This window comes from Lampetra fluviatilis, chromosome 14 (genome assembly GCF_964198595.1).
Source record: "Lampetra fluviatilis chromosome 14, kcLamFluv1.1, whole genome shotgun sequence".
Lineage (NCBI taxonomy): Eukaryota > Metazoa > Chordata > Hyperoartia > Petromyzontiformes > Petromyzontidae > Lampetra > Lampetra fluviatilis.
The window spans coordinates 11,532,331-11,776,123 of NC_136288.1; the positions used below are offsets into that span (position 1 = coordinate 11,532,331).

Genomic DNA, 243,793 nt, shown 5'->3' on the forward strand with positions numbered 1-243,793 from the left:
ATAAAAAGCCAATTCAAATGTATGCTGTTCCGCTAAAGTCACCACCAACTATGTCGGGGGGGGGGGGGGAAATGTCATTGTACTATCTTTAACATCTAATGGGCTGTTTTACGGCGCTGTCTGTACGATCGATATAGAATTATGCGACGGATGGGAAGCTGTATTAACTGGTGTGTAAAAAAAAAAGTCATGCTGACTCCACAGTCCACAGCGTATCCAATGGAGTTGGGGGGGGGTGGGAGCCTTTAGCGCTGGAGTGTGCAAGCTACAGCTCACGGGCCAGGTGCAGCAGCAGCAGCCTTTGACTCCGTTTCATACGGCCTGTGGCAAACACGAGGCCCTTCCACGTTTGAAACGATCCGCGGCTGTGATTGTCCATCGTGGCAAGCATCACGGCCGCACTCATCGGTAATCACGAGAGATGAATATTTTTAAATCCTTTATATTAAGTTCACTTGCTCGCTTGCTTGCGCGCTTACGACCGTGCAAATCTTTCGGTCGTTTCTTAACCCACTTCCCGTGATCCAATCGAGCTGACATTTTGCACACAGACTCGTTGTGCGTGACAATTTATTTTCGTGAAAAAAAATTCCTAAATTTGACACTTTTTAGGATTTTTTTTTTTAGATTTAATTACCAATTGCTTAATGGTGGCAGGCAATCATCTGACCCATAGGTGGCAGCCATCTCAAGCCAGAGGACGAGAGGACTCTAGCCGCCACGCATATAAAGGATTTATAGTGAAAAACTTTGTTTTTACGGGTTAATTTTTTTACCTGCAGATGTGCGTTTCATTTTGAGCGCAGGCAGTTAGCATTCACGAAAGGCCCCCCTCCCCCCTTGCGATGACGGGAGTGCCCGAGGCGCGTGTGCGCGTCCAGTGTGGCCCACTGCAGATATTTCAAAGTCCTTGTCCGTCACTCGGTAAGGAAAATGTCCCCCCCCACCACCACCCCTGCTTTAGCCGGCACGTGTCTGAGCTGGCTTGCTCTTAACCCCGATGTCCGTGTATACCCGCTCGCGTTTGGCATTGCCTCCAATCGGTTACCTGTGGGAGATGTTCGCGTAGAACGTCAATTCTTGTTTTTTTTTATTTTATCAACACACTTTCACCAGTGCCGGATGATCCTAGTAGCAAAAGTAGCTACATATGTAGTAGCTACGTATGTAGTAGCTACATATGTAGCTACATCTGTCACTACATCTATCGCTACACATGTAGCTACGGGCCCCGCACTTTCAAGGGCCCCGCGCTAAATGCTTTCAAGCTATCAATTCCGGTTCAGTGATTCTGCACTTGCTCTATTACTATAGTACTATACTGCCTTCAACTTTTAAGAACGACTGGGTATTTAAGGTTAGCGATTCGTCGTATTATATGGCTGTATATAAAATGAAAAAATAGAATTACTTTACTATGCAAGATAAAAAAAATTGGGTTTTAATATTTACGTTTTATTTATTTAGGACCCCTTAATAACATATGCTACAGGCTCCACACTCGCTTCATCCGACACTGACTTTCACCCTTAAGCTGCTCTGTCGTGCCACCTCCAAACTACATTGCTCCAAACTGCTCCCCAGCACCACCACCATCCCTTTGGTTTCCTTGACAACCATAAAATCTCCGCATACAAAATCAACCTTGCCCATTTTCCCGGATGCAAGTGGTGCATTCCACAATGTTGTTCCGAGTTATTATTACCAAGCAACTTTAAGTTGTCCGGCGCTTGCTGGTTATTCATGTCCAGCCAGGTACGTTGCGATGCAGTGAATAAACCTTCGGCCGTTCCACTAAATCATTCGCTATTCTGTGCCATGCTGAAAAACCCGGGCAGCAAATATCTGAACCGAAACGCTTCATCGTGCTGTGGATCTGTCTTAAGACATACTTTTTATTTTATCTCCTTGCTCTTTGTAATAAAAAATCTACGAAATGTTTTTCCCTCTCCCCCATTGTCTTTAACGAAGCGTCTTTTTTTTTCCCCCCGGTTTAACATCCGGACTCATTACATCGTCTTTTTAATTAAGCCAGCGACCAAAGTATTCAACCTTCCCCACTCTACACTTGACCCTGCTCTCGATACGGAGTATTTTAACACATCGTGTCCCCTTCAATGACGCGCCGGTTATTACCGATGAAGAACTGATTGCCAGAGCGCAAAGCTCTGTCGTGTGCTAATAAAATATGTATGACTTTTGTAGGGTGGTTCAAGCTGGGACTGATCACACCCCCCCCCCCCCATCATTCTTGTATTTATATCTGGGGTGAAGAGCTGTAGACGACAATCCAGAAATGTTGGCAATTAATTCCGAAATTTTAACTCAAAATATACTAAAAATAAATTTGTGTTATATTCTTACATTTCCTGGATAAACCACCTCATGAATATCCAACACATGTATATTATATTACTATAAACATATTATTGTAGTATTATGTTTAAGAAATATATTTCTATACTTAGATTAAACTAAAATCTTGGCAGTTAACATTAAAAATTATGTCCATTATTTTCTAACGATGTCCATCACATTGTATCCTAAAAGTAATTTATAAATTCAGTGGCAATCACGCAATTTTATTAGTCATATATCTTTATTACCTTCATTAAATGCCCACATAAATATAAAATCGACGATATTACAATAGAACCATTACAGCCCTTTGTCAATCCACTGCTGAATGAAGTGCTCCTCACATTGCGTCGGTCGTGGACGATTCACTGGCCATATCCTACCGCTTTTGGTCAGGGTGGGTTGCTGGAAGGGTGGGCCCACGGCTGGCCAGACATCGTTTTATGCTGACGTTCGCGGGCAGGAATAAAACTCTGGAAAATATGAAAATAAGCTTATGTAAAATGAGTGCTGTGTTTATTGTGCAAATAGAATGATGCCTTTTCTATCACCTTCATACAATATTTTAATTGCACCGTACGTTGCTGGGGTGGGTTTTTGTTTACAATTAATCTAACTTTTATTTCCAGTAGACTCTGCAATGACACGCAATCAATCAATTATTCTGTCAAAAATTTCATTAAATCAAGACATGCGAAGGAAGACGAGTAATATCACAGCACACATCGTCTGAACCAAAGTGGCTTTCCCAGCAGCAGATCCGGCGGCCTGCCTTCACCATGGGATCCTGTTCTCATGAGCCAAACAAATACCCGATATTGACGATTGCGGCCACATATTACCATTGCGCAAATTGGTTAATGTTCTTCTACTAAAGTGCCACTGGAGGAATTCTGCTGCTGGATCTGTGAAGCGCAGCATTGTACATTCTACCGTGATGCCATTGTAAAATAAGGCCACAAACAGCCTACAGGACGTGCATGCTGAAAAGGTAACGGATAAAGGTGCAGCCCTGCAATTTCTCACTCGCACCACTGCTGGTGGGTGCGCGTCCACTGCGAGCAGCTCTGGAGAACCCCTCTAGACGGTATTTGGCCTACTCTTCCACACTGGCCGCGCATCTTTAAAGAGGAAGGAGTTTCCACAATTAGCCACAACACACACTACACTCGGCACTGCCCGTCTACTAACTGTGGATGTTACTTGCTCACCCGCCCCTACTGGACATCTGTAGAAAAGAGCTTCATAGCTCATCGGATTCCTCCGGCAGTCTAAATAAAGCTTCCGATTCTGCGGTGCACCCATTTTGACTGCCGGCTAGACAGAGGCAGAGAGATTTAGAAATGTACCCCATGATATCAACTGTGGCTGTAGCAGGTCAAGTCGAATTAGCAAACTCTGGATGGCAAGTCCAGTGTGCAAACCATTCCATCCCTGGGCGTGAAATACTGCGGTGGATGCTGCAAAATAAATGGTACGTCAAAGCTGGCTTCAATAAAAAAAATGTATCAGTTGTCTTCTTGGTTCTTTCGGTAAAGTCACGTAGAAGGGAAATAATAAAATAAAACATTATAAAATTATAAAATAATATGAAAATAATATAATAAAATATTTTATTTTTATTATTTTATTAGTTCCCTTCTACGTGACTTTACCGAAAGAACCAAGAAGATGAATCCCTGCAGTCACGAAAGCTTTAAATCGAAATGTATCACTTGCTTAAGTTTTCCAGGAGCTAATGAATATGAAGGTGTGGATAGCTGGATACAAATTAGAGTAAAATTAATCCACCAGTAATATTAGCAGTACGCTTTTCATCATATTGTGGATATTGGACATATTTTCGCACCGTACGTAGCCAGCCATGCTAATCAGAGGTACGGGGCAGATGTGGGTATTAAATAACTTTTGATGCTGCTAAGTGATTCCCACGGCAGTGTGCTGTGGTTTTAGATGCATACTTTAACCAACAGCACGCTGCTGTGATTGTGAAATTACTTTATTGAGTAATAAAACGTACAAATACTTAATGTTGAGCATCACAGTCTACAACCAAGCACACAGCGTTCAATTAGTGGTAATACTAAAGTTGCACTTCAAAGATAATGAAATGTTCAGGTTACAGTACATGCGAAGCTTTAATGTAATAATGTATCAATTTATCTGCTGCCGGATGAATACCTCCTTGTGGGGATTGTATCAGCCCGCACTGGTTCAAATATCGTTCGCGACTGATGTCAGCCCTGGCCAGGAATTGAACTCGGGTCGCCAGGTGAATCTTGCTGTGCGCTCACCACTGCACCGACGGCTACAGTTCACGGAAAGCACGCTGCCCCCCCCACCCCCCCCAAAGTTTTACACATTTAAAAAATGTACCCGAAAAAACAAAGTTTTTCACTATAAATCCTTTATTTGCGTGTTCAATGGGCCACAACCCAGCCCACATTGGTCTTTGAAACGGGCGGCTAGATTCCTCTCGTCCTCTGGCTTGAGATGGCTGCCACCTATGGGTCAGATGATTGTCTGCCAGCATTAAGTAATTGGTAAATAAAAATTTATTTATTTTTCCCTAAACAGTGTAAAATTTTGGAGAAAAAATTTTCACGAAAATAAATTGTCACGCACAACGAGTCTGTGTGCAAAATGTCAGCTCGATTGGATCACGGGAAGTGGGTTAAAAAACGACCGAAAGATGTGCACGGTCGTAAGCAAGCAAGCAAGCAAGCACGCAAGCACGCAAGCAAGCAAGCGAGCAAGTGAACTTAATATAAAGGATTTAAAAAACAAAAATTTGGCCTGCCAATAAAATGTTAACACAATGTATGAATCCCTGATGACTTTTTTTAAAGCCTGACATTGCCACACGAGAGATGGCAATACCGAGGTTAGTGATTAACTGCCTCACTGCAATGTGCCTTCGGTGGCATTCTAACGATTTGGCGTTTTGAACCAGGCACAGCTCGGCACCAGACAACCATCCACAGGGTTGGATTGTGTTCAATTATTTAGGATTGTATGAAATCACATTTGAAATAGCAAGCAAGTTGGGCAGTCACTTGTGTGTGGTTGAGATTTGCAGAAAATTACATTTTAAATGCAAAGGTTTTGTGCGCTAGTTCAAACCAATCCCAAAATCCAAACTGTTTTTTTTATATATTTCTCAGAGCGTTGTCCCTGGAGATGATTAAAATAAACATCTGAAGTGATGTACACCACATACAGATGCTCATTAAGGCCTTTTTTTTGTTGTGTGTCCACAAAAGAGGGTAGGTAGGGAACTAAGAATGCCGATTTGAAGCTTTCGTGACTGCAGGGATTCATCTTCTTGGTTCTTTCGGTAAAGTCACGTAGATGGGAAATGATAAAATAATAAAAATGAAACATAATAAAATTATTCTCACGACATTTCGGCCACAACGCAAGCAGCCTGAGGACGGCTGCTTATTGTTGTCTTTAGTTTGGTTGTCCTTGCCCCCCCACACCTCTGATGAAGACGGTTGACTATGTACGGTACGAATGAAGTTCAAAATACATACAACAACAACAACAACCGCCATTCGCCAATAAGTGGCGGTGACATCACCACGACGCTTGTGCCAGGCCATGTGCACCTTGAGGCCACGTGAAGTGTCGAACGCCCGCTGGCAGGAGGTCACGGGGCAGACCCAGCAGGTGCCACGGGTCGACTGACTAAGATGACCGAGATGACTGGCTGATGCACCACCTGTGCCCCCTACTGTACCAACTTGCTGTGCTTTAGCACACACATACATACATACATTTCGTCACCAATCTTACCCGTTGCCCATCAACCCCTTCGAGCGATGTGTCTTGCCCTAGCCTGCTTAATTTTATTGGTGGTCAATGTGGTGTCTATTCAGCTTCACATTTGTCCTCCGAATCACGTGTGTCTCTTTCTATCGCCCGGTATAATTCCCAGCATCAAAGTCAGTCGCACAATTATGCATTAGAATGCAGCGCACAGCCACCCTTGGCTCAGTCAATCTCGACCAGTTTTATAACTCTTGAGCAAAGTTGTCCTTTAGTAGGTGCAGAGTTTTGCATTAATGTGTTAGTATTGATGGCAATTTATGAGGACGGAGTGTACCAATGTACTATTATTTCACAGAAAAGGCCTTTATAGCCAGGGATAGCTGAAGGTACACGAACTTTACATGTTCATGAGCCCTAGTGTGACATGTCCGTTGTTATATTTTATCGATTTGTGCCCAACAAAATTGAATATGTTATATATTTTCATTCTGCCAAAGTGTTTACGTAAGACAAAACAAATGATCACAAAATGTTAGTTGTAACACATTTAAGATTTTTGTTAACAATTATTTGATTCGCCATTGATATTTTTTGTGGGTTTCTAGTTTTGCATTACCTCTCATGTGGAAACAAAGTCAACAGCCATGGTTGATCCGCTGCTAGATGAAGGCTTCCCCAAGGTGCCGGCAGCTAACAGAAAAAGTAATTCTTCAGTAATGAGAGTGCACATCCTCAACTTTGACGTTACACCGGAGTTTTTGAAAACTCGGGGAATGCAAAAGCTGTCCATTATTAATGCGAGTTTTACCAAGGAAAGCCTCACTGAGTTTCAAGACTTTTTGAGCAAGGTCGTGCCAAGTTTTTGCAGCAGGTAGCGGTGCCTTGCTGTGTATATTCCAATATAGTTAATGTATTGTATTATTAATTGAGAAATTGGAACCATAATTCCAGGACACAATGACATACTCTTGTGAGTGACATCACGGGGTCTTTGACGTCCATCGTGAAGCAAATGATACTGTTGGCTATGCACAGCGCGAAAGAAGTTCAACAGACAGACATACGTACGTACACCGCAGTTATGATTAGGGGGATCGCTGGATTTATACCGTGAATATTCTGTAGGAAGTGGCGAACGCAAATAGCTTCCTTTTTTTTCTTCTGGCTATGACTGTCTTTTTCCCTCCATAAAATAAAAAAATGCCCATTGTTTTGTTCAGCCTGCTGAGATGTGGTTGCATATAGATGCCATATAAATCCAAATTGTGTTGTTTTGTAATTTGATACATTTTAGTTACCATATTACCTATACATGCTCACTATATACATTTAAACTTTACCAATATTTTACCTTTAAGGGCTTTGCATTTGTACTTCCACATGACTGAGCACGTACCGGGGTATTATGTATCCATATATATGCAGCAGTGCACCTTATTTATTATTTAGTTTGGTGTTCCGTGCATGGATTTTTTTTGTGCGTGCTTACAAAGTAAATATTGACCTGGACATGATACAAATCCGTCTTCCTGCGACAACGTTGATCCCTGCTGTCCGTATCCCACTACGGAGCCACAATATTCACAAAGGCGATGCAGACAAGCAATATACTTTTCCGTGACCGTTAATTTAAATCGCTCCTCGCATCCAAGTGCAAGCTTATTCGCCACCCGAACAAAAATATGCGCCGGTAAATGCGGAGGAAAGAGAGTGGTGGTGCAGTCGTTAGCGCACTGCACTCTGAAGCCCGTCGTTCTAAAGTGTGATTCGTTACCATGGCCCCCACGTAGATCCGTTGGTGAATAGGCTTGTCGCTTCCGAGGTACAAAAAAAAATCAGGACTTTCCCATCGAAGGAATATCATGTAATGGCAAGTACATATCACGACAAGAAGAATATAATTTGCCGTATTAATATGCACGTGACAAAAGCCAGGACTTTTAATGTCCCAGGAAGTCTTCCAGATTTCAAAGGACCGCTACCTCAGCTGCCTCGAAGAGAGAACTCTGGTAAAACTGGTACAAGTGGCAACCCTCGTGGTGGGCCCCGTGGTGGGGTGTAACTTACCAACAGAATCATGATCTTGATTTAGACTGGAGGAATCCGATGAGCTATGAAGCTCTTTATCACAGATGTCAAGTATGGGGCGGGTGAATTGCAGTCAAACAATAATCCACATTTAAACCTAAATTTTAACTTAATAGTCAAACAACCTTCACTGCTGACACGACGTTAGCAAGCATTTATCCCGACATTATTATCATCATCATCATAGGGTGGCTTGTTTACATTCGTTTTCTGACGATTTTGTGCATAAGCTGTAACAAAAAAAAAACACGCAGCTTTCCAATGTCCTTACACAATACGAAACGCATTGAACTCCGCGGACACCAGCATCCAGCTTGACGATGACAGGCACACGTGTGTCCCGTCTGACAATGAGGTGCAATGTGTGGCCCAGTGCACCGGGATGGATCACTGAACCCGGCATGAAGCTAATTCAAATCCCTATTTCATTAGCTTGCCTCTGGGCAAACCTTGCACTCTCATTATGCGTAACGGTTCATCAAAGGACAAACTCCAACCCTTCTTCTTATGTAATATGTACCACCTTGCTAATTCTGTGCATGCGGCTCTCATTTATCACCTTCACTTCACTAATGCCTTCTCCATTTGTCTACAGTCAACGTTCAAAATGCATGGGGTGGGGGTGGGGGAGAGGTGGAGGAAAAAAACAGCATTGGCATGCGTTTTATGCAGAGATGCTGTACATTTGTCTGAAAACACCGCTGTTATTTGCTCTTTTTTTGGTGCTCTCAAAGCTATAGAAACGTTTGTATTATTATTATCATTTGAAGATTGTAGCCGTATGTGCGTTGAAGAAGGCCAGGCAGTCAAAGCACAACCGCGTGGCTTTTTGTTTTCTGCGTTCGTGGTCAACCTTGTTGTCAATCCACTGCTGGATGATAACCACCCCATGCTTTTATGCGAATCTTGGGGGAGGGGCTGTTTAACCATACTTCACCATGCTGCTCAGTACGGACCTGGTGAATGCGGGCAGCGTGAACATCGGAGGGAGGGAGGGAGGGACACAGCACAGCGATGGTTTGTGCTGTGCAGCTCGCTATTGCCCATACGGTAGCATGGCAACAGCCTACAACACATGTTATGCATGAAAATCACACCGAGCCAAGCGCTTACCAGGTTCAACCCCTTGCTTAGCTTCCGAAATTTGACTAAATTAGCCACGTTCCAGGAGAATAAGCCGTTGGTATTGTTTTCTGCACGGAGGGGCTCGAATAAATGAGATTATTCTTACTCTTTGGTTCTTTCGGTAAAGTCACGTAAGAATAAAATCAAATAAATAACGACGTTTCGGGCGCAACACCTGATGACGGACGCTTCTGTTGCGCCCGAAACGTCGTGATTTATTTTATTTTCTACCCACGTGACTTTACCGAAAGAACCAAAGCGTATAGATTCTTGCAGTCACGCAAGCTTCAAATCGAGATATTTTTTTTATTTCGCATTGAATGGCAGCGTCGATTGTATTTGAACTTAGTTTGCATCCGAGAAACCATTCGCTCCGCTGCAACAGCCTCGCCAAAGCTCACACGTGGTCCTTGGGTGAGCCGGCTGCGTTGTCGGAGCGCGTTATTCCCCGCCACATTTCTCCTGGAAGCCGCTGCCGTCCCGTTGCGTCCATCGCCGAGCCAGACCACACAGTGCGCACACAGCGACGCGAAGACTCATCGTTAACCGTTTGATTGATTTTCCTCAAGCCCATCACGGTCTTAGTTTCTCTCTCTCTCTCTTTTTTTTGCCCCCGATCCTATGTCCTAATGTGTTTGAATCGATATGTTTGCTTGGGAGGTCGACGTTGGTTCGAGCGGGGGGATGGACAGTTTGCACCGACCTCCTCGTTTTCACCTCTCCCACTCGTAACTGCAATGACACACAGAGACACACAAACTCCCCATCTCTGCACTTTGGATAGCCGTGACCCTCCCCCACCACCACCACCCCACCCCAAAGCTATCCAACAGATGTCTTGCATGCACGCGCCGCTACTACTTGGAACTTGCGAGGAACGGACGAGAGAAACGCCTCGAGCAGAGCCAGCCCTCGTTTTTCCTCGCCGAGTAATCCTCGACAATCGCGACTCGCGTTTTCTTTCGTCAGGGTCCCCGTCGGCAACGGATCATCGGTCTGCACCCGTGCAAATCTCTACCCCTCCTCCTCCTCCTCCCACCCGGGGCGCAGCGCTATCTTACCGCCGTCACATGTGAAAAGTTAACTCGCGGGCCTTGTTGTTGTTTTTTTGTTGTTGTTGTTGTTGTTGTTGCTGTTGCTCGGAACGATTTTATTTACTCGTACCGCTCGCTCCGAGACGGCTTCATCTTCCGATGATCGCTCTCCCTCTCGCCACCGCCGCCGAAATGGAAAAATGGCTTTTTTTGGAAACACGCTGTCGTTCCGTTGACACTTTCCTTCTGCGTAAATCTGCCGCCTTGGCACATTGGGGGGGTCTTCTTTATCCACCGGGGAGGGTGGGGGGTGCGTGCACTCCGCTAAAGGCTGTCGTCTTCTCATCCATCCGTCCAAGCGCCGTCGCTCACTTTGATTGTGTAACTCGAGCTTGCATTGCGAGGTGTTGTCGTGGCTTAGCACGCCTGCGTTGTTTTCTGAAAGCGTGGACGGTCGCCAAAAAATGCGTAAAAAACCTTTTGATCGTGCGCGCAGAAACCGAAAGTCCACCGGCAGTGCCTCGGTGACGCGTGCACGTTGTGCGAAACTGCAATGCGGTGAACAAATGGAACCTGCCTAAGGAAACTCCTAATGAAACCGAGGGATATGATTGTGTTGCACGGAACAACATTTTGAATATAACGTGTGCTGTTTTGGGTTGGGATGAAAGAGGCGAAATGGTTTATTAAACGTAAAAAAATTGCTGTTGTCCATTATAATATACAACTCGTGTGATTGCCTGCTGGGTATAGGACAGCTGAAGAAGAACCTTTCCATTCCAAACGGCGAATTTACTCTTGATTATTGAAACATAATCCTCGGGGCTATATTCTCACATTTCTTACGTATTTACCAAACAAACTGTTGCATTTCATGTAAAAAAATGACTTGACGATGACCGTTTACTGGCATGACCTTGCAACACGACTGTGTCAAACGCGAAAATGTAAAGTGTCTCTTTAAGGTAGATTACCTTTTGCTATGTCTGAAGAATATGATGTTCATCACGTAAATCCTAAACTTACCACGCATCTTTACCAATACCCATATTTACGTAGCTACTTACAAATATATTTATTTCCATTCAGAAAAAAAACAGATGACATTGTTCTGGCAGAATGCCTGCGCAATTAGCGTCTACAACCGCGAGTGCGCTCGCCTGTGTGTTGGTGTTTAACGTGTCCCCAACGCGTTTGTGTGCGCGTTTCCATGCTTCCCGTTCGCTCGTGTCCTTGATACAGTCAACTCTACCAACGAACTGCAGGCCTCCTTGTTAATGAACTGGTTTCGCACCTTTCTTTTTTGCGTTACCAGCCAGTAGTGGGTGCTTGCCAATGCCATGCATATTGCAGTGGGGTGCGCTTGGGCAGGATTGGTAATTTTTTAAATTGTAATCTGCATTCTCACAAACGTCCATTGTCAGCAATGCACGGTGAGAAACAATCGATTCTCGTGAGCAAATTTAAAATCTGTGTGTCATGAGCATAGGGGTGGGTGGGGGACTGTGGTGTAGCGGTTCGCGTGCGGCAATACAAACCAGGGGACCCGAGTTCTATTCCCGCTCATGGCCAATACCAGTGACGATTATCTGAACCGGTCTTGGGCCTCCCCCAGGTTGACTCAGCCTCAAATGAGTACCTGGTACGGTGTGTAAACATCACCACTAGGGAGACAAAGGCGGCCGGGCGTGGTGATGACCACCCACCCCCTCGTGTGCCGTGCCAGCCTTCATTGATGCTTGCTAAAGACACTTGCCCCCAACAGTCTGTTGGGGCTATACGGGGGATCTTTGTCTTTGTCTTGATCTTCTGCCCACGTCCTTTACCAAGCAACCCACATTGACCAGCATGGATAAGTATTATCACACAACCGCCACGTTGGCGAGATGTTAACTACCTCGCTTGGTATGCAGGAGGTCGTGGTTTCGACCCCGACCCTGACGCCTGCTGTATATTTAGAGTTTGCATGTTATCCCCACGGTCGCATGTAATTTTCTCCGGGTCCTCCGGTTTTTGAGAATCAATTGGGAATCAACGTGCGTTCAGAGTATTTGGCTGCTGTAAATTTGCACGTGATAAGCCACTTCCTTGAGCTATCATTTGTGGCCAGGTCGCTTCTGAGCAAGACGTATAAGGTACATTATATTTTAAAAAAGACTTCACTTTAGTTTAAAAACGTGGTGATTGGGAAGCCTTCATCCAGCAGTGGATTGACACGGGGGCTGTAAATTGTTCTTCCTCCTGTTATTGGTTCTTTCGGTAAAGTCACGTAGATGGGAAATAATAAAATAATAAAAATAAAACAATAAAATAATTCTCACGACGTTTCGGCCACAACGCAAGCAGCCGTCCTCAGGTGAAGAACAGGTCTGTCGGGAAGACAGCGTCTGTTCTTCACCTGAGGACGGCTGCTTGCGTTGTGGCCGAAACGTCGTGAGAATTATTTTATTATGTTTTATTTTTATTATTTTATTATGTTTTATTTTTATTATTGTATTACTTCCCTTCTACGTGACTTTACCGACAGAACCAAGAAGATGAATCCCTGCAGTCACGAAAGCTTCAAATTGTTCTTCCTCCTGTTTTACAACAAGAACATCACACTTCACCTCTGCGGCCTCATCTCAAGGTTGCCCTGCCCTCGCACGTGACGAGCCCGTGACCTCTGACCCTCTTGCCTCCACGCTGCCTCCCCTGCAATGTGTGACAGAGCTCCGGGTGCTTAACGGCGGTGATTCAGTGAACTGAGAGGCGTTGCAATGGGGGGGGAAATGTGGGCAGGGGGAATACGCTTGAAGCATTAGCTAATTAGGGCCACTGGCGTTCCCCGTGCTTGGGTATGAATTGTGAAGTAAACAGGAAACAGCAGGAGGGGGGGTGGAAAGCACGGGGCCAATTTGTCTAGATACGCTCGGAGCCGATAAGACTCCCACGAAGTGTTTGTTTTCATTTCGAGTGGACTTAAGGTAAAAATTGCTGCAATTCTACATGACATCCTCGACAGTAAATGCGTGCAATTTGGTCGCAATTCCACACTCGAAAAGTGGTAATTCGAGGGTCGTTAAATTACAGACACGCTCCGAGAGCTTCCACAGACAAACGCTCTTCGACGATTTTGCTTAATTCTTTGACGCGCGCGCATTTGGGACTGCCACCTTGTCCCGGTTTATTTTCCCCAGAGTTGTCCTCTCGTTGAGGAAGCTGGCCTGCGAAAAACGTACGTCTCCCTCCCGGGACATTAAAAGTCTCAGTTTAAGTCAGCTGCGTAATAATACACCGCTCAAGACGATGCACTCGCACACGCGGCTCTCCGCTCTTGGGAAGGCAGCAAGGGAGAGAGCTCGTCGTGAATATCTCACACCAGGGGAGGTGTCAACCGTGCACTCGGTATGTGCACAGCAGTTCACGCCCAACTGCTTGCTGGATCGCATTCGTAATTGCACACGTCGTAAGAAAAGCAAAACAACAGTTGCAGGAAGTCTTCGCATCAGTAGTCGACAGAGGGAAATACTTTATCAGGTTAAAAACAACAACAACAACAACAAAGCACATTTTGGCGATCCGGATAATAGAAAAGCCAGGACACCATCGAAGAAAGATGAAGTATCACACAATTGTTTTTGTTCCCGAGGGAGACATGCCGCTTCTGTGTCATCCGTGTGTGCGGTGGAAAATTATGCTACTAAATTACAGCCACGTGCCCTCGCTTGTTGTCATTCAATTTGTGTAATATATCGATTCTATTAGGTCGCCACTAAACCAAATATTGAATCTCCAACAAAAAAAGTGCTTCAGTTTTGCACAGCGTTCATGTCCTTGCAAATTTTGTTTTGCTTCCAATCTCATGTTGAATTGTAAAATATAACACGCGCAATCCGATTTGGATAACAAATGACAAACGGTAGATTATCTTGAGCACACACCAGCCTCAGTTCTCTGGACGTGACTCTGAACTGACTACTAATCTGCTGCATGGTTTCTAACTATTTTTGCAGTCCCTTTGGGGTGGCCAGTCGAGCGAAGAGAGAAGCAAACGTCGAGCAGCCGACGTCCGTTGGACACTAAACAGAGTGGGGAATTTAACAAAGGAAATATAAAACCCCCCGTATAAATGTACTGTGGAGCTCCGTCGGCGGCTATGGTATCTGCCCTGTGGACAGCTTTAAAGATCAAGGCTTACAATTAGAACCCTGAATAGATTTTTTTTGGGGCGGATTTGAAATGTGTGTGTGTACACGTTTTCGTGCACACACATCACTGACATTGAATAACAACGGAAATAAATCTGCACATCGTAAACCAGTGATCATACACGTGCCGAAAGTAGCGCACAGGGTGAACCGTTTAGGGGCCGTCCATAAATGACGTCACGAGATTTTTGACGATTTTGACCCGCCCCCCCACGTCACACGGCGTCACAAAAAGTCAGACCCCCCCCCTCAAATATGACGTCACAAAGCTCTGCCCCCCCCCTCCCAAAACCATATTTCCATTTTGAAAATAAAAAATGCTTCAAATCGCTTTAAACTGTTGTCATTGCAGTGCGTATTTAATGTTGCGCTGCACTCTGATGTCGTAGGAGAAAACATTTATTAAAAAGTCTATTTAATTAAGTAGAACGTGTTGTCTATATTTATTTAAAGTTGCGCATTTTGATGTGACGTCACATTTCTCACCCCCCCCCCCCCCCCCCATCGTCACACATCGTCACAAATGTCTGACCCCCCCCTCTCCCCCCAGGTGCGTGACGTCATTTATGGACGGCCCCTGAACCGTTCCTGGGCATTTCCTAGGTCAACTCAGCCTCAAATGAGTACCCGGTGCGATGTGTGAACATCATCACGAGGGAGATATCAGCGGCTGGGCATGGTGCTGGCCACCCCACCCCCCTTGTCTGCCGTGCCGACCTTCAGAGGTGCTCGCTTACAGCCCTTGCCCCCAACAGTCTGTGAAGGCTATACGGGGGATCTGTGGGTACACCACCTCTACCAGCATACTCTTAGTTCTTTCGGTAAAGTCACGTAGGTAAAAAATGAAATTAAAATTAATAAAAATAAAACAATTAAATCACGACGTTTCGGAGGCAACACAAGTTTCCGTCATCACTTGCTGCATCAAGTGATGCTGTGACGGTCCCACCTGATGACGGAGACTTGTGTTGCCTCCGAAACGTCGTGATTTTATTGTTTTATTTTTATTAATTTAATTAATTTTTTACCTACGTGACTTTACCGAAAGAACTAAGAGTATGAATCCTTGCAGTCACGAAAGCTTCAAATCTAGAATCTCTACCAGCATGTCTGATCAACATGGAAGAGACTAATACCCTCTGCCGTTCACTCTCATGAAGGCCCTTTCGCCAGCAGTGTCATTGAGCAAGCATTACATTTGCTGCACATTTTAAAAACAATCCATCATATCACAAACATATATATGCACGTCCATATGGAAAAGTAGACCGTGTCATTTTATATGTATCCGTAAAACAACCTGTGTACTTTAACGGGGAGATATTTTTTCTTCTCTCTGTTTTTTTTTTAAGGAAATTGTAGCAAACTCTGTCACTGGGGTAAACCATTACCATCCTGTGAAGCAGACAATCTTGCGGTGCAACACTCAGACTAATAGTGTGTGGAAAATAAATGGATGGATGCAAACCCCAAAAAAAACCGGTACGTTTCAAGCATCACACTTTTGCTACGCTCATTTGAGGGCAATTTCACACCTGGCTGCTAGTGGCATAAACATGCCCATGGAACAATGCCCCTAATCATTGCTGCTTGCAGGCATTTTCAGTGTGAAAAATGCAAAATATCTTCAGAAATATGGGAGGAAAATAATTTAATAACATGTATGCTGAAATACGATACTTTTTGGATTGATTATGATGATATATGAATGTTATACCTCTAAGGGGTTACAAAGCATATGCTAAAACATTTGGGTAAGTACTCAAACAATACTCGTGGGGATATATTCAAATAACCAGGAGATCTATGGTCAGACGCATGTAGACTGTCAAGCTTTCATGCATTTGTGGAATTCTGCAAAAGCAATTCTGGTTCATTCACAGCCTCATGTCAGGCGAATGCATCGGAGACTTGCTCCGATCTCCACTGACATCTGTGCAGAATTGTATTGTGAAGCTAAACAGGGCTTGGCGCTATTTAACAACAAATAAAAACGATGATGAAAGTGATATTGAAGATGACAGCAATTATGATTAAGTGGTTGTAATGATAAAGCTTCATGAGGATGATGTTAGTAACGATTGATAATAATGATGATGATGACAATGATTACACTTGTTCTACTGATTATAATGAATGATAATGATTGGTGTTGGCAATGACAGTGGTTTTAATGATGATAAATTAAGATAATATTGGTTATGATAAATTAAGTTGATGGTGATGAATATGATGTGCTATCAGGATGTTAATGATAAAGGAATATGATGATTGTGATTATGGTGATGCTGCTACAACTACTCATCTATTGACCCAATTCACAAACCCACACCAATCCCTATCTTGTTACAAATTAGCAACCCTTACTTCCAAAGCGCAAAACTTAATTAGATATACAGTTAAGGCTGACTTAAGTCACATAAATATCAATGTGTCGTTAGTCCACCACCACCTAGCACAGCCAATTAGTCAGGTATGTCAATTAAACTAAATGTGAGAATTAGCTACTATCTTCTTGGTTCTTTCGGTAAAGTCACGTAGAAGGAAAATAACAAAGAATAAAAATAAAACATAATAAAATGAGTTGTAAGCCTTCTGGTGTCATCTGGCCCTACACCAATGGGGACTAGGCTCTAAAGAAAGCCGTCTCGGGTGTGGGCCAATCAACTTCAAGGACAGTGCATATTATTATCCTTATCAGAGTTGCTTCTTTTTGTTTGCTTTATTGACTACTTGTGTTGTGGTCATTGCAAACATGATGCCTTGAATAAAGGTGTCAGTTTTGTACCAGTTAAAAGGGTAAAAACCTACCATCATAATAAAATAATTCTCACGACGTTTCGGCCACAACGCAAGCAGCCGTCTTCAGGTGGAGAACAGGTCTTCAGGTGGAGAACAGGTCTGTCAAGTAGACGGCTGCTTGTGTTGTGGCCGAAACGTCGTGAGAATTATTTTATTATGTTTTATTTTTATCATTTTATTATTTTCCTTCTACGTGACTTTACCGAAAGAACCAAGAAGATGAATCCCTGCAGTCACGAAAGCTTTAAATCGAAAAAAATGTGCTACTACTTCAACATACCGGTGTGTTTGAGACTAAAGCGACAACATTTACTATTTGCGTACAACGTTTTGCTGGTGATTGCAACAACCAGCTTCATCAGGCGATTTGTCAGAATTGTGAAGAAGTCTTCCGCTTTCGGCTTTAAGGTGATGTCATCACAGTGAGCCTACCAGGTGCGAAGACCAGAGGATGATTCAAGTCGTCATATCATTGACAATGGAGTGTGTTGATCCGATAATTATGCTGAGTTGCCTGAGAGCAGATGCAGAAGAGGTGCCACAAAATGAACTTCAGTCATGTAGAGTCGTAACACTGGCCACCACTCGCCACAAAGACAAAGATCCCCCGTATAGCCTTGACAGACTGTAGGGGCAACACCACACCCGACGGCCTTCGTCTCCCTAGTGGCGATGTTTACACACAGCACCAGGTACTCATTCAGGCTGAGTCGACCTAGGGGAAGCCCAGGACCGGTTGAGATAATCGTCACTGGTGTTGGCCGTGAGCACGAATCGAACCTGGGTCGCCAGGTTCGTAGCGGAGCATGCTAACTGCTAGACTACCGCTCCCCACTCGCCACATACATACACAACAATCAATGGCCGTTTGATTGACAGGGGGAGGTCTCCATATGCATCCATCATATTACTAACTAAGCAAAGACAGTGGGAAATTATGCACACAGAGCATGGCTAGATAACAGCTTCACGTAAATCGTTAGTCTAAGAGCTAACAAAGGCCGATTACCTTTTTAATTATACAGCAATAATACGAATGTAGTATACTAATCAAATACAACCATTTTGTCCAATCCCATACTTCATCCCTCTGACTAGTGTAGATTGGACCCCCAGAACCACGTGCAAGGGGGGCAGGGTGGGGGGAAAACCTGACGCTGTTATAATATCACTCGCTACTGATGTTAGCTGTGGCCAGAAACTATAACTCATGCCTACGACTCTACCCTCCGACGACCACCTGCTTTCAAAAATATAGAATCCCATTTTAAATATACAGTTATAACATCCACTTTTGAAGGGTTGTTGCTTTTTTTGTTAAGAAGCACATTCGTACGACCTGAACTCGTGAATGAACACGATTTGTAGATGTCACAGCACCTCCGATTAGCGTGGTTGGCTACGTAAAAAGCGGAAGAAGTTCAACACACGTTCATAAAGTGTGAAAACACAATTAAACAAGTGACCTGTGAAATGCCACAAGTCCTATCTGCCATATTCGCACTGATTCACACGTAGATGATTGGTGATACGGCTTTTATTTTTGTCGGTTGTAGAAAGCTGAAGAGCAGCCTGTTTTTTTTAGGTTTCAATTTTGGTGTCCTGCATTGAGTGATCACAGTGCAATTCATTGGTATGTGAGTGAGGAATCAAATCCTAGTTGGGGTTTGGCGGATGTTGATTCAGCCCTCTGGCATTGATAAAGATCTGCACAACTTTGTGGGAAATTAAATAGTGGTTGTCTATGGATAGACTTGCCCCATCCATATTACTGTTAGATTTTAACCATGGGCTTGAGGTTTTGTAAACACTAGATGAGCACCCACAATGCTCGTTTCAGCTTTCAACATGAATACATAATCATACTGCGTATGTGGTTTTTGTTGTGTGTTTTGTGCTGTGTAGCTTTACTGTGTGTTTTTGGATACAATGTGGTACAACCCAAACGCACGTGGGAGAACAGATGAATTAGAAATATTTCTCACGGTAAATGCACCGCTGGATCGAGGCCTCCTGGTGCGTCGGCCACGGTGAGATATGAACTCCCTCGCCTCGCATACAGGAGGTCGTGGGTTCGATCCTGACCCTGACGCCTGTTTATTTGGAGGTCGCATGATCCTTCCACATTTAGAATCAACGTGCGTTTAGAGTATTTGGTTGCTTGATTTAAAGCTTTCGCGACTGCAGGGATTCATATTCTTGGTTGTTTCGGTAAAGTCACGTAGAAGGGAAATAATAAGAGAATATCATTTTATTATTTCCCTTCTACGTGGAAATTAACAGCAGCCAAATATTATTGGTTCTTTCGGTAAAGTCACGTAGAAGGGAAATAATAAAATAATAATATTATTATTCTACGTGACTTTACCGAAAGAACCAAGAATATTTGGCTGCTGTTAATTTCCACGTGAATAAACACTTCTTAGCGCTATCAATTGTGGCCAGGTCGCTTCTGAAAAATTAGCTGAATAGATCCGTGGGCCTTACCTGGTAAAATAAATATATATGGTGAGTTTTAGTTAGTTTAGTTTGTCCTGATATTAAATCATCGAGGGAGATCGTGAGCTGCTCGAATCAGTTTACGAAGAAGTTCTCAGGACATGGAGCAAAGCATGTCTAGCAACACGCCGAATAACACGTGGTGTGACCCCAAATTACAACGGGAGAGACACGCGCATGAGTCTCGACCAGCCGAAGTTTTGCCACAAACACGGACTCCGGAAATGCTCGGAAACACTTTGGAAAAGTTTCATTTTGTGGCGTGGCGTCTTCCTTCACTGCTTGGGCAGCTCTAAAAAAAATCTACAGCCTTCCTCCCCGTCTTAATTTAAAATCAGTCAATATTGACAAACCCTCGCGTTTGAGCCACCGGTTGTTTTTTTTTTCACGATACGCAGGTCAATTTTTACAGCGTTTAATAAAGCGCTTGACAAGTGCTGACCGTGGTTGTGCCTCGCCAAGGTGCTCAGGCATGGGATTGTGCGCGAGGCTTTTTTGGATTGCGGTTCGCGACAGGGAGATTCCTGCGGCTGTACCTCGGCCCTGCGGAAATTGCAGGCCTAATGAAATTCCACGAATGAACAGGCACAATAACTCCACCGTTCTTGTTGCGTTCCCGCACCGCATTAAGGGGTTGTTCATGGCGTGCCCACCGTATTCTTCAAAACAAACAAGACCTCGCCGTAATTGTGCTTTAAGCTTAATGGAAACACCTTGTTAAAATAGATATGCAACATAAACTAGAGTGTCTACCACCTAAGTAAGCACCTTTACATTGGGTTCTACGTGGCCATAAAGTGTTACAACGGTGATTTTATTCGGAAAAAGAATGTTTAAAGCATCTACATTTAATTGAACACCATGAGTTTGTCTTTGCAGTTTAAAGGTAATCTAACTTATGTTTAGCAGTCTACGCCTGGCTACTTTGTGGTACATACTTTCAATGTTTTCCGTATTTTTGTGGCATTGTATTACCTGCCTGAATTATTGTAAAAAAAAAGGAATAGCATCGCCCTGCTGCCGTTACACATAGCTGGCTAGTTTAAACGCTTCCCCTATTTATTTTGTCTGCTAAAACGAGCATTTATCTTAGAGTTTGAGTAACACGGAATGAGATGCCATGAAGCCTCGACTATAGTATCTCATTTAGCTGTGTGTCACATGATAATTTGTACCATACAGACTCCGGGCAGAATATTTTATCCAAAGCAGTGTCTGCTCTGGGAATTACTGATTTGTGGCCAAGCAGACAAGATCCACACATAAATCTTACAACGGGCTCTACATCAGCCTCGTGTACACGACGTTCCACTCGTAACTTTATGCCCTACTCTTGTTTGCTGAAGCGAGCAGTGTCGATAAGAATCGTTTTCCCTAAACGTTTGTTTGATTTCATCATGGTGATCATCATCATCATCTGCTATGATCTATCCACTGCTACATGAAGGCCTCGCCAATTTGTCACCTTACCCAAGGGCCTCCCAAATGCAACAATCCATGAAGTTGCTGCCCGCGAGATTATTTCACCGCTCCAACTGGTCATACTTTAAGGTGTGTAGCTTCCCTTTGGCTGTCGTTCCTTCACCAGTCTCGATCAAACCAGCATCGTTCCTTCTCGCGATGCATGTACGTAAGTTGAACTTGTTTCGCACCGTACGTAGCAAACCGTGCTAATCGGAGGTGCAGGGGAAGGACAGCAAACTAAACACACGCAAATAAATGATGCGTCCTGTACACGGCCAACGTAATGTTCATTAACGGTCAAAGAGATTTCTCTAAAATTGCGTTGTTTCCGATCAATGTCTTCTTTTCTTTGCTTCTCGGTATAATTCAAGCATCGTAGCTCTCTCTGCCTCCACGCTTGTGAGCACCCTTTTGAGACAACACATTCCTGCGGAGGGAGCTGGTAGGAACGTTGGGTTGCTCGGTCAATGGCCAGGGTCAACGGCGGCGTGGTGTATTCCGTAAATATGCCCGACTGTGAGGGTGGGCACAAGCCGGCGTGAGTAGGTTAAACGTTGAGTTTTATAAGGGCAACACGGGGTGACCTGCCCCTCCCCACCCAGCCCCACCCCTCCCACCCCCCACCCAGCCCCACCCTCTCCACCCAGCCCCTCCCCACCCTCCTCACCGAGCCCCTCCCCACCCTCCCCACCCAGCCCTTCCCTCCCCACCCAGCCCCTCCCTGCACGACGGACACAATAATCCCCTGTGGACTGGTGTAACCCGGGGGTTCCTATCAATATTATCCAATTGTATTTGTCGATGTCCACGTATTGTGCACTAATCGAAATGTTCCTCTGTAGACACATTGGCATGTTGATTTTAATGATCAACTTCAGTTATCCAAAAATCTTGCTCTTGTAAATCCCAGTCCACTTTCCGTAATTGTTGTGGTTATACATACTCCGAAGTGTTTTCTAGCCGTGTTTCCTCCAACAAATACATTCATTTGTTTAGCAAACTTTATGGAAATAGTTTTTATTATTTCTAAATAAATGTTGCATTACTTACTTATGGCTCGTATAACGCCATTAATAATTATCCTCTGATTTACGTGACAATTTCAATCTTATTCCACTCACCCACAAAACCATGCCTACAATAAGAATGTCTTCAATCTTTGGACGTTTCAAATCACCAACCAGCATGCAGTATATAATAATTGTACATGTTAAATACAATCATATTATATCCTGCGGTCATGCAAATATTCAGCACACTCAACAAGTGAGTAGGTTGCATATGTGGACATGGATTAGTGAAGGGCCATGTGCGTCACATGCTGCTATACATTAGTATATTTCCAAATGCAGATTTTTTTTTGTTAAATGCATGAGAAGACCAAAACGAGCCTGGCTATGGTGGACTATGCACCGGTTATAGAATAACTGCGGCTTTAGGTGCACGCGATTTATCTCATCATCCTAATGACCTCAGTGCAGAACACATTGCCACATCACTTGAGGCAAATGTGTATAAAATGTGATGTTTGTATGTAAAGGTACAGCCCTGCAATTTCTTGCTCATGCCACTGATGAAGGAAGGTCCTTTCACGAGCAGGAGCTCCAGCGTGCTAATCATCACACCACGGCAAAACACATACGGTATATATATATATTCACATCTACTCTTATATAAGCGCACAACTTTATCTGTGATGAACGCTGCACTTTCCGTCGTTTTCATGCAGGGGGCGCTGCAAACCTACGCGCCCCCTGCATGAACGACGGAGGCACAGGGTCAGACGATCGATCACGTTGGAATCGATCTGCAGACGGCGGTCTTCTCGCACGGCCAGCAGCTCTATGTCGTCTTATCTGGATCCCGCAATCCCAAACAGGTGAAAGTCCGCATCGAACCGAACCCCCAGCAAGGCCATATACTTAACGACGAGAGAAAATTCACACGAAATGTCGTTTTCAATTAAGTCGTCCAGATGTAAAATTATATAAGCTTTTAATGAAGAAATACAATGATCTAATTCAAAACATAATACAATTCAAAGATGTTTCATTTTAAAACTTCAAAACGGAGCATCGGGTGCTTGCGTGAATGCGTCGTTCGTGTGCAATTTTTTTTGGGACTTTCCTGGCAGAAGGCGGTAAATGGTTGTGATGGGTGCCACAGGCACCCCCGAACAACCCCCAGTTATATACATGCACAAACAGAATAACATCCACCCTCACACGATGTGCCACTCATCTCAAGCTTCAACTTCACACGTGAGATCTGCAACTTGCATTCCAAGCATACACGATCGCCATGATCCCAGATCTATTTAATTTAATCCTTGTCTGTTGCATCAATCCTCGAATAAGGTGCAAGGGAAGTTAGAGATGACACCATGATACATTGCAAACATTTTGCGTAAGCCTTTATGAATAAAATATTATGACTGTCTCACCAGAAGCTTTAAAATTCCACGCATAAGCCACGCATGCTGGTGAAAGTAGGAGATTGGCATTTTGTTGTTCCAGCAGGGTTAAGGAGTGAGTGGCTTAATAATAAACAATGAACTAAATAAATATATTCCACTATGCGTTATTTGTTTGATGCTCAATTGGGATAATGGGACCTTTGTGTTTAATCTTTGTTTTATTATTTTAACACATGGTCGTAATATAATGGTGCATATATTTATAGTGGTACTTTTAATTGCATCCTGCGACCAATTAGCTCCGTGTATTGTTGTATCGTGAAACGTCATGCACCCAATACACATTCCGGCTATATATATATAATCTCTGGATTTGAATATGAGCAGGAATGTACGAGACATATTTGCTCTTGAAATATAGTTAAATTTCTGAATATAAAGTATTCGTTGTGCAGAGACCAATGGATTACTGTGGAATTGCATTTTGTGCCCTGGGGTCACGGGTTTTGCCGTTCATTTTTTTGTTCTCATCCCATTCGGTTTTTTTTCTGTTCCCTTATTAACAATGGTACCAATGGGACTGACCTGTTCATAGTCTATGTTGTTCGACGTAATTTTGCATCATGGAGATATAATCACTTTGCCTTCCCACAGGGCACGTTAACAAACACTCTTTACAATGCCACTGATCACCGATTCCATATTTATTTTAGGATGCAATTTCCAAATGCTATTCAGGTGTCATTGTCAGCTTTGTTGTGGAGAGGTCAAAAACTATTTGAGGCCGTAATTAGAGGGCTTAAATGAGTTCGTGTGGAAAATCCAGACATATAATCTTCACCCGGTGGAGGTAAAAGCATTAGCTATTTTTATGTTACCTTCATACTGATCATATGTCAGGGCTCACACAAACCAATTTGCAGCATTGCAGTGTCGAAATACAACGCCACACCTACAATTGGAAAATTTAGTAATTTTGGATCGTGGCACGGCACGTGCTAGCCTCATTTGCTAAACGCCCAGGATATTTCTGTATCACACGAAAAAAAAACGTCTTGGCAGCCTTCACTTGCCCTTAATATGCCAGAGAAATTATGAGGCCACCTTGGGATTTGGACCACCAAATCCACAAAAATTGGCTCAGCAACAAGCATGCTGACCACTTGCCTATCCAGCCACCCATATGTGTTGCTGAATAGCTTTTTTTTGTCATACTGTTGCACAGGCTTTAACAAAGCTCGTGGAATGGGAGAGACATTTGCAGAATACTGCAGACCATTCCATATTTGTGCGGCGCTATGTGTGGACTTACGGTAGATCCAAACCTTCTGCTTTCACCAAATGTACACCGTTTACAATTTGAAAAATGCATTCGGTGGCAATGCTCCGCAACCATAGGTGTAGCCAGAAATATTAAACGTGGCAAGGCATGATGGGAACATATCATAGACGCGTATCATAATCCACCTTATATACTGTAATGTTTTTAGATATACTGTATTTATAATGTGTTTACCAACCATGATAATGTACAAACCAGCACCAGCCCTTCCCATAGTGTGGAGTGAACCTTTTCCAAACCTCCAATGAGCACGGTTGGCTAAGTACGGTGTGAAAGAAGTTCAACATACATACGTTAATATCATCTCGTACGGTGTTTTCTTCATTTAACAAAGCTATTCCCAGCTCTAATCTCAAAAGAGTCGAGGTAAGGGTTGGAATGGGTAGAACCTTCCGAGTACACCATCTGATAGCTGAACATGGTAAACATTTCTGTGGTTAAAAACAAATGTTTTACATAAGTCAAAGGTTATAGGGCTTACATAATTCACAATCAATAACATTTGTCACTTCGTTCATCCTACAAATAAATGAACCCTGACTCAAGTCCGTGTGACAAAAAAATACTCAAGCAGGTGCTGCTACTGACAAGACCGCATCACAGATGGACGACTTGAGTTCATTGTGGCGTCAATTTATTTGTAATTCACGATGATCAATTTTTACAATTACATCCCACCAAAAAAACGGCATTGGGTGCAAAATAAACGAATTCACATCGATGTGCTCGTTGAGTTATTGAATTATTGATTATCTAATACATTTCAAAAGACTCACCTTTTGAAGAAAGGTTAGAGACTTCTGCAGTAAAGAAAGTAATAATTTGTCAAAAAAATCCAACAGATGACTTATTAATAACGGGTATTAACATTGGAGACTAGCATTTAGCTTGAAATGTTCAAAGGACAACATGAATATTTTTCTTCTGCATAAGTTTAAAACATTTAAATAATGTAACTTGTGTGCAAAGAGGTAATGGGGAAAATAGCAGAGGTGGGACAAAGTCATTGTTATGCAAGTCCAAGTCGAGTCGCAAGTCATCAAATTCATGACTCGAGTCTGACTCGAGTCCAAGTCACATGACTCGAGTCCACATCTCATAGGTGGGACAAAGTCATTGTTATGCAAGTCCAAGTCGAGTCGCAAGTCATCAAATTCATGACTCGAGTCTGACTCGAGTCCAAGTCACATGACTCGAGTCCACACCTCTGGAAAATAGAACATGCATTTCCCCTACACATTATGATTTGTTTTTCCTTTGTAAATTAGTCTCTCGTCGCTATTCATTACTTATTCTTGAGGTTATTTGTGCAGCTACGTGGAGTGAATATGCACTACCTAAGATGCACGTCACGATCGATGGCAGTCTATTGTTTATCAATATTAAATCATACAATTTACTCGCGTGCATTGCAATTAAATATGTACAAGGTACTTTGTGTTGTACAGTTGCCCTCAAAGAAACCCTGAACTGCTTAAACACCATATGTGTGTGTTCATATCATTTTTCATTATTATACACGTACGTGTGTGTGTGTGTACATAGGCTAATGGAGAGCGGTAGTGCAGTGGTGAGTGCACTGCGCTACATACCAGGCGACCCAAATTCGATTCTCGCTCATGACCAACACCAGTGACAATTATCTGAATCGGTCCCGGGCCTCCCCTAGGTCAACTCAGCCTCAAATTTGCACCTGGTGTGTTGTGTGAACATCGCCACTAGGGAGACAAAGGCGGCCGGGCGTGGTGCTGGCTACCCACCCCCCTCGCGTGCCGTTCTGGCCTTCATAGGTGCTCGCTAACAGCACTTGTTCTTACAGTCTGTTAAGGCTACACGGGTGAGCTTTGTCTTTGTACATGGGCTAAATAAATGTGTTCTCTTAGAAGTGGGATGATTATCATATTGCTTTAAAAAATATATTTTCCATGAACTATGAGCCGAGTTTGTATTATACCATTCTTTCAGGGGCAAGGACGTCTGAAACGGTGATCTTAAAGACTTCAGAATCAATATAAATGAGTTGGAAGCTCCGGCAGGAGAAAGGGAAAACTGGCTCAACAGACCCTGTGTAATCACACGAGACTATAACGCGAGATGGTTTCACCATCACTGGGACAAGCATGCGCGCATTACACACCCAGCGTTTGCCACAAATGAACCCCAATACCTTGCTGATCTCATCAAGATACATAAACCATCACGTGATCTCCGGTCACATCCTCAAAGCAGTGGCTTTTGGCTAACCATCGAACAAAGACGGTCACTGCATCTCGCGCTTTCAGATGCGCTTCTGCGGCCGTCTGGAACGCTCTTCCTTTTGATATTAGGAAGCCACTGGAGCTATGCACTTTGAAAACGAATCTCTTTAGAACTGCTTTTTGTGTTTAGTCTGCTGTCCTTCCCCGACACCTCAGATAAGGATGGTTGGCTACATACGGTTGCGAAAGAAGTTCAACACGCATCCATCATACATACAAGGCGGTGCATCAGCCTCGTCAATCAGAAAGTCAGCCATGACAGGACTACATTTAATTACAGATCCTACAACTCTGGTGGCAACAGGCTACGTCGTCATTACAGGATCTACATTTGCAGTCATTACGGGAAATTTTAACAAGTAGGCTTTTCGCGACCAATATCATCCACAATACAGGTTTTTTTGGGGGGTTAGATCGCGTAAATATATAACTTTGTCGTTAAGCCCGCAACCACATAGCCAATTAGCAAAGTTTTTCACGTAAACAGAACATGCCAATTCGCTACTAATACGTTAACGTGACAACCATTACTAATTGGCTGTGTCGGGTGGTGGCGGGTTTAACGACACGTTTATATATTTACGCGATATAACCCCAAAAAAACCTGCATTATGGATTACGGGAAATGTTGATATAATTCAAAATCCTCTCAAAGTAAAATGGAAGCAGACAACCCATCGTCTGAAGCCACAGAGTCCCAGGACCATAGCCAATTTCACGGTAAAAAAAAAATATCGTGGCTTGTAGTTACGAGAAGTGGGCCAAAGGGACTCATGGGACGTTCTCCTCGCTATTGTTTATGTAGAGCTCTGCTCTGCTTTGGGCCCACTGCAAGACAGTGGAGCAGCTGGTGAGTTAAGTGGCAGTGATGCGTAGCGGACGTGGGAACGCGATTGTGTAGATGGCAAAAGTTATTCCCATTAATGAACGTAATAAGCAAACACCAGGCCTGGCAATGTGAATGGTGAAACAAAATAAAGTATTTAAATATGGCAATATTTTGATTTAACGAATTAAAGTAAACTATGTGTGAATTATATCATGCCAGTATCAAAATGTAAGAATTGGTTTTACCCTCTCTGGCAATAAAAACAGGTGTTAAGATATTCTTGGTTCTTTCGGTAAAGTCACGTAGAAGGGAAATAATAAAATAATACAAATATTAAACAATATATTTGTATTTCCCTTCTACGTGACTTTACCGAAAGAACCAATAATATGAATCCCTGCAGTCACGAAAGCTTTGAATCAAAATTTTGGTATTAAGATGTTAAAACAACAAACAAAAACCTTTTGCAAGGAATCCTGTCTGCATTAACCACATATACTTCTGGCGAACATACAAACAAAAGCATGCTATGATAGCGTATTCATTGTCTTTGAAACTGATTGGTCCACACCAGAGACAGCTTTATTTAGAGCCTCGTCTCAAACAGCCTTAGATCAGAGGACGCCAAAAGGCGAACAACCATGTTCAGTTTGCACTCTAATATCGTAACACAAATTTACAGCCAATTGTCAAAGCACTGTTAGATGAATGCCTCCCTATGTGGGTTAATTTGGTCACGTAGTTTATTAAGTGCAGAACCATAGATTCAATACTTTGAAAAAGAGCTTCTTAACTGGATGGGCTTCATCCTAAATAAACCGACTGACTGAATACAAATGCATGCTTGTATACTTATATCTATCAAATGAAAAACACATTTGTACTTATACATTGAAAATCAAGCCAGACCTATCCGCTACGAAAAGAAAGTGACATTTTTTGTTCAATACGATGTAAATTTATCACCGCGTTTTTTTTTGTAGCTGCACACTCGACAATGGTCTAATGCCGTCTTGACCAAGTGCCGATTCGGTTCATGAATGATCTGTGGATGTGTGCGCATGAGTTTTGCAAGAAGGGCATTTCGTCTGTGAATCAGCAAAGATTACTCACGCACTCCAAATAGCACATCGTTTGTGCAATGTCGTGGTGTCATCATGTCAAGTCGTTTGTGGACTGTCAGTTTTACTGTTACACTGTGAGTTGATATCGGGAGGAATAGTTTTTTTGTGCCATTCTTTTAAAGGAGACACTATTTAAGGACCGACCTTAAAAGTATTGAAATTGATCATTAAAGACATGTGCTAACAGGTAAATATATATACAAGGTGACCCAACAATCAGGACACAGGGTTATTATATTTATTTTAACAAATCACATGGGGTTATTGAATAGATTTTAACACATTTTATAACTGACTTCCGTTTACATTCTAGAATGCATGAATGCTATTTATTTAAGAAATTTAGGTTTTTTTTTTGTAAGATTACAGGCGAACATTCATCAATGATGTTTTTTGTCTCAATTCCTTCAAAGAGTTCTCGGTCGAGTTTTTTAAACGACATATTTGAGATCACCCCCACAGGATGAAAAATTAAAATATATATTCATAATCATAATAGATAAAATATCAACTTGAAAAATAAACAATTCATCTTCTTGGTTCTTTTGGTAAAGTCATGTAGAAGGGAAATAATAAAAAATACAAATAAAACATAATAAAATAATTCTCACGACGTTTCGGCCACAACGCAAGCAGCCGTCCTCAGGTGAAGAACAGTGCTGTCGGAAAGACCTGTTCTTCACCTGAGGACGGCTGCTTGCGTTGTGGCCGAAACGTCGTGAGAATTATTTTATCATGTTTTATTTTTATTATTTTATTATTTCCCTTCTACGTGACTTTACCGAAAGAACCAAGAAGATGAATCCCTGCAGTCACGAAAGCTTTAAATCGAAAAGAATAAACAATTGATGTGTTTTAATGCAAGTGTTGAAACAATGAAATAACCCTATGTGTCCCGACTTTGGGTAACCCTGTATACTATCCAAATACATTTTTTGTCCATCCTACTGTTTAAAATCAACATTTCAACTGCAATTTGACAACGGAGAATGTTTTACGTGGTGGATTAAAAAAAATGCCAAACGTTTTAAAATGAAAACAAACAAAAAACTCGATTAACTTGTTTTATCACAAAGTATCGCTACAAAACATACACGAATGTAACATCGAGGTCAGGTAACACGCAATCATATTCGACACTACGAATGCGTAATCAGTTATAAAACATTTTGCGGCGTAGAAATCGTACCTGTAATTTAATTCTGAATAAGCTTCACAATGCAAATGATCTGTCACACGACTGCTTAATTTAGTCTGAAGCTGAAACATTTATATTGACTTGAAGCTTGAGGACGACCGCTTGTGTGGCGATCGAAACGTCGTGATCTATTTCTAATTTTTCTACGTGACTTCACTGAAAGAACCAAAGAGTATTTATTTGACATATTCTTAGGTTTTTTCGGTAAAGTCACATTGGTAAAAAATTTAAATTTAAATTAATAAAAAAAAATAAAAAAAAATAAAAAAAATCACGACGTTTCTGAGGCAACACAAGCTTCCGTCCAAAACGTCGTGATTTTTATTTTATTTTAATTTTACTTTTATTAATTTTAATTTTTTACCTACGTGACTTTACCGAAAAAACCTAAGAATATGAATCCTTGCAGTCACGAAAGCTTCAAATCTAGAATTATTTATTTGACATCAGATTTTGTTTTCTTCAAGAACTCCCAAGAAATGCACTCACATTGGCCTCTTGGAAGATTGATTATTCTGCTGTGGCCTGCGTTGTGCAATGAAGGGCAACATACCATGTTTGGCAGCTTGATCGGGAGGAAGTAATTTTGTCCGCTGTAGCATATGCACAATGCATGTAAACTGTATGACTGCATCGCCTTATTTGCAGGCGATGTCTCTCCGTGTGATTGCAGGCATGCCTACAAGGACTGGTTTTGCTGTTGTTGTTGCGCAGCTTTTTTGTAAAGAAAGGTGGCGGTGGCTTTGGCACGGTGTGCCCTTGCTAAATCACTAACCTTGGACTTGTGCCTGCTTGTATTGGTACAGAACCAACCTAAACCACACACAACTGCCATGCAGCATAACAGCGTTATCGTACTCACGGTTCCGTACATTGCAGTGGCAACGCATAAAATGTTGTTGTTGTTGTTGTTTTCAAAAAGGTACAGCAAGAATCAAACGGCACTTTTTTCGCAGAAAAAAAGACAAAATGCTGAAATTAAAATAGCTACGTACGCGTGGGTTATAAATGTCTCAGCTTGTGGGCGAGCATTGGCGCAGACAAAACGCACGCAATCAAATTCACACGTCCGACTCGCTGAGCACTGAAATAGAGGCGTAAATATATAAAAGGTTGGATAAGTGAAGATTTGATGATTAAAATGGGAATTACACCTCCATACGCAAATGTGTTACTGGACAATAATAACATTAAAACTGATTTGAATGTGGTGAAATGCTTGCGTGTACTTTACAAGAAAGCAAATGTACACGGGATTAAGAATGCACTACCGTATATGAAAATAGAATATTGCAAATATCTGTCGAAAATGGGAGTTATATCATGCACATCACTGGGTGTAGGTGGTTAAATTATCAGGGTGGTTATTCAACGGTCAAATATGCCACGTACTGTACCATAAATGTGAGCTATCCTACAGCATCACTCGTCTTCCTGGGCGTACTGGCCAATGTGAAAGAGTAGGCCAAATACGCACTCAGAGGAACTCTCTAGAGCTCCCTCAAGTGGATGCCCCTTCCACCAACATTGGCGTTTGCTGGCTAATGCAGGGCTGCCCCTTTACTTTTGTTTGCAGCATTACTGTGTTTAAATTGTTTCCTGAATACCACGCAAGCTTCAGCAGCATCGAGTCTTCGGGAGCTCCTCCTGCACTGGCATCATCATCGTCATCATCATCATCATCGTCATTATCATCGTCATCATCGTCATCGTCATCATCGTCGTCATCCTGCCAGCTAATCTCTCTCACTTACGACTGCCCTGCACTTTCATCTGCACGGTGACCTTTGACCCTTTAGGCATCAGAATTCCGCATTGCCACCTGTCCCTCTATTTATTGTGGAACTGTAGGTTAGCTTTTATTTATTTATGTTATTCGAACAAAAAAATGCAACATCAACAGTGCGTACTGAGATGTTTGCAATGGTTCAAACACATGCATATAATATAGAAAAGATAATGATCGAATTTGAGCACTTGAAAATTTTGTCAAAAAATAAATTAAATCATCAAACAGATCTTTTTTTAATGTGCCGCCGTGGGTGGGGCAGTGGCAAAGTGATGAGCACACTGCGCTGTGAAGCAGGCAACCTGAGTTTGATTTCAGGCCATGACTAACATCAGTGGTTAGTGATATCCATACCAGTTTTGGGCACCTCCTTCAGCAATTCGCATTGACCATTGTGGTGAAGTATATTCGAGCACTCTCCATGACTTATAGGGTATGGGGAAACCTTCATCCAAAAGTAAAGCCCAGAAATTGCAGTTATTATCATGTAGTCTGTACATGAGTATGTATAAGTGTAATGGTTGGATAGCACTAATCAATGAAACAAGTGGAATATTAATATTCAACAGCTATCAAAATAAATTTGACACGTAGGCACTTTGTAACCAGTATTCATAAACACATTCCTGCGGAGGGAGCTGGTAGAAACGTTGGGTTGCTCGGTCAATGGCCAGGGTCAACGGCGGCGTGGTGTATTCCGCAAAAATGGCCGTCTGTGAGTGCGGGCACAAGCCGGCGTTAGTAGGTTAAACGTTGAGTTTTATAAGGGCACCACGGGGTGACCAGCCCCTCCCCACCCAGCCCCACCGCTCCCACCCCCCACCCAGCCCCACCCTCCCCACCCAGCCCCTCCCCACTCTCCCCTCTCCACCCAGCCCCACCCCTCCCATTTTTGGATGCACGACGGACGGACAGAATAATCCCCTGTGGGCTGGTGTAACCAGGAGGTTCCTACCAGTATAAAGATGTTTGGGTTATATCGCGTAAATATACATGTGTCGTTCACTCGCCACCACCCCACACAGCCAATTAGATTTGTCACATAAACAAAACGTGGCAATTAGTCACTGTTCTTTGGTTCTTTCGGTTAAGTCACGTCTAAAAATAAAATAATAAATTAAAATAATAGCGACGTTTCGATTGCAACACAAGCAATCATCATCAGGCATAAAAGAAATAGCAATAAAAATCTAACTAGAAAACTATAGACAGACATACAAGCAGACAGACATCACAAGGACACACAGAGAGAGGACACATATCGGCACAGAGAGAGGGGTCGTTTCTGTGACGGTCCCTTAAATATAGAGAGGGGGGGCGGGTACGGAGAGAGGGAGGGGGCAGAGAAAATTAGCATATCAATGAGTGGACGGCAACGTGTTGCTGCTGCGCAAGTAAGATGACGACGTGGCACGGCACACAAGCTTGAAAATTAGGAGAAAGGCACACTAAAATTAAATAACCTCGCAAAATATCGAAATGTGATGTAATGCAACACAGAGAGTCGGTCAACACACGTGACTTAACCGACTTAACCGAAAGAACCAAAGAATAATTCCTGCAGTCACGAAAGCTCCAAAATTAAGATTGAACCACTTCTACGGGGAAGTTTTAAGCTTATCTTTTTTCTCTCTCTGGCTATTTGTTCTCTCTGCCTGTGTCCTCTCTTTTGGAATTTTCACACTTAAATTCTAACTTAGCAATCTTTGAAATACGTAATCAACCAGGCTATGCGTTAATTGTGTGTTGACCGACTCTCTGTGTTGCATTACATCACATTTCGATATTTTGCGAGGTTATTTAATTTTAGTGTGCCTTTCTCCTAATTTTCAAGCTTGCGTGCCGTGCCACGTCGTCATCTTACTTGCGCAGCAGCAACACGTTGCCGTCCACTCATTGATATGCTAATTTTCTCTGCCCCCTCCCTCTCTCCGTCCCCGCCCCCCCCTCTCTATATTTAAGGGACCGTCACAGAAACGACCCCTCTCTCTGTGCCGATATGTGTCCTCTCTCTGTGTGTCCTTGTGATGTCTGTCTGCTTGTATGTCTGTCTATTGTTTTCTAGTTAGATTTGTATTGCTATTTCTTTTATGCCTGATGATGATTGCTTGTGTTGCAATCGAAACGTCGCTATTATTTTAATTTATTATTTTATTTTTAGACGTGACTTAACCGAAAGAACCAAAGAATAATTCCTGCAGTCACGAAAGCTCCAAAATTAAGATTGAATTAGTCACTGCTTCAGCACAGCAGTGTGTTGGAAAGTACATCCACAACATTAATACTTTGAGTACGACGTTTCGCTGGTAATTACATCCACATGCATACTTAGGCGATCTAACCCAAAACAAAAACCTTTATTATGCGCTAACAGAATATCCATTCTCAAATAGACCAGGCAATAACTTTGATGCATCACTCCCATCCCTCCCTTACCCACCCCTGCTAATGTCGAATTTGTTTTTATCAAGGACACTCCAAATATACTTCATTGCTAATTGGTATAAGCAGCTGTTTCAAAGTGTTGTGCTCTCTCGATAATTTCCCCGAGTTAATAAAGACATTATTAAAATGTATTACGCTGTTTAGAGATGCAGAGTGAGGTCCGAGCTATGGTGGATGTCAATCCGTTACAACTGTTGTATTTGCAATCAATCACAGTTAGCAGTAAACTAATTATTTCGTGATACTGCGTTGGCAGTATTTATTGCACGTATACAAATCACAACAAAAACTCAGCACATTCATCATTAACACTGCCTTAAAATTAAAATATATATAGAAATATTTGTATGCTAGGCAACGATTGGGTCACGGCATCTCATGTGTTTTAAAGACGGCCCATTACCAAAAACGTTGCCTATGAACAAAAATCAGTTTAAAACCGTGTCATTGATTAATTCCTTTTTGTTGTCGTAGTAGCTATTTAGTTACACGGAAGGAGATACGTTTATCGCTGATTCTGACTTCTCTCGGAATGTATAGGACTGTTTAAAACTTTGGTTGCATTCGCATGTTACAAACGTGACATTGACAGCACATTCTCCCAGAAGCAGTGGCTTGTTCTATTTTAGGTGCGTTGCATAACTAGACGAAAATATTTTTTTTGGCTTGAAAACACCACTGATGTGTTATGTCAATGCCACCTACGGAGACATGCAGACTGGAACACTCTGCTTTAATCGATGCAGATATTTCAATGGAATTTTTCTTTTTGTATATATTTGGAGTGTTATAAAATCCAAGCTTTTTGCACAGCAGTTAAAACAATGGTGCAAGTTTCCTAGCAATGTAAAGGGTACATCGGCTGGTCGAGCGGTGATGGGGAAAGGCGTTTGCACTTCCACCAAGGTGTCTGACCAACGTAGAAAGTAGGACAAAGAACTTTTAGAGGAGAGCTCTACAGCTGCCCCTAATAGAGGCCCTCTGCTCGTAGTCGCATGAGCAAGCAATTTCAGGGATTGCACCTTTACCTTGGTATCCTAATTTTTAGGAAAATTATGTTAAAGATACAATTAAAAAAGGAGATACAAATATGAAATGTCTCCACCGGTAGAATCGTTATACAAATGCAATTTGAACCTTTACAATGGGTCATTTCATTGTCTATTAAACAACAATAACAACATCTGAATAATAATATTTATTTGCACTGGAGGAATCCGATGAGCTCTTAAGCTCTGTTTCACAAATGTCCAAAAAGCCATTACAAACATGGAACGCATAATTAACAAAAAAACAATTGATAATTGTTCAATAGTATCCTATCATACCAACACTGAGTGAAGCAGACTTTTTTGTGTCTCATAAAAAAATAAATCCTCTAATTACAAGCAGAAATATCCAGAAGGTCACAGGAATTTTGTTTCTAGACGTAATATCACCTTCAGGGCACAAATACATCTGGAGCACGGTATTTAGCAAGCATCTCTAAGTAGCTGATTATATTAAACATTTGCTGCTGCTGCTGATGCGGCATAAGCTTTTAAAGAAATCGTGCAACTCATTATCAGGCCACGTGTCTGCTTGTCCTACAACAATTTCCGGATTATCCTCGTAGCAAAAGTAGCTACGTAGGTAGCTACGGCCCCGCACTTGCAAGGGTCCCGCGCTAAATGCTTTCAAGCTATCAATACCGATTCAGTGATTCTGCATTTGCACTATTAATAGAGTACTATACTGCCTTCAACTTTTATGAACGCCTGGTTGTTTAAGGTTAGCGATTTGTCGTATTATCTGGCTGTATATAATTTTAAAAAATACAATTAATTTACTATGCAAGTAAAAAAATGTGTGTTTTAATATTTACGTGTTTTTTTTTATTTAGGGCCCTTTTATAACATATGCTATAGGCCCTGCACTAGCTTAAACCGGCACTGCCTACAACATGTGTCTCTGCTTTCCTGACGTTCAAAAAAAGAAGCACCTTCACGGGATAAACGTTCAGCCCAAATAATGATGGAGGTGGAGCACTCAAATCTGTAAATGATGAGAAGGAGCCACCGTAACAGAGTAATAGCGCTGGCAGGAAAACTGTAAGTTTCTAACAAGACGCAAAAATGCGTAAAAAAAGCACGTGACCTTTCGTGCATATGAAAAAATTACTGTAACACACGTCACCGCATCTGTCTCTCTTTGAGCTGTGCATGTTTTTTGTTAATTATCAGCCGGATGTGCCACGTTCTGCAGCTGTGTCCACCTACTACCGGACACTCCAAACACCTCTGCTTTTGGCGCCGTTCCCTTCCCTCTCATGATTCATCCCATCTACGCTGCGTTTGTTAATTTTAATGTTCACCCAAAGAGCTAGCTTATGCAATTAGAGAACAAACGATTGCACTAAAAGCAGACTGAAAACAAAAGTGTGAGTATTTTAATACATAAAGTCGTATATGATCATAAGAAAACTAATATTGGACTTGAAAAAATGCATTTAAAAACCGAATCATTAAGCACACGGTAAATAAATAACTATATACATCTGCACGTGTGAGTTGTAGTGGTAAGCTGCGAACCCAACGACCCCAGTTCGATTCCCGCTCACCCCAAATATCAGTGATGAATTTCTGCACGGGTCCTGGGCCTCCCCTAGGTCGATTCAACGTCACCACTGGGGAGACAAAGGTGGTCGGGCGTGGTGCTGTCTACCCAACCCCCCTCCTGTACCGTGCTAGCCTTCATAGGTGTTGGCTAACGGCACTAGCCCCTGTGAAGGCTATACGGGGGATCTTTGTGCTCGCAACATCGTTGTATCGCAGCACCCACAGAGATGGCAGTGGCTATGGGAGGCATTTATCCAGCAGTGGATTTATCATAGCTGGTGATGATTTATCATGGCTGATGATGACGATGATATAAAGAGGTTTGTTGAAATCGGCTTGCTGCGTAGTGGTCGTCCTGAGAGTTGGACGCTTCCTCCAAGGCAGTCTCGTGTCATTTGCCGGGCACCAAGGTGCCTCTGTGTGCACAGGCGAAGTTAACGAAGGTTGAAATATGGCCATCAAGTGGACTGGCAAATGACACATGCCTTGGCAACTCTACCGTACGTCATCCTAATCACTCCTCGGGGTGTGGTGGGGATGGTGGGGAGGGGGGGGAGGGCCTCTGGTACCACTGATGTCATGGAACAAATTGAAAAAATGTCACGCGTACTGGCAAAGAGGAATTTACAATGGAATAAACACACTAAATAACGGTCGGTTAACTTCACATGCACTTTCAATTTCGGCGTTGTGAATTTTTGGAATTGCATCATTTGTTTTGTGTTCGCACGCTTAATGCCAGATTTGTTTTTTTTTTGGGGAGGGGTTTAATTGCGAGTGGTTTAATGATGATACATCAGGCATTCATTTTGTGATGTTAAATATCTCAGATTCTCTGTTGTCGGACGGTTGTTGGGGTGGGGCAGGGGGATAAGTTAATGTACGCGTGATTCAAACTACGAGAGAAACGTGACATTTACCTACGAAGCCTTATTTAAAATGAAATATCTTACAAGCAATATTTGTGGGTATTTATATTCTTAGGTTTTTTCGGTAAAGTCACGAAGGTAAAACATCCAAATTAATAAAAAATAAAATAAAATAAGAAATCACGACGTTTCGGAGTCGTGATTTTTTATTTTATTTTATTTTTATTAATTTTGATGTTTTACCTACGTGACTTTACCGAAAAAACCTAAGAATATGAATCCTTGCAGTCACGAATGCTTCAAATCTAGAATATTTGTGGGGGTTATTTAATATACATAATCGTGCCTTCTTTTTATAATCGCGTATCGAGGACTCTACACTTTGCTGGTATGGGCAGCGTCGGCCATAACGTTTAATGCGACCACAGACGCGTACAAATTTGGGAAAATAAGCAGGGCCTCTTATTTCATGCGCCGTCACTTGCTATGCAATGACCCCCCCCCCCTCCCTCCCAGAAAATGAAATAAAATAGTGTTTTTGCTTGTTAAACATTGCCGTAACGTCACGCTCAGTTGCATAGGCTTCATATGCGTTCCCAATTCATTGGTGTACGTGCACAGGCACATTTCAAAAAGTCCTCAAGTCAACAAAGGATAAATTTCGATTTAAAGCTTTCGTGACTGCAGGGATTCATCTTCTTGGTTCTTTCGGTAAAGTCACGTAGAAGGGAAGTAATAAAATAATAAAAATAAAACATAATCAAATAAACATAATATTTGATTGTTTTATTTTTATTATTTTATTACTTCCCTTCTACTTGACTTTTCCGAAAGAAGGGAAGTAATAAAATAATGAAAATAAAAATAATAAAATAAACATAATATTTTATTATGTTTTATTTTTATTACTTTATTAAATAAACATAATATTTTTTTATGTTTAATTTTTATTATTTTATTACTTCCCTTCTACGTGACTTTACCGAAAGAACCAAGAAGATCAACAAAGGATGCTGCACAGGTGGCAGCACCTGCAGGTCCTACCGGCAGGGCCTCTGTATCCAGCATGGCCCAACCTTTGGCCACGCGTAGGATCATTGCATTGATGCCGTGTGTCCAACAGGGCTCTATGAATACAGATTTTCACTTCATTGGCAATGAGCCCAAAAGTTATTACGTGGCATAACCGTGAAACACTGGTTAAATATAACGTATTATATTAATTATTGACGAATACAATTAATGTGTTTTATGTATTGAGCCATGTGGTGTGTGCATGTTGCTACCACCAGCCCCCTATTTTGTTGTCAAAGATATTTGTTGCACCAATAAGAATATCCTTTGAGCAGTAATGGAATATTTATTTCTTCTTCCTTTGATCTCTTATGGCTTTTGGTTCCAATTACTTCCGATTAATTGGTTGAAACCTTGTCCCCCCCCCCCCACTGCATATAGATTTGCCGACATCTGAAAAACTGTTGAAAGGGTGGATTAGTTTTTTTGTTATCATAGAATGGACTCGCGAAGCTACTGGCACCGCCGTCAAATCACCAGCACACTGCGGCAGCCCCCAGCATGTGCATCCATCACTCGGCGAGTCCGGGAGGTGTATACTCATTGACTGGTAATGTTTTGCTCCTTCAAACACAGCACGACTCGCCGGTCCATGTGGGGCAATTTTTTTTGTTTTTTGGCTGAAAAAGAGTCACGCCTTGCCAAGCTGGAATGCAGCGGCGGCCGCGGCTGTCCTTTCCATTCGGGTTAATTTGGCAGGAGACTCTTAACACAAACAAATTAGAGCACGCTTGAGCACCTTCACAATTACTACGTAAACACAAGATGTGGGGAGGGGGGGGTGGAGTGGTGGGGGGTGAGGAGGGGGGGATCATTACCAGGCGAAGCCCTTTTAATTTCATACCAATTAAGGCGCATTGTTCATTAGCAAACCCGCAACATTTTCTCGGAACGCGTGTGCACGATAGCCTTTATTTTGGGAAGGACAAAAATAAATTGTATCGTACACTTAATGCCATTAACTGCAAGAGTTAAGGGCAAATAACCATTGTTCGCTTTGGAATGAGATGGCTGTGTTAAATGAAAAATGCACGTACAGTACCTCAAAATTATCACACAAAGCTTAATGTATAATTTCCCAAATGTCTGGAAATTCCAATTTAAGGGCTGTTAAAACAAAAAAGCACTGGGGCCATTTGTCATTGGCAGGCAAACTGTGTAGGTGCTATTGAAGCATTGTGTAGAATATATGAAATGTTTTTCATTAAATACATGTCCTGCGAAACCGTACTTGTAATTTGTAACGTATGCCTTCCCAATGCCGTATAAATAATCAGAAAAAATACAGTTGAAACAGCATAACGTCGTAAAAACTACAAGTGCAGCGCTGCAGTTTCTTGCTCAGGCCACTGCTGTCAGAAGGGCAGCACTAGGCTGTCCCCCGAGGAAGTATTTGGCCTACTCATCTATGCTGGCTAAATGTGTTGGAACAGGATGGGAGTACCCATACTTTAGCTCACCACACGCCACCTCCTGATCAACTAACTGTGGTGTATCCATTTATACTGCTGGGTGGACAGATGCTGTGGTTGTCCCACCATATGAAGGACGCTTGTGTTGCGCCCGAAACGTCGTGATTTAATTTATTTTGTTTTATACCTACGTGACTTTACCGAAAGAACCAAAGAGTATGGATCCCTGCAGTCACGAAAACTTCAAATCTAGATTGTATTTATACACTTGCCCATTTTTTTTCTGCCACCCCGGGAGATCGAACTGATGGCCTCTGGATTTGCAAGTCCAGTGTGGTAACCACCACACCATAGCAGCATCCATATGAGGTTGTAATTTATCCGAAATATTCTCTTATGACGTGACAGAGTTACGAACTCCAATGAGCTCCAATTCCTGTGGGGCGTTGGCTCAGCCCATCATTTTTCCCCAGGGTTTATGAAGCAAGTACGGTGCCACTGTGTGGCAATCAAACGGCGGAAGTCCTCTAGCCAGGCTGAGCTTGTGAAAGATGTCTTTTTTTTATTCATCATCGTATTTAATGCTTAGAAAATTGTTGGCCTATATTTAACCAAAATATTGAACACTCATCCTAATTCACAATATGAGACCTCTTTTACCAGTGGCAAAATATAGTAGTAGGTTTTTACCCTTTTAAACTGGTACAAAACTGACACCTTTATACAAGGCATCATGTTTGCAATAACCACTTGTTTTGTGGTTATTGCAAACATGATGCCTTGTGGTTATTGCAAACATGATGCCTTGTATAAAGGTGTCAGTTTTGTACCAGTTTAAAAGGGTAAAAACCTACTACTATATTTTGCCACTGGTAAAATAGGTCTCATAGTGTAAATGCTTACCCCGAGCTCTCAATACTCTGATATTGCACTGTGTTTGAGTTGTACGCCTTCTGGTGTCATCTGGTCCAACACCAATGGGGACTAGGCTCTAAAGAAAGCCGTCTCGGGTGTGGACCAATCAACTTCATGGACAGTGCATATTATTATCATTATCAGAGTTGCTTCTTTTTGTTTGCATTTTTGACTACTTGTGTTGTGGTTATTGCAAACATGATGCCTTGAATAAAGGTGTCAGTTTTGTACCAGTTTTAAAGGGTAAAAACCTACTACTACTCATCCTAATTGTCTAACCTTTTCATATGATTACCATTAAATGACAGCATAGGCATCTAATTCCAAAAATTGCCTAATGCCATTGTAGATGTGGTCATTGGGGACAGCATTGCCGGAGCCTCCTGTAGAATTACGAGGACAAATCTGCGACACGATCTAACACGTTGCCCCACAGTGACGATGATGGGGAACGTGACGCAAAGGAATTCTCCCGCTTCGATTTTCATGCTTGTGCCGTACGGCTCTCTGAGTGATGGCCAACGTCTCGATCCACGTGCACTCATCCAGCAGTGGATAGACAAACGGGCTGGACATGTACAAGTGTAATGAGAGCCATGTATGACTCACGTGGCGATCGGCTTGCCGGTCCCGCTTTGTAGCCAATGAGGGGAGAGCCTGGGAGCATGATCTCGGCGTGATCACGGCATGTTAGCTAAGGTGATTGGCTTGGCCGATCTTGGCCTCAGCTAATGGGAAGCCGGATCAGAGGCGTGGTCCCGGGAGTTGACGGGGAGTGATCTGGAATGTTCGACGCGGACTACTGGAGATTGGCTTAGGGGTACCACGTGACCGAGGGGTTAAGAGAGGGGAGAGACGGAGGAGTCGGGAGCAGACCTGGGAACGAAGATAGCAGGAGCCACGCGCGTACGGGGCTCTGGGTGCCACGTGTGCGCGGTGCGACTTCGCTGGCTGTCTGCCCGCTTCCCGTTGCCTGCCAGCAACGGGGAGTGTGTGTGTAAACTGTGGAAGGGGAAAATAAAGGACTGATTCCAGGAGCCGTCTCGAGAAGGTTTATTACACAAGTAACAGTGGACAGCTGTTGTGTACTATGTGTGGAGTTTGCATGTTCTCCCCGCGGTCGCGTGGATTTTTATCTGGGTCCTCCGGTTTTTTCCCTTCCACATTTAGGGACGTGCGTTTAGACTATTGTCTGCTGTGATAAGGCACTTTGTTGAGCTATCATTTGTGGCCAGGTCGCTTCTAAAATATTGCTTTGTAGCTCAGTGGGGCTTTACCTGGTAAAATAAATTGCTAAACAATATATACACTATGAGACCTCCTTTACCAGTGGCAAAATATAGTAATAGGTTTTTATCCTTTCAACTGGTACAAAAACTGACACCTTTATACAAGGGATCATGTTTGCAATAACCACAACACAAGCAGTCAGAATGCAAACATAAAGAAACAACTCTGATAATGATATTGATATGCACTGTCCGTGAAGTTGATTGGTCCACACCCGAGACAGCTTTTCTTAGAGTCTAGTCTCCATTGGTGTTGGACCAGATGACGCCAAAAGGCGTACAACTCAAAAACAGCGCACTATCAGAGTATTGAGGTCTCATAGTGTAAATGCTTACCCCGAGCTCTCAATACTCTGATAGTGCGCTGTTTTTGAGTTGTACGCCTTTTGGCGTCATCTGGTCCAACACCAATGGAGACTAGGCTCTAAGAAAAGCTGTCTCGGGTGTGGACCAATCAACTTCAAGGACAGTGCATATCATTATCATTATCAGAGTTGTTTTTTGTTTGTTTGCATTTTGACTGCTTGTGTCGTGGTTATTGCAAACATGATCCTTTGTATAAAGGTGTCAGTTTTTGTACCAGTTGAAAGGGTAAAAACCTATTACTATATATATACACACCCTCTTTGTCAGTTGTTGGGCGCCTTTCTCAGAAAGCAGCAGTGGTCATGGTGTCCAAACAAACGTCTTCAGGGGGTGGTTTTTAGATCTAGGCCAATAATCTTTACTCTCAGTCATGCCATTGTCAATGTCAATCAGCCACCACTGTGCTATTGATAGCCAGGTGGGTTTGTGCTGCTGTGCCATCTTGGCTAGACATGCTATGGGGGATATTTTTGATTCTTCCGTTTGTTGCCCTGTCTCTTCACCCCATTGGTTCGTGTGCCACGGGCTGCTTCGTGCCCTCAGTGACACGACCGTTTGCGAGCTTTTCTCCCAGGCCATGACACAAACCATCAACACACACACACACACAGGCAGGAAACAGAGAGAGAGAAAAGAAAAATCAATGCCACAGTAATAGTTCACCGCGATCATTAGCTTACCATTAGCCGTTTGATGTGTTTTTGGGTTTTACCATGTGTTGTTCGGCGTGTACCGGGAGCTTCTTCTAGAAGCGAACTCGTGTGTATGTTGAACTTCTTTCACACCATACGTAGCCAACCGTGCTAATCGGAGGCGTGATTAGTGCACTCCACGATGAACCCTGATTCTTCAGGTAGCTGCCAGCACGTGGAATCTAACATCGGACGGCATGTTGAGCAACCCACATCACAGCCCCAAAGCGCATCGGAGAGCTTTTAGGCACACCCGTGAAAATCCTACAAAGTAGTGACATTAGCTTGTGCCTAAAATGTGAAAATTAGACGTAAAAAACACACAAATCACTTCGTCTCTTACGTGTAACCGCTACTGCATGTCAATAGAAAATAATGATAATGCTGATTATTTATTCAGGAAAGCCTCACAGTTTAAATTTCGATTCAGACACTGTCTTCCCGACAAACCTGTTCTTCACCTGAGGACGGCTGCTTGCGTTGTGGCCGAAACGTCATGAAAATAATTTTATTTTGTTTTATTTTTCTTATTTTATTATTTCCCTTCTACGTGACTTTACCGAAAGAACCAAGAAGATGCCTCACAGTTTCTCAAGACTTCTCTTTTAGGAGGGTCCTGCATTGGCATATCTTGTGAATTCCGAGAATGTTTGTTGGGCATGCGGGAGGAAGCAGCAGTACTTTGGGAAAATCCACACACAGGGGATAAGGCTCAAAGCTACACATAGATAGATTCAATCCACAGACTCAATCCAGTCCGTGCATCGCATCTACCAGCAAAGTGCACCCATTGCTACAACTGCCATCTCCCATGATTGTATGCTGTAATTGAATATGCCAATCTCAAAGATGTTTTGTCTTCCATACCTTTTAAAACAGTTACGTCGTTTCTATGTATGTTATTAAATTAGTATATGCAATGTATTCTTCAGCTCAATAAAATGTTTGGACATTGAACGCCTGCGTATGTATGCCCATGTAACACATTTGCAGTAACCACCACCTGCAGACTAATGCCTTACGGAAATACATGTTTAATAATAATACATATTAACAATTCAGAGATATTTTGTCAATCCACTTCTCGATGAATGCCTTTCTACACTGTTTCAGTAATGGGTGTTGTTTGAAAACAGTACTAGTATTATTAATAGTGTAAATACGACTTCGACGCACTTGTCTTGAGATGGTTTATTTTATTAAGGAGCCACGTGCTCACACTCGGACATGCCGAGACCCCCACTGCAACAGCCCCGAGTCTCCCGTGCATCTCTCTTTTATACGATGCGAGGCCACGCCCCCATTCCCGAACCTTCTCGCTGGTTCTAGACCGCTCGCTCCACCAGCTGACTCCACCGTCCTCTTACGTCACCTGGCCACGCTCCTATTCTCGATCATTCCCGTAGCCACCAGTCCATTCGCACTGCAGGCTGACTCCCCTGTCATTACCTCCCGTGGTCACTAGTCCATTCGCACTGCAGGCTGATTCCCCTGTCATTACCTCCCGTGGTCACTAGTCCATTCGCACTGCAGGCTGACTCCCCTGTCATTACCTCCCGTGGTCACTAGTCCATTCGCACTGCAGGCTGATTCCCCTGTCATTACCTCCTGTGGCCACTAGTCCATTCGTACTGTAGGCTGACTCCCCTGTCATTACCTCCCGTGGTCACTAGTCCATTCACACTGCAGGCTGACTCCCCTGTCATTACCTCCTGTGGCCACTAGTCCATTCGTACTGCAGGCTGACTCCCCTGTCATTACCTCCCGTGGCCACTAGTCCATTCGCACTGCAGGCTGATTCCCCTGTCATTACCTCCCGTGGCCACTAGTCCATTCACACTGCAGGCTGACTCTCCTGTCATTACCTCCCGTGGTCACTAGTCCATTCACACTGCAGGCTGACTCCCCTGTCATTACCTCCCGTGGCCACTAGTCCATTCGCACTGCAGGCTGATTCCCCTGTCATTACCTCCTGTGGCCACTAGTCCATTCGTACTGCAGGCTGACTCCCCTGTCATTACCTCCTGTGGCCACTAGTCCATTCACACTGCAGGCTGACTCCCCTGTCATTACCTCCCGTGGACACTAGTCCATTCGCACTGCAGGCTGACTCCCCTGTCATTACCTCCCGTGGTCACTAGTCCACTCACATCGTAGGTTGACCCTACTGTCATTACATTAGTATTATTAATAGTGTTAGTATTTCATGATGGTCAGTGCGGGTTGATGAAGGAAGGAAAGGCCCAGAACTGGTTCAGATATTACTTAGCACCAATGGTTTAGGGTCGAGGGTCACCCGCGACCCTCGCCAGGACAAGCAGATTGAGAAACGAACAAAACGAACCTGTGTTAAACACGGCATGGAATCAAACTCAGGATTTTCGAATCATAGCACAGCGCGCGAACCATTACCCCGACCTTTGCACCGCAAATGTGTCAGTCAATGTTTTATTTAATTCACGTACGTGTACGCACATGCCTAGGAGCAAAATAGCAGTAGTAGTATGTGGAAACAAAATCGAAAAATATGAAATTGTCGTCTTGCAGGAAAACAAATCTGATTTGGCTATAGAGAAGATAGATGTGGGGGTTTTGTTTACTTACTCAAAATAAACCACACACACAAATGTTTCATATAGAAGTGGTGATAATTGTGTTCAATTTAAGGTACAGTGTCATCGTCGTTCATGCGTATTGCATCTCACAATCGCAGAGGAGCTACAGACAAGCTAGAAGGCAGCAGCCAGGTGGTGAACCGGTGGCAGCAAGCTCTGCAGTCCTCTGTATATTAAGATGTTTTTAGCCAATTAATACGTGTTCATACATGTAGCTATGGGGGTAATAAAACACATGGCCATGTGTGAATGTAGGGTTTAATTTTTTTTATTACAGCAAGTGCTGATTTAAGTTGTGAATAAAATTTGACTAAATTATGTCTCTGAAACCTTGCAACAAATAAAATGCACGGGTGTGAAAGAAACGCTCCGTTTCGCTGATTCACTCACGCACACATATCTCAGCAACGTAGGTGTGCATTCGTGAAAGTTGTAATCATCAATTCTTAAGCTGAAATTGAGTCTCCTTGTCATAACATATATATGTGTGCGTATATAATACAATTCCAGCGGCTTTCTGCACTACCACTGCGTTATTGAAAAAGAATTGTGATTATTACGTTCAACGAAATCTCACATAGAGAAAAAATAAATATCTTTAATAATAAATTAAATATAAACACACGTGCAAGCTTAGGGGGATTATTTTAGATAACGCTGTAAAATTGAAACTGTTATATTTTCAAGTCTGGTTATCGGTACCCCCCCACCCTCACACATTTTATGCACGGGATTTGGAACCGAATTGAAGTTTTATCTTAAATATCATCATTTACCTTGAAATGACTTCGACGTTTGAAAGGAGGAGGAGGGGGGGGAAATCCTATTGGAGGCGTGGAACAGGATGGCCGTTTCTGAGCTATCGGGGAGATAAGGCAAGCAGCTGCTGGAAGCTCCATTTAGCATGGAGGCACCTCCCACAGCGCTGGGGGCATGCGTGACGTTCATCATGTCACTCAGGGTGAGGTGGAGAGGCTTCAAGGGATCAAGCGCGGGACAGCTTTAACCGTCACGAGACCCCCTCGCACCGACACACAAACCGGCTTTTGTGCTTCGCTTCTGCGGCGAGAAAGGTCCGAGATTCTCGGATATATTTTTTTATCTACAGAGTGATGTGCACCACTGGCTGGAGAGACGCCAGGCTAAATAGATTCTTTATAATTAGTTTGTCTAATACCCCCCCCCGCTCCCACTAATGGTTATCCCGATTGTGCTATCGACGTTGCAGAGTGAGAGGAAGAATCCGTCAGGGACCCTGGGCAGAGTAGCGCGACATCCCGTGAAAGAGAGCGGTCAGCTGAACTGGATGACACAGAGCTTCTTCTGAGATTCATCAAGTGACAGCACTTTCCTACCCACCCCGCTACAGAGTGTAATGTTCATCACGTGACAATTTGCTTTTAAAAGTAAAATAATGATGAGACGTGTTGCCTTTTTAGGATACCATTAACTCCATATATTTGAGAATCCAATTTGCCTGGACATGAAGTTAGGATGTCAGCAGTGCCTCTGGATATCTGAAGCACGAATTGAATCAAAGCACAAATATACAGCTACTGTAAAATTAAATATATAAATACATCTAACCTCTACACGACCTGAACCCCGTTACACAAACGTGCTTTACAATGTAACAGGGGCCTGAGTTAGATTCCCAGCCAGTGATGGCATCCAAAGCGAATGATTTACAAAAGACCACACATTACTATTATTCAACCAGGTGCTGGTGAAACTCCATTCCGTCTAGATGCCATACCCTGGCTCTCCAGGAGAAGTCAGGACAGCGAGTGGACTAATGGCCATCTGTTTCCGTCAGTACGGGGATAGAGCGTTGCCCCCTCGCGCGCAAGGCGTGGGCTTTTTTCCGGATGTTCGGGTTTCGTCCCGCGTTTTTGAACACTCATCATTCATTGCGTGAAAATATCTTGAAGTTAAAACACAATTCAGTACCCTCCTGAAAAAAGAGTGTGGCATTTTTTAGATATATAAGTAAATTTTGTATAATTATTCATTACGTAACAAATCTGTTGGACATGGGCAATATTTCCAGTAAAAAAAAAACATATATGCATAACTATCTTGGTTTATGAAGCAATAACTTTAAAAAAAAGCTATGCCTATTGTAAGAAAAGTAATTTATAAAAATAGAACAATGTAGTTTTCAAATAAGAAGCCAATTCGCAAAAGAATTTGCTACACGATGCATCATTCAATTTTAAAATACTTTTCTTGTTTGTATTGTACTCTAAGTTATATGAGCTAGATAGATAGATATAGACGTACTGTAAGTAATAATGTACAGGCCCTTTGTCAATCCGCTGCTGGATGACGGCCCCTTCATGACATGTCGAGCATGAGGATTTGTTTGAACAAACTTCACCACGCCAGTCACCGCAGGTTTGTCAGGGAGTTGGGATACCAATTGCACTGCTGCTAGTCGTGGCCAAGAATTAAATTCAAGTTGCAGGGTTTATAAAGCAGTGCGCTAACCACTACGCCACCACTCCCCCCCCCCCCCCCGTATAGTTTCCAGTAAATATGAGATCAGTTTTTTGTCATCTTTATTTTTTAACTGGACACTTATTTATTCGTGTTTTCTCTTCTTTAGATAACGCTCCGGCGGATCAAAAGGTGGAGGGCAATTTATGGTGGGAAATGATGTTGACGTTCTGTTTGATGATGACGGGAAAATAATGCGTTGAGTGAAGCTGTGTTCCTTCGGCGTTGCCCTTGCGAAGGATAATCTAATTCATTTGGTTAGTTGGCTTTATGCGTCGAATCAACATTATTTATCTGAACATAAAAGAGGGCAGCAATGTGGGGCAATGGTAGGCTCTTGTGCCTCGCAGCAAAGAGGGCCTGGTTTTGTGAGCGATGCGTGTTCTTCCCCCTGTTCTGCATTGGTTTCCTAAGCTGGTATTATTGGCCAAACCAGTCACTGCACACATACGTGCTGTACACTGTGAATCGCCCCCTACTGCGAAAACTTGGCAGGACCCTCCTGCACAAAGAGTCTTGAGACTCATTTGAAGCTTTCCTAGGTAAACGTCCGTAAATGATTAGTAAAATAAAAGTCTGTCAATTTAGATTTTTAAAAGACAGTTCACACGCAGTAAACCCGTATGATATTAACAACGTATGATAATAATTGTTTTTTTACCATTTTATCTGGCAACAAAACTGACACCTTAGAGCCTAGTCTCACATGGTGTTGGACCAGATGACGCCAAAAGCCGCCTTTTGACGTCATCTGGTCCAACACCATGTGAGACTAGGCTCTAAGAAAAGCTGTCTCGGGTGTGGACCAATCAATTTCAAGGACAGTGCATACATTGTCAGAGTTGTGTTTTTTGTTTGCATTCCGACCACAGGTATTGTGGTCAATGCAAACATGACTCCTTGTAAAAAAATGTGTCAGTTTTGTTGCCAGATAAAAGGGTTAAAAAACAATTATCATATTTTGCTACTGGCAAAGGAGGTTCCAATGGTGGGATTAACAGCGTATTTCAAGGTTGAAGAAAAACATTATCCCTACACCGACCCAATTATAAATGCGTATTTTCTGTAATGTCTTTATTTTTTTATTTAAGCTAGGTAAAATCTAAAACCTAGTTCCAACGCCATCCAAATGTGCCCGGCTCGTGTTTGGAAATTAATGGCTGGGTAGAAAGAGAGAAAAAAAACTCGTTAATGTAGAATGCCATTGCTTACATTCTTTCTGTGCTGGCAATGTTCTGCTTGAGTGTCGTAAAGAATTTTCAATTATTTGTTGTCGGAGTTAAAGGCGTCGCGTACAAATTGCAGTGCTTACACAGTGCCTATCGCCGGCGTGCAACGTTTTGTTCAAAGAGCTTGTGCATTCGGCATTATACTCTCGACTCTCTCCGCCGCTCGCGCTACCTTTGAACTACAGCAAAATATATATTTTTTATCACTCGTATATTGAAAATAATCCGAATGTGTGGCGTTGGATTCATCGCTCGCTATTGGAAAGCAATTTTTTTTTATTTTTTTTTATAACCTGGAAGTGTCATTGCGCTCATAAAATATTCTTGTAAAGGCCTTAAAATAAATCCTATTGACCTACTGTAGATATAAAATATTTTCAATGAAATATAGTGATAAATATTTAAATTTCTTGCAGGGTCCTGCCAGTCATTTTTGGAGCAATATTGGTTCATCTCCCCTGGTAACTGATACAGCACAATGCATTGCTATGTGATAGTGGACTGTGGTGATGGTGAAGTGGATTTTCATGCAATTTGGAAGTGTGAAATTCATTTTAATAAACATTGTTTGAAATTACATCTGCTTTTTATATTACCCATGATTCTCTACCACGGCACATAATGAAGATACAAATTTTGCCAGTTTGCGCTGAATGGGCCCCATGACTAAAATGGAGTGATTTTGCCTATAATACCTGGTGGTTTAAAAGACCTAGCCTTGCTGATGGGACCCTGAAGGTTGAAATGGATCTAGAGTTACATTAATTAAACAAGTGTTTGCTCATTAGCATTGTTCCGGAAGGCCCATAGATTGATGGACAAAGAACTAAATTTTATATTTGTGTAGAGCAACGTAATTTTGATTTAACACAAAGGCTTCCGTGACCAATATTATCCATAATGGAGGTTTTTTGGGTTAGATCGCGTAAATATAAATGGCAAATATGGATGTCGCCTAATGAGTCTGGTTGTAATTACAGATGAAACGTCGGACTCGAATTGTAGATGTTGTTGATTCGCTCTTCAACACACAAGCGGTGTGCTGAACTAGTAACGCATTTACACCATTGGAAGATCATTTGCCAGTAAAAAATATGATAATTGGTTTTTTTTACCCTTCTATCTGGCAACAAAACTGACACCTTTTTTTACAAGGAGTCATGTTTGCATAGACCACAATACCTGCAGCCATAATGCAAACAAAAAACACAACTCTGATAATGTATGCACTGCCCTTGAAGTTTATGGGTCCACACCCGAGACAGCTTTCCTTAGAGCCTAGTCTCACATGGTGTTGGACCAGATGACGCCAAAAGGCGCATTGGCATGTTTTGTTTACGTGACATCCCCGAATAATTGGCTGTGTCGAGTGGTGGCGGGTTTAATGACACATTTATATTTACGCAATCTAGCCCCCCCCCAAAAAAACCTTTATCACGGACACCGTACGTTTGTCTGTGTTTTCATCTAACCGTTATCCTCCGAAACAGAGAAAGCTGGATTGTAATACTGGGCAGCAATTTCACGCCGTGAATGTGAAATTCCATGAGTGTACATGCCCCCCGATGAATGGCAAGAGGACTCTCCTTGTAAAAATCAAGTTATTTGTTTCAGATCAGTGATGCGCACCCGGGCGATGTTGCTGCTCATAACACAGAAGAGAATAATTGAATATTCTTTGGTTTGACTCACAAAAGATCGACGGAGTTATTTCCTACTTGTGTGAGCATGTAGGCAGTGCTCATCTCCCGTTTATAACCCTGAGCCAAAAGGTGGAAATTTCACATTTCTATGGTAAGAGTAAACCTATTCTCAAGGTCAAACATTGTTTATTTGCCACGCAGAGTTGTACTCAATTGATCAATCCTCTGAGAAGATGGGCTGAGTCAAACCCCCAACCAGGGGTTTGAACTCTCAATCAGGGATTTAAACTCTCAGCCAGGGGTTTGAACTCTCAACCAGAGGTTTGAACTCTCCACCAGGGGTTTGCACTCTCAGCCAGGGGTTTGAACTCTCAACCAGAGGTTTGAACTCTCAACTAGGGGTTTGAACTCTCAACCAGAGGTTTGAACTCTCAACCAGGGGTTTGAACTCTCAGCCAGAGGTTTGAACTTTCAACCAGGGGTTTGAACTCTCCACCAGAGGTTTGAACTCTCCACCAGGGGTTTGAACTCTCAACCAGGGGTTTGAACTCTCCACCAGAGGTTTGAACTCTCCACCAGAGGTTTGAACTCTCAACCAGGGGTTTGAACTCTCAACCAGAGGTTTGAACTCTCAGCCAGGGGTTTGAACTCTCAACCAGGGGTTTGAACTCTCAACCAGGGGTTTGAACTCTCAACCAGGCGTTTGAACTCTCAACCAGGGGTTTGAACTCTCAACCAGGGGTTTGAACTCTCAGCCAGGGGTTTGAACTCTCAACCAGGGGTTTGAACTCTCAACCAGGGGTTTGAACTCTCCACCAGAGGTTTGAACTCTCAGCCAGGGGTTTGAACTCTCAGCCAGAGGTTTGAACTCTCCACCAGGGGTTTGAACTCTCAACCAGGGGTTTGAACTCTCAACCAGGGGTTTGAACTCTCCACCATGGGTTTGAACTCTCAGCCAGGGGTTTGAACTCTCAACCAGGGGTTTGAACTATCAACCAGGGGTTTGAACTCTCAACCAGGGGTTTGAACTCTCCACCATGGGTTTGAACTCTCAGCCAGGGGTTTGAACTCTCAACCAGGGGTATGAACTCTCCACCAGGGGTTTGAACTCTCAACCAAGGGTTTGAACTCTCAACCAGAGGTTTGGACTCTTAACCAGGGGTTTGAACTCTCCACCAGGGGTTTGAACTCTCAACCAAGGGTTTGAACTCTCAGCCAGAGGTTTGGACTCTTAACCAGGGGTTTTAACTCTCCACCAGGGGTTTGAACTCTCAACCAGGGGTTTGAACTCTCCACCAAGGGTTTGAACTCTCCACCAGGGGTTTGAACTCTCAACCAGGGGTTTGAACTCTCCACCAAGGGTTTGAACTCTCCACCAGAGGTTTGGACTCTTAACCAGGGGTTTGAACTCTCCACAAGGGGTTTGAACTCTCAACCAGGGGTTTGAACTCTCCACCAAGGGTTTGAACTCTCCACCAGGGGTTTGAACTCTCCACCAGGGGTTTGAACTCTCCACCAGGGGTTTGAACTCTCCACCAGGGGTTTGAACTCTCAACCAAGGGTTTGAACTCTCAGCCAGAGGTTTGGACTCTTAACCAGGGGTTTGAACTCTCCACCAGGGGTTTGAACTCTCAGCCAGGGGTTTGAACTCTCAACCAGGGGTTTGAACTCTCAACCAAGGGTTTGAACTCTCCACCAAGGGTTTGAACTCTCAACCAAGGGTTTGAACTCTCAGCCAGAGGTTTGGACTCTTAACCAGGGGTTTGAACTCTCCACCAGGGGTTTGAACTCTCAGCCAGGGGTTTGAACTCTCAACCAGGGGTTTGAACTCTCAACCAGGGGTTTGAACTATCAACCAGGGGTTTGAACTCTCAACCAGGGGTTTGAACTCTCCACCATGGGTTTGAACTCTCAGCCAGGGGTTTGAACTCTCAACCAGGGGTATGAACTCTCCACCAGGGGTTTGAACTCTCAACCAAGGGTTTGAACTCTCAACCAGAGGTTTGGACTCTTAACCAGGGGTTTGAACTCTCCACCAGGGGTTTGAACTCTCAACCAAGGGTTTGAACTCTCAGCCAGAGGTTTGGACTCTTAACCAGGGGTTTTAACTCTCCACCAGGGGTTTGAACTCTCAACCAGGGGTTTGAACTCTCCACCAAGGGTTTGAACTCTCCACCAGGGGTTTGAACTCTCAACCAGGGGTTTGAACTCTCCACCAAGGGTTTGAACTCTCCACCAGAGGTTTGGACTCTTAACCAGGGGTTTGAACTCTCCACAAGGGGTTTGAACTCTCAACCAGGGGTTTGAACTCTCCACCAAGGGTTTGAACTCTCCACCAGGGGTTTGAACTCTCCACCAGGGGTTTGAACTCTCCACCAGGGGTTTGAACTCTCCACCAGGGGTTTGAACTCTCAACCAAGGGTTTGAACTCTCAGCCAGAGGTTTGGACTCTTAACCAGGGGTTTGAACTCTCCACCAGGGGTTTGAACTCTCAGCCAGGGGTTTGAACTCTCAACCAGGGGTTTGAACTCTCAACCAAGGGTTTGAACTCTCCACCAAGGGTTTGAACTCTCAACCAAGGGTTTGAACTCTCAGCCAGAGGTTTGGACTCTTAACCAGGGGTTTGAACTCTCCACCAGGGGTTTGAACTCTCAGCCAGGGGTTTGAACTCTCAACCAGGGGTTTGAACTCTCAACCAGGGGTTTGAACTCTCCACCAGGGGTTTGAACTCTCAGCCAGGGGTTTGAACTCTCAGCCAGGGGTTTGAACTCTCAACCAAGGGTTTGAACTCTCAGCCAGGGGTTTGAACTCTCAACCAGGGGTTTGAACTCTCCACCAGGGGTTTGAACTCTCAGCCAGGGGTTTGAACTCTCAACCAGGGGTTTGAACTCTCAACCAAGGGTTTGAACTCTCAGCCAGAGGTTTGAACTCTCAACCAGGGGTTTGAACTCTCCACCATGGGTTTGAACTCTCAGCCAGGGGTTTGAACTCTCAACCAGGGGTTTGAACTCTCCACCAGGGGTTTGAACTCTCAACCAGAGGTTTGAACTCTCAACCAGGGGTTTGAACTCTCCACCAGGGGTTTAAACTCTCAGCCAGGGGTTTGAACTCTCCACCAGGGGTTTGAACTCTCCACCAGGGGTTTGAACTCTCCACCAGGGGTTTGAACTCTCAGCCAGGGGTTTGAACTCTCAGCCAGGGGGTTTGAACTCTCCACCAGGGGTTTGAACTCTCCACCAGGAGTTTGAACTCTCCACCAGGGGTTTGAACTCTCAGCCAGGATTTTGAACTCTCAGCCAAAGGTTTGAACTCTCAACCAGAGGTTTGAACTCTCAACCAGAGGTTTGAACTCTCCACCAGGGGTTTGAACTCTCCACCAGGGGTTTGAACTCTCCACCAGGGGTTTGAACTCTCAGCCAGGGGTTTGAACTCTCAGCCAGGGGTTTGAACTCTCAGCCAGAGGTTTGAACTCTCAACCAGAGGTTTGAACTCTCAACCAGGGGTTTGAACTCTCAGCCAGAGGTTTGAACTCTCCACCAGGGGTTTGAACTCTCAGCCAGGGGTTTGAACTCTCAGCCAGAGGTTTGAACTCTCAACCAGAGGTTTGAACTCTCAACCAGGGGTTTGAACTCTCAGCCAGAGGTTTGAACTCTCAACCAGGGGTTTGAACTCTCCACCAGGGGTTTGAACTCTCCACCAGGGGTTTGAACTCTCAGCCAGGGGTTTGAACTCTCAGCCAGGGGTTTGAACTCTCAACCAGAGGTTTGAACTCTCAACCAGGGGTTTGAACTCTCAGCCAGAGGTTTGAACTCTCAGCCAGGGGTTTGAACTCTCAGCCAGAGGTTTGAACTCTCAGCCAGAGGTTTGAACTCTCAGCCAGGAGTTTGAACTCTCAGCCAGAGGTTTGAACTCTCAGCCAGAGGTTTGAACTCTCAGCCAGGAGTTTGAACTCTCAGCCAGAGGTTTGAACTCTCAGCCAGAGGTTTGAACTCTCAACCAGGGGTTTGAACTCTCAACCAGGGGTTTGAACTCTCAGCCAGGAGTTTGAACTTTCCACCAGGTGTTTGAACTCTCAACCTTGCAGATTGTGAGTCACTCACTTTTCTGCTGAGCCACCTGGGTGGGTGGCTTAGTTAGAGCGAACAACAATTACTGTTTGTCATAAATGGTTAATGGTGTTTGGGGCATTTTATTTCTCAATCACTGGGAATGAGACGTCTATTAAACTGGCAAAGTGTGAAATTAAATTAACTTTTCATTGTGCCAATTTGTGGATTTTAATGAAGGTCGCGATGAGATAGCATAATCTAAACAGCACTGCCTTTGGTAATTTCAGCAATTCTTGAAACATATTTAGACAAATTGAGTGTAAACTTTTGGAATATTTATCTAACAATATTCCGTGCATACGAATGCTATACCCTGCTGTAAAATTTTATATATGTACATGCATACACTAAATAGATATATATTATTTGGGTCTTTCGGTTTGTTGAAGTGCGTGGGACATGTGCGTGCCCTGCGTGTGTGAGAGTGGACTTGGTCTTTCCCCTCTTTCGAGCAGCTTGATTGAAACACCAAAAAAAAGCAATCTGCAAACTTTAAGATGTGTTGAAACTACTGTGAGTTTTAATAAATGACAGTCCCTTATTCCCAAACCTTATTTTCAGAACAAATGCCGTGGTTCTCCAAATGATCCCCGTGTGCTGCTTGCTCATGGTCTTTAGTTTCAGGTCATTGGCTGCTGATTATGTTGATAATCTAAAAAATCGTCTGGTAATGCATTCTCTCTCCTTTTGCCTTCATTTCCCACACGGGCAAGACCATCGCTGCCACTGTTTTGGCTTTGATTTCGCAAGTACTGAACGTTACTCTTCTCCTGAGGTGTCTTGCTGGTACTTCTGCTCTCCGCATAGCAGGCATTTGCAAATCGCACAACGCAGCTTTGCACGGGAGACGCTGGTATAACAATCATCGGCGTGTTTCACTTTCGCTCGCAGTTGAAATAGCAACAATACAAAGGTGTGTTTTGACGTTAATACAGGTACACGTTGAAGGTAAAAAAATATATTAAAAATCCAAATTAAGTGTGTACGAAAGAGAAATACATCTCATTCCGTCGCCCCACGGCAATGTGGAAACACATTTTTTTCATGTTAAGCCCTTTAAACGGCTGTGTGCAGCCGTTATGAAGGAAATAACAAGCGAAGGCGAAGCTTGCGTGCGCATCGTTCAGTCACACGGGCTCGCGCGCACGCGGGGAGCGAGCTCCACTGTGTGGGGTTAGCTTCGGGCTCGCTCAACTCTTGAAGGGATTCACTCGGCCTACCTTGCTTCTTCTCCCATTCCAAGCAGAATGGCTTTCCGAGTGGGTGCGGGAGCGATTAGTGATCGCGGTTAGCGCGTTGCTAGGGCTGCGAACCCACCGGTCACCCGAGTTCAACACCCGCTCACGGCCGTCAAGTGCACGCACGTGTATGTGTGTGTGTGTGGTGCATGTGGTGTGTATGTGTGGGTGTATGGTGTGTGTGGTGTGTGGGGGGGTGGTAGCAAACAAAATACATGGAGCGGTAATGTAGCGGTGAGCGCGTTGCGCTACGAACCTGGCGACCCGAGATCGATCACGCTCACGGCCAACATCACTGACGATTATCTCAACCGGTGCTGGGCCTCCCCTAGGTCGACTCAGCCTCAAATGAGTACCTAGTGCGGTGGGTAAACATCGCCACTGGGGAGACAAAGGCGGTCGGGCGTCGTGCTGGCCACCCACCCCCTCGTGTGCCGTGCCGGCCTTCATAGGAGCTCGCCAACAGCGCTTGCCCCAACAGTCTGTTAAGGCTATACGGGGGATCTTTGTTTTTCTCATGCATGTGTGCATATTTGTGCTGTATATGTCGTGTGTGGGTTGGTAGTATAGCGGCTAGTGCAAGGCGCACGAAACCCAGCGATGTAATTATGCTTCTCAACCATGGCCAACATCAGTGGCGAATATTGAAATTGGTCCTGGGCCTCCACTAGGTCAACTAAGCCTTCAATAAGCATGTGATATGGTGCCTGAACAACAGCAATGGGAATACAATCATGGCTGGCGTGGTTCTGGCTACGCCACTCCTTCATGATCCGTGATAGGCGCTCCCTAACAGCACTTGGCCCAACAGTCTGCTAAAGGCTATAGGGTGGACCTTTGTTTGTGTGTGTGCGTGCACTGCGAACCTGACAATCAACCCGAGGTGTATTATTGTCCAAGGCTAAATATAGGTGGCAAATGGCATCAGGTTTCCGGGTTCATAGCACGACATGCTTAACTGTTGTGCCACCAATCCCCGTTTTACCTGTTTTGCCAATACTTTCTCTCCATATGTATGCATGACGGATATATAGGATTTAACCTAAAGGGAGGTATTGGGAAGGAGTTTATCTGCTCCTGCAACAGGATACGTTCACAACATATTTAATGAAGCGTAAAAAAGGAAACCTGTCATTGCTCTCTGAGGCCCACAAAATGGCACACAATTCCTGCATGCTCACACTGTTATTGTATTATTATGTGTTTTTTAAGCTTGACGTGGGGATTTGGTGCTCAATGTGCCGGGAAAGACTTTGCCGTTACATCAAATGGCCCCAGAGAAAGCGGACGACAATGACTCGCTACTAGCGAGAGAAACTGATTCCTGGTTGGTGTCGCACAGACCCAAGTCACTGGAGAACTGCAGACGCAAAACAAAAACTCCACCGGTTGTTCTTATAATTGCTTCCTTAATTGCGTGCTTGTCACAAAAAACAGAAAAAAACTGCTTTGCTTATTGCTAAGTTTCAACTGTTCTTAACCTCTTGTAACTTTATTGAAGGACAGGGCGGTGATGTGGTGACACAACGGTTGGTTGCGCTGGGTTATGAACGCAGAGGTCTGAGTTTTATTCCAGGCCACGGCTAACATCGGTAACACGTGACTTCTGAAATGTCACTTGCCTCCCCTACCCCCTTCCCAGACCTTCACCAATCTGCATTTAACCAGTGTGGTGAAATGTGGTCGAACAACCCCTACGACTGCCACAGCGTGGCTAGGCCATCGTTTCATCTATGGGTTGACAAAGTTCTACAACTTAGTTTACACTTCATGGATTTATTTACTGAGCTAAGCAAACCATTCCGCCGTCTCGCGAACCATTGCGGTTGACTTAACACGTGGTAGGCTTTTGCGATCAATATCATCCATAATACAGGTTTTTTTGGGTTAGTTCGCGTAAATATATGTGTCGTTAAACCTGCCACCACCCGACACAGCCAATTAGTAAGGTTTGTCATGTAAACAAAACATGCGTTAGAGAGCCAAGCCACAACATGTATGATCTGAGTACGACATTTCGCCAGTAATTACAACTAGCCAAGCTAGTTGTAACCTTACCAGTTGACTTTGTCGGGTGGTGGCGGGTTTAACGACACATTTATATATTTACGCGATCTAACCCAAAAAACCTCTACTATGCATTGCAGTGAAACTCCCCTTTCTTGCGGAGATTTGTAGAGGGGCGATGTTGGCAGATAATATTATCTACGTTTAGCTGTGGAAATTCCCAGTGTTGTGCACAGGCTCTTCCGTGGATTAAACCTGGATAAGAGGATGGATTTGCCACGACTCAACTGGGGACTCCTCTTATCTGTGGTAAGATGCACATACTTGGAAGAATCCGTGCGCCTATAATGGGGATCTCTGGGGGAATCGATTAAGGCTGCGTATAATAGGGGGAGTGAGTAATGACACCTCGGATATAAATTTAAAAACCCCACTTAATTACTGAGTGAACCCAATGTTATAGCATGCATAACAAATATTTCGTTTCAATCTGTGAATTTTAGGTATTTATTCGGACATAATTTGACACGAAGAACGGGGGCATCACTTTCCCCAGATCTTCCATATCCAACGCTGCTGGCCACTACATCTGTCGACGCTCATGGTAAGGTGGTCATATTCCCTGTTTCCATGGACGAGAAGGTTTTGAACCATGCCACCAGATGTGTGATGTTCCTGAAAAAAAAAAGATTCCTCTCCTACATTCCAGCTAGCCAAGCTGCTCAATCCATCAAGTAGGCTTAAACACTGACATACTATGAATGCTAGATTCGAATATTTTCGTGCTTGCATTTGGCATGTGTTTGTATAATAGAAAACTTGATGCGTGATGTCCAATGCTTGCGACTGCCTGCTATACAGTAAATGAAGTGGTCAAATCTTGGTATACATGCATACAAACATCCTTTTCAAATCTGACATTACAGTTCATTATACAAAGACTTGAACTGTAGGTCAGTGTCGTCTTCCACTTGAGTGACTCAGCTCAATTGTAGTGTAAACCCGGGGATAATGTTCGCCGTGATGGCATGCACACTACATCCCGCGCTTGCACAGCATATAAGTGCATGTAATTGTGCATGTATTTTTTTTTCCAGGGTATTGTAAGCAATGCACCGCCAGGAATGGCTGACAGGCCATGATTTAAAGGCTGACAGGGCCATGCACGAGGCACTCCAACAAATCCTCGTTTCATTAAGTTGCTTCGCTGGGCAGCCTTAGCAGACCCATTACATGCAATGGTTCATCAGAGGGCAAGACCTGCTTTTATTCTATAATTCACACCGCTGTGCATGTGCATTCATCTTTCAAGGCTTCCACAAGTGCGCACGCGTGTATGTGTGTGTGGTGTGTGTGTGGGTGGAGAGCAAACACAACACATGGTGCGGTGGTGCGGCGGTTAGCGCGCTGCGCTACGAACCTGGCGACCCGAGTTCGATTCCCGCTCACGGCCAACATCAATGACGATTATCCAAACCGGTCCTGGGCCCTCCCCCAGGTCGACTCAGCCTCAAATGAGTACCTGGCGCGGTGTGTAAAAATCGCCAATCGGGAGACAAAGGCGGCTGGGTGTGGTGCTGACCACCCAACCCCTTCGTGTGCCGTTCTGGCATTCATAGGTGCTCCCTAACAGCACTTGCCCCAACAATCTCTTGAAGCTACATGGGGGATCTTTGTCTTTATGTTTGTGTGTGTGTGTGTGTGTGTGGTGGGGTGGGAGCAAACAAAATACATGGTGCATTGAATGCATGGCAATTTTCCTGTAAAATCAACCGTTACGATGGACAGTAAGACCGCATACAAACATTGGGCCGGCGCAATTGGAGATCCCTTAAACACGAATACGTAATGTGTGGCACGCTGACAGAAAATTAAACAGCATTTTAATCATCCCAATAATCATGATTGTCCGTATCGTTCCCATAATCTATTTTATACTTCTCTTGAACAAATAAAAATGTACATTTGGTAAAAGTGTACATTTTTGATTGTCAATCTGTTCCACGGCAAAAAAGAAATGTATCTCACTTCTGACCGCCCGATTTAAAATACATCAACGTTGCACATTCGCCCTGTGAGCTGCAAGTGATGGGCCTCCACGTTTAAGCGGGGAGAAACAAACAGCAAGGCGGGTCTATATTTTTTATAGGTCATTCCCACCTTGCATATTTCATGGGTGTTAATTGTCACCCGTACAGCAGCCCTGTAACTTTGTCTCGCTGGGCCCGCCTCGGTTTTGTTTCCACCTCGCCTGAGGCATTTCCACCACCGAACCCTAAAAAAATCTAATGTTATGGTGGGTTTTTTTTGCTTTTATTATTTTCAAATTTTTTTTTATTCTTTTTTGTTTTCTCTCTACGTGACTTTACCGAAAGAAGCAAGAATACCTAAGAATCATGTTTAAAGACCTTAGCTCTTGGCATCGGTGTTCACGTCACAGATCTGAGCCAGAAACTCTGTGATCATTGGCCCATGACCTCGGGGTGCAAGAGAGGGAGAGAGAGAGAGAGGAGAATAAGAAGAACAAAAAACCACACACACACACAAATAAATAAATAAACTTGCTTTCACCTAAAATCTTCTCACGTGCCGCTAGATTGATGTTTCGGCCGGGAAACCAATAATTGCGCAAAAAAACTGTCGCGGATTTTTTTTTTGTTCATGCTCAGTACGCCGCGGTGTTGAGATGCTAACTACCTCGCCTGGTATGCAGGATGTCGTGGGTTCGATCCCGACCCTGACGCCTGCTGTATATTTAGAGTTTGCTTGTTTTCCCCGTGGTCGCGTGGATTCTTCTCCGAGTCCTCCGGTTTTTTCCTCCACATTTAAAAACGTCCGTTTAGAGTCTGTGGCTGCTATAATTTCCACACGATAAGCCTCTTCGTTGAGCCATTGTGTGGTCAGGTCGCTTCTGAAAAACAGCTATATAGTTTCGATTTAAAGCTTTCGTGACTGCAGGGATTCATCTTCTTGGTTCTTTCGGTAAAGTCACGTAGAAGGGAAGTAATAAAATAATAAAAATAAAAACATGTTTTATTATGTTTTATTTTTATTATTTTATTACTTCCCTTCTACGTGACTTTACCGAAAGAACCAAGAAGACAGCTATATAGATCAGTGGGCCTTACCTGGTATGATAAAAAAACATTATTTAGTTTATTTTTTTAAATGGTTTAGTTTAGTTTAGCCATGCTGGGTCAGAAGAGTTCTAATAATGGCAAAGGAAAAAAACACAAAATTGCTGGCTAATCCACAGGGAGCTGAAATCCAGAGAGCCACAGTAATAGGAGTAAACCGATCGGGTAGGGGGATAGGTCGTTAAGTGTGACTACACGGGGCTTTACATGGCCCTTAGCCTGTTTGCTGTGCATAGTTCAAGATGACATGTGTCTGGTACTGTGTGACTGGGGCAGTGGTTCTCAATACCTTGCCCTGTCGCTCATTGGATGAAACAATTTGGTATTGATATTCTTAGGTTTGTTCGGTAAAGTCACGTAAACTAAGTTGCCTCTGTGGTAGCAGTTACAATGGGGAAACCAAACGACATGTCTCGGACCGCATCCGTGAACATAAAGCTGACCTGAAACACGGTAGGACAAACACCTCAGCCGTGGCAGACCACTGTTACAACTCAGTGGGCTCACATGACATTGACTTCTCCAAGACAGAGGTTCTCTGCAAGCCATCTGGCTATCATGAGAGATTCGTTCATGAGGCGATCCACATATACAAACACAGAGACAATTTTAACCGAGAAGATGGATTCTGGCTTAGCAATCACTGGAAGGACGTAATAAACCATTTCGATACACATTAGGGTGGGTAGAATAATACATAGTGTTATATTAAAATGTATAAAGTATGTAATTTAATGTTGGGTTTGTCTATGGCAGTATATAGTACGGTATAGACGCGTGTGATGTAAGAGAATAAAGTTTAGATGGAAGCATATTATATAATTTTTTACAACGTAGAATTTTTTATGTATTACTTACTGTTAGTAACTCAGCTTATTGTAGAGTATAGTAAGTATACTGATGATGCTATGTAGTTTATACTTTAGTTTGTTATGCAGTTTATACTTTAGTTTTTTTACGTGGTTGTTTAGTAACTGCAGCTACATACTATTAACATTCATTTCCTTTGTTAATGCTACCCCCCTCCCCCCCCTTTGATGCTGCTAATCCTGCATAATGCACGGGCATAGTATTGATTTGGAACCCCCCCCCCCGCCCACCTCCTACGCATTTTCCATATGCTGAATTCCTCTTGATATGCAAATTATTTTGTCTAGGCGCTCTTCTTCCCACCTCCCCCCCTCTAACCCAGCTTAAATATACGCTCCAAGCTTGGTGGTGTTTCATTCTTCGCCTGAGGACGGCTACTTGCGTTGTGGCCGAAACGTCGTGAGAATTGTTTTATTATGTTTTATTTTTATAATTTTATTACTTCTCTTCTACGTGACTTTACCGAAAGAACCAAGAAGATGAATCCCTGCAGTCACGAAAGCTTTAAATCGAAATTTAAAGTCACGTAGGTAAAAAATCAAAAAATAAAATTAATAAAAGTGAAATGAAAATAAAATAAAATCACGACGTTTCGGAAGCAACACAAGCTTCCGTCTTCAGGTGGAACCGTCACAGCACGATTGCTGTATCAATTTTAATTAAAAATTTTGACCTAATTGACTTTACCGAAAAAACCTAATATGAATCCTTGCAGTCACGAAAGCTTCAAATCTAGAATTTGGTATTGGTGGACAATATAACAAAGCAACGTTCAAGAAACAATAAACACCTACGTCATGTGTTTTTTGTTTACTGAAAAAAAAAGCCCATTGAATGCCATTCTATGCCAATGTTTGAAAAAGGAACCGGGGGTTATCGACAGTTCGGAATGCTCGGCACTTTCTCAAACAACCTCGTGACAACACCATGCATGTGTTGGAGGTGTTTTATATTTTGTTTCGGTGACGTCTATGCCTCTGTTACTGAAAGCACTTTGTCCTTCGTCATTCCAGATGCATTGTGAGATGCGCACAATGCGTGAATGGCAAACTCGCGCGGAGGCTTAACGGTCAAAAAAAAAATCAAATGCGACCAAGTCACCACTGAAAGATGCGGGGGTCCAAAAAAAAATGTCCCGAGTCTCGTCAGGGTTGAATGCTGTCAGCAACCTACGCTCCGTGTAGGAAGCACACGCATTGAAGACAAAGACAAAGATCCACATCTAGCCTTCAATAGGCTGGGGAAAGCGCCTTAGCGAGTACCTATTAAGGCCGGCAGGGTACACGAGAGAGTGGGTGGCCGACACCCCAATGCCGTCGTTAACACGCAGCGACATCAACTCATTTGCTAAGGCACAGTCAACCTGTGAAAGGGCCAGGACTGGATCAGATACGTTCGTCACCGATGTTGGCTCGAACTCGTAGCGCAGTGTGTTAACCGCTGCGCCACCGCTCCCCACGCAAACGCGCACACTCACACACGCGCGTCTTTGCTGACATGAAATGGTGGTAACAAAGGGTTGCTGGGTAACCATCTTTCAGGCAAGCTTATGGATCCCTTTTATACAAATGTAATAATGCATCGCTCTCTCTCTCTCTCACAATTTTAGATGCTAAACCGATGCAAATGTGCCTGGCCCCTTAAAATGTGACAATACCCCCCCTAGATTTGAAGCTTTCGTGACTGCAAGGATTCATATTCTTAGGTTTTTTCGGTAAAGTCACGTTCGTAAAAAAATTAAAATTAATAAAAGTAAAATAAAAAATAAAATAAAAATCACGACGTTTCGGAAGCAACACAAGCTTCCGTCTTCAGGTGGAACAGTCACAGCATGATAGCTGTATTAATTTTAATTTTTTACCTACGTGACTTCTACCGAAAAAACCTAAGAATATGAATGTCCCCCCTTGCCTACTGGCGAACAAGCGCAAGCTTTAAAGAGCAACAACAACATTGTGCCGTACGATTGTCCCCCTCCAAAACGGATGAGGTTCGCTTGCAAGACTTGTGTGGGAGTAGATGTGGCGATGGAAGGGCGGTGAGAAGGGCTAATAGGTGAAGTCTTGCGCACGTGCCCAGAACCGGCCCTAGACCTTTGGGGGCCCTAAGCAAAATTTGGTTGGAGGCCCCTTTGATGTATGACTTTTTTCACCCACTAGCTAGCAGTGACTCTAGGGGGCCCTCTGCTGGCCACGGGGCCCTTTGCAATTGCAAGGGTCGCTTAGTGGCTGGGCCGGCTCTGCACGTGCCATTCAATGCAGTGCGGTGTGTTGAACAAAGTGTGCACGCTTATCGGTTGTTCCAGCTGACAAAGACAAAGACCCCCCGTATAGCCTTACACAGACTGTTGGGGCAAGTGCTGTTAGCGAGTAGCACCTATGAAGGCCGGGCATGGCACACGAGGGGGGTGGGGTGGCCAGCACCACGCCCGGCCGCCTTTGTCTCCCACCAGTGGCGATGTTAACACACCGCACCAGGTACTGAATCGACCTCGGGGAGGCCCAGGACCGGTTCAGATAATCGGCACTGCAGTTGGCCGTGAGCGGGAATCGAACTATGCTCGGCAGGTCCGTAGTGCAGCTTAGCGCTAACCGCTACACTACACACACGCGCGCGGTCATTTTGACTCATATTTGAAAGCAAAAAAAAACACTGACCCACGAATTTGTATATATATATGCCACTACTTAGTATTCTTGGTGCTTTCGGTAAAGTCACGTAGAAGGGAAAGAACCAAGAATATGAATCCCTGCAGTCACGAAAGCTTGAAATCAAAATTTATACCACTACTTGTCAAGCTCCCTATAGTCAGCGGGGTTTTTGTTTTTCCTTCATTAGTCATAGACAAAAGGTGGCGATGGAGAGGTGGAGCAGCGGTTAGCACACTTGCGTTACGAGCCCGGTGAACCAAGTTCAATTCCTGGTCGCGGTTAACATCAGCGGCGAGTGGCGTTTGTAGTGGGCAAAACAAAAAATCACTGTTTGTTTGGTTTTCACAACAGCTTTCTTTGCCCGTTACAGTGGTTGTCCCACCTGATGACGGAAGCTTGTGTTGCTTCCAAAACGTCGTGATTTAATTTGATTATTTATATATTTGTTTTCACCTACGTGACTTTACCGAAAGAACCAAAGAGTATAATTGATAAACTATTATTTTATATTTTAATATTAATTTTTATTGACTTTATGTATATTATAACCACATTTGAATTGTTTGCGTTACGATAATGTTTTGTGTATTTCATAGCTTATGTGTTTATTTAAGTTAATTCATTAAAAAGAGAGGCTAATATCATTATCCGCGAATGTGTTATCTTCACGAGCTTATCTGGAGCTTATCCTTCGCGAATAACGAGCGAATACTGTAGATGTGCCTAATTACGGTATGGGAAAAATTCATCATAATACATTTATAAATCTTGCTTATGAACAGCTTGTTCAAATGCCAAAAGGTACTGCACCAGTAAAATATATATCCCCATGATGCAGTTCTACATTAACATCTGATACATATAATTTTCCAACTCAACAACTCAGAATACAAAGTAGATTTCGAAGAGGTGGAAGAATAGAACATAACTCAAAACAAACCCGGAGCGATACACCCTCAACACATTTTATTTTAACTTTTAATTTTACTCACTGTTATGTTAACTTCAGAGGTTTGTTTTTTGTGACTCACCGTCTCCCAATAGAAAACTGTTTATATATTAATTCAAAACTTGATTTGAAGCTTTCGTGACTGCAGGAATCCAAACTCTTTGGTTCTTTCGGTAAAGTCACGTAGGTAGAAAAAATGTAAATACAAAAAATTCCACTTACGTGACTTTATCGAAAGAATCAAAGAGTATAATTCAAAACTGCAAATTTTCTGACTCCAGTCAATACATTGTAGGTTCATGAGGGCCACGCACAGATTTGTGTAGCTTAACACAAGCTACACATCTTCTTGGTTCTTTCGGTAAAGTCACGTAGAAGGGAAGTAATAAAATAATAAAAATAAAACATAATAAAATAATTCTCACGACGTTTCGGCCACAACGCAAGCTAAATTCCTCTTGATATGCAAATGATTTTGTCAAGGCGCCCTTTCCCCCCCTTCCTACCCAGCTTATATATATGCTCCAAGCACGTGCGCTGTTTCATTCAGACGCTGTCGCCTCGACAGACCTGGTTTTCACCTGAGGACAGCTGCTTGCGTTGTGGCAGAAACGTCGTGAGAATTATTTTATTATGTTTTATTTTTTATTATTTTATTACTTCCCTTCTACGTGACTTTACCGAAAAAACCAAGAAGATGAATCCCTGCAGTCACGAAAGCTTTAAATCGAAACCAGCTACCCAATTCAATAAAACTCTCCGCTTCCTTTCTGCTCCAAACAAGGGCCATTACCCACAATGTCAATCTCGTGTATATTTAACACGTAGGCCTTTTGAAAACAATATCACGATTCATTAAAGATGATTTTGGTCACATCGTGTCAGCTAGAGTAGGGAGTACAACATACATTGTACTTGCGTTGATCCAACCCAAACATCAATCACGAATCCCGACTGTATATTTCTAAGTGAACAATCACGCTGCATTGATGATAAACGTAAGGCACACTTGTGAGTTGGTGCCTTGCTTGCACAAAACAACGACTGTCTACATGTGTGGATTTATTCTCATAATCGAACACTCTCGTCATCCCGCACGGCCCTGCGATTCTACAACCCGTCTCAACTCCTGCACTCGAACCCATCCACATCGCCACGGTGGTTGTTTCCACAGACACCGCCTGCGAAATGCAGGAAATCTGGGAGAAATTTACTTGTTTGCTGTATCTTCTTGGTTCTTTCGGTAAAGTCACGTAGAAGGGAAATAATAAAATAATAAAAAATTAACCCGTAAAAACAAAGTTTTTCACTATAAATCCTTTATATGCGTAGCGGCTAGAGTCCTCTCGTCCTCTGGCTTGAGATGGCTGCCACCTATGGGTCAGAAGATTGCCTGCCACCATTAAGCAATTGGTAATTAAATATAATTTATTTTTTCCTAAAAAGTGTAAAATTTTGGAAAAAAAATTTCACGAAAATAAATTGTCACGCACAACGAGTCTGTGTGCAAAATGTCAGCTCGATTGGATGACGGGAAGTGGGTTGAAAACGACCGAAAGATTTGCACGGTCGTAAGCGCGCAAGCAAGCAAGCAAGTGAAACATAATAACATGTAAATTTTGTATTATTATTTTATTATTTCCCTTCTACGTGACTTTACCGAAAGAACCAAGTAGATGAATCCCTGCAGTCACGAAAGCTTTAAATCGAAATTTGTTTGCTGTAGTAATAAAAAATAATTATTTATATTCACTGGCCCTTTTTGTCAACCCACGACTGGACGAAGGGCCTCCCACGGTCATGGGAGGTTGATTGACCATACTTCACCACGCCCGCCTTTGGAGTTGAGGGTGGGCAGTCGGGGGGGGGGTGGTTCAGGTATCATTCTCAACTGACATTAGCGATGGCCGGGAATCAAACTCAGGTGTGTGACTGGCTTCGCGGTGCAAATATCACTAACCATCGCGCCGCTGTTCTACCCCTTGACTGGCCTACTCCTGTATCGGGCCAAATAAACAATCCGCCCCATCCATTACCCATCCATTTGACCTTTCGTGACGTAAAAACCTGCTCCCGTGCGGCAGGTCAACGGGTGCGATTCCAATTTACCTGTAGCCAAAGAGCTCATGTAAACACGGCCCAAGTGTACAGCATTTCTTTCCGGGGTCATTTATGATTGACCCCCCATCGCTCCCGCCGCCATCGCCTGACCCTCCTTCTCGATCCATGTTTATTGCGTGGCTTCGGGATAAGCTCTATTGGCAACCTACTCAAAACACTACATGAAAGTGCTTTGAAGCCTCCGAAGAGGGGGGTGTATGACGCGAGCGATTAGCGGCGAGCAATTTGACTCTTGGAGCAGCACTTGTTATTTTTCAGCTTCACTTTTTTTTTGTTCAAAGTGCTCGCATGGAACTTTCATCAAGGCACATTTCCAAGCGTGACATCGAATCCCCGCCACGTTCCGGTTAATGTCCAATGTTCTCTCCCCGATGTGTGACGAGGGGGGGGGGTTTAAGTAATGTGACGTCACATCAACATGCGCAACTTTAAATAAATATAGAATTGTTATAACAACACTTATTGTTATAACAACACTCCTACAACATCAGAGTGCAGGGCCACATTAAATGCGCACTACAATGACAATAGTTTAAAGCGATTTGAAGCATGTTTTATTTTCAAAATGGAAATATGGTTTTGGGGGGGGGGCAGAGCTTTGTGACGTCATATTTGAGGGGGTGTCTGACTTTTTGTGACGCCGTGTAACGAGAGGGGGGGGGGTCAAAATCTTCCAAAATCGCGTGACGTCAGTTATGGACGGCCCCTTGGCAATGGTGCACAAGCACAAATAATAATGAGAAAAAAACTCGAAACATTTGCCCGATGACACTTCCCTGAGAATATATATTTACAAAGTGACGTGTCTAGCAATGACCAGAAGAAGGGGCATTCCCTGAAGCGTCACCTATTGTATAATTGTCACTATCCTGCAGATCCGTTCGCAAAAGCGATTTAAGAGGAGGCCGAACACTCACGTTTTTCGAGCCTTGTACAATGCTGGGTACATGTTAAGCATGCAATGATGTGGTTATACTGGTAGGAACCTCCTGGTTACACCAACCAACAGGGGATTATTGTGTCCGTCCGTCCGTCCGTCGTGCAGAGAAGGGCTGGGTGGGGAGGGAGGGGCTAGGTGGGGAGGGGAGGGTGAGGAGGGGCTGGGTGGGGAGGGTGGGGAGGGAGGGGCTGGGTGGGAAGGGGAGGGTGGGGAGGGGCTGGGTGGGGAGGGTGGGGAGGGGCTAGGTGAGAGGGTGGGGAGGGGCTGGGTGGGGAGGGTAGGGCTGGGTGGGGGGTGAGAGGGGTGGGGCTGGGTGGGGAGGGGCTGGTCACCCCGTGGTGCCCTTATAAAACTCAACGTTTAACCTACTCATGCCGGCTTGTGCCCGCCCTCACAGTCGGGCATATTTGCGGAATACACCACGCCGCCGTTGACCCTGGCCATTGACCGAGCAACCAACGTTCCTACCAGCTCCCTCCGCAGGAATGTGTTAGATTAGTTGTTTTTTTATTCGTATATCATACACTTCAGAACCAACAATGTCATTAAATCTGTTCGTGAGTGTTGCAACCTACGTGCAGTACACTACTCACTTGTTCCTCTTAATTCCGTTGGCACTTCAGGACTGAAGTGAGGCATGATATCAAGTAATAAACTATGATGATGATGATATTGGAACAGTCTTACGAGTCAGGTGCAGTGCCCGTAACTGTTGCGCACCGAAACCATCCATGCAAAGTTCGCTGGAGAAAAAAAAATCAACCACAGGATATGTCGTGAAGAGCTCAGACGCGAATGCAACTGCACGGGTGATCTTGGAGCTGAACGCTCAAAGGACAGATGGCCGTACGATTCTGGCATACAGCGCCGACTTACATTGCATAGTTGAAGTAAAGAATTGTTACTCAGAATATTGTCAACCCGGTGACCTGAGGAGTTTTGATTTCTGGTCATCGTTAACTCAGTGGCGAGCGATACCCGAACCGGTCCCGAGTCCCTCTATTCACTAACCCGCGCTGACCGGCACGGTGAAGTATGGTCAACCAATACCCATGACTGACCTGGCATGGCGTGGCCTTCATCCCACATCGGTATACTGACAACGTTCTGTGAGCTATTACAATGCAGCAAATTGTCGGGTAATAGAATGCAACTTTGGTAATAATTACTCGAATCCTATTCCGCGTTGTGTTCTCTCGTCAATTTCCCGCTCGTGCTTGACGAAAGATGTGCTACATAAATGAAGATAACATTATTACAAAACCACTATACGAAGAGATCATTTAGACAATCTGGGTGTAATTAAAACCGATACGCATTAACGAAGCCTGTGCCTGCGATCGCTTGTGTTGCTTTCGCGTGACTGGTATTGAATATAGAGTCAGCAATCGCCTGGAAAACCTATACACTCCATTCAGCAGCTAAATCTATGGCCCTGATTCATGTCGTGTTTGTTTTTCACGTTTTTCTGGGAACCCGGCGTTAGCCAGTCTGGGTCATTTCATGCCAAATCGATCGAATATAATGGGAAGAATCAACATGACCCTCATCGCACGTCCGATTAGCACGGTTGGCTTACGTACAGTGCGCAAGAAGTTCAACACACATGCAGACGATCACATGGTGACTTGGTCTCGTGATAGGACGTTCGTCGCCGTTTCCAGTTCGAATCCGCGCCGTCTGCTTCGAATTGGAACTTAAAAATCCCGTAAATTAATTCGTGAGAGTCGGCCATTGGGGCATCACGGTTCAAATTTTCCAACATTTTTGACGAAAAATGTACCCCCAAATTACTCAATTGGAATGTATCGTGTGCGGCAATTCAATCATCGCCCCCTACTGCGAAAACTTGGCTGGCTGCCTTTCCTCGGAAAGCAAGCGGAAACACATTCCTGTGGAGGGAGCTGGTAGGAACGTTGGGTTGCTCGGTCAATGGCCAGGGTCACCGGCGGCGTGGTGTATTCCGTAAATTTGCCTGACTGTGAGGGCAGGCACAAGCCGGCGTGAGTAGGTTAAACGTTGAGTTTTATAAGGGCACCACGGGGTGACCAGCCCCTCCCCTCCCACCCCCCACCCAACCCCACCCTCCCCACCCAGCCCCTCCTCACCCTCCCCTCCCTCCCCACCCAGCCCCTCCCTGCACGACGGACGGACACAATAATCCCCTGTGGGCTGGTGTAACCAGGAGGTTCCTACCAGTATAAAACATAAATGAGTCTCAATGCTACTTCGAATGTGTATTTTTGTACAGGAGGTAACTTCCAAAAATGTAGGCCAATCCAAACCTCCTTTTCCCTAGATATAGTTCAACGAAGTTGGCGATCTTCCAGGTAATTCCAACTTCCTCCGTGGGTGATCCTGCTCTGGTTTAAAATCTCTTTGAAGTTGTAATGCATTCTTTTATTTTAAACAAATACATTTATTCCTCGCTCAAATTACGTAACCTCGAATTTTCTTTCAAATATCACACGTGTTCTGTCAGAAAGGAATGTTTGGGGCTGATTACACATATATGTTTCACTCCTGACTGCAGCACTTCTAACGGGGGAAGTGTAGTGGGTTCAATTGAGGCGCACACTCAACTTTGAGGCAACACTATTTATCAACACGTAACAACCAACGTGAACACTATACACAACGTGGTGACCACCGTTCCTAATCTCACTAACACTCGGGGAATACTGCACAGCGTGACCAGGGCAGGTGGCGGGCTGCCTGGTCACGGCTGCCCTGGTCACGGACGATGATCGGAGATTCGAGGACGTTGATGGCGTCTTCATCCCGGGGTTGAAGAGCCACGCTCTCTGTTCACACCCCGCTTATAACTCCCGTGACGTGGCCGGCACCGCCCCAGGCCACGCCCCCCTTCTCGATCCTTCGAGAAGGTCCGGGCCCCCAACCACGTGACCCCCAAGCTGCCCCCCTGGGGCCCCTAGCCCCCCTTCATCCGGTCACGTGTCCTGTTGGGTTCACGCAGAGTGTCACGGCCTGACACCACCTCAGGTGACACCCGCCTACAGCACCCAGACCGAGCCAACACAGTAGTGACGTCATATGTCCCTACGCTCGTACAGTCCCGACACAGTCGTGACGTCGTATGTCACTACAGAAGTATGCACTCAACTGAACAGCCTGATGAAATCTGTGCAATCGGCCTGAATAAAGCCCGTTTAACAAACGGTCGTGACTCCCAAAGTGCTGCTGTGCACACTTCAAACCCACAGGGATCGTATCCAACCACGTGTGCTATGATATTTAACGTTTTAAAGACAATACTCGGTGAAATAATTGCAAGAAGGTCAGAGTTAATGTCAAGAATAAAGCCGAATATAGCCAACGAATCGGGTCATGTATTCGGGTTGCTAACTCTGACTGAAGCTATTTCTGGAAGATTTTTTTAATTTACTTTCTTAAAATATCCTCCGATTAAAACCTCCCAGATTGCTTTCAAAAGTCACTGGCTGGTAGACGAAAATTGCGGTAGAGACTCCCGGCAAACACAGGAGGACTGGCCGCCCTATTGTCTGTGCCTAAAACTAAATAGATAATAATGCCATAGGCCCTGTCCTACGTGGAGATATTCTTACAATGCGACATTGTGGGGCTCCAGTGTTGAGTCGACCCCCCCCCTCTCCCAGAGAGAGAGAGAGTCATGGGCGACTTAAAAAGTGAAATGTGTAATTTTCCATGATCGTTGCTTCCGACTGTTACAGCCATCGGGCCTTAGCACCAATCCACATTTAGGCTTTTGGAAAAGAACCCTAATTTTGCCAGTTTTTTTGCCCCACGTCTCTCGTCTTCGCTTCCTTTCAACCGGGACTCTCTCCCCCCCCAGACCACCCTCAATTAGCATTGCATTATTGATCACATTCAATCAGGCTCATTGAAAGTGCCCTCAGTCGGGTTTTTTTTCTTTGTTCCCTAAAGGGGGCCCTGGGAATAAATGTTGTTTTGCTTACCCCAGAAGGGAGCTAATAATGAAATGCGTGCTGTTCATTAGGCTAATGTGTACACGCGCACACATTGGCATTCCTCCTTTTGCGGAGTCTGCCATTTTCCACGGTTGCTCCATCCACTTGTTTCCTTTGAATGTGATCAACGGCTCATTTTGTTTCTCTGCTAATGCTTTCGGAAACCAATTCACGTTTACGTCCTTAGCTGGAGTGTCCCAATCGCGCGCATTTAATTGCGCTGTTTGCTTTAACTCTACGAGTGCAGAGGGTGGGAGATGAAGAAGAAGGGCGAAAACGCGGCAACAGCAGACGGACAATGACACCTTGAGGCATGAAGTGGGATTTCCTGTTAATGGTCATGGAATCGAGAGTGCCTCGTAAAATGCTGAAGGATGGCGCTTTTTATTCTCGCGAGAGCAATTCAGGGATTGCTCTAAGGGACTGGGTTACGGTGCATCAAAACAGAACTTCAACATTCTGGGATTTTTTTTTATTATAGTTATAAAATCAACAAAACCGTTTTATTTTAGTTTAGTCTTACAGGGATGAACGTAATTAATCCATTCGCGTTGAAGCTGATATTAAATTTTCAACAGCAAGTCATCATCAGCCAATGTCAATCCACTGCTGGATGAAAACCGTCTGCAAGTCACAACGACCTCTCACGATCCTGCAATGGAATGAAACCCAGCACCTGCACACGAGCTGATTTAATCGCTTCATCTCCCTTTGCGAACATACCCTTAAGACATGTTCCATTCCTGTCGTAAATCGTTTACGGTTACATGTCCTGCTTCAGATACATGATTTACGCTTTTCCTAGATTTTTTTTGTTCAATAGGTGCAAATAACAATCGAGTCTGAGCAAACAAAAACTCATAATAGAGGGGTTTTTTTGGTGAGATCATGTAAATATAAATTTGTCGTTAAACCCACCACCACCTGACACAGCCAATTAGTAAGGTTTGTCATTTAAAAAAAAGAACATGCCAATTCTTTACTACTACAGCACACCGGTGTGTTGGAGAGTAAACCCACAACATTTACAATTCGAGTACGACGTTTCGCCAGTAATTCCAGCGAGCATCATCAGGCGACGGCAAAAAAAAGTTATTTTCATGAAAACGTCACTCCTTGGTCTTCCCATGAAAAGAAATACGACCTTGTAACCTGTTGGCACGTGATGGATGGGTATTTGTCAGAGATCAAGGATTTCTTGGATGAGTCCAACATTTCACGCAACCCCGAGAAGCTAAAATCCAGGACGCTTCTATAACTCACACATGAGAGCAAAAGAGATGATATCTTTCACACTTTCCACAATGACAAAGGGTGGGAGGAGGGGGCGTCGGAGGAAATCCACAAAGAATAATCAGATGTATTATTTTCTTCACAAACCAAACCCATTGTGTAAGAAAACCCCAAACACCTTTTATAAAAAATTATCTTAAAAATTACATTATTAATCCAGATACATGTAAATGATACGTACAGCTTGCTAGCTTGTTCATCCACTGCCGAATGAGGGCCTCGCTAAGCCGTGTTTATCATGGGAATTATTCACCCATACTCCACCATGCTGGTCACTGTGCATTGGCGAAGGTGGAGAGCATAGATGTGAGAGCATCGAAGTACAATACAACCGGTGGATGTTGCTGCACTACCCTTCAAAGATCCCATGGAATTACATCCGCGGTACTAAATGTCATTGCACACCACCACAATTGATATTCACATTTACATGTAAGACACGTTGAAAGATTAACGGACATGATGTGATGCTCAGAGTTTCGCGAAAGGACATCGTTTGTACACTGTGCATCGAAATGGGCAACCCAAACCAAAGTTAATGCACCCAAAACATTGTCTGCCCTGCATTCATTTAGAAAACGTCTCTTGTTAAACAATTAACTCAAGGAACGGAACGCATCCGAGACCTCGTCCACCGGAGGAGACGGAACGATGAAATCGGCTCCTGTGCAGCAGCTGGGTGGACTGATACACACCGCAGAACCGTGAGGGATGACAATGGCTTAAGGATGCCTTCATCCAGCTGTGGATTGCTCATAACTGCTGGATGATGATGATGATGATGATTATTGTTTTGAATAAATTACTATGAATGTGCCCGATCTCGTCGGACATCGGGGCTAAGCGGGGTTGAGCCTGGCTATTACTTTGATGGTAACCGTCCGTTCTTGCCACACATTGTACGCAATGGAGTTGCGAGGTGGCCAAGAGGTGGGCGCACAGCAATGAGTTCTCTTATTAGATGATTTGGATTGCATCTCTCCGTGTGCCGCTTTGAGACTTATCCCCGCTTTATCCGAGTACCCTGGTTTCTTCCCACATGCCAAATGCATTACATATCCAAATATCTGAAGTGACATTATCATTGCTACTACACCTACGACTATTAATCTGCAACGCATGGTACGGCAATGTGCTGCCCCAGCAATGCAACGGAAAATGTTAGAAGGGTCATTTTAAAGCATTGTATCTGGCACAACGCATCCGTCACAAAATGCACAACGGCGTAGCATCTGCTTCCTTGGCAAGAATTTACGTCATAAGCCAATGATCAAGAAAAGGCAGAGAGTGAGTATAAGTGGTATCCATGGCCCATCTGGCTAATGGAACATAAGCGCCCCGCTGTTTCACAGTCGAACGTGCAATGGCACGGCCCTCGAAAACCCAACCGTTTTCTTTCTCCGCGTGGCAAATACGACTCGGCGAGAGTGGAGATAAATTCCCGCATTGCACATACACGTGATTGCGCCTCAACCCAGGCGCGTGGGTGACGGGGACTCACGCATAACGCGATCGATCGCTCTGCTGCGGAAGAATCTATCCGTGGCGATGTGGGATTACGCATATCGCGGATCCTATTATCCGCGTGGTTGTCCACGATTCTTACTCCACTTGTCGACGGGGAAAATATTGCGGATAACGTGAAGCGGGTCTGCCAAGCATGATGGGAAAATCTGCAGATAAGTACGGCTAAGCTTATGGCCAAGAGTAACATGAGTTCTTCCTGACCCTATAGGCAATAGAAGGTGTGGGTTATAGGTTTGCGGATAATAGGAGTTCTGTAATATGTCGATACCTTCATCCAGCTTGTGAAGATTCTTACCTTGTGAATAATTGCTCTTGTGAAAGTACGGTGCTATTTGAGTCTCTTGGGAATTATATGGGTGTTAAAAACTGAGATTATACGTCACAAACAATATCAGATCTGTCATTCACTCAGCATGCTATATCAAATACAATTCCACAAGTTATCAACTTGGCCGAAGTTACCATTATTTCCCGAGTCTTGGCAGAGTTTAATTTAATTTCTGAAATGTGTCATTCTGATTGTGAATTTGGCTACGTCTCTACGCAATGTGTTTTTTTATCATGACAATTCTGGCTCAGTTTTCCAGGTCAAAAGGTGAAACTCGTTTAAACAACTGCACTCTCAATGCTCGGTTTGCTTCCTCAATTAAAATAAATGCATCAGAAAGCTTGGCAAGTCCTACCAGCATCTTGTTTAGGCTGTGGGAATGTAGTAACCTTATAGGGCCCGGGGTAGATTTATTTCACTTGGCATAGTTGCAAGTTAATAATCTGGCATCTCTTCCGAGGCCCCCATCAATTGCAACTGAGCATACAGTTAGAAACCCCAAGGCTTGAATAAACTCTGGAATCCTTCACATGTGTCTTCAAATGCTCGCTTACAGATATATAACATTTAATGAAACAGGGAGGTGTGTTTATTTTTCCAGATAAGAAAGATATCCTCGAGAGTAGAGGATGAATTTAAATTAAATAATAGTAATAATATTGTATCTGGTTCTCATACTTTGTAAAAAAAAATGTTACGAGAAAGGCCATAAAGTGCGTTTTCTTTTCAAGAGCCATCACATTTTCTCCACTGAGCATTGCTGCAGATGAACGTTAAAATTGTGTCTCTTAAATAATGGAGTGCTTTTCTCCGCGTCGGTTCCATTTGCGAGATTACCATTAATTCACGAAGCAGTTAAGTACTGCAGGAGCTGTGGTATTAATGGTCCACTACAAAAAATACAACTCAGTTAATTCATCATGATAACACAAGCGTACATTTTTAGTGTCACGTTTTTTTGTAAGCAATTCCGCTCACCGCTTAATAGTGGCTTTACAAATACTGCATTTTCATCAAAGACAAAGGCCCCCCATGTAGGCTACGCAGACTGTTGGGACAAGGGTGGTTAGAGAGCTCCTATGAACGGCGGCACGGCTGACGTTTCCTTTCACGCTCCCCACTGGATACTCAATTAAGGTTGAGTCGACCTAGGGGAGGTGTAGGACTGAGGTATCCGAGTTCACAGTGCAGTGCGCTAACTACGACACTTGCACACCATCCCAACACCTCCGACACACAAACACTGTTTAGGGCCCACAGTTGGAGTCTGTCTCTGCTTGTGTGGTTTTATTGATACAGTACCGTGCTTGGCTTTCCATTGGCAAAACCTGGCCATGACTTGTGTGGGGGAAAAAAGGCCCCAAGCTGTAACTGTTATTTACGCAGAAATATTCCTCCAATTCTGTCATGTTTTGGTGTCAGGATCATGGCCCTTTTAATGGTTATGGTGGTGCATAACCAGAGCTGCAAACGCAAACACAGATGTAAGTGGGTTTCCAGTGACCTTTACCGCTTATAAAAGATGGGTTGCAGTCACATCAAGCCATGCAGTCTGCCTTTGGGGACATTTTCACAGAATAGCGAGGTGTCTAAAGTGTAATGAAAACATTTATTTTTTAAATCCTTTATATTAAGTTCGCTTGCTTGCTTGCTTGCGCGCTTACGATCGTGCAAATCTTTCGGTCGTTTTTTAACCCACTTCCCGTGATCCAATCGAGCTGACATTTTGCACACAGACTCGTTGTGCGTGACAATTTATTTTCGTGAAAAAAATTTTGCTAAATTTTCCACTTTTTAGGGAAAAAAAAATCATATTTAATTTAAAATACCAATGTGATAAAAATGAAACTCTTACTCAAGAAAAACATAAATGAATAATAAAATAAAACCGATGCCACGCATATAAAGGATTTATAGTGAAAAACTTTGTTTTTACGGGTTAATTTTTTATCGTTACACCGCAGCACAGCTTCTTTGCTACTTAAAGCACGTAATGTTGTTGCGCCATTGAATGTTTGTGCTAATTACAATAATAATAATAAAGCTTAAAATGTCACCAGTGTCAATTCCGTGGCGGATTGCAGCTTTGCGACAGGTCAATTTGCATGCAAATACCATTTAGCACGAGGAAGGATTTGTTTGTTTTTTTAAAGGTTGGTGTGCCTTTCTTTCATGGCAACCGAGTAAATACCAGAGACCCGTGTAATTAAACAAACCAAAATGACACTAAATTTGAAACGTTGTCTAATTGGATCCAAGCCAGGTGCAGCCATTCCTGGAACGACCCAGCACGGTTCTCTAATCAACCTCTTTTCCACTGTATAACCCCAGCCACACATAGGGCATGGCCGTGCTAGCCTGGCATGGCTCAGGAAGTGGCAGGTTTATTTTTTGTTTCCCACTGCGATAGCCGAGCCACGAATGAGTCCCAAGACTCGTGTAGATGACGCTGTGACGATGTGCACTCGCCGTGTACTGACTGACGTCATGCAATACATATTCCATTTTACCCTGCCCTCTGACCTTGCTTGTGCTTTATCCAGATTCATAAGGTCAGTGTTGATCCTGAGAGGTCAGGATATTTTTAGAGGGAGGGTTGGGAGGGGGGAACATTCGGAAGTGCTTAGCCTGGTTGTCATAGCAAACTAAAACTCAACTAAAAAAAACTCTTCTTGGTTCTTTCGGTAAAGTCACGTAGAATGGAAATAATAAAATAATAAAAATAAAACATAATAAAATAATTCTCACGACGTTTCGGCCACAACGCAAGCAGCCGTCCTCAGGTGAAGAATAGGTCTGTCGAGAAGACAAAGTCTGTCTTCTCGACAGACCTATTCTTCACTATTATTATTTCCATTCTACGTGACTTTACCGAAAGAATTAAGAAGATGAATCCCTGCAGTCACGAAAGCTTTAAAAAATATACATATTTTTTTATTTTACCAGGTAAGGCCCACTGAGCTATGTAGCTCTTTTTCAGAAGCGACCTGGCTTTCACAAATGATAGCTCAACGAAGTGGCTTGTAATGCGGAAATGTATTGCAGTCAAATACTTCTCAACGCACGTTTCTAAGAGTGGAGGGAAAAACCGAAGGACCCGGAGAAAAATCCACGCGACCACGGGGAGAACGTGCAAACTGTAAATATACAGCAGGCGTCAGGGTCGGGATCTAACCCACGATCTCCTGGATCCAAGGTGAGGTAGTTAACATCTCGCTGCGTAGCCCAGAAAATGCGGGCTACATGCCTCAGTTACATATCGCTTGCCCCTGCGTCAGGTCAGGCTGCCATATAAAATCGGACTGAGCCCACTTGGCTGATTTTTGGAACTAAATCCAGCCTCGTGGCAAGTGTTCGTGGAAGCACAGCGTGTGCGCTTTAAGCAGCCTTCCTCCACAGCGTCCAGGGGATGATAGGTGCTTTCTCCGGGATAATTAGTGGCCGAGCGTAGTTCAAAGGAGCGGATAAGTGTTCGGGGTGGAGGGAGAGGAGCTAAGGAGGCATGCCCACTTCATTGCCAATGTCGGCTTATGTTAATAATCACCTGGAAAAGGTTTGTGTTACACCACACACATACACACCACCTGATGATGTATTGCTTTCACTGCTTCCCATTATGTAAATGTAGTTAGCTTTTTATGTACAGCCAGTCCTTCTTGATTGTGCTCTCTTTGAAACGGCCAATTTAAAATGGCTTAGTTTTTTTTCATTGTTTCGTTAAGACGCAAATACCACGATAAATAGAATTTAAATACTATTTTTTTTTCTCCCAATAAAAATGCTTTTGTTTAGAAGTGAGCAAGGTGGGGTGATTCATGTTACTCATTAATCTCTGCAGAGGCTTACGTTTCACTGTGTTTCCGCATCGCACAAAGCATTAGGCCAGCGATGTATTACTTCACCGCGACCTTTTTTTTCTCTTCCATCATGGCCCGAAATGCAACCTCTTTAATTTCCCTGAAAAACGTTTCCCACGGGCACACAGCGGAGAAATGAAGACAATTTAATTAATCCTGCAAGTTTCCAATTAATTATGGCTCTCTCACAATTCTCTCTCACTCCAACAACCCTCCACCCCCAAAACTGTATAGTTTTAAATGTCTACAAATCTACCGCATTCGCGTATAAAGTCGAACATGCGCATTGCATGTATCTCCTGACGGATGTAAAATTGACCACCTCATATCTGAACCATTTTATTCGGCGTTCACAAAACGTGAATCACGCCGTTCGGCATCCCAAAAAACCCTTTTGAAGCAATCACGCGTTCCTAGTGTCGCACTTTAGGCACCACTGTGTTCTTGGGCCAGGAGCCTCATATTCTTGATGTCTATCAAACGGCAGAGTCGTTACAACCCCATGGCGCACGTGGCTTTATTCACGTAATGGCGGCAATCAGACGCGGCCATACACGTTTTGAGCACGAGATTTGATAACAACAACAAAAATGCAAAATGTCACCGTGACCTAACGTAGGAGCTTTGTCATCTTTAAATTGTCTCTGAGGTGAACAAAGGCATCGGTTCACTGTGACATCCCAGGCAATATGTAACGCCTTTGTTGTTGCTGGCGAGAATTGACATTATTTTGGTTCTCATGAAATGTATTGTAGATGCACTGTTTAAGAACTGAATGCACGTATGCTTTTATGCACAACACAAAGATACGACGAGGTGCTATGCTTCGCAGACGGATACAGTGTTGTCATCCAGGGTTGCTATGTGGTTTACCCCGTTACGTTAATTACAGGTATTTGGTTTCTTTCTAACTGGCAAATTCAGACCAAGATTCCGGCACACGTGGTCCGCTCTTTTTAGAAGACCGTCACGTGATCTTTAATTGTTCACTGTGAAGCGGACGGTGCGTATTGACAATTAGAACCATAATAACGCTTGTTCTTCGCAGCAAGAAGGGCCTAGGTTCGATTCCCAGACACGGGCGGCGTTGTGTTCCGCGTGGATTTTCTCCAAGTTCTCCGGTTTCCTCCCATAGCTAAAACAAAAAACCTTACTGGTATTGGTCAAACATGACAGTGCTGAAAAAATACCGGAACGTTTCTCAATTGGGAGTATACGCATAACTGCATCGCATCCTACCGAGAAAACTTGGCAGGACCGTTCTGATAAAGATCTTTGAGACTCAACTAGTCCTCCCTGGGTATACAAGTGGAATAATTTTAAAACTAAAAATAACAGGGTTAACCTCTGGGGCACTTGATTCCCATTCGGCCAGATCACGGCCTGTAGCGACAAAGACTTAAATTATTTATGGGTGTGGGTCCCATTATTTGGACTCGTTAAAACACACGTGGAAGGAGAGTTAAAACACACAACAAAACAGCCGTTGTGTCACACATCGCAATATATTCTCAAAATGTACTAAATACTGTGACATTTAGACAGAAAATAACTGTCGCAGGGACTGAAGTGAATTCGATTTTGGACAAATATCGGTTGATAATGTTTTTGCTCATCTTACAATTGTAACTTCGCCCACAATGTATCGATTGTACGGTTAATTCAAGCGCAAGAGTGTCTGGGTTGCAATAAGTGCTTATATGTTATTGCACCATTCCAAGGTCAAACACAGGCACACTTATATGTGCTTGCTTAACACACGCAAGTCGCTAATATGGAAGCCACCTGACTGTTTTGGAATGCCCAATTAACTTTATGTTTTTCTTGATTTTTTTTCAGATATCATGTTTATGAAAAGTGTAATTTAACATAAAAGAAAACGATGGAATCAGAAGATGGAATCATAAATTCAATATTTTAATCACCTCAAGGGATTTTGTTTGTTTCAAACAAACATTTTTGTATCTATTATATTATATTTATAAATGCCACGCTCTATTTACATACATTTTAATCTATACACACAACTTGATTGAAATACGAAGGCGAGGTGTAATCGTGGCGATTCACCCTTCCCCCACTGCCGAAGCAATCACCTGACTCAGCCACGTCAAAGTAAAATCACAACAATTGTTCCTCTCCATCAACATCATCCCTACGGAGGAGGAGAAGAAGAAGATTTCATTCATATCCACCTATAAGTTGGCTCACGCACCTCGATATTCAACTTTAGTTTTTTCCCCCCACACAATCTAGCCATACGCCAGATGATTAAGACATTCATTCACACCACTAGTCGCTCCCTGATGCGTTTTCTGGGTTAGAACCGCATACTATTGTTTGTTCCGCTCTTACATTTCAAGCTCCGAGCACGTGGAGCGAGACGTTCAAAGCATCTCGCTGAAATCACCACGCAGGAAACCCCCCACAGCGCCATGAACCACAGTCACCAAGTCGTCCTGCGCAGTAACAATTATCGCCGCAACAAATCCCCACTCCGAGATTACGAATGCAATCTGCGCGCATTTTGAGCCTGCGTTAGAAACTGCTGCCCCATCATCGGGAGCTTGCCTCGTTGTTTCCCACACGGCTTGTTGAAGTCTCTCCTCGGTGCGAGCAGGGCCGCCTCTCAAAAGTGGAGTTATTCTTTGGTTCTTTTCGGTTAAGTCACGTCTAAAAATTAAATAATAAATCAAAATAAAACAACACATTACGACGTTTCGATTGCAACACAAGCAATCATCATCAGGCATAAAAGAAATAGCAACAAAAATCTAACTAGAAAACTATAGACCGACATACAAGCAGACAGACATCACAACGGCACACAGAGAGAGGAGTATACAGGCACACGAAAATTAAATAACCTAGTAAAATATTGAAATGTGATGTAATACAACACAGAGAGTCGGTTAACACACAATTAACGCATGGCCTGGTTGACTACGTGTTTCAAAATTTGCTAAGTTAGAATTTTAAGTGTGAGCAACAAATATCTAACTAGAAAACTATAGACAGACATACAAGCAGACAGACATCACAACGGCACACAGAGAGAGGACACAAATCTCTCTGTGTGCCGTTGTGATGTCTGTCTGCTTGTATGTCTGTCTATAGTTTTCTAGTTAGATTTTTGTTGCTATTTCTTTTATGCCTGATGATGATTGCTTGTGTTGCAATCGAAACGTCGTAATGTGTTGTTTTATTTTGATTTATTATTTTATTTTTAGACGTGACTTAACCGAAAAGAACCAAAGAATAATTCCTGCAGTCACGAAAGCTCCCAAATTAAAAGTGGAGTTGTTGTGCTGCATTGAAACGTAAGGTCTAATTTCCTTCAACTCGGCGTCATGAATAATGTAACTGCCCGGTGTGCAAAGAGGGTTGCTAGTGGGAAGTGAGCAGTCGTAGGAGGGAGGGGAGGGGGGGGCTACATATTTTTAGGTTCCATCGTGGATAAAAATAGATCATTACCTTACTTTGCAGATAATATTATAAAATCCATAGTGGGTTTTTTTTTTGCTTTAAAAAAAGGCTAAATGTGAGTAACACATGTCACTGATGTGTGAGTTGTTACCGGGAAGTGGGTCCTCATAGCAATCAGCTCGCCGCGACCCTGAATTCCCAGTGCGATTCCTCGTGAGGCTGCTCTGGCTGTTAATCCAAGCTTAGCAAATACATGTAGGCTGCTTCAGAGAGTTAATTAAATCAAACAAAGAAATCGTGTCTGTGGTGGATACATTTGTTGAAAATCAAACATTGGTGTCGTCTGATTTACAGTTTGCTCCCAGCTTCGTTTTGTTGCTTCACCGCATTGCATATATTTTATCCTGGGACAGATTTCTAGTCCTTCCGGGAAACGAAACATAAAAGACTGCCACTGTAGGGATAATATATATGTAGTCTTGTATTGCACTATATTACGTTTATTTTATCTCTGTGTATACGTGTGTCTTATTACTTCATAAACTACAGAACCCATTCGCGTGAACACGGCTTCGGAGACGTATTTGTAAAGTTTGTGCTATCAAACACGAGCTTCAGCGGCAAAAAAAAGCGCCGTTTTGCTCACCGTGACCGCGTACGCAGATCAACGAGGCAGGCGGATGACGAATGCGCTGCAATTTCCCACTCCCTGGCCTTCGCCTTATCCAAAAGTGCAACTGCTGCACGCGCTCTGCTATTCGCACGGCATCTGTTGCTTTGCGACTCGCAGATGGCACTGTGGCGGTGCTCGCCAAGCTGTTTGCTCCATTCGGTGGGGTTTTTTTTGGCGATCTCTCCATTGTCAGGTCACGTCCTTAAAAAAAAAACGAACCTGTATTTTGAAAAGGGGAATTTGAAATGTAAGATTTGTTTCAGGTGTATGGCTCCTCTTTGCACCACCTTTGGTTCTCAACCTATAAATAATGTCTGACATAATTCAAGAAATCAGTGGGAATATCACAAAGATGATGCAAAATTATGTTCAAGCAGGTGCAGAGCAAAGACCCCATGAAGATGAACAGAACAAAATAAAAACTCTGGAATTTAAAACAAAAACATTGAGCACTTCATGAAAAGTTGTATCGACTGGCCAAGAATTCAAATGTGTTACAGACGATATAATAACGTGATCAAATTCGGGTGGCGCCCACAAGTCCCTTCTGAATATACAACCAATGATTCACCAATTAATTTGTACGTGCGCAATATACATGCATAGATCTGTGCATGATTAATTTTCAATTTCTACCCCTCTGGTCCCTTTATGTTCTGTAAAAAGAATCATTCCATTGGCCAGAACGTCGCCTATTATATCCTGATGACGACCGTTTGTGTTGCGATCGAAACGTCGTAGTTTTTCTTCTTTTCTTTGAACCTATCTACGTGACTTTACCGAAAGACCCAAAGAATGTTATATGCTCTTTCTTTGCAAGGCATTGTCAATGACGAGTGTTGTTGTTTTTTCATTGTTAATTCATTAAAATATATGCAAATGGTCCGATGAAATCCGCTGCTACGCAGGAGATGTATCGTTGCATTGCGGGACCATAGGGGATTGCCACGGATTTGGAAAGCCTTAATCCAGCAGTGAATAGATTGTAGCTGCTGATATTAAAATTCTATACGCAATTCTATACGCATTTGACTTGCAGGCTAATGGGGAGAACGAGACAGCGCAGAGAAGACAGATAACTTCTAGATTTGAAGCTTTCGTGACTGCAAGGATTCATACTCTTATTTCTTTCGGTAAAGTCACGTAGGTAAAAAATGAAATTCAAATTAATAAAAATAAAACAGTAAAAATCACGACGTTTCGGAGGCAACACAAGCTTTATTTTTATTAATTTGAATATCATTTTTTACCTACGTGACTTTACCGAAAGAACTAAGAGAATAAGACAGAGAACGCTTGAGAAACGTCTTGAATCGAATCATAACCCCACATTGCGAGAATCAACTTAATCGTCATTGAGCGGTGTTTAATTGTTACGTTCCAATTATTTAAAGAGTCACCCAATGAAAGTAAAGTTCACGTGTGCTGTGCTGCCCGCGTGTTTATCCACAGCCATTGCTGCCCCTCCAGAGAGTGTTTGGCCTACTCTTCCACACAGACCCGACTTCTTACAAGAGATGGGAGCACCAAAACAAAACCCCCACCACACACAACCTGCCGATCGGCTGACGGTGGCGCAATCCATTTAAATATTAATCCGCTGGGTGGACAGAGTCGGAGGGACGGGAAGATTTAAGAAACGAGCACGATTGTAGTAATAGGTTTTTACCCTTTCAACTGGAACAAAAACTGACACCTTTATACAAGGCATCATGTTTGCAATAACCACAACACAAGCAGTCAAAATGCAAACAAAAAGAAACAACTCTGATGATATTACTATATTTTGCCACTGGTAAAGGAGGTCTCATAGTGGAAATGCTTACCCCGAGCTCTCACTACTCTGATAGTGGCTGTATTTGAGTTGTACGCCTTTTGGCATCATCTGGTCCAACACCAATGGAGACTAGGCTCTAAGAAAAGCTGTCTCGGGTGTGGACCAATCAACTTCAAGGACAGTGCATATCATTATCATCATCAGAGTTGTTTCTTTTTGTTTGCATTTTGACTGCTTGTGTTGTGGTTATTGCAAACATTATGCCTTGTATAAAGGTGTCAGTTTTTGTACTAGTTGAAAGGGTAAAAACCTATTACTATATTTTGCCACTGGTAAAGGAGGTCTCATAGTGAGCACGATTGTTCCAATTGCCGGGCCCGAATATCGAGTAAACACCTGGACTGCAAGTCGAGTGTGCTAACAACCATTACAACGCAAAAAATGAATTAAATTAATAAAGACACCACAGCATCTCCGTGGACATAATGAAGCGGGATATATATATCTGCAAGGCGGGATTCACACAATAAGTTGCTCTCCCACAGGCCTCTTGTGCACACAAACTTGTCCCTTTTAGTACTCTTCGTGAGAGTCTAAACTTTTTCAGCATGTGTTGTACTTTGCCGAGGACTTTGCTTGCCTGCTTCTGCTTGCTTTTAAGAGTGCTCCAAGCTGCGGATGATGTTTTAGTGTCTCTGCCTCGACCATTAGCATACACAAAAATAAATTGATGGCGACGTATTAGTGTTTAGCGTCAGCTGTGTATACATTGTTCTTGATGTGTCCGCGATGGTCGAGTTGAAAGTCATCAAATATTTACGTCTTTGAATGTGTGTATGCTTGAAATGGAGGGAGGAGGGGGCATTGCCCTTATGCTTTAAGTTTATCATAGATGTGTTTTGAAGTACCACTCTCTCCATGCCAGCGAAGCTAAAACAAAATTATGCGATCTACCATGAGAAAACTGAACATCTTTCATAATTATTTCCGCCGCGTCAGCTTTCCCCCATACGATGTTAAACTGAACAGGAAGCAGCATTGATGCTTAAAAAAAAAAGGGGGGGGAGAGAGAGAGAGGAAAATGCATCGTCGCTTTAACCTTTCCTTTTTGCCCGATGCGCTTCAAGACAGAGAGCAGCTGAAATGAAATGAAACAAATGGTGCCGCTGGCAGAGGTTCCCGCGGTTCACTTTGAGTATCGAGAGCAGCCGAGGAGAGGCAGAGTCGCCATAACGAGATCGAGCGACGCAGCACAACGTGCCCCGCACACTCCCCGATGCATTGGCGGCCTAAATCAACCCACCCACCCAGAGCCGGCCCAGCCACTAAGCGACCCTTGCAATTGCAAAAAGCCCCGTGGCCAGCAGAGGGCCCCCTAGAGTCACTACTAGCTAGTGGGTGAAAAAAATCATACATCAAAGGGGCCTCCAACTAAATTTTGCTTAGGGCCCCCAAAGGTCTAGGGCCGGTTCTGCACCCACCCACCCACACTCTCCCCGCTCCCCCCCCCCAAACGCGTAGCGCACGTGCGCGGTCGTGGCATTCACGCGTGGCGTGGAGTGCGTCTCTCTCGCGCGCGCTCTCTCGCTCGCCCAAGGGTCGCATCGCCCCTTAGCCTCTGAGCGCATGGCAGAGCCAACGCGTTCGGAACGAGGCACGGCACGCATCGGCACGCATCGCGGCTACAGCGATCACTTCTGATCAGAACGGAGCCACCGTGGCTTGCTGCGCTCGTTTACCCAGGAGAAGCTCGCTGAGTCTCAAGACTCGTTGTGTTGTTTTCAGGAGGGTCCTGCCTAGTTTTCGCGTTCCTTTGCGTCTTTGCGATTGAGACATTTTTCAGGCGTGTTTGATCGATGGCGACAAAAGGCACCCGAGTTGAGAATCGAACCCAGGCGCTTCTTGCTGTGGGGCACAAGTGCAACCACTTTGGCACCCTATATCTCTCTTCTTGGTTTTTCGGTAAAGTCACGTACAAGGGAAGTAATAAAATAATAAAAATAAAACATAATAAAATAATTCTCACGACGTTTCGGCCACAACGCAACCTGAAGACAGCTGCTTGCGTTGTGGCCGAAACGTCGTGAGAATTATTTTATTATGTTTTATTTTTATTATTTTATTACTTCCCTTCTACGTAACTTTACCGAAAGAACCAAGAAGATGAATCCCTGCAGTCACGAAAGCTTTAAATCGAAACCCTGTATCTCGTCACGTTTTGTTGTTGTTGTTGTTGTTTTAAAGTCTCATTTAGGCTCGAACCGCAACTCTGCTGTCACTGTCGTCATCGGCCATGGTCACTCCACTGCTGGATGAAGGTCTCCCCAAATCCGCCGCCGTTTCTAATTAATTCATCCAACGCTCCGTCTCCCTGCCGAGTGTCCCCTTGTTTACCACTCCGTCATTTTTTGGGGGGGTTCTTGACCGTCTTGAGTCGACCCTCCTGCCGGCCGTGACGTGGATAGGGGGGCCGTTGACCTGCGTGCGTTCGTTTAGATTGTTTACATTGTACAGATCATTTTGGCCGCTATACATGTCTGCATATTGAGCTCGGTCGTTAAAGTTTTCATGTGTGGCCAGGTCGCTTCTGAAACACATTCCTGTGGAGGGAGCTGGTAGATACGTCAATGGCCAGGGTCTACGGCAGCGTGGTGTATTCCGCAAATATGCCCGACTGTGAGGGCGGGCACAAGCCGGCGTGAGTAGGTTAAACTTGAGTTTTATAAGGGCACCACGGGGTGACCAGCCCCTCCCCACCCAGCCAAACCCCTCCCTCACCCCACCCAGCCCCACCCCTCCCACCCCCCACCCAGCCCCACCCTCCCCACCCAGCCCCTCTCCACCCTCCCCGCCAGCCCCTCCCGACCCTCCGCTCCCCACCCAGCCCCTCCCTGCCCACCCAGCCCCTCCCTGCACAACGGACACAATAATCCCCTGTGGGCTGGTGTAACCAGGAGGTTCCTACCAATAAAATAAGCTAATAGCTCAGTGAGTGGGCTTTGCCTGGTAAAATGTATATAGTTTGGTTTTATTAACATTTTTTTGTGATTTGTTTTAATTCCCCATACTATGCACCCCTATTGTGTTTGTATTGCTTGTCGTTGTAGCGGTGTGACCCGCCCCTGCTGTTTGTTGTCAATCCCCCGCAACTCCGATTAGCACGGTTGATTACGTACGGTGCGAAAAAAGTTCAACATACATACAAAAAGAGCTTCATAGATCATCGGATTCCTCCGGTGTAAATACATATTCCGATTCTGATTCTCTCTAATCCGTGTTAACCTCTTTCTCTCTATCCGTGTAATTCCAACGGTTCCACGTAGGTGCAATACAATCTGAACAAGCGTGCATCTGCGGGTGTGTTCACATTGCACGAGTTTCTACTTAAATCGCTTGCAATGTACACAAAACGCAGATGGACAATTTAATGACGCCTCACATTTATGCCTTATTCTTCCCTTTGATGTGCATCCCATGTTCGCTTCAAGTGCAACGGGAAGAAGAAGACGATGAAGCTTAGAAGTAGTTTACAAATAAAAATAAATCAAAAGGTAGTGCTGAAGTACAGCACTTGTTTTTATTCTCAACGCAACGCATCTGCGTCACACAGACGCATCCTGACGAGCATGATGCTGAAGCTACAGGCGACTTACGTGTTCACGTCTGGTCGTGTGTGGTTACATTTTTTTAATCCTTTATATTAAGTTCGCTTGCTTGCTTACGACCGTGCAAATATTTTGGTCGTTTTTTAACCCACTTCCCGTGATCCAATCGAGCTGACATTTTCCACACAGACTCGTTGTGCGTGACAATTTATTTTCGTGAAAAAAAATTCCAAGATTTTACACTTTTTAGGACAAAAATAGTATATTTAATTACCAATTGCTTAATGGTGCAATGCAATCATCTGACCCATAGGTGGCAGCCATCTCAAGCCAGAGGACGAGAGGACTCTAGCCGCCACGCATATAAAGGATTTATAGTGAAAAACTTTGTTTTTACGGGTTATACTTGTTCCACAAATCCCCCACCTCCTCCGTCTCCCTGCATCACGACATTCGCGTGACATTACTGCTATTGACATTCCGACTGATGTCACGCGTAAGGGCATTACGGTGGAGGAGGGGGTGGTGGGGGGGGCAAACGTGGCAAGGTTCGGGTCAAACGCGTTCCCGAAACATCGAGGGCACGTGCGGCACTGTTATGTCACTTTCAATAAGTCTATCCATTTACGCGCTGATACATCCTTGAACAACCTTCTTCCATACTCTTTGGCTCTTTCGGTAAAGTCACGTAGGTATAAAATAAAATAAAAATGAATCACGACGTTTCGGGCGCAACACAAGCGTCCGTCATCAGGTGGGAAAGCATCGTCCTCAAGTCACGAAAGCTTTAAAGATTGAACCTTGTTCCATGATTAGGCTAGCATGCATCCTGCATGGGTCTTGTTTTTGTTTGAGAGTGACAGAATCGAATAATTGGATTCCTGCAGAGAGAGAACAGAAACGATTTTGACGATATTCTAAAGGTGATTTAATATTGCAACATTGTAGGACTTCCTTTTCGTAACATATTTTTTAATTCCAACTTGGTATAGGGGCTTTCGTGGTCTCTCAACTGAACATGTTGAAGCATGCATCCCTACTCGCAATTGGTTTATGGCACAAAAAGACAAAGATCCCCCGTATAACCTTAACAAACTGCAGGGACACGTGCTGTTAGCGAGCACCTCTCAAGGCCGGCACGGCACACGAGGGGGTTGGTTGGCAACATCACGCCCGGCCGCCTTTGTCTCCCTAGCGGCGATGTTTACACATCGCACCAGGTACTCATTTGAGGCTGAGTCGACCTAGGGAAGGCCCAGGACCGGTGAGCGAGAATCATAGCGCAGCGTAGCGCTAACCGCTACACCACCGCTCCCCTCGCCCTGTGCATATAGACACACACACACGTGGGCCGCTAGGTGAGGTTGTGTTCTGAAGGTGCTGTGGCCGTGAAAGCCCCGCTTTAAGATCGTGCCGTCTTCGTGGAGTGACCCGATGAGGCGGTCACTTTGCGGCTCTCAGAGCCGTCGGCAGCCTCTCTGTCTCTCTCGCTGGGAGCAAAACGCCCCCTTCAGTCAGCCCTGTGCGAGGGTGCAACAACAGAGAGCCCATTGGCCAGTGCCAATTCAATTAACGCTATGCGCTCCCGCAGGAGCCTCTTGCGCTGTTATAACCTCCCCCCCCCCCATTAAATGCAAACAAACATCTGCCCCATAAACTTTAAGTTTACCGGCAGTTTAGCTCAATCTGTTCTTCGGAAATGACATTCGGCTGCCGAGGCTAATATTGCACTTGAGTGGTTGCCATTACGCCTAATATCTTAATTTGGCCTCGTCTCAGCTGTTTGAAAAATCCCTTTGTCATTTGGTCCATCTGGATGAGATTTATAATTTACCGCATTGGCAGCCCCCACCCCACCACCCACATGAAATTCAAGGGATAAAAAGTCCTTGAAATGTATCAGTGTAAAATGGTCAGCGTCCTTGGCTTCTGGAAGAATAACATAAACATTGCAACGTTTTACGAAACTTTAACCACCAAAGATGCACTTTGGTTAATTTTATTTGGCGTCGGGTGGTGGCGGGTTTAACGACACATTTTTATATTTACGCGTTCTAACCCAAAAAAAACCTCTATTATGGATGATATTGGTCACGACAGTCTACGTGTTAAACTTATGGTCAATCCGTGTTGGATGAAGGCCCTGCCCCAAGCTGTCATCATCTCTCACGATCCTGCAAGCAATGTAAATACAATTACCTGGGCACCCGCGCACACGAACATCTTCCGTCACTCCGTCTCCTGTGCCGACGTTCTCTCGGACGCGCGCGATCCCTCGGCTGTCACTCCCAACAAGTTGTTCTTGACCGCTGGACATCGTCCCCTTCTCGCGACGTGTCCTCGAATTAATTGTTTGCCGGGGCGGTTGAGATTGCAATGGCGAATCTTGGCGTCACCTCCTCCTCCCCCTTCCGTCTGGAAGCGCCTCTAAAAATGCGCGCATCGTTCTAAACTCAGCGCTGTGACCTGTTTACGTGCTTAGCCCACGCTCGGCTGGCACAGAAAGACAAGGATTGATGAGAGGGACAGAAAATGGGTGCATTGGTAGTGTTCTGGAACCGGTGCTTTTTGTACATGATCCAGAAGATAAAAATGTATGGGAATCTACAGAAAATAAAATAAAAACTGTGATCAGTTGCCTATGGGGCTAACGGTATCTGCATGTGAGTCTGTGATGGCCTATTCAAGTGTCAAACATCACATGTCTAAAATAGAGTACACATGTAATGAGTACTGTACATGCTGTGCAGATGTATATTGTGATGCATTAGAAAGTGTTTAACAGGGTTGTTTTTTAAGGAATCCTTTCATATATCCCAATGATTGGTAGTTGTTATACATCACAATAGAAATGTACTTTTCTTTTAACAATGCCACAGTTTGGGTTCAATTTATTTTTTTCACATCATTTAATTTCGATATCATTTCCAAACGCATCTCAATTTTCGCTGCGATGCGATATGTATTATGATATCCAGTACAGCCGGTCGACTGGCAGATCACCCGTGTGGTGGGGTGAGTCGTGAACACTCCCCATTTCCATCATGTCCTGCCAGCATAGAAAAACAGATCATATACGCACCATGGGTGCGTAAGAAGTTCAACATGCGTATACGACAGTCTTCGATGTTGGCTGGACGTCTTGGGAATGGGAGTGGAGGCCATTCTGCCAGCAGTGGCTTGAGCACGAAATAGCGAGGCCTGTACTTTTATAACAACCCTTTTTTGTATATTGCCTGCGCGTGCACCTCCGATTAGCACGGTTGGCTACGTATGGTGTGAAAAAAGTTCCGCATACCTACATACAGAAATTGTTTTAAAGACAACTATTTAAAAAAAAAAGTTAAATTGTAGCCACGTTACATATATATAACTAATATAAATGTTGCAATATCCGCAGTGCATAGGGCACGCAGGCATTCGGAGAAAACAAACAAAAAATCTGTCATGGATGAACAACACACATGCACCCCGAGACCTCTCTTACCTTCCAAGCGGAGTCACCCCTGAAACTCGATTTTTTTTTCTTTTGCTGACAACCACACTTACCACGTGTCAAGACACAGCAATGGCCACCTCCTCCACATTTCATTACAAAATACCACACGAGCTGCACCATTGGAAGCTTGACGCGTCGCAGCACTGCCTTTGCGGTGCTTCGGTTGCCACGTCAGCATTGCTCATGAGCATTTCGTTTCGCCGTGGCAGTGACAGGCTGAGGGTGTGAAACAAGACCGAGCCGCTATACATTGCACCCGGGCTGACCCTGCCTGTTGAAAAGGCTAAACTGGATATTGAGTTTCGTGTCGCAAGCACTTTCTTGCCAGTGATGGGCCGTACTCTTAGGTTTTTTTCGGTAAAGTCACGTAGGTGAAAGTAAATAATAATAAATTAATAATATTAATTATAGAAATAATAATAGAAATAAAATAAAAATATAGAAACGTATTTTATTTCTTTATTATTTCTATTATTTTTATTATTTACGTATTTTTATTTATAAATATATAAAAACTTTTATTTTATTTCAATTATCATTTCTAGTATTTATTATTTATGTATTTTTTTTTATCAGGAATGATGATGGCGTAGAAGGCAAGGAATAGAATGAGACCGGGAGGACATGCACAGGTCGAAGGAGGGGGGAGATTGAGTAATTAAATTGGTCCGTGTGCAGGCCATATGTAGAGTGTTACATCGCTTGATCATGAGTTGGCAGCGGTTTGGGGAAGCCTTCATTCAGCAGTTGATTGATCGTGGCTGCTGCTGATGGGCTTTGTTGCTGCTTAAGGAAATAATCATGGGAAGAACAAAGTTACATTTCTTTATTTACGTGTGCCTGTGTATGCACGGTCCCTACCAGTGTTGAGTCCGCTTTTTTATTTTTATTTTCGTCTTTGTCTAGTCCGACAACCATATGGGCATTTTTTCTTTGTCAAGTCCTCATCTCTGGATTTCATGTAGCCATTCCCTCAATCTAGTCGTCTAAAGCAGTGAAAAATGAAGTCAATTTTTGTTATTCTAGATTTGAAGCTTTCGTGACTGCAAGGATTCATACTGTTAGGTTTTTTCGGTGAAGTCACGTAGGAAAAAAATAAATAATACAAATAATAGAAGAAATAATACAAATAAAATAATAAATCACGACGTTTCTTTTTAAGTTTAAAGGTTGGTGTGAGGGGCGGTGAAATATTGACTTATTTGGTGGCTGGTTGTAATTCTCAAGTTAGATATTTTTGTACACTCACGGCAGGCAATCAATGACTCAAATAAACACATCGTCGACGAATATTCTCATCACCAATTTTGTGACCGAAATGAACACGCCCCCCCCCCCCCCCGCTTGTCATTATCTCACCACGAGTGTGGGATTCACAAAGACCCAACCACGCGGAAAAATCTCTGGCTTCGATCTTCACCCCATGAAGCTTCTGACCCACAACTCTCAACCGCATCATCATCCGCACACAAACCAGGGCAGCAGATTCAGATTCTTGATGATGATGATGATGCTGATGACGACGACACACACACAAATGGAACATTCAAAACTTCCCGGTCAGTGTGCGGCGACAGAGATCGTTTTCCTTCCCACGCAACCTCCGTTTAGCGCCGTTGGCTACGTAGGGTGCGAAAGAAGTTCAACGTACACTACGTCAGTTTAACACGTGAGAGGCTTTCGCGACCAATATTATTCATAATCAACGTTTTTGGGTTTAGATCGCGTTATTTATAAATGTGTCGTAACCCTCCACCACCCGACACGGCCAATCAGTAAAAAAGTGTCACGTTGACAAAAGACAAATAGTTCACTGTTTTAGCCCACCGGTGTGTTGAAGCGTGAAACCACAACATTTACAATTTGAGTACGACGTTTCGCTCGTAATTGCATCCAGCATCATCGAGCAATTCGCCAGAATGGTGAGGCTCTGCTGTGTCTCCCGTTCTTATATAGAGCAGCAGCAGGGTGACGTCATCATTACGCTACGTACATACAGAAACGTGGGGCAAATAATGTGGGCACTGCGCGATTCACAGATACGAAGGGGGAGACACCATCACAGCGATGCACTCCCGTACTCCTGACGTAATTATGTGGCTCAACGACCTCAAGGTCAATGTCACGCTGTTGCTCTTCAACAGCTTTCTTCACTACAAGGCCCGCGGGCCCTTGTTGGCCTTTACTGCGGCTCCCCCGCCCCCCACAATACGAGACACGTGACAACAGCCCAGACATCATCATTGTCAATGTGCTGCTGCTGCTGCTGCTGGCAAACCCCCAATGATTTCAAATGTGTGACGGTCCTCACACTGACGATGTCTCATCGGCGAGAAGCATACCTGTCAACCCCTTAGCAGTGCCCTACCTTATTACAGAACAATTTAGAGCGTATTGGTCACCGCGTGCCCCTTATAAAATCGCAACGTTCATCCTACAAAGTCCCAGCACAAGGGATAAACACAAACGAATAGACCGAAAAGATGTGCCCGTATTGAAACGGCTGTACTGCGTGTGGACCTGAAAACTCTATTTGCCTGTACGAGAATACGGGGTAAACCGTCTGGGTTGACAGGTATGGGAAAGTGCCTCCCTCCTACCCCTCTGCTCTACATCAACATCAGCCGTCGGGAGACGACGAATTGTGGGATGGGTTCTTTTTGTTGTACAGGGTGCTTAAAAAAAACTTTAACACTCATATGGGACTATCGTTTTTCAAGGAAAAATAACGGATAATAATACACTGTAACATGATAACAAATGTATGTTTAAAGCTTCAAAACGTCAAAGAGTCTCCACTTGTTCGCCATCGTTGTCAACACGTGGCCTGGAATCTTCTCCAGGTGGTCTCCAGAGCCCGGAGGCACATCTCTTGTGGCATTGTTGCAACATTCTCAGAAGAGTTCATACCTTCTGGTTACACCAGCCCACAGGAGATTATTGTGTCCGTCCGTCCGTCGTGCAGGGAGGGGCTGGGTGGGGAGGGAGGGGAGAGGCTGGGTGAGGCGGGTGGGGCTGGGTGGGGTGTGGGAGGGGTGGGGCTGGGTGGGGAGGTGCTGGTCACCCCGTGGTGCCCTTGTAAAACTCAACGTTTAACCTACTCACGCCGGCTTGTGCCCGCCCTCAAAGTCGGGAATATTTGCGGAATACACCACGCCGCCGTTGACCCTGGCCATTGACCGAGCAACCCAACGTTCCTACCATCTCCCTCCGCAGGAACGTGTTATTTTTCTGAAGCACCCTGTCGTATTTGGTTAAAGCCACACACAACCGCAACCGATCCTTGCGTGGGTCATGGGCTCCGCCTGTTGGCAGGCAGCGAGAACTCCATCGCTGCTCGATATACCCCCCACGGGACCTGTGGCACGCACACACACACAAAAAAAACAATAGTTGGCATTCAAAGTGTCCCTTTGAGAATGAGAGGCAACGTTTAAAAACCCATCGCTTTCAAGGCCACGGTTTTCTCAACGGCCTTTTGCATCGGGATTCTGTAATGAGCACGACTGTCCCATCGCAATATATCCGGCAATGTTGACGCTCGTTTCTCTGTGCTGAAAGTGCAGTACCGCGGACGTGTATTACGCTTTGCATTCACAAGGCGGTGACAACGATGACCCCTTGTTAACGCGTTCCGGCTAAGCGTTGTGAAGGCGGTTTGTGCGTCCATTGAGACTCTCTCGCGAAGACGACGCAATGCGAACGCGCCTGTGGGGCCGTCCATAAATGACGTCACGCGATTTTGGTCGATTTTTCACCACCCCCCCCCCCTTCGTCATACGGCGTCACAAAAAGTCAGACCCCCCTCCCTCAAATATGACGTCACAAAGCTCTGCCCCCACCCCCAAATAAAACATGCTTCAAATCGCTGTAAACTATTGTTGTAGGAGAAAACATTTATTAAAAAGTCTATTTAATTAAGTAGAACGTGTTGTCTATATTTATTTAAAGTTGCGCATTTTGATGTGACGTCACATTTCTCACCCCCCCCCCCCCGTCGTCACACATCGTCACAAATGTCTGACCCCCCCCTAGGTGCGTGACGTCATTTATGGACGGCCCCTGTTGTATAAAGTTGCGTTGCTACTCAATAGCTTCTTTTCCAGAAAACCGGCAGAATGTATCAAATGTTTGCCGAAACCTTTGAAATGCAAGCGACGAGCAAAATAAATTTCGATTTAAAGCTTTCGTGACTGCAGGGATTCATCTTCTTGGTTCTTTCGGTAAAGTCACGCAGAATGGAAATAATAAAATAATAAAAATAAAACATAATAAAATAATTCTCACGACGTTTCGGCCACAACGCAAGCAGCCGTCCTCAGGTGGAGAACAGGTCTGTCGATAAGACAGAGACTGTCTTTAGCTTCTCGCAAGACCTGTTCTTCACCTGAGGACGGCTGCTTGCGTTGTGGCCGAAACGTCGTGAGAATTATTGTATTATGTTTTATTTTTATTATTTTATTATTTCCATTCTACGTAACTTTACCGAAAGAACCAAGAAGAAGAGCAAAATAAAGTTTTTTTCCCAAATACGCGAAGGCATATTTGCACTGACAGCGCATCAAATCATTCAGAGGGCGCAACTTGTTCGGGGAAGAGAATTACAGAATTCGCGCGGTGGGTGCAAATTGCTTGAAACTCCAGCCACGTGCGAGTTAGCGTCGTACAAGAAAGGTAGAGCCCACCTCTTGTGGAATTAGCGTCAATTAAAAGTGTAACAACAAAACGAGTTGTGTTCGTAATTAGGGCAGTGGGGGGGGGGGGAGAGACAATGGCGGAAATAAAACAAACAAATGAAATATAGCCACGGTAAGAAAGTTCAGTCTGCCTTCTATTAGCAAGGTTAGGCGGAAAAGATGGATCACCTCAATTAAACTCGAATGTCAATGTGTTCTATCTTGTCAATTTGAGATTCTTGGTGTTTTTTTTTTCACCTGTATCCCATTAGCCTTTTTATTAGTTTGTGTGGCACTCACTTCTAAATCTGATTCACATGCGAAATCTCATTAATGGGAGCCCGTGTATGAACCATTCATCACCGATAACCTATTCCGTTTCAGTTCTGCCATAATAACAGTTTTTAATAACCTTGTAAATCATAGATGAAAGCAAGAGGAAGTACCATGACATAATTGGCTGGAGGGACCCTGTAGGTTAATGAAATGAGACTCGGCGTGCGTGTGTAGGTGTGCACTCAGTATTGTTTTTAACCCATATATTTTTTTTTTACAGCATTTCCGTGTGCACGTGTAAGTGCAAGCACCATTAATTCTCATTAATGCAATGTTCGGTAATTATAGCTTATTACATTTTTCAACTTAATGATGTCATTACAGGCTGCAAAACCATTACATCAAATGTATTGTTTGGTAAATATAATTAACCTCCGGCACAACTGCAGTGTTTTAAATCAGAACCAAAAACAATATATTGTGAAAATGCGGCATTTCGGCTTCTTAAAATCTAATTGTGGAGGAACAATGTTAATGCAATTAATTTGCTTATTTATTTTTTAAGTAGCGCTTGCATTTGTTTATCTATATACGAGGAAAGGTGTTAATTGTTTAATTATTGGAGACATCACTTTTTACACACGGAAAGCAGGAATTGGGAATTCGTTTGCAACTTACAGATTTCTTTTTGTTAAACTCAAGGCTTGCATTCGTGTCACTGTGTTGCTTGTGCACAACTGCCAACGCATTGTCACGGAATTATTTGTTGCCTTTTGTGCAATGAATGAACTCGTGGTGTTTTGTTCCCACTTCAGTCGGAAAACACAACTGATTACTTCACAGCCAGTAACCAGACGCCATGCAAACTCGTGTTGATAACAGCGTGAGCTTGCTGTGAAAACGGTTCGATTTTTTTAAATCAAACTTATCTCGTCCCACTGCCTACGACCAAATCCACCGGAATGAGCTCAATCTCATCCAATCTTCGACGCCTGGACAGTCTGGTCCAACACCAATTGTCTCACATTGTGTTGGACCAGATGACGCCAAAAGGCGCCTTTTGGCGTCATCTGGTCCAACACAATGTGAGACAAGGCTCTAAGAAAAGCTGTCTCGGGTGTGGACCAATCAATTTCAAGGACAGTTCGTACATTATCAGAGTTGTGTTTTTTGTTTGCATTCCGACCGCAGGTATTGTGGTCTATGCAAACATGACTCCTTGTAAAAAAAAAAGGTGTCAGTTTTGTTGCCAGATAAAAGGGTAAAAAAACAATTATCATATTTTGCTACTGGCAAAGGAGGTTCCAATGGTGTAAATGCCTGGACAGTGCTTGGAGTGTGCGGCCACCACAACGTAGCCTCGCAGCCGTCCGACACCCGAGTTCAACACCCGCTCACGGCCACCAACACCGGTGACGATGATATCCGAACCGGTCCTGGGCCTCCCCCTAGGTCGACTCAGCCTCAAATCAATACCTGGTGCGATGTGTACAAATCGCCGCTCGGGGGACAGAGGCGGCCGGGCACGGTGCTGCCCCCCCCCCCCCCCTCGTTTGCCGTCCCTGCCTTCAGAGACTCTTGATAACAGCGATTTATTTTTTCCGGTTCTCCACAATGTTATCCCCGATCGCGTTCTCGCCATCGTGCCATGAGGTTGAGTACCCACGCAGATCTTGCAGAGCCCAGCGCTCATTTTAGAAAGACGCATTCTGTTACAATAGAACAGAATGCGTTTCCACTCGCATGGTGCTTGCTTTGCTTTGGCAAGGGTTCTCCGCTCAGCGTGTCGTCTTCACTCACCAACTTCAGTAATGAGCTGTCTTGTTCTCAGCGCTCAGCAGGGCTTGATGGGTCCAGCAGCCAACCTCGAACGATTCCCATTGAGGAGATGCGTGCTGATGTCATTTTATGCCACCGCAGTGGTAATATACATATTTCTAATCGGTTAACTGCAGTCGTTTATGGATAAATACACATTTGGAAGAAAAAAAAACTCTACTTTTAACGTACGTCAATAACCACACATTACAGCCGAAAAATGTATATCTGATAAGGCTTGAGACAATGAATGGCTACTCTACTGGGCCTGGTGGCTTAGCGTAGAGCGAGCCCATCGTACCTGAGGGGTCGATAAAACGGATACCAATTTGTGAGCAAGTCAACAGTGGTTCTCCTATACAGATACTCACCCCCGCCATAGGAATGTTACATTGCCACCACTGGCTCAGGGCTGTCAACGGGATATGAGCAACGCCTGAATGTTCATTGGAGCAGGAAATCACTCTGACTCTATTTTTTTAAAGACAAACTCTGGATATCATGGCGAACGGCACATGGTACAACCCAAAAAGCGCATCACAGATCACTGACAACATAGTCCCTCATATCTTTCCTTGGTTGAGTGGCTTATGGAGCTATCACTCTTCTTTCCTTTGGTCACCGGGGATTTGTAGCCTGAGGTTTGTTTTTGCTGAGACCTTCACTCCTTTGTAAAAGTTGCAGCACACGCTTAACCCAGGTCACCTTCGCAAGGAAGACGTTTAGTCAGATTGGTGGCGCGGTGGTTTTGCACTACAATGATGCTTTTCGATTTAAAGCTTTCGTGACTGCAGGGATTCATCTTCTTGGTTCTTTCGGTAAAGTAACGTAGAAGGGAAGTAATAAAATAATAAAAATAATAAAAATATAAATAAAACATAATAAAACAATTCTCACGACGTTTCCGCCACAACGCAAGCAGCCGTCCTCAGGTGAAAACCAGGTCTGTCGAGACCTGTCGCCTCGACAGACCTGGTTTTCACCTGAGGACGGCTGCTTGCGTTGTGGCCGAAACGTCGTGAGAATTGTTTAATTATGTTTTATTTTTATTATTTAATTACTTCCCTTCTACGTGACTTTACCGAAAGAACCAAGAAGATACAATGATGCTATTCTATTCTTGCGTATGATGGTAACGTGTTCAGGAGCTGAATTCCACGTGTCGAGGTCTGCTTGCCACGAGAGGGATTTGGGAGTGAGAGTTCGTGTCGCTTCGCTACTCCACATTTTGAAGGAGCGCAGCCTCGTGACTGCGATATGACCCCGGTGACCTGAGGCCACCTGCTAGCCACGGGTAAGATCGGTGGCACGCGATATCTGAACCAGTCCCGGGTACCTCTTCACCGTCCTGCACTGACAAGTGTGGTGAAGTATGGGGCCGTCCATAAATGACGTCACGCGATTTTGGACAATTTTTTACCCCCCCCCTCGTCACACGGCGTCACAAAAAGTCAGACCCCCCCTCAAATATGACGTCATAAACCTCTACCCCCCCCCCAAAAAACCATATTTCCATTTAAAAAATAAAACATGCTTCAAATCGCTTTAAGCTATTGTCATTGTAGTGAGTATTTAATTTGGCGCTGCACTCTGATGTTGTAGGAGTGTTGTTATAACAATTAGTGTTGTTATAAAAATTCTATATTTATTTAAAGTTGCGCATTTTGATGTGACGTCACATTTCTCACCCCCCCCCCCCTCGTCACACATCGTCACAAATGACTGACCCCCCCCCCCTAGGTGCGTGACGTCATTTATGGACAGCCCCTATGGTAAAAGTCCCCGACTGACGAAGCATGGGAATGCCATAATTCAGTAAGACAAAGACAAAGAACTACGATTAAGTGTAACACGTAGAAGGCTTTGGCGACCAATATCATCCAGCTTTTTTGGGTTAGATCGCGTAAATATATAAATGTGTCGTTAAAACCCTCCACCACCCGACACAGCCAACTAGTGAGGGTTGTCACGTAAACAGAACGTGGCCAATTCGTCACTAGTACAGCACACTGGTGTGTAGTGTAGTGCATAGTGTAGTGTATAGTAGTGTATCGTGTAGTGTATAGTAGTGTATAGTGTAGTGTATAGTGTAGTGTATAGTGTAGTGTATAGTAGTGTATAGTGTAGTGTATAGTGTAGTGTATAGTGTAGTGTATAGTGTAGTGCATAGTGTAGTGTATAGTAGTGTATAGTGTAGTGTATAGTAGTGTATAGTGTAGTGTATAGTGTAGAGTACTAGTACAGCACTAGTGTGTAGCGTATAGTGTAGTGTATAGTGTAGTGTATAGTGTAGTGCATAGTAGTGTATAGTGTAGTATACTAGTACAGCACACCGGTGTTTTGGAGAGCCAAGCCACAACATTTACAATCAGAGTACGACGTTTCGCCAGTAATTACAACCAGCTTCATCAGGCAACAGCCAAATCTGCTTGCTGTACTAGTGACGAATTGGCATGTTCTGTTTTCGTGACAACCTTTGCTAGTTGGCTGTTTCGCGTTCTAACCCCAAAAAGCTACAATCAATTTACTCGTAATACTGAATCATGTACAGTATCCTCTGTGCGCATATGTTTATTATGAAATTACAATTTTGGAATTCCAAAGAAATGTATTGTTTTCGCAAGAGATACAGATTTACATTTCAACGTAAATAACCCGATTATCATAACCATTTTATGAAATCATTTCAATACGGTTGAAGAAACTGATTCAGATAAACTGCTGCTTCTTATTAGACTCCAGGCAGAATTTTCCGATGTTAAAATGCACCAAAGGGTACTGCGAAATCATTAGACGTTTTCAGGTATGGGGTTTATCAATGTCCATATTAGTCGATTGAAAATTGATATTTTGCACAAACGTTTATTTTATTTCAGTTTGAACCACCAGATGGCAGTACCATACAAACATTGGAAATCATTTGCTGAAGGCTGTTCACAAAGCATTCTTTATATATTGCGTTGTTGTCGTTATTATCAGAATTATTTTCTGATTCTTTTTTTTCCGAATCGCTTCATTATTCTCCTTTTTGCTCAACAGGTTCAATTTCACTCCGAGAAACACCATCGCTCACATCACTCACCGCACACCTACCCCGACAATGCTTCGTGAACAATATCGTCCCCTTAAATTTCGATTTAAAGCTTTCGTGACTGCAGGGATTCATCTTCTTGGTTCTTTCGGTAAAGTCACGTAGAATGGAAATAATAAAATAATAAAAATAAAACATTATAAAATAATTCTCACGACGTTTCGGCCACAACGCAAGCAGCCGTCCTCAGGTGGAGAACAGGTCTGTCGAGAAGACAGAGTCTGAATGGCCTGTTCTCCACCTGAACTGTTCTCCACCTGAGGACGGCTGCTTGCGTTGTAGCCGAAACGTCGTGAGAATTATTTTATTATGTTTTATTTTTAATATCGTTTAGTCCTACATATTTGAAATAGACGTACCATGTAATCTCGTGTCAGTTAAGACATCATCGTCATCATCGTCATCATCATCATCTTCATCATCATCATCGTCATCATCATCATCTTCATCATCATCATCTTCATCATCATCATCGTCATCATCATCATCTTCATCATCATCATCTTCATCATCATCATCGTCATCGTCATCATCGTCATCATCATCATCTTCATCATCATCATCTTCATCATCATCATCGTCATCATCATCATCTTCATCATCATCATCGTCATCATCATCATCGTCATCATCATCATCTTCATCATCATCATCTTCATCATCATCATCGTCATCATCATCATCTTCATCATCATCATCGTCATCATCATCATCTTCATCATCATCATCTTCATCATCATCGTCATCATCATCATCTTCATCATCATCATCGTCATCATCATCATCATCTTCATCATCATCATCATCGTCATCATCATCATCTTCATCATCATCATCTTCATCATCATCATCGTCATCATCATCATCTTCATCATCATCATCTTCATCATCATCATCATCGTCATCATCATCATCTTCATCATCATCATCTTCATCATCATCATCATCTTCATCATCATCATCGTCATCATCATCATCTTCATCATCATCATCATCTTCATCATCATCATCTTCATCATCATCATCGTCATCATCATCATCTTCATCATCATCATCGTCATCATCATCATCGTCATCATCATCATCTTCATCATCATCATCGTCATCATCATCATCGTCATCATCATCATCTTCATCATCATCATCGTCATCATCATCATCTTCATCATCATCATCTTCATCATCATCATCTTCATCATCATCATCGTCATCATCATCATCTTCATCATCATCATCTTCATCATCATCATCGTCATCATCATCATCTTCATCATCATCATCTTCATCATCATCATCTTCATCATCATCATCGTCATCATCATCATCTTCATCATCATCATCGTCATCATCATCATCTTCATCATCATCATCGTCATCATCATCATCTTCATCATCATCATCGTCATCATCATCATCTTCATCATCATCATCTTCATCATCATCATCGTCATCATCATCATCTTCATCATCATCATCGTCATCATCATCATCGTCATCATCATCATCGTCATCATCATCATCTTCATCATCATCATCTTCATCATCATCATCGTCATCATCATCATCTTCATCATCATCATCTTCATCATCATCATCTTCATCATCATCATCGTCATCATCATCATCTTCATCATCATCATCTTCATCATCATCATCTTCGTCATCATCATCATCTTCATCATCATCATCGTCATCATCATCATCTTCATCATCATCATCTTCATCATCATCATCGTCATCATCATCATCTTCATCATCATCATCTTCATCATCATCATCGTCATCATCATCATCTTCATCATCATCATCTTCATCATCATCATCATCGTCATCATCATCATCTTCATCATCATCATCTTCATCATCATCATCTTCATCATCATCATCGTCATCATCATCATCTTCATCATCATCATCATCTTCATCATCATCATCTTCATCATCATCATCGTCATCATCATCATCTTCATCATCATCATCGTCATCATCATCATCGTCATCATCATCATCTTCATCATCATCATCGTCATCATCATCATCGTCATCATCATCATCTTCATCATCATCATCGTCATCATCATCATCTTCATCATCATCATCTTCATCATCATCATCGTCATCATCATCATCTTCATCATCATCATCTTCATCATCATCATCGTCATCATCATCATCTTCATCATCATCATCTTCATCATCATCATCGTCATCATCATCATCTTCATCATCATCATCTTCATCATCATCATCTTCATCATCATCATCGTCATCATCATCATCTTCATCATCATCATCGTCATCATCATCATCTTCATCATCATCATCTTCATCATCATCATCTTCATCATCATCATCATCGTCATCATCATCATCTTCATCATCATCATCTTCATCATCATCATCTTCATCATCATCATCTTCATCATCATCATCTTCATCATCATCATCGTCATCGTCATCATCTTCATCATCATCATCTTCATCATCATCATCGTCATCATCATCATCTTCATCATCATCATCGTCATCGTCATCATCTTCATCATCATCATCTTCATCATCATCATCGTCATCATCATCATCATCATCTTCATCATCATCATCGTCATCATCATCATCTTCATCATCATCATCGTCATCATCATCATCTTCATCATCATCATCTTCATCATCATCATCTTCATCATCATCATCGTCATCATCATCATCTTCATCATCATCATCTTCATCATCATCATCTTCATCATCATCATCTTCATCATCATCATCGTCATCATCATCATCTTCATCATCATCATCGTCATCATCTTCATCATCATCATCTTCATCATCATCATCGTCATCATCATCATCTTCATCATCATCATCGTCATCGTCATCATCTTCATCATCATCATCTTCATCATCATCATCGTCATCATCTTCATCATCATCATCGTCATCATCATCATCTTCATCATCATCATCGTCATCGTCATCATCTTCATCATCATCATCTTCATCATCATCATCGTCATCATCATCATCTTCATCATCATCATCGTCATCGTCATCATCTTCATCATCATCATCTTCATCATCATCATCGTCATCATCATCATCATCATCATCTTCATCATCATCATCGTCATCATCATCATCGTCATCATCATCATCGTCGTCGTCCACAGGAGAAGACGAGTTACCAACATTTTCACTTGTGGCTGGGTCAGATCTCATCTGATAATGACAGTGCATACATTATCAGAGTTGTGTTTTTTGTTTGCACTATGACTGCAGGTATTGTGGTCTATGCAAACATGCCTCCTTGTAAAAAAAGGTGTCAGTTTTGTTGCCAGATAGAAGGGTAAAAAAACAATTATCATATTTTTTACTGGCAAATGAGGTTCCAGTGGTACAGATCTCATCTATAAACCCCTCGCTCCCTTTTGGTCGTGATACATCGCCAGGAATGTATGTACTTAACGCAATTTGTACTTATACGGTATACTTAATTCATGTGTAGTTATTCACGTATTTTTTTAAAGTGACTTGCTTACCTTTTGTCTATAATGCACTCCGATCGTTCTTTTTGTGCTGTTCGTCGTTGTAACTTTCTGACCGCGCCACCACTGGGCATCTCCACCCAGCCCCACCCCTCCAATTTTTGGATGCACGACGGACGGACGGACACAATAATCCCCTGTGGGCTGGTGTAACCAGGAGGTTCCTACCAGTATAAAGTACAACCATAACCACAATCATATAAACAGCCATCTACGCATTGACGAAAAACGGACGAGCGTCCATTCACTGGAACTAATATGCAGCTACACGATGTTTTTTTTTTGCAAAGCACGCATACTCCTCTTATCCGTGTCTCGAGTAAACGGAGTGCAACATCTGTCAGGAGTTCTACGCCTGCTTTCAACAAACACGAATATTCCAGTGGCAGCATGCCAGACGACGGCATCACATTGCACAGCTCACAGTAAGTGGACATTCAGCCTCAATCCTCTTTGTTACGAGGAGCGGATGCATGTCTAGTTGTGATGTCTCGTCGTCTTCATCAACCACGCATGCACTACGTATGTTCAACTTCTGTCGCACCGTACGGAGCCAAACCGTGCTCATCATGATCCACCCGCTGCAAGATGGAGGCCTCTACAAGGAGTTGTCATCACCGACCGTGGTTCTGGGATGTAACAATCCACGAAGCACCTACACGTAAGGGGCCGTCCATAAATGACGTCACGCACCTAGGGGGGGTGGGGTCAGACATTTGTGACTATGTGTGACGAGGGGGGGAGGGGTTTGAGAAATGTGACGTCGCATCAAAATGCGCAACTTTAAATAAATATAGACAACGCGTTCTACTTAATTAAATAGACGTTTTAATAAATGCAGCGCCACATTAAATACGCACCACAATGACAATAGTTTAAAGCGATTTGAAGCATGTTTTATTTTGGGGGGCGGGGGGGGGACAGAGCTTTGTGACGTCATATTTGAGGGGGTGGTCTGACTTTTTGTGACGCTGTGTGACGAGGGGGGGGTCAAAAATCGTCCAAAATCGCATGACGTCATTTATGGACGGCCCCTAAGTTGCTTCCATTACCTCGGACTCGCACTGTTTGTTACGTACGGTGCGAAATAAGTTCAACATACATACATACATAGACTAAATACTGGTGGGTTTTTTTTGCAATTTGGTTATTGTAATATTTCTGTCGAAACTATTTTTGTTGGAAATTAAAAAAAATGTAGCTCCAATTTACCAATCCACTGCCGGCTGAAGGCCTCCACACAGTGTCCGTCATGAGGCTTGTTTAATCAATAACCTTGCCACCTTAAATCACCCAAACCCACACCGGTCAGTGTGGTGGTTCCAGAAGAAAAATAAACATTGTTGAGATGTCACTCTCTAATGACGTTAGCTTTGGCCAGGAAATTCAACTCAGGCCACCAAGTTCGTAGCAAAGTCCACATTCTCAATTTATTTTCGTGTGTATAATTACAATTGCGATGGGGAAAAAAACACGTGTCATTGCCGTACAGCTCTCGCACGTGTTTCCGGGTTGTCCCGCGCGTTGTTTGACGTGATGTCCGACGTTTCGCCCCACGTTGTGGGGACCTTTTTCAGGAAACCGAATTTAGCGTCTCCCTTCATCCCTCCATCACAGGACATTAAAAGCAGGTTGAAGTTAAACGCGCTATTGAACGAATGGGAGTATCGATTAGTATTTATGGTGGCAATTAATTATCCAATACGATTAGCATTGTGGCGCAGTAATCTCGGCTTTTCACAATGATGCTCGTTACCACTCCGCTGAAACGGTCAATAGGCATCTACCTCGCGGTGAAACCTCCTGCGGAACGCACGCAATCGTCACAAAGTCGTCGCCCCCAAAAATGTCAAGAAAAAAAATGCTTCGGGCAGCAAATATTTTAAACGAAATGAAAGGATGAGTATTCAGATGCATGCGTGCATTCATTAACGTCACTACGGTGGTTGCCTGCGCACCACAGGCTGATAAGTAAGCACCGCTCCTCGCTCCGGCTGGCACCGCAAGATAATGGAACGACGCTTTAAAGACTCATTGGAAACTGCTGCCTGAGCCAAAAATGCAATCGCACAGACCCTTTGTATGCTCCGGCAGAAGCCATACATCAGTGTGCAGAGTGTTTGTAATTATAGAAAGGAATATTTAGCGTTTGTGAATGTTTAGTGATTCACTCCCTCCCCCCACCCCCATCCGCTGACTCCCCCTGCATCGTGTTTTGTTAAAGATGCCACGTTCGTTGTCTGCTCTCATGATTTATGAGAATGTAAGGACCCTATCGGTGCTACTTGCTTATCAGTCTCGAAACACTTTCAGATTTATCGCGCAGGCTCGCTTTGCTTCTGCCGATGTGAAGGCTGGCGAGACGGAGAGGACGGTAAATTATCTCAAGCATCTATTGTGAAAGTTTTAAAGGAGGGTCTTGCCTCGAATGAAAATCTCTTAAAAATTCGTTATTTAACTATACACATTCAATTTTGATTTAAAGCTTTCGTGACTGCAGGGATTCATATTTTTGGTCCTTTCGGTAAAGTCACGTAGATGGGAAATAATAAAATAATACAAATATTAAAAAAATACAAATATACATTTTATATTTGTTATTTTATTATTTCTCTTCTACGTGACTTCACCGAAAGAACCAATAATATACACATTAATTTACGCAACCCAATCGAGAGATTTATTGGCACGTTTCAAATTGCCATGACTGCATAGAAAATGTTCATGTTTGAGCTCTTTTGATCAGTTGCCTTGCTGCATGAACTGACAGACTTCTTTTCTGGAAGTTTAAATTGCACAGTAACCCTCGGCAGAAAAATATACTCATGCTGAATATCGCTGCTGCTGCTGCTGCCTCCTGGCCATTATTGGCATTTGCAGTAAAATATACAACTGGCTGAGCATACATCCACTGCCTGCGATCTTCCTAATATGCTGAACAGGCGTTCCGTTTGTTATGGATCACGAGCTGTGTCAACTCAATATGATGAAAGTGCGTGTGGTGTGGTGTGTAAACATCACCACTGGGGAGACAGAGGTGGCCAGGCGTGGTGTTGTTGTCCGTGCCGGCCTTCATAGGTGCTTGCTCATAGCACTTGCCCCAAAAGTCTGTTCATGCTAAACGGGGAATCTGTGTTTTGTCTCGTGCCCCTGTGTAGCGGTTGGCGCGCTGCGCTACAAACCCGGCGACCCGAGTTCGATTCCCGTTCACAGACAACACCACTGACGAACATCTGAACTCGTCCTGGGCCTCGCCTAGGTCGACTCATCCTCAAATGGGTACCTAGTGTGGTGTGTAAACATCGCCACTAGGGAGACAAATGTGGCCGGGCGTAGTACTGGCCTTTCACCCCCTCGTGTGCCGTGCTGGCCTTGATAGGTGCTCGCTAACAACACTTGCCCCAAAAGTTTGTTCAAGCCAATAGCAATATATTGGGGGGGACATTTTGAGCATATTTTAATATGGGGGGGGGGGGTGTGTCTCCCCCCCAATATTCAAATATGCTCATGTGTTCTAACCTCTGTACTACCATAGATGCTTCCACTACCTTACACGTTATGAGTACGCATGTTGAACTTCTTTCGCACCGTACGTAGCCAACCGTGCTTTTTTATATACTGCAAACTATAGATATTTGACGCGTGCTATTTGAAACGTGAGCGTCATCGTCAAAATTGTGAAATTGCGAGTGACTACGTAACACCCTCGATGCAATGCATTGCCTCCAACAAATAGCGGTCATAGTCCGTTTCCGTTTACGTGGTACGGAAAAGGGAGGGGAGAAATTTACGTCGTGAATGCTCTCGATGGCCTGCAAGGGCCAAGTTGAGAATTGGTTGGACCGTCAAACTTTTCACTCGGCTAAGTCGCGAACGCTCGCGGCCAAATGGAAGTGAAACATGTTTGGGATCTGGAGGCGTTTTAAAAAAAACGAACCCCCCCATCGGCCGGGTGCTGGCTGAGATGATGCACGTGTCTCGTGGCAGATGCAGGCGACAGTGAGAGCTCCAGTGAGGCCATGGGGGGGGGGGGGAGGCGAGATGCATTAGCCGAAAGTAGCAGCTTGAGCTAATGACGCGTTAAAGTGAAATTTACCATTTTACCTTCGCCCATGCGTAGGGCTGCAACCTGATTTGATTAATGTCCACCTTTTGTGCCATTGCCGGTTTGGCCGATATTTCAGCTTGGACAATATTGCTATTTTATTCTTTCACATTTACAATTTGTAATTTCGATTTAAAGCGTTCGTGACTGCAGGGATTCATATTCTTGGTTATTTCGGTAAAGTCACGTAGAAGGGAAGTAATAAAATAATAAAAATAAAACATAATACATTTTATTATTATTATGTTTTATTTTATTAATAAATTGTTTTATTTTTATTAATAAAATAATAAAAATGAAACATAATAAATTTTATTATTATGTTTTATTTTTATCATTTTATTACTTCCCTTCTACGTGACTTTACCGAAAGAACCATGAAGATAAATTTGTAATTTGTTCGATTGTGGAATTACTACACCGATTAGGTCGTCGGACATCACTTTGTGATTTGATAAGGGCAACACTTGTGTGGTTGCAGTGTTAGACATCACACTCCGCGCTTTTACATCTGTAGATATATTCAAGATGTGTGAATCTTGACTTAAAGCTTTCGTGACTGCAGGAATACATATTATATGGGTATTTCGGTAAAGCCACGTAGATAGAAAAATAAGAAAAAAAAATATCACGACGTTTCGATCGCAACACAGGCAACCTGAAGACGATTGCTTGTGTTGCGATCGAAACGTCGTGATATTTTTATAATTTTTCTATCTACGTGGCTTTACCGAAAGACCCATAGAATAAGATGTGTGAAGTCACACGTAGGATCACACATACCACGCACACTTTTGTATGACTATTGAGTCAACACTTTCTCAAAAGCACACGAATCAAAAAAGGAACCCACGTTTCATCCCACGTTCCTTGCGACCTTTACCATAGTGGCGTTGTCTTTGTGCTGTTCGCCTTTTGGCGTCCTCTGGTCTAACACTGCGTGAGACGAGGCTCTAAAGAAAGCTGTCTCTGGTGTGGACCAATTAGTTTCAAAGACAATGCATATACTACCAGAGCATCTTTTTGTTTGCATATTCATCACAAGTACGTGTGGTTAATGCAGACAGGATTCCTTGCAAAAGTTTTCAGTTTGGTGTTTCAACATCTTAACGCATCATTGGAACCTCATTTGCCAGTAAAAAAATATGATAATTGTTATATTCTCAGGTTTTTTCGGTAAAGTCACGTAGGTAAAAACATTAAAATTAATGAAAGTAAAATAAAACAAAACAAAAATAAAATTCACGACGTTTCGGAGGCAACACAAGTCTCCGTCATCAGGTGGGACCGTCACAGCCGAATTAGCTGCATCAAGTGAAGCAATGATTCAAGATGTAATCCCTTATAAGCAAGTTGAAGGGAGGTGGAGAGGGGGGGAGAGCTTATCAGGCTGTGGTAGCCAATGAATGGAAACGTATCGGGAGGGAGGAGGAGCGGTGATCAAAGACTGCACGCAGTGCTCAACACAATGAATGGAGACGCGCCGGGACGGAGGGCGAGCGGTGATCAAAGACATCACGTAGTGCTCAACACAATGAATGGAAACGTGGCGAGCGGTGATCAAAGAACAATGAAGAGATTACTGTTAAACACTGTGGATGTTAACACTCGGTGAAGTAAATTAAAATAGTGCCTGTCAGATAAGATGGTCCAAAAAGTGTAATTAAGTCTTTTTTGCGTGGTTAATAACATCTTTCCAGTGATTACTGAGTTTGTACCCATCATCACGGTTGAAATTATGTCTGTGTTTGTATATTTGTATGGCTTCGTGTACAAACCTTTGATGGTAGCCCGGAGGTTTGCAGAGAACCTTGGTCTCGGAAAAGACAATTTCATGAGAGCCCGCCGAGTTGTAGCAATGATCGGCAACGGCCGAAGAATCAGTTCTGCCGTGTTTCAGATCTGACTTGTGCTCGCGGACACGATCAGCAACATGACGTTTTGTTTCTCCAATGTAGCAATCACCACAAATGCAACTCAATTTGTAGACTCCAGGATACTGTAAGTCAGGAACGACATCCTTCACAGATGGAATCAGATCACGGATTTTATGCACTGTACTGAATCGGACTTGGATCTTATGTTTGTTTAGAATTTTGGAGATCTTTTTGGTCACGCCTGCTATGTATGGTAACGTGATAGTTTTGGTCGGAGTTTCATGTGGTTGTTTCTGTGTGGTGGGAGAGACAGCTTGGCGGATAGTGCGGTCAGAGTATCCGTTCATCCTGAGGGCCCGATGTACATGTCTTAATTCATCAGTCAGGTGGTGTTGGTCAGAAATGCCATGAGCTCTGTGGTATAGCGTTTTGATGAGAGAATTCTTTTGAGATGGGTGGTGGTGGGAATCCGGTTTCAAGTAGGAATTTGTGTGGGTGGCTTTCCTGTAGACAGAATGTCCCAAGGATCCGTCAAGCCTCCTCTTAAACAGAATATCCAAGAATGGTAGTTTACCGTCTTTCTCCACTTCCATGGTGAATCTGATAGATGGGTGTCTAGAATTGATGTGGTCCAAGAAGTGGTTCAATTCTGGGAGGCCATGTGGCCAGATGACGAAAGTGTCATCCACATATCTCTTCCACAGGGAAGGACGCAGGGTGGATGTCTGGATGGCGTCTGATTCAAACTTTTCCATGAACATGTTGGCTATAACTGGTGACAAGGGGGAGCCCATAGGGGTACCCTCATTCTGTTTGTAGAAGGTGCCATTCCAGGTAAAATAGGTGTTGGTGAGGCAATGCCTAACCAGCACAGGTACATCAGAATTCAATCCATGTTGGACTAAGTCCTCAATTATTGTTAGGGTGTCCGGTACTGGGACTTTGGTAAACAAAGATACTACATCAAAGCTGACGAGGATGTCATCAGGAGATAGTACCATGTCCTTAACCATAGAGACTAATTGGGTTGAGTTGAGTACTGCCGAAGAGGTCTTGCCTGTGAAGGGGAGCAGAGTATCTGATAGAAAACGGGCTAATTGTTGTTTTACCCTTCTATCTGGCAACAAAACTGACACCTTTTTTTACAAGGAGTCATGTTTGCATAGACCACAATACCTGTAGCCATAATGCAAACAAAAAATATAACTCTGATAATATATGCACTGTCCTTGAAGTTAATTGGTCCACACCCGAGACAGCTTTCCTTAGAGCGTCATCTGGTCCAACCCATGTGAGACTAGGCTCCAAATATACAGGCGTCAGGATTGGGATCGAATCCACGATCTCTTGTATACCAGGAAAGGCAGTTAACAACTCGCCACCGAGTCACATCGAAATTAAATTACCAATGAACAGTAGTCTCATGTCATCACCATTATCAAATTTGTAGCATCACATTCCTGTGGGTTTTTTTTTATAGCCAAAGAAAGCAAAAATAAATTAAGTTGCAATGGGCAGACCACGACATGAGAACGACTGGTGAGAAGATGAGACAGACAAAAAACACATTCCTGCGGAGGGAGCTGGTAGGGGAACGTTGGGTTGCTCGGTCAATGGCCAGGGTCAACGGCGGCGTGGTGTATTCCTCAAATATGCCCGACTGTGAGGGCGGGCACAAGCCGGCGTGAGTAGGTTAAACGTTGAGTTTTATAAGGGCACCACGGGGTGACCAGCCCCTCCCCATCCAGCCCCACCCTCCCCACCCAGCCCCTCCCCACCCTCCCCACCCAGTCCCTCCCCACCCTCCCCTCCCCACCCAGCCCCACCATCTCCACCCAGCCCCTCCCCACCTTCCCCTCCCCACCCAGCCCCTCCCTCCCCACCCAGCCCCTCCCTGCACGACAGACACAATAATCCCCTGTGGGCTGGTGTAACCAGGAGGTTCCTACCAGTATAACTACGGAGTGGAGACTGAGAGCAAAGGGAAGAGAAGCAGAGGAAGACGGCGGAAGAGATGGCAGCAGTGAGATGAAATGAAAGAATTCAGAGGCCGCTATTGAACAAGAGCAAGTAATATTATTGGTTCTTTCGGTAAAGTCACGTAGAAGGGAAATAATGACGTTAGGAAAAACCGCCACTTTTTTCAAATTTTCTTTCTGTGGATTTCACACCTGATGACGATTGCTTGTGTTGCAGTCGAAACGTCCTGATAATTTTATTGTTTTATATTATTATTATTATTTTATTATTTACCTTCTACGTGACTTTACCGAAAGGACCAAGAATAAGAATCCCTGCAGTCACGAAAGCTTTAAATCAAGAACAAGTAAGGTAAGGAATAAAATGTGGGTGGCCTTTTCCCATTTTTAGGAAAATGTAAGTTACAGGCTGACAACAACAACAAACACACCAACTTGAAGGTCCTTTTGAGTCAAGCTGCGTGATTGGGCAAGGGTTGTGAGCTCATCTGGAGTCGCGCACACACAAAAGCGGGCAGCTCTGAGAATTGGCAACTTGGGATGCTGCCTTGACAGCTGGGAATTTGTCATTCAGAGCGCCTCGGGGCGTGTGAGAACATAAACGCAGCGATGGTGCCCATTTAGTGTTGTACGTGTCTTTTACAGATTCATGAAACAAAAATGATGTTCGAATTAAATTGTCAGCACAAAAAACGGATGCCCTCTCCGCAAGAAATCGATGTTCTATTTGCCAGTTCAGCTGATAAATGGCATGCATGTAAAGTGTAGTTGGGGTCTAAAAGTCGGCGCCTGCTAAGTGTGTACCACTGAGGGTTAATGCCGTTCAGTGGTAGCCTGAACACATTCACACGAGCGACATTTCCTTGGCCCCAACACACAGTGGTCAATATAAGTTTGCTGCAGGAACTGCGCATGAAATGCTTCGACAATTCGTTGTCTGCATTCTATTCGAATAGAAGCGAATCAGAAAGCATTGTATTCTGAAATAATAAAAATAAAACATAATAAAATAATTCTCACGACGTTTCGGCCACAACGCAAGCAGCCGTCCTCACCTGAGGACGGCTGCTTACGTTGTGGCCGAGACGTCGTGATAATTATTTTCTTATGTTTTATTTGTATTATTTTATTATTTCCCTTCTACGTGACTTTACCGAAAGAACCAAGAAGATGAATCCCTGCAGTCACGAAAGCTTTAAATCGAAACATTGTATTATATTATAATATATGTGCTTCTGCGGCCGTCTGGAATGCTCTTCCTTCCGTTATTAGGAAGCCACTTAGAGCTATGCGCGTTTAAATCTACCTTGAAAACGAATTTCTTTGAAACAGTTTTTTGTGTTTAGTTTGTTGTCCTTCCCCCACACCTCGGAATAGCGTGGTTGGCTACGTACGGTGAGGAAGAAGTTCAACATACATACTGCCTCGCCTGGTATACAGTAACTGAAATATCCCGCGATAACTATTTGATATGAGTAGGCCATTGCATGCTGGCAGCATTGGTCAACATTTGGCAAAATTCGAAAGTTACCTGCGATAGTTACTCGATTGAAATTACGCGTAGCAGCAATCACGGTCATCTTACTTTCAGACAAATGTCCACTTGCAGGCCAGTGCCGAGTCACGTTTGTGTTGCACGATGACCGCTGCCACTTGGGGTCCCCTTCGAATACTCTTAGTTCTTTCGGCAAAGTCACGTAGGTAAAAAATGAAATAAAAATTAATAAAAATAAAACAATAAAATCACGACGTTTCGGAGGCAACACAAGTCTCCCCTTCGAATGTGTTGAGATGAGACGTGAGGCTTTGAGCTGCCGAGGCTTTTCAGCGCCATATAAATACAAGGATAAATCTTGTTATTGAACTCCATGCGGCTCCCATACGTTGTTTGCATCGTGTGTGCGCTCCAGGGATACTGCACGATTGACTTTAATTTTAATCGCACCTCCGGCTAGCATGGTTGCACCGGCGGAGCAAGTGCGGGGGAGTGGGGTGGCACGTGCCCCCCCCCCCCAATGATCCGATCGAAATTAGGGATTTCTATCCGATCATTGGGGTTTAAGAGTAATAAATCGGCAACTTGCGACCCCAACTGCCACTGTGTAGCATATTAATCTGTGCCAGGGACTCTATGAGATGATAGGACAATAGTCTGAATTCATAATTGGCAATAAGTAACGGCAAAGCAGTTATAAGTAACTCACAGAATTGTGCGCAGTTGCGTATACAGTACACGACTTCCCTGAAGGCAAACACCTTCAGCGAGCACAATTCCGATCACACACGGTTCGAATTCGACCCTCGATCGATGGCTGCGCCATCGCCGCACACGCGTCGAATAAAAGCAAGGGACAAATTCTTACTCACGAACATCTCCTCTATCTTGTTCTTGGTTCTTTCGGTAAAGTCACGTAGAAGGGAAATAATAAAATAATAAAAATATAAAACAATAAACATTCTCACGACGTTTCGACTGCAACACAAGCAATCATCATCAGGTGTGAAATCCACAGCAAGAATGTCTTCAGACTCTGCCTTCTCGACAGACCTGTTCTCCACCTGAAGACGGCTGCTTGCGTTGTGGCCGAAACGTTGTGAGAATTATTTTATTATGTTTTATTTGTATTATGTTATTATTTTCCTTCTACGTGACTTTACCGAAAAAACCAAGAAGATGAATCCCTGCAGTCACGAAAACTTTCAATCGAAATTTAATGTTTAAATTGTTTGATATGTATATTATTGTATTATTCCCTTCTACGTGACTTTACCGAAAGAACCAAGAATATGAATCCCTGCAGTCACGAAAGCTTTAAATAAAAATTTCTCTATCATTTTTCATTGCTGAAAGGGGTTGCCTCCCCCCCTACCCGAAAATCCTGTCTAGGCCATTGCATGGTTGCTTACGAACGATGCGAACGAATCTGGCATATTCGGAAACGCCCACACATCTCCGAGTGCCCCATCAAGGCGTTTTATTGCCCAAGTTGAAAGAAGCCCTCTCCACAACATTTTGACCCTACTTCACCCTTGCTGGTCAGTGTGTGTCGGTGAAGAGGGTGTGCTCAGGAGCGGTCCAGATCAGGGTTCGACTTTGTTTTGTTTAGTCGGGCGAGAACTCAAAGAGAGCACGGTGAGTCTCGTTTGGAAGAGCGGCCTGGATATCACTCGCGGCTGTGATTAGTCATTGCCACGATATCGAACCCATGCTCGCCGATTTCATAGCACAGCGCACCAACCACTGCGCCAAATCTCCAACCCCCAACTTAATTGCTTTACACGGTATTCATGGCATATTTGTATCCCGTAAGCTACAATGTCTTTCTATTGCATGGAGTGGATAATTGGAACATTAATTACACGTTGATGGTGTTTAAATGGCACGCATCCTTATCTGAATGAGGCCAAAGACATCGCCATTGTTTATGTTTACACTGTGATCTGTTGCGGACGTAACAGTTAATATCAAAATCGTTCTGAAACAAACACGTGGAGCGCTATACACGTGTCACCGTTGATGATCACTCCCTCGGTCTGTCAAGTAGCGTCCCTCATCCGAGCTGTCACGACTTTATTTGCGGCATTCACGTGCTCTGTCGAGGGTGAATCTGGACTCAAGGGAGGGATTTTCCAAGCTGAATTGCTATTGACCCCCTCCTCCTCCTCCGCTTCGTAAAGGTTGCTGATAGTCATAAAGTCACGTAGGTAAAAAATGAAATTAAAATTTATAAAAGTAATTCTAGATTTGAAGCTTTCGTGACTGCAAGGATTCATATTCTTAGGTTTTTTCGGTAAAGTCACGTAGGTAAAACATTAAAATTAATAAAAGTAAAATAAAATAAAAATAACGACGTTTCGGAGGCAACACAAGCTTCCGTCTTCAGGTGGAATATTAATAAAAGTAATAATAGAAATAAAATAATAACAAATCACGACGTTTCGGAGGCAACACAAGTCTCCGTCATCAGGTGGGACCGTCACAGCCAGATTTGCTGCATCAAGTGAGGCAGGGATTTCAAGATGCAAGTTCTTAAATACAAGTTAAGGGGGAGGAGGGGGAGGGAGCTTATCAAAATGTGGTAGCCAATGAATGTCCTCGCCAATGATAGTCCTCGACTTACTAACCGGTTGGTTTAACGATCTGGTCAGGATCGGCATATTGTGTTCGTAAGTCGAGGAATGCAATTCCATAATAAAAAGCTGCAAGCCTCGCTACTTTTGCCCATGCCACTGCTGGCTGGAAGGGCGACCGCCGCAGAGGGAGCCGCCTACAGATGGCACTCTTTGGCCTACTCTTCCACGCTTTGCCCCACCGGCGTTGGGCGATGGGCAGAGGTCTACGGATGTGGTACGGTCTATTCACTGGTCTGTTACAGCGTTCACGGTGCTGTTTGTCCGCTGGTACCTTCACGTTTTTGCCCTGGGCCCAGCGACTGTGTTTTAAATACTAAATAATAATGAAATGCCGCTTTGCGTTCGTAGCACGGCGCGTCAATCGCTGCACCGCCGCTCCCGCCCCGCAATTAATGTCACCGAGATAAGATGTTGCATACACAAAACCTGCAATCACCTGCAACAGCAGCAGCAGTACGATTTACATGATCACTGATACAGCCGTTAAACACCTGCCGTAGAGATGGACCAGGGCACTATAAAAGTAACAAAGTGCACATAAGCCTGACGATATGAACAAATATACCCTCGTGTTTTACGATCCGGCATTCTCTTGCACGAGTCACCTCGGCCAGGCAGAAGACCAATGTCATAGTGTTACATAAGCAGAGACCAGTGTGCCTTGAAGCGAACAGCCATGAAGAGTCCAGATTGCATTTATACAACAGCATTGGAATATGCTCAAATCACTACTTGCCACAGTCTATATAAAAATCCTTGCTGGAAACATTAAATCAAAGGGCTTTGCAAAGTATGATTATTTAACTTTTCAAATAATATTGTTTATCTTCTTTGTTCTTTCGGTAAAGTCACGTAGAATGGAAATAATAAAATAATAAAAATAAACCAATTACATAATTATCACGACGTTTCGGCCACGACGCAAGCAGCCGTCCTCAGGTGAAGAACAGGTCATTCAGACTCTGTCTTCTCGACAGACCTGTTCTTCACCTGAGGACGGCTGCTTGCGTTGTGGCCGAAACGTCGTGAGAATTATTTTATTATGTTTTATTTTTATTATTTTATTATTTTCCTTCTACGTGACTTTACCGAAAGAACCAAGAAGATGAATCCCTGCAGTCACGAAAGCTTTAAATCGAAATATTGTTTATTTTATGTGTTGTAGAGTCCGTCGACAGCTGAATGAAAGCTTCCCCACACTGTTGGTCATGTGGGTGATGTAACCCCCCCCCCCCCTCTTTGACTTATATAGCCCCCGGCATCTCTCCCACTTTAGTATACAATGTCTTGCTGTGGTGTTCACACCTGATGACGATTGCTTGTGTTGCAATCGAAACGTCGTGATTTAATTTTATTTATTTTCATTTTTTATTTTTATTTTATTTGTATTTATTATTTTCTTTACCTACGTCACTTTACCGAAAGAACCAAGAGTATGGATCCTTGCAGTCACGAAAACTTCAAATCTAGAATGATGAAACCACACTTCACCATGTTGATGATTATCGGATGAATTTCGATTTAAAGCTTTCGTGACTGCAGGGATTCATCTTCTTGGTTCTTTCGGTAAAGTCACGTAGAAGGGAAATAATAAAATAATAAAAATAAAACATAATAAAATAATTCCAATTTCTTCACCTGAGGACGGCTGCTTGCTTTGTGGCCGAAACGTCGTGAGAATTATTTTATTATGTTTTATTTTTATTATTTTATTATTTCCCTTCTACGTGACTTTACCGAAAGAACCAAGAAGATTATCGGATGGTGAAAGGGGCGGGGGTCAGGATTGGGTCAGATATCACTTACCGCTGATGTCATCCGTGGCCAGGAATTGAACTCAGATTGGTCATGTTCAAATAAACATACTTATCTGTACAGGCGGATTGTTACATTGCAGGATTGAGCGATGGCAATTTCTTGGAGAGGCTTTCATCCACCAATGGATCGATTCTGGATGATGATGACGATGATGATGATTTGTGTGCAGATACACAGTAGCAGAGTATCTTACACACACCCCACACAGAATAGCAATAGCGTTCGTATCATAGGGAATACAACTGCGTGCGCATTTCCACTCTTTGCATGGCACGTTCTTGACACGGATCTGATCCATGCATCTGCCGCCTTTCCTCTTTGACGACGGCGGCTGCGGCCCTCCCGCAGCTGACGTTGTCGGGGCACCCACCTGGAGTGGCTTGCCGGACGGTGAAACAAACGCTGAAAGGCATATTCATCGCGCGTGCGTGTCTGCCAAGCGCACTTAGTGAGACGGAAACACGCTTTAGGTGCGCCTCGGGACGGTCAATTGCCCAAGCGCGAGATTGATGATCGTTTCCATGGGATGAGGGAGAGGCCAACAAGCTGGCTTTATACTCTTATGTTTTTTTCGGTAAAGTCACGTAAATAATAAAAATAAATAATAGAACAAATATAAAGCTGGCTTTAGAGGAAACACCGCGCCGCTCTTCGTGCAGTGCAAAGGGTTGACCAGGAGGGACGCTGCCACGTGGTGTAATAGTAGGACACAATGAACTGGCAGTCCAGTGTTCGATCGCCCGGGCACAGAAGTTGAAACGACGGTGCAAAGCTCCTTCCATTCCCATCCTCCGCCTCTGTCCACCACCCAGCAGTAGTCATGGGTACTGATCGCCAGGTCGCGTGTGGCGAGTTCAGTGTGGGTACTCAAACCTCGTCCAATACATTACATCTCCGTGGCAACTCCCTTGTTTCTCTGTTAACAAGGTGAAGATATTCTTGGTTCTTTCGGTAAAGTCACGTATAGAAGGGAAATAATAAAATAATAGAAATATAAAAAAAAATTCTCACGACGTTTCGACTGCAACACAAGCAATCGTCATCAGGTGTGAAATCCACAGCAAGAAAAAAAGGTGAAGATGTTATGGTGGGCTGCTGCAAACCAGTGACCGTTTTTTGACCGATTTTTTTCCCATTCAGTTACTGGTTATGGAAAATTTAAACTATTTTAACAAACCCATGTAACCACAAACGAATTTCAGAAAAACCATGCATATGCACGCATTATGCAATAACACATTTCACCCTGCTGCCATCCCTCTGTAGTATGTAGCAGTGTGGAAGATGACGGGTATCTAAACTAGGTAAGGCCCACTGAGCTGTTTAGCTCTCTTTCAGAAGCGACCTGACCATCACAAATGATAGATAGCTCAACGCAGTGGCGTGTCACGTGGAAATGTATAGCAGCTAAATACTCTAGGTGCATGTTTGTAAATGCGAAGGGAAAAAACAGAGGACCCGTAGAAAAATCCACGCAACCACGGGGAGAACATGCAAACTCGAAATATACAGCAGGCGTCAGGGTCGGGATCGAACCCACGACTTCCTGCATACCAGGCGAGGTAGTTAACATCTCACCACCACGGCAAAATGCGCTTGCATATTTGTTCGTACCATAGTCCTTAATTTGCTCTATTTGTACCCCTCCCCCACCCGACTCCTGGACGAATGGAAGCATACCGACCTTGAATCATATTTGGAAAGTCTTACAAATACTCTGTTCTACTGCATTGTTTGTATTGATTGTGCCCCTTGTGGCTTTGTGACCAGGGGGCACCCGCTCTGTTTGCCCACCCTTAAGGCCAGGCTTGCTTGTCTCTTGCGTCCTCTCGGATTCCTAGATCATATCTTGAAAAAAATATATATCACAAAACACGTGTAATCCCACGCGTGCAAAAGCGTTGACCATCTCAGAAGTTTCCGCGTGTCACCGCAGTTGAGATCGAGTAATTCCACAAATTGAGGCTTTCATTTTGTTTTTTTATTTGCACCAATGTGCAGCTTGTATCGGCACCGAGACCGTATTTAATTCACGTAACACATTTGTGATTGACACTTACTATTTTACAAAAGACATCTAAAATAAACGCGTTTTTTTTCCATACAAATCACTCTTTTCAAAATACATTTGCCACACAAACGAATGCAGAAACACAACGGCAGTCAAGTGTATAGAAATAGACAGTCTTACGTTCAAAATTCGCTTTGCACGATGTACAACCGCTTTTCAGAGATAACCATTGCACTATCGTCATGATTAACCTGATCCAATGGAATGTTCAAACAGATTTGCTTGTGTTTTTTTGCAAATCAGGTTACATAACACCTTCTAGCACTGCTTATACAAGTGACAAGAAAGCTTTGGCAATTTTAAAATGTTAACATTACACTCCTTGAGTGGATTACACACGTGATGACATTCGAAGACGAAAGAGTGATATAACACAATTCCAAGACGTCACATATCCGACCGTTACATATCCTCGCTGACCATTTAACTGCCCACGCCCAGTGCTGTATTTGAGCGTGGTGCAAGTTGTCATTGCTTTCGGCAATCACATATCTGACTATTCCACGTATCTGCCCATACGGACACGACACTGACGTTCCCTTGAGTGCCTTAAACATCACCGACAGGCTCACGGGAAAGCTTCAGAAGACGTAAAAGAGATTTTAGAATTAATTCAAACCCATTTGGACAGGCGTGAAGAACGGCCCACAGCGTTATAGCATTTATTTCACTTAGTATTCCCACCATTAGGCGAAGGGAGGAGTGTCTGGTTAGTCAATGCACGCGCGCGTCAAGACTGTGAGCAGGCAAGGCATTGGCGAAGGCCGTTGCGATTGACGTGAATGAAAGCGAGCGCGCACCACCAGAGAGAAGGTTCACTATCTGAGAGCGGACCTACTACCAAACAGAATGCATCGCGGGCATTACGAATGTGGATGCTGAAAACACACTTCGCGTGAACAAAACTCCACCAAGTATCACAGTTGGAAGTCTCCGTCAAAAAGCCACAGCAAGTCACGGTCACGGGACATTGAGACACATTACTCGCAATGCAACGATGCAGAACTGCCACACGAATCTCATTACCGGGATGTACAAACTCGGCAGGGATAAGGCAAAAAAAAACGTAACTTTGTTGTTTACCCACGGCAAACTATCGTGAAATGTCTATCCAAAGGGATGCAATTATGTTCACACTGTGCTCAAGCTAGTGTTCTGAAATACACAACCATTTGCCAACGCTGTCAATACAACGCAAGTCAGCCTGCCATCTATTACCGAGCATCAACTGCCTCTATGAAATCCAATTCGAAATTCCCGCAGTGTCGCGTATGAATTCTTAACCGTGGAGAGGACTCATAAATACAATTCCATTTGCCGGGAGCAGCTTGCGACGGCAGGCGTGATGATGCCAGGGCTGGAGAGAAACACATCTCTCACTGGGACGGTAAAACAGCTTGCCTAGAATATTGAAATGCTACCACCACGATCGTTGGCATCCGAACTTATGGGACGCTTAAATAGAATATTCAGAAATACATAGTGGAGAGTTTTGTTGTTCCATTGGAACCTCGTGCGCCTTTTGGCGTCATCTGGTCCAACCCATGTGAGACTAGGCTCTAAGGAAAGCTGTCTCGGGTGTGGACCAATCAACTTCAGGGACAGTGCACATTATCAGAGTTATGTTTTTTGTTTGCATTATGACCGCAGGTATTGTGGTCTATGTAAACATGACTCCTTGTAAAAAAGGTGTCAGTTTTGTTGCCAGATAGAAGGGTAAAAAAACAATTATCGGTTTTGTTTATGTTGTTGTCTCGAGGTATCCTGAGAAGTGTGTTCTTATACAGGGCACGTTCTATGGTCGTCGAGTGGATAATAAATTCTACACTGTTTGAACTGAAAAAAAAACTGTGCCTTCAACCAGTTGCAGTAGTTTTAACATTCTGAGTGATGGTACTCAGAGACGCAGTCTATCAAAAGCGTTAGCATAAAATTCATTTCAAGCTTTCGTGACTGCAGGAATCCATACTCTTTGGTTCTGTCGGTAAAATCACGTAGTTAGTGGCTGGTTAGAGGCTGACTCCTTTGCCTGATGACGTCTGCTTGTGTTGCGATCGAAACGTCGTGATTTGTTTGATTTTATTTTATTTCTAACTACGTGACTTACCGAAAGAACCAAAGAGTATAAAATTCATTTTTTTTATTTGTTTAACCACGGATCCTGCTGCGGCTGGTTGTCACGATTGTGCTGTACACAGCCCTCCGATGTGCGTCTGTCGGATCTGCTCGCGAAGCTCCTAAAGAAGCCCCCAGCACTTTCAGCGAAACGTCGGTCATCATGCAGAACAACAAGCGGCACGACCCATTAGACTCAACGGAGAGCTATTTTATGAGCGATGTTTAGCGTTGTGTTCCGAGCCCGTCAGCTTCCCCAGCATGTGCATGGGTCACGGAGGGCCATATGGACTGCCTGTTCCATTTAATCAATCTGCAGTGTCTCGTTCCAAGCCCCTGTGTGCATTTGGCTTATTTGTCAAGAACCATGTGCTCAAACTGCTGTCATAATGCTTTACTTGTTGTGTGCCAGACCTTGATATTTACAGATTGGTTGAGCAATTACGCACTGGAGCGAGCCATTCAAAAAAAATATATAATGCGAAACGTGAAATGTGTTTTTTTTTTTGGAATGATCATCATCAGTAGTAAACACACGTTTTAATGTACAGATGTTTTTGACGTTCTAAATCAGATATAACATCCAGTGTACAATATATTACACACTTCTATGAATTATAATTAAGGCCGTGCATATCCAAAAGATGAGGTCCACATACAGAACATTTTCAAAGAGATTGTTACCACCGTTCTAACGCAAATACGACGATGCCAAACAAAACACCGCCCATTATATCACTCTGTGATGCACGAAGTTTTGGCATGACATTGACATATCACACGAGTTGTGGTGATGATCATCTTTGCGTGAGTTATTTTGGTGCAACGATGACAGCCCACCAGGAACACACCGAATCAGAGGGTGAGGATGATCCCTAGCCCTGAGAACAACCTTGATGGCTATTGAATTGCTCCTTGTGCGAAGAGTTGGCTAAAGTTGAAAACTTTGTCAATTCAACTTTTAATGCCGTGCGCATTCACTATCTGTCCATTCGGAGCATCGGGTGAGTTGGACAGCAGATTCGTCACCACGTGGGTTTTCGCGGTCGTGCTGTGTGGCTCTCTCGTGCGTCATCGGGCTGTGCCGCGTGCTGATCCCGGCCCGCGGAGTGAAACGTCGGGCATCATGCAGAACAGCATGCGGTACGGGCCTGACAATCCATCGGCGAGCTAAAGGGCAGGATGTGTTACCTATCTGCCAGCTGTTGACACTGTGATGTTATGCATCTCATGGACCATTCAATGGATGTGCCAGCATTTTATCGTTGCACAAACGGTGGCGGTGTGAATTCCAGAAAAAAATAAAACTCGCAGAAATCCAACCTTCCCAGCCAAGCGCATGCCCCACTAAAACCTTGCCGACAGGTGAACTGTTCGGCGAAATGCCACTCTGGAGTAGCGAGGCATTTAACGATGGATCGATTCTTCACAATAACGATATGTGCAGACATACATACAAACATGCGCGTGACAACCGGTCATTCACGATTCGTTGCGTGATTTTGCTCGTGCTACATTTAGAATACCGAAGCAAACAGAATTGCACAAATGAGACGGAACAATCAAGAAGCAAATGCAAGCGAGATGGAAAAATGTGAGAAACGAAACAATCACAACCTCGAATAACGACAATTGTCCGATTCGCTGGTGGTGGTGGTGGTGGGGGGTCTATCGTCACATGCCTCTCAGTAATTAAACTTTCTCTATTAATCCCTGCTCACTAATTGGCTGCCTGGTCATTTTTTTTTTACTAGACCCGTCCCAGCATTATCGTCTGCATGGCAACGAAAGTTGACTCGCGATTATCAGTGGGCAGATTATCCGGTTTGCAAAAGGACAGTGCTCATTTGAAAACTTTTAAACACGCGCTGTTTTTATTGTCTGCTCCTAGCCCGTCGAGGGGTCGGTTACTGAGTGTCCATGTGCCCACAGACAGGTTGGTAAGTCAACTGATTGCTTTTACAAAACAAAAATTAACAGATGGAATTGTATGTGTAGGTAAACAACACATTATTGATTTAAAGCTTTCGTGACTGCAGGGATTCATCTTCTTGGTTCTTTCGGTAAAGTCACGTAGAAGGGAAATAATAAAATAATAAAAATAAAACATTATAAAATATGTTTTATTTTTATTATTATAATAAAATGTGTTTATTTTTATTATTTTAAAAAATGTTTTATTTTTATTATTTTATTATTTCCCTTCTACGTGACTTTACCGAAAGAACCAAGAAGATGAACACATTATTGTATAGCCTAATGACATTTTTTTTTCAATTGCCCGTGTTTTTACTTTATCCGGGGCCATCCCTCCCCACCCATAACTTCTCATCATAATTGAGAGTTTCACTGAATGCTCTCATCGATGGGCTCAGTTGCCCACACGCTCCTTGAGTGACCTCTTCAGCTCGCCGTTGGTGTTGTTACCCGCTGGGCTCTTGGCAGTCACGGCAGCTGTGCATGTCCTCGGTGAACTTCTCCACCTGGATGGCGAGGATGCTGAAGGAGAAACGCGTCTGGAGGAGAACCGTGGCTTCTTTGACCACTTCTTCTCCCTTCCCGATGTCGTCTGCACACACACACACGCAAACATAATAGCGACGGACCAATGAGTTAGTCTCGTGGCAAGTTCAGTTCAACATGGGAGTATAGTTCACCACTGGAGTCCAGTTTACCATGGCCAATGAGAGTCCAGTTTACCATGGAAGTCCAATTTACTATGTGAGTCCAGTTGACCATGGGAGTCTATATTCTTATGTTTTTTCGGTAAAGTCACGTAGGTAAAAAGAAATTAAAATTAATAAAAAGTTATTTTATTTTTATTTTACTTTTTATTAATAAAAAAAAAATACCTAAGTGACTTTACCGAAAAAACCTAAGAATATGAATCCTTGCAGTCACGAAAGCTTCAAATCTACAACATGGGAGTCTAGTTAGCCATGGGAGTCCAGTTTACTATGGGAGTCCAGTTTATCGTGGAAGTTCAGTTGACCATGGAAATCCAGTTTACCATGAGAGTCCAATTGACCATGGAAGTCCAGTTTACCATGGAAGTCCAATTTACCATGGAAATCCAGTTTACCATGGGAGTCCAATTTAGCACGGAAGTCCAATTTACCATAGAAATACAGTGTACCATTGAAGTCCAATTTACCATGAGAGTCCAGTTTACCATGGGATACCAGTTCACCATGGGCAGGGGTCAGCGACCTGCGGCTCTGGAGCTGCATGCGGCTCTTTGAGGACTGTTTCGTGACATTATTTTTCCACGACCACCGTCTCGTATTTACGTGCATTGCGGCTCTTAAATATTTGGGTGTTTTTTTACCGAATTCGAAACAGAATTCTCTATTTGTTAGTTTGGTTGCCGACCCCTGGACGAGATGGATGGACAGCCAATATATTATTTTTGCAATCTATTGCACTATTATGTTGCTCCAAGTGGGATGTTGGGCAGCATTAAACCACCCCAACCCCTGTCCACCACTACCCAAACCAAGCCCAGCCCTGTGACTGTGGAGGGAGCAGTTGGGGGGGGGGGGGGGGGCACGTACCCTAAAGGAGGCGGGGCCTATATAAGAAGGGGGCGTGGTCTAATGCGCAGATCCTCTGTAGGGAAGAGATGAAGAGGGGGGCCTCATTAGGCAGGCGTGGGGCCTGTGGAGCGAGCGGCGGGCTCTAAGTAGGAATGGGCGGGCCCTAATGAGGTTGCATTTCTCTGTTTGGGTGAAGGCAGCAAGCGTAGAATCAAATATGTGCAGCGGGTGGCACACCTTTAGTGCCGCAGATGCGGGCCAACGGCCGATTAGTACAGATTAAAGGAAGTAAACTGTGACCGACTACAATGGATGGCCGGTGATGGGACGGAGCACTCGAAATGTGCCAGGCAAGGGGAGGATCACAACCTGATGGTGTCAAAGGTCAACCACTGGACGGGATTGGAAGCTGTCTCGGTTGACAAATGCAGCGATGGGCGAGAGAGAAGTGGAGAACCCACCACGAAGACATGTATCGGTGAAGGTAAAGGGTCACGCCCCAGCGGCCCGAAAAGTCCAAGGGATTTGGAATAAGCTTAAAGGCTGCTCAAAAGTAAAATCAGCATCGTGGGAAAAACACAAATTTAAATGTCATTGAGAAAAAATTACATTTGTAGTATTTCGAGGGAAAAACACGGATGGGCGTGATTGTTCCTTCTCTGTATATAAAAAATAATAATTGGCATCGCAGGTTATTGCATCCCAAGAGGATTTGTGTGAACCTGACTTGAGCCTGAGATCAAAATCACCAGGAATACACCAGATCTCATCAGCCCTTACACTCCAAGCAGGATCGAGCTTGCATTGATTGTGCTTCGATGAAGGATCACTGTGCACAAGACCGGTGCTGTTTTGTAGGTTTCTGCAGGGCACTTTTATCAAAAAAAAGTATTGTTCTATGCTCCAATGGCGATGCTCCCCGCCTTCAACAACCACACTGACCAGTGTGGTGAAGTATGCCCAAACACCCACATACCCTGCATGGCGTGCGGAAGCCCTCATCCAGCAGTGCATTGACACAAGGACTGTGAATGTACATGTACAAACACGTTGCCTTTGTATATGCATGTTGAACTTCTTTCGCACCGTACGTAGCCAACCGTGCTAATCGAAGGTGTGGGGGAATGGACAACTGAGTTTTCAGTCTAGGTGATTTACAATTGCATAGCTCCAGTGGCTTCCTAATATCGGCAGGAAGAGCGTTCCAGACGGCCGCAGAAGCGCATCTGAAAGCGCCGGGCGATGCGGTCACCGCCGCCTTTGTTCGATGTCTGAACCAAAAACCGCTGTTGCTTTGAAAACGATCGGAGTTAACCATTTTACAATTGACGAGTATCGCCAGCGACGTGTGGACTGAGAAGCCAATGGCTCCGACACAGTGTCTAATGTTACGGGCCATAGACTATTCAGATTCAATAAAAAAGAGTCATGCCTAAATCTTGAGTCGGTTAAAGCTGAAAGAAAAAAAAAGAAACAGGGTTGTGGACAGACGCAGGGGGATTTGAGAAACTTGCACCATTGTCTGAACTACCACACTGGGTCCAGGAGGACTAATCGAACCCTTGCACCATATAAACAAAAACGTGAATTTCTCCAGACATTTCTATATCTCTGGTAACCAGATTTCTACAAAAAAATTCCAAGTGGATACCACAAATGCCCCAAAAAAAATCCGAGTAGAAAATTCAGTGGCAATAGTTCAGCACAAAGTCCATGGGTTACATTCATGACGAGGCTGGGCAATTGATTGTACTCGGAGCTGGTTGCATTTCCAGTACCCACGCCTTTAAAGTATGGCACGCTGCAACAACAACAAAATCAATATCCTGCTCACGTACACAGCAGCACAAACCCTCGCGTGCCAGCATGGGACATGGGTGGAAAAAACTCGATTTTTCCAGCGGCAGGCATCGGGTTTTTTCTTTAATACAATTAAACCCGATTTCGGGGAATTAAAACCTGGTTTAATGAATACGAAACTCTGATCCAAGGCTTAGGCTGCTTCCTCGTCGGTGCTGCTATCATCGTACTCGGGGGGCCGTCGGGCACGGGGTAGTTGTAGAATGCGGCGGGCAGGTTGGTCTTGATGAACACGAGTTTCTCCTCCACAATCGTGGGCGCCAGTGAGTTCCTTAGCTTGGAATGGACGAAGCCCATCGTTGAGAAGTGCGCTTCTGCAATTATAACCAATCAAACCGGATTTCTCCCAATCTCAGATGATCGGGTTTAATATAAAAAGACAATTAAACCCGATTGTAAAAAAACCCGACTGTGCCACCCTTGGCATGGGCACGGGTTGTTTCTTTGTTTATTTATCCGCAGACGGCGCAGTGGCTTCCCAGTTTTCTAAAACCCCTGGGGGGGGGGGGGGTGGGGGGGGAACTCACCGACACAGACGTGGACGCAGATGGCGCAGTGGTTGATGGTCAGGGACCAGAGGTGCACATCGTGCACAGAGCACACGTGGGGCAATGCAAGCAGAGCCTCCTGCACGTCGGTGAAACTCACAGCCCTCGGCGCACCTGCAAGGCATTGCACCAATCCACACAAATCACCGTTGTGTGTGTGTGTGTGGTTTTTTGCTGTTGCTGTGATTCAGCAGCTGAATCTTAAGTGTCTGCCGTTGTCTGCGAGAAAGAATGCCTTCCGTGTGGGCCCACATACGTTTGCTAACCAGGAGCATTTCCCACTCGCGCACAGCAGTAACGAAGTCGAAATTCATCTCCTTGGTTCTTTCGGTAAAGTCACGTAGAAGGGAAGTAATAAAATAATAAAAATAAAACATAATAAAATAATTCTCACGACGTTTCGGCCACAACGCAAGCAGCCGTCCTCAGGTGAAGAACATGTCTGTCGATAAGACAGAGTCTGAATGACACGTCCTAGGCTTGGAGCGTCTATTTAAGCTGGGAGGGAGGAGGAAGAGCGCCTTGACAAAAGAATTTGCATATGAAGAGGAATTTAGCATATTTATGGAAAATGCAGGAATGCGACTAGTGCTACTTGTGAAATGCGTAGGAGGTGGGCGGGGGGTTTACAAAGTCATATTATGCCCGTGCATTATGCAGGATTAGCAGCATGGACATTTTCACACGGAATTTTACTGCAGGTTATATTTTATACAAGGAAAATGTAACATAAATCTTGATATTTTCACCCCCAGTGCCGCTTATAAGCAGTCTCTGCATACCTATAAAAGCCACGAACCCTAATTAAATGATGTGACCATTTAGAGCCTAGTGTGTCCCTCGGTCCTAAGGATCTTCCCAGTGTACTGATTATGTGGCTCTTTATCGGGATCACGATTATGAATGAGCCGCTTACCCATGCGAGGCAACAGTCATGAAATGATTTCAGGATTCAGCTCCCCGGGGTTGCAATGAGTTGTGGCATTGTTCGAGGCTCACAATTTTGTATTTTAATACAAATCGATCCTTTTTTGTGTCGTTTCTACCATATCGCTCGTATTGTTTTGTCGTTTTATTTTCAGTCTCATGGGTACAGTTTTTTTTCGATTCCGTTAGGCTAATGCTAGCATAACATCTTGCACATAAGTCATACTGTAGCTCCATGTCAAGCCTTTGCTAGGTGAAGGTCTCTCCCGTTGTCATGCCATTAGGGGGGGTTGTTTGAACATACTTCACCACCCTGGTCAGTGCGGGTGAGGAAAGTGTGCGGGACGATGGGGGGGGGGGGCAAGGCAGACAGAACCGGTTCAGATGTAACTTGCCGCTGAACTTAGCCGTGGCCAAGATTCGAACTCAGGAGAGCGGATTTATCGCACAGTGCGCTCAACATTGCGTCGCAAGCTCAACATTCACGTAGAATTTACAGAAGCTGTAAATACCAAATTGTCAAATGAACAATTCGATATATATGCATTACGAGCACAATAATTCATTTAAATCAATTAATTGATGCATCGTAAAGCATACGCGGTGACGAATAATGGATGTGTGTTGTTCGTTCCCAGTCATGTGGTGTTCATTAACGAGAAAGTAGGTGAATAGATGTTTCTAAATAGCTCATAGTTTTGCACCATTTGGGGCAAAGCAGAGATTTATTGCGTCCATGCTGCAAGTACAATGAACTGAATGAAGCCAGTCATGTGTGTAATGAAGCTGCCGGTCAGACAGCCAGAGGGAGATTAACAAACGGTCCGCCCACATTGGCCAGATGAACCACGGTATGAGGTGACCAAGAAAAAAAGTGGTAATCTAAATCAGTCGGAATACAGGTTTTTTTTGGGGTTCGCAAAAATAATCAATTGGGCATGGAACAATGATTATCACACATAACACGTAGGCTTTCGCGACCAAAATCACCCATAAGAGTTTTTTTTTTTGGGTTAGATAAACGTGTCGTTAAACGCGCAACCACGCGACACAGCCAACTAGTAAGGGTTGTCACGTTAACAGAACGTGGCCAATTCGTCACTAGTACAGCACTAGTGTGTAGTGTATAGTGTAGAGTAATGTAGTGTATAGTGTAGTGTACTAGTACAGCACGCCGCTGTGTTGGAGAGCCAAGCCACAACAATTCACAATCTGAGTACGACGTTTCGCCAGTAGTTACAACCAGCTTCATCAGGCGGACCGCCAGAGTTGTGGCGAAGTCAAGCTGTTGGTCACGAAAACCGTGTTACTACGTGTTAAACCACTCGTACTACGTGTTCAACTAAATTACTCGTACAACAACAATACAGCCCCACTATCTGTTGGTCGGGTATAGCGATAAAGTTAAATTACAATTGGGCGAGGCAAATATAGTTGCCAAAGAAAGAGTTAAACCTGGAAATATAGTGTTGCGTACAGCAGAACCTCAATCAAATTGCCCAATTCAAATGTCACATGTGGGACTCTGTTAACTTGGGGATAATTGACTGTAGTGGTGTCAATAGGGATTAAAATAAACGTTACTTAAGGGAAATGTGCAAAGTGGCAACATTTTAAATATGGTTTTACCTTTTTTTAAATAACTGTGACATTTAATATGCATTAAATATGCGCATTACAATTGCTAAGTAACATATTTCAATGCATAATATGATTATCTTATAAGTAAAATAGCGACTATATTTATCAAACCTAAAATAGAAACATTATTTTTACGTAAGTTTCAATGTGTCCAGGAAGGAGACAAATATCGCGGGGGTTACGTTCTTGAAAATATCCACAATCGGTAAATCGGCAGACTCTTTAGTTCGTGGCTTTATCATGGGGACCATGCAAATCGTAATTCTATTGCCAGTCTTCATTTTACAACATCATTGATAGTAATGCAGGGTGGGGGGGAGGAGGGGTACTGCACGTCCAACATCGATGCATTCAGTTTCAATTCATTCATGACCTGAAACAGTGGGGATTGGAAGTGTCCCTTATACCCTTTAGTGATTCAGACCCCGTAATAGGGTATTACATGGCCCAATGAGCAAATGTGAATTACGTTCCCACAGCAGCAGCTGGATAGCCTATATAGCACAGTAAAGCTTGACAGGCCATGAAGCACTTCATTAAATTGCAGCAGTTCAGATTAATATTTATTGTTCTATTTTATGCTCGAATGAAACTGGAATGCAGAATGGGAATTAATAATAAAAAATGCGCGCAAGGTGATGTTCTCCGTAACGCATTGCGCACAAACTTTAAAACAGATGTTTGTTATTGGGTGCCTACATTCTCATACAAGAGTACCTGCACAATCACTTAAAATAATTCCACTGTATGTTGATTAACTGTGAATAACCCAACCAATAATAGGTACGGAATATTATCAGATTAACATGATCCGTTGCAATTTATATGACTACATTACCCCCCTCTGCTCTTCACACCTTATAGGCTTGCAGTGATGACATCACATTTACTCCGAGATTTATTACCTAAACAGGAAGACTTATTCATATTTCTGGATAAATCGCCTGATGATGCTGGCTGTTATAATCACCAGCGAAAGGTCGTACTCATATTGTGAATGTTGTTTAATTTTCTCTCCAACACACAGGTGGGCTGATGTAGTAACTAATTGGCACATTTTGTTGATGAGACAAACCTTACTAATTGGCTGCATCGGGTGGTGGCGGGTTTAACGACACATTTATAAGTACGCGACCTATCCCAGAAAGAACCTTTATTTCTAGATTTGAAGCTTTCGTGACTGCAAGGATTCATATTCTTAGGTTTTTTCGGTAAAGTCGGAAGCTTGTGTTGCCTCTGAAACGTCGTGATTTTTATTTTATTTTTATTTTACTTTTATTAATTTAAATTTTTTACCTACGTGACTTTACCGAAAAAACCTAAGAATAAGAACCTTTATTATTTAGGAAAACCTAAACAATTCATCAGAAAGCCTAAATAATAAACCAAGATTTTCCATGTGCTCATTCTAATCCCCTTTACACACTCTACCTCTTTCCTCTCATCTCACTCTACCCCACTCACCCCACTCACCACTCCAGAAACAAAGACTTTCTGCACTTTCCCAGGCAACCTTCATACAGAGGGAGGTCGCTCGTTCTCCTCTGCTGCCTCCACTGTCTGGAACTCCCTTCCTCCAGTCGTCTGCGCTGTCAACCCCCTGCCTCTGATCAATTCAAACTCAAGACTGCCTATGACTGACTGCCGCCGTGTCTACAAAACAAATGATCCTACTGTTTCTGTACAGCGCTTTACGAAACGGTCACATGTCAATGATATATAAATCCACATTACTTTGTGATTGAATTTAATCTCAAAACTTCTTCACGGTGGAATTTGTCCAATTCCCCTCCCACCCCCATTTCATGGCTTTACACCTTTGACTGATGCTAAGTGTCTGAAGAAAAATAAATCTTCTGTCTTTGCTGGAAGTTCACATCTTAAATATAGTGGGGTTGGCGGTGCGTTTCAAAGTGATTTGTATTTACACCCTAAGAATATGATGAGTTGCGAAGCTCTTTCTCACAGAATACCTGCTGTGCAGACAACTATTTAAAACTATGTTTATTCTACTCTTTGGTTGAATAAGCATAGTTCTTTCGATTGCAACACAAGCAACCGTCATCAGGTCGAACTAAATTTGAGAGAGAGACACAACACAGACACGGAGACACACAGACAGACACACAAGCAGAGAGAGACACACAACATAGACACAAGGAGACCCAATGCCTCTGTGTCGAGGCCTTAAATAGGTCCACTGAGCCTTATAGCTCTTTTTCAGATGCGACCTGGCCACAAATGATAGCTCAACGAGGTAGCTTATCATGTGGAATGTTTATGTAAACATATATAAACGCATGTTTCTGAATGTCGAGGGGAAAACTGGAGAACCCGGAGAAAAATCCACGTGACCACAGGGAGAGAAAAACACGCAAACTACAAATACACAGGCATCGGGGTCGGGGATTGAACCCACGACCTCCTGTATACCATGCAAGGTAGTTAACATCTCGCAGTGTGCATGGAGCAGAGGTCGCAAACGGGTTTTGATTCCTTACCCGTACCCGTACCCGGCCGCACCAGGGTCGCAAACGGGTACCCGTACCCGTACCCGGCCGTACCCGTACCCTACCCGATACCCGGCCGGGTATCGGGTAGGGTACGGGTATCAGGTACTTGATTGCGACCTCTGGGATGAAGCCATGTTGCAGGCGCGGGTGGGTTGATTCTAGGAACTTGAATTGTGAGTAGAGACAAGACGTTGGGAAATGAATGACAAACAGTTACTCACCAGTGACTCACGGCCTACCTGTACCCGGCCGCACCAGGGTCGCAAATTGGTACCCGTACCCGGCCGGGTACGGGTAGCCGGGTATCGGGTAGGGTACGGGTATCGGGTACCCGGTTGCGACCTCTGGCGTGGAGCCTGCGCCATGAGCTCCCACGACCGCCTGTGTACCGGGCGAGGTCGTTAACATCTGGCAGTGTGCGTGGAGATTGCCCACCTTCCATGAGCACGAGGAGGACGTCTCGCAAGATGGTGACCGTCGTGAAGAGGACAAAGAATGAGAATACGAAGGTGCATATGGGATCCGCAATCTTGTATTCAGGCTGGAGAGCAAAGAACAGATGGCATAGATGGGTTAACGTACCATACAATTATTCCGTGTAATTTTACGGGCATTTTAAATACATTAACAATGTAAATGTATTTTTTTATATATATTCGGTAAAAACTAGCGATTTAAATGTAAATTTCAATTATGGTTTAATTTCTCTATCTAATGTCTAGGAAGCATACCCCAGTAAACATACAACGTTGGCCCAACGTTCGCGAATGTATTACGGAAAAATACATACGGAGAGGACGTATAAACACGTTTCATAGGTAAGTAAGTATTTTTAATAATTTTATTTTATTTTGTTATCATTTAACTACACATCAGCATTCGCGAGGTGAGGTCCAATCACCTCCAAGACACGCATGGCGTAGGGAGGCCCTCATCCAACAGTGGACGGACTAAGGGCTGTGTGTACGTTGAACTTCTTTCACACCTTACATAGCCAATCGTGCTAATCAGAGGTTGCAGGGGGGGTGGGGGAAGGACAACAAACTAAACGCAACAAGCAGTTCGAACAAAAATAGAGTTTCCCATCTCGTTTCAAGTTTCAAGCTTTCAAGTTTCATTGATTAGGTATAGCCCTGTGAGCCATTCGGCTCTTGAATCGGGTGCAACCGCAACAAACAAAAAAACAAAAACATGAACAAGAAAACATCTTAAAGTGACTATGTGCAAACATAAAATCCAAGAAAAGACAGCAAAATATTGCAGAAAAAGCACCGTACACCAACACTGTGTGCAAAAATCCCAGTGGGATGCAAGTCAAACAACAATAACCACAAGACAACTTAGATCAAGGCCATCAGTCTAACTCTGTACTACAACAAACAAACATGGCCAAACCGAAAAACTTTCCAAAAATCACCAAAATAAAGCCATAAAAGCAATGAAACAGTGCACCTCCAGCCGCTGTCGTTGTGCCCACGTCAGCATTGTACTCGCGGAAAACAAACCGCGTCCCCGCGTGGACGCACCTCGGCGTAGATGACGCACGCGGCGATGAGCACGCCGATGCTCTGCAGGAGGTCCCCGATGACGTGGATGAAGGCGGCACGGACGCTGGGGTTCGCCTGCGGGCCCGGCATGGGGCCTTCCGCCATCGTCGGCGGCTTGGGCTCCGTGGCGTCGGCCGTCACGCCCCCGTGACTGTGCAGGTGGTTCGCCTGGTAGAGCGTGAAGCTCATTCTGTGCAACAACACCGACACCACCACCATTCGGCAGAAGAAATGTAAAGAATTGAAATCAGTCATCGGCCAATGCGTTGTTCCTATGCAGTGGAGACTTGACTGAGCCAACGGTACTCTTTGGTTCTTTCGGTAAAGTCACGTGGGTATAAAATAAAATAAGTCACGACGTTTCGGGTGCAACCGTCTGCCTCAGCAGCAGACCATGCTTTCCCACCTGATGACGGACGCTTGTGTTGTGCCCGAAACGTCGTGATTTATTTTATTTTATACCTACGTGACTTTACCGAAAGAACCAAAGAGTATGGATGGATTCCTGCAGTCACGAAAGCTCCAAATCAAGATTGAGCCAACGATGATTGAGACTCGGCTCTAAAGAAAGCTGTCTCTGGTGCGGACCAATCAATTTCAAAGACGATGCATATATTGCAAGAGCATGTTTTTTTTGTTTGCATGTTCACCACAAGTATGTGTGTGGTTAATGCAGACAGGATTCCTTGTGAAAGATTTCAGTTTGGCGTTTTAACATCTTAACACCTGTTTCATTTCCAGAAATTGTAAAACCTATTCTTATACCAAAGATAATTTTTGGGGTCGAACATTAACAGGCACTTACCGTGTGCTTTAGGTGTTTGTGAAACTTTTGTTGGGGAAATTTGGGTCCGTACAGATTCATACGGATTGCTGCTGCGGTGAAAAATGGTTCACGCACTGAATTTAAAATCGACAGGTCACTGTATGGATCTACATGTTGTATCACTGCACTTCACCTCGCCTGTGAGTGCAGGTTGGTCAAGGGTGGTTCTAGGGCTGATTCAGATTCTCATGAGCAACCGAAGTTGACCCTTGCCAGAAACTGAACTCAGGAGAATCGGGGTCATTGCACCGTGCGATGATCACTGAACTGCCACTCCACTGCAAATAAGATCGTGCATGTTTTGGTTATTTAAACACGTTATTTGTTGACAGTGCTACACAATTACAGATGACAAAAAGCTCCACGTATTCGTCAATAACACTGCTCTTAAGAGGAGAACACATCATCGGCGACGCTTCAGGAAATGGCCCTTCTTCATAGCACTTAAAAAATATGGCCCTCCTATGAAGAAGGTCCAATGCCCAAAACATTGCCGACTACACAATGTCCTACGTTATTATACAGATCCACAATGCAACATTTCCTCAACGTTTGTTGAACTATTGGTGATATTAGCTAAACACAGTTTTAACCAGTACGGTATTTGCAGTGTCTGCGTAGATCCCATTTCGACATCGCATTTGTAAATCTCTCATTCCTTGCCGTGGTGCAAGGAATGAAAAGGGAGGCCCCTGGTGCAAGGAATGAAAAGGGGGGTTCCTGTCCACATATTGGACCTCTGTAAAAAAAAGAGCTTCCTCCAGTATAAATAAAGATTCTGATTCGTATTCAATTCCCACCCCACCGTCACTTCTTAGCCCAGAAGATGGGCACCCTCTGATCCATGGATCTCAGTGCAGTTGCACCGCCTGCACAATCTATAGTCATGCCACTGGCTTGCAAAAAGAAGAGTATCTCCCATTGCTGCCGTATCCAGCTATTACATTGGTAGGCAGTCCCACAACAGCAGCAGCAGGGGCCATGGATAAGAAAATCCACAGCGGTTTATTTATCAAAGTCAAGAAGGCCCGTTTGTCAACCACAACTGGCAATCATGGGCGCCAATGGGGTCTGATCAAATCTCGCATTTTCACTTACATGACGTTTACAGCGATGGCACAGCCAGACGTGACGAGCATGGCTGTCCCCTCGATCTCGAAGTCTTTGTAGATGAGCCTCAGGGAGGCCAGGTACACCAGGACTCCCGTCACCACCCAGATCGTCAGCACCGACAGCAGGGCTCCAAGGATCTCTGGAATTCCAAAGCACAGTGGCGCACTCGGGGAATTGAACTCTGGAAGTACAAAAGGGTTAACTTTTTTTTTAGGAAAACGAATGAGACACAAAATGAAACTGCTATGCTCATCTTTTATTTTGTGTTTTTGAGACAGATTGTCAATTAGAATTCTAGATTTGAAGCTTTCGTGACTGCAAGGATTCATACTCTTAGTTTTTTCGGTAAAGTCACGTAGGTAAAAAATGAAATTAAAATTAATAAAAATGCTGATACAGCAAATCTGGCTGTGACGGTCCCACCTGATGACGGAGACTTGTGTTGCCTCCGAAACGTCGTGATTTTTATTATTTTATTTTTATTAATTTTAATTTCAATTTTTACCTACGTGACTTTACCGAAAAAACTAAGAGTATATCAATTAGAACCCCAACGCAGAGCAGTACATAATTTAAGTTCACCTGCCATGTGTAGAAACGTTTCTCTGCAGCAGGATGTGTAGCAAAGTGCAGGGCCTCCAGTCTGGCTAGATCAGGCCACTTGAAGAGATCTCAAAAGTGGCTCTGTGACACCCACTTGCAAAGGGCGATTCTCTAATGCGCAAAATGATGCTGTAGGTCCAGAGATGATGTTTTGTTCATTTCATGATATGATATCAGTATCGAAGCTTGGACTATATTGTGGAAAAATATTTGTGTTTTTATATAGATTTATTAATCATAATAAAGGTGTTTTTGGGTTAGATCGCGTATAAATGTGTCGTTAACCCACCACCGCCTGACACAGCCAATTGGTAAGGTTTGTCATGTAAATTACATCCAGCATCATCGGGTGTGTTTGCTAAAATTGGACGTAATAACCAGCAAAACGTCGTATTCAGATGGTAAATGTTGTTGATTTACTCTCCAACACACCGGTGGGCTGATGTAGTAACTAATTGCCACGTTTTGTTTAGGTGACAAACCTTACTGGTTGGCTTGTCGGGTGGCGGTGGGATAACAACACATTTATACAGACGCGATGTCACCCAAAAAAAAACTTTATTATGAATAATAATTATATTGGTCGCAAAAGCCTACGTGTCAAACGATACGCGCATTAATACGCTGTATTTGATAAACACAGGGAAAAAAAAATCCTTCAGTACCAGCCCTGTACCATCCGAAGTTCATTGTCTTGGTGGGGGGGCGTGACGACACCCACAGGGAGAAGAGGCTGATGGAGAAGCTGGCAAAGTCGGCAAAGAGGTGGGCCGCGTCCGTCATGATGGCCAGGCTGTGCGCCAGGAAGCCCCCTGAAGCACAGCACACGCCCGTCCTTGAGCCCAACGTTGGCTCATCAGTGCCACGCAGGGTGGGAAATGCCAACAATTATTTTCTTGATAATTGTTTTTTTTTACCCTTCTATCTGGCAACAAAACTGACACCTTTTTTTTTACAAGGAGTCATGTTTGCATTGACCACAATACCTGCAGTCATAATGCAAACAAAAAACACAACTCTGATAATGTATGCACTGTCCTTGAAGTTGATTGGTCCACACCCGAGACAGCTTTCCTTAGAGCCTAGTCTCACATGGTGTTGGAGCAGATGACGCCAAAAGGCGCACTAAAAAAAAAGATGTCGGTTTTGTTGCCAGATAGAAGGGTAAAAAAACAATTATCATATTTTTCTACTGGCAAAGGAGGTTCCAATGGTGTAAATTATTTTCTTGATTTTTTTTGCCATTACGGATTACAAATATTTATGATAACCAAGCGAGCGCTGCCATAGTGGCTCTCTATGCGAACAAATATTGTTAAATACAGGGTGCGCGCCGTAGTATGTTGGAAAGAGAATGCTGTATCTCTTTGGAGGTGGGGAAATTAAACTGACTTGAAATATGCACAGAATATGAAAATATTAGCAAGTGTGTCGATGAAACAGACCTATGTGGGGAGTAAAAAGTCAACACGTTGTGACTTAATCTCGAATTGAAGCTTTCGTGACTGCAGAAATTACTATACTGATTGTTTTTTTCGGTAAAGTCACGTATGTAGAAATAAAATATAATTTAAATAAATCACGAATAAAATACAACGTTGTGACTTGTGCTTGTGCGCCACTGCCACCAACGCAGGATCACCAAATAATTTGAACCAACTAATTTGTTAAAACTGTTAAGTAATTGAAATCATCAATTAACTTCTTATGTAGCCGACAGATTGTGTGTTTCATAAGCATGTTAGATGGTGTCCTTATTTCAGGGATTTGTTGAGCGAACTGCAAATGACATACTTTTATTGAATCTTTATTCATACATTACTGGCAATAGAGTAACGTATACAAACATTACATCAAAATGTAAAATACAATTATAACTTTATGGGAACCCAATAATGCAATCACGTCATAGTATTACATTTTACATTGTATCGTCAAAAAAATATATCGTGGCTAGCCTTCCAGTACACAACCAGTTTTGAATTAATTCAGAAAAATTAGCTGTGGGCATTTCGATAGTTACACATCATGGCACGTTTTCACAATTTGCAACAAGATGTTCGGTTACATTTCATAAGGGGGATTATTTAGCACTTTTCCTATCACCCATTTCCTGTGGATGTTACCGCAGGGCGCATTACTATGCTGTGCAAACCTACGCTTTCAAAGGCATCCACTATTTTGCACTATTGGGTGCGTCGTTTCTCAAACTCCAGTCCTGACAGCTCACCATATTGCAGATAGTTTTGATTACCAAATCTTTTACATTTACATGCAAATCCAGCCACTACATGTTTCACACACCTGATCGGTTTTTTTATGTTGGAAATCTGCACCGCAAGGAGTCTCGAGGACTGGCATTTGAGAAACACAGCGTTTGTCCATTCTTCTTGTGTTTCCATTTCAATTCATATAACTACCGTAATATGATGTACAGTAAGAGTTGCAGTTTAATGTCCACACTGTGCTTGAAGTGAAATGCATTTCAGCAGCTAAATCCCTCAATGTGCAAATCAAAACGATACGATGTATCCCACGCAAGGTCGTGTTATGGATCGCATTAAATTTAACACCCGAGTCAGACCAAAGCAGCATTTATGGAGCAGAATAAGTGTGCGTGTAAATTCTGAAGGACAGCATGGCTTGTGATCTAAAGCGGGTCTTCTCCAGCTCCAGTCTTTGCACCTCCCCTCGCCTCATTTATAAATCAATGCATACTCGCAATGTGTCATAGCCTCATGTATATTCAATACGGAACTTTTCAGAATGTGATCGAGTGGCCTGAACGCTGAAAAGTGTGCAGCAACGCACGAGGGGACGCACGCGTATAATTCCAGTGAGACAGAAATAGGAGCACGTGGATCAGAATAATGTAGAATGATAAGAAGAGTGGGCTAGGCTTCCTCTCCCCTAGAAATCCCACATTCCCGATTGTTGCCACTGCGTGAGTAGGTCGGGGGGGGGGGGGCAGTGGGGCCCAATCACCAGTGCCGGATTAAGCTAGTGCGGGGCCTGTAGCCTATGTTATAAAGGGGCCCTAAATAAAAAAAACACGTAAATATAAAAACACATATTTTTTATTTGCATAGTAAAGTAATTGTATTTTTTCATTTGCTATCCAGCGAGATAATACGACAAATCGCTAACCTTAAACACCCGGTCGTTCATAAAAGTTGAAGGCAGAATAGTACTATAGTAATAGAGCAAGTGCAGAATCACTGAACCGGAATTGATAGCTTGAAAGCATTTAGCGCGGGGCCTTTGAAAGTGCGGGGCCCGTAGCTACATATGTAGCTACTTTTGCTACGAGGATAATTAATCCGGCACTGCCAATCACTCCTCTCTCTCCCCTGCCGCGTGGGCTCCTGGCGTCGGGTTTCTCGTCTTCCCGTCCGTCGCTCGCGCTTTGTACCCGGGCTCTTGTTTAAAATATATTTAGTGGACGAGAGAAGAACACGTCACGAGTAGGGATGATGGCCAGAGGGCAAGAGTAATTATGCGGAGTGGCAACCAAAGGTAGGAAACACACCCAAGAAGACATTCACCACGGAGATGAAGCAATTGGTGCTTTGCTAGACCATGCAAGATGGTGATGGCCCGGGGAGGAAAACAGGGGTAGACTTTGTGGCGGTGTGAGCTCTTTTTCACAGATGTCTACTGGATGTCTGTGAAAAAGAGCTTCATAGCTCATCGGATTCCTCCAGTCGAACTAAATATTCTGATGCTACATATATTCTGAGTGGCAGGAGCATTCTTCACAAACAACATTTCTGGGTTCACCGAATAAGGATGAATTACGGCACATTCCAGACGATGTGGCAGACTTCGCAGGCTGCGTTAACAAAAATGCCAAAACGTGCGATGAATATTTCCGCACGAATCGTTTCAGCAGCGGGACGTGACGAGTGAGAGAGGCCGCGGCTCCGCTCTAACGCTCTCACCGAAAATCTCTCCGGCCATGAACAGGAGGCAGATCACGGCGGCGATGCAGAGTTTCCTACGAGCGTGCCTGCGCTCTCCCTCCGAGCGATCCGTGTTGCGTGCGTGGCAGTAGTGGCGGCCCCCAAACTCGTCCCCATCACCGCCACCTGTGCGCAGCGTCTCCAGGTGCAGTCCCTCCAAGCCCGGGTCCGATGCACCTCGCCCCGATGGTTTGCTCCTGAATGCGCCGTTGAGCCCGCTTATTGGTGCTGGGCTGCAAGCGACACCCGATGCACAGTCGTCTTCACTCGAAAATAAATTAATAAGCATTTATTATCAAAACTAATGAGCTATGTGGCTCTTTTTCAGAAGCGACCTCGCTATCGCAAATGATAGCTCAACCAAGCCGCTTATCGTGGGGAAATGTATTTGCGGCAAAATTCTCAAAACGCATGCTTCTAATGTGGAGGGAAAAACCGGAGGACCTGGAGAAAAATCCACACGACCACGGGGAGAACATGCAAATTCCAAATATACAGCAGGCGTCAGGGTCGGGATCGAACCCACGATCTTCTGCATACCAGGCAAGCGCAGTAGTTAACATCTCGCCACCGAGGCATTATGGATAATATTTGTCATGAAAACCTATGTGCCAAACCGGCTGCGGATCGTCGCCCTGCAAATGATGAATTCGTCTTAATGACCTCCCGCTTGATTGTGACCTCAACAAAGGTGACATCAACGACTGCAATTCGTGTTGACCACTAAGTGCCACTGGTTCAGTGCGCGGATCACGCTGGGCTTTTCAAACAACTTCTCTCGCTTCTCTGCGCTTGCGGGTTCGCCAACGGACGGACACGCGTGCACAGTGAATTATTGTCATTTCACATCGAGAGTCAACCCAGCTCAATCGGCCACCAGTTAAACGTTACCCGTGCCATGCAAATGTGATGCTTGCGCAATGCAGCGATCGTCGTCAACACCGTCATTTTTCTCTTACGCCCTTTAAACCACAGCTGAATTTCAATGCGTGTTACGCTCCGCTTGCTGCTAATGACCAAATTAACAAGTGTAATTTATCCTTTCTTTGCATATTTTGAAAATATTGTTGGAATGTTTTAATTATTGACTTGCTTCCCTGTCATGTTCCACATTTTCCGACCCCAGATTTTGGCTGGGCAACGTGTGAAAAAGAGCTTCATAGCTCATCAGGTTGTTCCGGCTAAAATTAAACATCTGTCTATCTAACGAGGTGACATCAATTATTGAATTGTTTGCAGCTCATGAAGTGCCATGGCCAGTGAGACAACTTTCCTGGTCTATACTCCATGTCCACAATTCCGAGTTCAGCAATCAATGCGTGTGCAAGTAAATCATTGCCATTTCACATTCAGCTTCAGACAAGTGAAAACCAGCAGACAGCTAAATACGCCCTATGCTTTGTAAATATGAATTGCTTACACTGCGTCATCAATCAACACGTGTCTAGTACATTATTGCCATTACTGAAATCTGAAACTTCGTATCGGCTTTGTGTGATTTTATTTCAACAAAATATGTTTTAAAAACACAATCAAGGATGTGGCATCAATCACATTTGTGCTGCTCAGGAAGCACCACATTTTATCTTCAAATCAAAACATCCAAAAATGTGCTGGATTTATCATTTATTTTCAAATATAAATTATATATTGTATTTATATGTGACCAGTTACTGGAATGACCTTAATTATCATAAGATTATGTTTCATACGGTATTTTTAATCCATACGTGTGCATATAATGTAAAGCATGAGACGAGAAGGCTTAAATAGCTATATTTCCTTCAGACTTGATCAATGTAAATGTTAAACACATTGCCATGTCCGTAGGCAAACAACAATAACTACAAAGGTAACATTATCACTTTTACATTTGTATGGACAATGCATTTAAAGAGAGAGGATGGAGCTGATTAGAGTTGTTTAATCTTATTGTGCTGCATTAAACATCGTGGGTTTTGGCCATTCCAGCAATCCACACACCACACCGTTAGCAATGGAATCTTATATTTCACCCTCACGATGCCATGATTCCACAAAAGGTGATGCTATCTCCGTGCACAATTTAACTTTAGATTTGCAGAGTTGTGCGTTGAAGTGGCACATGTACAGACCCGCTCATAAATTATATCGACAGTGGCAACTTAAAGCGAGTGGTTGCATTTAATGGTGCTGCAAATAGGTAACTTGCAATTTGCAGATATCATCTGCGTGCAGCCTATATATATACTCTATACGGATCTATATCTATGGGGGAGCAGTGATGCAGTGGTTAGCGCACTGTGCTACGAATCTGGAAACTCTAACTAGATATCGGGCCACTGCTAACGTCAGTCCTTCACGTCACCCGCAGTGACCAGCGTGGTGAAGTATAGTCAAACACCTCGCATGATCGACAAGACGCAGGAAAAATCCTTTATCCAGCAGTGGCTTCACAAGAGCTGTAGATTTATAGGATCCTATACCCGTGACATCATCTCACCCTCTCCCACCGGGCAAGCAACACGCCCTCCAAATTGCCGCTCATCTATTCCAGATGTATTGAACGAGCGGTGTAGCAGCCAATACGGTGGTGATGGTGTTGTCATTGTTGTTGTAAAACAAATCGCTGCGCAAACATAAATAATGAGCATGAACCCATATCGAATTCATGGTTCGCAAAAAAAAACATTCACTTATAGACAGAGACTGCATTGCCGGGTGCTGCTGTGGTGCAGTGGTCAGCGCCCTACGCTACGAACCCAGCTAGACCTCAGTTGGATCACCGCCCACGACTAAACTCATATTTGAACCGGTCCTGGCCTCCGCCCCCATTTCACCACCACGCACCGACCAGCGTGGCGAGTTAGGCTCAAATAATGTCCATGACCGAAAAATCGTAGGAAGACCTTCATCCAGCAGTGGCTTGACAAAGGGTTGTAAATGATGTGTTTCATTTACATATTATTTATATGTTACTGTGTTCACCCGGGGTCTAGCAAGTTAATGTTAAATATGCAAAGCTATAAACACTTAAAAGCCCGAGAGCTGTCCAAGGTACCCTGCATATTTAGACGAAAGAGTTGAATAAGAGACTGCAGGAGAAGGATCGGTGTACAGCGAGTATAACAGATTTTATACAGGCATTCGTTAATCCACTGCTGGATGAAACCTTCCCCATGGGGGTTGGTTGAACATACTTCAACCCATCATGTTTGCAATGACCACAACACAAGTAGTCAATAAAGCAAACAAAAAGAAGCAACTCTGATAAGGATAATAATATGCATTGTCCTTATTGACTACTTGTGTTGTGGTCATTGCAAACATGATGCCTTGAATAAAGGTGTCAGTTTTGTACCAGTTAAAAGGGTAAAAACCTACCATTATATTTTGCCACTGGTAAAAGCGATCTCATAGTGTATACTTCAACCACTCTGGCCAGTACGAGTTGGTGAAGGAGGAGGATAGGGGGAGGGAGGGGTCACCCAAAACCGCTTCCGATGCTACTCGCCACTGATGTTTAGCTGTGGCCAGGAATGGAACTCTCGCTCGTGGGGTCTATTGCACAGCGCAATTAGCGCAGTGCAATAGCCCTCGCCAATGGCACGCGCCAACCAGGCAAGTATTTGTTCTACAAGACCGTCTATGGTTCTTTCGGTTAAAGTCCCGTAGGTAGAAACAATAATCGATCACGACGTTTCGGACGCTTGTGTTGCGACCGAAACGTCGTGATCTATTATTTTTTCTACCTACGTGACTTGACCGAAAGAACCAAAGAGTATGGATTCCTGCAGTCACGAAAGCTTCAAATCAAGATTAGGACTGTCTAGGATTTCGATTTAATGATTTCGTGATTGCAGGGATTCATCTTCTTGGTTCTTTCGGTAAAGTCACGTAGAAGGGAAATAATAAAATAATAATAATAATATAACATAATAAAATACAATTCTCACGACGTTTCGGCCACAACGAAAGCAGCCGTCCTCAGGTGAAGAACAGGTCTGTCGGAAAGACAGGTCTGTCGGAAAGACAGGTCTGTCGGAAAGACAGGGTCTGTCTGTCTTTCCGACAGACCTGTTCTTCACCTGAGGACGGCTGCTTGCGTTGTGGCCGAAAATTCCTGAGAATTGTATTTTAATATGTTATATTTTTATTATTTTATTATTTCCCTTCTACGTGACTTTACAGAAAGAACCAAGAAGATGTCTAGGATTTGCTTGCTTAGACAAATGCTGCTGGATAATATTGGTCCGGAAAGCCCTTTGGCAGATTTTTTTTTCTATTCCGGATATCGGAAAACAAGATTATTATTTTACGACTTTAAAAATAACGGACCCGTGTGCTGTGTAGAAATAGAGTCAGCATTAAAAAAAACATTAATTCGTTGGCAATGAAACAATGTCTACTTGTTTCTACCATAGCTAACGCAATGTTTAAGAAACTTACTCACTAGTGGGTGCTGTCTATAGCATATAGTGTATTATTTATAACATTGCATATATCGATATTGTATATATTCTAAATTGAAAACGAATGTCTTTCGAACTGCGTTTTGCATTTAGTTTGTTGTCCTTCCCCAGCACCTCCAAATACCACAGTTGGTTACGTACGGTGCATAAGAAATTCAACATACGTACATACATACGTGCAAAACGCCAATACAAAAAAACGAATCGGCCAGACATCCTTATACGAGACCATGCTGCAGAGGAATTTCGACTCCAAGTTCCCAGTCAAGTCCAGGCTCAAGACCTTTCTCTTATCTTCTGTCTATGACTGACTGCCTCTTCTCTAGAATATATACTTACTTACTATATATTACTCTATATATTACTCTATATTACGTCACACTGTTTCTATACGGCGTCTTGAAACGCGGTTGTATTTAAACGCTGTATAACATCCAAGCTATTGATTATATTGTAAATAACGTTGAGAACGGTGAGCCTTGGCTGGATAAATACAATGTAATGTAATGTACAGCCCTTCATCAATCCACTGCAAGATAAAGAGGCCTCGCCCACGCCTTTGGTTCATAGTTATCGTTACTATTATTACTACTACTGTACTATTTTTTTAAATGTGTTTTTTGCGCTGTCTCGATTGAACCCAACATGTTCAAAGAAATGTGTTGAGACGAATGTAAAACATAGATCATAGCAGGCGAAAAATAAAATAAAATAAATGCAAACAACTAAATAAAATCACGACGTTTCGGATAATGCCATTAGTTGTTTTCATTTATTTTATCAATAAAAACTGCAAATGAAAAATATTAAATAAATGTGGATATCTACATAAAATGATATTATAAACACACTATCCTAACAATACAGCACCATATTTTAACACTAATGCAGTCACTGACTCGCAACAACTTGCAATCATAAGTGACAGAGTTAATTTCGGGTAAAATCAATGAAAATGGGGTATGCCGATAGCATAAAAATTATGTGATAGAGCAAATCTGAGATCAGATTTGGAATCAGCACCCTGAAATTAGTCTAAAACAGCTGCAAATGTCCAGGCCAGAAAAAAATGTTTTTTTTTGTTGACCAGTGTTATTACTACATCGCAAGATCGGCGGCTTGAAGAGGCCCTTCATCCAGCAGTGGACATATCATGGCTGGCAATGACGACGAGGGCGTCTAATGCAATCGAATCTCAGGGCGTTCCATGCAGCGCGCGGGGGAAACAGTCGTCGTTGCGCGAACTGTTTAGCATTTAAGAGGAAGACAGCCGAAGGCAGAGGAGAAGTGGAAGATCTCGCGCCCAGAAGGGACAGAAGCAGCACGGATTGCTGGGCAGACGGTTCCGGATCACAGGAAGAGCAGAGGAGAAGGTGGCTGTGTTCTCGAAGCGCGCGTTTATTAAATAATGCGATTAGAACATGCCCAGGGGCGACTGTGGTCACCCAGAATAGAACATGGAACATCTAACGCCTCAAATGCCCGATTGCATCTGTTGCTATTCCCCTCTTTTTTCTTCCTGATGACGAACGCTTGTGTTGCGATCGAAGCGTCGTGGTTTTTTGTTATTTTTTAAATCCTTTATATTAAGTTCGCTTGCTTGCTTGCTTGCGTGCGTGCTTGCTTGCTTGCGTGCTTGCTTGCTTGCTTACGACCGTGCAAATCTTTCGGTCGTTTTTTAACCCACTTCCCGTGATCCAATCGAGCTGACATTTTCTACACAGACTCGTTGTGCTAGACAATTAATGTTCGTGAAAAAAAATTCCCAAAATTTTACACTTTTTAGGCAAAACATTTTTATTTTACATATATTCAAATAGAACTCATTCATGGCTTTGGCTGAACGTCACAGTATAAGAGCCCAGAGCGTAACCCCTCCACAGGCCGTGGCGGAGTAGCGCAGTTGGTAGCGCCCTCGCTTCCCATGCCAAAGGTCGCGGGATCGATCGCCGCGTCCTCCACAGGCGAATATATTTTTAAATCCTTTATATTAAGTTCGCTGCCACGCATATAAATGATTTATAGTGAAAAACTTTGTTTTTACGGGTTATACTTATTTTATTAAATCCTTTATATTAAGTTCACTTGCTTGCTTGCTTGCGCGCTTACGACCGTGCAAATCTTTCGGTCGTTTTTTAACCCACTTCCCGTGATCCAATCGAGCTGACATTTTCCACACAGACTCGTTGTGTGTGACAATTAATTTTCGGGAAATTTTTTTTCCAAAATTTTACACTTTTTAGGAAAAAATAAATTATATGTAATCACCAATTGCTTAATGGTGGCAGGCAATCATCTCAAGCCAGAGGACGAGAGGACTCTAGCCGCCACGCATATAAAGGATTTATAGTGAAAAACGTTGTTTTTACGGGTTAATTTTTTTGTTATTTTCTTTTAACCTATCTACGTGACTTTACCGAAAGACCCAAAGAATATGAATTCCTGCAGCCACGAAAGCTTTAAGTCAAGATATAGCTGTTGCTCTTCATCAACATCAGTCATACGAAGAAGACGATTACATACTGTAGTAGACAATGCCAGCGTAGTATAGACTGTAGACTTTAACGCCCTTGCATCATCGATAAGCGAAGCACTCTGCGTTGTTATTTATGACACAAAATTACATGTACGGCCTCCTTTTGTCAATTAAATGTTAGCCGAGTGCCTTCCACGGGGGGGGGGGGGGGGGGGCTATTTGACCATACTTCACCACGCTGGTTAGTGCGATGGTTGGTGAACGCGAACAAAACACAAAAAAAACACATCTTAGATTTTTTTGCGGAGAGGCAAACGGTAAGCACAACATCTATTTGTGGATACGTTTTGTTACGTGGTGGGTGGGAATGTGAGCTTGTGAGTCTGAAGAGACGCCCATCGCCGCGGGCACTGATGAGAGGATGCGGTTAAGCGGTGCGTGACATCGGAAATGCACCAGCGTGTAATTGAATTAGACAATACGAAGCAGCGATGTATATTCTTAGGTTTTTTCGGTAAAACAAAATAAAAAATCACGACGTTTCGGAAGCAACGCAAGCCTCCGTCTTCAGGTGGAACCGTCACAGCCACGACAGCTGTATCAAGTAAATGAGAGATCACAAGAAATACCACCCCGTATATATAATGGTTGAGGGGGGAAGGGCCAGGAACGGCACACTTTTTATTAATATGGTAAGGTGAGGCTTAAGACTAAGAATAGACTGCATAACAAAGGAATGAGCCTTTGTTATTATTTTGTTAAATTTTACTTTTATTAATAAAAAAAATTTTACCTACGGGATTTAACCGAAAAAACCTAATAATATGAATCCTTGCAGTCACGAAAGCTTCAAATCTAGAAGAAGCAGCGATGGTTGTGCGTGCGGACGAAAAAAAACCATCACTAACGCCCACGCCACCAACGCTTTTAGACGTTTCGACTCTTACCACATTTACCAACCGCACGCTACGATATGAATGTACAAACGGGTATTTGTTATAGTAAAAAAAAAGGTATATAACATTGTGACGCTGCGTTAGTAGTTGTGCACAAGCACATACAAATCTAACTCAAAGGATTAGTCTCCAACACTGCCCTGAAATGTAAAACAAATGTTTAATGGGCGATGCTTCGGAAAACGGCCCTTCTTCATAGCACGGATTTCTCTCTCTCTGCTCTAAAGCGTCATGGCCCTTCTTCGTAGCAATCTCTCTGCTGTGAAAAAGAACAGTCGCCTATAATGTTCCCTTTTAGGACATTGTTATTGACGAATGACTTTGAGTTTTTTTGTTACAGACGACATTACACACGTAATCAAGTGGAAACTAAATACATGCAAATCTCTTGGTGTACGCATGTGGTCACCTAGAACAGAACACGGGACATCACACCTGTCAACCCCTTATCAGCGCCTGCCTTATTACAGACCAATTCAGACACCTTATTGGTCACCCCGTGCCCCTTATACATCTCAACGTTCATCCTACAAAGTCCCGTCGCAATAGAGATACACTAACAAATAGACAAAAAATGTCCGTATTGAAACGGCTGTACGCCGAAAGGGCCTGAAAACTCAATTTGCGTGTACAAGAATACGGGTAAACCGTATGGGTTGACAGGTATGGAACATAGCATGAACCACTCGATGCCCGATTCACAAATACGAAGGAGTCATCATCAGAGCGACGCAGTCCGCTACTCCTGACGCAATTGCGTGGCTCACCCACTGCAATGTAACAACATCGTTGTTTATCTACATCAACGTCAGCGAGCCCCATTGCTGTTTGTCACGAAAAATTGAACGTAGTTTACGTTATTCGTGTTATAATTCAACTAAAATAAATTACGGTTGAACATCGTTAATGATGTTTGCATGCTAATGACGAGATTCCAGATGAAAGGCAATGTCCGTGATATACTCTGACGTCTGAAGCAAATGTATATAGATACATATACACCCCGCACCTTAAGAGGACCACCGTTATCATCACATCCAACAACCGCATTTGCGCTGGGTGTAACTTAAGCGAATAGCAAGCGATGTAGATGTCTTGCTATTCGACATTTGCGATTGTCAATATCATTGTGTTACATTTAAGTGATACACTGCTTGTGACATGCTTATAGAAATGACACTTGTATAAGTATGTTTTTCAGCGTAGTGAAATATGGTCAAAATTATTCCCTACAATGATCATATAACACCCAAATACGCGGGGCGTTCCTCATCAGCTGTTAAGCAACAAAAGGGTTGTCCACGTGCATGTGGAGCTTCAGCATGTTTTATTATATATTTTAAATAGCGGACAATGTAATGCCTTCTTTATGTGGTGGGTTTATACATATATATACACACACTATGATGCCAACCATCGGGACATCTGAAGGGTTGAACGTTAATTGAATGTTATCATTTGTTCATGAACTCTTGAATATTTAAAGAGGGTTTTATCTGAGAGCAATGCGTATGCCTATCTGAATGGATATTATTGTTATTCAAGACACTTCTGCGTGTACTATTTGTCGTATAGAATATCGGATTTTTAATCGCATTTGTTTAAACACAAAATAATATCGTTCAATATCGAATTGCGTGCAACATCCGTCCTACCAGCCTCGACACGAACGAATGCGGGTGTAAGGCTTCTAATATTTCCGATAATTTCGCGTGTTTGGTGGTGGTGGTGGTAGAGGTGGTGTTTGCCATTGCCAGAAATTACTTTAAAGATAATCAAACACACGCGCGTTTATATGGCAAGGGTAATCGAAACGTGTTGAAATGTAAGACCGTACGAGTCATCTGACGTATGATTGTGAATTGTGACGAGATTATATTTCAGTCGACTGTACACTATCTAAATAGTGTATACAATATAAATTCCAGTCGATGTGTATATTTACGAAACACACATTAAAACAAACTCAGTGCATATACTCTGCTGAATGAAAGCCTTCCGCATGCCGTGTCGGTCACGAGGCTCTATGACCATACTTCACCACGCAGGTGAGTGATGGTTAGTTGGAGGGGTGGGAGTCCCCAGGACATCACGCGCCACTGATGTTAACCGTAACCGGCAAGCGAACTCGGGTAGCCGGGCTCATAGCGCAGGGCGCGAACCACGTGACCACCTCTCAATATCCCCATTATGTCCGTAACACTTATTTTTATGTCAATAAAACGTTTAAAACCGAATGTTTTAATTAACGTCATCTCTTTTAAATCATATAAATCTGACGAAATTATTTATATATTTTTATAATAACAAAAATCTCAACATTTGACATCACTCACACGTTACATGCTACCAGAATCGCTCCTCGGCACCAAACACAATTCAAAGTGAACCACATACGTCTTGCGCAGCGGTTCGGACACTGCACTACGAACCCTACCGCCTGAGTTGGATTCCCAACCGTGGCTACCACGAGCGGCGCGTTCCACCTGAAGCCATCTTTGCGTACCCACTTCCCCAAGCACTTCACAAACCCGCACACTGACCGACGTGGTAGGCGACGTGTGGTCAAACATTCAACACGACGTGCGGATGGCCTCCATCCAGCAGTAGATTAAGAGAAGTTCTAGATTTGAAGCTTTCGTGACCGCAATGATTCATATTCTTAGGTTTTTTCGGTAAAGTCACGTAGGTAAAACATTAAAATTAATAAAAGTAAAATAAAAATTAAATAAAAAATCACGACATTTCCGAGGCAACACAAGCTTCCGTCTTCAGGTGGAACCGTCATAGCACGTTCCACCTGAAGACGGAAGCTTGTGTTGCCTCCGAAACGTCGTGATTTTTAATTTACTTTTATTATTTTTTTACCTACGTGACTTTACCAAAAAAACCTAAGAATATTAACAGAAGTGTTTTTTTACAAAAACAATAAAATAAACCCTACCTTATGAAGCCCGCGGAATAAAACGCTTTCTTCTTGCTTTCTTCAAGGAGCTGAATATTTTCTGCATCCATGGTGGTGATGTGCCACGCAGTGCCCTGCGCTCTCAAGCCCCGAACGCCGGTGTACACACGCGCACACACGCGCACGCACAACCGCAACGGGGATTTATGAATCCGTGCTCCTAAAGCAAGCTGGCACGAAACGACCACGGATTTACGCCGCAGTCAACAGATGGAATTAATATATATTTAAAAACCACTGCCCTTTAAGCGTGCACTTAAAACGTAGATGCCCGATGAATTTAGGATATAGGCATTCCCCTATTTTTCTTCCCCCCGCAGCGCACAGCCTATGCAATCTGACCGCCAGGACGCAAAGGCGGTTCGTAAATTTGTCAGTGTGTGAAGAGCACAAGATGGGACCGGGGGAGGAGGGGGTGATGTAAGGAGCAGGAGGAGCAAGAGGATTGGGAGGTGCGATCATTGGGCAATGATTGCACCCACGGGACCTGCCAATCAACTGGGGTATACGCATGTGTGTGTGTGTTATTCTGCACTCGCAATGCTGGCGTGCTTTGCTGCATTATAAAGGTCTGACCGAATTCAGTGCACAGCGAAGCTCCCGGGCACGTAGAAGCGAAACGTCGGACATCATGCCGAACAACGCACGGCACAACCCGAAAATACATCAGAGATCTGTATAGCACAACCGCGGAAATCCGCGCAGCAGCAATGTAAGGGTCTATTTCATCTGAAGCAGAAAAAATTAACCCGTAAAAACAAAGTTTTTCACTCTAAATCCTTAATATGCGTGGCGGCTAGAGTCCTCTCGTCCTCTGGCTTGAGATGGCTGCCACCTATGGGTCAGATGATTGTCTGCCAGCATTAAGCAATTGGTAATTAAATATTTATTTATTTTTCCCTAAACAGTGTAAAATTTTGGAAAAAATTTTTCACGAAAATTAATTGTCACGCACAACGAGTCTGTGTGGAAAATGTCAGCTCGATTGGATCACGGGAAGTGTGTTAAAAAACGACCGAAAGATTTGCACGGTCGTAAGCAAGCAAGCGAGCATGCAAGCACGCAAGCAAGCAAGCGAACTTAATATAAAGGATTTAAAAATAATCACCCATGGTCAATCCACTGCTGGATGAAGCCCCCCCCCCCCCGCGAGCCGCCGCCTAATCCCGAAATTCAGCGCGATTTAACAATCCACGCTGCATCTACGCAAGAGCTGATTTTAATCGCTCCATCTCCTCGGTGAATGTATCTCCTGTACGGATTCAATTATTTGGCTGCCACTACATCGCAACTCTTGACCATCGGCTAACATCCCTTACAGCAATTACGTGCCCTACGCAAGCCCACTTAAATTATTTAAATATCGCTAATTATATCTTTGACCTCTCTATGCTACAAGTTATGCATTTGTTCCAATGTATGTCTCTTCTCGCCATTGTGCGCCGTAGTGGCGAAATATTACCTACCTCGCCTGGTCTACAGGAGTTCGTGGGTTCGATCCAGATCTCGACCCTGACGCCTGTATATTTAGAGATTGCAGGTCTCTCTTCCTGTGGTCGCGTGGATTTTCTTCTCCGGGTCCTCCGGTTTTTCCCGCCACATTTAGAAACATGCGTTTAGGGAATTTGGCTGCTAACACTTTTCACATGATAAGCCACTTCGTTGAGCGATGACGTGTGGCCAGGTTGCTTCTGAAACACATTCCTGTGGAGGGAGCTGGTAGGAACGTTGGGTTGCTCGGTCAATGGCCAGGGTCAACGGCGGCGTGGTGTATTCCGCAAATATGCCCGACTGTGAGGGCGGGCACAAGCCGGCGTGAGTAGGTTAAACGTTGAGTTTTATAAGGGCACCACGGGGTGACAAGCCCCTCCCCACCCAGCCCAGCCCCACCCCTCCCATCCCTCCCGTCCCCACCCAGCCCCTCCCCATCTTCCCCACCCGGCCACTCCCCTCTCCACTCAGCCCCACCCCTCCCATTTTTGGATCCACGACGGACGGACGGACACAATAATCCCCTGTAGGCTGTTGTAACCAGGAGGTTCCTACCAGTAAATGAGCTGTAGATAGCCCAGTGGATCTTACCTGGTAAAATAAACAATCGTTTAGTTTTAATATAATTCAAAACATTACTCCACGCTTCTTTACGCACGTTTTTTTTCCTTTTGTCCCATTGGTTGTGTCATAGCAGGTAGAATACACTTATGAAAACGTGATTCTTTAGATGCGTAGGTATTTGTATTTTCAAGATTACATTCAGTTTCACAAAGGCGCTCCAACCTCTTGTTCGAGAGAAAGCAAAAACGAGAAATTCAAATCAAGCATTTGCACGGTTTCTCCAACATTTTATGATATGCGTTTTTCCTTGGAAGCATTTTTATTTGCGTATATAATGAACGTGCATTATTTCTTAATATCGGAAGGAAGACCATTCCAGACGGCCAAAGAAGCGCATCTGAAAGCGTCTTTGTTCGACGGGGAGCCAAAAGCCGCTGCTGCGAGGATGACCGGAGTTCGCGTGATGGTTGATGTGTTATTATTATAATTTTTAAAGCAGTGTTATCGACGAACTGTGTTGCGTTTTTTTGGTTTATTATTTGCCTGGTTTCTCAAACATTTTTTTTAAAACATGCGTTTCCCCCCTCCACACCCCGTGGAAGCACATATATATATTTTTGTACATCCAGTATTATGAACGTGCATTATTTCCTAATATCGGAAGCAAGAGCGTTCCAGACGGCCAAATAAAGCGCCAGTGGGCGATGCAGTAGATCATCTGCTGCTGTGATGGCTCACGCATAAAAATATATTATTTTTAAAGCAGTGTCATTGACGAATTTGTTTTTTTTTCAGTATATTTTCTTTTTATTTTGTTTAAACTACGCGCCCAACTGCCCGGGCAATCTGCAGCATCGCCAAATTTTTTTTTATGTTTTATTAAAGTGCCGCCTCTCGTTCTCTCGCCGTGAACCTTCATCGTTGCCCGGCATGGCGGACAGCGTGGCAACGTGTACGGCGACCAGCGGCGTTCACTTCGATCTCTCGCAAATAATTTCCCTGTCCGACAGGTAAACAACAATCAATGACACTCGGTGGGCTCCCGTGATCGCTCGCTCACTGTGTGTCGCCGCTTATTATAATGAGAGTTTTTGTTTGTTTAATTGTTTTCCTTATCGAGGCCTAACCACGATATGAAGCGCGCAGCTTGCCTGGAAAGCGTGCCGTTTTCCGGCCTTCCCCGAGGCGGGTGGCTATGCCTCCCCGAGGCTTTCCGGTAACGAGGAGGCCGAATGATTAATAATCTTTTAGGAAGATTAAAACAATTCAACGTTCGCAGTTAAGACGTTAACTACGGGGCGATTGTGAGATGGGATTGATCGCACGTGGATCACCGTGGATATTGCAAATTGTGTTTTTGCACATAGTTACCTCGGAATTATGGTTTGTGTGTGTGTGGCATCGGTTTGTCTAATATTGACATGAAAATGCATGTTTCACCATATATTGACAAGCGTATTGTCCTTTATATTCAGCTTAGTTTGTTTGTTTCGGCATCGTGCCGTGTGATACAATACATTACTCTGAATTACTTTCACATTGTTCGCTGTTACATTTTCGCTTGTCAGCGTAAACATTTGCTATACGCTTTTACCCCATTTCGTCGGAGTCACCTTTGACAAATATATGTTTTAGCTCGGTGGGCCTTTATCCTTGGGTGAACTAAAATAAATACCACTTCGTATGACTCAACAACGGCCACGGAAGATGTCAGACATTATTCGTAAAAGTTCCCTTTATGTCCCAATTTCGACACTAGGTGGTGCTGGTGGTGTACTTTTAAGTCGATCCCTTCTATCAAAGGTCTTAAGTTCAATGCCAAGCAAAGCGTGTTTGCCTCCTCAGAGCTGGGTGATATCCAATCTGGATGGGAAAACACATTTGATACGATGCTGTTTTTGTGCAATTATTGATGACCGTGCCGAAATCATTAACTGGCAACATGCGGTTCTTTATAAGGACGTTATTTCGTGACGTTATTTATTAATGACCACCTCGTATCCATCACAAATACATTGCAGCTCTTGAAATATTAAGGTTTATTTTTTTTTACCGAATTTCAAAATAAACGTCTCCTCTTGTTATTTTGGTTGCCGACCCCTGAACTAGCAATGAGTGTGACTTGAGCACAGTTGTGTACATTACAGCATCCTCACTGTGTCTTATCTGTTATTCTTACACTGCAGTGTGCATGTACAGCCCTTCGTCTCAGTTCAATGCTGGATGGGGCCTCCTCTCACCAAGGCTGTAGATGCAGTCTGCATCAGCAGCAGACCATGCTTTCCCACCTGATGACAGACGCTTGTGTTGCGCCCGAAACGTCGTGATTTATTTTATTTTTCTACCTACGTGACTTTACCGAAAGAACCACAGAGTATTGTTTCCTGCAGTCACGAAAGCTTCAAATCAAGAAAGAGAACGAGGTTGAGATAGACGCAAGGAGAGAGATAGGGGGGAGTGAAGGGGGTGGAGATGCAGTGGATGGAGGAGAGAGATATGGAGAGGGAGGGAGATGTAGCAGAAGGGGGACAGATACATATAGAAATGGACAAAGTGAGAAATCGAGATACATTGGGATATACAGCGCAGAGAAGGTAAAGGTGGAGAGGGCTCTGTCATACCGTATTAGAAACAAGTGTTGCTGGAGGGACGAACGGACGGATCTCGTCCAAATAACATGCAGCCACTTATATTAGGAATCGACGTTTGGCTGGAAGGATGTACGGATGGTCACGTTCCAAGGTCGTGCGAGCTGCTAGTATTTACACATTCCTGCGGAGGGAGCTGGGAGGAACGTTGGGGTGCTCGGTCAATGGTCAGGGTCAACGGCGGCGTGGTGTATTCCGCAAATATGCCCGACTGTGAGGGCGGGCACAAGCCGGCGTGAGTAGGTTAAACGTTGAGTTTTATAAGGGCACCACGGGGTGACCAGCCCCTTCCCACCCAGCCCCACCCCTCCCACCCCCCACCCAGCCCCTCCCTTTCCACCCCCCACCCAGCCCCTCTACTTCCACCCCCCTCCCAGCCCCACCCCTCCCACCTCACACCCAGCCCATCCCCACCCTCCCCATTCAGCCCCTCCCCACCCTCCCCACCCAGCCCCTCCCCACCCTCCCCTCCCCACCCAGCCCCTCCCCACCCAGCCCCTCCCTGCACGACGGACACAATAATCCCCTGTGGGCTGGTGTAACCTGGCGGTTTCTACCAGTATAACCAATGTCCTTCCCCATTAAAATACAAACTAACTCGTTCCACGGGGCAGAGAGCGTTGATTGCTTAGCGCGTCACGTGGGATGTGTTTAACAATCATCGGACGAGTGCAGCGAGTTGATTTGAATGATGAGTACATTGGTAAATGTGGTCGGTCGCGAGAAGCCTTGGTTCGAGTGTCATGGTTAGCTGATGACATCGCGAAAGAAGTTCAACATAGCCGGCCGCTTAGAATGAACGTAATTATGCACTTACCCAGTATGCCCACGAGATGGCTCTACGACCCATCTCCACAAGTACAGTATTCTGTGTGAGCTGAACAGGTGACCATAGTTTTCACTTGTGACAGGGGCCACTTTCCAGGCAGCTTGCCCTTGAACGCCAGCATAACATGAAAAATGTTGCGAGAATGCTTATGATCTGTAGTCCAAGTAGATCGGCGTTAACTACTGCAGTCTGCATCGAATATTTTTTTTAATAAATTTCAACCTGTAACTTTTGATAGGCGAGTAAAAAGCTCGCCCGTTAATTTTTTCATGCCTCGGTTATTTCGTAGTGACCTTCCACGTTTTTTTTTATTTCATCGCACGATGTCTTCCCCTGCTTTTTTTGTTTTTCCCTTTCTCGGTATTGACTTCTCCGTATCTAATTATGTGCCTTGTGGTAGCTACCAACACCAGTTTTATTGCTTAATGTGCCCGGTCATGCCACGGTTACCATGGTGTGTGGAGGCTTGAGCAAGTACAATGCCTGCTCTGTTGATGTCGGAGTATTTCCTTTTCACTCGAATGTCAAAAGCCCTATTGGAGAGGCATTTATATAACACTGTAACGACATTTTTTGTTGTTTTGATCCTAGGTAGTAAGTGTTATTCCTAATTGCTTATGCCTCAAAAGTACAGAAAATGGCTATTATTCCCCACAAACTTTGCTTTTGTGACCAGGACATTGATATTTTGAAAATTACCTATTTTCCAGAACATTCCAGATAGATTCAGTGCTGAGTAAACTTGGAGTAACTTCTAGAACATTATAGATCTTTCCAGTAATATAAATAGTAGTTTAAATACAGTTGCCTTAAGCCCACCAGTTCAGTTTAATTCCAGCTGCCTAGGTGGATACACATCTGCATTTTTCTGAGATGGCATCAAGAGGTTGCAAGCATCTGGCAGACGCATTTTGCTATGTATGTGGCCAATTTATCAAGACGAGCGAAAAAGTACTCTGTGGAAGCATCTGCTAAGATGTATGAGGCCTACAAGGCATATTTCGGCATGCCTGTCTGGGATCAAGACAAACCCTGGGCACCTCATTTCACCTGCGAGCAATGCAAAAAACATGGACAATTGTTGCTCGGAATTTTTTGTCATAAAATGTGTTACCATTGTAAAAATTGTAAACATTTTTAATTTTAAAATGTTTTACAATTTTCAATGTTATTGAAAAAATATATCGTATATGAAAAATGTTGCGAGAATCTCTTACACATTAGTCATGGGTGAAATAAATGTATTTTTGTAGGATGGTGCAGAGGGGAAATGAGAGCCATGAAGTTTGCTATCCAAAGAATTTGGCGGGAACCCACTGACCACTCAAGTAACTGCTACTTCTACATGGTGGACCCTTTCAAACGTCAGACTGGCAAGAATGCACCTGTTATCACGTATCCGGACCTTCCTTCATCCATCGCCCTGGTGCCACACTGCCATGAGCTCCCTGTACCCACTCCTCCGGAGAGAGAGCAGCCCTCTTTAGAAGAGAGCAGCAAGTCAGAGAGCGAGGAAGACGTAGAACCAGATGAAAATTTCAGTGGTGAAGCTGAGGAGAGAAATCCATACTACCCCAACAAAAAAAACCTCAACGACTTGATCAGAGATCTTGGTCTCACCAAGTCCAATGCTGAGCTTTCGATGTCTAGGCTCAAGCAGTGGAACTTGTTTGATGAAAGTGTGCAAGTCGCAGATCAGAGGATGCATCACCAACCTTTTTGCAGCTTCTTCACCCATCAAGATGGGCTCTGCTTCTGCCACAATGTGACCAGTCTGTTCGAGACAATCGGAATCGCCTGTAACCAGAATGAGTGCCGCCTCTTCATTGACAGCTCATCCAGGAGCCTCAAAGCCGTGCTGCTCCATAATGGTAACAAGTATCCGTCTCTTCTCCTGGCTCACTCGGTGCACCTCAAAGAGGATTGCAACAGCATCAAGACCTTGCTGTATGCCTTGACGTATGATGAGTACGGCTGGGAGGTCATCGGAGACTTCAAAATGGTGGCATTCTTGATGGGCCTCCAAAGCGGTTTTACAAAGTTTCCCTGCTATCTTTGCCTTTGGGACAGCTGGGACACCAAGTCGGCAGCCTTCAAGTACCTTCAAGATTTCTTCCCTAAGCTGTCTCGAGGCAAAGTTCAAAGCCGGTGTCTTTGTCGGACCACAGATAAAGAAGATCCTGGAGTGCAATTAATTCCCCAAGAAGCTCACTAGTAAGGAGAAAGCAGCTTGGAACAGCTTTGTCGCAGTGGTTTCCTGGGCAATCACAAGGTCGAAAACTGTGGAGCTGGTTGAGACTCTGGTGAAGAACTATGGCACAATGGACTGTAGGATGTCCCGCCAAGTCCATATCCTTGATGCTCATCTTGATAAATTCAAGGAGAACATGGGAGTGTACTCGGAGGAGCAAGGCGAGCGTTTCCACCAGGATATACTGGACTTTGAACGCCGCTACCAAGGACAGTATAACAAGAACATGATGGGAGACTACATTTGGGGGCTGATTTGTGAAAGTGATTTACAGTATAATCGTAAATCTATAAAAACTACTCGCTTTACTAAATATTTTGTAGTCATTTTTGTATTACTTTAGTATAAATACATGTTAATTTTGATTCATATGTTGTTTTTTCAAAATATCACTGTCCTGGTCACAAAAGCAAAATTTGTGGGGAATAATAGCCATTTTCTATACTTTTTTAGGCATAAGCAATTACGAAATAACACTTACTACCCAGGAACAAAAATTGTGTTACACAGTGTAATTACTGGTCTCTTGGGAATCGGATGCAGAGGTAATCCGGTTTTTGCACGGATGAGGTTTGTTCTTTACATTTCGGTTTAATTTAACGGGCATTGCGGCTGGAGTGTTTGTTTCAAAACGATATTTTACAGATCCATTATTGAAAATACATACGTGAAATGTTTCCCAAGTCTTATGTTTTGGCACATTTACATAAGTAGCTTATGTATTACATAAGCACCTTTATGTAATCCAGGTCCGCTTATGCATTGTGCACAACATGTACACGTCACCTCGGGATCATGGTTAGAGGGATTATTGCAATACATTTTCAAGCACATACTTGTCACGCAGGGCACATTGGTAACACCATGTTCTGCAGCTGCTTTCCACGGTAGCGTAATAAAAAATTTTTATAGCACGCCTCTAGACTTGCCAGTGGCACTCCCAACATCATCGTTCTGGCTTGTTTGCCTTTCGCGTTTTTTTTAGAAAGCTTCACGCATGTACAGTGCCTCTGTACGTATGTATATATAAACACACACACACCACAAGCCCCTTTTCCTACCATTGCCGTCACTAGACGCGTGCCTTCGTCACAGCTGCTGACACATAATAGGGGCAAGCCGGTGGAGGGGCGTGCTATTAATAAACGGACATGAGGACTGAAGCCGCACCGCGTACGACTTTAGCTTCTCGTGTTGATACGAGCCACAAACAGAAATCTCCGTTTGCCCCAAAGCCAAACAAACTCCTTTCGGCAAATAAATAGGCGTTGGGTAATGGGAACGTTTCGTCCACGCTTGTTACAGAGGGGCAATATTAATGACTTGCGTGACTAAAAAGTAGCTATCAATGTTTTGTTACGGGTTTTTTTTACTGAACATATGATGATGGTTTTTTGCCCAGATGAGTGCTAACGCGGCTGCCCAGATTTTTTTTGTTTGGTTTGCTGTAGCGTCATTTATTTAATACAAAACGAATATGTATGGGGAGGAAATTTACTTTGGTGCGATTGTTTCGGGACAGTCAAGTTTTCGCTTTAATCCTAGGTAAGTCTTCCTTTGAACTGCTGTACTATTGCTATTTAAGTTTATTTGATTTAACGTTGTTTCGAGTGAATATTTAGTTAATAGTTGAGAGATAACATTCACAAATGTTTAACAGTACCTTGTTTTCTAGATCAATTAAATTTGATGTGAATAACTTTTGGCGATTGTTATTGGTGGCTTACTGCGTGAAGTTTAGTGTGAAAACTGAATCGGTGTCGGGAAATATAAAGTTTTCAATGTATGGTTTTTAATGAAAATGTTGTGTATATGCAACAGAGTGGGGTGTCATGTTACAGCTTTGCAGATGAATAGAGTATAATTGAAATAATTATTGGCATTTAATAAAGCATCCACTTCAGTATGCGCGTCAAATATTGTCCGATTTTCCAAGCGTTAAATAGTATATATCAGAGGTGTGGACTCGAGTCATGTGACTTGGACTCGAGTCAGACTCGAGTCATGAATTTGATGACTTGCGACTCGACTTGGACTTGCATAACAATGACTTTGTCCCACCTATGAGATGTGGACTCGAGTCATGTGACTTGGACTCGAGTCAGACTCGAGTCATGAATTTGATGACTTGCGACTCGACTTGGACTTGCATAACAATGACTTTGTCCCACCTCTGGTATATATACATACTCTTAGTTCTTTCGGTAAAGTCACGTAGGTAAAAAATTAAATAAAAATTAATCAAATAAAATAAAAGTCACAGCTGTGACGGTCCCACCTGATGACGGAGACTTGTGTTGCCTCCGAAACGTCGTGATTTTTATTTTTTATTTATTTTTATTTATTTTTATTTCATTTTTTACCTACGTGACTTTACCAAAAGAACTAAGAGTATGCATCCTTGCAGTCACGAAAGCTTCAAATCTAAAAGTATATATACATTTGACTCTTAGAATATTTTGTTTCTGACTGCATGCTATAATGCTTTTACTTCTGAAATTATATTAACAGGAAAGCCTTTGCAGTTGCCTTTAGGGCAAGAACTAACTGCAAATGGTTAATGGTTACTGTGTACACCACGATGCTAACAGTGATTCTAGCACATTAAAATGTAAAACTTTAAATTCACGTAATTATGTTTAATGTGCTATAACTTGTCCACGTTTCTTCACCTGGCTCCTCCCTGCATTGGCAACTCACCCCGTCATTTAAACCGAGTGCGCTGTTCCCAAAAATGCTGTCCGTCCATTTGTGCATTTTGGTTTCTGGGAACCGTCGACCGTGACGCAATTTTAAGCACATGCCGCTACTGCTGGTAAATGCCAGAGATGTTTGTAGATGGCAAAAAGGATTGTATTAGAGTGTAATAAACTGCGTGCAATAAATAGTGACCTTTTTATAGCCTGTATTGTTTTTGTTTCAGGTATAAAGCAAACGTTGACCTTGGTTGCTTTGGGTCATTGCTCACCAACTAATTAAATGTATTTAAACTGGCTTCATAACTAATGAACATTTTTGCTCATGGCATTGTTTGAATGTGTAGTAATAATCAGTATATTAAAGTTTCAACTAAATATTATTTTCATTCCCCTGGGCCTAAAAAGTCACACGGTTTCATTGATTTGTGAAAACCGGCGCTTGTAGTTCACTACCTATTAGGAGTATTGCCTTAATGAGTGCTTTGCCATAATTGAATACACATGTAGAGACTATTACTTTGACAAAACTGTAATTTCTAGGAACAACATTTAAAATTATATTCTTGTGAAAATGTGTAAAGTTTATGGGTGCAGTATTGTCTTCAGTTTTTTCTCCATCCTGCTTATCAAACAATATAGTGCTCTAGTTCTTACAAAGTATGTTGTTACAAGGCTGTGTACGTACAACGTTATTTGTCAACAATATATAATGAATTGGATAGAACATGTGCTGTTATTCATTTAATGTCATTAAGGGATTTAAAAGTAAAAAATGTAATATATTTGTTTAACATTCAGAAGCGTAGCATCCACATTACGGACTCATGAAATGAATTTTTTTTGCCCGAATTATTTTTATCAAGCCACAAACTTGAGTTCCTTCCTTAAACACGTCTGAATACTGAACATTTTTACTGCATTGCAACACAAACAAGTATGTCACATGACTTACCGTGGTCGAGGGCTCATTTGTACGTGTTACATTTTTACATGTACAGTAGTTCCTCGTTTAACATGGTAGATGCATTCCTGAAAAGTGGTGCGTTAAGCAAAAACCAGGTTAAGCGAGCAATTTCTGTTACTGAATCGCATTTGCACTATAAAATAAGCCTGCTGTCATCCTATGGCAGAACAGAGCGCTGCCACGTTACCGTATCATTTTGCGTACTGTATCAAACCGCTCAGCTGCGTAAAATCAAGAAAGTAGTTCGTCTGACACTTAGAAACCGAGTTATAACGGACGCGTTCCACATTGTGCAATGTGTTCCCGAATGGAAGAACTGTTATCGCGAAAATGCGTTGTGTGAGCACCACGCGTCAAGCAAAGTCTTACTGTGTTGCGTAATTACCGTAAATGGTGAGGAAATGGATGTTGAAATGAATCAAATAAAGGAATTTTGCATCTCAATATATGATTCGGGTCACTGTACTAGTGTACAGTGGTTCCTATGACATTCTTATTAGTTTTTTACATCACTTCCTCCACATTCCAAACATACCTTAAGCGCAGTTTAACATGTAGGCTTTCGCGACTAATATTCGTTGGTTGTAATCACCGGCAAAACTTCTTACTCGTATTGTAAATATTGTGGGTTTACACTATGAGATCTCTTTTACCAGTGGCAAAATATAATGGTAGGTTTTTACCCTTTTAACTGGTACAAAACTGACACCTTTATTCAAGGCATCATGTTTGCAATGACCACAACACAAGTAGTCAATAAAGCAAACAAAAAGAAGCAACTCTGATAAGGATAATAATATGCACTGTCCTTGAAGTTGATTGGCCCACACCCGAGACGGCTTTCTTTAGAGCCTAGTCCCCATTGGTGTAGGGCCAGATGACACCAGAAGGCGTACAACTCAAAAACAGTGCAATATCAGAGTATTGAGAGTTCGGGGTAAACATTTACACTATGAGATCTCTTTTACCAGTGGCAAAATATAATGGTAGGTTTTTACCCTTTTAACTGGTACAAAACTGACACCTTTATTCAAGGCATCATGTTTGCAATGACCACAACACAAGTAGTCAATAAAGCAAACAAAAAGAAGCAACTCTGATAAGGATAATAATATGCACTGTCCTTGAAGTTGATTGGCCCACACCCGAGACGGCTTTCTTTAGAGCCTAGTCCCCATTGGTGTAGGGCCAGATGACACCAGAAGGCGTACAACTCAAAAACAGTGCAATATCAGAGTATTGAGAGTTCGGGGTAAACATTTACACTATGAGATCTCTTTTACCAGTGGCAAAATATAAGTTGTACGCCTTCTGGTGTCATCTGGCCCTACACCAATGGGGACTAGGCTCTAAAGAAAGCCGTCTCGGGTGTGGGCCAATCAACTTCAAGGACAGTGCATATTATTATCCTTATCAGAGTTGCTTCTTTTTGTTTGCTTTATTGACTACTTGTGTTGTGGTCATTGCAAACATGATGCCTTGAATAAAGGTGTCAGTTTTGTACCAGTTAAAAGGGTAAAAACCTACCATTATATTTTGCCACTGGTAAAAGAGATCTCATAGTGTAAATGTTTACCCCGAACTCTCAATACTCTGATATTGCACTGTTTTTGAGTTGTACGCCTTCTGGTGTCATCTGGCCCTACACCAATGGGGACTAGGCTCTAAAGAAAGCCGTCTCGGGTGTGGGCCAATCAACTTCAAGGACAGTGCATATTATTATCCTTATCAGAGTTGCTTCTTTTTGTTTGCTTTATTGACTACTTGTGTTGTGGTCATTGCAAACATGATGCCTTGAATAAAGGTGTCAGTTTTGTACCAGTTAAAAGGGTAAAAACCTACCATTATATTTTGCCACTGGTAAAAGAGATCTCATAGTGTAAATGTTTACCCCGAACTCTCAATACTCTGATATTGCACTGTTTTTGAGTTGTACGCCTTCTGGTGTCATCTGGCCCTACACCAATGGGGACTAGGCTCTAAAGAAAGCCGTCTCGGGTGTGGGCCAATCAACTTCAAGGACAGTGCATATTATTATCCTTATCAGAGTTGCTTCTTTTTGTTTGCTTTATTGACTACTTGTGTTGTGGTCATTGCAAACATGATGCCTTGAATAAAGGTGTCAGTTTTGTACCAGTTAAAAGGGTAAAAACCTACCATTATATTTTGCCACTGGTAAAAGAGATCTCATAGTGTAAATGTTTACCCCGAACTCTCAATACTCTGATATTGCACTGTTTTTGAGTTGTACGCCTTCTGGTGTCATCTGGCCCTACACCAATGGGGACTAGGCTCTAAAGAAAGCCGTCTCGGGTGTGGGCCAATCAACTTCAAGGACAGTGCATATTATTATCCTTATCAGAGTTGCTTCTTTTTGTTTGCTTTATTGACTACTTGTGTTGTGGTCATTGCAAACATGATGCCTTGAATAAAGGTGTCAGTTTTGTACCAGTTAAAAGGGTAAAAACCTACCATTATATTTTGCCACTGGTAAAAGAGATCTCATAGTGTAAATGTTTACCCCGAACTCTCAATACTCTGATATTGCACTGTTTTTGAGTTGTACGCCTTCTGGTGTCATCTGGCCCTACACCAATGGGGACTAGGCTCTAAAGAAAGCCGTCTCGGGTGTGGGCCAATCAACTTCAAGGACAGTGCATATTATTATCCTTATCAGAGTTGCTTCTTTTTGTTTGCTTTATTGACTACTTGTGTTGTGGTCATTGCAAACATGATGCCTTGAATAAAGGTGTCAGTTTTGTACCAGTTAAAAGGGTAAAAACCTACCATTATATTTTGCCACTGGTAAAAGAGATCTCATAGTGTAAATGTTTACCCCGAACTCTCAATACTCTGATATTGCACTGTTTTTGAGTTGTACGCCTTCTGGTGTCATCTGGCCCTACACCAATGGGGACTAGGCTCTAAAGAAAGCCGTCTCGGGTGTGGGCCAATCAACTTCAAGGACAGTGCATATTATTATCCTTATCAGAGTTGCTTCTTTTTGTTTGCTTTATTGACTACTTGTGTTGTGGTCATTGCAAACATGATGCCTTGAATAAAGGTGTCAGTTTTGTACCAGTTAAAAGGGTAAAAACCTACCATTATATTTTGCCACTGGTAAAAGAGATCTCATAGTGTAAATGTTTACCCCGAACTCTCAATACTCTGATATTGCACTGTTTTTGAGTTGTACGCCTTCTGGTGTCATCTGGCCCTACACCAATGGGGACTAGGCTCTAAAGAAAGCCGTCTCGGGTGTGGGCCAATCAACTTCAAGGACAGTGCATATTATTATCCTTATCAGAGTTGCTTCTTTTTGTTTGCTTTATTGACTACTTGTGTTGTGGTCATTGCAAACATGATGCCTTGAATAAAGGTGTCAGTTTTGTACCAGTTAAAAGGGTAAAAACCTACCATTATATTGTGGGTTTATTCTCCAACAAACCAGTGTGCTGAAGTTGTAACTATCTAACCCAAAAAGCCTGTATTATGGATATGTTAAATCCATAATACCAATGTTTTTCTAATTTATTGAGTGTATTTAATTGTCCCTTGTGACTGACTGCATTTGAACACATGCTTGTTGGTTTAAGCTAAAAAAATCTTGACCGAGAGCGATGAGTAAAATTCCAGCATGCTGGAATATTTAGTTAGAATTGTGTGATCGCTTTGGATCGGTCACAAAAACCAAACGCTTCCACCGCATATTTTAAAAAGTCCGTGAGATTGATTGCCGCTTAGTACCGGGTCGATGACGTTGCGTTCTCCTTTTCCGTTTGTGTTTGCCACCCTCCTCAGCAATGACGACTCGCTACAGGGCCTGCTGGAAAAGCTGCCCCAGCGGCCACCGCTGGCGCCACGAAAGCGCACGACCAGCCAGAGCAAAACTGAGCCGCCGTTACTGCGCACCAGCAAGCGCACCATCTATACGGCCGGTCGGCCACCTTGGTACAACGAGCAGGGAGCGCAGTTCAAGGAGGCTTTTGTCATAGGTAATACTGTGCTCACCAAAAATGTACATTATCTGGCAGCTCGACAGATTGATGTCCACCGCACTTCACGCTGAACCGATTTGTTCTCAATTCTGCCCTCGGTCCGGTCGTAGGATTAGCTAAAATGGAAGGCTGTGAGATTCTGTAAATAATTTAACGTGTTAGGAGTTGAAAAAACTTACTTTGTTGATGCATACATTATATTTTTGGCATTTTTAAAGCATTTAGTTTATTAGACAGAGTTCTGATTGTATGATTGCCCTGGGGATGTGCCAAACCAGTATAGTTTTGCAAATAAATTTAGATATGGCAAAAACCACGGCATTTACTATAATGAGGCAAGAATGTCTGTGTGTCCCGCGTGTGACATCACTCCACGTCGGCCAGCCCCCCTCATTAATAATCATGGCCAGGTGACGTCCTCCACATGGACCCCTCCCCCCTCATTAATAATCATGAGCAGGTGACGTCACTCCACATCAAACAGCCCCCCTCATTAATAATCATGAAGAGGTGGCGTCTTCCAAATGGACACCCCCCCCCCCCCCATTAATAATAATTAGCGGGTGACGTCACTCCACATGGGGGGGCGAGGCGCCTCCTCCCCCCTCCTCGGCGTCAACTTACAACCCTCACTACAAAGGCAGAACCCTCACGTCACGTGATCTCCGTGACGCTGTTGAGACATCAAAGTAAAAAGGACGTCGTGATGAACAAGGGATTATAGCCTTTAAATGAAATAAGTCTGTGTCACCGCGGCCTTTACAAATTGCACACAAATTGATGCAATGATTATCACGTCGCGGTCTGCATTTCGCTTGCAAGTTTCAGATTTACTGAAATACACCCGTCCAAGGACGGGCAAAAGGCTTGTGCTATAAAGTTTGCTTACTTATTAGGGTGTGTTAAACTAAAGCAGTAAATCTTGTCGTTTACGGTAAAACAGCAATCACTTAAAGGATAAGCATTTTTTTAAGTCATTGGTGAATGTGTATGCTTGTCATGCGATTTACCTTTATCTGCCGTTGTACCCAGCAAAGTTGGAGTTTACTGTAGTTAACAATGCGACCATTGCCACCTTTCTCAGATAATTACGACTTTAACGTATTCGTAGGTGCTAACACTCGAGGTTCGGGTGAGAAAAACATTAAATTGAGCCTTAATGTAAAAAGTTATCTGGAACAAACATTGATTTGTTTAACCTGCTGTTGAATTACTTATACATTTGCCAAACCTTAACACCGCATGATCTCTAGGCAGGTTGTGACCAAACAAACATAAGTAGCTCTCGTATTTAGGTATCTTTGTCCTTTGGCTCATTTAACATCGTGTGAGTGTGTTTGTATGCAGGCCTCTGTGGTGGGAGTGCTTCTGGGAAGACCACTGTAGCCAATAAAATCATAGAGGCTCTGGATGTGCCATGGGTCGCCCTGCTTTCCATGGATTCTTTCTACAAGGTGCAGTGTGGTCTATCACAATTGTTTGTAAGGTTTCATATTTAGCCTGGTTTTACTGTATGTATGTTGAACTTCTTTCACACCGTAACCAACCATGCTAATCGGAGGTATTGCTCAATGGTGCATCTGCCTTTATGCTTGTTCAGTGGAATTCCTTTTACTAGTATAGGTTTATTGTCGATTCAAATATTGGCCACAAATTACTCATTTGGGATTACACACAGCAATCTTTGGCACCGACTGGCAGACCAATGCTCATTTGCTGACCATTTGCCGAGTGAATTTGTGCCGTACAGGGACAGCTGCCATGGGGAGGTCTCCTTCGACTGCTTGAGATGAGATTGCGATGAAAGCGCTTTGAGATGTTGATGCTCATAAAGTGCCCTTTCAATGCAAAGACTATGATTGAACAGCAACTCAATTCAAAAGTTTCTGCTGAAACTGTGTAATCTCCAAAGTTCTAAATACATCAAAGTATCATTAATATTATCCAACGTGTATATTTATTTCAAATGTTAATTTAATATTCCATTGAGTAAGTTAATGGTTACATTGTAAGTGACATGAATATTCAAAAATGTAAACAAGCTTTCGTGCCAAGGTTTTGTTCCGTTATATCCTGGTTCTACACGCTCATCTGTGGTTACCAGGTGGCCCTCATCCTATTGCGTATAGATAGTGCGATGTAACACTTGTGTCACTTTTACATTGCCAACTTTGTTGCATGATAATTGGTTTTTTACCCTTCTATCTGGCAACAAAACTGACACCTTTTTTATTTTACAAGGAGTCATGTTTGCATAGACCACAATATCTGCAGCCATAATGCAAACAAAAAACATAACTCTGATAATGTATGCACTGTCCTTGAAGTTGATTGGTCCACACCCGAGACAGCTTTCCTTAGAGCCTAGTCTCACATGGTGTTGGACCGTTTTTTGTTTGCATTATGGCTGCAGGTCTTGTGGTCTATGCAAACATGACTCCTTGTAAAAAAAAAGGTGTCAGTTTTGTTGCCATATAGAAGGGTAAAAAAACAATTATCATATTTTTTACTGGCAAATGAGGTTCCAATGGTGTAAACTTTGTTGCACTTTGACATTTTACTTAAAAGCATTGTTCACGGTCGCAGATTTTTAGCAAAGAGGAGCAGGAGATGGCTGCAAAGAGTGAATACAACTTTGACCACCCAGATGCGTTTGACTTTGAACTCATCATCAGCACTCTCCGTAAGTTGAAGAAGGGAAAGAGTGTGAAGGTGCCCATCTATGACTTCACCACGCACAGTCGAAGGAAAGAATCGGTATGCCAGTTGCACATTGCACGCCATGCCATGCTCAGATGCATACCACAGCATTTCATGAAGTAGTCATTCTTAGATGCCAACGAAGTGAGGATAGAAGGAAAAAAACATCCTACACTTACAGGCTGTTTATGATATGTAACTTTGTATTGAATCTTTCTTACACCGAGAGATGGTTTAAACGTCTAACGACTTGTACTTTTAATGTTTTCTAGAAAACGGTGTACGGAGCAAATGTAATAATATTTGAAGGTATCCTGTCATTTGCAAACAAAGAGCTCCTGAAGGTAAGCTTACTCGTAGTCCACTGGTTCCCAATCGTTAGTTAATTAACATATACTGCACGTGATGGACTGAGTTTAGCAGAATTTTTTTCAGGTGGACTTTGGACTCATGGTGAAATGTTTTTCACGTGCCATAAATGTTCAATGGAAATATAAAAAATAGATATCATCCATTTGAACCTATTTCTTGTGTAGCCTATGACCAAATAACCCAGAATGCGCTAGATATTGGAAACTCGGCAGGGTTAAACCTAGTGTTTAAATGGGTGACTGCTGTGGACAAACATGTTGTAATAGGGCTCATGGGGCTATGTGTTGGGCAGTGCAAATATAACTGTACAGTGATCCCTCGTTTATCGCGGTTAATGGGGACCGGAACCCCACGCGATAGGTGAAAATCCGCGAAGTAGGATTGGCCCCCTAGGAATTTCCGTATATGTGTGTGTGTGGGTACCAGAATGTTTAAAATATGTATATTTATACTTTATATATATATTTTACTTAAATCTATTTAATTATAAAACCTTAATATTATACATTCACTCTCTCTCTCTCATACGATACGTATTATGGTGTTCTACTCTCACCAATGACAGTAGTATCTTGAGACTTGACTCCAGTAATGACGACGACGACGATGACAATGACGACGATGACAGACCTGTGCAGTTCGATGAATGTGATGATGAATGATGATGATGATGGTGTTACTGCACAGGTATAATGTGGCCTTTAAATCAGTTCGAAAAATCCGCGATGCACTGAGGCCGCGAAACTTGAACCGCGAAGTGGCGAGGGATTACTGTACTGTATTTCTATACTCCAACATCTAAGCATTCTGCATTCACCACCCTGCACAGAGGACCTTATTCCGCAGTGAACTGACAAAAATGGGCGTACATCTCATTGATTCCACGGCGTACGTACACGCGCGTGTACGGCAACGACCCATCACAAATTAATCATCGGCTCGCTCCGTTGGTTCTCGTTGCCACCCAGCTGCTCGACATGAAGGTGTTTGTGGACACCGATTCGGACATTCGTCTCGTACGGCGCCTGCGGAGGGACATCACGGAGCGCGGGCGAGACATCCACGGCGTCATCAAGCAGTACAACAAGTTTGTGAAGCCGGCGTTCGAGCAGTACATCGAGCCCACCATGCAGCTGGCCGACATCGTCGTGCCACGAGGTGAGCACGCTATTTGGACTCTCTTTACCCTCTAAATTGTGTTATCGCTTTCTGGTGGCCACCTGTTGGGGTTGAAATGTATGCACATACGTTGAACTTTTACCGCAGCCATACATAGCCAACCGCGCTAATCGGAGGTGCGGGGGAGGGAGGACAAACTTAAGACAAAAAAGAGTTCTAAAGAAATGAGTTTTCATTCTAGATTTAATATTCAAGGTGCTTTTTGTCACAGGCTGCTTTGCTGCTTTCATAGCTAAAGCTCTGTGCACCCAGGTTCGTCGCTCGAAAGGGTTGATGGCCAATGGCGGAGATTGGTTATGGAATGTATATATTTCCACACCTCCGATTAGCATGGTTGGCTACGTACGGTGCGAAAGAAGTTCAACATGTATGTATGTCGAACTTCTATCGCATAGTGAGACATACTTTGTTTGAAGCCCCAGCCGACACAGTTTGGTTCCGCCTCAGACAAAGCCGTAAAAGTTATTGTGTTCCTTTGCTTTTGTATTTACTGCTGTATAACAGTGCCAATGATAATGGGGAGGGGATTATGTGATTCCGATCGCAGCTGTAAGTGGTTTGCAGTCCAAAAAACGTTGATTTGCGTTGTGTGAAGTGGTTATAAATTGTGTACATCTTTGGTTCATATTGTGCAGAATATGCAACAATAATGTACATACTTTGGGCATGAAATGTACCCAAGTCATATGTGGTGCACAGTGCAGGCTGTCACTAACCTACCCCAGTTTATGTAATTCAGCACAGTAGCACAGTGTGACAATCATAGCTTCTCAAAGAATTGTGCTGCTTCAGCGTTTGTCCAGCCAGTTACTAGGAGATAGCGTGCAATTGAGTCCTTAGAGGTTGTTTTAACACGTCATCTTTTTCCAGTCTGAATTGTGTTGTGCTTTACATATGCAGATGTCTCCATTACCAGAAAACCATACATTTTATACTATTTTACACTGATTGTATAGTCTTACTGGTTTGAACCACTAATTTATTTTTCAAATAATTGTATTTACACTGTGGTTACTTGTAAGCACGTTTATATTCCTATGCTGTCAACAGCATTTTAGGAATGATTGCCAGGGATTCATCCCTCGGGCAAAATTGTTATCTTTTTCTTGTATTCAAAGGATGATGTAAAATTGCTCTCTGTGATCACATAACCACTTCAGCACAGTGATGTTTTTTTTATGAAGCAAAATAATAAAAGCCATTAAAACGGACACATTTTACTGATTACATCAGCAGCCTCTTTGGTGCGTCACAAGATATGGTCCATATTTTATTGTTGTGGTCACAAATGATGGTGCACAACAAGCCCACATCAGATTAAGTAAATGGGTTTCATTTTACGTTTCATTAGCTCAATAAAGTCAGTCTTTTTTACATTGTGTTTTTTTTACATGGTTTTGACTCAAATGACACGAGTAAAATTTTACTTTTACTAAATGGAGCTTTCTGGAAATAAAAAATGAAATACTCCGATCCATACGTGCTGCAATTCATGAGGCATTTTATGAACCAAAACAGCAATTTCAAACATAGAACACTTAAAATGTTAAACCATAATACAGTGGTCTTGATAGCTTAGTTAATATATGACTGACTACGCTGATAGATTCTTGTATAAACAACAGATTACTGGACGGTATGGTATGATATTTTACTTGAATGAGCATGGAGCTAAGGATACTTTTTGTGTTTTAGGATAAACCCCATTCTATTGGTTATCGTGTTGGTCAAAGGTCAAGGTGCAGCCCTGCAATTATCTCAAGAGGATATGATGGCCTATGCTCCCATGCTGGCCAGACATCTTGGAAGAGTTGGGAGTAACCCACACTCTTACCCCACTGAAGAGTTGGAAGTAACCCACACTCTTACCCCACTGAAGAGTTGGGAGTAACCCACACTCTTACCCCACTGAAGAGTTGGGAGTAACCCACACTCTTACCCCACTGAAGAGTTGGGAGTAACCCACACTCTCACCCTACTGAAGAGTTGGGAGTAACCCACACTCTTACCCCACTGAAGAGTTGGGAGTAACCCACACTCTTACCCCACTGAAGAGTTGGGAGTAACCCACACTCTTACTCCACTGAAGAGTTGGGAGTAACCCACACTCTTACCCCACTGAAGAGTTGGGAGTAACCCACACTCTTACTCCACTGAAGAGTTGGAAGTAACCCACACTCTTACCCCACTGAAGAGTTGGGAGTAACCCACACTCTTACTCCACTGAAGAGTTGGGAGTAACCCACACTCTTACCCCACTGAAGAGTTGGGAGTAACCCACACTCTTACCCCACTGAAGAGTTGGGAGTAACCCACACTCTCACCCTACTGAAGAGTTGGGAGTAACCCACACTCTTACCCCACTGAAGAGTTGGGAGTAACCCACACTCCTACTGAAGAGTTGGAAGTAACCCACACTCTTACCCCACTGAAGAGTTGGAAGTAACCCACACTCTTACCCTACTGAAGAGTTGGGACTAACCCACACTCTTACCCCACTGAAGAGTTGGGAGTAACCCACACTCTTGCCCTACTGAAGAGTTGGGAGTAACCCACACTCTTACCCCACTGCACGCAACCAGCCGATCGACTAACTACGATGTACTCACTGGTCGTGCCGTGTGGCCAAAGGCGGACGTTGGGGGGGTGATTGCGCTTTCCAGGGATCTCCGAATTGCAAATCAGTGTACTAACCATAATACCACAGGGAACATCGTGCTGCTCACGTTGTTTTAAGCAGTGGTTGATCGCGTTGACCTTGAGCCCCAGAGGAAGAATGCGGATTAGCCGCCTCGTGTTGGGAGCTTTAGCCAGCACTGTAATGGATTGTGATCTCACTATGCTGCTGCTGCTGCCCCCCCCACTCCCCTCCTTCTGCAGGTGGTGAGAATAACGTTGCCCTTGAACTCATCGTACAGCACGTTCACTGTCAGCTCGAGAAGGTACGCACGGGCAAAGTAAAACAAAACAAAAACCCGGTCGTTTTTTTTTACTTGCGCGTAATTAAATCCCTTGATTTAGAAATTTTGTTGAAAAGCAACTTTGAATAATTCATATGCTGTTCTCTGTAATTTAATTCAGTTTAGTTCACACTAGATTAAGATGCCTTTGAGTAATTGTGCGATAATTAGTTGATTTTTTAAAATTTAATTGTTGTCGTTTGCATGCCTTTGAAATTTAAATCGACAATGTAATCTTCAGTTGCATGTTGTTGTTCTTTTTTTAATTGCTGTTTGACAAAGTAGATAGGGCTGCTGTAGGTTGTGTTTAAAGGCCACACTAAAATGCTGCAGATGTAGTACATTTCAGTTCTCTCCCTGTTGTTTGTGTAAAGCTTTTGCCTTGCATCGAAATGAGATGTGAGTTCACTATCACCGTGGAAGTTGCATTTGTTCAATTTGAAGGACATTTAATTACAATTGTATTTTACCACGTATTTTTGTGCGCCATTTGACATCGGCATACCACAGAAAAACGCATTATGTTTGTGTCTTCATAGAAAGTAAAAGCAAACTGAAACTGGCTTAAAATACCATGTCCTTAGCCACTAGTCCACATAGAGAGACACTAAGTCCCAATTGGCTGTCATCTGCCGGGCGGTGATGGCGCACACTTCTAATCCAAAACTGGAGGCGAGAGTTTGGTGGATCAACCAAATTTTGTGACACTTCCTTTGTGTGGGCATGAAGGTGTCATACCCTCGCTTGCCAGGAGAAGGCAGTAGGGCAATGTGTGGACTCCACTTGTTCCTTCTGTATGAGATAGAGAGTGTTGCCTTCTGGCATGCGTGGGTTTTTTCGGGTGCTCCGCTTTCCTCCCACATGTAAACATTAAATGGCTGATGACACGTTAACATATATATACTGTGTAGAATACAGGGCCAGTTTAACACGGAGGCTTTCGCGACCAATATTATTCATAATAAACGTTTTTTGGGTTAGATCGCGTTATTTATAAATGTGTCGTAACCCTCCACCACCCGACACGGCCAATCAGCATAAAAGTGTCACGTTGACAAAAGACAAATAGTTCACTACTTTAGCCCACCGATGTGTTGAAGAGTGAATCCACAACATTTACAGTTTTTGAGTACGACGTTTTGCTGGTCATTATAGAGGGCCGCAGACCTTGGGGGTATTTGGTAGCAGCTCACCGCCTAACTGCCTTTGCCACTTGTCTGTGGTTCCCCTCGCCTGAGTAGTCTCTCTCTTTGAGAGCAAGTGAAAATTATGCGCGTTATAATTTGAAATTATTATGATAAATAAGGGACTGTAGTCAACACCGACTGTTATTTTCATACTGTTTTACTTTACATGGTTAGTGTCTTCCAGCTTCCATTACGATTTTAAATATACGTTCTTTCATTGGTTGAAAATGCAAACAAATATAATTTTAAAAAGCTCTTGTGCACGGAGAGACCCTGAGCCTCTGCAGCAGTGGAATCTAAATTATCATATTTTGCCTGACTCACTTACTTGCAATGTCAAAGTGTAATCTTTTTTTGTACTACCTATGCATTGCACACCCATTCAGCACATGCCATACTTTGTTGTATATTGAGAATTGAATGCGTAAAATGTAAATTTTCATAAACTTTAATTCTCATATGCAGTCGTAATATAATGCAGTATATGAGCATGTGTACAGGCATGCGTAGACATGTTTACAGATTATGAATGTGATTTTGAATGTGCTACACTTTGGATTAGTGTGTACGTATTTACATCCAAATTGCTGTTCCGTGATTGCATACAAAGTACGGCAGATCATTGAACTACTGTGTGCTGTGAAAGAGTCCGTAAATAATTAGTGCAACTTTTCATTTTTTTTCTTTCTCCCCATGTGTGATGTGTGACACACTTGCTAAACCCTGACCGAATTGTTTCTGTAACCATCTCAGCGTGAGAGCAGTGTGAGGTATGATACCATGGTAAAGTACAGAATTGATTTTACCTTTGCGATATGGCAGAGAGGATAGCTAGGAATTACTGGTCCTCAGGTGTGCCGTAACATGGTTAAAGAATGTTGGGTGAAAATATGAAGACACACTTACGCTGCACCTGATTCATAGCGATAAGTGCGATTTTATTTGTGGCATAAGGAGAGCATACCTGAAGGCACGTTCTTTTCCTGGTTGTCTTCTCCGAGGTGTTTTTTGTCTAGAAAAACCAGTGAAAAATGTTGGCAGGTCAAATGCATTTATGAGCAGTTTCACCCAAGTTTTCTTGTCTTTTTTTGTAGTTTTTTCATTTCATTCAATTACAAGCTCTGGTTTAAAAAATACTAATCATCAATGCTAAAAATAACCGCGCAGCATCCCGTTTGCATTTCAAATGAAATAATTACTACATCTGCCTGCATTTTGTGCTGTTTAGTAATTGTATAATGTTGCTGCCTATAGGGGATTCCCAGTATTTCTCTTCGGGTGTTTCAGGTTTAAATGGAACACACGCTAATTTACGTCTCGAATTGAAGCGTCATCACTACGGTGCATGGGTGTGGCGGTGGGGAATTAATCGGTCGTACAACATGTAAATAGTTGTATCAAGCTGTGTTCCATCCACCTGGAATTCCGGAGGAGAACCACCTCACTCTGTTGGTCAAGTACAGGCAGCAGCCTAATGTATTTGTCCTATTTGTGTTCTCTGTGTTTGTTTTTTACCATGAATATTTTCTTCCATAACCCCGCTCTGAATATTACCCAACTGAACAGAGGAAACTTCGCTGGGATATGTGAGAGAATTTGCATATTCTTTAATACTACACAAATGCCCTTTTGGTTGTTCTCTTTATGGCCCTTGTGCACTAAATTAACGAGGCGCATGAATTAATCACATCACGAAATTTGGTAATCGTTAACTAATTTGGAAAGTAATTTTTGCGTTGATTTGGAAAACAAATTAACCATCTAGCGTTTTTTTTTGTTAATGACTGCACATGTTGGTAAAGGTTTGCAGTTCCTGACTTGCCTGAACATGCTAACAGCTCTGCAAGAGATTTGTGATTGCTGATTTTGCCCCCCCCCCTTCAGTGAGACATATTCCTGTGACCATACTTTGTTTTTGCCTTAAATTCCACAATTATAACTAATTCTTTATAATCTCTCTGCCCCTTTATTATTTTTGTGACCTATCACAATATTGATTATCTTTACAAAATATCTTCGTACTCGATCTTTCTGTGTTGTATTGTGTTGTATGCTGTGTAGTTTGGTAGTTAAGTAAGAGCTGACGAAATCAACATGTGGTTTAACCTTACGAAAAAAAGTTGGTGGGCGTTGTGCAAAATTGGCGCAGTGGCATACTTAATCATGGGTTTGTGTTGCAAGTCAACCTACCAGCGCACATTTTTAAGTATCTTCGAATACTCTTTGGTTCTTTCGGTAAAGTCACGTAGGTATAAAATACAATAAATTAGATCACGACGTTTCGGGCGCAACACAAGCATCCGTCATCTGGTGGGAATGCATTGGTGACGGGTGCTTGTGTTGCGCCCGAAACGTCATGATCTATTTTATTTATTTTATACCTACGTGACTTTACTGAAAGAACCAAAGAGTATAGATTCCTGCAGTCACGAAAGCTTCAAATCAAGATTATCTTCGAATAATAAATGACATTTGATTATTGCGATTGTTGATTTCATCGAACTAAAATAAGTAAAGTAACCGATGTGTTCTCCATATAAACAAGCGGGATAGCCATGTGCACTGTTATTTTATAAACCGTTTGCATTTACTTCAACGTATTAATAGATTGCATTAGGTGACTGCTCACCTTATTAACGGCTTGCCATTGGCACTTTGCGTTTGAACAAAATTCCATTGAATGTAAAGCTTCGTATGTTAGAGCAGTCATCGCCTTAGTATTTACAAAATGACATGGCATTATGGTTAACCCACTTGTGGAAGAACACTTGTGTAAAGGTTTTATTTTAAATTATCATGGTACTCATCTGGCGGTACATTGCCTCGTTGTTTCAAGTGGCACTAAAATCAGCCTCAACAGTGAGTTTTAATTTACGTCTGTAATTTAGCCTTTTATTGGGAAAAACGAGACAGGAATCAGGATCATGATGCGCAAAGTAAATAAAATGTTGGTATGGTGAATCGTATCTATGGTGTATGCTGTAGTACATTTACGATATGTAAATATTTTTACATTGTTTGAAAACACACACGTAAAATAATATATAACCGTGAACAATTTGTATTCAATGCACCACCAGATGGGTGACGTTAATGTTGTTAGATTGCATGTGAAATATGTGGATAAGTTTCTGTTTAAATGACACTTTTTTATTTAGTATTGTAGAACTGAAAAAATGTGTTAATGAAATTGAGCAGAAAATTGTGAAATATAAATTTCATCTCAAGCGAGAATTGCATCATTAAACAAGCATAATTTTTCTCTGAGTAAATTCATCCAAACATTCTTAAAATGTTTCGATTTTCACTGTAAAGATTGAACGTCCAAACACATTTTTTCAGACTGAACATACAATGTTGGTTTAAACTTCATCCTATTTAAAAACTTCTGCGTTAAAGCTTTGCTGATGGCATAGAGTTTGTAATCAAAATTATCTTATTTAGAATAAAAACACTTTTGCAATAATTTAAATTTCCATTTTATTGAAGACTTGAATTAGTATTCTTTTAATTGATACACATTCCACTTTTAAAAAAGTACGCTTAATTAACACAGGTCTTATAGGTTTACGTGTATGGTAAATAAAACATCTATTTGTGCTTCCGAATGATGCAGAAGTTTTTAACAAGGATGCCCTTGTCCTAAGCGACTGGCCATGCCTGTGGATGGCTCACTTGCATTGTTTGTATTTCGGTTTCGCTTAGGGCAGCACTGGCGTCTGCCCACCAAGCGCAGCCTCTTCCAGAGACGCTCAACGTGCTGGAGAACTCGCCGCAAGTCCGCGGCATGCACACCATCATCCGGTACGGAACCTAGCGTGCCGCACCAACTCCACCATCGGCATGCCAACCTGCGGACACACGACGACAGTGCGCAGCAGCAGTGCGTTAACTGTGCAGTGGGTGAGATTTCTGCGGTTTATAAAATGATTGTTGCATTCAAGGTGGTGCAATTACACCACATTTAGGGACAGAAAAAGGTTGAGAATATCGGCACAACGGCAACCAAGGGAGAGAACGTGCCCCATGGTACCTCCATAGCAGAGATAGAGCAATGGAATCGGCTCGTGTGCTGGTGCTAGGTGGTTGTTACATCACAGAACTGCGGCGAAGAGTAGACGATGCCCACATCTGTTAGAGGAGCTGTGCTCAGCTTGTGATTGTAAAGCAAAATTACTGACTGCGCTCGGGCCTATGCCTACAAGTGTTGTTCGCTGATCTAAGGTGATATAATGGACACGAATTAACTGCACAGAACCATGTGACATCAAAATGGCTTGGGAACGTCTTCATCTTGCAGTGGATTGATCACGGCTGATGGTGATAATGGTTCAGTTGATGCATGTGATGATAGCTGTACCCAATGGGTTTTGCATGTGTTGATGGCCCCATGTGCTGGAGCTTTTAACTCCCACTCGAGGTCAGGGTTTCCCAAATTCCAGTCCTCGTGACTCGCCACACTACATCCTTCCACGTTTACAAATTTACTTTCATTCAAATACAACTTAACTTCTTCCCCACTACACATGCCTGATGATTGTTAAACACGTCCCACGTGACGCGCTAAGCAATTAACACCGTCTGCGTCACGTGCATGCACGCGTGGAACACACTTGCACACACTCGTACACAGATCTCAATGTTAATTTGAAGTGGCTCTATTAAAGAAGACGTGGGACATGCTTAACTATCAACGGGCGTGTGCGGCGTGGAACAAGTAATTTTTTTTATGCAGTACATTGCTAAACATCGAAAGACGTGGGATGGTGGATCGCAAGGACTGGAGTTTGGAGACCCTGCTCTAGGTAGTGTCACTGATAATCTGAAGACGAAACATGTGCTAGTCACCATGACAAGTATTGCAGTGCCCCCTAACGGCTGTTATTGTTAAAGTCATTGGTCCTACCATGTAATTATACAAGTGAATTTTCACTTGTAACCTATGCTTAATCTGTACCTCTATTGCACCATGTTATCTTTTACAGAAGCAAGGATACAAGCCGAGACGAGTTTATTTTCTACTCCAAGAGACTCATGCGACTGTTAATAGAGCACGCCTTGTCATTTTTACCATTTCGGGTAGGTGTACGAACTTGGCCGTTATTTTTACTGCGTGGCAGCACAGTTAACGGCATGAAGTTACCACGCACACTCTGTAAAGGTACATGGAGGACAATGTAACAATGTTATTTTATGTTTTTCACGAGGATTTACATTTTGTCTTTAAATCGTACATTTAATATATTTCTATGCCTGGTACCAGGCTTACTTTGAATGTGTGCACGTTAACCTGACATCTTTGTTGTAATGCACACAAACCGTTTCTCTTAACATTCTGCATCCACAGGACATGTCTGTGGAAACGTACCAGCAAACAATGTACGAAGGGCGCAAATTTGATGGAAAGCGCGTGAGTTACATTTTCACAACACGGTCAAGTCCAAATTGATTGATTACACTAGTTGAACCAATCACAATTAATTAGCTTTGCTACTTTGGATAAATTCGAGCTCTGAGAATTTAAAATAACGGTTTGAAGGCTTCATCGCTCTCTAGCATTACATATTTGTATGTGCTGTCTTATGAGCAGGACTCGAACATTTCAGTAATGTCACTTTCTTTGGGCCTTCTAAAATACAATGGGTGGTACACAGCTCTGCAAAGCTCTGAATGAATACTTTATCTCATGGCATGATGCCTATGGCACAATAGGAATACCATTTGGACAAATGGTATGATAACATGTGTTAGATATCAAATGACGAACAGTAATTTTTAAGTTTGACACAATTGTTAGGTGTAATAAAATCAACCAAAACAACAAGAAGAGCCATTTTTTTCGAATCGGTCATTAATGAGCCGCATGCGGCTTCGATGCCGCAGGTTGGCAACCCCTGCCCATGGTAAACTGGACTTCCACGGTGAACTGCACTTCCATGGTCAGGGGTCGGCAACCAAAATAACAATATATATATATATTTTTTCGAATTTTAAGAGCCGCACTGCCGTCCTTAAAGAGCCGCATGCGGCTCCGGAGACGCAGGTTTGCCGACCCCTGAACGAGATGATGTGCCACCAATTTATGTTCTCTCAGATCACGGGGGTGTCAATCCTGCGAGCCGGAGAGACCATGGAGCCGGCGCTGCGAGCCGTGTGCAAGGACATCCGACTCGGCAAGATCCTCATCCAAACCAACCACGCCACAGGCGAGCCCGAGGTACCCAGCATGACCCCACGCGCATTTCATCCTGGAGCTGGTGTGACACAAGCAGAGGTCGCAAACGGGTTTTGATTCCTTACCCGTACCCGTACCCTGCCGCACCAGGGTCGCAAACGGGTACCCGTACCCTACTCGATACCCGGTTACCCGTAACCAGCCGGGTATCGGGTAGGGTACGGGTATCGGGTATCCGATTGCGACCTCTGGGGTGAAGCCATGTTGCAGGCGCGGGTGGGTTGATTCTAGGAACTTGAATTGTGAGAAGAGACGAGACGTTGGGAAATGAGTTACAAACGGTTACTCACCAGTGACTCACGGCCTACCCGTACCCGGCCGCACCAGGGTCGCAAACGGGTACCCGTACCCGGCCGGGTACGGGTCGCCGGGTATCGGGTAGGGTACGGGTATCGGGTACCCGATTGTGACCTCTGGACACAAGTCACTGCCAGTAACCAAATTGCTAAGAAAACATCGACATTCACTTCCACTCCTCAATGTGTTTTCGTGTTGTAATGCTTTGTTGTTCGGCACGACGCCCGATGTTTCGCTCCGCATGCTGGAAGTTCCTGAAGAAGCCCCCAACATACAGAGTGAAACGTCGGACATCAAACTTATGCAGTAGTATTGACGTTGACCGTAAAACACGCCTATACTTCCCTACATATGCATACAAATTTGAATAGTGTACAATACTTTTATCTGGGTGGCAGTACATTTCATAATGCTTGATTATTGTTTTATCAATGCAAACAATGGCAGTTTAATCAATCACGTAATAAAGCGTTTCGTGAATATATAAACTCTTCAACAACAGCACCGCTGTTCATATGACTGCTGAACATGACTTGACTTATGCTCATGATTAAGCCTTTTGTTACTTCGCCACTTTACTTCTGCAAGCTGCACTACTTGAGGCTTCCCAAGGACATCAGTGAAGACCACGTGATGCTCATGGATTGTACAGTCTCCACGGGAGCTGCTGCATTGATGGCCATCCGCGTTTTGCTGGTAATCTGAACAATGCACCTTGCTTTTAGATTCGACGTAGACATTTTATTTGGTTCGCGTAGAACCCAATGATCTATGAAGTGTTTTTTCATAGGTGTCCAGCCCAATGTGTATTCGCGTATATAAGAACTGTTTTTTGTTTGCACATGTAAAAATATGCTTTAGTCCATCGGGCCTACTGGCTTTCGAGACCAACATCTTCCAGCAGAATTGTTTAAAGAAAACAAACTCTGAACTGGTTTTGACCTTCTGGGTGTAACCAGCAGAAATAGGCTTGTTAAACAAATGTTGTTGAGTTGCCAGACATCTTTGACAAAAGCACTCCATGTATACTCTGGGGCCCTATTCAATGCAAAAAGCAACACCGGTGTTGTGTATTATTGCACTGTTAAATCAGTTGTGCGTTTTGCAAATGTGTATCTTTGTTACCGTGTGCTGTTGATGTACAGGATCACGACGTGTGTGAGGACAAGATTTTCTTGGTGTCACTGCTGATGGCGGAGATGGGCGTACACTCGGTGGCCTACGCTTTCCCCAGCGTCAAAATCATCACCACAGCCGTGGACAAGAAAGTCAACGACAAATTCCACATCATTCCCGGAATAGGTGGGTAACTTTTGCGAGCCGAGTACATGTGGACCGCCTTACGGATGTTGTTTGTAAAGTGCGTTGTGTAATTACGTTCATGCTTTATTAGACTTCCACTGTAGCATTAATGGACTTTTTGTGGTAAATGTAGAAAAATAGTACATTTGTAGAGGAGTAAAATGGGGACGTGACGTCAGGTGTGCCGTTCAGTGCGATGACGTCACGTCTCCTAGGGTACTTAAGGGAGACCCCGTGACATAAGCGGGGTCACTGTGGGAACGGGTAGAGTGAGAAGGGTGAAGAGGGAACCAGGGGTAGAGAGAGGGATCGAATAGTGAGTCTGGGGAGAGGCCAGTGGTAGCCGTAGAGGTGCTTCTCTCTCCGCTCGGTGGAGTCGGCAGAGTCCACGATCCGACACGAGAGAGAGAGAGACCGGAGCTAGCCGGCAGGGACCCGGACTCAGAGTAGGACCTCTAGCCCCTGGGAGTTGTGTACCCTTGTGTATTATTGATAAGCTTTAATAAACCATGGCAAAAGCCCTTAACTTATCTCCGTCTCTGAGTACTTCCGTGGGAACTTCTCTACACATTGATTAGAATTCTTTATGTCGTGTTGTTTTTACCAAATCATGAGTGGTCACATCCTTCGTGTCCTTATGTGTCTGTGTCATCGTTGTGGGTTTCAGGTAACTTTGGAGATCGGTACTTTGGAACGGATGCGCCGGCCGATTGGTGTGGATATTACGAGGATGATGATGAGCAAGACTTCTAAAGGAAAAGACGAAACAAGCACACTGCATCATCCAAGGCGTCGACTACATCTCGTTTCCAATTCAACCATAACATGTTTGAATGTTTCGATTTAAAGCTTCATTCGTGACTGCAGGGATTAATATTCTTGGTTCTTTCGGTAAAGTCACGTAGAAGGGAAATAAAAATAGAAAATATAACAATAAAATTTTCAGCAAGAAGAAAAATTTCTTGCCGTGGTTTTCACGCCTGATGATGATTGCTTGTGTTGCAATCGAAACGTCGTGAGAATTGTATTTTTTTGTATTATTTCCCTTCTACGTGACTTTACCGAAAGAACCAAGAATATGTTTGTATGTAACAAAAACAGAACACACAAGCAACTGCGTGAAGGGGCTATGATTGCCACTGACAAGTACAATGGAGGGTGTTTTATGTAATCCTAAAAACAACACGCAAGTCCATTGTCAAGTTAAATAGTTCACACTCAAACCTCTCACAGTTGAACACGATGTAGCACCATACCCTCTCATTACCCACTTCCCCTGCCAAGCTACATCACAGTCCGTCAACAGCACTCTACTGCTGCCCAGTATCCTGCTATCGAGTTGCTTTCTTCCAGTCTCCAACTTGTGATCTTTTCAATCCAGGTAAAAAGGGGATATCTAGTTAAAAGAGTCTTGAGAATATACCAGAGGTGTGGACTCGAGTCATGTGACTTGGACTCGAGTCAGACTCGAGTCATGAATTTGATGACTTGCGACTCGACTTGGACTTGCATAACAATGACTTTGTCCCACCTATGAGATGTGGACTCGAGTCATGTGACTTGGACTCGAGTCAGACTCGAGTCATGAATTTGATGACTTGCGACTCGACTTGGACTTGCATAACAATGACTTTGTCCCACCTCTGGAATATACTATGGAGTCCCCTTGGTCTGCTTTCTCATTTGTCCTAAAATAGGACCTGTTTTAATTTGCGATGATGTCTGCTCAGCATATTCAGCATAGCATTGTAAGTAATATTTTTCTCCGTAGGGTGTAATTTATAAGCATGCTGTTTGGTTATAGTATTTATACATTTTGCTGGTTTCAGAGGCTGTTAATTTTACCTTCACTTAGCATTGGTACGTGGTATACTGTTGCAGCACTTTGCATGTTTGTTTTGCTTTAAAACTGAAATGTTGCTGTTGCTGGTGGATTGGTTTGAGTAATTTACAAAACGACTAAGATACATTGAGCTCAAGTCATGTATTGCATTTTTAATAAAAAAAAAGTTTGGAATATCTGATTGTGCTGATATTCATTTTAAAACATTTGTGCTTTCCCTAGAAATGTATTTCTAAATCTGATTAGATTGAGAGCAAGTGCAAACTATAACACTTTGAACTTCATATTCAAAAATATTGATTATTAACAAGCTATTGGAGTATTTAAATAAAAACTCATATTTAAATGCTAAAACATTTAACTAATTTCAGATTGGAGTGAGCTGGCCTAAACTAATTAAATACAACTTGATATCTAATTTAATCTAAGAAATCTTTATCTTCATCCAATGAAAGGGAGAAATTGGCTTGAAACATTGATAAGGAATTGAGTGCATGGGCCAGTTATAGAAAATGTAATTAATGACGAAGAGCTGTTAATATAGGCAGCCACAGATTGCATCCTTAATGGAACTAGCTTGAGAGAAATTGTCTGCAATGGGGACCTGTAATCAAAATTGGGGATGCATTGTTTTGTTTACTCTTTAGAGTAATAGGTTTTTACCCTTTCAACTGGTACAAAAACTCACACCTTTATACAAGGCATCATGTTTGCAATAACCACAACACAAGCAGTCAAAATGCAAACAAAAAGAAACAACTCTGATGATGATAATGATATGCACTGTCCTTGAAGTTGATTGGTCCACACCCGAGATAGCGTTTCTTAGAGCCTAGTCTCCATTGGTGTTGTTTCTTTTTGTTTGCATTTTGACTGCTTGTGTTGTGGTTATTGCAAACATGATGCCTTGTATAAAGGTGTCAGTGTTTGTACCAGTTGAAGGGGTAAAAACCTATTACTATATTTTGCCACTGGTAAAGGAGGTCTCATGTTGTTTACTCTTTGCCAGTGATATTTTTCTTTCTCACAGACAGAACCGATCAAATTACGTCACGCATTGTCACATGGTATTTTAACGTTCTCTCAGATGCTGCCATTTGATCACTTTCCTACAGAAATATCTCGAAACATAACATCCTCTGCCAGGCTATTGGTTTTTATCCTTACATTAGGCGATGGCTCACGGACATGCAAGTCTTTTTGCAAGGAAAAATTGGTTAAACGAGTTATAACCTCGGCCTGTTGTGCAGCTCAGGAGCTCATCGGGTAGAGAGTAAGAGGTAACGTTGCAGCCCTGCAAGTACTTCTAGATTGGAAGCTTTCGTGACTGCAAGGATTCATATTCTTAGGTTTTTTCGGTAAAGTCACGTGGGTAAAAAAGTATTTACTTGATACTGCAAGCGTGCTGTGACGGTTCCACCTGAAGACGGAAGCTTGTGTTGCCTCCGAAACGTCGCGATTTTTATTGTATTTTACTTTAATTAATGTTTTACCTACGTGACTTTACCTGCAATTACTTGTTCAGGCCACTGCTGGCGGAAGGACCTCCGCTAGACGGAGCTCTTGATGGGATTTTGACTACCAACACTTTCATAATCAACGTTTTTGGGTTAGATCGCGTTATTTATAAATGTATCGTAACCATCCACCACAAGCGACCAAAGTTTTCATTCATCGGTTTGACTTTATGGTCTACAATAAAGTTAGCACCACCTGGTAATATAGTGAAGCCTTAAGAATTGTTTAAGAATGTGGCATTTCTCAAAACTGTCAATAAGACTTAGTCACGAACTCAAATAATTTTCAGTATCTTAATTTGGCTTTGAGTCTCGGGCTATTTATAATTAACTCAAACCCCCAAAATGAACGTTGATTAGTCTGGCAGTAAGCCTGAGGCATTAACCAGAATCGAAAACTAAAAAATGTAAACGAATGTACAGTATTAAGATTTCAATTCCAATCCATGACCGACTGAACAAGTCTTGAGAGAGGCATTCCAGGATAAGCGGCATTGTATTTTTGTTACGATGGTGCCACTTGGTATCCTGAGCATGCCCGCTATGCCTGTGTCCCTTCTTAAAGAGACATTGTATTGCAGCAGTCGTTTATATCACCAGACATGATCAATTCACTCAAGGATAGAGGCCATATACGGTGCTTTAAATATAGAATGGAAATATGCAATGACTGTAAATTGCATATACTTTAGCCTTGGGGGCCGTCCATAAATGACGTCACGCACCTAGGGGGGGGGGTCAGACATTTGTGACGAACAGGGGGGGGTTGAGAAATGTGACGTCACATCAAAATGCGCAACTTTAAATAAATATAGAATTGTTATAACAACACTAATTCTTATAACAACACTCCTACAACATCACGAGTGCAGCGCCACATTAAATACGCACTGCAATGACAATAGTTTAAAGCGATTTGAAGCATGTTTTATTTACAAAATGGAAATATGGTTTTGGGGGAGGGGGGGGCAGAGCTTTGTGACGTCATATTTGAGGGGGGGGGTCTGACTTTTTGTGACGCCGTGTGACAAAGGGGAGTCAAAACTCGCGTGACGTCATTTATGGACGGCCCCTAAAATAAATTAATATATATTGCAACGCGATAGTTAAAAAAAAATAGGGCTTATTTAATTGGGGGTGTGGAGGGGGGTCACAAGACATCTGGACCACCCTCTATAAACACATTCAGCGTCTTTGACCTCCGCCGAGGACTCCGGCCACGTGCCGACCACGTGGGTGTCTTGCTTTGCGTTAAGGGCACAGGAATCACGATCCATTCTCTATTCCAACACCGCATTGGCACGGGGAGGTGGGGGGGTGTGGAGAGCTTGCAAGTCACCAGGATATTATGTCATTATCCCTCGAGCAAACTCAGTGTGTGTGGGGGGGGGGCAGACCCCCGTTCAATAGGCTCGTCCAATAGCTGTGCTCCGGACGCGATGTTTGGATCGCCTTGTGCGCTCTACGAAATGTGGAATCGCGTGGCAGGCAAACTACAGCCTGTTCAGCCGCGTTGTGTAACGCGTGGTGCGGGGCCCTGCTTGTTGTTCAGCGTCTTAAGGAGATCGACGTCGACGGCTGCTGCTACGTGTGTGTGCGTGCGTTCGTCAGGTGGCAAGGTCGTCTCTCTCGGGGAGCCTCATCGAACGCGTTTGCTGGTGCGTTGTGTAAATATCGCCACTCGGTGCCGACCGCACCAACACCACCAACACCACCACCACAACAACAACCACGTGCGCGCCGTGGGTGTTGGATGGCCTCACCCCGTAGGTTTGCCGCTCGCTCTCCCCACTTGCTCCCCCCCCCCCCCACTTGCTCCCCCCCCCCCCACTTGCTCCCCCCCCCAACTTTCTCCCCCCAACTTTCTCCCCCCCCCTTGCTCCCCCCCCACTTGCTCCCCCCCACTTGCTCCCCCCCCCCCACTTGCCCCCTCCCCCACTTGCCCCCCCCCCACTTGCCCCCCCCCCACTTGCTCCCCCCCCCCCACTTGCTCCCCCCACTTGCTCCCCCCCCACTTGCCCCCCCCCACTTGCTCCCCCCCACTTGCTCCCCCCCCACTTGCCCCCCCCCACTTGCTCCCCCCCCCACTTGCTCCCCCCCCCCACTTGCTCCCCCCCCCCACTTGCTCCCCCCACTTGCTCCCCCCCCACTTGCCCCCCCCCACTTGCTCCCCCCCACTTGCTCCCCCCCCCACTTGCTCCCCCCCCAACTTTCTCCCCCCAACTTTCTCCCCCCCCCCACTTGCCCCCCCCCCCCACTTGCTCCCCCCCCCACTTGCTCCCCCCCCCACTTGCCCCCCCCACTTGCTCCCCCCCCTTGCTCCCCCCCCACTTGCCCCCCCCCACTTGCTCCCCCCCCCCACTTGCTCCCCCCCCCCCACTTGCTCCCCCCCCCACTTGCTCCCCCCCCCCACTTGCTCCCCCCCCCCCCCCACTTGCTCCCCCCCCACTTGCTCCCCCCCCACTTGCCCCCCCCCCAAAGAGGCTGATCGTTGTGGGGGGGGGGATCTTTGTCACTTCGTCGAGCACAAACCTCACGGGGGGGATCAAAGGTGACCGGGCGTGGTGTTGGCCACCCAGCCCCTCGTGCGCCACAGTGCCGGCCTTCAGAGGTGCTACTCGCTAACAGCACTTGCCCCTACAGTCTGTTCAGGCTACACGGGGGATCTTTGTAATTTGTGTGGTGTAGCTCGTCGTCGTGTCCGACGTTTCGCACCATGCACGTGCTGCGGCTGGATCGCGTTGTGGGCGGGGGGGGGGGGCGCGCTCTTTTGTTCCAAGTGCAGCGAAACGTCGGACATGAATGCCCAACGACAAAGCAGTAACAACCCGAACATTTGCTTCGCGTTGCTATCAAGTTAATGCGTACGTCCTGTCACGCTGACGATTCGGGCAATGGTCCTACTTCAGAGTTCGTGTTGGATACTGTGCACTTGTCAAATACCGTACAATATCCGAACATCTTATAGAGTTAAAAAAAATGCATAAGCAGCACTCTGTACGATGTCCCGCTAACAACATTTACAAGTGCTCCGTTAACGCGGTACTAATTTAAATCGCGAAGGCAATCCACTGCTGGATGAAGGGTGTTTGACCATACTTCACCACGCTGGTGAGGCCTGGGGAGCATAGACGTTTTACGCAGTGTACAGCACAACGCTGTGCAGTACTCTTGCAACCAAACTAACTGTGCCGCACTGCCCTCTGCTGAAACCAAATGAAACTCTACTACACAATACCACACAGTACGTAATGCTGGTAGGGACCTCCTGGTTACACCAGCCCACAGGGGATTATTGTGTCCGTCCGTCCGTCGTGAATTCCAAAATGGGAGGGGTGGGGCTGGGTGGAGAGGGGAGGGTGGGGAGGGAGGGGCTGGGTGGGGAGGGGAGGGTGGGGAGGGGCTGGGTGGGGAGGGGCTGCGTGGGGGGGTGGGAGGGGTGGGGAGTGGGAGGTGTGGGGCTGGGTGGGGAGGGGCTGGGTGGGGAGTGGGAGGTGTGGGGCTGGGTGGGGAGGGGCTGGGTGGGTGGTGGGAGGGGTGGGGAGTGGGAGTTGTGGGGCTGGGTGGGGAGGGGCTGGGTGGGAGTGGGGAGTGGGAGGTGTGGGGCTGGGTGGGGAGGGGCTGGTCACCCCGTGGTGCCCTTATAAACTCAACGTTTAACCTACTCACGCCGGCTTGTGCCCGCCCTCACAGTCGGGCATATTTGCGGAATACACCACGCCGCCGTTGACCCTGGCCATTGACCGAGCAACCCAACGTTCCTACCAGCTCCCTCCGCAGGAATGTGTTTTAGTGTGAAGGGGGGGTGGCTTTGATATGAATCCCACAAGGCGAATTGTGTTCAAGACCACGGCCTTGCATAGGCCTTCATCCGGCAGTGGACTGACTGAAGGAGTTGTAACTTAATTTTAATTGTCACTGTAATTTTTAGTTTTCACTGCTTGGGTATTGCCGTCGAATGAACGTATTTTTTTATTTGAAGTTTTTTTTTTGCAAGTTTTCCTTATCGCTTGCCCCTCGTTTGTGTTTTCAACCTTGTACAAAGTTCACACGGCGGCATTGGTAAACTGTGGTCAAGGTCACGAATTCCCCCGGTAAGCACCGGATTTGTTTGAGAGCCGTAGATCCATGTTCAGTTTGTTTGTGTTCGTGTGCACGCACGTGGCTGGGCAATGTCAGGTCTTGGCCAGAAGGTGGCATTGCTGTGACATGACACGGCACCAATCGGCAGTTATCATAGAGGCAAGTGGTTCTTCACTAATTTTCAGAGGTTGGGGGGGGAGAGCACTTTCGCTGATAAAGACATCAGTTCAGTTCATTTATTAGGTATAGCCCTGTGAGCCATCATCAGTGTGAGGGCCGCCACACATTTGAAACCATTGGGGGTTTGACAGCAGCACGATGATGATGATGATGATGTTGGGGTTGTCATGTGTCGTGGTGTTGTCGGGGGCCCGCACGTCAGGGTCCTCACTAAAGGCCACCAAGGGCCCCCAGTAGCCCGCGGGCCTTGCAATGAAGAACACAATCGTCGGCAGTCCAGTTGGGGATTAAATCACAGTGTACAGACTATATTCTTGGTTCTTTCGGTAAAGTCACGTAGAAGGGAAGTAATAAAATAATATAAATATAAAATATAAATCCACAGCAAGAACATTTTCTTGCTGTGGATTTCACACCTGATGATGATTGCTTGTGTTGCAGTGGAAACGTGAGAATTTTTTAAAATATATTATTTTATTATTTCCCTTCTACATGACTTTACCGAAAGAACCAAGAATATGAATCCCTGCAGTCACGAAAGCTTTAAATACTAATTTAAGTGTACAGACTTAAAAGATACCCACTGGTTGATTAATTGACGTTAAAATGTAATCGGATACATTTTAGTGGTCGATTACTCAAGCCCAGTTGAAAATTGTGGCTGCCCCCCCCCCACATCCTTCCTCGTGAAGGCAGGAAACCCCCTACAACCCATGCCCCAATGCTGATGATGTCACCAAGCCCCGCCCATCACCTCCCATCCAGCGGCACACGTGGGGACAGATGCGAGACTTTTAAACTGTTTTCGTTTTATCCGATAAGTCGAGTAATCGAACTGATATTCACTGGAGTGATTGATTACCTAATTAACCGGATAGCACAGCTCATAAATAGTTTGACATTTAATGACAGTGGTACAACTTGAAAGATATTCACCGCATCGCCACATCACCACAGTCCTCTGATCCCTTCAATCGCACCCAATGTAGTCCCGAGTCAATTACAAAATCACCCTCCTACTATCTTCAGGATCCTACATGGATTCGTGTCATCTCCCCTTCGTAGCTTTCTATCCTCTCCTCCATGTGCTCCACTCTGCAATGACCAGGACCAACTATCTAGAGCAGTGTTCTTCACTAATTTTAAGGGGTGGCCATTTTTTGTGAGGGCCGCCACACATTTGAAAGCATTGGGTTTGACAGCATGATGGGATGTTTTTGACATGTGTGTATTGTCGGGGGCCGCACTAAAGGCCACCAGGGGCCGCCATTGTGCTACGGGCCTTGCAATGAAGAACGCTGATCTACACCCTTCATCAACCTTCACTCAATGGAAATCTCATTCTCTGCTGCTGCCCCTGTGGACTAGACTTCTCTGCCAATAGCCATAATTGCCTCTGTTCAATCACAGCTCAAAACTTGTATCATCTCTTCTGTAAATAACTGATCCATCTCATGTGAAAATGTATACGGTATCTCCACGTTTTCGTAGGTTTGCCGTGGTGTGCTTGTTCTTACTTGAGAATCAACTTCGTTGTTTCCCGCACCTACGGTTGGCCCAGTTGGCTACGTATGGTACGAAAGAAGTTCAACATACATACATTTATTTATGCTATGAAATGAAAATTATATTGCACTATGAGAAATTTTTGCAAGACGTAGACCGGCATGAAAACAGATAAGGTAGAACGTTGAATAGGGCTTTCGGTGAGCTTACTGATAATATAAAGCGTTTGGAATGTGTGCACCACTCACACCACAAGTCTACGTGGGGTCCGTATCTGCAAGTGGGTGTTGGAGGATGTTGTGGTGGCAGTATTGTACCATGGGTTATATAAGGACCCCATTGTGAAATGCTGGCTGGTGCAATGGGAAATATTTACTCCATAATACAGCTTTTTTTGGGTTAGATCGCGTACATATATATAAAAGTGTCGTTAAACCCGCCACCACCCGACAAAGCCAATTAGTAAGGTTTGTCACTTAAATATAACATGCCAATTCGTTACTAATGTAGAACACCGGTGTGTTGGAGAGCAAAGCCACAACATTTACAATCTTGAGTACAACGTTTCGGCAGTAATTACAACTAGCTTCATCTGGCAGCAGCCAAATTTGTGGAGATATCCTCCCGTTTCGTTCCTTAGAGGGAGATATGTGATGACGTCACTTGTGTACCCTTCTTGACGTCATCAAGTGACATCGCATCTCCCTCTAAGGAACGAAACGGGAGGATTTCTCCACAAATATGGCCGTTGCCTGATGAAGCTGGTTGTAATTACTGGCGAAACGTCGTGCTCAGATTATAAATGTTGTGGCTTTGCTCTCCAACACACCGGTTAGTGTTGTACTAGTGTAGTCACTGACTCAGAGACACTAGAAGTAGGAGGCAGTCTGTTTATTAAGACGGCCTTAACAGTTAACACTTGGTAACTACGGTTCCCAGTCACGACAGCTGGCAGACTGCCTGACTGGCGACGCCGAGATGGTGAATACAGAGACGATGGTGAAGACTCCAGCAGCACAATGGAATCCCACTCCAAACTAGGCCTCGGCAAGGTAAGGTAAAAGTGTAAAAACAACGAGCCTACCTTTACCCTACCTTTTACCTTACCACAATACAATCACTCTACCCTACCTTTTACCCTTTAGCAGGTAAGGTAAAAGTGTAAAAAAAACTAGCCTACCTTTACCCTACCATTTACCTTACCACAATACAATCACTCTACCCTACCTTTTACCCTTTAGCAGGTAAGGTAAAAGGTAAAAAGCAACGAGCCTACCTTTACCCTACCCTTTACCCTTACCCCTTGGCATGTCGACACCTTTACCCTTTTACCTGGTAAAAAGGGTAAATGACCTTACCATGCCGAGGCCTACTCCAAACGACAGCCCCGAGGTCCTCTCCCAGGGGCCCTCTTATACTGTCAGCATGGCCTGGCTCCGCCCCCGACCACGCCCCCTTCCGGAACCTACTAGCGGGTTCTCGGTGTGCCCCTTCCGTAACCTTTGCCCGACATCCATCTGGTCTATCACGTGACCTGCTGTCAAGTCAGGGCTGCTGTAAGCTGCAGACCCCCTTCCCTGCCAGCAGCCAGCGCTATGCTGCTATGTGACCGATTTTATGTCACTACACAAGTAACGAATTGGCATGTTCTGTTTACGTAACAAACCTCTACTAATTGGCTGTGTCAGGTGGTGGCGGGTTTATTGACACTTTTATATATTTATGCGATTTAATAAAAAAAAAACTTATGGATGATGAAGGTCGCGAAAGCCTACGTGTTAAACTATCTACATGTTTATGTGTCTAAAGAAGGGTAATTGCCCACTTATGTAATCTTACTACGAGTTACTAATTAGGCAGTTGCTATTTTAACTTCAAATTACATTTAATAGAATATACATATATTTTTTATCATCATTTATTTTATACCACCTCATCTATGTAGTACATCTCCAGGCATGGATAATTTATTATCAGATATCTAATCCTATAATCTTATTGGAGATTGACTAGTGACCTTTAATAGCGTGTAAAAAAAAGAATTGTATAATCTCCACGTGCATTTTCAATGTGCTGCAGAATGAGAACATCATTTATGTCAACCTCTGCTGGAATAATTATATACCTATACTGTGCTGGTCTTGACGGTTGTGTTACCATACTTGACAATGGTGGTCATTTCTCGTTGGGCGAAGAGTACCCCCCAGGGGTAGTTCAGACCTTAGCCGAGCCTGAAAATCAAACTCGGGTCACCAGGTTCACAGTGCAGTGCATTAAGCAGCGTGCCACTTCTCTTCCCGCTACAGTATTGAAAATGTAAATGTTTTAATTAAAGACTTAAATTGGTTGTTTGGTATTTTCATGCATGACCAACAAAATGTACACGTGGTATATGTGAACTAATAAACACGGCCTGTTCTTTGCGCGCTCATCCAGGCTGCTTGACGACAACAGTACCGGCGAGTGTCGGTGCCATGGCTTACATGTGGAGGTGGTATCAAGGCCTCATGGTCAGACATCCATGGAAGGTCCAGATCACTACTGCCGGTACGCTGTCAATTAATCACACCTCCCCCGCCCCCCCCTACCGTCTGCACCTATTTCGTTGTGACTTATTGACATTGCAACTGGGTTACTCAGCGGTAGAAGAGCGAGCAGCTCTCAAATGGAGTGTTGCAATTTCAAATCTTGGTTGGAGGGTTGACTCAGCCAATCATCCCTCCAGGGGTCGATAAAGTTGCTACCACTTTGTGGGGAGAGTGAGCGGTGGTTGTCCCATGGAGAGACTCGCCCGTGCTGTAGGATAGTGGATTTTTCTTTATCACTGTCCTAGGGCTGTAAACGGGAGATAAGTAAAACCTCACTGCTCATTTGAACAGTAAATCACTTCTACTTTTTTGAATACATTTCTGAGAAACAAACTTCAAACGTTTGCTTCTGAAAAAATTGTTAAAGTTAAATGAAGTGAGAGATTAAAAACACACTTCTTATCTGCTTTTACATGGAGGTGTATGCACTTGCCAGATCCTGTTATTTGTGCCTATCCACCAACATAACTACTGATATCTGTGAATAAATGTGGGATAATACGATGCATTTGTCACAATGTGTGTATCACTTCCCTTTATCTGCTAAAAACCGTGGGTAATAGCATGAAACTAGCACTTTTGGAAGACCACTACTAAGCAACGCTTACCTACAAATAAATGCGCAGAATGTTCTGCCACCGCAGCAGATGATGCGTCATATCTGAAAAATGTGTGGATAATTAAGAAGAATCTATCTCTGGATAATTTTATTTTGTGTCTCCATTGGGGCCACCGATATTAGGCGTAATGCTTCGTAGATCTGGCTTGGTGGCCCAAACCTTTCGCAAATGTGAACCAATTTTCTCACCTCAGGCAATGGTGTTTTTATGCTCCTTGAAGATTTTGTATGAGATGTGTGATTATCCATAAGAGGTTTTGTTTTTAGTGACGAATTGGCATGTTCTGTTTATGCGACGACCCTTACTAGTTGGCTGTGTCGGGTGGTGGCAGGTTTAACGACACATATTTACGCGATCTAACACAAAAAAAACTCTTATGGATGATATTGGTAGCGAAAGCCTACGCGTTATGTGCGATAATTATTGTTCCATGCCCAATTGTTTATTTTTGCTCAGGTGCGTAATATAACAGTGGAGCAAGGAACGCTCACTGTTTGTACTAAAACCTTCAACGGGTATAGTTGGGCGGATGTGCAAAGGCACCTTGAAGTTGTGTTGACCCAAGCTTCAAAATACATACAAACATCTATTGAACTGGACACATTTGGCGATATAACTGCAATGATCCAGAAATGTGTCATTAATGCGGTGTGTTGTGTCACGATTCGGATCAACACACAAATCAAGCTGATGGATCCATCCATATATTCTTTGTTCTGCCCAATTTAGTGCCCAGAGTAGGCCATCCTGAGCAATTGGAGCAGTTGGTAATAGCGCCACACACACACACAAGTGGGGTCATAAATCCTCACCTGTTTTACTGCTGCTGCCATTTGTGCTATGCCAGAGTGAAACAATTTCCTTTTGATGGCGAGCGGAATGGTTTATTACCACATCGAGCAGGTACATGTGGCATCTGTTTTTATGAATGAATTTTTCCTGCCGGCTGGTTTCATTCATGTGTTCCCACGCGTGCCCACAAAGTTTTGCAAAGCAATTAGGTGAACGTAAAGGTGTGCGAGTGGTGGTGTTAGTAGCTCGTGCACTGCGCAACGAACCTGATAACCTGAGTTTTATTCCCGGACGAGTCTTAACGTCCAAGTGGTCGTGGGCACCCCACCTTTACCTTTTCACATTGACCAACGTGATGCAGTGGAGTTTAACAACCTCATTCATGCAGTGGATTTACAAATGGCTGAAAATGTATAATTTTTTTTTTAATGCAAACCATGGTTTATATTATGAATTCGTTTTGGCAATGTCCTGTCCTGTTTCATATCTAATATGGTTGTTACAGATGTTGCCCAATTAACTAACATAACTAATCAATGTTCATATAAGAATATTAGTGTGTGGCCATTGAGTTCTTATGTTCCCACTAAACATGGGACATTGGTCTAACAATGGACCAACATTGGTGCAACGGTTCCGACCACATACCAGCGGTGGCCCAACGTTGCGTGTTTATCGGGTGCTGGGTTAATTATGACTCGTCTGCTTGTAGTTCATTAATACAGTAGTTTATCATGGCGTTCAAATACACCTATTCCAGAAAATTTTTTTTTGTCAAAGCAATCTACAGCCGATAGCACGATGATAAGCGCACAGCAGTGCTGTAATTTTACATTGTGCTCGTGATGCCATTTTTTCAATAGATATTTCTACTTGGTTACATTTTAATTGTAAGCTTCCATAACCAATATTATTCATAATTCGTTTTTATTTTGGGTTAGGTCTTACAGGTATAATGTCACTTTTTAATGACTAGCCTCTACCACCCGACAGAGCCAATAAAATAGCGTTGTCACATGGGCAAATGCAAATTTATTCGTTTTGTTTCAGCAAACTGGAGAAATGCTGAATAGCAAGCGAAAGCCAATCTCTCTCTCTCACATGGGAGAGCTCCGTTTTTCGCTGACACCTGATGATGCCGAATTGCTGAATGTAATCTCCAGATTTCCTTTCAGCATTCCAGTTTTCCAAAAAAAACCAAATCAATTGGCATATTTGCCGAAGTTTATGTCTTCATTATCTCTGAGCACGTTGCTTTAATGAAGTGCATTGTGTACCACCGCGTGGGTTTTCACGGTCGTGCTGTATCGCTCTACTGGTATGTGCGGCAAGATGCCTGTCTGACGTTCTTTTAACTCCACATGCTGGGAACTTCTTGACGAAGTGCATTTATTAGTTTTGAGTATTTTGTTTCGAGTACACATCAGGGTGTGACTAACCATCTCAGATGCGGTTCCTAAAACAGCTATGAAAATGGAACCCTCCCCAAGGGCGCTGCAGGGATTTGCTCACTACGCTATGGATCTGATGAACCGAGTTCGATTCCCAGCCATGGCTAACGTTAACTGTAAAGTACCGTTTTTGATGAATTGGTCCTTGCATTTCCTTTGCAAACATACACTGACCAGCCTGCTGAAGCATGGTCTAACAACCTCCATGTCAGACACAGCATGTGCAAGCCTTCATTCAGTTGTGCATTAATCAAGGCCTGTACATTATTTGGCGGGGGTTTTTTATACCATGTAGCTGTAACTAATGGGTAACGTAATTACATAAATGGGTCACGTGTGTTTAGTCTGGGTATTTTATCCAGTTATTAATAACGAAAGTACAACACGTACACGGATTTCTGAAAAAAATGACATACAAATCACAGTAGAATATTTAGACACTCCAACATAGCCACAATTATTACAATAATAGCTTCCACTATTACGCGAAACGCACTTTAAAATAAACTGTTAGGTAATGACGTGTTTTTTTCCCTAACAGTCTCATCACTTCATTTACCTAAGTGTCTTGACGCGTCTTTATTTTTTTTTACTACTACACGCGTACCTAAGGCACAATTAGAGACAATTAAGCACCGCTAAATCGATTAATGAGCTCTCCAATGGGAAGATTGATTCCCGGAGCCGACGAAACGAATTGCTCGTCACGACCTCCGCGCTCTTCGCCTGCCGGGAGGGGCGGCGTCCCTCCGTGGCCTTCGGGGGTTCGCACCGGGCCTTGTTTGCCAGACCGTCGGTGACCCGGTGACATTTCACGTTTCGTACGGCGCACACACGTATGGGAGGGAGACAGCGTTACCCCTCGGGGGAACGTTTCCAGTTTGACGCTCCTGCGCAAGCGGCAAACGCGGCCCCGTCCCGCGGATCCGAGCGCCCGACGTATTAATATTCAGCCGTCGTAACTCATACAAATGTCAGCGGTTGAAGAAGTGGGCAATGGTTTCGCTTGTAAATCGGCTTTGTGCGTAATGGATAAGGACACGTTAAACAAGTGGGCGCTGGCAGCTTGACCCCCATCTGTCTCCTCCACCTGCCTGGTCCGTCGTCCCTCGTGGCGTCTCGCGCCAGTGACTCACAAGGCAAGGAGGGAGCGGCGGAATTGTTAATAAGTGAGATTTATTCGTTTTAACCCCCACAGCCAGTGTCTCTTGACCCCGTACGTTTGTGACATGTTTTACTTTTGTTTCTCTCCCCTTGGTTCTTTCGGTAAAGTCACGTAGAAGGGAAATAATGAACTAATAAAAATAAAACTTAATAAAATAATTCTCACGACGTTTCGGCCACAACGCAAGCAGCCGTCCTCAGGTGAAGAACAGGTCTGTCGGGAAGACAGCGTCTGAATGAAACACCACCTTGGAGCGTATGTTTAGGCTGGGTTGGAGGGGGAAGAGCGCCTTGACAAAATAATTTGCATATCAAGAGGAATTTAGCATATTTATGCGAAATGCAGATATGGGATTAGTCACTACTTGTGAAATGCGTAGGAGGTGGGCGGGGGGTTTACTTTCCCGTTGCGTGGAGTTAAAATAGATTCATGGATATTTCGGTGAAAACTATTTCATTTGTTTTGTTTCCCACCGCCGTTCAGCCACACTTTGTATATCGCCTTTCTGCTTCTCTGGTTTTGAAAATTTTCTGTGAAAAATAAAATGCCGTGCAAAGTTTGCCCTGTAACAATACACACGCTCGCTAGATGTCTGAGTTGTGGCTGCTGCAGGATGATCTTCGGTGCTTGGCCACCAATGATGATGAAATGTGATAAGTGGGTTTTCTGCTTCTCGCTGATAATTCACTAAACAGAACTCCAGGTGCTGAATTAACCTACATTGTCCTTTCCCACAATGCAAGGGGAGTATAATTGATGAGTCTTCGTTCCAGAAGTGAAAGATCTCATAACATTTTACTCGTTGTGAACTATTGAGCATTACTGTATCCATAAACATATGGACGAAGCATCCTTGTATGTACATATACATACATGTGTGCACATGCGTGTGTGTAGTGTAGTGTAGCGGTTAGCACGCTGCGCTACAAACCTGGCGACCCGGGTTCGATTCCCGCTCACGGCCAACACCGGTGACGATTATCTGAACCGGTCCTGGGCCTCCCCTAGGTCGACTCAGCCTTAAATGAGTACCTGGTGCAGTGTGTAAACATCGCTAGCACTGGGGAGACAAAGGCGGTCGGGCGTGGTGCTGGCCACCCACCCCCTCGTGTACCGTGCCGGCCTTCATAGGTGCTCGCTAACAGCACTTGCCCCTACAGTCTGTTAAGGCAATACGGGGGATCTTTTTATCTTTGTATATATATACTTTATAAATATAGCTGTATTAGTTGTGTATGTTATGAGACCACCTTTGCCAGTAGCAAGATATCGTAATAGGTTTTTACCCTTTCAATTGGCAACAAAACTGACACCTTTATACAAGGGATCATGTTCGCATTAACCACAACACTTGCGGTTGTCTTCGTTGCACTTGCGGTTGTGGTTAATGCAAACATGATCCCTTGTATAAAGGTGTCAGTTTTGTTGCCAATTGAAAGGGTAAAAACCTATTACTACTAGTCAGAGGTGTGGACTCGAGTCATGTGACTTGGACTCGAGTCAGACTCGAGTCATGAATTTGATGACTTGCGACTCGACTTGGACTTGCATAACAATGACTTTGTCCCACCTATGAGATGTGGACTCGAGTCATGTGACTTGGACTCGAGTCAGACTCGAGTCATGAATTTGATGACTTGCGACTCGACTTGGACTTGCATAACAATGACTTTGTCCCACCTCTGCTACTAGTTGTGTATGTGCGCATAGTGAGGCGTGTAATGATTCACGCCCTGATCCCCTCCTCTCGGGTTTCATGAATGGTCGTGATTTGTGGGCACGATTCGACTCAGGAATACATGACCGTTTTTTTATTGTCGTGAATGCAGCAGCCTCAATTGGCTGCAGGGGGTCACGTTTATGTTGTTGAGCCAGGTGACAACTCAAGAAAACAATGGGGATAGTCACATTTGCAATCGTGGCCTGGGCCATGTAAACCCATTCCACAAAACAAACACAAATAAATAACATCTATTTGTGAACTCACGATGAGATTCATTTGTTGTGAGTTTTAAAGTAAACATTAATTAATGCATAATTGCACTGCTAGCATATGGCGTTAATGACTCATAAACTTTTCAGAGTTTCAGAAAAATTTAACAAGTTGGAATGCATATCAGTTCCATTTACATGGGACCCATATGCAAATGTGTTTGAAGACATCGTATACTTTTTAATACTTGAGTTTTTGTGATTGCCACTTACACTGTTTTTAGTTAGCTATAGAATAATTTACAGCCCTTGTCTGAATGAAAGCCTCCGCATGCTGTGTCAGTCAACAGGGGGGTGGGGGGGCGTTGGATCATACTTCCCCACGCTGGTCAGTGCGGGTTGGTGAAGGGGAAGAAGCCTATGACCGGTTTTCACTCGCCACTTTGTTAGTCGTGGCCAAGAATCGAACCCAAGTCACCGGGTTCACAGCACTAATACGCTTGCGCGACCACTCCACCCCATTGTTATTTGCGTTGTCGAAACTAACGAAATGCCACGATTGCGAGGCCGTGAAGTTCAATCTCCTTCGTGCCGTTTGCAGAGACCATGTTCTTTGCTCCAAAAAACTCCAAATGCCTGGACTCTATACCCTGCAGTGGTTATCGATTTTGCCCTGCAACGAAAGTGGCATGCCATTTGTGATGCATGCACGCAGGGTGTCACAGTGAGTGGCGTCAGTCACATTCTTGCACATTTGCTGAATGTCACGCCAAATTTTGTTTCGTGTCTGCGAGCTAGTCGCAAAGTTTTTTCGAAAAACCTGGGCTTTGTTTACAATCTACCATTGTCCCCTTTTGCCATCCAGGGCCAGCTCAACTGGTACCAACATATGTACGATATGATAAGCTTGTGGCCTGAAATGTAACAAAAAATATTGTAATAGACGACTGAATGCATCATCATTCATGTAATTATAACTTGAAAATATATTGCAGGTTATTTTGCGGTGGAACAATTCACCCTGCGCGCCTCTAGGCATTCCACGAATTGTCAGGATTCAATTAAAAAAATCGGTTCTCTTTTTTTACATTCCAGTGAATGGCAGCACCTCTAGTGGCTGCAGGGGTCACATGATCCCATTACGTACACCAGTGGCGGTGCACTTCATGTATCATGAACTTAAGAATGGATATGCATCACTTAATCGATGTGTCATTCCATCCCGAATGTTAACGTTTTGGGCAGTGTTTCTTTTGCAGAGCGAAGAATAATGGATAAGGCCCATTGCTCGATACGTTAGCCTAGTACAATATATATCTTTTGTATTCATGTTCAACTTCTTTTGCACCATACGTAACCAAGCGTACTAATCAGAGGTGCTGGGATAGGAAAATAAACTAAATACGAAAAGTAGTTATAAAGAAATTAGTTTTCAATCCAGATTTAGAGTGCATAGCTCCAGTGTCTTCCTAGAGGGAGCTGTAGAGGGCCCCTCTAGAGTTGTCTATGCTAAGAGCCAATATGAATGACAAATGTGGCAAGTTCTCTTTAATCCGTGGAAATCGAGGCTTTGTGTCATGCCAGGGCATTCAGACACATGGCCGGTAATTGAATTTCATATTCATATCTGCGACTAAAAATGTCCTTTTAAACAGACAGAGCATTTTGAAATGTGAAAAAAGATAAAAGTGATATGCTAAGTTGTTAACTTTTTTGCTAATTGGTTTTCCATATTTCATCATGAAATATTAAATTTTACATTTTGATGTCCTGTGCTGTAATTGAGACTTAGATTTATAATTCTGATTCATCATTTTGTGGCAGGAATTGAGTGTAATCAGCCCTTACTTATGAAGTCCCTAAATTCATGAGACACATTTTTCACATTAGCATTCATTGTTTGCAGAGTTGAGATAAGCAGCCATATGTTAGGTAAATCCATATTTAGTCTAATTGTATATTTTTATATATTTTGCCCATATTACGTGTCATTTACTTCTGCGGGAGCTGTGATTTTGCGAGTTAAGTACAAATTGATTTGATCTGATTTGTCTCAATGTGAGGATGAATTCAGGTACGGCATTATGTGCGTGGATGTGCTAAAGGCTCCACGCTGCGTTTGAAGCAAAACTATGATTAAATTAATGCAATTGGGTCCGTAAATGTTTAGATAATTTTCACTCTCAGGCTGTTTGCGTTCATATTAAAGTGCTACAATATAACTTCGTTATCTAAATTGTCAGCTTTAAATGCCTGTCAGTCAAATTCACGAAGTATGGTATCACCAAAGGAAGAGCCCATTGTGATTTTGAATTTGCTGTTTTCACGTAATATTTCAGAAATTTGATTTAATATTAATCTCCCGTATCAATATTCCCCACGAGAGTCGATGTTCATTTTTAAGCGCAAAAGCCCTTGATGAAAAGCCACTGTGGAGGAAGTTTTAGTCCAAGCCGCAGTACAATTTCACGGCATAAACAAGGCAGACTTGTTTATCACAGAGAGCAATATCCAGCCCCGTGTTGTATAAGAACGCACTGCGCACCGGGCAAAAGGGCTCTTGCCCGCTGCATGGGGTAGAAAGAAAATAAAACTAGGTTCAGTTGAAATCCGTAGTTGTAGAATACCTCCCCCCACCCCCTGGGGTAATGAAGAAATGAAGAACCCATGGCCATATGTCAGGTGATAGCGGCTTGTAATAACCTGACACTGTGGCCTTGGGCATGAGCAACGATCTGATCTGTCATTAATCATGGCTTGTGCGTCTGACCACACCAGGTAGCCTTGTCGGTGTGGGTGACATAATCTCCCAGCAAGTGGTGGAGCGCAAGGGCCTCCCGAATCACGATGGAGCGCGGACGGCCAAAATGATGCTCATTGGCTTTGCGTTTGTGGTGAGGTTTGCACGAGTCCAATTATCAAATCCCTGTTGTTTTGGCTTCTGTCTTGTTGAAATGTGTATAAATAATGTGTGTGTGTGTAGCGGAGAGAGTGGTAGTGTAGCGCTTAGCGCACCGCGCTACAAATCCGGCGACCCGAGTTCGATTCCCGCTCACAGCCGCCAATCCTGGGCTTCCCCTAGGTCGACTCAGCCTCAAATGAGCACCTGGTGCGGTGTATAAATATCGCCACTGGGGAGACAAAGGCGGCCGGGCGTGGTTTTGGCCACCCACCTTCTTGTGTGCCGTGCCGTCCTTCAGAGGTGCTCACTAACAGCACTTGCCCCAAGAGTCTATTGCAGGCTATACGGGGGATCTTTATATTTGGGTAAATATATGGAAATACTGCAGTGCAGATATTGAATCAAGATCCGATTTCAGGATGCACGAATGCAGTAGTATGGGCTTCTGTCTTAATCAGTTTTTCCTATTTAATGCACGCAGCTGATTGAAGAGTAAACTGTAAAAAAAAAGGAAGGCTACAGGGAAATCAAGGGGTGGAGAGGAAGTTCTTCTCTGTGTGTAGTCAATGCCGATTTGAAGAAAGAAGTCACCCGCCCCCAGAAGGAATTCCACGAGTTGGTGAACTCACCCCCAGAAGCAATTCTGGGGACGAGTTGGGTTGGGGTGAGGGGGGCGAGGGAGTGTGGACAAGACCGATAATTTTATTCAACGAGCCAGCGATGACATTAATTTTGGCATGTTGGGCTGGAGAGAAACGGGAACCAGATCCGATGTAACGTCGAAGATTCTTTGGCGTAATCAATCATTGTCCTTAAGTCACGTCATCCCGTGGATCATTATTCTTCAGCGCTCGAGAAGAGACGGGGTTAATCAATGTGAGCCTTACATATCAATAGTAGCATGTACAGTAGGCGGAGGTGAACTACTTCCTACCTTGCGTGAGAGCCTTGCCTTCTCTCGGAGCTCCCGAATATATTTTTTTTAATTTCTAAGAGAGATTGTACCCCCCCCCCCCGCATTAATTTCCCCCCCCCCCTCTTCGGCTTCTGCAAATCGAATTATAGTAGCAAAGCTTTGGGGGGTTTTGTTTCCCTCTCGCCACTACCACCTCATCAGTTGTACACAGTCGCAGATTTAACAGAGATTGACGTCGCATCCGAGGTCGGACTTCGCTTCACGTGAGCACCTCACCCCCGTTCCACTTCGCTCGCAACGTCGTCTCGGCCTTAAGTGAGCACCTGTTTGTATATAAACGTCAGCACTCGAGGGAGGACAAAGTTGGACACACCGCTCCTCATGTGCCTTGCTGGAGCCCGCCTTCATAAGCGCTTGCCAGTAGTAGCCCTTTCCCTTGCAGTCTCTGGGGCTGAACAAGCCTCCGTCGTATTTTGTGTGTGTGCGCGTGTGTGGGTTTGTGTGGCTCGTTGTGTTTGCGCGTGCGACGCGCACTGCTCGCAGGGACCTGTGATTGGGGGCTGGTACCGGGTGCTGGATCGGCTGGTTCCTGGCACCACCAAGACTGTTGCCCTCAAGAAGATGGCGCTTGACCAGGTAATACGGTTCTCGTGGTTTGGTTAATATGCTGCATAGCTCATACACGTCCATCCGACTGCTAGATGAGCACCTCCAATCACTGAACCACCGCTCCGTATACACAACGCTGGTCAGTACGTGTTTGTGAAGGTGAAGAGCGTATATACGTGCGTGTACGATGCAGTACAACAATGGCTTTTTCTGCACCGCCCACTGTCGCTTGCAACGTAACAACCTACTCGTGGCATGGTGGTCGCCCATCTCACCACAATTCTGGCTTCGGCCTGCTTGGTTTCCAAGATTTAATGAGGTCGGGCACATTCCAGGGTGTAGCACATACAGCAACGCTCTGCAAGATGAAAACCTCTGATCCAGCTCTGTAGCCTGCATAGGAAAGGGCTGTTAACGAGCACTTAATAAGCCTGGGGCGTAATAGTCGGCATCAAGTCCTACGGCTGACTAGTGCTGATGCTGTCACAAGACATCATGGTACTTTATTTTTATTATTGGTGGTGTAATGGTTAACACACTAGACCTGCAATCCAGAGCGCGCCGGTTCAATCTCCAACCATGGCAGTTCACACGACGGTGCAAGAGACTTTCATCCAGCGCAGCAAAATATCTGGGAAAGACCACAGTTAGTCGATCACAGAGGTCGCAACCGGGTACCCGATACCCGTACCCTACCTGATACCCGGCTACCCGTACCCGGCCGGGTACGGGTACGGGTACCCGTTTGCGACCCTGGTGCGGCCCGGTACGGGTACGGGTAGGCCGTGAGTCACTGGTGAGTAACCGTTTGTCACTCATTTCGGGTAGGGTACGGGTAGGGAACGGGTACCCGTACCCGGCCGGGTACGGGTACGGGTACCCGTTTGTGACCCTGGTGCGGCCGGGTACGGGTACGGGTAAGGAATCAAAACCCGTTTGCGACCTCTGGTCGATCAACAGGTCTTGTGGAGTGGAGTAAAGTGTGGGTGCTCCCACCTCTATGGAAGAGAATGCCAAATACTCTCCCTCGAGGGGCTCTCAAGATGCCTCGACTGGCGGCCCTTCTGCCAGCAGCGGCACGAACAAGCAATTGCAGGGCTGCGACTTTACCCTTTTTTCAATTCTCGCCCGCAGGGAGCTTTTGCACCGCCCTTCCTGGTGGGCTTCATGTCCATCGTGGGGACGCTGAACGGTCTGACGCATCCCCAGATCCTGGACAAGCTCCGCAGAGTACGTCCGGCCTTTCACTCGATACGGCAGCGTTCATTTCGTCAACGGAATTGACGACGAAAGTGCGTTCGTCAACCGGGGAGTTTTTTTTTCTTCTCGAACGGGTTTCCGTCAACGGTGAGCGGACGAAACTCGTCCGGCGTGACGATTACTGCGAGCGGCCCGCCAGAGACCCAAGCGCGACCGAGCTCGACGGGACAAAATTTACGAGTCGAGAGGAAATGCAAAGTAATGTGGCAACGTCGTTGGAGAGACTGCATTGAGGAAAACCAAAAATGGCAATTGGCTGTCGAGTATGTGTAAAATAATCTACCGAGGTCACGTGGCTAATATTCGGGGAAAGGCAATTGCCTACCCCTCACGCCAATATTGAATAAGTCGGCGTGTTTGACTAGGTGGCTGATTTTAGAACTGCTTATTGTGTTTAGTTTATTGTTCTTCCCACGCACTTCTGATTAACACTTGTGGCCACTTCCGGTGCGAGAGAAGTTCAACATACATACATAACATGTATGTACGTACTACTAAAACTAAGAGAATGACATGAAATCCAGAGACAAGACTAAAAATCTTAAAGGCTCTGACCTACTGGACAAATACGATGACTAAGTTAAAGGATGCTGCCTACTCCATCCACATTGCAGCAGATGAACCATTTCCGCCTGCAGCACAGCTTTGCCTCGATGTAGAGTTGGAGAGTCCTCCGTTTGCACATGTGTGGGTCTTCACCGTGCACCCCGGCTTTCATTCCACACGGTTGAGACAAATTCACAAACGATGTTACAGTAATTGACGTGCCGGCAACGTGGAAATATTCTTTCACTTGCGCGATGCTTTTTTCGGGTCGTGCCACGTCTCGTTCGGCACGATTTTCCGACGTGTTCGCTCCGCTTACTTGGGAGCTTCTTCTATATCTAAACTCTGAGCTGTACTTCACAACCGCGGAAAAAACGATGGCAGAGCAGTCAAAGAGTTGCAGGCATTCGCGACGGGCGTAAATGTGCCGCGGGCAACTTGTGTCGCAACAAGACGACACGTTTTGCTGAAGTCTGAATGTTTCGATTTAAAGCTTTCCTGACTGCAGGGATTCATCTTCTTGGTTCTTTCGGTAAAGTCACGTAGAAGGAAAATAATAAAATAATAAAAATGAAACATAATAAAATAATTCTCACGACGTTTCGGCCACAACGCAAGCAGCCGTCCTCAGGTGGTCCTCAGGTGGACGGCTGCTTGCGTTGTGGCCGAAACGTCGTGAGAATTATTTTATTATGTTTTATTTTTATTATTTTATTATTTCCCTTCTACGTGACTTTACCGAAAGAACCAAGAAGATGAAGTCTGAATGCCTCGGCAACGTGAAGTCTACGGCGGAGTTGCCACCGTTTGGTTTGGGGAACGCGGCGGGTTTTAAAATGAGGCTTCCAACATTGATTGGAGAGCACGGACCAACATTCATCAAATGGATTTGCTGTCCAGAGCACCAGGTATAAGCCATGTTCTCTGTGCCGGCGTGTCTTCCAGCGTCGGTGCAACTTGCACCGCTGCATGAATTTTAACCTTGCCTGACCCTCGGCAGTTTAAAGGTTGCCTTTGCATGCCCACTAACTCACACTAATAACCTTGCTTTGCACAGCACAATTGAATTCAAGAAATGTGTCCCGCGATTACGAATGGCCTTTGGAGATTCATTCCGATGAACGTTGGACTTTCGCATACTATACCGGGCACACGGCCTTAGACTGCCAAATTCAAAAGGCTTACAGGACGTGCTGCTCTTTTAATTTGTTCTGGTGGTGTGAGTCATACCCTGTATGGTGCTGTGCCAATATATTCACTGTCTCAAGGATTGATCACAACATCCACATCTATTGCTGTCCTGCCCCCGCACCTGCGATTAGCGCGGTTGGCTACGTACGGTGCGAAAGAAGATCAACATACGTAGTAAATATTGTCACATAGCATACGCATGTGTTTAAATTTACAGACTTGCTATTATATTCTTGGTTCTTTTGGTAAAGTCACGTAGAAGGGAAATAATAAAATAATATAAATATAAAACAATAAAAATTCTCACGACGTTTCGACTGCAACACAAGCAATCGTCATCAGGTGTGAAATCCACATGATGATTGTTTTATATTTATATTATTTTATTATTTCCCTTCTACGTGACTTTTCCGAAAGAACCAAGAATATGAATCCCTGCAGTCACGAAAGCTTTAAATCTAAATATAGACTTGCTGTTGTTATTATTTTATAGTCACGTGTGTGCATTTGGTGTGAGTGTTGTGATCTACGGAATGTATTACAGTTGAATATTTGTAAATTATAAACGTAATTTTTGTAATATTAGATGTTTACGTTATGGTAAATGTATTGCTTCTGTTACAAAATTCCAGTGTTCGGTTACTGAGTAAGCGTATTTTCGTTTATCTTAAGACCAGGATTTTGTGCGTACTTGTAACTTAGTTACTTGTAGTTTAGTTGGTAACTTCAACGCAAGCACTTAATCTTGCCACAAGTGTCATCGTCATTATCGTCATCGGCCATGATCTGTCCACATCTTGATGAGGGTCATCTTCAGCCATCACCATTTCTCACGGCCTTGCTATGCAACAATCCATCTCCATCCTGCACGTGAGCCGATTTTATCATTCCATCTTCACGGTGGACATCTTCCTGGGCGTTTTCTATCGACCACCGCTCCATCATTTGTGTTGATCATCGTCCCTCTCGCCCTGTGTCCCACCCAAACCCACTTTTCTTCAGTCAATCTCTCTGTCTGTGTGTGCGCCACATCCTTTCTCAAAAAATGTTTGGCGATCATGGCCTCCCTTCCATTTATCTCTGCCGATGATATTTACTGAAGAACTTCGCATTAGTCTCCCAGTAGCATCCAATTGCTCAAATTGTGATTTAATTTGCGGTTTTCCCAGGCTTCTCGTACCTATAATTTACCCAGTCAAGACATTACATTCTTAGTCTCTTGTGTTATCATTACATGTCCAAGAAAATATAACGTACCTTTCTCTCATTATTCTTATTACTTAACAGTCAATATTCTACGAACTTGTGTGTGCTCTCTGATTCATCCGTATGTTCCCAGTTTGTGTTAAAGCGTAATTCCTAGTATTATAATAGTTTTATTTTATATTGCGTCAATCATGCCAACTGCATCCCACAACGCTGCGTATATACGGCCAAATCCTATTTACAGCAACTACCAAGCAAATGAAAACACTCAGAAAATAAATATGAATAAAACAATTAAACAAATGGCACCAAAACAAAAAAGCCACACAGAACACATTTTAGTTTTTAATCACAACAGACAAATTAGTACTTAATGTCATATCCCGGACCACAATCCCAACTTCTCACCCAAGCTAGGAAACCTTCACAGGAGTGGCGGTGGGGCCTATGTTTCTAAATGTGAACGTCATTAAAACGAAGAATAATAAATGTGTATTATTACGCTTGTCTAGCCAGGAAAGCCTCGCTGAGTCTCAAGACTCTTTTACATGAGGGTCCTGCCACGTTTTCGCAGGAGGAGGCAATGTTGATACGTGTAATCTACAATTGATAAATTTTCAGGTATTTTTTTAGACACCCAGTTGTCCATTACCAGTTACATTTGTATGTTATCTTTAGCTAAGGGAGAAAACCGGCGAACCCAGGTGAAACGAAGTCATTCCATGCTCAACAGGGGGAGAATATACAAACTCCACATATCAAATGCAGGCCCATTTTGCTGTGGGTAGAATCACTTGTGCCACGCCACCCTGCAACCCAAATCGAACAACTACATGGAGGTTGCAATGAAGAAAGTAACAAAATACAAAACTGAATGGGAGTCTGGCAAGGAGATACACATTCACCGACGTTATTCAGCGCGACAATTGAAGCTGGTTTCTGAAAATGAGGCTGGATAAATAAAGGCATAAATATAATTGGAGACAAATTTTGAGCCGTTTAATATTTGCCGATGTTTAATTGGTATGAATTTACCTGATTATGATACCTGGTACTAATTCAATTGCAGTTAACTTAATTACACTTCAAAATACGCATAGACAGTAAATGTCGTAATTTAAAAGAATTCCACGTTTGCATTGGGCAACAAATAAAATAAGCATGTGAATTTTTCGAGTTAAAGCTTTCGCGACTGCAGGGATTCATATTCTTGTTTCTTTCGGTAAAGTCACGTAGAAGGGAAACAATAAAATAATAAAAAATGAAACATTAAAATTCTCACGACGTTTCGATTGCAACACAAGCAATCGTCATCAGGCGTGACATCTTTCAGAAGTGCATGTGAGTACACAAAATATGTAAAAATAAGCTTTAATCCAAAATCCTGTGTGAAAAGGGTTGAGTTTATAACCCTGGGTTTGGTTGACACCTTGACAGGAAAACATCACCGCAATGGTTTATTCAGCGGCGCACGCTCATGACATCTTACGGAAAAAAACATTTGCTCCGAGGGGGAGAGAGAGAAAAAAGTTACAAAGAGCGATATTTATACCAAGTATTTGAGCGGAGGACGGTGGAGGAGTGGGCGCGGGTGATTATTGCACTGGCGCTCCGAGAAAAACCGACGACCTCCGTTTAATTCTCAACCACTGCTAACATCAGCGACGAGTGATATCTCAACTAGTCCAGGCCCTAACCCCCCCCCCCCGGCTGGCAATCTACCTCACCTACCCACGCTGAGAAGCAGCGCGTTAAGGTACGGGGGCGATCCATTTATAAACACCCCACTGATTTCTAATGACCCTCTTCTCAAGGGTTTATTGAGCATTGCGAAAGTGACGGCTCTGTGTCTTGTCAAGGGGAGAGTGTTTAAAAATGCATTGCGTGTATTGGGATTTGTGGGAGACATGCAGAGAGGCATTGAGATGAAATGTTTTTCCTATACATTCTACCCCCCCCTCCTCTATATGTTATTCGTGGGGTATCTCTAAACCGATCACCGGGTATAGTCACCCTCCCCCCCCCCATGACTTACACAATTTTAAACTGATAGATTGAATCGTTAGCTATAAACATTGTATAATTCGACTCGTGAAGACGCCCGCAGAAGTACGTTGGGAAAGCGGTCCAGCCCACGATAACTGTCCTTGAACTGTAACGGTTTTCATCTTCTTGGTTCTTTCGGTAAAGTCACGTAGAAGGGAAGTAATAAAATAAGAAAAAAATTAAACATAATAAAATAATTCTCACGACGTTTCGGCCACAACGCAAGCAGCCGTCCGCAGGTGAAGACCAGGTCTCCCCGACATACCTGGTTTTCACCTGAGGACGGCTGCTTGCGTTGTGGCCGAAACGTCGTGAGAATTATTTTATTATGTTTTTTTTATTACTTCCCTTCTACGTGACTTTACCGAAAGAACCAATGAGATGAATCCCTGCAGTCACGAAAGCTTTAAATCGAAACTGTAACGGTTATTCGAGACGAGGTTCTAAATCACAGCTAACCAACACCTCTTCCTTAGTTGATTTAAATGAACAACTCCCCGAGCAAAACGAGTTGATACGTAGCGGGAGTTTTAACATATCGCAGCGTCAAGGTTAAAGAGTGCTTGATTTATTGTTAAGTAGGCATGAATAACACAAGGAATAGTTTGACTGAAGGCACTTAAGCCGGACCATTAGTGAGATGCTTTTGACCCTCGTGCCGTCGTCGTGAGCTTTCAGACTCCGGAGAGCACGCGAGGCCCAGGGCTCGTTCACCAACAAGCCTGGCTTCGCGCTTGGCAAGCTCCTCAGACTCGGGCTCCGCGCACGTTTGCCGGAAATTACTCCGGTTAAGAAACGTTGCTGGCAAAGGTGGCACGGCTTTCTAGCAGCAGCCTGAACGCGCTGAGCGATTGGGGCTCTCGGAAAATCGTCACAGATGCCGCGTTGTCAATGTAAAATGACCACCTCATCAGCGGTCATTTTACTTGGGGGCGGGGGGGCGCCGGCCTGGTTTGCAGCAAGGCCTGTAGTTGTTTCGTACACGGCTGTATGTTTGAATTCAGACACAGACGTGAATGCTGATGCAAATTTCAAAGGTGGTTTTAATATTTTTTTTTATGTGGTGCGAAATCTTCTCTATTTACGGGACGTCTCGGAAGGGTTGAAGTGAGAGCCGTTAAAATTAGAACTGCTTGTTAAGGCCCCTATGGCCAGGATTTTCATTGGAACAACGCTTATTTTTTTACATGGCAATTACCATACCCAACGCACTGCCCATTAAAATATCCCAACTATGGACACGTGTTAGCAGTGACCTCAATGCCCATACAGTCATTAACGTTTCCTTCTTATTCCATGCGTCTTTGTATTTGCACCTCCGATTAGCACGGTTGGCTACGTAAGGTGCGACAGAAGTTTAACATACACACTGACATATGTATAAAAAATGTCAAATATATTCTGAGACGAAACTCATCCCAGCTCTGAGCCAGTGCTCCGGCAGTGGCTGCGTTTCTGAACAGGACAACCACTGTTAACCTGTACCACAAAGTGGTACTCATTTTATCGACCACACAGGAACGATGGGCTGAGTCAACCCCCAAACCCAGATTAGAACTCAGAACCTTCCATTTGTGAGCCGCTGGCTCAACCGCTGAGCCGCCCTGCCCAGTTATGGCTTTATATCGCAATTCATGTCCAGGTCTCGTATCCAAAGCACAACCTCAGTGTGGGGGGGAGGGGGAAGCAGAATGGAAGTCTTTATTGCCTTCGCTGAATGTGTCCGAAGTTCGCAGTGGTTCACAATGTCCTCCACGGTCTGATCAGGACACGGTTATTACAAACCATGGAACAGTTACAAACCATGGAACAGAAGAGGTGACATCACCGACACTTTACCCCATCGCTACGCGCCCTTTTGCCGTTCAACCAACTTTGCTTGTACCCATTTATACTGCTGGGTGGACAAGATGCGTTGGGGGTGGGGGGCGGCGTTTTAAGAAACCTGGCACCGTTGTTTCACCTCCCGTGTAGGAAAGATTTAATAGAACCGGCGACCTCTCGATTGCAAGTCCAGTATTAACCGTCGCACCACGGCAGCTCTGAACCATCGCATGTAAGACGTAAAAGTACTGAGCGCAGTCGGCAACAGGTGATGGGCGTCGTGATGATCATCTGCTTAATACGCGACTCGTCTCGTTCCGTGGATCCTCAATTTTGGACGTCCCAAAGTTGTCGCATTTGCATGATTGCCCCGAGTCTTTTCTATTCGTCAGCGTCGAATTACTCGCATAATTACCTGAACAAAATTACCCTGGGTGCTTTTCCCCGTGTCGCAGTGCCTCTGCCCTTGCGCTGCCAATTGATCGTCAGCTTTTATCCTTGTCCGACAGATTGCATGGCTATTTCAATCCCTGTCAGCATGCACACATTTCTGCACGCAGAAATAAACCTGTCACTTTGGCTGCTCGTCATCTGCGGAGGCAGTTTGTAAAGCTGGGAATAGCATGCTCTGTTGCAGAATAATAAAATCTTCGTCTTCCTGTCCGACGCACGGCCGCGCGAAGGATATTTTAAATGCGCGTGTGCGCACTTGTGCGGTCTAAAATATTGAGTTGTGTGTCCTTTTAAAGAAGGCTCATTTATTCTAGAAGTATGATGAAGCGGATGTTCATTTGGTTGCTGATGTTTTTGCGCATGTCGCTGGACACCTTTAAAGCGACATCACCCCATTTCAATGTTTCGATCTCAACACCCATTTATTCCAAAGTGGGAAAAGTTGACAAGAGGGGGGGGAAGAAGGAGATGATCCATCTTTTCCTATGCAGTGAAATCTACTTGAAAACTACGATTCTTGCGAAATCTGCAGTTGGACCAAGTAGCAATAGTACAGAGGGAAGGGAAAAGTCTGTGGCTGGGTCAGTTGTCAGAAACGGGGTCGGGCAGGCGGTGTTTGCGTTTATTTTATCCGGATGGTTTGATTTGTGTGGAGAAATTGATCATGAAATTGGTGATTGCTGAACATGGTGTAAATATTGGTGGAAGGAATGTTAACAAGACCAGATATGAAGTCGGGGGGGGGATAGGTATTGTGACGACGATCGCATGATCTGAACAGCCAATCGCAGAGGCTGCTGCGTATCATCACGCGAGAAGGGGGAGAAGTAATGCCTGGCGAGAAACATCAGGAGAGAAAAAGCTTCGGTTGCGAGCGAGTTAAGACGGCGCATTCACGCTTCACAACCTTAAGTTGCAAAGCGTTAATTTAAAAAATAATTGCTTTGCTTTTTGCTTCCTTATCTTCAAGGGCTGATGCGGAGACGAGACGCGGGAGCGATATGGTGTGTAAGTTAATGGAATGGTAACGGTGGGAGATTGAAACTAATGGCTGGCTGTGAGTGATACCCGTTGGTCCCAGGTTTTACCGAAATGCTTCCGCGCGATATGCGCACCGCCACTGGCTGTTTGTGCACCACGGCAGACTTGCTCAAGATGTTAGTTGTCTGGGCAGGCCCGACGCTCAAAGCCTCATTTCTCTCAGTGACAAGGTGACACTGCTTGGCCTTGCCAGCCTCTCCACATTTTCAGCTCAGCGGGGCGAGTGACGTCTTTATTCCTGACACCCCCACCGCTCACTTTATTTTTTTTCCCTTCCCAATTTAACCCAACAGTTCCCCGCCCCCACGGCCACGGAGTGCAAGTCTTCGCCGTTGCTCGTTGCTTTTGTCCCGCTGCGATTGTCTTCTCCAAACGATCGCCCCGGTGACTCTTCTCGTGTGTCGAACATCGCCCTCGGGTCACGCGAAATCATCGGAATTTGAAAACGGAGCCGGCGATGAGCTCGGCAACGCATTTTCTTGCCAGGAGTAAGCGGGAGAATGCGTTGCCTCATTGCGACTTGAGCCATCGGCAGGTTCTGCACCACTGAAAGTGCCTTCGCATTGCATCGGGCATGAAACCAGCAACTGCTGAGGCAACTCACGTTTTGTGTTAATGCTGCGAGTTTTCCCTCTGCCGCTGTGACGCGGTAATGTTAGCAACGCTCAACGTAGAATTCTCAATTGCTTTCTAAAGTGCGCCGTTCCCAGCTGAGAGCAGTTGCTTTGCCCTCGAGAAAAATAGAAACTGGTGGGGTTAATTGGGTAAAATTATGGCACGACCTGAAACCACGATTAAATCGCGCATGTCAAACCCACACAGCATAAGCACGTGAGCCATTTATTTGAATCGCGGATGTTCACTGTTACGTTCAGGCACGCAAATTGATGTGAGTGCAATTTTAGCAATGCACCAATTACTTTAATGTAATTGTGCAGACACTGTCCTGGCAAATTGTCAATAAATGCTTCTCGAATATTCACACAGCATTTGGACTTCTGAAAGAGGAGAGGTAGCGCAAGATATATGATTAACCACATCTGTAGCATATCCTCCATCCGTAAAGGGGCCATGATGTCATCTCGTGCACATGTGGCCTTTTATCCAGCAGTGGATTGACCATGGGGAGTTGCTCATCAAGAGAGAACAGTCCATTGCTCGAGACAAACGTGTATAACAATTAACTTTTAATTCGCTTTGTCGCTCACCAAAAATGAATCTGAATTTATTTAGATGTACTGTTCAGGGTGGTCCAGATGTCTGGTCGCCCCCATTTAATGGGCGCCACGGTGGCGAGATGTTAACTACCTCGTCTGGTATACAGGAGGTCCTGGGTTCTATCCCGACCCTTACGCCTGTATATTTGGAGTGTGCGCATGTTCTCCCTGTGGTTGCGTAGATTTTTTATCCGGGTCCTCCGGGAATTTTTCCCTCCACATTTAGAGACGTGCGTTGAGGGTTTTTGGCTGCTATAAATGTACACACGTGATGATAAGCCACTTCGTTGAGCTACATAGCTCGGTGGGCCTTACCTGGTCAAATAAAAACATCGTTTATAGTTTTAAAAGGTAGGTATGGGTGCAGCTTGGTAATTGCTTGAAATTGCCTGCAGAATAGAGCCTGCACGTGAAGGAGCTCTAGAAAACCCATTTAGATTGTATTTGGCCTACTCTTCCAGATGTTTTGTTGCCACTTTGCATTTATAGTCTGCAGACGATCTCTGTTCATGTTGTTGTTAAGCGTCGCCCCCTACCTCGGATGAGGAGCCAATGAAGCCGATGGATTTGTTGATTAATTTTGATACGTGGGTTCGAGAAACAAAGGCATAAATATTAATCGCGTAGAAAACGAACCGTCTCGGATTTCTTTTGACGACACCGCCATCGTAGCATCTGATGGAAATGAACCGCAGGCTCATCTGGAAGAACTCGGCCACGAAGGCTGAGAAGTTGGACCGGGCAATAAACGCGAGCGGTGCATAGGTCGCGTGCTAAACAATTGGAGATGTCAGTCATGGAGACACAAATTGGAAAGCGCAGCATTGCGTGTACCTGGGACAGCTGTTGAAGATGACAGGTGGGGATCAAAATAATGGGAAAGAGGTACGCGTTTGAAGATCTGAACCTGATAATGAGAAGTAACGTAGTAGTGTTCCTCAAGAAGAAAGTTTTTATTCGGCGTGGGAACTACCTTCTGCCCGATGTGGCTCAGAAACACGTTCGTTTGTGAAAATTACAGAGCAAAAGCTGAAAGTGCACAGAAGCGTGGAGAGATGCACGGCTGGAATTAGATTGACGGACAGGAAGAGGGACACGTGGATTAGAGGTCACACACAGGACTTGATTAAGACTGTGAAGAAAAGTAAGGGGGCTTTTGACGGGACACGTTTTTCTAAGGGACGATAGGATAGCCGACGGTCAAAGAAAAGTTGACGGAGTGGCAGCCACGGAGTCGAACGCCCCTGAGGGTTTACATCCACCGTGGAGATGGAGCGTCGAAATCGACTCGCGTACGGTTGCTCGGTGGATTGTTACATCGCGGAACTGAGAGATGTCGACAACTTTGAGAGACCATCCAGGAGTAGATCGATCATGGCTGAGGATGATGAAGCTTATATACAGGCACACGGCTGAACCAGCTGCTTTAAAAAAAAAGTAACAAAAACTTTAAAGTGAGCGTGGAGATGTTTTTTTGTTCTTTTCCAACTCGACATCGGACAAATAAAAAAGGTGCGATAGTACATTCTTATTGGTTCAGTTTGGAGCAATGGCAAGGGAGCTGACAGCCCGATTTTCCCACCGACACCTCACTTTGTCTTTTTCCGGGGAGATGGAAATCTGCTGCCAAGGGCTCCATCGCAGAATGGTGCTGCAGCTCCATACTATTAACATTCCTTGCCTTTATTAATGCTAACCCTACTCCCTCCCTTTGATGCTGCTAATCCTGCATAATGCACGGGCATAATATGACTTTGAAACCCCCTGCCCACCTCCTATGCATTCCACAAGTAGTGACTAATCCCATATCTGCATTTCCCATAAATATGCTAAATTCCTCTTGATATACAAATGCATTTGTCAAGGCGCTCTTCCCCCTCCAACCCAGCTTAAATATACGCTGCCAAGCCTGGTGGTGTTTCATTCAGACGCTGTCTTCCCGACAGACCTGTTCTTCACCTGAGGACGGCTGCTTGCGTTGTGGCCGAAACGTCGTGAGAATAATTTTATTATGTTTTATTTTTATTATTTTATTATTTCCCTTCTACGTGACTTGACCGAGAGAACCAAGAAGAAGAAGAATGGTGTTTGTCGCGGACGCGGCAACGCGGGAGCCTCGCCATGCCCGCAAAGCTGCCAGCGGCTGCCACTCACTGCAACCCGCGTCTTTGTCGTCATTGCACTCCACGTTGCTCAATTAGGATTTCATCCAATTTGGAAGGCCCTTGTCCGTGAAATGTTTTTTTTTTGGCTCAAGTTATTCAATCGCTGCTAATGTCGATAGTCGCGAGAAATGTTGGCACCTGTAATGTTTCCGTAAGGGCTGTACTTTCAGGAATTAATTAGCTTTTGTTTTTTCATCACACCATTCACCCCGTCTGACATGGATTGAAAAGAGAGCTTTCAATTGGTGGCCACTTATGATGCTGTGTGTATACTCCCTGGAAGGATACCGTTGATAAATGATAATAAAAGTATGGTCTAAATATTCATGATTTATAAATGTAAATAATTTAAACCAGGTGTGAGCTCATCAAAACTAAAAGTTTATCTTTCAAGCGAGAGACTGAGTTAATCAAACATTACCGGTTATAATTTACAACAATTGTTGAAAGCACAGTTAATTGAGTGAAAGGTCACATTTTAATTAAAAAAAGAAAGAGCAGACATTCCACTTAAAATCCGAATAAAAAAACGAGAGTAAAATAAAATTAAACAAAAATGTAACAATGCAAGTTAAATTGAAAATGATAATCGAATGTTACAAAAAACTACGTAAATTAAAATTACTCGAACAAAACAAAATGGTGATGTTCTTGTAAATAACAAGGCAATGTCACGTTGAAAAGACGAACCCACATCGATCCTCATAACCGTGGATTGATGTCCATAACGAAAGGTTTACATTTCTTCATTATTGACAACTTGCAGCTCAGCACACGGCAGATGCCTGCGCAGCGCGACTCACGACCTCCTCTTGATACCAAGATCCAGGATGGTCAGTCTGGAACGCCACCCCTCTGCACATTCGCAGCATCACCTCAATCGCCTCCTTCAAGAGACACTTAAAAACTCACCTCTACAACCACGTGCTTTCGAGCGACTCTGAGCTTGGCTCCGCGCCTCTGAGTCGCGGCGGTTACGTCCGCAAATTTGCCCGCGTTATACATTTAATTATTATTATTGTCTTTTGTGATCTTCAGGGGCGCCGCGGTGGTGAGGAGAGGTTATCTCCCTCGCCCGGTTAGCAGGAGATCGTGGGCTCGAACCTGACAATGCCTTTTGTATATTTGGAGTTGGCATGCTCTTCCTGTGGTGGTCACTTGGATTGTTCTCCGGGTTCCTCCAGCGTTTGCCCTACACATTGGCTGCTCCTATGAATTCCCACAAGTCGATGATGATGATATGAGCCACTTTAATGAGCTACCATGTGTGGCCAGGTCACCACTGAAAAATAGCGAATAGCTCAGTGGGCTTGAACTGGTAAATAAAATCGTACAGTTCAGCATTTCTCACGGAGAGAGTTTCGTACAACGGCTGACATTGTCCCACCAGCTGATTCGTTCCCTTCCTCTTCCCCCGATACTTTTTCACTCTGCAGGATCTTCTTCATCACATCTCCAGCTTGACCCTCGTAGGATATTGCCCCACGTTTGTCAGCCCCCGCATACGTCGACAGGAGACTTCTTTCGATTTAAAGCTTTCGTGACAGCAGGGATTCATCTGCTTGGTTCTTTCGGTAAAGTCACGTAGAATGGAAACAATAAAAATAATAAAAAACAAAACATAATAAAATAATTCTCACGACGTTTCGGCCACAACGCAAGCTTGCGTCGTGGCCGAAACGTGAGAATTATTTTATTATGTTTTATTTTATTATTTTGACTTTACCGAAAGAACCAAGAAGAGGAGACTTCTTGCTCTCAAATTCATCATTGAGGCGATGCTCATCTCCCGTTTACGGTCCTGAGCCAGTGGTGGAAATTCCCCATTCCTATGCTAGAGGCGAGTCTGTCCATGGGACAACCCCTGTTGACCGACGCCACAAAGTGGCACCCGCTTCGGCCACCTCGGGGGAACGATGGGTTGAGTGAGACCCCCAACCAGGGTTTGTACTTTCAACCTTCGTGTTTTGCGAGCCGCTTAGCTCGACCACTAAGCCACGTGGCTGGCTCCATTGATTCTCGTGCCCACATTCCACAAGTGCAGTTCACAAACACCACTCGAGTCACACGCATCTCCAGGTTTCCAAATCTTTTCCAATAAATTCCGTGTATTGGAATCAAAGTGGAAAGAAAAATGTATTGGAAGGGTTAACAAAAAAGGTATACGTTTCAGACTCGGTCTTCTCGACAGACCTGTTCTTCACCTGAGGACGACTGCTTGCGTTGTGGCCGAAACGTCGTGAGAATTATTTTATTATGTTTTATTCGTATTATTTTATTATTTCCATTCTACGTGACTTTACCGAAAGAACCAAGAAGAAGAAGGTATATGTTCTTCTTTGCATATGTTTTAAATGCGTTCACTGCACAGTTATAATCAGAAATGTGCTGTAAAATCATGCCCGAGGTTTTGCTGCACATGCTGGGGGCGAAACGTTGGACACCGTGCTGAATATCACGCGGTACGACACCGTAGAACTTTACAGCACAGCCACGACCATATTTACACCCAGGGGCGGGTAGGCAAATGCTTCTGCTGCTGCTGCTAATGATGATTTATTGGGCGACTCTATGGATTTTTGTTTTACACGTGTTTGTGATACACACGCCGGCACGTGCAATGAACCGGCGCTAGCCTCGCCACCGTCTCTCATTGCCCCCGACACCCTCTTTCCCCTACCATTGATTTAACTTCTATAATTATAATCGGTACATGCTTATCCGCACGAAACACGAATGTTTTACTCCCGCCGCTATTATTTGAGAGTTTAAAAGATCGTGCGTGTAACGCAACTTTCATTGCCGCCTCTAAACCAATTAAACACGATTGCCCCCTGATTGGGGTTATTTCATGTTGCAATGTGTAATCCCAATTGAGTAATTTGCAGGTCATTTTTCAGCATTGGGATGTTACAGTTAGGATTGAAAAATAAATTCTCTAGAACTGCTTTTTCGTCTTTAGTTTGCCGCCCTTCCCTCGCTACTTCGATTAGCACGGTTTGGCTACGTACGGCGCGAAAGAAGTCCAGCACACGTATGTACGTTGTATGTTTTTTTCTAGCTATGCGCGGAAAACGTAGAACCGGTAGGATAGCCATGCGGAGCCTCATACACACAGAAGGGTTCCTGAGCTGCGACTCAAACTCTGCCTTCTTGCTGTGCGCCGGTACAAGTGTTACGTATACCTGTGTATTCTGAACTTCTTTCGCGCCATACGTAGCCGACCGTGCTAGTCGGAGGTGCATGGGAAGGGAAACAAACTATAAAACACTAAAAGCAATTCTAAAGAAATTCGTTTTCAAACTAGATTTAAAAGTGCATAGCTCCAGTGGCTTCCTAATATCGGAATGAAGAGCGCTCCAGACGTCCACAGAAGCGCATCTGAAAGCGCGCGATGCGGTAAATGCCTTTGTTCGACGGTTAGCGGAAAGCCGCTGCTGCTGCGAGGATGACCGGGTTTCACGCGACGATGACTGACGCTCCTTGACGAGTGATCAGCAAGGCATTGTGGTCCATTTGTTGCCACTGTGCCGTGTATACAGATGCGTTGCGCGGGTGCCTCGCGCTCGCCTTCCTCCGGCCCACACCGCATCGCGTGCACGGCGCACGTCACTTTCATCAATCACGGCGCGGTGGCAGGGTGACCTATGGCAGAAACCGCTCCATTCAATATTCTTCTCCCTGTCAACGTGGGGTCCTTAGGCTTCTTACCATCTATGGGAATTCATTATCAGGCTTAATGGTGTCCAACCAAGTAAGGAAGTCACTGACAAGCGGAGCGTGCCCAGAGCTTCCCGGAGGCTCAGGGATGGAGGCCCTGGGCCGAATGCCACTTAGGGGACCCCCCCCCCTATTAATTCGTGACACGAGGCCTGACTGTGGGGCCCTCTATTGTGTGAAGCCTGGGGCAAATTGCCACTTATCCCACTTGTTTGCCCCCACCCTCCACTAACAAAGCTGCAGCATTGAAACGCCACCGAACGAGGCACAAAGGCACGTGACGGTCCCAATGCTCCGTCGATGCATTGAAGGATCTTTCCACTTGTCCCGAGCTTTTGACAGGCACCCTCAACCTTTAGCGGGCTGCTCGAGTTTCCCCGACCTGATCGCTTGCGTCACCCTAACCGTTTGAACGCGACTTACTTATTCATGTTCTAATCTCCGTCCTTTGCCACATGTGCACGTGTGACCACCCCCACTCCCGTATTGACCGCCACCCCTCCGTGTTTTTGCTCGAGTTTGCTTAACGGTGGATTGCCTCTTGGCTGGCCTCGCGGAAATCTACATCCGTTGAAACCTGTCAGGTCTTTCTTCCCCCCCCCCCGCCTCTGGCTGAGGTGCATGACTTATCCCTGATATACAGAGTTCAGCAAGATTCTAAATAGCTTCCTATTGATTCTCATTGATTGCAAGTCATCGATTTCAAGTCAGTGTTTTGTCACGCATTGTCAGCTGATGTTTAGTCAAATTTTTTTCATAATTTTGCACAGATTCCCTTGGAACGTTTTGGAATAATTGAGAATAATTTAAATATGTCTTTGAAGTCATGAACCATTTTAGCTGTGAGCGCAAAATGTTTAAAACATTTTCCTGCCAGTTAACGTGCAATAACATTTAAATAATTCCTTGCGGTCCCTTGAAACCCGCAGTTGCTGATGCGCTAGCCTTAAGGTACTTCGTATATATATATGCAACGGCTCATTTACATGCAGTGTGCAAAATACCACGTGAGTCAGTTTAACACATAGGCTTTCGTGACCAATATCATCCGTAATAAAGGTTTTGTTTTGGGTTAGATCGTGTGAATATAAAGTTGTTGTTAAAACCCGCCACCACCCGACACAGCCACTTAGTAAGGTTTGTGACTTAAACAAAACATGCCAAATCGTTACTTGTACAGCACAGCAGTGTGTTGGAGAGTAAACCCACAACATCTACAATTCGAGTACGACGTTTCGCCGGTCATTACAACGAGCATAATCAGGCGACAGCCAGATTTGTGGATAATGCGAGTGTTCACGTGGAGGAACTGTCCCCAGAATGCAACGGTGCAAGAAGCACAGTTAGTGCTATTGTGGCCAAGCAAAGCACTCCTGTGGACCACAGAGGAAACCAACCGTAGTCTTTGCACCCCTTTGACGGCGGCGGGATAAGCAAAACTGCACAAGCTCGTTCCTGCAGCGCTAGCTTCGTGGCTAGGACCCCTCGACGGGCGTGTCGGAATAAGTTGCGCAAAATAAGTGCGGCCTTCGGGGGTTCGGCGGCTTGTTTGTTGGGTTTAACGACACATTAATATTCTCGGTTCTTTCGGTAAAGTCACGTAGAAGGGAAATAATAAAATGATAAAGATATAAAACAATTAAATTCTCACGGCGTTTTGACTGAAACACAAGCAATCATCATCAGGTGTAAAATCCACAGCAAGAAATAATTTTTTCACATTTTCTTGCTGTGGATTTCACACCTGACGATGATTGCTTGTGTTGCAGTCGAAACGTCGTGAGAATTTAATTGTTTGATATTTTTATTATTTTATTATTTCCCTTCTCCGTGACTTTACCGAAAGAACCAAGAATATGAATCCCTGCAGTCACGAAAGCTTTAAATCAAGACACATTTATATTTACTCGATCTAACCCAGAAAAAAACCCGTATTATGGATGAGGATTTCTTCTCTCGACTTTTCGCACCGCCGCTACTCGGCGTGTGTCTGCACGTGTTGAAGATGCTCACGGTAGGAGTTGAAGATGCCCGTGGTAGTGTGTGGCTAAAAATCTGAACGACTTGTTTTACAAGTGGCTGAGTGGGGGGGGGGGGCGAACCTACTTGCTAAATAGCGTTAAAAAGCCTCTGCCGCATGTACAAACGAGTGACCTTCAATGCGTCACCTATGCCCAAGCAAGGATTAGAGTGTCACGGGTTTACATGACGCTAATTAGTGCTCGTTCGCCGGGGTCTATACTCATTTGCATTTAGAAGCACGTTTTGCACGTGATTTTTTTTTCGTAACTTTTTTCAAATGTATTTTGTGCCACCGAATTCCGCCGTAGAGTAAGTAATGAAGTGGCGTCTGAAGAGCCACACGGCGCTCTGCTCTGATCAGTATTCACACCGGGACGGGCGGCCGGGTCCTGGTTGGCTTTGTTGTTTCTCCTAATTAACTATAAAAATGCTAATTGGGCCTTTCTCCGCGGCTGCCAATGCAATTCAATTTTACACGCGGTCACACTTTTTCCCGCCAATAAAAAAGAATCCCGTAAAGGGCTGTGATCTCGGCGCGGTTTCGCACCGTTAATTAACCGTCTCACGTCAAATCGCCGAGATAAAATTGGCTCTCGGTGCCGGCCACCGTCAGGTTTTCGCTACCGGACGCACCCTGCAATGTGCTCATCTCCATATCATCAATATCGGGGAAAACCTGTTTGCGCTTCCTTGCAATTTACATACAAATTGTCTGGGCTTGCCACAACGTTGATGTTTTTGAGTCGTGTTTTTTCATCTGCTCTCTCTCCCCTCTCTCTCTCGCCCTTGCAGGATTACCCAGACGCACTGCTGGCCAATTACTACGTGAGTATGTACATGCGGAGCCACGCATCCAGGCCGCTTGAAAGCAATGGACGGGGTGGAGTTGGAAAGAATTGATAATAAATGCACAGCTATTTTGTTTATTTACCTCCCCCAATTTCAAGAACAACAACAACCGCAACAACGAACTCGAGTAACTGGGTTATAGATCCTCCGAGTGATCGACGTGAACTCCACGTGTGATCGTAGTGATAACCAGCGGTCACCTGACCTAGGGAGCGGGAGAGAGGCAGAAGAGAGGCAGAAGAGAGGCAGGATGGACAGAGAAAAACTCCTTTAAAAAAGTTTTTTAAAAACAACGGTTTTATTCACAACTTCGTTGAACTCACGGGTTGAGAAGTACGTCAATGATGCGGCGCCTGCTCATACATCAACGCCGACTTGAATTAATTGATTACTTTATAAATGAATGTGGTGTGAGGGTGCCCGTAACTCGTTCACATGGAGCAAGGCGCGCCTGAGACACGTGGCGCCTGCTTCTAGGGCAAGGCGATTCGAGAGTTTAGGGACCGTAGCAAATTAATTGATTAATTGATGCCGATTTTGATACAGGCATGCATTGTGTCACCGGATCTGAGTACGTGTGCAGAATTTGGAAAATGATTGGACAACAGGAAGTGGACTAACTTTTGATTACAAGATTTGACCACGACAAACATAGGGGTCAAGTTAAGTAAAACCGTTGAAAAAGAGCAACAAGAATCAGAATCGAGAATCTTTATTGATCGTGGAGGAATCCGATGAGCTATGAAGCTCTTCTTTTACAGATGTCCAATAGGGGCGGGTCAGAGAGTTATAACAGCAATCAATAAAAAAAAACACGAGATAAATGCAAAGTAGAATAAAGGTAAACAAATCATCTTGATTCTTTCGGTGAAGTCACGTAGAAGGGAAGTAATAAAATAATAAAAATAAAACATAATAAAAAATTATATTCTTTTATTTTATTATTTTATTATGTTTTATTTTTATTATTTTATTACTTCCCTTCTACGTGACTTTACCGAAAGAATCAAGAAGGTAAACAAATCACTTTTAAAAATATAACTAAACTCTTTCTGTTTTACTAGGCAAAGCCCACTGAGCTATTAGCTTATTTTTCACAAGCGACCCGGCCACAAGTGACAGCTCGATGAAGTGGCCGATCATCACCTGGAGGGTTTATAGCAGCAAATTAATCTCAAATAATCTCGACGCACGTGGATTCTAAATGTGGAGGGAAACACACCGGAGGACGTGGAGAGATTGGTGGGGAGCAAATCGACAAGAGGGCACCAAATCTTCAGTGTGCACCGCTGGTGATCCCTTGCGAGAGAGAGCCCTCATCCCGCCAGCTCTTCAATCGTAAACATATTCTGTGCACGTGTGTGAATGTGGAACTTCTTTTGCGCCGTGCGTAGCCGACCGTGCCAATCGGGAGGTGCGGCGGGAAGCGAACCGTTGACCTCAAGCGGGGAGTTGCGGCGGTGACGTCACGAGCGTGTTTTTTTTTTTGCGGAGCAGCTTGGTGCTTCACACTGTCGCAGTGACCCCGGCTCGGAGCTACCGCGTTCAGTGCGGGTGGCCTCGCTGATGAGAGAGAGAGAGAGAGCACGGCCCCGCAACTCCCCCCCCCTGCCCACCCCAGATACTCAGGGGGCCGGCTCCCTGTGTGGCTTTCGTGACGCGCGGTGCCGGATCGGCATATCCTGTATATTCTTACTGCGCGCACGTACAGGGTGTACGAGAAACGATCGTTGCCCTCTCAGTTCGTTTGCTGTTTTGGGAGCAAGTTCTAAGACGGCTAAAATGAAGGCGCGTCAACTCGCCGTTTAGGCTTCTGGATAGGCCGAACGAGTAAGTTGAAAGGAGCCCTGCTTTCGAAAATAGTTATCCTCCAAGTGCGTGCATTTAAAATCACATTTTCAAAATACATCTCGATCACTTTTTTAAAAATTCATATTCCACCTCTGTGCTCCAAAAGACTCGAGACATCCCCTTATTAGGAGTGGTCAGCTGACCACTTGGCAGCATCGAACGCCGATGGAAGAACAGTTGGGAGAATGCAAACATCATCCTAAATAAGCCCCTCATCCGAACATCCAATCACCACCACCACCGAACCATCCGGAAGCTCACCGCCCTCCTCCCTGCAAGCAGTGACACTGCTGCTGCCTCGCATGGTATCCGCCTCGCCGCAGTCTTCTCCTTGACAAATGGACAATAATAGGAATCTTGCCACACGTGACTGCGACGTGCGGGAACGGTGATGAACCACATCGTGAACTCGTGGTCAGCTGTATCAATCTAAGGGTCTCCTTGAGTCTGTGGGTCGCCACACATGCCACTACGGGCCTCCACGAATGATCAATGTTGCATTGCAATGATTTAGTTATCTCGCGACTGTCTACGTTTAATACATAGCTCCACTAATTGTGTTCCTACAAATGGTCCCACCGTTTCGAGGATGTCCGAAAGGTATATAATCTGCTCCCGGAGCTTTCGTTTTCTTGATACTCTGAGGGGCAGTGTTGACCTCTGTGACATCGATACGTGCAGTGATCGATCATGGTTGCTGCTGATGATCATGGTACTAATAACGTTGTTACCATCTTGTTACAGATATGGCCAGCTGTCCAAATAGCAAACTTCTACTTTATCCCGTTACAACACAGGTTTGTAACCACGCACACATTTGAAAGAAATCCCCGCAATTTTATTTAAACAACTTAACATGAAAAAACATCTTTTGACTCGCTAAATACTCTTTGGTTGTTTCGGTAAAGTCACGTAGGTAGAAAAAAGAATAGATCACGACGTTTCGATCGCAACGCAAGCAACCGTCATCTTTCTTTCGCCTGATGACGATTGCTTGCGTTGCGATCGAAACGTCGTGATTTTTTTTTTTCTACCCACGTGACTTTACCGAAAGAACCAAAGAGTATGGATTCCTGCAGTCACGAAAACTTCAAATCAAGATTGACTCGCTAAATAGTTCTAAATTATGTTAGGACTTACAATGATAGTTTGATCGGTTTAAATGTATTTGTACTTTTTAAATGTACGAAAATTGATTACGTGCCTGAATTAACTTGTGTTCTATTATGCGTGCATTGATGTTGAGTATTTGCTTTGTGCATCAGTGATGTGAGTCCAGGTGTTGCGTTGCAGACTTGCTTCGCAACATTTTTATAAAACCCACAGCCAAAACGACTTCACTCAAACTGAATAAAATGCCGAACATCGTTATTGTGCACATTGTTAACAGGGGAGGGCAGACAAACAGTGGTGCAGCGCTTAGTGCACCCTAGAACATCCCTTCAACCTGGGTTCAATTCCCAGCCACGGCTGACATCAGCGGCAGGTGATTTGGCACTCCTCTTTTCTGAACCCGCAATGACCAACGTAATGAAGTATGGTCAAATAACGCCGTGATAGCTGCAGTACGGGGGGAGGTTTTTGTTCAGCAGTGGATTTGCAAATTGCAACAAAAAAATTATTCAAAATTGTTATTCACGTAATAATAGTCATTAATCAGATTCTCATGAACTTAGCGGCTGAACTCCAGACAGTGCACGTTAATAAGTGTGTGGGAATGGGACAGCTTTGTTCTCACCGGTGACGTATTGAACATTGCCCATGGCTTGACCTCGCCAACTCTGTGACCATCGCAGTGTGCAGTTGCAGATCCGTAGCCGCCTAAAAATCCACAGATTGAGATTTTTCAAAAGCGTTCCTCTTCCCGGACCAGGCAAATTACATGCACACAGCAGAATGACACCAGCACCTGAAGACTATATATAGAGCTGATCCATTACAATGGCCAGTCTATGGGGAGCTCGCAATCGATGATATCTGGTTGTAAGACCACAGACTATCGATTGTTTAATCTCAAGTGAAGCTGTTTAATAGGTTCTGCTACCTCCGAGGATTGCTGCAGATGAATGCGTGCGACGTATCGTACAAGTTTGTGTTTTGTACCCCCCCCCCCCCCCACTTCTGGCCATGTAACAAAAAAGTTTGTAACAAAGCACAGAAATTGAAACGCATCTAGCGCGCGCACACGCACGCACCACATTTGTCCGCTCAGCATCAGGCACCAACAACACTGGCACGACTTTTGCTGTCGGTATTGCCGAGTCCGGATTTCATTGACTCGAATATTAATAAACATCATCCACGGCCTTCCACATGATCTTCCACATCTCGCCACCGTGGCCAGATGTTAAATACCTTGCCTGGTATACAGGAGGTTGTGGGTTCGGTCGCGACCCTGACGCTTGTACATTTGGAGTTTGCGTGTCTCTCTCCCCGTGGCCACGTGGATTTTTCCCCGGGTCCTCCAGTTTTTCCCTCCATATTTAGAAAGGTGCGTTTAGAGAATTTGCCTGCCATATACATTTCCCCACTATAAGCCACTTCGTTGAGCTATCATTCGTGGGCAGTTCTCTTCTGAAAAAAAGAGCTACAGAGTTGATGAAAAATAAGAATAGGTTTTGCCCTTTCTCACTAAAATAGGTGTTAAGATGTTCAAGTACCAAATAAAGAGCTCTATAGCTCAGTAGGCCTTACCTGGTAAAATAAAAGAAATAGTTTTAGTTTAACACGTTGGCTTTCGCGACCAATGTCATCCATAATATAGTTGTTTTATTAGATCGCGCAAATATGAATAAATATAGATTTATATTAAATATAGATTAATATTTATGCGATCTAACCCAAAAACCTATATTATGAAAAATAGTTTTAGCTGAAAGAGTTCAATAGTTTTTTCTGACCGTCCTCAAAACGCGGGCCTCAGTCAACCCCACGGCACTAAGGACCTCGTCCCAACGGCCTCGCTCGCTGTCCCACGAACCAAGACCATCCAACCGTTCGCGCCGTTACCCCGTGGCTGCTCCAAACGCTTGGGATCTCATCCCCCGCGATCCCCATCCGCAGCGGCTTCAAATCCACACCGCCTCTTTTCCAGGACGGTCGAAAGGCCCGGGCTCGTATTGCTTCGTCGGCCGTACGGGCAGGGACCCTGAGCCTGGCTCTCCAGGGTCGCGACGGGAAATGATGTTCTTCCCTTTTCCGGAAATTGTGCGCGTTATTAATTGTTTTATCTTTCAGATTTTGGCCGAGTTGTGAGCTTGACAACCGGAGGGCATATAGTGGCTTTTGTATGAAAATCAAAACCACGATTATTAACATTCTTGACAATTTCAATGAATTATATTGCGGGGCGTTAATTATTTTCATCAGCCGTGATTTATCCACTGCTGGATGAAGTTTTCCCCAAGCTGTCGTCACGTCTCACAGTCATCTCTCGTGGCCTTAATGTTGGCTGGGAAACTCTGATGTACTCTTGAAATCTGAAGGTCTTTGCCTGATTGTTGGAGAGACCATCGTGGTGAAGCATGATCACTTATCTCTCTCTCCGCAACGATAGTTGAGCCTCAGGCGCCTGCGATTGATTTCATCGAACATGATGGTGGGAAGGTGGGAGTACGAGTAGGTATGGCAAGGATCGGTGGGTAAAAGAAAAAGGAGGATGCCGCCTGTATTTCACCATGGCTCCGTACAATGTACGGGAATATACGCGAAGAATCAAACCTCGTCAACCTGGTGACACGATTGAGAGAAATTAATTGTGATGTAGTTGGCCTCATTGAGGTTTGGGAGAGTTCACGGCGATTATGAAGGAGTGCATTAGTCACAACTGAAATCATCTGGCAAACACAAAATACATGCGTCACTTTGTACCATGACTGCCATGTAATTATGATGGCCAGTGTAGTTTAAAACATTAATCTCTCCCCGCTTCTAATTATTTAGTGGTGCCGAATGGGTTTTTTTTTTCTGTGTTGTTTACAGGCTTGCTGTGGTGCAGTGCGTGGCGCTCATTTGGAATGCCTACCTTTCGTGGAAATCCAACAAGAAATGAGTCTTCTCTGGTTCAAGCCTTACCTCTTAACACTTGTGCTTCATTTGTCATCACAAAGTAATTCACGACCTGTGCAATGCCATTACAACTCGCGGTATATTGCATATGAAGACGCCACTCCGTAACGTAATCTAACAAGGCCAGGGGTCAATGTGGCTCATCCCATAATGCTGATTGCACCGACCAAAATGGAATTGATGTGCATGCGTCCACAATGTTACGTACAGCAAAGCCCACCTTAAGCAAATGCTTACAATTGTTGGTATTGATTTTGTTCTATGAATAATTATTTGGGGTTTTTTTTTTTTACCCACAATGTTTGCAAATAAATATCACCACGACAAGAAGAATCCGTGTGGAAATCTCGCAGAGCAGTGGGCCCTATGAGTCTGATAGCTAGTTGGCCGCAAAAAGGGTTTTTCACAAGACGTGAAAAATCTTTCAGGTGGCCTTTTCAACATCTACGCAGTACAGGGGGGGCCTCACTTTCCCAAAGGCTCTGCTGTGAGATTGTTACATAACAGTCCAACAAATATAATGTTTTATTTGAGCTGCAATTAAACAAAAATCGAATGCAAAACCAAATATAATGTTTTATTTGAACTGCAATAAAAAAAAATCGAATGCAAAACCATATTGAATATAATGCCTTTTAGTGTGCAATCATTGGGTCACCATCAACTCAGTACGTTTGAGAAGATTGGCAGCAGAACGCCCTCGATTAATTCTCAGGACCTCAGCAATGCCAGCTCAGCAGCCACTTCATTTTAGATGTCACAGTTCACTTGACCGAAAAGGAGTCTCGAAGTTACGACTGTTTTCAAGCATTAAGAACAGATGTATTGTGCCTCCATTGCTATAGCCTTTTGTTTTTACGATTTGCATAAATTAACAGCGTTTCAACTATGCTTTGAAAGTAACTCGCAATGCTGTTTACTAAGCCACTGTGAGACTTTATTTAAATCTATGAACAGATGACATTTGATGCATTGCGAATAAATAATAACTTGTTTACGAAGCCTCCTGTGTACAGGGTTTGTGTTTATATCTAAGAATCAGTGATATTTGATGCAATGAATTGAATTGAATGCAGTAGTAATTACACTTAATTGAAAATTGGGGAGTGGTAATGCAGTTCATTATGAACCTGGTTACCTGAATTAAATTCGCAGCCATGGCTAACATCGATGGTGAGTGATAAAGTGATAATCAAATCGGTTCATGGCATCTCCTTCACTAACCCACGCAATGGTGAAGTATGGCCAAACTATGCCTGGTCTAGGAGACTGATAAGGCACTGGAGACCATCCAACGGTAGATTTCCCGAGGGTTGTAATTAGTACATGATTTGACCAAGTATTATCGATACATCGTAGCATATAAAAAATGTATGACATTCCACAGTGAGCAGAGCTTACCGTCTTCAACAAACGGTCACAGAATGCATCAGAGCGCCACTTAAAATGTCTTCAATAGACCCTCCTCCTTCTTATGGTCATCTTAGCAAACACACGAGATGTTTCCCCTGTAGAGAGTGGTCACTGCTTGTCATCGGCTTAATTTATTCATTTCTCGTCCCCCGATTTTAGAAGCTCTTTGGGTCGATTCTGACGGCCATCGCTTTCATTTTCCACCGTGCTCTCTTCCCAGTCCATTTGCTCCGGCGACGAATTTTCGGGTTGTACTGCGTGTTAAAATGTAACAATAAAAAATTATAACTTTCGGATTTTGTCATAAAATTTGACGAAACTATTTAACCCTATGTTTGGACGAACAACCTTTAAATCTGCAATGTATTTGAATGTGTGTTACAGTTACTATGAACACATTGGAGGAACGGGTTCGTATTTGATGCTTGGGTTAGGTCACGTAAGTAGCATGTGTGTCGAACACGCACACATGTTACATACTCGATGTGACCCAAAACAATTATGAATCGTGGCATTTGTCAATAAAACCGACGTGCTAAATGAGGGAACACATTTTGGTTTCTAGACGTAAATCGATTAAGGTTATTTTTTTAATAGAAACAATTGAGCAGGCATTTACATTTTGACAGTTAAACCCTCTTCAGGAACTAATGCATGTATTACAAGTACCATTGATGAATTCTAATTTTATGTATTACAAAAATAATTACACGTAAAATTTCAATGCGTTTTCTGACGGTAGAAAACCACGCATTGTTCATCACCGCCATCCGCATTCCCTTCACTACAGCGATCTTTCTGCGGGTGCCCTTGCAAATGTCTCTGATGATCCCTCTCCTCCACTCAGCGTGAACCTTGACGGTAACCCAACAGGGCAAAACTGTGTGCCCATTCTTTGATGTGTTTTTTTTTATTGCCAGTTATTACTTGGTCTGCCATGCTGTGCACTTCACCCGATCCTTGCAAAAAATGGGTTTAGCAAAGCGAACTTCTTTCATCGTGAGGTCAACCCGCCAGAGATACTGCTGCGTTACGATGGCAAACAGGGCCCCCGTGTCTCTCTACCTCCCCCCCCCCAGTGTCTCACACGTTGCTATCGTGTGAATATTCACGTTGCTCTTGTGTCTAGTGATAATTATATAGGAAATATTTCATCGTAAACTAAAACAAAATATTGTCAATTTAGTATATGGTCGTTTGGGTACTTCTGGGCATGTTCTTGGTATAAACAATATCATGCTCGTTTTACATTGATAATGTTCATGATAATATTTATTATAAGAATTATATCTATGACATTTTCGGAGTTACCCCCCCCCCGCAAGTTAAAAAATATTTTTACAATTTACAAATGTATAATAGGAATTATTTTTTGTTCAAAACTGAGAAAAAAAAACTAACTTTGGAAGAAATATGAACGAAATCAGTGTGTTGTATGATGCGAAACTTTTTGTTTGGAATAACTTTTACATGTTTAAATTAATCACTGCAGCATTTTGCTCGAACTCACCTGAGATCTCATTTAAGCAATTGTGGCCTATACAGATGTCGGCTCCACATGTAAACATCGAATCAGAAGCTGTAATTGCCAAACAGCGTTATTAGTGTGCCCTGCGTTAATGAATGTGTGTAGCATACAAAACAGGCGTTATTCATTGCGGGGGGATTGATTAAAGTCAATTACCCTTTAAAAAACAAAATGTACCTGTGAACATGGGCTGCGAATATTCTGCGAAATTAATTTGTACCTTGTTGTTTGGTCGGTGCAAATTCGATCATCAATTTTGTTTGTGTTTTTGATGCTTTTTCACTTAGATCGCTAATGTTGCTTTAATAGCCACGTAATTGTATATATCGTCTTCTGTCCAGTGTTTTAAATGCATCTTTCATATCTGGTTATTAGCTTACCCGAACACGCATCCCTACAGCAAATCATAAGTCAAACAGTTCCAAATTGAAGATGCAAAGTTTTTCGTAAACAGTGATTTTTTTTCCCTCACTTGTGGCAATTTAAGAAATAAAACTGCACACGTGCTGATAATGCGAGAGCAAATTGGGCAGTTATCAAAGCGACGATAAGTTCGAATTCCTGAAATATCTTGATAAGTATTACCTTAATTATACGTCACGCAGTGAATGCTGCACAAACACACCAACAAGGGAGGCTTTGTACTTTACACGACAGCTCTTAAACTTATTTTCCCCACGACTACGTTTGTAAAATGAAAATCAACTTTACCCAATTGCAACATTGACTCCTTCCAAAGCAATGCCGCACCCAAAACTTGATTGTAAATGAAAAAGCCGAGTAGTTCAGCTGTGCATGCAATGCAGATATTGTCACTCACAACTTGTGCATCACCGAACAGGTGTTACAGTTATTATTTGTTAATAGGCGCGCGTGTGTGTTCCCCTAATGTGTGGAAATGCCACTCCTCCGGGGGGTCAAATGAAATATGTATGACGAATTCTTTGATTTAAAAGCGAGCCCGTCACGGGTGCGTACAAGCGCTGGTGGTGGTTGGTGGTGGCGTCACTCGTCCGTCCCCTGTACCCTGCTGCTGCTGCTGCTCCTGGTATAAGTGCCCGCGCCTCCCCGCGCCTTGCGCTCTTTGAATCCACGCTGCAAAGCTTGCCGAGACGCGATTTCGCGTGAAGGAAGAGGGCTCACAAATCGCGACCATCAAACGACAAGTTTCGACTCTCTTCCCCCCCCCCTACCCACCCACCATCCACAACGTGGAAACGAAGAGGAGGTGAGCGATTTTATAAAGGGAATCGCGTCGCGCGGTTTTACAATATTTGTTTTCAACGTTTGGAGAGAACGCGTTACTTGCAATTGTGCCTTCAGAATGGAACATCGTGGCGGATTGCATTTTTGTTACAACCAGGCGACGCCATGTGAATCGAGAATAATGACGGTAACGTGCTTGGACAGAATATAATGTGTGCTTAACCACATCGCCTACTTTTGTTCTACATTCTCATTGACGCATACTTCAAACATTGATGGGCGCCTTTAATATTGTGTGGATAAGGAAGTCACAACCTTGTACGTGCTTGAAGAGTGGTTTGTTTTCTAACCTTTTCACGCGACGAAACTCCGAGCGATAATGATGCACGGCTCAAGCCTATATGCGTTTGTTGCCATTAAAATAAAACCAGGTGAGAGCCTAATTAGGCCTGACGTACGGTTCAAGGGAGATGTTTATTCACAAAGCAATACAGTAAAGTAAACATCCGCGGCTTAATTACACAACGTTACAACATTGACATGTGCAGTACTGTTTTTGTGTCACTCCACTGCTGGATGAGGGCATTTCTACGTCATAACGGTGGTGAGGGGGTTGAAGATTATTATAATAGACTTCACGAATCTGGATACATTGGCAAAAGTTATATCAAACGAATGCATGACTAACCCCCCCCCCCCCATCCCTCTCTCCCGAAAGAAAAAGTCCGAGCAAAGGGCTCGCGATACCGATAGGAAACCCGCGCGATCAATTTGATGCGGATCGCGTGGTTGGAGGTGCTGAATTGGACAGCGTGAATTGTGGTGCTGAATTGGACAGCGTGGACGGTGGTGCTGAATTGGACAGCGCTTCGAGTTTAGCCCCCATTGACCCCCTCCATGATTGGCAAATTCACCAAAAGCGACCTTAGGGGTTTTTGGAATTTGGTGAGACGTCTACTGCGAAAGAGACAGGCAAATGAGGTAGTTATACCCAACCGTTCGTGTATATTCCCGCGTGGGTGACCCGAAACATATACAGTATTTTCAAGCGCGTGCTTGATTCATGGCACGGACTTGCCCACAACTTTATTGGGCGATCCGAATATAAAATAAAGTATGTAAGAGGCGACGTTTCGGCCAACGGCCCTTCACAGCACCTAGAGAAGCAGAGTGTGTATATAAAGACGCTTGACCAAGTTTTGCTCCTAAATACGTACTTGCACTTTAACACATGCTGCAATGGTTAAAGTACATATCGTACGACATTGCTTAATTTGGTTTTCAGCGACGAGTGTGTGTGCCCTCCACGTCGTGACGTGTGGTCGGTGTTTGTGTGTGTGAATGTTACGTTTTACGTGAACATATGCCAACAATCCACGCGTGTGTGCGTGAAGTCACGATCCGTTGCGTTGATTGCTGTGAAAATTGGTGAGAGCCTATTAGCGAACCTCAAGGGGCGTGGAGATAACTTTGCAGCTGTAATCCCCTTGCGAATGCTTTGTTGCGTTTAGAAGAAAAGCAACGGAGTTACTAACAGACGTGCGTGTTAATGAATGCACTGAGAGAGCGTTGGAGCAGTGGTTTGCGCACTGCATTTACGACCTGGCCAACGAAAATTCGATTCCCGCAAACAGCTTATAACAGTGGCGAATATTGGAACCGGTGCTGGGCCTCCCCTAAGTAGATTCGGCCTCAAATGAGTACTGTGATGCGTTGTGTAAACGTCGTCACTCGGAAGACGAAGGCAGCCTGGCACGTCGGCTTTCATAGGTGCTCCCTAACCGCACTTGCCCCAACAGCCTGTTTAAGGCCATACGGGGGATCTTTATAATTGTACAAAGTTAAAGGGAAACGAATCGCATGGCGTTGTTTCGACTGCGAAGGAGTTTAAATGATTTTTGATTCCAAAGTTTTCGGTGAACAAAAAAAAACTTCGAACTATAATATTATCATTGTTGTAATTTTACACTTCAATATGAAGCCAGTTATATCATCGCAAGCTTCACCAGCGCGCACTGATGCCAGCGTGGTGAAGTATGACCAAACGAACCACTGTGAACCAACACGGCGCGGACGGGGAGGCTGTAATTTGGTAAAATCGCAAACGTCACTCCAATTAAACATTCTCTCAAATTAAAAAATAAAAACATTCCGTGCATAAAGCGATGATGTTCAACGTCGTAAAACCAGTTTTTAACACGTAGGATTTCAGGACCGATATCCAGAATGAAAGCCAAATGTATGAATGTATCGTCAAACCCTCCACCATCCGAAACGGCCAGTGAGGTTGTGTCGGGCAGAATGTTCTGGCAAATTTCCCGATGATTCTGGATGTAATTACCAGCGAAACGTCGTACTACTCAAATTGTAAATGTTGTGGATTTTACTCTCTAACGCAGCGGTGGGCTGAAGTCGTAAACTAATTGGCGCGTTTTGTTTACGTGACAAACCTTCCTGGCTGTGTCGGGTGGTGGATGGTTATGACGCAACATTTATATTTACGCGATCTAACCCCAAAAACCTTTACTATGAATAATATTGGTCGCGAAAGCCTACGCGTTAAACTCATTTTAAATCCGAGTACGAAGTTTCTCTGGTGATTACAATAAGCAGCTTTGTCAGGCGACATCCACAATTGTGAAGACCTTTCCTGCAAACCCGCAGTCGCGGATTTAGGTCTGCACGCCCCTGGCGTTGCAGACCTAAATCCACCCGCGCCTCTCTCTCCTCTCTCTCTCTCATCTTTCTCTCCTCTCTCTTTTTTTACGATCAGAGGAAACACGAAGATGCTCGGTGTAGTCGGCACTTCGTTCATCATTTCGTAATTTTTTTTTTTACTTTGCTTTATGTAAACCCCCACCTCTCGCTCACTCTCTCGCTCACTCTCTCGCTCACTCTTTCGGTCACTCTTTCGCTTACTCTCTCGCTCGCTCACTCTCTCGCTCACTCTCTCGCTCACTCTTTCGGTCACTCTTTCGCTTACTCTCTCGCTCGCTCACTCTCTCGCTCACTCTCTCTCGTTCTGCACGCAGCCCTTCATCTCTCTCTCATCTCTTTTTTTACGATCAGAGGAAACAAGAAGATGCTCGGTGTAGTTGGAACTTTGCTTCGTTCATCATTTCGTTTTTTGTTCAATGCTTTGCTTTATGTGCCCCCCCCCCCCCCGTTTAAATGAACTATTTAACGAAATATTTAAAGCTCTGCTCCTTCTTCTGACCCCTTCCCTCTCTCTCTACCCCCCCCCCCCTCTATATCTCCTCTCTCCTTACTCTGTCTATGTTCTCTCTCTCTCTCCCCTCTCTCCCGTGCCGCTGAATGTGTCTCCAGGCTCCCTCGAACCTGCCCGCGACCATGAAAACCACCAGCCTTCTCGTCCTCGCCGCGGCCTCCCTGCTCGTGCTCATCCGCGCCCCGGAGGCGACGGGCCGCTCCCTGCAGGAGCCGTGGCCCCCGGGGCTCCCGGAGAGCGACTCGGCGCGACTCCTCGAGATGCTTGAGCCCAGGTCTCAGCAGGGCGAGAGCCCGAGCCACATCGACACCTCGCAGGTGACCTACCTGTCCCTGCACGACCACCTGCTGCGCCTGCTCAGTCGCATGAAGTATCATCGCGAGACGATGGCCGGCGGCGTCCTTCCGACGGCCGACGACGACGACGAGCATCGGATGGGCGAGATGCTACGGCGCGTGGGCCAAGTCCTCGCCGCGGGAGAGGTGGCGAACCTGGGCGCTGGTGGGGCGGTGGAGGGCGGCGAGTCGGATGAGCGTCCGGCGAAGAGGTCGGACGAGCCGCCCATCTCGCTGGACTTGACCTTTCACCTGCTGCGAGAAGTCCTCGAGATGGCCAAGGCTGAGCAACTGGCGCAGCAAGCGCACACCAATCGCCAAATAATGGAGAATATCGGCAAATAGTGGCGGAGGCTTTCTCTCTATCTCTCTCTCTCGTCTGTTGTTGTTTCTTTGCTGTTTGTTGTTGTTGTCGCGACTGCAGAGCGGGAAAGAGGCGCGCCTCGACCAAATCGTTGAGATTTAAAGGGAAAAAATTTAGAACAAAAATTTGAATCAACTTGCCCGGGGGTTGCACAATATTCGCGAGCGCGCTCTGGTAGTTGGACAGCCTCAAGATATTCCATATAGACCATCGTTCATTTCACGTGACCATTCTGTGACTGCGGCTTGTACTATATATACATATAACTTCGTGTGTGTGTGTGTATGCGTGTGTCCGTGTGTGTGTGTGTCTCAGGGGTAGAGCGGTGGCGCAGTGGTTAGCGCACTGCATTTCGAACCCCGGCCATCTAAGTTCGATTTCCCGGCCACGGATAACATCAGTGGCGATTGATATCTGAACCGGTCCTAAGCCGCCCTCCCCTAGGTAGACTCAGCCTCAACCGAGTTACCTGTGTGCGGTGAGTAAAGCATCAGCGTGGGGAGACGAAGACGGCCGGGCGTGGTTCTGACTACACCACCACCACTCCCACCCCCTCGTGCGTCCTACTGGCCTTTCATAGGTGTTCGCTAACAGCACTTGCCCCAGCAGTCTAAGATGCTACACGGGGGACCTTTGTCTATGTGTGTGTCGGAAGAGGAGGAGGAGGATACCCGAAATGTGGACTGAATACGTGTTAAGTTAGGCCGCGAATGAGCATTGTACTTGTAAAGGCTATTGTATAAACGTCACATGCGAAGCAGTCTTTGTCACGTTGCTTGCACTACAGAGGTCACGTATGTACCAGCCCTGTTGAGTTCACGACACAAACATCGTGGTCGATCACAGAGGCTTGTAATACATGTACATTATGCTTACATTTGGCTTTGCTCGCAGAAGAAAAAAAACACAACACATTAAATGCACTGCAAACTTCATTAAAACTGTAGATTTTTATGGTGAGGATGGCATTGTGTATTATCGTGATCGGCAATATAAATATGTTTACGTGTCCTTTATTGACATTTTGTGCTTGATTATAATTAACGTGACATTTTGGACATCAGTGATATATTTTTCTTTACGAGTACCATAGCCAATCAGCAGTTACCATGAACTTTAAACATTCGACAATGGTAC

General features: G+C 43.9%; 4 protein-coding genes across 8 annotated transcripts; 3 read left to right on the forward strand and 1 right to left on the reverse strand.

Annotated features, from left to right (window-relative positions):
* Positions 1–127,802: 127,802 nt before the first annotated feature.
* LOC144935872 (proton-coupled zinc antiporter SLC30A2-like) lies at positions 127,803–161,872 on the reverse strand. The gene is made up of 11 exons (XM_078862708.1): positions 161,866–161,872; positions 159,221–159,260; positions 156,839–156,952; positions 155,322–155,456; positions 144,474–144,727; positions 141,198–141,344; positions 139,915–140,068; positions 137,970–138,180; positions 136,879–136,984; positions 131,342–131,476; positions 127,803–127,987 (listed from the first exon to the last, which is right to left on the reverse strand). The coding sequence occupies exons 1-11, from the start codon at positions 161,870–161,872 to the stop codon at positions 127,842–127,844; spliced, it is 1,449 nt and encodes a 482-aa protein (XP_078718834.1). The 3' UTR covers positions 127,803–127,841.
* Positions 158,282–189,031, forward strand: UCKL1 (uridine-cytidine kinase 1 like 1). Of its 4 annotated transcripts, none has more exons than XM_078862704.1 (16): positions 158,282–158,407; positions 170,590–170,783; positions 172,134–172,240; positions 173,373–173,543; positions 173,759–173,830; positions 174,827–175,016; positions 177,918–177,979; positions 179,938–179,967; positions 180,751–180,770; positions 182,890–182,988; positions 184,170–184,263; positions 184,532–184,594; positions 185,279–185,401; positions 186,305–186,412; positions 186,862–187,018; positions 187,686–189,031. In XM_078862704.1, exons 1-16 carry the CDS (start codon positions 158,328–158,330, stop codon positions 187,769–187,771), a joined length of 1,656 nt encoding a protein of 551 aa, XP_078718830.1. In that variant the 5' UTR covers positions 158,282–158,327; the 3' UTR covers positions 187,772–189,031. The 4 variants fall into 4 exon arrangements, with proteins under 4 accessions (XP_078718830.1, XP_078718833.1, XP_078718832.1 ...); XM_078862705.1 differs by lacking the exon at positions 158,282–158,407 and adding an exon at positions 164,217–164,670; XM_078862707.1 differs by lacking the exon at positions 180,751–180,770 and having other exon boundaries at positions 179,938–179,954.
* Positions 189,032–191,867: 2,836 nt separating this feature from the next.
* MPV17 (mitochondrial inner membrane protein MPV17) lies at positions 191,868–236,112 on the forward strand. Of its 2 annotated transcripts, XM_078862496.1 has the most exons (9): positions 191,896–192,036; positions 197,087–197,199; positions 198,584–198,694; positions 207,474–207,589; positions 209,057–209,149; positions 210,257–210,352; positions 228,606–228,638; positions 231,258–231,310; positions 234,495–236,112. In XM_078862496.1, exons 3-9 carry the CDS (start codon positions 198,622–198,624, stop codon positions 234,562–234,564), a joined length of 534 nt encoding a protein of 177 aa, XP_078718622.1. In that variant the 5' UTR covers positions 191,896–192,036; positions 197,087–197,199; positions 198,584–198,621; the 3' UTR covers positions 234,565–236,112. The 2 variants fall into 2 exon arrangements, with proteins under 2 accessions (XP_078718623.1, XP_078718622.1); XM_078862497.1 differs by lacking the exon at positions 197,087–197,199 and having other exon boundaries at positions 191,868–192,036.
* Positions 236,113–238,526: 2,414 nt separating this feature from the next.
* LOC144935752 (uncharacterized) lies at positions 238,527–243,556 on the forward strand. Its single transcript, XM_078862498.1, has 2 exons — positions 238,527–238,750; positions 242,056–243,556. The coding sequence occupies exon 2, from the start codon at positions 242,080–242,082 to the stop codon at positions 242,635–242,637; it is 558 nt and encodes a 185-aa protein (XP_078718624.1). The 5' UTR covers positions 238,527–238,750; positions 242,056–242,079; the 3' UTR covers positions 242,638–243,556.
* The last annotated feature ends 237 nt before the right edge of the window (positions 243,557–243,793 follow it).

Bases quoted from the DNA above. Each gene is read 5' to 3' on its own strand.
- LOC144935872 (XM_078862708.1), bottom strand. The intron at 156,953-159,220 runs CTTGGCATTGAA...CCCTAAACGCAT, and splicing joins GAGGAGGCAAACACGCTTTG to GTTTCTAAATGTGGCGGGAA. The intron at 136,985-137,969 runs GTGCGTCCACGC...TTTGCTCTCCAG, and splicing joins CGTGCGTCATCTACGCCGAG to CCTGAATACAAGATTGCGGA.
- MPV17 (XM_078862497.1), top strand. From the start codon at position 198,622: ATGGCTTACATGTGGAGGTGGTATCAAGGCCTCATGGTCAGACATCCA. The intron at 198,695-207,473 runs GTACGCTGTCAA...TGACCACACCAG, and splicing joins GGTCCAGATCACTACTGCCG to GTAGCCTTGTCGGTGTGGGT. The intron at 228,639-231,257 runs GTGAGTATGTAC...ATCTTGTTACAG, and splicing joins CACTGCTGGCCAATTACTAC to ATATGGCCAGCTGTCCAAAT.
- UCKL1 (XM_078862704.1), top strand. From the start codon at position 158,328: ATGGCGGACAGCGTGGCAACGTGTACGGCGACCAGCGGCGTTCACTTC. The intron at 172,241-173,372 runs GTGCAGTGTGGT...TCACGGTCGCAG, and splicing joins CCATGGATTCTTTCTACAAG to ATTTTTAGCAAAGAGGAGCA. The intron at 187,019-187,685 runs GTGGGTAACTTT...TGTGGGTTTCAG, and splicing joins CCACATCATTCCCGGAATAG to GTAACTTTGGAGATCGGTAC.
- LOC144935752 (XM_078862498.1), top strand. From the start codon at position 242,080: ATGAAAACCACCAGCCTTCTCGTCCTCGCCGCGGCCTCCCTGCTCGTG.